At 35.9% G+C, this 288,358-nt stretch overlaps 15 protein-coding genes and 1 long non-coding RNA gene across 18 annotated transcripts; 9 read left to right on the top strand and 7 right to left on the bottom strand.

Annotated features, from left to right (window-relative positions):
* Positions 1 to 15,435: 15,435 nt before the first annotated feature.
* Positions 15,436 to 23,427, top strand: LOC121259453. The gene is made up of 4 exons (XR_005939589.1): positions 15,436 to 15,822; positions 15,855 to 16,107; positions 19,396 to 19,402; positions 23,416 to 23,427. It is a non-coding gene; the product is annotated as an uncharacterized LOC121259453 (long non-coding RNA).
* Positions 23,428 to 63,307: 39,880 nt separating this feature from the next.
* Positions 63,308 to 69,523, bottom strand: LOC121259452 (E3 ubiquitin-protein ligase SP1-like). Its single transcript, XM_041161047.1, is given in 12 exon segments — positions 63,308 to 63,756; positions 64,703 to 64,811; positions 64,890 to 64,933; positions 65,241 to 65,256; positions 65,259 to 65,350; positions 65,425 to 65,537; positions 66,319 to 66,384; positions 66,474 to 66,611; positions 66,786 to 66,881; positions 66,976 to 67,097; positions 68,764 to 68,816; positions 69,000 to 69,523. Coding segments are annotated over 12 exon segments (1,029 nt in total). The 5' UTR covers positions 69,077 to 69,523; the 3' UTR covers positions 63,308 to 63,653.
* Positions 69,524 to 71,236: 1,713 nt separating this feature from the next.
* On the bottom strand, positions 71,237 to 73,099 carry LOC121259451 (GDSL esterase/lipase At1g54790-like). The gene is made up of 5 exons (XM_041161046.1): positions 72,824 to 73,099; positions 72,369 to 72,569; positions 72,118 to 72,284; positions 71,748 to 72,018; positions 71,237 to 71,653 (listed from the first exon to the last, which is right to left on the bottom strand). The coding sequence occupies exons 1-5, from the start codon at positions 73,062 to 73,064 to the stop codon at positions 71,364 to 71,366; spliced, it is 1,170 nt and encodes a 389-aa protein (XP_041016980.1). The 5' UTR covers positions 73,065 to 73,099; the 3' UTR covers positions 71,237 to 71,363.
* A 7,191-nt stretch (positions 73,100 to 80,290) lies between these two features.
* On the bottom strand, positions 80,291 to 80,698 carry LOC121260213. The gene has a single exon (XM_041162050.1). The coding sequence runs from the start codon at positions 80,696 to 80,698 to the stop codon at positions 80,291 to 80,293; it is 408 nt and encodes a 135-aa protein (XP_041017984.1).
* Positions 80,699 to 89,269: 8,571 nt separating this feature from the next.
* On the top strand, positions 89,270 to 94,997 carry LOC121259450 (elongation factor Tu, mitochondrial). Its single transcript, XM_041161045.1, has 12 exons — positions 89,270 to 89,569; positions 90,303 to 90,378; positions 90,563 to 90,655; positions 90,757 to 90,831; positions 91,250 to 91,354; positions 91,471 to 91,561; positions 91,667 to 91,872; positions 92,307 to 92,390; positions 92,629 to 92,694; positions 92,777 to 92,839; positions 93,278 to 93,518; positions 94,872 to 94,997. The coding sequence occupies exons 1-12, from the start codon at positions 89,394 to 89,396 to the stop codon at positions 94,940 to 94,942; spliced, it is 1,347 nt and encodes a 448-aa protein (XP_041016979.1). The 5' UTR covers positions 89,270 to 89,393; the 3' UTR covers positions 94,943 to 94,997.
* A 1,588-nt stretch (positions 94,998 to 96,585) lies between these two features.
* LOC121259449 lies at positions 96,586 to 102,213 on the bottom strand. The gene is made up of 5 exons (XM_041161044.1): positions 101,986 to 102,213; positions 100,647 to 100,827; positions 99,066 to 99,474; positions 98,579 to 98,659; positions 96,586 to 97,391 (listed from the first exon to the last, which is right to left on the bottom strand). Exons 1-5 carry the CDS (start codon positions 102,067 to 102,069, stop codon positions 96,890 to 96,892), a joined length of 1,257 nt encoding a protein of 418 aa, XP_041016978.1. The 5' UTR covers positions 102,070 to 102,213; the 3' UTR covers positions 96,586 to 96,889.
* Positions 102,214 to 139,062: 36,849 nt separating this feature from the next.
* On the top strand, positions 139,063 to 144,001 carry LOC121259448 (BTB/POZ and MATH domain-containing protein 2-like). Its single transcript, XM_041161043.1, has 4 exons — positions 139,063 to 139,713; positions 140,351 to 140,699; positions 141,028 to 141,304; positions 143,511 to 144,001. The coding sequence occupies exons 1-4, from the start codon at positions 139,280 to 139,282 to the stop codon at positions 143,687 to 143,689; spliced, it is 1,239 nt and encodes a 412-aa protein (XP_041016977.1). The 5' UTR covers positions 139,063 to 139,279; the 3' UTR covers positions 143,690 to 144,001.
* Positions 144,002 to 152,004: 8,003 nt separating this feature from the next.
* LOC121259446 (BTB/POZ and MATH domain-containing protein 2-like) lies at positions 152,005 to 163,100 on the top strand. The gene is made up of 4 exons (XM_041161041.1): positions 152,005 to 152,728; positions 153,701 to 154,049; positions 154,370 to 154,646; positions 162,761 to 163,100. The coding sequence occupies exons 1-4, from the start codon at positions 152,295 to 152,297 to the stop codon at positions 162,937 to 162,939; spliced, it is 1,239 nt and encodes a 412-aa protein (XP_041016975.1). The 5' UTR covers positions 152,005 to 152,294; the 3' UTR covers positions 162,940 to 163,100.
* A 6,014-nt stretch (positions 163,101 to 169,114) lies between these two features.
* On the top strand, positions 169,115 to 172,441 carry LOC121259447 (sm-like protein LSM2). Its single transcript, XM_041161042.1, has 3 exons — positions 169,115 to 169,289; positions 169,476 to 169,634; positions 172,195 to 172,441. The coding sequence occupies exons 1-3, from the start codon at positions 169,287 to 169,289 to the stop codon at positions 172,312 to 172,314; spliced, it is 282 nt and encodes a 93-aa protein (XP_041016976.1). The 5' UTR covers positions 169,115 to 169,286; the 3' UTR covers positions 172,315 to 172,441.
* A 1,820-nt stretch (positions 172,442 to 174,261) lies between these two features.
* On the bottom strand, positions 174,262 to 178,152 carry LOC121259445 (endo-1,3;1,4-beta-D-glucanase-like). 2 transcript variants are annotated; one of them, XM_041161039.1, is made up of 7 exons: positions 177,706 to 178,152; positions 177,115 to 177,136; positions 176,019 to 176,142; positions 175,703 to 175,793; positions 175,465 to 175,554; positions 174,767 to 174,864; positions 174,262 to 174,561 (listed from the first exon to the last, which is right to left on the bottom strand). In XM_041161039.1, exons 1-7 carry the CDS (start codon positions 177,965 to 177,967, stop codon positions 174,415 to 174,417), a joined length of 834 nt encoding a protein of 277 aa, XP_041016973.1. In that variant the 5' UTR covers positions 177,968 to 178,152; the 3' UTR covers positions 174,262 to 174,414. The 2 variants fall into 2 exon arrangements, with proteins under 2 accessions (XP_041016973.1, XP_041016974.1); XM_041161040.1 differs by lacking the exon at positions 174,262 to 174,561 and having other exon boundaries at positions 174,778 to 175,259; positions 175,353 to 175,554; positions 177,706 to 178,134.
* Positions 178,153 to 188,715: 10,563 nt separating this feature from the next.
* LOC121259444 lies at positions 188,716 to 193,288 on the top strand. Its single transcript, XM_041161038.1, has 7 exons — positions 188,716 to 188,913; positions 189,607 to 189,758; positions 189,869 to 190,002; positions 190,229 to 190,434; positions 190,528 to 190,734; positions 192,139 to 192,219; positions 192,916 to 193,288. Exons 1-7 carry the CDS (start codon positions 188,864 to 188,866, stop codon positions 193,163 to 193,165), a joined length of 1,080 nt encoding a protein of 359 aa, XP_041016972.1. The 5' UTR covers positions 188,716 to 188,863; the 3' UTR covers positions 193,166 to 193,288.
* Positions 193,289 to 194,281: 993 nt separating this feature from the next.
* Positions 194,282 to 200,297, top strand: LOC121259443 (protein PALE CRESS, chloroplastic). The gene is made up of 7 exons (XM_041161036.1): positions 194,282 to 194,439; positions 194,550 to 194,617; positions 195,312 to 195,506; positions 195,831 to 195,917; positions 197,373 to 197,423; positions 198,174 to 198,353; positions 199,944 to 200,297. The coding sequence occupies exons 1-7, from the start codon at positions 194,310 to 194,312 to the stop codon at positions 200,175 to 200,177; spliced, it is 945 nt and encodes a 314-aa protein (XP_041016970.1). The 5' UTR covers positions 194,282 to 194,309; the 3' UTR covers positions 200,178 to 200,297.
* A 20,120-nt stretch (positions 200,298 to 220,417) lies between these two features.
* On the bottom strand, positions 220,418 to 221,566 carry LOC121259442 (EID1-like F-box protein 3). The gene has a single exon (XM_041161035.1). It carries the CDS (start codon positions 221,517 to 221,519, stop codon positions 220,560 to 220,562), a length of 960 nt encoding a protein of 319 aa, XP_041016969.1. The 5' UTR covers positions 221,520 to 221,566; the 3' UTR covers positions 220,418 to 220,559.
* Positions 221,567 to 238,336: 16,770 nt separating this feature from the next.
* On the top strand, positions 238,337 to 262,182 carry LOC121260211 (protein HUA2-LIKE 3-like). Its single transcript, XM_041162049.1, has 16 exons — positions 238,337 to 238,844; positions 239,387 to 239,469; positions 248,795 to 250,906; positions 251,080 to 251,539; positions 252,375 to 252,483; positions 252,583 to 252,695; positions 252,910 to 253,097; positions 253,178 to 253,646; positions 253,754 to 254,180; positions 254,298 to 254,477; positions 258,973 to 259,220; positions 259,327 to 259,403; positions 259,523 to 259,584; positions 260,114 to 260,232; positions 261,616 to 261,783; positions 261,873 to 262,182. The coding sequence occupies exons 1-16, from the start codon at positions 238,722 to 238,724 to the stop codon at positions 261,903 to 261,905; spliced, it is 4,971 nt and encodes a 1,656-aa protein (XP_041017983.1). The 5' UTR covers positions 238,337 to 238,721; the 3' UTR covers positions 261,906 to 262,182.
* A 4,171-nt stretch (positions 262,183 to 266,353) lies between these two features.
* On the top strand, positions 266,354 to 267,065 carry LOC121259441. Its single transcript, XM_041161034.1, has one exon. It carries the CDS (start codon positions 266,687 to 266,689, stop codon positions 266,822 to 266,824), a length of 138 nt encoding a protein of 45 aa, XP_041016968.1. The 5' UTR covers positions 266,354 to 266,686; the 3' UTR covers positions 266,825 to 267,065.
* Positions 267,066 to 268,186: 1,121 nt separating this feature from the next.
* LOC121259438 lies at positions 268,187 to 276,657 on the bottom strand. 2 transcript variants are annotated; one of them, XM_041161032.1, is made up of 9 exons: positions 276,501 to 276,657; positions 275,839 to 275,901; positions 274,871 to 275,012; positions 273,795 to 274,621; positions 270,696 to 270,869; positions 270,475 to 270,591; positions 269,568 to 269,747; positions 269,433 to 269,479; positions 268,187 to 268,862 (listed from the first exon to the last, which is right to left on the bottom strand). In XM_041161032.1, exons 2-9 carry the CDS (start codon positions 275,884 to 275,886, stop codon positions 268,442 to 268,444), a joined length of 1,956 nt encoding a protein of 651 aa, XP_041016966.1. In that variant the 5' UTR covers positions 275,887 to 275,901; positions 276,501 to 276,657; the 3' UTR covers positions 268,187 to 268,441. The 2 variants fall into 2 exon arrangements, with proteins under 2 accessions (XP_041016966.1, XP_041016967.1); XM_041161033.1 differs by having other exon boundaries at positions 273,795 to 274,618.
* Between the last annotated feature and the right edge of the window lie 11,701 nt (positions 276,658 to 288,358).

Below are 288,358 nucleotides of genomic sequence, written 5' to 3'. Positions count from 1 at the left end.
ATGCATTTTTTACTTCTTCATTTTTGGGTTTTGCTTCATTTATTTTTTTATTCAGTTGTTCACACTGTGCCTTAGGTAAACGTCCTCATCAAATTGTTCGGTTTAGATAGATATTAAAAACTGTGCCAAATGAAACAAACTATTTGCAATTGGTGTCGTCTTGCAAATATTTTCGAGCAAAAAATTTTTATCGTGAAACAAATAGCTTCTGTTGTACTGATGGAACAATTACTTTACCTACAAATAATGTTTATAATCAACTCTATCATTTATTTTGTTAAAACATAGCTGAGACGACCAAATTTTTAGCCTATGTTCGCGCATACAATAACAAATTTACATTTACATCATTTGGAATTAAATTTAATAGAGATCTTTGCAAAAGAAATAGATAAATCTATACATTTCGAACTCAAAGACAAATCTATCATTATCTTAATAATTTGACTCCTTTGGATGGACATCATTCTTATTTATAGTTATATTTCTATGATACTGAACATGAATTACAGAATCAAATTTCGGATTCAGAAAGATTGGATGCATAAATTATCACTCAACTTATGGCGATTCTTTCTATTAATTCGTATTCTTTTTTTTTTTTTCCTGAACACTTGGTGATATGCCCAACATGGAACATCTTGAAATCTATATCAAATCAGATTTTGGTTTAGACCAACGTGTTTTTAATGCTCCTGAAGCATCACAAGTGGTAGTAATTTTGATTGAAAATGATAATTCAGAGCAGTTGAGTGGAAAAAGTATTATGGTTTACAATCATTCAGGTGGTAGTCATATAATTCAATACTATTTTGGATGTTATGATCCATTTCAAAATCCATTATTGTTTCCTTATGGTGACATGAATTGGCATAATGGCATACGAAGAGTAAAAAAAGGTATACAACTCCTATAAAATGAAACATCAACATTGCTTGAAGCTCAACAATCAACATCAGCCGATAATTTACATTCAAGAGAAATACAAGGTTTAAATATTTTCTATACTTTGATAATTTAATAATGGTTTTTATTTTTAAATTTGGAGTCATCTTATGTTCTCAAATTTAATTTTTGTAGTGCTCCATAAAAAAGAGCCAATTATTTTATGTTGTGAATATTATTGTTACAAGCTACAGATTAGAGAAAAGATCAGATCCATTTTGTTATGCTCTGGCCGTTTGTTGCAACAATTCGTTGTTGACATGTATGTTAAGATTGAAACTTCAAGATTGGATTACTTTCGTACTAAATAACAACAAATTCGATCTGAACTATATCAAGGGATTGTTGGTAGTTTTCCACTTGAAGAAAGAGATAATTCCAAAATTAGTAGACACATTATATTACATTCTTCTTTTATTGGAGGACTAAGAGACATGCAGAAAAGATATATGGAAGCAATAGTTTTAGTTCAACGTTATGAAAAACCGGATATTTTTTTAATGAAAACATGCAATCCAAGTTTGAGAAGCAGCTACATTGCATGGTTTATTAAAGTTAGATATATCCTTAAAAGATTGTTTACATGAAGCATCACTATATCGGATGCCATATAGTTTGAGAAGACTATTTGCTACAATCTTGGTTTATTGTAATCCTACAAATCCAAGAGAACTGTGAGAGGATTTTGAAGAAAGTATGTCAACTGACTTTAAAAGAGTTAAAATTAACTCTATGAATATCAGAAAAGAAGTTTTACGGCATATTTCTTCTATACTTGAGTCAATGGAAAAAGACATCAACATGTTTCATCTTTTAGATCATGATATTTCTTTTGATGAAGATGAACTTCAATCTAGAGAGATTAATGATGGATTGACAATCATAATTTTAGAAGAAAACCTTATAGCATCAACAATTCTCAATGATGAACAACAACATGCTTATGATTCAATTTTACAAAAGGTTTTCTCAAATTAAGCAGGTTTTTTCTTTATCGATGGTCCTGGTGGAACAGGAAAAACATTTCTATATAAAGCACTTATTGCTACATTAAGGTCTAAACAGTTAATAGCACTTGCAACTGCATCATCTGGTGTTGTTACATCTATTTTACCTGGAGGTCAAACAATACATTCATGATTCAAGATTCCATTAAGTTTTGACAAAAACAATACGTGCAATGTTAGTAAACAAAGTAGACTTGCAAGATTGTTACGTGTTGTAAAGTTAATCATATGGGATGAAATCCCTATGTCAAAAAAAATCTATAGAAGCATTGAACATAATGCTCTGGGACATCAATGATTCAGAATTATTATTTGGTGGCAAATTCATCTTTTTTTGTGGAGATTTTCGACAATTTTACCTGTCGTAAAAGTACAAGACAAGAATAAATTAATGCAAGCTTAATTTTCTCTTACATATGGCCTACTTTGACCAAAATTTTCTTGACTCAAAACATACGAGCGAGATTAGATCCAAAATTTTCAAATTACTTACTTCAATTAGACAATAGAATTCCCTAATCATAATTGAAGAAGAGACGAAAATTCCTGATGATATGCTTATCCGTTATGAAAGTGATGCTGATTCTTTGCAAAAATTGATAGATACTTTTTTTTTTAATGTTCATGATTATTCAGAAAATTTGTCTGAAATGTTGAATCGTGCTATATTGACTACAAAAAACACCTCTATTGATTATATAAATGCTACACATATACATATGTTTCTAGGTGAGCTAAAACAATATTATAGCTTCGATGAAGCAATTGATACATCTGAATAGAGCATTATGGAAGATTTTTTTGAATACTTTGACACCAAATGGGGTTTCATCTCATGAATTGCTACTTAAAAAAGATTGTTTAATCATGTTGCTTAGAAACATTAATCCTTCAGAAGGCTTATGCAATGGAACTCGTCTGATATGTTGCAACTTTGAACATAACGTTATTGATGTAGAAATCGCAGTTGGTCATCATAGTGGTAAAATAGCTTTTATACCAAGAATCCTATTCTTGCCAAATGCTGATGTAAACAATAGTTTCTCATTCAAGGGAACTCATTTTCCTATCAGATTAAGTTTTGCAATGACAATCAACAAAAACACAGGACCAAACATTGGATTTCGTAGGGATATATCAGCCACAACCTGTATTATCTCATGAACAATTATATGTAGTATTATCAAGAGTTAAGACAACTTCTTCAGTAAAAATTCTGATAAGACCAACATCAACCGATAGATCTCAACAGAATTATACAAAAAATATTGTGCATAGAGAATTATTAAGTTTAGCATTTTCATCTTAACATTATATAAGTAAAGTGATTCGATAATTTATATTCATATTGTTTTTATTTTGTAAAGCTTCAAGTTTAAATGTTACTGCATTTTTTTTTCTTTTTAACATATGTAGTGTTTAAGATGCGAACGGTTTATACATCCATTAAAGATATCACACAAAGCACAAGAAATTAGAAAATTAAAATGCTTGTAGCAGAAAAATCTCCTTAACGTATAGCTCAGCATTCGCTATTAAAATATCAATACTTAATCTTAATTGATGTTGAGGTATATTACTTGTTGTTTTGTAAATTTACAAAAAATTATACCTATATATTTAATGATATAAAATCTTTTCTTAATAATAATAAGCATATATTAATTTCTACTAGAAATGTATTATTTCAATATTTTGCATGGCAATTGATTACAAGCAACTATGTTTGACAAAGATATTGATTCACATGATGACACTTTGCATGTATTCAAGTCATACTACATTAGTAATGCTTACGTGAAGCCACTAGATCCTAAATATAAAACTGAAACTCATCGATACCAATGGATCTTAAATTCAAATACAATAATTGAAGAAATTGTAGATGTTGAAGAAGCATTGCCGCCACATGTTTATGATATTGTTCCATTTAATGAACTTCATAATTATAAAGATTCAATTGCAGAGATAGGTAAATATTTATTCAAAATTTTTAAATCCTTTCATAACTATATTTATTAACAAACTAAAAACATGATTTATTAGATTTATTTGCAATTGCATTATACATTAAGCTAACTAGAGAAGTGAAGGCAACAAATGGTTCCAAAGTGTTGCAAGAAATATATTTGATTGATCAAAGGTAAACATATTCTTTAAATTATATATTTATTTTATTGCAATTTCAATAATAATTTTTTTCTAATTCCATCTATTTACATCAAATTATTATTTACTCTTGCTTCAATTTTGTAGCTTAAACCCTATGTGTTTGATTATGTGGGGTCGGTTTGTTGATGCTGAATGTCAACAAATTTCAAAAGTTATAGGAGCTAAACCAATCATTTTTGTCAGACGATTAGAAGTCAATTCTTATAGTGGTATTATTGAAAAATTCATAATTCTATATTTTTATTTTGTAGAATATGTTCATTCCATATCTAACATATCCTTTTAACTTAGAACTCTCTTTGTTGTCTTAACCAACAAGTATGTTTACAATAAATCCTACAATTCCTGGCGCAACATTGTTGTAAGAATGGTAATACATGTTTTTTTTTTCATTTAATTTTAAAACAAACTTTTATTATTTGTTGTTTTCAACATATAATTGTTACATTTTCAAAAGTTATTATTTATTTTTAATTTATTTTAAATTTTTGCAAGGCAACACTCAATGATTTCTTGGTTGAAGATGTAATCATAAATTCCTTGGATCCAACAGACACATCTGCCATTGTTCATGTTGTCTGGAAATTAACGAACATTTCTGATGTTGTAGAACTACTCAAGGCTTCAAAACCTACAATAGTAAAATTATATTCTTAACAATACTTTTCTAATTATTGATTATTACAACACAATCATTTTAATACCTATCATAAATATTATATAGAAACCAAAATTTTGAGTGTAAGACAAGATAAATGTGCTTGATTTCTAACAAATCTTCTTTTATATGTTTTGCATCGGATGTAACAAAGGAACAAACTATTATTACAATGAAGAATGTTTATATTACCATTGTAAATATATGAACATTGCACAACCACGGTATGTACTTTTTTTCTGAACCTTCTGTTTACATCACTCACTTAAAAAATTTAACATATCTTTTCTATACATTCTAACAAATAACTATATTTTTGTTGATAATAGTTGTCGAGCATATGTTAAAGTTGATGATGATACAGGACAACTAGCTGCAATAGTGTTTGGTGAAATTGCAAAAAAAATGTTGGGTTATTCAGAAATTCATTTTATGAATCATACTGACAATGTAACATAATTTTACACTTTTTTAACTCTTTCAATTCGAATAATACAATTATAAATAAAAACATAATTTTTATAATAAATTTTTTATTTTTTTACAAGAGCATCTGTCATTCTTGGAAAGTATGACCAAAGAAATCTAAAAAAAAAAAATGGATAATCGAACTTCGTGCAAATATAGACCAGATGAACCAACAATGCTATACAAATTTTAATATCTTATCAATTAATTCTGCAGAAGAAAAAGAAATATGCTGATTACTATAGTTGTAATATGAACTTTACTTCCTGTTTAAAATTTAAATCAAACTACATTTTGTAAACTTATATCAAACTTCTTTTGCATATATATTACTATGGTTGTTGCACATATTATTTGTTTTCTTTCTTCGTAATTCACTATTCTTTTTTCTTTGACATTTCAATTTTTTTTTTTTTTTTTTTTTTTTTTGCAATTAGGTTATAACTTTTTTTACTATATGATTCATGGATTTGTAAGAAAAAAAAAATATTTTTTTATAATGGAGTTGTGTTATTTATATTTCTATCTATATATAGTTTATGTATATATATATATAATTAGCATGTATATTTTCTCTCCATTGGGCAAACGTCCCTTAGACGTTTCATTACTACTAGTGTGTGTATAAATATATATATATATATATATATATATATATATATTATAGTTTTGTCTAATTTGTATGTTTGTCTTAATTTTTTATAATTTTATTTTTGTTCTTGTCCACAATTTATAATTGGCAATGGCCAATGCTCTTAAATAATCAGTCCTGTGCAAATTGCCAACAACATTTTAATAGATCTTTCTTATATATCATCAAATTAGAATTTGGTCTCATTTAAAATTTTATGATAGCTACATTTTATTTTCTTGTTTTATTTCAAGAAATTAAATTAGAATATAATATTCACATTAGATTATTTCTCTATCAAAATTTATAATTATCTTGGGGAAACATCTTTAATAAAAAAAATCCCCACATTGTATAGCTGGCTACACAGTATGCAATTGCACTACTTAAAAACTTTTAAATATATGACGTTACGACTATACATTATTCTCCAAAATACAAAACCTAGTTTATGGTTAACATATATTACCCTTTTTTATAACATAGATAGTTTCCATAGTTCAACTGCTTCTCTTAATTGCAATATATGAAAATGTTATATGTAAAATTATTTGTATTCATGGAAGAATGCAAGTTTGAATTTTTTTTTTCTTTCTTATTTTTTGCTCAATTTTTTTAAAGGTATTCCTACAAATTTTCAATTAATGTCAACTATTTATTCTAGACCTAAAAATATTGGGCTTCTCCAAACTTATATTCCTGAGTTTATCCTTGATTAAGAGGCAAGGTGTGACATATCTCTGACTGTCTGCATCCTCTTGTTAGGCCAATGAATTGATGTACCAAATCTCACAAAATATCATAGATCTCCATACTTATGCACAAATATACACAAATTTGAAGTTCTGTACACAAAAACACAATTCTATACTTATAAATTCCACAAACCCACAGTCCGTAACCACCAGTCAAAAAGTCACAGATCCACCGTTGTAATCGTGGGTCTTTAACTTACAAATTCACGGTGGCGACCATGGTCATATTGTCGTAGATTGTGGCTTGGCCATGACCCACGACAACGGAAAGAGACGTCTGGCTGAGAGGAGGAGGAGGAGAAGAATAAGAGAAGAGGAGGAGAGGAGAAATGATAGAGAAGAGAGGATGGTGAATCGTGAGGCCATTGGGGCGTGAAAGGAAGGGCGAAGAGAGGAAGGGAGAGAGGAGGGGAGATGAGTCGAGGACGGCAAGAGGAATGAGAAAAATGAGAAGAATGAGAAAAAATAGTCAATTTAGAGTTAGGTTTTTTTTAAAAGTATACGGGCGGGCGGACAAAATTCTTGCTAAGTGGGGTACCTACTGCCTCGCCCGTATAAATCTTTCTGAGTGAATAACCCACCCGCACCCACACTCAGGGTAGGCGAATTGCCAACCCATCCTTTGGTGGGACAAACAGATTGGGCGGACAGCTGGGTTGCAGGACCTGCCGCCCAGCCCTAATTTGCATTGGGAAGAAGGTTCATTCAACCCTTTTGCTAATTCAAAGTTTTGCCTATCTTAGGACAATCCCAAGTTTATAATCTGTGTACTTTTCAATTAGCTCCAATTGATAATATCTAATAATGGCTCAAACAATCAACTAGTGAACGCCCGACTTGATATGGAGCTCCTTCTATGGGCCACTAGAATGACTTGATCCTTGAAGATTGTGAAACATTCTAATCATTAAGCTAATAAATATTTTAAAAAATAAATAAAGTGAAGAGAGCGTGAGGGAGAAGAATTTCTCCCGAGTCGTGGTTCTTGATTCCTGCCATGTGGTTGGCTTATGAATGGTGTAGCTAATATTCTAAAACATGACTTTCATGTGGTGGGCTTCATGAGTGGGCCTATTGACCAGTTAATATCCCCATCTTTAATAGTTGATATTATCTCCTATAGCTTTCATGGGCTCACACACTTGAGCATAAAAATTACAAAATGATCTAAAAAAAAAAATAGCTTCGGAATTGGGTCTTCCTTCATTCCAAGTGAGTTTAGGATTTATGCTGAAGTATCAGAGAAAATTTAATAACCATAAAATTAAGATTTATGGACTCACTTGCATGAATATGTTTCTGTGTAGGGATCTATTTATAATAGACTTATAATGGCGACTTGTGACACTCGTACGATTCACGAAATTGGCTCTCAAGAGTATTCTTGTTTGAGCAATTTCTTCATTTGTCCGTTTTATTTATTATATTTTCATTCAAAATAAAATAAAAGAAGGGATAAGGACCTCATCCATTATTTCAAATAGAAAAGATAAGAATCCCTCCATTATTTCATTTGAAATGGATGGATAGTACTATTGATTTAGTGTAAAAACATGACATGTCAAAACTTGGAGAGAATTCCATTCCAAAGAAGAAAATAGAATCCACTTTGTTAAATATCTAAATTGCAAATTTTCACCTTGATAGTCTACAAATTAATTGTAATTGGTTACAAAATTATTAAGAATTTATAACATAAAATAGTCAAATATATATATATATATATATATATATATATATATATATGACTTTCCATTTTCTTAAAAGTGGAATTTGTCTAAGTTTAGGATTTAAGAATATAAGGTATGGTTTTCACAAGTTTTATAGCATTTTCAAGGTGAGAAATATTCATTAGAATCAAAGCAGCGCTTGAAACATGATATATATATATATATAATATATATATATATATATAATATATTATATAGTATGAATTAAAAATAAGAATCCCCATAAGGCCTGAATAAATCCTATGATCATTTAGAAGTTAGTGATCAATATTAAACTTATTAATGGGGACATGTTTCACTTAAACTAACAGATGCTGGTTAGAAGGCATTTTCTTTTTGAGTGCTTGTTGTGAGGCCATTGTGGTATAATCCTCAATCAAAATGCCTGAATTACTGTATCTCACTAAGAAAAAACATTGGAAACTCCTTCCTCAGGTTTGACAGATTCATCCTTTTGGATTGTGTTCAATTATATCAATCCAAATCTCTCTCTCTCTCTCTCTCTCTCTCTCTCTCTATCTCTCTCAAACAAAACAACCCAACTTCATGTTAATAAAAGAACTTAACACAAGCAAATAAGGCAGCAAGATAGTGTGGAAAAAGAACTTTGGAAAAGGATTTGCGTAAGGCAAAAACAAGCGCGAAAACAAAACCAAATTACTGAACACAAGTTTCCATCTTTTGCTTCCAAGAATAATAAAAACATGAGAGACAGAAAGAGCCATAGACAGCCTTGGCTTAGGCATCAGCTCGGACATGCAACCAAGAATGCTTTTACTGGGAGAAAACCCAACTCCAAGAATTATTCACCAAATACCTGCTTGCAGTTGCAGTCGAGGCTCGGCTTCCCTGTTTATATTGAACTCACCTACGACCTTCCATTTCTCATACTTGGCGTAGTTGCTCTGATCTTCATCTTTGTACGATCGATATATTCCTGATCTGTATCTCTCTTTTCTTTCTTTTTATCCTGAGCATCATCATCTATTCCATTTAACATCTTCATCTTTGAGATTGAAATGAACTTAGAAAAAGGGTCTTTGCCATCTTCTGCTCCTGGTTGCTTAGCTTCTTTATGAACTTGTTTAGCTGGTGACACTAATCTGGGGTTGTTGCTCTGGATTGGCAAAAATGGTGTTGCTGGTTTGGCTTCCACATTCAGTTTAGGTGGGCTTGAGAAATCAAACTCAATGGGAACCTCGACTGCATCGAGGTGCTGGGAGCCTTTTGAAGACTTGGGATGTTCATGGCTATCCGGTGTGGTGATCGGAATATCGAAGGTTGTTGCCACTGTGGAAGGAGTATGGATTAGCTGTGAAGGATTGGGAGCAGGGGATGCAGCTCTGGGATGTTCTTGGCGAGACGAGATGCGAAGAAGATTTCGGTAGACAGGACTGGAAGTAACTGCACTGAGGATTTTCTCACACACCTTCACAGATTTTGGGCTGCTATTGTGATTATCTTCCATGGACATGTTTATGGAAAATGAACCAGTTTGGGGTCTTTAGCTTTTGTTGTGTGACAACTGAGCGTAGTGTTTCCCCTATTTATTTTGGAAGGACGAAGAGATAATTGGAGAAACGCCAAATAATTATGTTCCGATCCTGGTGTGAAACTGACTTTCATTTGCAGATGGCAGGAAGAAACAAGTCCAAGATTCCAAATAAGAAAGAACTTTAGCACTCGTTTTCCAGGTAAAATGATGTTTTGGGATCATATTCCAACCTTTTTGTGCCCTCATTTTCTACCAAAAAACTGGAATCTATGACAAGTACAACAAACAAATCACAGGTCCATCACGTGGTTCCAGTGTCCTCTTGCTCTTCTATACAAGGAGACAGCTAGTTTCTTTCAAGGAAGAGATTGGTCAGATGACACCAACATGCATACATCATGGTGGTATTGGATTCCTCGAGAATGTGGAAATTCAACCCTTGATCTTTTTCTTCTTTTCCTTAGCTGCATTAATCTACTAATTTGGTAATGCTATCATGCAAAAAACGTGCTTATGCTAATCATTTTATTAAAACTTAGAAGAATCAATTAAGGCCTCGTTTGTTTTCACAGATAAGATGAGATGAATTAAAATGAAAGTTGAAAATTGAATGAAATATTACTGGAATATATTTTTTTAATATTATTTTTATTTTGAGATTTGAAAAAGTTGAATTGTTTATTTTATTTTGTATAGAAATTTGAGAAAGTTGTAATGATTAGATGGGATGAAATGAGTTGAAAAGTTTTGTGAAAACAAACGAGAAGCAAGCATATGAAATAGGCCCTACAATAAGCATATAGATTTATTGTATAAATGTGATGATACTCACTTCATGCCTTTATCTCTTTTTCAACTAAGATTTTCAAGTTCGCATAAATGAAGACAAGAAGCAAGCATCTTGGTGGTATTGGATTCCATAATGTGGAAATTTAAGAAACAAAGAAAGCTTATAGTACTTGCATTAATTTACCATTTTGGTGGTGGAGTCTAATTAAAGCTATCACGCCTAAAAAAAAAAAGCAATTCCACTAATCTTTTATATTTCTTTTTTTAGGGGGAGGGGTATTGGTAGGCCGTAGGAAGCTTAGAAGAAGAAGAATCAATAGACTTCTCTCTCTCCTGTATCAAAAGTGCATGGATTGGGAAGCAAGAAAAGAATGCATTTCTAGAAATACAATATGAAATCGCGAAGGACAATATGATTATGCATTGTTATAAAATTAAGGCTGTTATTCATTTTGACGAAGACTTCATTTGTATTAGGTTCTCGAGTTGGTATTCGGATTCGATCTTCAAAACCAACACCTACTTTTGCTCTTTTATTTTGGAACTTCATTTCACTTCTCTTTCTCTTTCTATCCCATTTTTACCAATGATTCTAACTATAACCACCACCCCTAGGCAACTTCTTTTTTGTATGAAACCAATTTCTCGTTCAAATTTCAATTTCAAGAAAAAAGAATAGTAGTAGAAGTAGATGTTTTCCTCTCTAATGTGAACAAAAACAAAACACGAAATGTCCTTCACCTATTTTCCATTACGTTTAGGATTAGATAAATTTTGTTTTTGTTCGTAAAAAGCTTTTTTTTTTCTTTTTTGTATTCACTTCTCCATTGGTTGTTTCTTCTTCTTTTCCCCTTTTTGATAATTGTTAAATTTTATAAAAATGCTTTTTAAGTTTTTTCATTACTTTTTAATGAGGTTATTGACTTGATACTTTTGTGCCACAACTTCTGAATAAATCCTATGATCATTTAGAAGTTAGTGATCAATATTAAACTTATTAATGGTGACATGTTTCACTTAAACTAATAGATGCTGGTTCGAAGGGATTTTCTTTTTGAGTGCTTGTTGTGAGGCAATTGTGGTGTAATCATCAATCAAAATGCCTGAATTACTATGTTAAGGACTTGTTTCACAGCTTCTCACAGACAATCACTTGCAACCAAAGAGGAAAGAGGCTTGGGGATTTGTGGGAATGCCTCTGATGCCAAAGTCAGTGAAGGTAATGGGATCTCTCTAGCAATTCATTCAGATGGGTTCATAATTATACCTGGATGACATAAATAAAGCTCACAATGCTTCTTGTTCATACCCAATAACTATCTCACCCGTTATTTGAAATTCAAGCCTTCGGGATATTGAGGCTTAGCTTATTTTTGAATGAGCTGATAGCTTTTTTATCCCAAAGTTCTCGTGCAATTGTTACTCTGGCGCTAGCCAGAATATGCTTGGATTGGGTAAGGCCTTGGATCAACTAGATTATCGGGCCGTGCTATAGCCCAAGCACATGATACGACCTAGCAGGCACCTGGGAGAGGATTAAGCCCCTTCTAGTTACCCCACAAAGTCTCATCACGTGCAGCGTGATGGACTGGTAATCATGGCGTCGTTTCGTTATTTGGGTATTTCGTCATTTCATGCCCTACTGTCAGGACGTCGTTTCACCTTCGCGCCCTTTCACATATCCCACTTAACTGTTATGGTTATTTATCATTTTTAGGCATCCCCTTTTTCCCACTTCTTCTCTTTGGCATTCCCTCTCCTTTTTCGAGCCCTCTGCTTCCGTGCATTGTCTCTCAGTTTCCCTTGTGAATCCATGGCTTCTTCCAAAGGTAAACCTTCGTCTTCTTCCCACAGAGCCGGGTCTTCACGACCCCGTGACCCTCCCCCTCACTTGGAAGAGGCAGCGGCTAACCCTACTGTTGGAGAGGGTGATATTCCTCGCTCGATTTTTTAGGGCCATCTATGGTCCTCTACCATCTCCCGTCAAAAATTGGACTCCGCGAGGGACAACTTTAACATCCCAGACTCGGTGGTTCTGGGTCTGCCAGTTTCTGTTGCTTTGTACTTGGCTATGTTCACGATGGGGTTTCTTTTGCCCTTTGTTCAACCCGTTCATGACGTGTTAGACGTCTTGGGTCTTGCTCTGGCTCAACTTGTGCCCAATGCCTGGCAGATTTTGATGGCTTGTTGCATTCTCTGGTGGCTCTTTTTGGAGCCCACAGGTGACAATTACCCTGACCTCACGGCTCATGAATTTCTTTCTTTGCATGGTTTCAGATGCTTGGAAGGAAACCTTTGTAGCTTTATGTCTCACAACAAACTAGTTCAATTGGAGCAGAAATATTCCCATGCCAAGGATTGGCAAAGGAATTTTTTCTTTGTGTCTGGGGACGGTTGAGAATTACCTGCTAATGACACCACGTATCATGAGTTTCCCATTATGGCTTCATGGTCCCTAGTTCCCGATGAGCGCGATTTTGAGATCATTCTTTCTGCCCTAGAGGAGGCTTGAATCCAGTTGGTACAATCTTAGGTAGACCAGAATAGCAATTCCACCTGGTGAGATACTATTTTAACCTCCTCTAACATTGATAGATTTTTTATGATGGCTAGTAAGGCACATGTTCTTGGTCGCAAATTTCTGGGTGCCCCGTCGCTAGCTGGCGGTTTAAAAAGGGGGCCATCATTAGCGACAGGGGTAAGAAAAAGAAGAAAGCTCGTTTGGGTGTAAAACCTCTAGATGAATCTAGTTCCACTAGAGGTGGGCCCCCACCACCTTTGGCAAGTAGTGGAAAGGGCTCGGGTTGACCTCAAGTACCTAGAACCAACTCCTTTGACGAGCTCATGGCCCAAGCTGAGGCTAATCTGGTGTTGGTGATAGAGGCCGAATCCGCCTTGTTGCTAAATGTCCCTTCTAAGGTAGCTCCACAAACTTCTCCACACCTAATGGCCTTAAAAGATGACTTTCATTTGGATGAGGGTGATGTCATCGCGATCTTGAACCCAAACTTCCTAAACATGCATCGTACAAGCAATTTTCCTCCTTCTTTAGATGGCTTTGGGGAGTCTTTGCGAATTGAAAATGTTGAGGGCTTGTCGGTTGGGGCTACTGCGGTCGTATCTAGCTCACAGATTGCTTCAACTGTCTCGGGCTGGATCACCCCCGAGATGCCCTTTGTCTCTCCAAACCTATCCCTGCCAATGGAAGCAAGGTGTGTCGATACCTTTCTCACCCTTTAGTATCTCTCCCACAGCCATTTCCAACCTTTCTGATGGATAACCCTTTTGCCGGCCCTCGTCGGGAATCACTTGCTCTGGAGGATGACGCAATGATCCCACCTGATAAGATAGCAGGAACATCTACTCAAGTGTAACACCCCCTTCTCGAAGGCGAGGAGTGTCACGTGCTTTTCATAAAATAAACCCGTCAAGAGACCTTGTGTTTCATAAATGAAATTAGAATTTATTTTGTAGAAAAACTGTCTAATGAAAATGTTTTCCAAAAACATTAAATTAGTAAATTGAATAAATTCATGTCATAAAAGCATGTTTTATTTTAGAAAGTCTGAAACTAAAATTAACTGCTCTTTCTATTCCTGGCATGCCTGCTCGTATTCATCATCCCCACCTGGGTGGTTAAAAACATGAAAACAAACTAAAATGAGTCAAAGACTCAGCAAGAAATCCATCATAACGTAAACATAATAAACATAAAGTTTTCATAAAAATTTCATACTGAGAGTTTAAATTCATAACTGATCATAGTGATGCTTATGTTATGTATGACTAATTTAACTGAATTAACTGACTGATTTATCTGATTTAACTGATTTATCTGACTTAACTGACTGGCCAACACACTTAACCCTGTGTGCGAGGTTGTGCACCGGCCCCACGTCCCGCTGCAGTAAGGGGAGCCGCTGATAGTATTCTGGCATACTATGGTGGACCACGACTGAGTTCGTGGCTAGCACATCCACCCTGAAATTGAACTGCATTGGTACCATGCATCTGAATGGCCTTCTGATTAATTGATCTGATCTTATCTTGCACTTGAACTTAAGATGGCTTACGTGTCTTATACACATGGGATGCATGACATAATACATACATAATTATAATTTCTGAATTGAACATGATGCGGAGTAACATGATCGTATGCTATATTGGATGACATGTTTGCATATGACATGAATGATGCATAAATAATTGGCTGGAAATGAACTGGCTTGAATAATAATTATCTATAAATTGAACTGTGATGATCCTAACTTGTGATCAAATTACTTACCTCGCTGTGCTTCTTCTTGAATATCACTTCGTAACTCGACACCTATACGCAATAATATCTATCACTAAATCCATCTGGAAACAATAAGTACTAATATCATACTTAATTAAATTCACAATCTACAAGATAGTCAAATCTTTTGTTTAACACCATAATCAATAAATCTTGGTATTTAAATTACTAAATTACTAATTTATAATTTAGTAAAATACTTGAGCTATTTTAAAATAAGTCATAAAACTTCAATTCTTAAACTAAGTTTCATTTCTTAACATAATTATTAAATCTTATAAGAAACTTAATAAATACTAATATTGTTTAAATATTCTTAACATAATAATTTTATTAAATTCTACTACATAGACAAAGGAATATTAACAAAATATTAGGCTCAATAACATACTTTAAAATATATTTCAAATTCTTTAAACACTTCCTTATAAAAATAGTCTTTGACTAATATATTTATTTAATTAAAAACTGACCTTTAAAATATTAAGCCCAATAAAATTTACTAAAATTGTTGTTGAAAATAAAATAAGATCAAGCCCAATTTAAAATACAAGTCCACTTAAACATAACTAAAATAGTTTATGTAAAAGTGTAACCAGGCCCGTATTACTTTTTAAAACATAAAATCCATTTGAAAAAATAAGCCCAGCATACTTGTCTTAGGAAAAGCACTGGCCGAATGGGCTTAGGGCCCAAAGGCCCGTTATGAAACAAACAATCTAGAGATTTAGAACCCATGGAAACAAAACAAAAAGAAAAAGCTCGTGCAATAATAGAGGAACTCACCGAGAGAGGGAGAAGGCCACTGTGATGGTGGTCTGGGTGGCTAGCGGCGTGGCTGGGTTCCTGGGCAGGGGTGGTGTGATGCCGTGAGAGAAGATATATATATATATATATATAGAGAGAGAGAGAGAGAGAGAGAGAGAGAGAGAGAGAGAGCAACTGTTAGACCGAAAACAACCCAAAACAACCAAAAATTACCGAGAGGGAGAGGAGGCTGGCGGCGGTCGTGGGCTTACCGGAAGGGAGTGGGTGCGACGGGACTAGGATGGCCGGCAGTTTCTGGCACCGTGGGTGGTATTCCGATGTCTTCTGTGGTGGACTCTGGGGAAGCAAGTGGTTCGGTTGCTCTGTTTCGAAAGTGCAAAACAGAGGTGCATTTCGTGCATGATTGAGGCGCAGGGAGGGGCTTACTGTGTTGTCCGAAGAGTGGGTTCGTCGTCCTGGAGGTTGTCGACGGTGGCGTCGGCGTGCTCTGGGCAGAGGGGTTGAGCGTACATGGAGGGGAAAGCTTGAGGTTTGCGACTTGGAGTTTTCTTTCCATCCCGAAGTGATAAGCGTAATATACATATATATAGGTGATGAATCAGGAGGAAACCTAGAGGAAAAGAGACGTGCATGAGCATGGGAGTGGAGACGTGCGGGGCGGAGAGGAGGGAAAACGTGGAAGTTAAAAGTATGAGTTATCCTAATAACAATAAAATATGAATACTAATAATAATAATGGTACGATAACAATTCTATTAAAATTAACAATTTATTCATAATATAAAATCTAATAAAATAACATAATAATAATACTAAAATATTTATTGCTATATAAAAAATTACATAAAACTTATATTATAGCCTAAACTTAGGATCGGGTTGTTACATCAAGTGAATACAAGTACTCCACCTCCAGTCTTCTCTAATCCTTCCATGGCTCCAACTATGCTTGTCCAGGACAATACTACCCCAGAAGGTGTTGCTGGCGTGTCTTTCAAGGTTCTTGATGTTTAGAACTCAACAGGTTCTACCTAGGTGGTTCTTCTTCTCGCATAGGTGATTCTTCTCGAGCTTCATTGTAACGCCCCGGTCCCGGATGGATCAGAGAGTAACTCCTTGTCATCCAAAATCATTTTTCAACCATATAGTTATAGACTCCAAAGTTTTCAATCACACGTACAACACACTGTTTCATATCAACTACTCCAATAAGATTAATCTAAATACCACAAAAATCTCAAATTTAACATCAACTTTCCAAGATACCAAAGTCAACAGAGCAAAACATAACTAGGGAATTAAATCTCCAATAACCAAAATACCATCTTTGTACTTAATCTATTATGCTCATGTAGCCTTATACATGATTTCTAGTCCGGATCCCCACTTGCATCATCAAAATTATCTGAAAAATGTTATAGAGATTAGGGGTGAGTTATCACAATTCAGTATGTAAACATGAGCCTTTTCAAAAAGTTCGATATACAGAAACAAAACATTTCATTTTTATATACAGATCTCATAAACGTGTTATTAGAAAATCAGAGCGACTTTTCAAACTCAAAAACCAATTGTTCATATTCAAAGATCTTTTTCATATTCAAAGACCATTTTCATATTTAAAAATCATTTTCATATTCAAAAACACTTTGGCATAACATAACTGAACATTTTCATTTTATCATATCGTATCGTATACCATGTTTAACTCCCGTGATAGGGTTGTGTTATTCCCGGTGGCCAAACCAGACAGTATCATATTGTGAAACTTCTAATTTTTTAATCTCGGATCCCCGAGTGTGCATACATGAAAAAACACATAAAAGACCACTTTGTTTCCAAAGTGGGTGCACTCATATCATATCATGTTAGTACCAACCATATCACGTGAACCGGTATCATCATATCAGAATCATATTCAAAATCAGAATTAAAACAGATAAGTATGCCAAAGGTTTTTCATAACCATATCATACAAACCACATGCCGAACATATTCATATATTTTCCATTTGATCAAAAACATATCCAAATCATTTTCATATCATATGTACACAAATTCACAGATATCATATTCACTCTTTTGCACATTTCAAAAACATGTCAAATATTACTCATGTCTACACTATTCATGTTAAAAGCATTTCTTTTCTCTTTCATACATATATCATGAGTGAATGCAAAATATATACTGAGGTTGTGTTTCACATTTTCTTTCTAAAACAACATGCACATTTTTATAGACCAACCTCAATTCATTTCTTTCTATGTAAATTTAGCATAGGAACTTCGCTTACCTGGACTTTTTAGCTTTTCAAAAAATCTTCACAACAGTGCCAAACGAATATCAATCTTCACCTATAGTAACTTGAATAAATCTCCAATTTGAACAGTTATTTTGTAATTACACCTAAAGTACCTATTTTAATACATCAAGATCTAAATTCTCACAACCCCAAAAATACTATCACTTCCCAAATTCCTCAATATCCACTTAATATCTTCGAATAAGATATTAAATTCTAACTTATTTACTATTGAAATCAAACTATAAAATTTAATACTAAATAATATAATAAAATTAATATACTTTAAAACCCTAATTATCTTCTGTAATAATATTTATACTTAAAACCAAGCCTTCACATAGTAAATTAAAAACCAAGCAAAACATATAACTAGAGGTATTTTGGGAAATATTCATATAATGCATGGGTTCTTTGGTGAGTATGTTACAAAAAAAAAAAAGTACACTTCTGAAAATACAAAACATGACCCATGACAGCACTAAGCTCACCGAGCGAGATGGAGCCGTGATGGGGCTGTGCGGCTGAGGTGCATGCTCTGGTGAGCTGGGTGGCTGCGCACCGAGAGAGAAAGAGACAGAGAGAGAGAGAGATGAGAGAGAGAGAATTCAAGAGAAACAGGGTGTGACGGAAAGGAGACTGTGGGGAGGATTTGAGTGGGCTTACCAAGAGAGAGCAGTGGCTTGGGGTGGCGTGAAATGTCTGGTAGTGTTTTTTGTGCAAGTGGTGACGAAGTGGAAGGGCCTGGCACCATGAGTGGTTAGGTTATGGCTTACAGTGGGGGAAAAATTCCTCTATTGTCAGTGGTGCAAAACAGAGCACCTTGTCCAAAGCTTTCGGTGGCTGGGAATGGTGGTGATCTGAGGGAAGAGTAGCGACGTGGTTGGCTTGGTTTCAGAGTAGCGAGGCTACTGGGCTTAACGGAGTCTATGGGCTATGAGGAGGCCGTGAGGGTGCAACTTCATGGGAGGTTATGACATAGACAAACACGACAGTGGGTTTACTTTTGGTGGTGGTGGTTGGGGATACGGTGGGGGTGCATGAGTGCAGTGGCGTTACAGGGCACAGTGACTGTGTGGAGGCTACGGTGGTTGGCTTACTGGCTTGGGTGTTTCCTTGCATGGGTTAGGGCCTTCGTGCATCCGTTTCGTCGATTTTGTATGGGGGAAATGGGTTGAATTTTGGTCAGTGCCAAGCTTGGTGGTTCTCGGTTTACTGTGGATGTCGCACATGTTTCGTGGTGCAGGAGGGAAGCGGTTAATGGCTACTACAATGAGTGTATTTGGATGTTGGGATAAAGAGGAACTAACGTGAGTGAGATGGAGGTTGGGTGGTTTCTGTACAAGGCTGTTTCGAAGGTGAAGATGAGGGTTCTGGTGCTCTCCATGGTGGTGCAACTAGCGCCGTGGTGGTGAAGTGGCTTGAGGATCTGTCATGGATGGTTTAACTCCCAGTGTGGATGAGTGAGAGTCTAAGTGTGTGATGGAAAAGAAAAAAAAAAAAAAAAACAACAAAGATGTGGGGAAAATGGATTTGAGGTCGAGGGATTTTCGGAAGTGAGGAAACTGAAAGGAAAGCCAAAAAAAAAAAAAAAAAAAAGAAACGATCTGGCAACAAAACTGCAGTTAGGGAAGAAAACACCTACCAAAACGACATCGTGGGCCTAGCTTCCTTCTAGTTTGAATTTAGGCTCTGGGTATTACATTCACGTTCACATCGAGAAGAGGCTTTTCATTCCACTGTTCGCAACATCCATTCACTAGTAAGTTCCTTTGTTTTAATGATCTTATTTTCCTTACCTCGCTGCTTTTGACTTGGTTGGGTTCTCAGGGAGTTGACCGATTGGCAGCTGCATTGGTTGAGGACCGCTTGGAGCTATTGGGGGAGAACCAATCCATGCAATCTTTTATCGATAATACTCACAGTGTTGTTGTTGCCACATGTACCGAGAAGGAAAGGATGGCTAAAGAATTATCCTGTTTCAAATTCTGCTCTCATAAACTTAAGGGTGAGGTTGCTTCCTTGTGCGCTCAGGTTGACTCACTTAGATCGGAGGTGGCGAGCTCCTTAGAAGAAACCAGCCAATACCGACGTGAAGCAAAAGCCAACAGAGCTGAATAGGATAGTTTGGTCGCTTGCCTCAATCAGATGGAGAAAGAGATTGAGGAACTTAAGAAAGTGAAAGCTGATTACGTTACTCGCCTGCTGAACTCAGAAGAAGGACGTCGGGAAGCAAATACCCTACTAAGTATAGCTGAGGGTGAGAAAGCCAAGGCAGAACAGGATCTGGCAGCAGTGAAGAAAAAGCTTAAGGAACATGATCGCCATTACTTACAACTTAACCAAATCTTGGAGTCCCATAAAAAATAGCTATTTGGGTCGGAATCAAGGGTGACCAACTTAACATCGAGTTAGCTCGTTCCCAAGGTGAGGTTGCTCGTATTCTTCCTCAACTCAATGTCGCCTACACTATTCGAGGCCAAGCCTGGGGTCTTGGGTTCCGGGATTAAACAGTTGCGAGAGTTCTTGCTTAATCATCCTGAGGCAGATCTTTGCACCTTAGACTAGAAGTCAATACGAGTCAGTTCTGCTGCTTACCATGTTTTTTATTCCTTTGGGAGAGACACCATGCCTAACGCCTTTCCCCCTCTTTGCCGCTCCTAAAAATTTTAACATTTTGCATTTAGAAAAAAATTTGTATATGTTGGACTCAAAAATGTGTATGTTCTGAAGAACTATTTTGATATTAACAATGTGTTTTATTGTTTTGATGTTGTGCTGTGCTTTTGTTTCTGTGGTGATTGGCTCTCTTCTCTTCTCTCTCTCTCTCTTTGGGTGTTTTTCCTTCTGGTAATTTTGGTGAAAAGAGTGTGGCAGGAGAGTGCATCAACTGTGTAACTCTGGCGAGAGGTGTAACGGGAGAATTCCTCGATAGTGTAACCTTGGTGAAAGGTGTAGCAGGAGAGACCCTCAATCGCGTAACCTTGGCAAGAAGAGTGTGGCGGGAGAGTGCCTCGACCGCGTAACTTTGGCAAGAGGTGTAACAGGAGAGTTTCTTGACCGTGTAACCTTGGCTAAAGGTGTAGCGGGAGAGTCCCTCGACCTCGTAACCTTGTCGAGAAGAGTAACGGGAGAGTTCCTCGACCGCGTAACCTTGGCGAAAGATGTAGCGAGAGGGTCCCTCGACTGCGTAATCTTGGCGAGAAGAGTGTAATGAGAGAGTGCTTCGACCGTAACTCTAGCGAGAAGTGTAATGGGAGAGTTCCTCGACCATGTAACTTTGGCGAATGGTGTAGTGAGAGAGACTCTCGACTGCGTAACCTTGGAGAGAAGAGCGTGGTGGGAGAGTGCCTCAAAGCGTAACTTTGGCGAGAGGTGTAACGGGAGACTTCCTCAATCGTGTAACCTTGGCGAAAGGTGTAGCGGGAGAGTCCCTCGACCGCGTAATCTTGGCGAAAAGAGTGTGGCGGGAGAGTTCCTCGATTGCATAACTCTGGTGAAAGGTGTAACAAGAAAGTTCCTTGACCTTGTAACCTTGGCGAAACGTGTAGCAGGAGAGTCCTCCAACCGCGTAACCTTGGCGAGAAGAGTATGGCAAGAGAGTGCCTCGACCGCGTAACTCTGGCGAGATATGTAATGGGAAAGTTCCTCGCCCATATAACCTTGGCCAAAGGTGTAACGGGAGAGTCCCTCGACCACTTAATCATGGCGAGAAGAGTGTTCACCAAGCAACTAATCAAAAGTCTAAACGTAATATCTTCTTAAATGCTTGGCATTCCAGGGGTGGGGCAGTTCACGTCTCGTGGTGTCTTTGAGGTGATAAGCTCTAGGAGCAATGACTGGCTACCACGACGTATGGCCCTTCCCATCACGGCCCTAGCTTCCCCTCTTCTGTTGTAGTTACTCTAGTCTCCTTTAGGACTAAGTCGCTTACTTTGAAGGACATTGGTTTCACCCTCTTGTAGAAGTATTGCTCTGTCTTCCTTTTGCAGGCTGCCATTCTTGTTTCGGTATATGCCCTCACTTCCTCGAGTAGGTCCAAATTTTATTCTAGCTTTTCATCATTCGCGCCGACATCGAAGCCTTTCCTCCTGTGGTTTGGCAACCCTACTTCCACCAATATCATTGCTTCACTCCCATATGCCAAGGCGAACGATGTTTTGCTTGTTGAGGTTTTTGGTGTTGTCCTGTATGCCTATAAGACTCCCCATGATCCTCTCCACTCCTGGTCTTCAACTGGCAAAGACTCCCCATGATCCTCTCCACTCCTGGTCTTCAACTGGCAAAGACTCCCCATGATCCTCTCCACTCCTGGTCTTCAACTCACAAAGACTTCCCATGATCCTTGCCATGCCTGGTCTTTTATACCTTATCTTGATTATGCAAACTAGAGCAATGTACATGATTGCGGCTATGTCGCCTTGTGTGAGTTTCTCGCCTTCCTTCGTGTTCGCCTCTCCTCGCCTTCTGTCCTCCTTCCCGATCTCTTTTTGAACCCCCCCTCAACACATACTCTTCCTTTCGTTCTAATCTAGCAGTTAAGGTGATTAACGTATCTTCAACGTTGGCGAAATCATCTGCCCTATCCATAAATTCTGGTAAAGTGGAAGGGGTCTTCCTTGCCAACTCGGCCACAAAAGGACTCATTGACCAAATGTCCCCAAGCAGAACAACCAACTTGATCTTTTCATCTTTGTCGTCAACTGTCATTCTTCCCTTATTGAACCGTTCCAGATACGCTTTCTAGCTATCCTCTTCCCTTTGCTTTATAGTGAATATATATGCTACTGACCTCCTTCGCCTTCGGTTGGCTATAAATTGCGTTAAGAATTGTGTACCCAGTTCTTTGAAGCTGTCCATGGATCCCAACTACAATGCCAAAAACTACCCTTAAGCCATTCCTTTCAAAGTCAAAGGGAAAGCCCTACATGCAGTCTCCCTGGGGAACCCATGGAGCATCAGGTGAGCTTTGAAGGTTTCCAAATACTCCATTGGGTCTTTAGATCCGTCGTACATATCTATTGATGGAACTTTGAACTTTGAACTTCGGTGGCAACGGTACCGCCATGATTTCTGTGTTGTACGGCAGATTGGTGCTAGTCAGCAGCTGATCAACCGAGGAAAACGTCCATATTTTCTTAGCCATCTCCTCATACTTATCAATTAGGCAACATAGGTCATGATGCATCTTTTTCGTTTCCTCATTTTTTGAGGAGGCTTGCTAGCCCTAGCGCTATGCGCTTCCATCTTAACCTTATCGGCCTAGTTGGGCGCCGTCTCCTCTCCTGATAGTTAGTTCTTTGCTCTAATGGCCTCGTTCTCTTTCCGCGGCAACTCCACCTCGGTACTCGGTTGTAAGTTTCTTCACTACTTCTTCCATCTCTATGAGCCTTCACTCCATATCTCCCAACGTCACTTTCTAATCTCCGGTTGCTTGAGATCGAGTAGTGGTGGGCATGTGAAAAGTACGCTGGTTGTACGACAAACAAACCCTATAGACGGTGCCAACTGGTAAAGACGTTTTCACAGCTTCTCACACACGATCACCTGCAACCAAAGAGTGAAGAGGCTTGGGGGTTCGTGAGAATGCCTCTGATGCCTAAGTCAAGGATGGTACTGGGATCTCTCTAGTAATTCCTTCAGATGGGTTCATAATCATACCTGGATGATATAAATAAAACTCACGACGCTTCCTATTAATATGTGATAACTATCTCACTCATTATTTGAAATTCAAGCTTTCAGAATATTGAGGCTTAGCTTATCTTTGAATGAGCCGATAGCTCTTTTATCTCGAAGTTCTCAAGCGATTTCTCCTCTGGCGCTAGCTAGAATATGCTTGGATTGGGTTAGGCCTTGGATCAACTAGATTATCGGGCCATCCTATAGTCCAAGCACTTGATATGACCCAGCTGGCCCTGAGAGAGGATTAAGCCCCTTTCAGTTACCCTGTGATGTCTCATCACACGTAGCGTGATGGGACTTGTAATTATGGCATTGTTTCGTTGTTTGGATTTTTCGTCATTTGGATATCTCATCATCGCGATCTTGAACCCAAACTTCCTAAACGTGCCCCGTACAAGCAGTTTTCCTCCTTCTTTAGATGGCTTTAGGGAGTCTTTCCGAATTGAAGATGTTAAGGGCTCGTCGGCTAGGGCTGCTGCGGTCGTATCTAGCTCACCGATTACCTCAACTATCTTGGCCGAGATCACCCCCGAGATGCCCTTTGTCTTTCCAAACCTATCCCCTGCCAATGGAAGTAAGGTGTCTCAATACCATCCTCGTCCTTTAGTATCTCTCCCGTAGGGGGCGGTGAACCTTTTCCAACCTTTCTGATGGATAACCCTTTCACCGGTTCTTCTCAGGAATCACTTGCTCAAGAGGATGACGCACTGATTCCACCTAAAAAGATAGCAGTAACATCTACTCAAGTGAATACAAATACTCCACCTCCAGTCTCCTCTAATCCTTACATGGCTCCAACTATGCATGTCCAGAAAAATACTACCCTGGATGGTGCCGCTGGTGTGTCTTTTAGGGTTCTTGATGTTCAGAACTCCTTGGGTTCTCGCCCAGTTGGTTCTTCTTCTCACCTAGGTGGTTCTTCTCAAACTTCACGTTCACACCGCTTTTCATTCCAATGTTCGCAACCTTCGCAGTATCCTTTCATTGGTAAGTTCCTTTGTTTTAATGATCTTATTTTCCTTACCAAGATGCTTTTGACTTGGTTGGGTTCTCAGAGAGTTTGCCGATTGGCGGCTACATTGGTTGAGGACCGCTTGGAGTTAGAGGAGGAGAACCAATCTATGCAATCTTTTATCGGCAGTGCTCACGGTGCTTTTGTCGCCACATGAACCGAGAAGGAAAGGATGGTTGAAGAATTATCCCGAGCCGAATCCTGCTCTCATAAACTTGAGGGTGATGTTGCTTCCTTGCATGGTCAGGTTTACTTTCTTAGATTGGAGGTGGCAAGCTCCTTTGAAGAAACCAGCCAGTACCGATGTGAAGTAGAAGCCAACGGGGCTGAATAGGATAGTCTGGTCGCTCGCCTCAATCAAATGAAGAAAGAGATTGAGAGACTTACGAAAGTGAAAGCTGATTACGCTGCTCACTTGCTGAACTCAGAAGAAGGACGTCGGGAAGCAAATACCGGACTACGTATAGCTGAGGGCGAGAAAGCCAAGGCGGAACAGGATCTGGCAGTGGCGAAGAAAGAGCTTAAGGAACATGATCGCCATTACTTATAGCTTAACCAAATCTTGAAGTCCCATAAAAAAACAGCTATCTGGATTGGAATCAAGGGTGACTGAACTAAACGTAGAGTTAGCTCATTCCCAAGGTGAGGTGGCTCATATTCTTCCTCAACTCAATGCTGCCTACACAGTTTGAGGCCAAGCCTGGGTCCTTGGGTTCAAGCTAAGGATTAAACAGTTACGTGAGTTCTTGTTTAATAATCCCGAGGTAGATCTTCACACCTTAGACGGGAAGTCAATACGAGCCAATGCTGCTACTTACCATGTCTTTGGTTCCTTTGGGAGAGACACCATGCCTAACGCCTTTCCCCATCCTCCCCGCCCTTAATAATTTTTAACTTTTTGTGTTTAGTAAAAAATTTGTATGTTGGACCCAAAAATGTGAATGTTCTGAAGAACTGTTTTGATATTAACAATGTGTTTTATTGTTTTGATGTTGCACTGTGATTTTTGTTCCATGGTGATTGGCTCTTTTCTCTCTCTCCCGGGTGCTTTTCCTTCGGGTAATTTTGGCGAAAAGAGTGTGGCAGAAGAGTGTCTTGACCACTAACTCTGGCGAGAGGTGTAATCAAAGAGTTCCTTGACCGTGTAACCTTGGCGAAAGGTGTAGCAGGAGAGTCCCTCGACCGCGTAACCTTAGCAAGAAGAGTATGGCGAGAGAGTGCCTCGACCGTATAACTCTGACCAGAGGTGTAACGGGAGAGTTTCTCGGTCGTGTAACCTTGGCAAAAGGTGTAGCAAGAGAGTCCCTCGACTGCGATACCTTGGTGAGAAGAGTAAAGGGAAAGTTCCTTCATGTGCTTAATTTCCATACAAGTTTTGTGATACTTTAACTCTTAATTTTATGCTAGCTTGTATTTAATTTTTTTATTTATTAGATTTTTATGATTCTAATTGTGTATACTTCATTGAGTTTAATGCTTTCAATTATCTGGCCGATAAATAAACTATAATAACTCTGGAATTCATAATGAAAATTGTACAAAGAGAAGATGAAAGAGTTAACAAGGAAACTGTATGTAGATCGAGAATCTTAATCGTCTACAAACTCCAATTTGGCCTCCATCTTGTTCTTTTTCCAAACTTCGAATTCCTCTTCAATGGTTAAAAAAAAAAAAAAAAACTCCTTTTCACCGAGCTCTGGTTGTCCTATAAATTTCTCTCATTTTCTTCCTTCCTCAAAACCCTCTCTCCCCTATTTTCCAAAACAAGATTCTCAATTCTGTGGTTTTTGTTTAGGAATAAATAAATTAAAGGAGTCATGGAAGTTGAAGGAATCATCAAGAGAATAGGAAACGTTCATTTCTCGAATTTCTGAAATATCCTCCAGTATTTGGAACATAATTTTTGCTAGAGAACTCCAATAAGGGCATTCTCAGTGTCGACAGAAAGTTAGGAGAAAACCCTACAACTTTCTTGTTGAAGCCTTTCCTGAAAACAAACATCTGAAGGGAGAAAATTGAGCGTCAAGGGGGAGATCGAAAGACAGCCTATTTTGAGAATCCTATTTTGGGAAATAAGGGAAAAAGGGTTTTGAGGAAGGAAGAAAAAGATAGAGAAACTTGGAGGATAACCAGAGCCTTCTGAAAATGTGTTTTTCACCATTGGAGAGGAATTCAAAGCTTGGAAAAAGAAAAAGACGGAGGCCGAATTGAAGTTTGTCGAAGATTGAGATTCTCGATCTACATGCAATTTCCTTCTTAACTCTTTCATCTTCTCTTTGTACAATTTTCATTATGAATTTCAGAGTTATTATGGTTTGTTTTTATTATATTACTAGCTAATTTCTATTGCTAAGGTGAGAATGTAGCCTCTCCACGACAATTCTGAATCTTATTTCTATGTGATCATAATTTTATCATTCCTATTGAATATACATCATTGAGTTTAATACTTTCAATTATTTAGCCGAAAAACAAACCATAACTACAATGGAATTGATAATGAAAATTGTACAAAGAGAAGGTAAAAGAGTTAAGAAAAAAACTGTATGTAGATCGAGAATCTCAATCGTCTAGAAACTCCAATTCAGCCTCCGTGTTCTTCTTTTTATAAACTTTGAATTCCTCTCCAATGGTATTAAAAAAAAAAAAAAAAAAACTCCTTTTTACCGGGCTCTGGTAGTCTTCTAAATTTCCCTCATTGTCTGCCTTCCTCAAAACCTTCTCTCCCTTGTTTCCACAAAACAAGATTCTCAATTCAGCAGTTTTGTTTAGGAATAAATAAATTGAAGAAGTCATTTAAATTGAAGGAGTTATCAAGAGAATATAAAACGTTCATTTCTCAAATTTCTTAAAATACCTTTCAATTTTTGGAGTATAACTCTTGCAAGAGAACTCCAATAAGGACAATCTCTGTGTGTGCCTGTATTAAAAGTGCTTGTCTTGGGATGCAAGAAAAGAATGCATTTCTAGAAATACAATGTGAAATCGCGAAGGACAATATGATTATGCATTATTATAAAATTAAGGTTCTTATTCATTTTGACGAAGACTTCATTTGTTCTAGGTTCTCGAGTTGGTATTCAGATTCCATCTTCAAAACCAACGCCTACTTTTGCTCTTTTACTTTTGAACTTCACTTCTCTTTCTTTCTTTCTTCCTTTCCTTCCCACTTTTACCAATAGGGCTGAGCACCGACCATTTCGAAGTCGGAGGGCCCAACCTCCGACTCCGACTCAGACTTTATTGGAGGTCAAATCCGACCTCCGACTCTGACTCTGAGATGTACAAAATCCGCTCCGCCTCCGACTCCGACTTGTCGAAGCGGAGTCCGATTTTTGAACTTTTTTTTTATCTTTTTTAACTTGATATTTGACCCACTTTTTTTAAAAAAAAAATTGTGGGCTTTCAAATTTTAATTTTCTCAAAATTACAATCTAAACTTATTAAACTTTTGATTATAACAAAAAATACAACTAAATAAAACAAGTAACATGCTAACATGCATTCAAAAATTAAAAATAAAAAGAAAATCCTATTTTTACATTTATTCCCATCATCCATGATTCCATATCTACATCCAATTAATCACTACAATAAACAAAGGCACGTATACGAAATGAAGATTCAAAAAAAAAGGCACCGTATAGTTACTACAATATACTATTATAATTACTATGAATCTATTTTTAATTTTATATATTACATATATATATATATATATGAAGATTCATAAAAAATATATGATATATATTATTATATATGAATATTAAAAAAAAGGCACCATATACGAAATGAAGATTCAAAAAATAGTATTACTATTTTATATATAATATGGTATTACTATAATATACTATTAGTCTATTACTATATCTTATAGTATAATTACTAATACTATAGTATCATACTATTAGTATGTTAGTGATTTAATGTTATATATATATATATATATTAAATCCCTAATCTCTTATACTTGATATATATATATATTAATATATATAAATATTAGTAATACACTAATAGTATTAGTATATTAGTATTAGTTATTATTTATACTATATATTATACTAATAGTGATATTAATACTATATATAGTTATAGTGATTAGTATAACTACATTAGTATTAGTTATAGTGATTTAGCATAACTATATTAGTATAAGTTATAGTGATTTAGTATAGGTATAATACTATAAGTTATGACTAGTCTATATTAGTATTAGTATAAATATTAGTATTAGTTATAGTGATTTAGTATAACTATATAATATATTAGTATAAGTTATAGTGATTTAGTATAGGTATAATACTATAAGTTATAACTATAGTCTATATTAGTATTAGTATTAGTTATAGTGATTAGCATAACTATATATTAGTATTTGCTATAGTGATTTTAATTTAGTATAACTATATAATACTATTAGTATAAATCACTATACTAACTATATCACTGATAGTATTAGAATTCTAACACTAGTATATCACTATAGTTAATAGTATCATATAGTAATATAGTATTAGTAATTAATACTATAGTGATTTATATAGTAATTTATATATAGACTTAAAGTGGATTACTAATAGTATTAGTTTTAGACCATAAATCTAATTAATATACTAATGTATATTAGTATTACTAATATATTTATCAAAAGGAATATGTTGAGAATTTATTAAGTCAAAAAATATAATTAATACAAGATATTGTTATATAAAATTTATATGAATAATACTTTAGTTATTATACATTAGTATTATATGTTATTATAAATTTATAGATTAGTGTTTATCCATTAGTATATATAGTCATATACTAAACTATTATTATTTATTAGTCAATTTAGTCTATATATTATAGTATAAATATATTATTTAACTAGTATATTATTGAGTTTAACTAACTATATAAGATATAGTTGTATAAAATTTAAATGATTAATATATAGAAAAACACACATCTATTTTATAAAATATGTATAAAATCGGAGGCGGAGTTGGAGGGCCAAGTTGGAGGCGGATCGGAGCAGAGCTGGAGTCAATTCGTCAATGACTCTGACTCCGACTCTGACTCCGATTTCCAATAGGGAAAAAACTCCTACTCCAACTCCGACTTGTCAGAGTTGGAGCGGACCCGAAACGGAGCCGGAGCAGAGTCGGATTGTCGGATTTTTGCTCAGTCCTATTTACCAATGATTCTAACTACAATAATCACCACCCCTAAGCAACTTCTTCTTTGTATGAAACCAATTTCTCGTTCAAATTTCAATCTCAGCACAAGAAAAAAGAATAGTAGTAGTAGTAGATGTTTTCCTCTCTAATGTGAACACAAACAAAACACGAAATGTGTTCACATATTTTCCATAACATTTAGGATTAGATAAATTTTGTTTTTGTTCATAAAAAACCTTCTCTCTCTCTCTCTCTCTTTGCATACCCTTCCCCATTGGTTGTTTCTTCTTCTTTTCCCCTTTTTGATAATTGCTAAATTTTATAAAAATGCTTTTTAAGTTTTTTCGTTACTTTTTAATGAGGTTAATTATTGACTTGATAATTTTGTGCCACAAATTTTGAATAAATCCTATGATCATTTAGAAGTTAGTGATCAATATTAAACTTATTAATGGTGACAAGTTTCACTTAAACTAACAGATGCTGGTTGGAAGGCATTTTCTTTTTGAGTGCTTGTTATGAGGCAATTGTGGTGTAATCATCAATCAAAATGCCCGAATTATTGTGTTAAGGACGTGTTTTACAGCTTCGCACACACGATCACTTGCAACCAAAGAGCACAGAGGATTAGGGGTCCGTGGGAATGCCTTTGAAGCCTAAGTCAGTGAAGGTAATGGGATCTCTCTAACAATTCATTCAAATGGGTTCATAATCATACCTGAATGATATAAATAAAGCTCATAACGCTTCCTGTTAATATGTGATAACTATCTCACCCATTATTTGAAACTCAAGCATTTGGGATATTGGGGCTTAGTTTATCTTTGAATGAGCCAATAGCTCTTCTATCAAGGAGTTCTCGGGTAGTTGTTCCTCTGGTGTAAGCAAGAATATACTTGGATTGGGTTAGGCCTTGGATCATCCTTTTGTATTGTGTTCAATTATATCAATCCAAATCTCTCTTGCTCTCTCTCTCTCTCTCTCTCTCTCAAACAAAACAACTAGAGGCAGAACCATTAAGGGCAGGGGGCCCCCCAAAAGTTTGAAAAAAAAAAATACATATTAATTTTTTATGATTTAATAGGAAGATATTAATATCATCTTGTGTTGGCTTCCTCTTTAAAAAATTATCTAGGCCCTCCTTTGCAAAATTATTTTTATCTTATAAATTAATTACTTATAAGTTCAATTTTTAATCAAATTTTTTTTTTTTTTTTTGGAGATCTTTGCTTTTTGAAAGGAGCGACATAACTTTTAATCCATAGCTTAACTTTTAATTGAATCATTTTCAAGTTGATGTGCTTACTAATCCGAAGTTTCAGAATTTGTCTTCCATTGCAGATTAATGTCGAAGATTGGCAGAGACAAAGAAATCAAAGACATATTATCTTATTGATAAATTGATTCATCTTGTTTTGGCTCTTTCAGTATCTACATCGACTAGTGAACGAGCATTTTCTACTATGAAGATTGTTAAAACAAGACTTCACAACAAAATTGAAGATGCCTTTCTAGCAAGTAATTTAGTTGTTTATATTGAAAGAGAAATAGCTAAGAATTTTGATTTAGATTCAATACTTGATGATTTTGTTTATTTAGAAGAACACAAGTTACAATTTTAGATACTCTGTGTTTCTATTGTTTGATATATTTGTATGAGTGTTTTTTCGTTATTGACATATCATATATTTTTTTTAATACATAGGTTGTATTAAAGGTATTTTATTTTTATTTTAGATCTTACTATCAGATTGTTCTATACCACAGAACAAAAAATATTTTATATTAGTTTTAACTTTGCTTGGCCCCTCAAAATAAATTCCTAGTTCTGCCACTGAAAACAACCCACTGAAAACAACCCAACTTCAAGCTCATAAAAGAACTTAACACAATCAAATAAGGCAACAAGATAGTATGGAAAAAGAACTTTAGAAAAGGATTTGCACAAGGCAAAAACAAGCACGAAAAACAAAACCAAATTACTGAAACTCGAACTTTCTTTCTTTTGCTTCCAAGAATAGTAAATACATGAGAGACAGAAAGAGCCATAGACAGCCTCGGCTTAAGCATCAGCTCGGGCATGCAACCAGGAATGCTTTATTACTGGGAGAAAACCCAACTCCAAGAATAATTCACCAAATACCTGCTCGCAGTTGCAGTCGAGGCTCGGCTCCCCTGTTTATATTGAACTCTCCTACGACCTTCCATTTCTCATACTTGGCGTAGTTGCTCTGATATTCATCTTTGTACGATCGATGTATTCCTGATCTGTATCTCTCTTTTCTTTCTTTTTATCCTGAGCATCATCATCTATTCCATATAAAATCTTCATCTCTGAGATTGAAATGAACTTAGAAAAAGGGTCTTTGTCATCTTCTGCTCCTGGTTGCTTAGCTTCTTTATGAACTTGTTTAGCTGGTGACACTAATCTGGGGTTGTTGCTCTGGATTGGCAAAAATGGTGTTGCTGGTTTGCCTTCCACATTCAGTTTAGGTGGGCTTGAGAAATCAAACTCAATGGGAACCTCGACTGCATCGAGGTGCTGGGAGCCTTTCGAAGACTTGGGATGTTCATGACTATCTGGTGTGGTGATCGGAATGTCGAAGGTTGTTGCCACTGTGGAAGGAGTATGGATTAGCTGTGAAGGATTGGGAGCAGGGTATGCAGCTCTGGGATGTTCTTGGCGAGACGAGATGCGACGAAGAGTTCGGCAGACAGGACTGGAAGTAACTGCACTGAGGATTTTCTCACACATCTCCACAGATTTTGGGCTGCTATTGTGATTATCTTCCATGGACATGTTTATGGAAAATGAACCAGTTTATGGTCTTTAGATTTTGGGCTGCTAGTGTTTCCCTTATTTATTTAGGATGAACGAAGAGATTATTGGAGAAACGCCAAATAATTATGTTCCGATCCTGGTGTGAAACTGACTTTCATTTGCAGATGGCAGGAAGAAACAACTACAAGATTCCAAATAAAGAAAGAACTTTAGCACTCTTTTTCCGGGTAAAATGATGTTCGGGGATCATATTCCAACCTTTTTGTGCCCTCATTTTCTACCAATCTATAACAAGTACAACGAACAAATCACAGGTCCATCACGTGGTTCCAATGTCCTCTAGCTCCTCTGTACAAGGAGACAGCTAGTTTCTTTCAAGGAAGAGATTGGTCCGATGACACCGACATGCATACATCATAGTGGTATTGGATTACTCGAGAATGTGGAAATTTAACAAATTAAAAGCCCTTAGCTGCATTAATCTACTAATTTGGTAATGCTATCATGCAAAAAACGTGATTATGCAAATCATTTTTTAAAAACTTAGAAGAATCAGTATCAAAATCCGATCAAATTCTTGTTCGAACTTGAGAGCCTCAAGTGAAAGAGAGAGACATTTGAAATAGGCCCTACAATAATTATTAGTACTGATCATATAGATTTATTGTATAAATGTTATAATACTCACTTCATGCCTTTATCTCTTTTTCAACTAAGATTTTCAAGTTCGCATAAATGAAGACAAGAAGCAAGCATCTTGGTGGTATTGGATTCCATAGTGTGGAAATTTAATAAACAAAGAAAGCTTATAGTACTTGCATTAATCTACCATTTTGGTGGTAAAGTCTAAAGCTATCACGCCAAAAAAAAAAAAAAAATGTGATTCCACTAATCTTTTATATTTCTTTTATTGGGGGGAGGGGGGTTGGTAGGCCGTAGGAAGCTTAGAAGGAGAAGAATCAATAGACTTATCGTCAGTACTCTCTCTCTCTCTATGCATGTATTAAAAGTGCTTGGCTTGGGATGCAAGAAAAGAATGCATTTCTAGAAATACAATGTGACATCGCGAAAGAGAATATGATTATAAAATTAAGGTTCTCGAGTTGGTATTTAGTTTTGCTCTTTTACTTTTGAATTTCTCTTCTCTTTCTTTCCCACTTTTACCAATGATTCTAACTCCAACAACCACCACCCCTACGCAACTTGTTATTTGTATGAAACCAATTTCTCGTTCAAATTTCAAACTCAGCAATAGAAAAAAGAATAGTAGTAGTAGATGTTTTCCTCTCTAATGTGAACACAAACAAAACACGAAATGCCGTTAACGTATTTTCCATAACGTTTAGGATTAGATAAATTTTGTTTTTGTTCGTAAAAAAACTTTTTCTCTCTCTCTCTCTCTCTCTCTCTCTTTTTTTTTTTTTTTTTTTTGCATACCCTTCCCCATTGGTTGTTTATTCTTCTTTTCCCCTTTTTCATAATTGCTAAATTTTATAAAAATATTTTTTAAGTTTTTTCTTTACTTTATAATGAGGTTATTGACTTGATAATTTTGTGCCACAACTTCTGAATAAATCCTATGATCATTTAGAAGTTATTGATCAATATTAAACTTATCAACGGTGACATGTTTCACTTAAACTAACAGATGCTGGTTGAAAGGCATTTTCTTTTTGAGTGCTTGTTGTGAGGCAATTGTGGTGTAATCATCAATCAAAATGCTTGAATTATTGTGTTAAGGACGTGTTTTATAGCTTCTCACACACGATCACCTGCAACCAAAGAGGAAAGAGGCTTGGAATTCGTGGGAATGTCTCTAATGCCTAAGTCAGTGAAGGTAATGGGATCTCTCTAGCAATTCATTCAGATGCGTTCATAATCATACCTAGATGATATAAATAAAGCTCATGACGCTTCCTGTTAATACGTGATAACTATCGCACTCATAATTTGAAATTCAAGCTTTCGAGATATTGAGGCTTAGCTTATCTTTGAATGAGCCGATAGCTCTTTTATCCTGAAGTTCTCGGGCAATTTTTCCTCTGGTGCTAGCTAGAATATGCTTGGATTGGGACGTTAGGCCTTGGATCAACTAGATTCTCGAGTTGTGCTATAGCCCAAGCACATGATACAACCCAGCATCCCTGGGAGAGGATTAAGCCCCTTCCAATTACTCCACAAAGTCTCATCAAGCTCAGCATGATGGGACTTGTAATTATGGCATCGTTTCATTGTTTGGATTTTTCGTCATTTCATGCCCTACTGTCAGGACATTGCTTTGCCTTCATGCCCTTTCGCATATCCCACTCAACTATTATGGTTATTTATCATTTTCAAGCATCCCCATTTTCCCACTTCTTCTCTTTGGCATTCCCTCTCTTTTTTCGAGTGCTCTACTTCCATGCATTGTCTCTCAGTTTCCCTTGTGAATCCATGAATTCTTCCAAAGTTAAACCTCCATTTTCTTCCCACATAGCCGGGTCTTCACGACCCCCCGACCCTTCCCCTCACTTGGAAGAGGCGGTGGCTAACTCTATTATTGGAGAGAGGGTTGTTCCTCACTAGATTGTTTAGGGCCATCGATGGTCCTTTACCATCTCCCGTCGCGAATTGGATTCCGCGAGGGACAGTTTTAACATCCCCGACTCGGTGGTTCTAGGTTTGCCAAACCAGCGTCGTGGAGCCGTCAACATGAAAGGTATGGCAGTTTTTGTTGCTTTGTACTTGGCTATGTTCACGATGGGGTTTCGTTTGCCCTATGTTTGACCCTTTCGTGACATGTTAGACGTCTTGGGTCTTGCTCTGGCTCAACTTGGGCCCAATGCTTGGCAGATTCTGATGGCTTGCTGCGTTTTCTAGCAGCTCGTTTTGGAGCCCATGGGTGATAATTACCATGACCTCACGACTCGTGAATTTCTTTCTTTGCACAATTTCAGACGCTTGGAAGGAAACACTTGTAGCTTTAGGTCCCACAACAAACTAGTTCAGGAGCGCAAATATTCCAATGCCAAGAATTGGCAAAGGAATTTTTTTCTTCGTGTCTGGGGACGGTTGGGAATTTCCTGCTAATGAGACCACGTATCATGAGTTTCCCATTATGGCTTCATGGTCCCCGGTTCCCGATGAGCGTGATTTTGAGATCATTCTTTTTGCCCGAGAGGAGGCTCGAATCCAGTTGCTACAATCTTGGGCAAACTAGAACAGTAATTCCAATTGGTCAGATACTATTTAAACCTCCTCTAACATTGATAGATTGTATATGGTGCCAAGCAAGGCACATGTTCTTGGTCACAAATTTCTGGCTACCCTGTCGCCAGTAGGCAGTTTAAAATGGGACCCATCATCAACAACAGGGGGTAACAAAAAGAAGAAAGCTCATTTGAGTGTAAAACCTTCAGATGAATCCAATTCCACTAAAGGTGGGCCCCCACCACCTTAGGCGAGTGGTAGAGAGGGCTTGAGTTGCCCTCAAGTACCCAGAACCAACTCCTTTGATGAGCTCATGGCCCAAGCTAAGGTTGATTTGGAGTTAGTGATAGAGGCCGAATCCGCCTTGTCACCGAATGTCCCTTCTAAGGTAGCTCCACAGACTTCTCCACACCTAGTAGCCTTCGAAGATGACTTTCATTTGGATGAGGGTGATGTCATCGTGATCTTGAACCCAAATTGCCTAAGCGTGCCCCGTACAAGCATTTCTCCTCATTCTTTAGATGGCTTTGGGGAGTCTCTGCGAGTTGAAGACGTTAAGGGCTCGTCAGCTGGGGCTGATGCAGTCATATCTAGCTCATCGATTGCCTTAACTGTCTCGGGCGAGATCACCCCCAAGATGCCCTTTGTCTTTCCAAATCTATGCCCTGCCAGTGGCAGTAAGATGTGTCGTTGCCTTCCTCGTCCTTTAGTGTCTCTCCCACAAGGGGCGGTGAACCTTTTCCGACCATTCTGATGGATAACCCTTTCGCCAGCCCTTTCGAGAATCACTTGCTCAGGAGGATGACTCACTAATCCCACCTGAAAAGGTAGCAATCACATCTACTCAAGTGAATACAAATACTCCACCTCCAGTCTCCTCTAATCCTTCCATGGCTCCAACTATGCCCGTCCAGAACAAGACTACCCCAGTAGGTGTTGTTGGCATGTCTTTCTGGGTTCTCGATGTTTAGAACTCGTCGAGTTCTCACCCAGGTGGTTCTTCTTCTCGCCTAGGTGGTTCTTCTCGAGCTTCACGTTCACACCAAGAAGAGTCTTTTCATTCCACTGTTCTCATCCTTCACAACATCCTTTCACTGGTAAGTTCCTTTGTTTTAATTATCTAATTTTCCTTACCCCGCTACTTTTGACTTGGTTGGGTTGTCAGGGAGTTTACTGATTAGCAGCTGCATTAGTTTAAGGACCGCTTGGAGTTGGAGTAGGAGAACCAATCCATGCAATCTTTTATTGACAGTGCTCACGGTGCTATTGTCGCCACACGAACCAAGAAGGAAAGGATGGTTGAAGAATTATCCCGAGTCGAATCCTGCTCTCGTAAACTTGAGGGTGAGGTTGCTTCCTTGCATGGTCAGGTTGACTTTCTTAGATCAAAGGTGGCGAGCTCCTTAGAAGAAACCAGCCTGTACCGACGTGAAGCAGAAGCCAAACGGAGCTGAACGGGATAGTCTGGTCGCTCGCCTCAATCAAATGGAGAAAGAGATTGAGAGACTTAAGAAAGCGAAAGTTGATTATGATGCTCACCTACTGAACTCGGAAGAAGGACGTCGGGAAGCAAATACTCGACTAAGTATAACTGAGGGCGAGAAAGCCAAGGCGGGAAAGGATCTGGCAGCGGCGAAAAAAGAGCTTAAGGAACATGATCATCATTACTTACAGCTTAACCAATTCTTGAAGTCCCATAAAAAACAGCCATCTGGGTTGGAATCAAGGGTGACAAAACTGAACGTCGAGTTAGCTTATTCCAAAGGTGAGGTTGCTCGTATTCTTCCTCAACTCGATGCCACCTACATTGTTCAAGGCCAAGCCTGGGGTCTTGGGTTCAAGCTCAAGATTAAACAGTTGCGAGAGTTCTTGCTTAATCATCTTAAGGCAAATCTTTGCACCTTAGACTGGAAGTCAATAAGAGCTTTCTGTTGTTTACCATGTCTTTGGATTCTTTGGAAGAGACACCATGCCTAACACCTTTCCCCCTCCTCGCCACTCCTAAAAATTTTAACTTTTTGCATTTAGAAAAAAAATTTGTATATGTTGGACCCAAAAATGTGTATGTTCTGAAGAACTGTTTTGATATTAACAATGTTTTTTATTATTTTGATGTTGCACTGTGCTTTTTGTTCTGTGGTGATTCTCTCTCTCTCTCTCTCTTTCTTGGGTGTTTATCCTTCAGATAATTTTGGTGAAAAGAGTGTGGCGAGAGAGTGCATTGACTGCGTAACTCTGGCGAGAGGTATAACGAGAGAGTTCCTCGACTGTGTAACCTTGGCGAAAGGTGTAGTTGGAGAGTCTCTCGATCGCGTAACCTTAGCAAGAAGAGTGTGGCAGGAGAGTGCATCGACCGCGTAACTCTGACAAGAGGTGTAACAGGAGAGTTCCTCGACCGTGTAACCTTGGCAAAAGGTGTAGAGAGAGTCCCTTGACCTCGTAACCTTGGTAAGAAGAGTAACGGGAGAGTTCCTTGATGTGCTTAAGTTCCATACAAGTTTTTTCATACTTTTGCTCTTAATTTTATGCTAGTTTATGTTTAGTTTTCTTATTTATACTAGTTTTTACTTATTTTGTTTATTTTTTATTTAGGAATAAATAAATTGAATGAGTCATGGAAATTGAAAGAGTCATCAAGAGAATAGGAAACGTTCATTTCTTGAATTTCTTAGAAATACCCTTCAGTATTTGAAGCATAACTTTTGCTAGAAATTCCAATAAGGGCAATCTTGATGTCGATGGAAAGTTAGGAGAAAACCTTACAACTTTCTTGTTGAAGACTTTCCCAAAAACAAACATCTTAAGGGAGCAAATTGAGCATCAAGGAGAAGATCGAAAGACGACCTATTTTGAGAATCCTATTTTGGGAAACAAGGGAAAAAGGGTTTTGAGGAAGGAAGAAAAAGATAGAGAAATTTGGAAGATGACCAGAGCCTTGTGAAAAGGAGTTTTTCGCCATTGGAAAGGAATTTGAAACTTGGAAAAAAGAAGAAGACGAAGGCCGAATTAGAGTTTGTCGACAATAGAGATTTTAGATCTACAAGCAATTTCATTATTAACTCTTTCATCTTCTCTTTGTACAATTTTCATTATGAATTTCAAAGTTATTATGGTTTGTTTTGATTCTATTATGAGCTAATTTCTATTGCTAAGACTACAATGTAGCCTCTCCATGACAATTCCTAATATTATTTCTATGAGATCATAATTTTATCATTCCTGTTGAGTATACATCATTAAGTTTAATACCTTCAATTATCTGGCCAATAAACAAACCATAATAACTCTGGAATTCATAATGAAAACTGTACAAAGAGAAGATGAAAGAGTTAAGGAGGAAACTGTATTTAGATCGAGAATCTCAATCGTCTACAAACTCCAATTCAGCCTCCGTCTTCTTCTTTTTATAAACTTCAAATTCCTCTCCAATGGTTAAAAAAAAAAAACTCTTTCACTAGGCTCTAGTAGTCCTCTAAATTTCTCTCCTTTTCTTCCTTTCTCAAAACCCACTCTCCCCTATTTCTCAAAACAAGATTCTCAATTCAGCAGTTTTTGTTTAGAAATAAATTAATTGAATGAGTCATGGGAATTGAAGGAGTCATAAAGAGAATAGGAAACGTTCCTTTCTCGAATTTTCAGAAATATCCTTCAGTATTTAGAGCATAAATTTTGCTAAACAACTCCAATAAGGGTGTCGTTGGAAAACTAGGAGAAACCCTACAACTTTCTTGTTGACGACTTTCCCGAAAATGAACATCTAAAGGGTGAAAATTGAGAGTCAAGGGGGAGGTCGAAAGACGGCCTATTTTGATAATTCTATTTTGGAAAATAAGGGGAAAACGGTTTTTAGGAAAGGAAAGAAAAAATAGAGAAATGTGGAGGACGACCAAAGCCTTGTAAAAATGAGTTTTTCAGCATTTGAGAGGAATTTGAAGCTTGGAAAAAGAAGAAGACGGAGGCCAAATTGGAGTTTGTAAACGATTGAGATTCTCGATCTATATACAGTTTCCTTCTTAACTCCTTCATGTTCTCTTTGTACAATTTTCATTATGAATTTCAAAGTTATTATGGTTTGTTTATTGGCCAGATAATTGAAAGTATTAAATTCAATGATGTATACTTAATAGGAATGATAAAATTATGATCAAATAGAAATAAGATTCCAAATTGTCCTGGAGAAGTTACATCATAGCCTTAGCAATAAAAACTAGCTCATAATAGAATCAAAACAAACCATAATAACTTTGAAATTCATAATGAAAATTATATAAAGAGAAGATGAAAGAGTTGAGAAGGAAACTGAATACAGATCGATAATCTCAATCGTCGACAAACTCCAATTTCGCCTCCGTCTTCTTCTTCTTTTTTTCCAAGTGTTGAATTCATCTCCAATGGTGAAAAACTCATTTTCACAAGGCTCTGGTCGTCCTCCAAATTTCTCTATCTTTTTCTTCCTTCCTCAAATCTCTTTTTCTCCTGTTTCCCAAAACAAGATTCTCAAAATAGGCCGTCTTTCAACCTCTCCCTTGATGCTCACTTTTTTCCCTTCAGATGTTTGTTTTTTAAAATGTCTTCAACAAGATAAGTTGTAGGGTTTTCTCCTAACTTTCTGTTGACATCGAGATTGCCCTTATTGGAGTTCTCTAGCAAAAGTTATACTCTAAATACTAAAGGGTATATTAGGAAATTTGAGAAAGGAATGTTTCCAATTCTTTTTATGACTCCTTTAATTTTATGACTCCTTCAATTTAATTACTCCTAAACAAAAACTGCCAAATTGAGAATCCTGTTTGGGGAAACAAGAGAGAGAGCGTTTTGAGGAAGGAAGAAAACGAGAGAAATTTAGAGGACGACTAGAGCCTGGTGAAAATGAGTTTTTTTTTTTTTTTTTTTTAACCATTGGAGATGAATTCAAAGCTTGGAAAAAGAAGAAGATGGAGGCTGAATTGGAGTTTGTAGAATATTGAGATTCTCAATCTATACAGTTTCCTTAACTCTTTCATTTTCTCTTTATAAAATTTCCACAAGAATCTACAAACTCCAATTCAGCCTCTTCTTCTTCTTTTTATAAACTTTGGATTCCTCTCCAATGGTAAAAAAAAAAAAAACTCATTTTCACCGAGCTCTAGTAGTCCTCTAAATTTCTCTCTTTTACTTCTTTCCTCAAGACCCTCTCTCCCCTGTTTCCCAAAACAAGATTCTTAATCCATCAATTTTTGTTTAGAAATAAATAAATTGAATGAGTCGTGAAAATTGAAAGAGTTATCAAGAGAATAGGAAACGTTCCTTTCTAGAATTTCCCGAAATAACATTAAGTATTTGGAGCATAACTTTTGCTAGAGAACTCCAATAAGGGCAATCTTGGGGTCGATGGAAATCTAGGAGAAACCTTAAAAATTTTGTGTTGAAGGTGTTCCCAAAAATGAACATCTTAAGGGAGAAAATTTAGCGTCAAGGGGGAGGTCGAAAAACTGTCGAATTGAGAATCCTGTTTTGGGAAACAGGGGAGAGAGGGTTTTGAGGAATGAAGAAAAGGAGAAAAATTAGTAGGACAACCAGAGCATGGTGAAAAGGAGTTTTTTTGACCATTTGAGAGGAATTTGAAACTTGGAAAAAGAAGAAGATGGAGGCCGAATTAGAGTTTGTCGACGATTGAGATTCTCGATCTACATACAGTTTCATTCTTAACTCTTTCATCTTCTCTTTGTACAATTTTCATTATAAATCCCACAGTTATTATGGTTTGTTTTGATTCTATTATGAGCTAATTTATTTTTCTAAGGTTAAGATGTAGCCTGTCCGTGACAATTCTGAATCTTATTTCTATGTGATCATAATTTCATTATTTCTTTTGAGTATACATTAATGAGTTTAATGTTTTCAATTTTCTGGTCAATAGTTGAGAGATTTATTGTGCATGTTAATTTGAGAGATGATGCATGTAGTTTAACTTCGTACGATGTATGCCATGAATTGAACGAAAGACAAGAATGTGCCAATGTGATTTATGTGGTTTTTATGTTAAATATTATTAATCTTAATGTCCTCAAATGCTTTTAAATTCGCATGACATATTGTGGGTTATCGTATGTTTGGTAATTCTAATTCTACTCGAGAGAGGGTCTTAGATAAGTTAGAATATTTCACCGTCAAATAGGATGATAATTGATTGAGTGTATGGTTAGGATTTGGGATCATATTGGTTAGGTGAGTCGGATGTCTTCACGTTTTCTTTTTGGGTGAAATATTCTTCTTTTTAAGTGTTTGGTAAAGTCTTCATTTGTTTTTATTTCTTTTTTAAAATTCAAAATCCACCACTTTTCTTAATTTTCAAATAAGTTAGAATAAGAACAATTTCAATAGTTAATAGGTAAATAGTCTTCGTGGATTCGACATCCTTCTTTATCACTATATTACTTGTTACGATTTCGTGCACTTGCGAAGTTCCACATCATTCCTTGACTGTGTAACCTTGGCGGAAGGTGTAGCGGAAGAGTCTCTCGATCGCATAACCTTAATGAGAAAAGTGTGGTGGGAGAGTGCCTCGACCGTGTAACTGTAACGAGAGGTGTAACGGGAGAGTTCCTCGACTGTGTAACCTTGGCGGAAGGTGTAGCGAGAGAATCCCTCGACCACGTAACCTTGGCGAGAAGAGTGTGGTGGAAAAGTGCATTGACTGCGTAACTCTGGCGAGAGGTGTAACGTGAGAGTTCATCAACCATGTAACCTTGGCGAAAGGTGTAGCAAGAGAGTCCCTCAACCACGTAACCTTGGCGAGAAGAGTGTGGCTAGAGAGTTCCTCGACCGTGTAACCTTGGTGAAAGGTTTAGCGGGAGAGTCTCTCAACTGCGTAACCTTGGCAAGAAGAGTGTGGAGGGAGAGTGTCTCGACTGTAACTCTGGTGAGAGGTGTAACAGGAGAGTTCCTCAACCGTGTAACATTGGTGAAAGGTGTAGCAGGAGAGTTCCTCGGCCGCATAACCTTGGCGAAAGGTGTAGCGGGAAAGTCCCTCGACCACATAACCTTGGCGAGAAGAGTGTTGACCAAGCAACTAATCATAAGTTTAAACATAATATCTTCTTAAATGTTCGGCGTTCCGGGGTGAGGCAGTTCACGTCCCATGGTGTCTTTGAGGCGATAAGCTCCAAGACGATGACTGGCTACCATCACGTATGGCCTTTCCCATCATTGCCCTAGCTTCCCCTTCTTCTGTTGTAGTTACTCTTGTCTCCTTTAGGACTAGGTCGCCTATCTTGAAGGACTTTGGTCTCACCTTCTTGTTGAAGTACTGCTCCGTCTTCCTTTTGCAGGCTGTCATTCTTGTTTCAGAATTTGCCCTCACTTCCTCTAGTAGGTCCAAATTTTCTTCCAGCTTTTCATCATTCGCGCCTACATCGAAGACTTTCCTCCTGTGGCTTGGCAACCTTACTTCCACCGATATCATTGCTTCGTTCCCGTACACCAAGGCGAAGGGTGTTTCGCCCGTTTAGGTTTTTGGTGTTGTCTTATACGTCTGTAAGACTCCCCATGATCCTCGCCATGCCTGGTCTCTTTTACCTTATCTTGATTATACACACTAGAATAGTGTACATGATTGTTGCTATGTCGCCCTATGTGAGTTTTTCGCCTGCCCTTGCGTTGGCCTCTCCTCACCTTCTATCCTTCTCCCCGATCTCTTTTTGGACCCCCCCTGGGCACATACTCCTTCTTTTGTTCTGATCTAGTAGTTAAGGTGATTAATGTATCTTCGACGTTGGCGAAATCGTCTACCATGTCCATAAATTCTCCTAGTCAACAGCTAATCAACCAAGGAAGACGTCCTACTTTCTTGGCCATCTCCTCATACTTATCCATTAGGTTGCGCAGGTCATGATGCATCTTTTTCTTTTCCCCATTTTCTTGAGGGGGCTTGCCTGCCCCAATGCTATGTGCTTCCATCTCAACCCTATCGACCTAGCTAGGTGTCGTGTCCTCCCTTGATGGCCTATTATTTGCTCTAAGGGCCGCGTTCTCTAAGGGCCTCGTTCCCTTGATGGCCTGTTAGTCGTAAGTTTCTTCACTACTTCTTTTATCTCTATGAGCCTTCCCTCCATATCTCCCAACGTCACTTTCTGATCTCTGGTTGCTTGAGATTGAGTAGTGGTGGACATGTGAAAAGTATGTTGGTTGTAGTACAAACAAATCTCACAGACGGTGCTAACTGTTAAAGATGTGTTTCACAGCTTCTTACACACAATCACCTACAACCAAAGAGGAAAGAGACTCGGGGGTTCATGGGAACGCCTCTGATGCCTAAGTCAGTGAAGGTAATAGGATCTCTCTAGCAATTCATTCAGATAGATTTATAATCATACATGGATGATATAAATAAAGCTCACGACGCTTCCTGTTAATACATGATAACTATCCCACCCATTATTTGAAATTCAAGCCTTTGGGATATTGGGGCTTAGCTTATCTTTGAATGAAGTTCTCATGCGATTGTTCCTCTGGAGTTAGCCAAAATATGCTTGGATTGGATTAGGCCTTGGATCATCCTTTTGGATTGTGTTCAATTATATCAATCCAAATCTCTCTCTCTCTCTCTCTCTCTCTCTCTCTCAAACAAAACAACCCAACTTCATGTTAATAAAAGAACTTAACACAATCAAATAAGGCAGCAAGATGGTATTGAAAAAGAACTTTGGAAAAGGATTTGCACGAGGCAAAAACAAGCACGAAAAACAAAACCAAATTACTGAACACAAGTTTCTATCTTTTGCTTCCAAGAATAGTAAATACATGAGAGACAGAAAGAGCCATAGACAGCCTCGGCTTAAGCATCAGCTCGGACATGCAACCAGGAATGCTTTATTACTGGGAGAAAACCCAACTCCAAGAATTATTCACCAAATACCTGCTTGCAGTTGCAGTCAAGGCTCGGCTCCCCTGTTTATATTGAACTCTCCTACCACCTTCCATTTCTCATACTTGACGTAGTTGCTCTGATCTTCATCTTTGTACGATCGATGTATTCCTGATCTGTATCTCTCTTTTCTTTCTTTTTATCCTGAGCATCATCATCTGCTCCATTTAACATCTTCATCTTTGAGATTGAAATGAACTTAGAAAAAGGGTCTTCGTCATCTTCTACTCCAGGTTGCTTAGCTTCTTTATGAACTTGTTTAGCTGGTGACACTAATCTGGGGTTGTTGCTCTGGATTGGCAAAAATGGTGTTTCTGGTTTGCCTTCCACATTCAGTTTAGGTGGGCTTGAGAAATCAAACTCAATGGGAACCTCAACTGCATCGAGCTGGTGGGAGCCTTTTGAAGACTTGGGATGTTCATGGCTAGCTGGTGTGGTGATCGGAATATCGAAGGTTGTTGCCACTGTGGAAGGAGTATGGATTAGCTGTGAAGGATTGGGAGCAGGGGATGCAGCTCTGGGATGTTCTTGGCGAGACGAGATGCGAAGAAGATTTCGGTAGACAGGACTGGAAGTAACTGCACTAAGGATTTTCTTACACACCTTCACAGATTTTGGGCTGCTATTGTGATTATCTTCCATGGACATGTTTATGGAAAATGAACCAGTTTGGGGTCTTTAGCTTTTGTTGTTTGACAATTGAGCGTAGTGTTTCCCCTATTTATTTTGGAAGGACGAAGAGATAATTGGAGAAACGCCAAATAATTATGTTCCGATCCTGGTGTGAAACTGACTTTCATTTGCAGATGGCAGGAAGAAACAAGTCCAAGATTCCAAATAAGAAAGAACTTCAGCACTCGTTTTCCAGGTAAAATGATGTTTTGGGATCATATTCCAACCTTTTTGTGCCCTCATTTGCTACCAAAAAACTGGAATCTATAACAAGTACAACAAACAAATCACAGGTCCATCACGTGGTTCCAATGTCCTCTAGTTCCTTCTATACAAGGAGACAGCTAGTTTCTTTCAAGGAAGAGATTGGTCAGATGACACCAACATGCATACATCCTGGTGGTATTGGATTCCTCAAGAATGTGGAAATTCAACAAATTCAGAACCCTTAGCTGCATTAATCTTCTTTTTTTTCTAAGGAAGCAAGTAAACTTCATTAGAAATTAGAAAAGATGATACATGAAGAGGGGAGGGGTTTCCCAACAAACACCCCAAAACAATAACAATAGTGCAAAGTAGTGGATAAAAAAGAAAAAAATAGGGTTTTTGCGACCAGTTTCTTAGTCTTCACCCATGTCCTATAAAGAGGACGCCGTCTTAAAATATGGTAATAAGTTGTTCACAAAAATTTACGAACAATGAAACCATCGCTGGTGGCAATGGAACCTCCACTGAAAGTAGTGAGAGTGATGAGTGGACTGATCTGCGGCCTATGATCATCTGTGTCTTCAGATGATTTTTGGAGAGATCTGCAATCCCTTTTTCAAGATTATCAGTTAGAAAATGCGATAACATAGTGGAAAACATGACATCGGGTGGATTGATCTGCAGCATGTGATCATCAATGTTCCCGCGCTCCTATGATGGCGTGTGGCAGCCCCGCGCCAGTGGGATGGAGACTGGGTAGGCCAGATCTGGAATATCTCAACGAGATGAAACTGCTGGGATAGCGCATGTAGCCATCAGAGGCGTCAATGTGCGGTGGTGCGTTAGGTCCACGCGCCGATCATTTTGGCGCCACTTCACTCCGTCCCAGTAGATCGGCGAATGGCGGATGGTGGATGGGGTGGTGGGGCACATGTAGGCGAATGGCGGCCGGAGAGCAGCAGATCTGACCAAAACAAAACCAATGGAGGGAGGAGGGAAAAAACACTACATTGAAAGTGTATACACAATGCGGAAATGGAATAGAGAAAGAGAGGAGGGAGGCTCTCCAACAAAAGCTCTCACTGAAATGGAGTTTTCTAGATAGGGGAGTCTCTCTCTAAAGCAACCCTTGATCTTTTTCTTCTTTTCTTTTTTTTTTTTTCTTTTTTTTTTTAATCTTTTCCTTAGCTGCATTAATCTACTAATTTGGTAATGCTATCATGCAAAAAACGTGATTATGCAAATCATTTTTTTAAAACTTAGAAGAATCAGTATCAAAATCCGATCAAATTCTTGTTCGAACTTGAGAGCCTCAAGTGAAAGAGAGAGACATATGAAATAGGCCCTACAATAATTATTAGTACTGATCATATAGATTTATTGTATAAATGTTATAATACTCACTTCATGCCTTTATCTCTTTTTCAACTAAGATTTTCAAGTTCGCATAAATGAAGACAAGAAGCAAGCATCTTGGTGGTATTGGATTCCATAGTGTGGAAATTTAACAAACAAAGAAAGCTTATAGTACTTGCATTAATCTACCATTTTGGTGGTAAAGTCTAAAGCTATCACGCCAAAAAAAAAATGCGATTCCACTAATCTTTTATATTTCTTTTTTTCTCTCCTGCATTAAAAGTGCATGGCTTGGGAAGCAAGAAAAGAATGCATTTCTAGAAATACAACGTGAATTCGCGAAGGACAATATGATTATGCATTGTTATAAAATTAAGGCTGTTATTCATTTTGACGAAGACTTCATTTGTATTAGGTTCTCGAGTTGGTATTCAGATTCGATCATCAAAACCAACACCTACTTTTGCTCTTTTATTTTGGAACTTCACTTCACTTCACTTCTCTCTCTCTCTTTCTTTCCCATTTTTACCAATGATTCTAACTACAACCACCACCCCCAGGCAACTTCTTTTTTGTATGAAACCAATTTCTCTTTCAAATTTCAATCTCAGAACAAGAAAAAAGAATAGTAGTAGTAGTAGATGTTTTCCTCTCTAATGTGAACACAAACAAAACACGAAATGTCTTTCACGTATTTTCCATAGCGTTTAGGATTAGATAAATTTTGTTCTTGTTTGTAAAAAACCTTATCTCTCTCTCTCTATCTCTCTCTCTCTCTCTTGCTTACCCTTCCCCATTGGTTGTTTCTTCTTCTTTTCCCCTTTTTGATAATTGCTAAATTTTATAAAAATGCTTTGTAAGTTTTTTCGTCACTTTTTAATGAGGTTCTTGACTTGATACTTTTGTGCCACAACTTCTAATAAATCCTATGATCATTTAGAAGTTAATGATCAATATTAAACTTATTAATGGTGACATGTTTCGCTTAAACTAACAGATGCTGGTTGGAAGGCATTTTCCTTTTGAATGCTTGTTGTGAGGCAATTGTGGTGTAATCATCAATCAAAATGCTTGAATTACTGTGTTAACACTACATCATAAGCTAGCTTTTGTTGTGGTTTTCTTTTGCTGCGGCTAGTTTTGATCGCAAATTAGCACCAACTGAAGAACATCGAATGCTATTCCGTTGCTTAAGTAGATCGTTGGAAATTAAGAGCTTTTGTGGCATTAGTGAGGCGCAGCTAATAAGGTCGACGCAAATGCCATGAGTTTATGCGGCGCTTTGCCTGACTGTCAAAGGTTTAAATTATTTGATGCGATACTGTGTCGCTGGAAATAAGGCCATCAATGGACAATTGTCAATAAGATTTTGCGGCCAGTATATATACACCGTTAAAAATTGATTACTGTGATTTTCCTTACGGCCAACAAAATCGACAAAACAAGATATAGCTACTACGGCGAAAATCTAGATGCAACGAATAAATGGAGCTATTGCGGCGATATCATGATCGCTGCAATAACAACTAATGGTATATATGTTGCTGCGATTGTAGGATTCGGTCTATTAGCGGCGAAAACACATGCGCTGCAACATATTTTTTCTACATATGTAGCGAACTCGACAGAAAAATGAGCAAACCGTAGCAAAGTTTCCCCTAATTTTTCCCTGTTGTGCCGACGAAGCTCTCTCGACAAGTTGTTGCACCGCTACTCCTGGCCAAGTGAGCCTCTATTGCACCATCTTCTCCTCGCCGGCAAACCAACACTCCGACGCTAATTTCTCTCCTCGTCAAGTCTAGTAATTGATGGGTTCTCTCTCTCTCCATGCCTTTTTGTTCACAAACTACAAATTAATTAAACTACAAATTAATTGAAAACACATCAATTTTCAAACCCCCATTTGAAGTTATTTACTTGTTGTATTTTCTTTGCTTTTTAAGTTTCTATGAGTTACTTGAGATTTTCAGTGATTATTGTATACTTACAAGTGCTGGCAGTGCAGTAATTGTGTGTTTGCTCAAGATGGACATGCTGATAAGTTAATAAATGTTTAAGTATGTCTATTGAATCTCTATCTTTACTTTTATGGTTCTTGTTCTTTAACTCCATGTTTTAAAAAGTATGTCTCAATTTGATAATTGCATCTCTTTATTTGCTACATTTTTGGAGATCATATTTTTTTTATTCAAAGTGAGTTTATGTTTGTGTTGAGAAGATGCCAAAACAATGATACCCACAGGCTGATAGAGGAGTAATTGATAGGGGAATACCACTAGATTATAGGCAGTTTCAAACTTTTTAGAATATCATATCACGTATCATAGTCTTCAATCTATGTAATTATTGTTTTATCTTAGTTTGTTATTTGTTGTTGTTTTGATGGATCAATGTTATTTGTTATGGTTTGATAGGTGATACGATATATGTACTACTATATATAAACATGTTTTAATTTTGGCTCATACAAACATAACAGCTTTTGAAAATGAATGGAATATTAATGTAAAGAAGGAAGCTGGGGCCTAAGCTTAATTATATATAACAAATCAAACCTTTAGTAATTTGAGAGAGATCAAAGGGGTCCAAGCTGGCATTTGGACAAACAATGAGACTAGGAGCCGCACTAATGGTATATTATATAACACTACCACCACATAGCCTAACTTGTTAGAGAAAGCATTGGTCATGATTTTAACACTTGACATATATATGAGATTGAAGGACTTCTCTGTTGTCTAGTTCAATTATTAGATCTGTCCATTGTTTATATCCTCTTAACATAAAGTGTCTTATGTGGTGTGTCAGAGAATTTTTTTAAATGCTATGCTTCTTATATGTTTTTGGCATGTTAGAGTCATATACAAAATTAATGACGACGTATAAAAAATTCTTTCTTAATAACTTTCAAAAATATTAATTTCTTTGTTCTTATATTGTTTAATTAATTATTTTAGCAACCGAGCTTAATTATTTCATACCTTTTGCTTAAGGTTTCATTCATTTTGCTTAATCGATTAAGCTGAAAAATGGACAAGAATTGGATGCACGTGCCAAACAGGTTTACCTCACGTGAATACGGTGAAGGGATAGATAATCTCCTCACCATGGCAAAAGACATGCACCTGGACGAACTACCATCAAGTGTCCATGTTAGAGATGCCGTAATAACATATTCCTACCATTCAATGAAGTCAAATATCATCTATTCACGATAGCTATTGATCCAAGTTATACACATTGGATATTCCATGGGGATGGTGACAATTGGAGTGTGAATTCCTCAGACGGTGATGACGATATTACTAGTGAATCTAATAATTTCATTGACGATATGGATGAGATGATAAAGGACACTCGGGCTGCATCATTCTTTGACCATGCGTTCGGTGAATATGGCAACACTTCAGAGCCCACCATGAGTGATTGGCAATCGAAAATATTTGACTAATTGTTTGACGATGCAATACGTCCACTTTATCCAACTTGCGAGAAGTTTTCTAAGCTCTCATTTATAGTCAAGTTGTTTCGTATCAAAACTGTTGGTGGGTAGACTATCAAGTCATTTAACATGGTTTTACAATTGTTAAAGGCTGCTTTTCCAAATATTCAAATACCTACTCATACCATGAGGCCCGACAATTGGAATGTGGCTTGGGTTTTAGTTATATGAAGATAGACACCTGCCCAAATGACTGCATGTTATTTTGGAAACGTGATGCGGACAAAAAAGCTTATTCTAAATGCCTTGAGCCAAGGTGGGTGTCAACTAGGGACAAAAATGGAATATCCCCAGAAGGTATTGCGATACTTTCCTCTGAAGTCAAGGTTACAAAGACATTTTATGTCAAAGAATATAGCGAACTCCATGAAATGGTATAGAGAAGAACAAGTTGATGACCATAGTAGTTTAAGGCATCCTGCTGATTCTAAGATGTAGAGACAATTTGATAAAGATCACACTTGGTTCACCCAAGATGCTCGCAATGTCAGACTGGGGCTAGTCAGTGATGGGTTTAACCTGTTCAATAATATGAGCAAACCTTATAGCATATGGCCAGTCATACTCGTGCCATATAACTTGCACCCTTGGTTAGCATGAAAGAACCTTACTTAATGCTATCATTGCTCATTCCTGGCCCTAAAGTACCAGGAAACGACATCGATATTTATTTGCAACCTTTAGTGAATGAACTCAAAGAGTTATGAGAGGATGATGTAGATAACCATGATGCATCAAAGTCTAAACATTTTTGCTTACATGCTGCACTACTGTGAACTATTAATAACTTTCCTACATATGCTAATCTTTCTAGGTGGAGCATAAAGGGAAAGATGGCTTGCTTGGTATGCAATGAGGATACAGATTCCTTGTGGTTGAAACATGGTAGAAAACACTGTTACATGGGTCATCGTCGCTTCTTGCCATCCGCCCACCCTTGGAGAAAGAAAAAGGCTACATTCAATGGTAATGAGGACCATCAGTTGCCTCCTCTAGAACTCAATGCTTCTTTTCTCCTCCACCAACTACTGCAGGTTGGTAATGTGGCATTTGGCAAAGGTTCTCGAAAGAGAAAACGCTTACCAAATGAACTGAATTGGACTAAAAAAAGTATATTCTTCAAATTACCTTACTAGTCAACGTTGTCTTTACGATACAATCTCGATGTCATGCACATTGAAAAAAACATTTGCGAAAATATCTTAGAAACATTGATTGGTATTGAAGGAAAAAATAAAGACACGGTTAATGCACATAAGGACTTGGAAGAGCTTGGGTTAAGAAAGGAATTACATCTACAACCTACTACTAGTGGGTACTCCATGGTGCTTGGCTCCTACACGCTGGATTTAGATCAGAGGAGACATTTCTGTGAATGGCTCACAACTGTTAAATTCCCAGATGGTTTTGCCTCGAACATTTCTAGATGTGTTTCAGTTGGTGATGGAAAGATATTAGGAATGAAAAGTCATGATTGTCACGTATTCATGCAAAGGTTACTACCAGTTGCAATTGGTAGGTTTTTCCAACCTAATATACAACTTGCATTGGCCGAGTTAAGTTCATTCTTCAATGCTTTGTGCACTCAAACATTGACGTTGGAAGTATTGAAGGGACTACAATATAACATTACAATCATCCTTTGTAAGCTTGAGATCATTTTCCCACCTGGCTTATTTGATATAATGGTACACCTCGCCATCTATTTACCTTGTGAGACTTTTCTTACGGGACCAATTCAATATAGGTAGATATATCCTTTTGAGTGATATTTAGGAAGATTCAAGCATTATGTTAGAAATAAGACTTGTCCAGAAGGCTCAATTGCTGAAGCCTATGTTCATGTTGAATGCTTGACCTTCTACTACTTGTATATCCATGATGTCGAGACCATATATAATTGGGAGGAATGAAACAAAGATATAGATAAAGATATTGAAGGTGGAAATGACTTCTCTATTTTCTCACAAAAGGTATGTCATTTGGGCTCCCCTACCTCTAATCGATTGGATCAGACTCTACTTGCAAAGGCAAGGTGGTACGTACTCAATAATTGTGCAAAGATTAGTTAGTACGTCGAGTAAGTATTTTATTTTTTCTTTCAAATACATCTACCTGATAATATATTTGAACTTGAATATGGTTGGACCAACCTAATATTTTTCTTGTTGGATTCCTAGTGAGCACTATACATTGATCAAAGATGCTTCTCCAGATAATGTATATCGTAGACATCAAAACCAATTCCCAACTTGGTTTCACACACGAGTAGGTTTCTTTGAGTAATTCACTTACACCCTGTAAGTCGAAGTAGCTCAGTTAATGGTATTTCTAACCTTTTACTACATTCAATGGACAGATTCAAGAACTCTATGCTGCAAATCCTGAAGACGTATTTGATGACATATATGCACTCACTTGTGGACCAGACCCATGGTGTGCTTCATTTTCTGCTTGCATCATGAATGGGACCAAATTCCACGCACTACGTAGTGGAGAATATCTTCGAACCCAAAATAGTGGGTGGTTGTTAAAGGGGAATACAATTCAAAGCCCATTAATTTCTACGGTGTTTTGAATGATATGTTGCAATTACGCTACATGGGTTGGTGTCATGTATATTTGTTTAAATGTGAATGGTATAATGTCAGTGATATGAGGAGAGGAATAGCAGTCAGGGAGCACATAACTAGTGTCAACACTTTACGAAAATGGTATAGGGATGAGCCATTCGCCTTTGCCTGTCAAGCATGCCAAGTGTTTTACCTTAAAGACAATAATAAACGTGGTACTTGGTCTGTTGTGCAAAGGATGACCAATAGGAACATCTATGATGTTCCAACTATACCATCGGTCAATGATGATGATGATCATTCAATGGATTTTGCAGATTTCCAAGAGAACGAACCTTCATACGCAGAAGTAGAACCTTAATATGATAATAATGGCATGAGGAATCCCTTGCATAGGTCTGACATAGAACTAATACATGTTGCCGTGGATACAACATTGGAAAATGCAATATCCCTTCCCAATTATGAAGACTTCATTGATGACGGTATAGAGAGAAATGATGATGACGACACTGGTAGCAGTGAAGATTCAAGATCTAATTTCGATATCTCATTTGAGAATGGTATGCATTCATTTGGCTATAAGTTTAAGTCGGCCCCCTCCCACAATGATTAAATATTTGAATACTTAACATATTATGCTGACTTATACTTGGAAATTATTTCATTTTCTTACTTAACCTTCCATTTTTTTGTAATTTATAGGTGACTGAGGGTAGCTCACGTGATGTTAGACTAGCTACATATTTCCAATTGGTATCTCTCTTCGATCCTCATTGCCATTTATAAGCTAGCTTTTGCATATGTTATCCCGGGGCCTAATTGTTGAGAGCTTACTAGTGCATATGTATACACTCTATTGTCTTGTTGAATATTATTGCCTGGGTAGATATACTATTGTTTGGAATTTCAAAAATGAATGTCAACTAATTTGATGTCATGATTTAATTTTCTGTTTATTAAAAACAGAAAACCCACAGATTCCTGATTTTAGTCACCCAACAAATTACTTGCTGACTTTTGGGAGCTAAGCTTTTCTTTGAAGTATACAAAGGGGTCGAGTAGATTCTTTGAGATGTGCTATTTTTATTTATACTAGTTTTCAGACTCTAGTAAATGCTCTGAGATGTGTTGATTCATGCTATAATATGATACCAAATGTAAAGTTATGTAATTTAATAATGGCTATGGGTGGTTAACATCATGTTGTTTTTACAGGTTTAAATAGTCTTGTGGCCTAAGCGTTATATATGTTGGTTTGCCGAAAGAAGCAATAAGCAAGGGCAAGGACAAATTTTTGGTAGTCCGCATCACTTGTTGTAGTTTGAAGTGCGATTGATCGTCTAAGGTAGTTCCTCAGCATTTCTGTCCTTCTTTTTATATGGATTAATGTGTGTTTTATTATGCCTCCTTATTAGCTTTGCCACAAATGGAAAAGGGGAATTGTATGCTTCTTTTGTAGATCTATCATTTCACATTAATTCATTTGACAAATATAAAAAAATAAAATTGAGATCAACCCTTAGAACTGAATGGTGGAATCACGTGACATCAGGAGACGAGAATTTAGGTCCCGTTTGGATAGTAAAAGTGTTTCATTTCAATATTATAATTTTTTTAAATTTTTATATAAAATATAATAAATAATTTAATTTTTTTAAAATTTTAAAATAATAATAATAACGTTTGACATGTTGGGTCTACTTAGCACGTTGGGTCTAAATAATATCTAAGCGAGAGATGAGTAAATCTTTAAGCGGGAATGCTGTTTTTCAGTACCAATGCTTTGTTGTCTAGCTATCAAGCCAGACCAGGCACGTAAGTTTCCTCCATTTCTGCTTGGTGGAGTTGCAAAGTTGCGAGAAAACCTTCAGTACCCTCCATTTCTACATATTTGAGAGGGTATAGTTCCCATTCTATCCAGCCTCCAACTTGGTAGCCAAACTCTAGTTGATGTATGTTAGCTGGAGTTTACAGAGCATCTATTTACTTGCTTCTCTTTTGTTGGTTTACTGGCCATAGTGCAGTAGCAATGATTCATAGCATAAGAGGGAGAGGCCGAGGAGCTTCTGGACTTATGCAAGCTGGAGTGTTGCAGCTCTTTGGACGAAATCCACAACCAAAACCAACAGGTTGGAGTTTGAGGAATGAAGCTGCCGTGGACTCTGATGATTCCACTCAACCCCCAAATGAGTTACATCCATCATTTTTGCATCCCTGTACTCCTACAGAGGTGAATACAACAGACAATGGTAAGTATAATGGACATCTGATCCTACTGGTATTTCATAAACAGTATGTTTGTGTTGCTCCTCTAGAGGTACTATATATATACATGGTTTAATAGCAAATCCGAATGTTTGTTTTGTTGGTATACTAGCAAACACTAGCAAACGTGGTAGGGGTGTAGCTAAAGGTACAGAGTTTGAGAGGATGCGAAAGTTTGGCAAGATACCACTTGAGATAAAAGATGAGAAGATAGGTCCATTATGTAACAACAAAACAGTCTACACAACGAGAGTTACATGGATCGTGAAGCACTATGCTCAAATGAGGCATGTTAGCTGGAGTGTTGTCGATGGAAAAGAGAAAGATGAACTTATTGAACGTGTTCGAGTATGACTTTCATCTTGACTGTTTCATACCATGGCAGTGTTAAGTGATATAATTTAGATAATTTCAATTAGTTCTTTTGATGGTAAGGCATAATATAAGCATGCTATAATTTGAATCAAGGACTACCATCACAGAATTTTCTTGCTTATTAGAAGTTATATATCTACAATCTGAATTCTCAATGTGAAGCAAGTAAATGAAGCTAGCTATGGGTTAAAACCCATGAGCTTTTGGAAGAAACTTAGCAGATATATATTTAAAAAATTGTTATGAGTTATTGACACAATTGTGCAAAGTAATCCAAAAATCTAACATGGGTATTTTAACTCAATGACATTAATAGGCTGACTTTGTCTTGGATTGGACCAAGAAAAATCATGGTTGGATAGTCACAAGTCAACTATCTCATACATATAATGTGTTTCATTACAAGCTACACCTTAAATACTTGAGTTATGCAAGACATGAGGAGGTACTAGCTAATGGAGGTGGGTTGGTAGAGAAGCCAATTTGGGAGTGTTATGCAACCGGTGGGAGAGTGATTCATTCAAGGTAAGAACTATATATTCATATCAAAATTCATATGTTTAACTAGTAAAATATGTGGCTGTAAGCTTATACTTAAGTACTGTTGCAGTGGTTTAGACTTGTGTCCATTAGTGGATGACATATAGCTAATAAAAATTGCAGGATGGTAACTGTACAGATTTGGCTAACTCTGAATTTGCTGCTACCGTGGTTTATAATTGTGTCTATTAGATGACTAATACAATTGGAATTTACCCCCATACAATCTGAAAAGACTAATTTAAGTAGAGAATAGTAAGTGATGAGTTGTTATAAAACGGATATATAACTAGGTAGCCAATGTGATTATATAGCTATATTAGTTAGAAAAGTAAAATCTGTTAAGATTCTAGATATGGAGAAGTTACTTTGTAATTTTCCAAATCTAATAACTATTTTAAGTTTAACCTTTTTCCTATTGGCATCCATTCATAAAAACTTAAGAAGTTGAAGAAAAATCTGTTTTGTTGCAGAAAATGTCTAGCCAGAACAAAGAAAATAGGAGTAAACAAAAGGTCAACCATAGATGCAGAAAGACATCATTTGTTTTACTAATGGGGAGAAATGTATTTCCATAATTCCATGTTATAATTGTTGTGGCGAACTCTAGTTGGTCAATATGTGGAATACTATACTAATGTGACTGGTATTTTTATGTTCAAGTATAAGGATAAGAATCTGATTGATTTCTACAAAGATGTGCATTGGTCAAACAAAAATGAGAGATTTATCACACCAACAATAGAAGACAATTATGTGAGCATATATTTGTTTAAGCATGTATAGCTACAATAGTATTAATTTAACTTGTTTAGTACATGGCGAGTGAACTGTTTTGGTGTTAGCAAGCATATATGCTCATGTAAGCTTATAAGTTAAGTTGTTAGTGATATGATGGTAATGGTGGATCTGATTCATGCAACAGAATCAGATGGTTGAAAAGATGAATGCGATATAGCCAGATGCTCGCACAGATAAAGCAGCAGCTGGAATATTTAAGGAGGTGTTGGGACATAGGCCAGGGTATTCCAAAGGGCTAGGCCACTCTGTTATACCTGAATCTCCTAAAGTTCATGGAGTACCCAATGAGGAGTATGAACGGTTTGTCGAGAAAAATTGAACAAAATAGAAAAAATGCAAAGTATTACCAAAATCGGCTTAAACTTTGAAAGTGGTCTAATAGCTATGCAAGAGCATATGTGAGAATATGAAACACGAGTAAACATGAGAATGTCAGAAGTGGAGACATAATTAGAGTTTTAAAGAAAGACTCAAGCTGAAGTTCCTTAGGCATTTGCTGCAAACTAGCAGTAACTACTGTCATTTGTTGGTCCTACACTTTTGCTTATCTTTTTTGATGAAGTTGTCGTGGAGGTGATGAAGTAGCAACATTACTTTTGTCCAAGATTCTACTCTATTCTAATCTTCTTGGAGAGGATGAAGGAAACTCATGGAGGTAATGTGGAACTTGAAGAGTTAAAAATTTCTGTCTATTTTTTTATCTGGTTACTTGGTTTTGTGATCAGTCCATCCAAAAATAATTTAATGTCTTTTAAATGTTGTTAGTAAAAGGGAGGGAAAGTACTATTTCATTGATGAATGAAGTAGAAATAGTAAGAATAGGAATACTACTATTTTATCCAGCTTTGACAGCTCATGTATGAGTCATTCAGCTGTTCATAGAATATATTGAGGATAACATGTTGTATAATCTAACTGGATTAGAAAAATCGGCCCACATATATTCTTGCATGCTATTAAATTACATAGGTCCTAGGTGGTAGCTAAATTGGCCAACTTTGAATTTATAGCCTATTGCATGGAGATATCCTCTTAATTATTTAAGTGGGTTTCATTTGTAGGTCTGCTTTAATGTTGTATAAGATAAACAAGTGTAGTTAGATTTGTCCTCTTGTTATAGTGCTCTAGTAAAATAATTTGATATATTAACATGAAGCAATTTTGTAAAACCATACTTCAACTGAAATTACCGCTATTATACACAGGGTTCTTGTATAGGCAATATTACATATGGAACAAGTTGTGCTTCCAGTCAAGGCCCTGTCAACATCAGGTAAATATAAACTCATGACTTTCAAATTATCTCATCATCATAATATTTTGCAAAGGGCGATCAATTTCTAGCTTATAACTAAATGACATGTAGCACCAACTCAAGGAATTTTGTTTATGGAATTTTGTTTAGGCTGTTTTAGGCTAAAGGAAAAGATGAGCATTTTGTTCTTTTGGCCATTGTAAGTACTTCATGATGCATGGTATAGGGATGACCATAACTCATTCTAGGTTGGTGGTTGTATGGAATTGGATGCAGGATATGGTCTGATTTTATGACATTGATGTGTTTTGTAACAGGTCAATCCACCTTCTAACCAATACCCCAAACAACCTCTAAGTGTGAAAATTCCTAAGGAGTATGTACATTATGTACATGTAGAGATAGTAGAACTGCTGGCATGTTGAAATAGCAAGTATGGATGCATTGTGAGACTGCTAAACTAAGTTATCAAAAACCTTTGAAAAAGTAATTTCTAGCTGATGAGATGATCATCTCAACAGGTAGAAACTGCCCTCTAGTTTCTTTTATAGCATCCTCTTTACTGGTTTTATAGGCATGCAATCTCTAGCTGAATGTTGTTTGGATGCATTTACTTGATTTTTAGCTTGTTTTAAAACCAAATGCAGGCATTGGTTTAAACTATGGTTTTGTATACTTGGTTATGGCCAAAACACGTGCGGCAAAATTAATCAGGATGTATTTTATATAAGGCATGTGTGTGTGTGTGTGTGTCATGATCATGTGTAGGAAAACCATATAACCTGCAGACCCAATGGAGCTAAAAAAGTAAGAATAACATGCTCAAACGTACCTTGAAGGTTTATGGTGCCAATTACTTTGGCAGTAATTGATTTGTAATCCATCAAGCACAAATCATGCTTAAACACCATAGATCATCATGAATATAGAATTTTTATAAAATATAAGAAATTTTATCAAATTTATGAAATTTTGTGAGATTTTAGACCTAAATTAAGGGAATTACTTTAACAATCGTTAGATTGTGGAAAAATTTTGAGACCTAAATTGAATCCTTAATATGCTGAAAAACCCTAAAAAAATTTATCTCGCTTGATTTTGGGAATCGGTGTTTTGGGCAAACGCCATGAATAATATTACCCGTGGGTTCCCACTTTTTCTCCAACAGCCAATTACACAGTAGGTAACTTCCTTGGCGGTTTTTGAAATCGCCAAAATGGAGGTGAACATCGCGACGAACTTCAGATCGCAGGGAGTACTGGTGCGGTTTTGTGGTGACCAAATCATTCCGTTGGATGGTAATAACAGCAGCTCCATTTATGGCTTTTTCGGCGTGTAAATCGACGAAAATATTGCATATCATCGGCAGTTCTGGTATCAGCAAAAATCAGAGCAAATGTCAGCATAAAATCACAACGTTTTGTCTGCGATGAAATAAACGTGGTTGAAGGGTATTTTCAGCAGAACACTACCTTGTTGTGGCGATTTTCTTGTGTGGCAAAAAGCATCACCTGTTGTAGTGTAAGGACATGTTTCACAGCTTCTCACACATGATCACCTTCAACCAAAGAGGAAAGAGGCTTGGGGATTCATGGATTCATGGGAACGCCTCTGATACCTTAGAGCACTCTCATTGGATTATACAAATGCAAATCCAATAGAGGGTTTGGCTAGTAAAATCCCAAAATGTGTTGCATTGGGTTATGTAAATAGAAAAATAGATTACTTTTAGCTACAATAAATTAGTTCTTTGGGTCATATTTAATAGTCACTGTAGAATAACCAAAGGGAATAAAAAAATATTTTCTTCCTTGCAAGCTCTCTCTCTTCCCTCGGTTTTGTCTTCTACTGAACTCTTTCTTTTTCTTTTTTTCATTTCTTCCCATGTTTTCTTCCTCTCCAGCAGCACTTGTGTTTCGTTGTCCTTCCTTTTTTTTTTTTTTTTTCCCTGATGCATTAATAGCAATAATTGTTAAACCCAATTTTTTCCCTATAGCATTAAGAGCATTATTTGTTGTATACTAAACAATTGTATTAATTTTTCAATTAATGTTTGTATCATGAATGGTTGTATACTCCAAGTCTCATATTGTACAACATTAATATTTCCACATAGCTCTTAATTTAGAAAAAAAAATAATAGAACAAAAAAATTTGAAAAAAAAAATAAATTTCATTATTATTTTGACTAACAGATGAATAATCCAATGTGGGAATAAGTTTTGAGTGGACTAGCTAAATGCATAATCATGTCATATTATGCAAATTTTATATTTGCACTTGCATAATCTAATGCTAATGCTCTAAGTCAGTGAAGGTAATGCGATCTCTCTAGCAATTCATTCAGATAAGTTCTTAATCTTACCTGGATGATATAAATAAAGCTTACGATGCTTCCTGTTAATACGCGATAACTATCTCACCCGTTATTTGAAATTCAAGCCTTCGGGATATTGAGGCTTAGCTTATCTTTAAATGAGTCGATAGCTCTTTTATCCTAAAGTTCTCGGGCGATTGTTCCTCTAGTGCTAGCTAGAATATGCTTGGATTAGGTTAGACCTTGGATCAACTAGATTATCAGGACATGCTATAGTCCAAGCACTTGATACAACCCTGCAGGCCCTTGGGAGAGGATTAAGCCCCATCCAGTTATCCCACGAAGTCTCATCACGCATAGTGTGATAGGACTTGTAATTATGGCGTCGTTTCATTGTTTGGGTTTTACTTCATTTAATGCCCCACTATCAGGATGTCACTTCGCCTTTGCACTTTTTCGCATATCCTGCTTAACTGTTATGGTTATTTATCATTTTCAGACATCCCCTTTTTTCCCACTTCTTCTCTTTGGCATTCCCTCTCTTTTTTCGAGTGCTATGTTTCTGTGCATTGTCTCTCAGTTTCCCTTGTGAATCTATGGCTTCTTCCAAAGGTAAACCTTCATCTTCTTCCCATAGAGCTAGGTCTTCACACCCCGCAACCCTCCCCCTCGCTTGGAAGAAGCGGTAGCTAACCCTACTATTGGAGAGGGGGCTACTCCTCGCTTGATTTTTTAGTGCCATTAATGGTCCTCTACCATCTCCCGTTGCGAATTAGACTCCATGAGAGAGATTTAAAATCCCAAACTCAGTGGTTTTGGGTCTGCCAGACCAGCGTCGTGGAGTCATCAACGTGAGAGGTATGACAGTTTCTGTTGCTTTGTACTTGGCTATGTTCACGATGGGACTTTGTTTGCCCTTTGTTCGACCTTTTATATTTCTTTTTTTTGGGGGGAGAGGGGGTTGGTAGGCTGTAGGAAGCTTAGAAGAAGAAGAATCATGAGACTTCTCCTCTCTCTCCTGTATTAAAAGTGCTTGGGAAGCAAGAAAATAATGCATTTCTATAAATACGATGTGAAATTGCGAAGGGCAGTATGATTATGCATTGTTATAAAATTAAGGCTCTTATTCATTTTGACAACGACTTCATATATATTAGGTTCTCGATCGAGTTGGTATTCAGATTCCATCTTCAAAACCAACACCTACTTTTGCTCTTTTATTTTGGAACTTCGCTTCACTTCTCTTTCTTCCTTTCTTTCTTTTCCATTTTTAGCAATGATTCTAACTACAACCACCACCCCTAAGCAACTTGTTTTTTGTATGAAACCAATTTCTCATTTAAATTTCAATCTTAGCACAAGAAAAAATAATAGTAGTAGTAGTAGTAGTAGGCGTAGATGTTTCTCTCTAATGTGAACACAAACAAAATATAAAAGTCTCGTTTGGATACAGAAACGATTTCATCTCATCATTACAACTTTTTTAAATTTTTACACAAAATATAATAAACAATTCAACTTTTTCAAATGTCAAAAAAATATTAATATTAAAAAATAATATTCCAACAATATTTTATTTAACTTTCAATTTTTATCTAAAACTATCTCATGTTATCTCACTATCCAAACTGACCGAAATGTCCTTCACATATTTTCCCTAATATTTAGGATTAGATAAATTTCATTTTTGTTCGTAAAAAGCCTTCTCTTTTTTTCTTTTTTTTTTTTTTTTTTTTTTTTGCATATATATGAATCGATTAGTTTCTTGAAATTCACATTTGAATAATTTCCTTACACTTGCTTTAAAATTTCCAACGGCGCACTTATAATGTAACATTAATGCCATGTACCACATTAGCAACCTAAAAAAAATAGTGGGAAAAAACCATAAAAACAATAAGAAACAAGAAGAAAATTCCAAAGCGACCAATTGCGGGTTTATTGCGGGGCCATCTATGGGAGCGGCCAGGGGGAATTCCTTCTCCCTCCCTCCCTCCCCACATGTTGTTTCTTCTTCTTTCTCCCTTTTTGATAATTGCTAACTTTTTTAAAAATGCATTTTAAGTTTTTTGGGTACTTTTTAATGAGGTTATTGACTTGATACGTTGTGCCACAACTTCTGATTGGCCACACGATATTAATGCTACAACAATCAAAACTTGAACATCAATTGTAAATTTCGGAAAACCCAACATCTAATATGTGCAAAAAAATTGAAAACTCGAGAAACTTTTGGGAGCACCCATGGATGATTTAACTCCTCATAAGTCATGTCTAAAGCAAAATACAGTGATCAATAGATAAATAGTACATTACCTCTTTAATTATCTCAAGATATCATGTCCACCAATATTTTCATATATTTTCCAGTTCAACCAATTCTTTTCAGCAGGAATGAAAAAATAAATAAAAAACTAAGATACTGAAGATAATTTGTGTTTTCACAAAGGGAATAGAAAAATCAATTTGGCCATATCCAATTATCATGTAGAACACTGCACGAAATCCATGTCATACAGACTTACCTGCCACCACCGCTCCTCCTCAGTTCTAAGTAGATAGTAGAATGTCTTTCGCGAGGTAGAGGTACATTCAACAATTCATAATATCCAACCAACTTTCGAGGTGATGGCAACAGATTAGTCATCTTATGCTATATGGTATGCACTGGATATAAAATGAGTTCTTGCCACGGCGTCAATTACTTGAGCAACATGGCAAAAGAAAGTGGTAGCTGCAAGAAATTTGTATGAATTCACATCAATTTACGGGGTTGTCTAGCTGTAGATCATTTACAGCTAAAAAAATCCCAACAAGACACTCATCAATGACTTAATTCTATAATTTACAGTGTTGTCTGGCTGTAGAAGTATACTTTAAACTTGGTGAGGGAGAAGCTGTTCAGGAGGCTGATTGCAGTTTTTACCTTCAGCATAGTTGTCATAATGTTCTCGCATGGGAAGCCCAATCATTTGGGTCTGATCACCTAGTATGGTTCCTCGAATTGATGAATCCAACCATCAATGTCGGAATGTCTTCACTACTTGCTCGATTCGTCGTCGGCAAAGAGGACAGCTGGTCAAGTGCCAAGAGCACGTTGTACAACAGCACATATGACCGCACCTGAAAATCATAACCAGTAGGTCATTTGTTCAATTTGATTCTTGAATAGCCAAGCAACACAAAATGGGGATGAGGAACATGAGAATTCTTGAGGAAGCAAAGTTAAATGTGGATTTGGTTGTCTCACATAAGGGTTCATCGACCTATTGGTGCACTATATACCCCCTTTAAAAGACATTCAGTTGATCTATTTTCAGACCACTCATCACATGATTTTCCAACGACGCACTTGTTATATACAACTCAAACTCCAATTTTTGCTCTCAACTACTAGAGCTGAGCAGCACGAAATTCTTGGCTACCAAGCTTTTTCTCCAAATAATTCATAAATTATATATGAATTTTTATTAAGTAAAAACTTATCCTATATTGTGTGCGCGCGCGTGTATATCATATCAAGTAAAATATTACAATCAAAGCTCAAAAGTAGGGAAAAAAAAAAAGTGCCCAGCTTACACACAGAAGAGTGTGCATGGTATTCTTTAAAAAATAAAAATAAAAATGTGCATGGCATCCGTACTCCTGCATCTGTGGACATCTGGATTCCTAATGACAGCACTACTAGCATTATGCAGCAAGCATTCACAATTATAGGATTTTATTATTATTATCATTCAAAATCATAGTAGCTATAATGCAACTTGTCCACTTAAACAAAACCAGACAGTCATGCATGGCTAAGGTCCATCAAGTTATTTGAGCTTAACCACCCCACAGACAGATTGGCATTTCAATAAAAGCAATGCTAATCTTTATCTTAGATCTTGTCATCTCCAATCACGCTTCTTGGTGTGACACATTTTAAGTGGATTCATATATCAACCCCGCTTAAATGTAGCTACTTAAGTAAGCCACCTAACAAGCGTGACTAAGGATGACAAAATTTAGGATGAAGAAACGCATTTATCTTTCAGTAGAACAAGGAAAAGACAGCTGGTTTTCTTACGGGACAAAAACGGCATTGTATTCCTCCTCAAGACATATGACACATATATCTGGCATTAGACGGTCTCTTATAGCACCATCTGATTCATTGGCAGGCTTTTCAGTTAAACCTGAAAATGAGTTGCAGATTTCAGTACCATATCGAAAGAGAATCTGCAGAAGTGATAGTTTAGTCATTCAACATTCACCTTCATTATCTTGTCCGGATCTCTTGGCAGCAGCAGCAAGGACCCTACATGTTCAGAATTTACTCTCTTGAAAGAAATAAAAATCTCTTTATATGATAATCAGAATTTTGATGAAAAGAGGAGATTTCTTAACTACAGTGTATAAAAGTGAAGCTAAAAAAGATTCATCACTATAACTTTTGTTTTCAGTGTTCTTTTTTTTTTTTTTTTTTTTTTTTTTTTATTAAGTAATAAGAGATTTTATTCCCAAGAATAGGCATAAGCCAAGTACACAGGACGTATACAAAGGAGATCACTATAACTTTTGTTTTCAGTTTTCAAACAGCAAGGATAAACACCAGTGCAGTATACCTTTTCTGCAACTCCAACGTCGCCTTCTCTCCATGATATAATGGAAAGAATGCTTAGCAATGAGATAAACACCGAACACGGTCAAACCCATAGACGCATACTTATACCACCTGTTAAACACATTTCAGTTACATTAAAGAAATAAAAAGATTAAAAAAAATGCAGGTATGTACAAGCACAACACCTTGCCCACTTCCCAAGATTTGCTATGAGCTGATCAATAGCCTTGGGAGAAACATAAAATGGCCCTTTATGGGGTCTTTGAATCCGAACTGTTCCAACATCATCTTTGACAGCCTATTCAAAAATTTAAACAAAAAATAGATGAACATACCAACATCAAATCATAATCCATCAAGATTCATCATCCATGACCACAAGATGGATAAAATTGGTCATGTATATGATTTGTAGATCTTTTTAAAAGTATTTATGCATTGTGTATGCCTCTCCATTTCATTTAAATATTTGGCTTTAATATATTAGAGTCCTCAGTTTTTCTTTTTTCTTTCCATGAATGACCAAATTTGTTTTGAACATTCTTCTGATAATATTATTTTAAGGGGGTGAAAGACCCAAGTTTACCAAAATAACTGCCTATATATATATATATATATATATATATATATATATAAGTAATACCAAAACAATTGACTTATCAAGTGGTAGCACATGCATGGAGCTTTCAATAGGCATCATTAGCAAGAACCTTCTAATATACCAGATGAATCAAGCTTTTTATAGAAATCATATGCGAGAACATTTTGATTTTTCTTCACTCCCTTCTCCCTCGTAATATCCTGGGTTTATTAATATCTATGCATTACCGTGTGGCCACATGTTGACAGAGTAAAAAACGAAAAAGAATAAGGCCCCATTTTGTCTTTCAGTTATGAAGTAAATGAGTATATCCTATAATACTGAAAATACATTGGAGTTAGCCATATATGTGCAATTCTATATGTCATCTAAATTCTAATTACTTCATTGGTCATTTCTCGAATCCTAAGTATATAGTGTTTATATCCTTCCATTGAAGGCCAAAGAATTTAGAATTTAAGGGCCATGGTACTCATACCTCACCAACAACAGTCAAGGAAGTACCAGTAGGAAGTACTCGTTCAATTCGCTTGACTCCAAGCATCTAAGAAATGTAAATGCCATCATATTAATGACCCAAAATACCATCTGTGTGACCAATTAGAAAGGGACAAATTAATGAACAAGACATACCTTGAGGCCTTGGAGATAGTCTAACGTTCCACGTACCAGGGATCTTCCTGACTCTTCAAACACCTCACTTCCAACTGGTAATGCAAAACCTGATGCATTTCTAGCTCCCAGCACATATACACGACCAGTTCCATCATCCTATTATATATGAACCAAGTTGCAACTAAGAAAAATCCTGATAAGTCGGACCTTAAACTTGGAATGAAAATCAACTTCATCCAACAAAACATTAGGCGCTATAGATTCAGGAGACCAAATCACACACAAGGAGGCACTTCTAAGATTGAGAGAGAAGGAGTAAGAGTCCATTACCAAATACCATGGAACCTCTTTACTCATGGATAACATCAGAGCAGAATCCTGTATCCATGAGCCAGCATCATTGTGCTTCAAAAAATGTTGTTCTGCCTGAGATAGATTTCAATATGATGTTACATAAGATAATGAATGACTAAAAAATTTACCTATCAAAAAAGATTGCTTTGAATTGGTAGGTGTGTACCGTTTCCTCTACAATTACTCCCCGTAAACCACTGAACTCACAGCTGATTGGGGTTTCAGAACTAACTCTTCCAGAAATTGTGACAACCAAAGGTAATATACACCCAGCATCTAATAATGGTCCTGAAAAGTAAAAGAACACAAAATTCATCACTATGGAACATATCCAAGCAGACTCGTCTCATTACTAATGAAAAAAAAAAATCCCAACGGAACTTCTAAGTGGAATGACCTTTAAAAGCTTGTATCTCAAGTACTTAAAACCCTCCAGAAAAGGCAGGACAATTTACCTATTTTCTGATTCACTTTTAAAATTCAAGGTGCACTGCCATGCTAAGAAGATTGTTAGATTCTTCTTCATTGTGATGTGTCGAGGGTTTTGTGGGATGAGGTCTTTGTCAAGTCTGGCATTTCTTGGGTGATGCCTAAGTGTGTAGGGAATCTTTTGGCCTGTGGAAATCATCAAATAGCGGCTGTTTGGAAGATGATTCCTCTTTGTCTTATGTGGTGTGTTTGGAATGAGAGGAATGGACGCTGTTTTTGTAATATAGAACGCTCGGTGGATGGGATTAGGGCTTTCTTTTTTCATACTTTCTTGCTTTAGGCTTTGGTTATTGTAATGGATGGATTTAGTTCCAATGACTTTCGTGCTGTTTTTCAGCTTTAGTTTGTAATTAGGTGTTTTCTCTTGTATACTTCCTGTGTACTTAGGCTATGCCTAATTACGTGGTTTTTAATAAATTTCTTACTTACAAAAAAAAAATATATTGTTATAACAACTCGCAAATCTATGGTTGAAACAATGGAAAGAAGAACCATTATATCACATTAGTAGAAAGAAGAGCACATATACGACTACACTTGGACATCACCAATCAACCTCAATAATTTTTTGTTTTTTGATAGGTAAACAAAAACCTTGTTGATAAATAATATATGGACCTAAACCCAGTACACAGGACAACATCAATAATTCTCTCTCTGGCTAACAAACTTATATAATGTGCATGTCAAATGGTCAATTTCTCAATGGCTGAGTTACATTGTGATGTCTTTTGGTGAGGAACATGAGAAATTGACCATTTTTTTATAAGTAAAAAAAAAAAAAAAAAAAAAAAAAAAAAAAAAAAAAAAAAAAAAGGTGGTCAATATCTCATGTTCTTCACCAAAAGACATCATAATGTAATGTAACTCAGCCATAAATAAAGTTAGGGCCCAAGAGTGCTAACAGTATAACTCTAAAAATGCCTAGATGGCATTGGGTGCTATGTATGTAGCATGTACATCAATATAACATCAAGAAACTTGTTAAATGCTCGCGCAGGCGCATCCATGCAAATCACATATATCACATTTCATAATAGAAGGCGTAAAGGACCTAGCAGAGCATAAACAGGGATAACTAATTTCTCATAATTTATTGACAAAAGCAAAGTTCCATTTATTACAAAGTCTTCACTATACACTGTTACCAACACAACCATTTTAATGACTAAAGCTCAGAAGTTTAAACCTGGCAGAAGCACCAGCCCCATTAACTACACTTGGAGAACGGATTCTATAAACAACCTCGACATCCTTACTTCATTTGAAATCAAGGAAATAATTAGAAATTCAACAACATGGCATGGAAATAAATTACGTACTCGTTGAAGGTCTGAAAACCCACAATACATCAACCTAACACAAATTCAATATCCACGAAAAAATATTTGTTTCTAACAAGATACATTAAATCAACCAAAAACTATAAAGAAATTAATATTCCAGTCCCTAAAAAGCCGCATACCCAAATCCTTCAACAGATTGACCCGGGTGACTGACTTAAGAATCTCTGCGTCCCTGTACCATCATAAAGCGCCAAAAGTAATATATATACACTCTGATTAACCAATTGCAAAGTTAAACAACAACCAAAATATGTGGGGTTCTTACAGCACATAATTTACAATTAATTTAAATGCGTTCATATTCCATACTAAAAAAATTAATTTCAAATAAAAGTTAGGGCAATTAAGCACAGACCTCCCGCTGCTCCTTCCAAGAACATAAAGAGCAGCTGCACTCAAACAGCAACTGAGTCCACTCCATGGAATCATCATATTCAACCAGATTCAAGGGAAAAAGGGAAGAAGAAAAAAGAAGAAGAAGAAGAAGAAGAAGAAGAAGAAACCCTAATTCCAAGCAAATTTGCTAAAACATTCTCATTGGGCGTAAAAAACGAACAGCATAAAAATCACCGCGAAAGGTTAAGAAAATTCGATCCCCAAAGCAAAAATCTGGAAAGATTAGTAACGAAGAAAATGGTGGAAGATGCTTGGGACTGAGGGCTCCCGAGAAAGAGACAGAGTGATAGAAAGTGTACGAATCCGGGGATGGAAGATATCTCGTTGTTATAAGCTCTTCTTTATAAATTTAATCTCAGGCTCCTGGTTTTTACCTGGAAAACGAAGAGATAGTAAGAGAGACGGAATCGGATGCGTGGAGTGCAGAGGCGGTGGAGTGGGGGAAGAGTTAGGACGACGGTGCTTTTAGTGTGGGTGTTGGCATGTTGCTAAGATAAACCTCCTGCGTGCCCATCACTTATCGTGCGCACATTTGTTTCCGCTTATCTATTTGTAATAATTTCCTAGCCAATCATGTCAACCGATTATATGTCTTTAATGCGAACACAATTTATTTATTGAATAAAATTACTTAGTCTCCTATATTTACCGCTCACCGTTTGATAAAAAAATAATAAAATAATAAAATATAAAATATTTAATAATTATGAAAATAATTTTAAATATATTGAGATATTTTTTTATTTTTTTAAAATATTTAAATATATTAAAAAAATCCAAAACAACGTGAGTAACATTGAGTGGGAGGGCGCCCTACTCTTATTTATTTATTTAAATGGAGCAAGTTTTATTATTTATTTAAATAATGATATATTAAATTGTGTTATTCATTATCTCTATACATTATATATTATATTTATTTTTATTTTTTTAAATTTTTTTTAATTTTATTCTTTTTAAATTAGTTGAATTCTTCTACTCATCATCTATACATTACATATTTAGTAAAAAAAATTAAAAAAATAAAAAATTATATATAGTGTGTGATATGTAGTGTGTGAATAATGAGTATCATATTGATCTAGTTATTATGAGATTTTAGCAAGATTTAATTAATAAGATTTAAATTTTAGAATATATCATTTAAATCAATTTATATGACGTAAGTAGTATGGGATATAAAAATCTTCTATATTATAATCGTACTCTTGTCGGATATCGAATCACTGAAAGATAAATAAGTAATAATAAATTAGTTGCTAATCACTTCATATCATTTTAAAGAATGATATAAAATGAAGATATATGGTACGTCTCATCAGCAAATTTGTAGTGAATACTATAAGCACATTATTTAAAACGACTTGATTGACACGATTTTTATATATTATATACAAGACCTATATTAAACACGAACATATCTAGATTTATGAAAATTTTAATTTTATAAACATAATTAATAATTAACATAACTTAATTCATAGGAAATAGCAAGAAAAAATATCTTTTAAGGACTCGTTTGTTTTCATAGATGAGATGAGATGAGATTAAAGTTAAAAAGTTGAATAAAATATTGTTAAAATATATTTTTTAATATTATTTTTATTTTGAAATTTGAAAAAGTTGAATTGTTTATTTTATTTTGTATGGAAATTTGGAAAAGTTATAATGATGAAGTGAGATGAGATGAGATGAGATGTTTCCTGAAAACAAACGAGACCTTAAGGTTTTGAGAGTAAATTGATAAGTACGACAGGGTATTGGGGCTAAGAGTAATGCTGGATACAATCGTAGAGTACGTAAGTACAATCGTAGAGTACGTAAGTACCATATAATCATTTTATAAAATAATGGAGTCTATTATTAAAAAATTAGATTTTTTTATATGAATTTCGTATTTACTTCTCTTTTTTTCAAAAAATATTATACGATACTTACACACTTACAACTGTAAATATCATTTCTCATAAAGAGCAGACCCTACATGTGGTATGTGGTTTGAGAGCAGGAGTATGGTGGTTTGAGACCTTCTTGTACTCATTCAGAGGGAAAATAATTCTTTAGCTCATTTCTTTAAAAAAAAAAAAAAAAAGAGTATGATATAAACCTTTGTATAGAATTCTATCATTACAAAGAAGTCCCTTTCAAATTGTAAATTAGGGAAGGCAGCTATGCGTACATCCGAGCACATGAGGATGACCTTCAAATTATTCATCAACTTCAATCCAGAAAGAAAGACAAATGGAAATCGAATTCAGTTTACATCCAATACCACTTTGCAATCCCTGGTGCCAAGACTTGGATATCACCGCCAGGAACCATTTTACAGTGTTTTTGGGTCAAAGAACTTGGGTCCTGGAAGATACCGTGCACAATCCCCTAAGACTGGTGGCTCTGAATAATTTCCTGTTAATATCTGTGATGAAACATGCTCATTTGCAGCTTCAGTGTAATGGTTTCCATCCCAGTTCACGTATTCAGCAGTATTATTGCATGGATTTGCTGTCACCGAGCTTCCATTAATAACTTTTGTTTGGCCACAAGCAATTCGGCTGTCAAAGTTCAATGGCGGCCCACCACATCCACAGCAAGCTGCTATAGGTTGTTTAAATCCTGAAACCCAAATTTCTCAAATATAATACAACTAATAAAATGAAGAGGTAAGTGATTTTGAAAAAGGGTAAACAAAATGAAGATGATGGCTTACCATACTGAGAGTAATTTGAAATGAGGTTGAATTTTATGGAGAAGATGTCAACATAAGTGAAGTTGGCTTCTGGGAATTGTACCCGGAATTTAGTATAGAGGTCATGCAACTGCATGTTGAATTGATTAGCAGCATGATTATGTGAGTTTACACATCCTAATTGGTCGATTTTCGATGCGTCTGTTCCGAATTTTGCGATGATTCTAGGTAAGCATCCAAGGGGACCTGTGTTATGAATCCAAAAATTCCTTGCACCCTCACTGTATAATCTCTGAAGAGCACCAAAAGAAAGACAAATAAAGGATTATTAGACATTTTTACTGAAAACACTTGTGCTAATTTAATCTTGGCAAAAAGATGTTAAGAAAACCTCAATTCCAGTCTCTAATTCTGTTAGGAGAATCTGAATCAAAGCAAGAACTTGGTCTTCTGATTTTGAGTAAAATGCACCATCGAGATCATTCTGACCCACATCAAACATGTATAGGGCCTGCCTGAATGATTGTTTTGAGGGAAGGTATTTTTCAAGTTTCTTGTCTGTAACAAACACAAAAGAAAGTTAGATACCAAGTCCTTTGACAAGATACAACCTTTTCCTGAACATCATCCTTAACCCGACACCTTTTGCTAGCAATTCAAGGACTTGATCCTTGAATCTGACAAATTGAGCAACCTGAATCCCAAACGAAAAAGGGCATGTCGAGGCTGCATTGGCCGGAAGTATGGTCGCCCCCCCGGCTGCAAAGTTACACCCTGTTTGGAAGTTTGGTGCACCAACAGAATCCAAATATGGATTGAGAAATGGTAGATCCGTTGCATTCACTGCAGCACATAAAACATGCAGTCAGACAGTAGAAACCAGCAATATATCAATCAAATGTTATGAACACATCAGAAAGGAGTATTGTCTTTTTTACATCACCAATTCTTCAAGCATACTTGGGCAATATGTAACTTTGAAGCTCTGGACCTATTTGTTTTATATGCGGCAAGATTTGGACCTATTTGGCATGGTTTTTTCACATGCTCATGAAAATCATGAACTAATGTTAGCTAAAAGTCTAAAGATACATTACTTAGAAAATCAATGATCAAACGGCCATCGCAGAATCGCCCAGATGGCTCAAGGAAGTAGGTCTGTCCATTAGGTGGTTTAACCGGGAAAGCAACTCCTGCAGCCAAGCCACCAGTATCTGAATTTGAATCGCCAAAGTTGAAAACGGCCGGAAAATTGAAGTTGGCAGCGGGGCTAGTTATAGGCAAGAAGATAAGGAAAGTTGTGGCCAGTACTTGAAACGTATGGACTTCAAGAGCCATAGCAACGCAACTTGAGAAAGCTAGTTGGTTCGATGGATGTGACAATATATAATTGCATTCCTTACCATTAGATAGAATATTAGGTATATATGGAATACTTGGTATTATATTCACAATATTCTAGTATACATGGTAATATTATGATTTATTTTCTACTATATTTAATTTATTGTATAAATCAATCAATATCATTGATTGATAGTATTTTCATTATTTTTCTAGTGTTATTATCATATAAATAGAAACATATGTTATGTATTAAAATAGTATCATATAATAAAAATGAACGGTGCTACTCTACCGCTCGGGATTTATCACTGCAAGTTACCGCTAGACCAAAATCAACTTTTCAATTCTTTTCAATTTTTTTATTCATATTTTTTTATCATTTTAAAATATTTTAAAAAAATATAAAAAAAATATCAATATACTAATAATCACTTCTTTAACTATTAAATAAAAAAAATATTAAAATATATAAAATATCAAAATGAGATGTCAAAATAACATTATTGAATAAAAATATAGCCTTCAAAGCATTTCTCATTCTATCTTCCCATATCCCTTCTCTTTTCTATATTTTTTTAATTTTTATTTTCTACGCTTACGTGTGGTTGGAATGTCAAAAGATAAATCCCTTACAAGTTTGGTAATAGATGGGTGTCTTCCAAGTTTGAATCACGACATTGATCGGACTTCATGGCCCCATGGAGATCCACAACCACCTCATGCCATACTATTTTTTTTTTTTTTTTATCTTGATTAATTAAATATTAAATAATTTTAAAATACAGATGATATGGAATGATTTCTCGTCCTCTCACATGACGTCATATTATTAAAAACTTGATAATAATGTAAAAAGTATAATAATATGACATCTTGAGTGCAAATCTTTTATGTTGATACTCTTAAATAATTTTAAAATATAATAAGATTGTATTCACGTCCTATCATAAAATATTATATTATTAAATACTAAAAAAATGTAAAATTTTAATAATATGAGAATGATTATAAGGATTGTGTAAATTTGAACAGCTGGTCGGAATGGGTAAAAGAATTATTGCCGGTTTATAATAGTGATTCAGATTTCGATACGGTACTTTTCACGTTTATCTATAAAATAAATAGAAAATAAACAAATAAAAATAAATATAGAGAAACAAATATTTACGTGATTTGGTATAAAAGCATACATCCACAAGTTGTATGAGGGCGAAATCCAATATGATAAACGATTTTACATAGCTCTCATGACCTTACATGACTCTTAATACAATAGAGAAATTTAAGATTTCGAGAGGTCAAAGACGATGCCTCCCTTGAGAGAAGATCCATTAGAGTCACTGTGCAGGATGGAAATTGTGCCTAGAGAGATTGTAAAGAGTCCCTTCATTTGTAGAGATCTCTTCTTTTTCTATGGATCTATTTTCTTCATTAGAGTGATTAAGTCCAACTTGTACTGTAAAGTCTTTTTCTTTTAGGAGTCTGAGTCAACTTCTTTTGACTTATATCTGCTTTGTCTTATCTCTCGGCTTATTATTAGTGTTGATGTCGTGTATCGCAGCCCGAGCACTTCCGCTATAACCAAACTCACGCTACTTGCAACTGAGAAGAAAGGGCTCCGACGACACTCGGGGTCACTCCAATGCCAAAATCAGTGAACAATCATCTAGTGATAAGAACAACTCTGAAGAATAGTAAGAACAATCGAAATTAAGAGAGAGCCCTCTCGTAGAAGGGATGACCGTTATTTATACCTGATCCGGGTTCCGTTGCCAATGGAGGGCATGTCAGGTGTTAGACCTGCTGCCACTCATTTTCTACTGCGGCAGTGCATCAGTCCGCAGCTTAGGCGACTGAGGGAGATCGTGGCGTGTCAGTCGTATTAGGTCAGTCATGTTGCCACCTTTCTGCCAGGGTTGGGTGTCAGGTCGTGGGCGAGCCGTCCTTCGTACGTGGGGTACACCGCTGTGTGCCGGGTCTCCTGACACATGCATTGAATGCGGCATGCCTTGAGTCTGACGAGTCCATGATTGGGCACGTTCAGCCGTCCGCGCGCAATTAGGCGTCCTGTTCGGCGCTCTGTGGTAGGGCTCGGTTGGCTATCGAGCTCCGAGACGATTCCATTGGTATATCCGAGCTCGACACTAAAAGGCATTCCCAAGTAAGTTTGCGGTCACGGGCTCGACACGTGGTCCTCCGACCCAAACTCTTAGCCCATGGGAGGGTCTCGTCTTTGGGCCTGGAGTTTTGTGACTTGACCTCTTCGAGCCTGGGCCCTTCTGGGATGGGCCCCTCCCTCACAGTATCCTGCGAATTCCTATCACATGCGCGTGGTGGGAATTCATAATGCTTCTAATCATGTTGCCGCCCGTTCAACTTCCGTCGCTTCCAGTTCCCGAGGCCAACCACTGTTGGAGGGGCACCTTTCCCCTTCTCCCAAGGCCGTCCCGTTTCCCGACGATCGATTGGATGTGTTAGCCGCCCTTCCCTTCACAACCTGGGACCTCATTGGTCCATGCCCTTCACTTTCTTGACATGATTCCTCCCATTTCTGTCGTCGCTTCAGAGATTGTGCTATGCGTGTCGCTTGCTAACATCGCTGTTGTCAGAGTCACTTCGTTTGCCGCGTACTCTCCATCCCGCCTTCACCATATAAGGCCCACTCCACCTCTTTCTCACCATTTCCTCCTGCCTTCGTCTGTCGTGTTTCTACCGTTTCTCGCTCTCTTTCTCTCTAGCTGTTGTGTTTCCATTCCTTCTTTTTTCTAAGTCATTGTTTTCCTGTTGCTTCCCACCATTGTGAGGGCACCCAAAGTTGATCTCGTTCCTCTGTATTTCGAAAAGAAACGTTGGGTTTCCTCCGTCTCTAACGATGACCTTAGGGCATTCCGCTCCAAGTATAGGATTCCTCCTACCATGGTTCTGGAGATTCATCGGGCAAGCACGCGGTGAATCCTGATGGCATGGCGATGAGGGTGGCTCTTTACCAACTAATGTTCGCCAATGGTCTTCGCCTCTCGTTCTGTCGTCCAGTTTGTAAGGTTCTAAATTACCTTGAACTGGCCCCGTCGCAACTCCACCCTAATGCGTGGCGGCTCCTGATATCCAATTAAATCATCTTCCGGATGATACTCAGCAAGACTCCTGAAGAATACCCATATCTAACGGCTCGGGAGTTCTTGTACGTATATTGCCTTAACTACTGATCGGGAAGCATCATCAATTTCCAGGCCCGGTCTCTGGGCTGAAAGATCACCTCGCTTGAGCAGTGTCACTCGAGCATAAAGGAGTGGTCTCGGAAGTTTTTCTTCGTGTCGGGTCCGGACTGGGAGTTTCCCGAAAAGGAGGTCATCCATAAAGAGTTCTTCATTCAAGCGTGTTGGGGATTCCTCCCTTCCATGAAGAGCTTGGAACTTATCCTCAATCAGAGGGAAGAGGCTCGGTTGCTGAGCCTTCTCCAGCCTTTTGCTTCTCATACATATATATATATATATTGCAGGCCAGGGACCAATTGGCCACGACGATCGGTGGGGAAATGGGAAAGTTGAAGGAGGCCAACCGGAAGCTCGGGACCTTGTCGCACTTTGGATATTTCAAGTTGAAGCAGTTGGCCCAAACAATAAAGAGCCTCAAGACTGAGTGGAAGGAACTGATCAATGAGGTAGTGTATGTGAAGAAACAAAACCAGCACCTAGAGGTAGTCGCAACAAGGCATAAAGAGAAGAAGAAGGCCCTTAAGGGTTTATTGCGCGATGCTGACCAGGACATCCTTCGACTGACATCGATGAAGAGGCGCGCCGAAGAGGCTCACCAAACTTCCAAATGGAGTTTGGTCACTCAGGAAGCAGAGTTGGAGGCCGCTTGGGAGCAGTTGGAGTCTGCTCGGAAGGAGCAGCGAGAGTCTAGAGAGGAGATGGAGTTCGCCCGAAGGGAGTTGGAGGAATCCCAACGGAATCTGGCTCTAGCTATTGAACAACGTTCTCAATTGATGTTCGAGCATTTTAGGCATTCTCAGGAGGATCAACACTTAAGAGAGCAACTACGACATGCGAAAGCACGCATTGGTGAGCTTTCATAGTTGGGGATCTAAAAGAACATTGACCTCCTATCCTGCAACAACGAGATTTCCAACCTGAAGTCACATCTGGAGGACATCGCCAAACGTTCCGGGGAGATCCGATCTCGGATTGCGAATGTAAACACCATCCGGGACACGGCCTGGTCTCATGGTTATCAAGATGGCCTTGATCGAATGCATAAGCACTTATTGCAGAATCCTGAGCTAGACTTGTGCACTTTGTCTCTATCTTCCCTTCCTTCGAGTTTCGTGGCGCAAGCTTATGTTAAAAATTTTGGGAAGCTAGGGTATCCCCCCTTCCCCTCAGGAGTTCCTCAACCCCCCCCTAAGTAATGGGCTCAGTCCTCCCCCTTCACTTTTCCCTCTTTTTTTGTGGTACTTTGTAACTTTGCATAGCACTCCTCGACTTTCCTTGTAACTATTTATGTTTGATGATGAATGAAAAGAAGACTTGTTTCTTGCAACTGTTGTGTTCCTTTGTTTCCTTCTTCTCTCCTCCTTTCTTTTTCCTTTTTGTGGTTCTGACGAGGGCTTTAGCTTTACTGGACAAGGGGTCGGGACCCAGTTCTAAGACTTGGGGCCTTACCCCCGCCGCGAGTCAAGGAACCCGGACAAAGGGTCAGTACCCAGCCCGGGGGCTTGGGACCTTACCCCACAAGTCAAAGGACTCATCTTCTCACGAGTATAAGGACTCAGTTTTGTTAGACGGGGGGTTGGTACCCAGCCCGAGGGCTTAGGACCTTACCCAACAGCGAGTCAAGGGACTCATCTTCTTGCGAGTGTACGGACTCGACTTTGTTGGGGAAATGCAGACCAAGTCCAGAGACTTTCCCTTAACCCCGTACAAGTCAAGGGACTCATTTTCTTGCGAGTGTAAGGACTCGACTTGGTCGGAAGGGGGGTCGGTACCCAGTCCGGAAACTTGATACCTTACTCCGTAGTGAGTCAAATAACCCATCTACTTATGAGTGTAAGGACTCGGCTTAGTTGGGCGAGGAGTCGGTACCCAGCCTGGAGGATTAGGACCTTACCCCGCGGCGAGTCAAGGGACTCGTCTTCTTGCCAGTGTAAGAACTCAACTTTGTTGGACAGGGGGTCGATACCCAATCCGGAGACTTGGGACCTTACCCCACAGCAAGTCAAAGGATTCGTCTTCTTACGAGTGTAAAGACTCGGTTTAGTTGGGCGGGGCAGGCCAAGAGACTTCAAACCTTATCCCGCAGCGAGTCAAGGGACCTGTCTTCTTGCAAGTGTAAGGACTCGACTTTGTCAAACGGAAGGGTCAGTACCCAGTTCGGAGACTTGGTACCTTACCCCGTAGTGAGTCAAGGGACTCGTCTTCTTGCCAGTAGAAGGACTCGACTTAGTTGAGCGGGGCTGTCGATACCCAACCTAGAAACTTGGGACCTTACCCCGCAAAGAGTCAAGGGACTAGTCTTCTTATGAGTGTAAAAACCCGACTTTGTTGTACGATGGTCGGTACGTAGTCCAGAGACTAGTAGGGGTGGGCAGTGGGGCCCCACTCTGCCCATGAGGGGGCGGGGCCTCCAGCCTCGCATCTAGAGCCCCTAACGGGGGCGGGTGGCGGGGAGGGCCCAACCCCGCCCCGCATTTCCCCCGCCCCCATTTATATATATATTATATACATATATGTAAACATAAATATATATTTATATTTTACAAATTGTGTATATATAAATATATATTACAATTTGTTAGACTTGTTTACAAAATATGCATTGGCAAATTTAAAAACTACATAGTTTAAAAACTAATACACTACAATTTACACAAAATATGCACTAGCAAATTTAAAAATTACATAGTTTTTAAATTATAGTCATATTTACAAAATTTAAATTTATAATTTAGATCTAAAAATGTATTTTTAATTACTTTTACATTTATAAATAATTTTTAAATCAAATAAATGCAGTATTTTTTTAAGTGAAAATAGGCGGGGTGGATTGGGAATCCCACCCGCACCCCGCCCCATGCGGGGCTGGGTGCGGGGAAAGGGTGCCCCCGCCCCGTAGGGGGCGGGTAGCACCCCTAGAGACTAGGGACCTTATCCCGTAGCAAGTCAAGTGACCATCTTCTTACGAGTGTAAGGACTTAGTTTTGTTAGATGAGGGGTCAGCAGCCAGTCTGAAAACTTGGGTCCTTACCCCGTAGGCTTTTTTTATTTTTTATTTTATTTTAGACAACAAGAAATTTGAGATGAACATCCTGGTGTCCTCATTCATTCATAGTCGATCGTACAAAGTATTGCCTTATACTTCTACACATAATACTTCTTCAAGTGTTCGGCGTTCCACAAGTGGGGTAGCTCGTGTCATTGGCTGTTTTTTAGACTGTAGGAACCGGGTCAATTGCTCGCAGTCATTAAGTACGGGCCTTCCCATCGTGGTCCCGGCTTCCCCTATTCCAGGGTAGTTATTCCAGTCTGTCGCAGCACCAGGTCGCCTACCTTGAAGAAGCGTAGCCTGACTCGTTTGTTGAAGTATTGCTCTGCCTTTCGCTTGTTATTCTCCATCTGGACTGCTGCTTCTTCCCATCTCTCCTCTAGGACATCCAAGCTCTAAGCTAGCCTTTCGTTGTTAGCATCCGGGTCGAAGTGTTGGACCCGGAATGTGGAGAGTCCGACTTCCACAGGGACCGCTTCGCTGCCATAGGTGAGAGTGAATGGTGTCTCCACGGTGGAGGTTCGGATAGTGTTTAGGTACGCTTGGGAGCTCTTCGGCCCATGCTCCTTTGTGCGCCCAGATCTTTTTCTTGAGGGTGGAAATGAGGGTTTTGTTGGTTGCCTCGGCCTGTCCGTTGGCTTGAGGGTGTCTTGGCGAGGAGTAGTTCACTTTAATTCCGAGCTCTACGGACCATTCCCGATAATGTGTGTAGTCGAACTGTCTTCCGTTGTTCGATATGAAGTTCTGAGATATGCCGAATCAGAAGACCATTGACTTCCACAGGAATTTCGTGATGGTTCGGGAGGTGATGCTCGCAAGAGCCTCTTCTTCGACCCATTTTGTGAAATAGTCGACTGCAACAATGGCAAACGTGGCTCCTCCCCTTTTTGTTGGGAATGAGCCAATCAGGTCCAGACCCCATTGGGCGAAGGGCCACGGGGCCGTGATTGATGTCAGCTCCTCCGCCAGGCAGTGCGGAATCGGCCCGTGCTCCTGACACTTTGCGCATTTCTTGGCAAAGTTTCTGAATCCTTGAGGGATTGGGGCCAGTAGTATCCTGCCCAGCTCACCCTTGCAACCAGAGCCCTCCCTCCTAAGTGGCTTCCACAAATCCCTTCATAAATTTCTACTAGCACGTATTGGGTTTCATCCGGTGAGAGGCATCTGAGGAATGGCTCAGAAAACCTCTCTTGTACAGCACTCCTTCCAACGTGGTGAACCAGGCCGCTTATTCCTGACCTTTCGTGCTTCTTCCGGGTCACTGGGTAGCTGCCCTTCCTGCAAAAATTTCTGGATATCTGTTGACCACTTGGAAGGTGCTGGGGTCGGGACAGACACTTCCATCCTGATGGAGGGGGCATTGATCGTCCTGACTACGGTGTGTTTTGGAAGTGGGAGTTCTTCCTGCCCCGACGCAACCCTTGCTAAACGATCTGCTTTCTAATTTTCTCCTATTGGCACATGTTGGATGTTGAAGTAACAAAAGTGGTCGCGCTTGTTCCAGACCAACTGGAGATACTTCTTCAACCTTCCCCCTTTCGTGGGGAATTGCCCTAGTACTAGCTAACTATTACTTGGGAATCCTCCATCACTTTTATTTCTTTAGCCCCTAGTAATCGTGCGACTGTCATTATGGCTAGGAGCGCTTCATATTCAACTTCATTGTTTGTCGTTTTGAAGGCTAACTTGACTGCATAATTGTGCTCCTCTCCTTGTTTGGTGATGATGTGCACCACTACTCCCTCACCAGCCCGACAGGACGAGCTATCAACTTAGACCTGCCAGGGCTTTCCCTGTGGTGTGTTTGGAACCAAAGTTTTTGGTACCGTACCGTACCGTACTAGCCGGTACGGCCGGTATATGCCGTATTGGCGACTTGGTCGGTACCGGTAATATACACGTTCCATACCAGTCAAAATATCGGGTGTATCGGCCGATACAGTCCTGTACTGACCGATATTTGATGTTTCGGCCGAAACATATATTTCGGCCAGTACGAGATTCAGCAGCTGGGTTACGTTTGACCGTTTGATGGCATTTTTGAAATTTTAGTAAACTCTTAGGGGCAATTTTGGAATTTCACATAACATCCTTAGGTTTAGCTTTGCTTCTCTCTTTTCGGTTTCTCATTTTCAGCCTCTTTTGGACTCAGTTTTCACTTCCAGTTCCAGCGATTTCCTTCAGCCAGCAGCAACAGCAGTGCAGCACCCCTGCACTCAAGTCCCAGACTGCCAGCCAGCAGTCTGACAGCTCCAACGTCGTCCCCTCCATCTCGTCGCAAGTCACCCGGTCGCCATCCGCCGTCATCTCGATCAGTATTTTTTTTGTTAATTTGATTTTTTTTTTTTGTTACTTTTTTTTTATAAATAAATCATAATTGTATTTTTATAAATGTTTTAGATTATATTGTTATAGTGTTTGTTTGTATTTTTATAGATGTTTTAGATTATATTTTTATAGATGTTTTAGATTATATTGTTATAGTGATTGTTTGTATTTTTATAGATGTTTGAGATTATAATTTTATATATGCTTTAGATTATATTGTTATAGTGTTTGTTTGTTTTTTTATAGATGTTTTAGATTATATTTTTATAGATGTTTTAGATTATATTGTTATAGTGTTTGTTTGTATTTTTATAGATGTTTTAGATTATATTTTTATAAATGTTTTAGATTATAGTGTTATAGTGTTTGATTATATTTTTATATATGTTTTAGATTATATTGTTATAGTGTTTGTTTGTATTTTTATAGATGTTTTAGATTATATTTTTATAGATGTTTGAATCTCTTATCAGTTCAGTAGCTTTAATCCAGTTTTACTAAAAAAATAGTTCTTTATTCAAAAGAGAACGCTAAACTAAGTAGTTTTAACTTTTAAGAACCCTGTTAGAGTCTAGGATGCATATATGCCTGGTGTTTTTTTAAAACTAATCATGTTTGGACTTGATGAGTTTCTTCTTAATGGCTTACTTATAAGTGTTAATTTTTTTTTATACTTTAATAGTTAAAAATGTCTAGTTGTCAATCAACCGGTGGTATGACTTCAACTCCAACACTTGCTCCTGTAAGATCAGAAGATCCAGCATGGGCCCATGCACGTGCTGTGCGAGGGGCAAGAAATAATACTGAATGTTTATATTGTAATAAAGTAATTAGAAGTGGCGGGATCACTCGGTTGAAGTATCATCTAGTTGGGATTCCAGACGATGTAGAAGCATGTAAAAAGGTCTCTAAAGATATAAAATGCCAAATGAAGGAGTTGCTTGATGAAATGAAAAAAAGTAAAGAGAAGAAAAGAAAAATAAAGTCAGAGATTGGAGGCGATATAGATTTAACATCTGATGATATTGATGATAGTAATAGTATGGAGGGACAGTCTCAGCTTTCAAAAGGTAAGGGGAAGTCGAAAGAATCTGGAACTGGAAAGTCAATGGGTGGGATTGAATAGATTTTTTACTCCAAGAACAACTCCTGGGGCCCAATTTTCAAGTGAGAGTTTTATGTGTTCAAATGAGATGATTGTAAAAATAAAGATGGTTGTAGCACGCTGGTGGTATGGTACTAATATACCTTTCAATACGGCTCAATCCAAGTTTTATCAACCAGCTATCGATGCCATGAGTGCCATCGGGCCAGGATTCAAGGGCCCATCTTTATATGAGTTGAGAGGAAATTTGTTAAAGATGGCTGTGGATGAGGTTCAAGATTATTTGTAACAAATTAAGAAGGTTTGGAATGAGATCAGTTGTTCACTAATGGCAGATGGTTGGACAAACTAGAAGCAACAATCAATAATCAACTTTCTAGTTTATTGTCTGAAAAGTACAATGTTCTTGAAGTCTATTGATACATCTGGCCTTATAAAAGATGCTGAAATATTGTTTAATATCTTTGATGAGGTTGTTCAAGAAATTAGAGCTGAGAATCTTGTGCAGTTCATAACGGATAATGATCCAAGTTATAAAGCTGCAGGAAAAAAGTTACAACAGAAGTATGGCTCTTTCTACTGGTCTCCATGTGCAGCTCATTGCGTAGACTTAATGTTAGAGAATTTTTCTGATCCAAGATATTTTTTCTTTATTGATGATACTATAAAAGGGTAAAAAAGATAACAAATTTCATCTATAACCATAGTTGGGTTTTGGTATTGATGAGAAAAGATTTTACCAAATGTCATGATTTGTGTCGTCCTGCAATTACAAGGTTTGCGACAAATTTTTTAAGTATTCAATGTTTGCTCTTGTTTAACAAAGAACTCAGACAAATATTTACTTGTGATAAATGGATTGCATCAAGTCATTCTAAGAGCAACATAAGAAAGGAGATAGCTGAGATCGTTTTAGAAGATAAAGAGTTTGGGATTCAATGTCAATTCATTATTAAAGTTAGTGAGCCTTTGGTTCATGTTTTACGACTTGTTGACGGGGATGAGAAGCCTGCAATGGGATACTTGTATGATACAATGGAAAGAGCCAAAGAGAACATAAAAGTAAGATGCAATAACAAAATTAGTTTATTCAGTCCATTCACCAGGATCATTGATTCTAGATGGGATAGGCAGCTTCACAATCCATTACATGCGGCAGTTTGTTTTCTTAACCCTGGAATTTACTATAGCCTCAACTTTAAAAATAAAAAAAGATGTTGTAAGAGGCTTCAACAGCTATGTTAGATGGAACTTGATCCCGATAATCAAGACAAGATCATTGCAGAACTTGACTTGTACAAGAATGCAGTAGGTGAGTTTGGACATTCTTTAGCAATCCGCCAGCTTAATAAGATTAATCCAGGTATTATCATTTATCAATATCATTTGTTAAATAGTGTGACTTTGTACTTTAAATTTTATCTTATTTTATTTTTACTTGTATTAATTAATAATTTATAATTGCATTATTGGTATAGTTGCATGGTGGACCCAATTTGGTTGCGAGATTGCAAGGCTTCAAAGGTTCGTTGTTCGAGTACTAAGTCAATGTTAGAGTGCAACTGGATGTGAGAGAAACTGGAGCACATTTGATTTTATTCATTCGAAAAAGAGAAATAGATTAGTGCATAAACGTTTGAATGACTTAGTATTTGTTTGTTATAACTTGAAGTTGAGAGAGAGGTAAACTTTTTTAATACTAATGTTTTCACTGTTGAAAAATATATAATATTTTCACTTATGTTTGATTTTATTTTGACAGGAGCATAAAAAATGGAAGAGATGATTTAGATCCAATCAATCTTGAAAACATTAATTTGATGGAAGAATGGGTGGGTAAAGAATCTGAGCTTCTTGATGGAGAAGATTTGGATTGGGCAAGTATTAAGGAACAATTAGCCTCACTAAATGAGGAAAACAATGATAATGTTGGTGTTGATATTGATGACAATGATGACGTTGATGAAAATATTTTGATTAACATGTCGAATCTTGATTCTTATTGTCTTTTTTATGAGGATGAGTATATTTGATGACGTGGTGACGTTAATAATTTTATCATGATAATGTTGGTGTTTATAACTTTATGTTAGTTGTAACTTAAAACTTAAAACTTGTATTGAAAAGTATTGAGTTTATGACTTATTTTGTTGTTATTTTATAATACAGTTAATGCTTGTATATATATAATTTATCCAGGTATAAATTATTCTGAAACGGTACACAAAACGGTACCAGTACGGTACTGGTACCGAAACGATATCAGTACCGAAATATTATTCCAAAATGGTACACGAAACGGTACCGGTACCAAAATATTTCGTTTCAGTGCCTTGAGCGGTACGGCTTCCGGTACGGTATTCAAAACATTGTTTGGAACTTCTTCCTGGAAATTGGTAAACTTGGCAACGAAATCTGCCAACACTTGTCATTTGATTGCGGCTCAAGGCTGATACTCCATGTCAAATTCACTAAGCTCAATCGTCCATTTGGCAAGTTGTCTCGAGGTGTCTGGCTTTTGCAGTACCTTCTTAAGGGGGAGATTGGTGAGTACTTTCATCGGATGGGTCGCTACCCTTCTTCCGTATTCCGGACAAGTACGACTGATACAGCGTGTGGTGATATTGTTAGGTACATCGTCAAGGTCCCCCAGGTCTTGTTTGACTGAGCAGCAGGGGGCGACTCAGGTACAACTTCAAATCGGCGAAGACTTTTTCACAGGTCCCATCCTACTCCTGGGCTTTCCTCAGGACTTTGAAAAAGGGTAGGCACCGGTCAATTGATTGGGCGATGAAGCGGTTCAGGGCTGCTACCTGCCCAGCCAGCCTCTAGACTTTGTGAAGGTTGTAGGGAGGAGGCATTCCTATCACTGCTTCCACCTTTTCTGGGTTCGTCTCACTCTCAGAGACCATGAACCCTAGAAACTTACCCGTCTCCACTCTGAACGCGCACTTCAACGAGTTTAGCTTCATCCAATATTGTCGAAGGACTGAAAATGCTTCTCGTAAGTCTGCCAAATGTTGTCCGGGCTCTTTACTCTTCACCAACAAGTCATCTACGTACACCTCCATATTTCGGCCGATCTGTTGTTTGAACATTTGGTTGACTAGTAGGTGGCCCCCGCATTCTTGAGGCCGAACTATATTGCTTTGTAATAGTAGAGGCCTAGGTCTTTTACGAACGCTGTCTTCTCCTCATTATCTTGGTTCATCCTGATCTGATTATACCCGGAATAGGCGTCCATAAAGCTAAGAAGGGGATGCCCCGCCATCGAATTCACTATCAGGTCGATGTGTGGTAAAGGGAAGTTGTCTTTCGACCAAGCTTTATTCAGGTCAGTGAAGTTGACACACATCTGCCACTTCCCACTGGCCTTCTTCACCAAAACTACATTAGATAGTCATTCCAGGTATTGGACCTCCAGGATAAACCCTGCCGTTAGGAGACGGTCCACCTCCTCAGCTATCACCCCATACTTTTCGACGCTGAAGCTCTGTAGTTTCTGCTTGACTCTCTGAGCCACTGGATCGATGCAAAACCGATGCTCAATGATGGAGTTGTCGATCCTTGGCATATCCTCATGGCTCCAAGTGAACACGTCCCGGTGTTCTATTAGGAGGGATATCAGCGCCACTCTCATCTCCGGGTCCAACTTAGTCCCGATTCGGACCTTTTGCTCTGGTGTCTGCTGGTCAACTATAACTAGCTCCAAGGGCTCGTCGGATTCTGCTTGTCGAAGAGTCTGTTCATCACGGATTTCTTCATCCCATTCAGTCAAGGACGAAGGTGAACCCGGCTTGGACACTTATTATGTCCTTTCAACTGTCACAACTAATTTGACCTCGTGCCTCAGCTCTCGGTCGTAGCATTTCCGACCAAGACCTGCTTGCCGAGGACTTCGCCCAACCTTGAGTCGATGGAGAACTTCATTTTGAGGTGGTAAGTGGACGTTACTGCCCTCAAACTATTTGGCATTGTACGAGGATGAAATTTTGACGACTAAGAAGTCAGACATGGTGGCCGGAGTTATGAGAGCCTTCCCTGCTAGTACTGAAAGGGTGATGGCTCCCATTAGTTGAACAACGTCTCCCGTGAAGCCCTTAAGCAACATTGGAGCAGGATGCAGTCGGTCCAAGCTGATTCTCATCTTCACAAAGGCTTCCCAGAACAAGATGTTTGTTGAACTGTCGTTGTCGCAGCAAACACTTCCTCTTATCGTGCCCTCCGGGCATGTGCTTTTTGGGTTGAAGAAGTAGCCCCGCCTCCAACATACCCCCCGGTGATTATGCTAATCTCCAGAGTGGCCTGCTCTCCGACAGGGGACTCCTCCGTGTCTCATCCCTTGTTTCCTGCCTTCTTGGACTTGCACCCCTTCCGGGACCCGCGTGCCTTCCTCCGCATCGATCTAAGCGGTCCTCCGACTGGCGCATCCGATTAAGCTGGTCTTCCTCCCTCATCCTCTTCACGGCGTAGCAGCTTGTGCTGGTTATTCATGTGAAACTCACAATACAGGTAGTTTTCCTCATCTCGGGGCTTCTTCAGGGGCTCAGGTGCCGATTCCCTTCCACGACCAAGCTTGTGTGAGAGCAACTTCCCCCTTGGGGCCGAGCCGGCATTTCTCCCATGCTCTTCGTATCAGACACTCCCATCTTTCCCCCTTCCTGGTCCCAGCCTCCTCGCAAGCCTAAATCCTTCCGACCCGCTCTCTCCATCTCAGACCATCATGGGGCAATCAGGGCCTCAAGTGTATCTCCAACATTGATGAACCCATCTACTTGGTCCATGAACTCCCTTAGTATTGTAGGGGTCTTTCGTGTTATCTCCACCATGAACAGATTCAAAGTATGACTTGCTAGGAATTGCGTCATGAAAAGGCGGGCAAGCTCCTCGAATCTATCTACTGTTCCTGATGTCAGCAACCCAAACCAGGTCCAGTCGGCTTCTCTCAATGTTAGTGGGAAGGCTCGACAGGCGACTTCCCCTGGGAAACCATGCAGGGTCATATGGGTTTTGAACGTCTCCAAGTGCTCAAGTGAGTCTTTGGACCCATCGTACATTTCCATCTGGGGGACCCTAAACTTGGGGGGAAGTGGCACTGCCATGACCCTCGCATTATACGGGAGGTCGGTGCTGATGAGTAGTTGGTCAATAGTGGATGGTGTGTCTATCTTCTTAGCCATCTCCGCACATTTATCCCCATGCTCTCGGATTTGGACGTGCATCTTGCGTCTCTTCTCCTCCATCGCGGCGTCCGCAAGGACCCACCACGAATCCTCGTGTTTGTTGCAGCTTGGTTCTATGCCCCTCACTAGCTCTTCGTCGGTGCATTTGAGGGCCACATTCTCCTATCGTAGCATCCCAGCTTCTTCTGTCAGTTTCCTTATTGTCTCCTCCATGCTCGCGAGTCTCACTTCCATTGTCCCTTCCTCATCATTTTCCTTTCGTGTAGCTTGGGACCGTGTCATTGTCGGCATGCGAAGTACACACTTTTATGGAAAATCTATCCCATAGACAGCGCCACTGTTGATGTCATGTTTCGCAGCCCGAGCACTTTCATGATAACCAAGCTCACGCTACCTGCAACTGAGAAGAAAGGGCTCCGGCGACATCCAGGGTCACTCTGATGCCAAAGTCAGTGAACTATCCTTTAGTGATAAGAACAACTCTAAAGAATAGTAAGAACAATCGAAATTAAGAGAGAGCCCTCCTGTAGAAGTGATGACCGTTATTTATACCTGATCTGGGTTTTGCTACAGAGGGAGATCGTGGTGTATCAGGTGTGAGACCTGCTACCACTCATTTCCTGCTGCCGCAGTGTGCCAATCCATGGCTTAGGGGCAGAGGGAAATCGTTGCGTGTCAGTCTTGCTAAGTTAGTCCTGTTGCCACCTTTCTGCTAGGGTTGGGTGTCAGGTCGTGGGCGAGCCGTCCTTCATACGTGGGGTGCACCATTGTGTGTCGGGTCTCCTGACACATGCATTGAATGCGGCGTGCCTTGAGTCTAATTAGTCCATGACCAGGCACATTCAGCAGTTGGGCGTCCTATCTGGCTCTCTGCGGTAGGGCTCCGTAGGCTGTCGAGCCCTGAGACGATCCCATTGGTATATCCGAGCTCGGCACTAAAATGCCTTCACAGGTAGGTTTGCAATCACGAGCTCGGCACATGGTCCTCCGACCCGGACTCTTAGCTCACAAGAGGGTTTTGTCTTTGGGCTTGGAGTTTCGTAACTTGACCTCTTCTGGCCTGGACCCTTTTGGGATGGGCCCCTCCCTCACAATTAGTTATATGTTTTCAATAAATTGGACTCAAATCATTTTTATCCCTAACATGTCATATTCCAAAACTATTTAATAAAAATACTCCTAACGATTTCCTATCAATTTACAAAGGGCAAGTTAAGGGCCAGGAACATTACGGGCTGGGCTGGGATTGGAGTTGTAAATCTGGGCTATGGGGTTTGGCACAAGAAACTCAAGACTGACCCATAGAGTACGAGCTAAAACCCTCGAATCGCAGAGCCGCTTAAACCTCTATCCCTCCGTCTCTCTTGCTCTCTCTGCGTATGAAGAAGCTCCACATTTCTTCTTGAGTTCTAGGGCTTGCTCCTTCCGCGCAGATTCCCAATGGCTTCGGTCGCTCTCAGAAACCCTAAATACAAGCGCCTCGGCCCTTTCACTTCCCAAATCTACTGGTGCTGTAGAGGATCGGCTCGCTCGTCTCTCTCCGATTCCATATCCGGAAATGACCGGGTTTCCGTTCCGTATTCCTGGTGGAGATCCATGGCCACTTTCACCCGAACGTAAATCCAATATTCTATTCTTCAATTGTATATATGCTTATGTATATATATAACTATGTATGCTTGCTTAAAATTTCTTTTACCAATAAAAGAGAAATATATTAGCGTACATGTGGGAATGTATGTTAATTGATGTGATTAAGGTCGAACAGTGGTGGTGGAGAGTTGAAATGGCCTAGGCGTGGAATTGGTTTCGAAATGGTGACTAGCAATGGGGTGTAGTGATTGAATTTAGCCGGCACTTTGAGATATTTAGGGAATTTTTGGAGCTAGAAACAAATTTTCCTTTTATATTTCACTTCTGAAAATAGTTAGTAGGTTTTCGTAGCATTGGCGGTAATAAAGAGTGGTTTTTGGCGAGTTTGATCTAAAAATGAAAAGATACTCATTTATTTGGAAGCGTAAATAGCATGTTCCCTGTTTCTGTTTAGATTGGATTTCACGGTAATCGTAATTTTTTTTTTAAGTGTCATGAATATTTTTTATTTCCGAAATACTATTGACTTAGATTTCCAATTGATTATGTTTATTGATTCTCCTGACACACTGGTTCTCGGGTAGTGTATCCAGGGTGGGTCGAAAGGGCACTGCCTTGGTGAGGTTTCATTTGATAAGAAAGAAAAATTCAAAACTCTTTGCAAGGAGAAAATATTTGTTTATTTGTGCAAAATGCAAATTCTTGTGTTGTCTCCAGTATACTATTGTCAGTTTGTTTGACATTGTTTACTGACAGGAAACCTCACGTGAATGTGGGAACTATTGGGCATGTCGATCATGGGAAGACTACACTGACTGCAGCTATTACAAAGGTTTGGCCTTTGTCTATTAACTTCGTTGCTTCAGTGTATTTTTTTTTTTTTTTTTTTTTTTTGTTTCCTCATTTGTTACTTGTCTTACTTCGTGTTCTTCTTAAGCAATTAAAATCTGGATTAGTGATCACATAGTATGGAATACTTACCTAGATTCTGAAATCTTCATGTGATGTTTTTCTAGGTGCTAGCAGAAGAAGGGAAAGCTAAGGCTGTTGCGTTCGATGAAATTGACAAGGCTCCAGAAGAGAAAAAGAGAGGAATTACAATTGCAACGGTTTGAATACAGTTTTTGAATCTTGTTCATGCACTTTTTTCGCCATGCCATTCTATCTCAAAGACCTTTTTGGCTGACCTTAGTGTCAAATGATTTTACAGGCACATGTGGAGTATGAAACAGCTAAGCGACACTATGCACATGTAGACTGTCCAGGACATGCAGATTATGTTAAGGTAACCTGTATAACTTATTTCATTTTGTTATGAAGGAATTGTGCTAAATCCATTTGAAAATTTTTGCAGGATAAACTCGTTGATGAACTATGTTCACTTTTTCACATTATATCAATCTATATATGCTTATTCTTGTTTCATGAATCATTAACTTTTGTTTACTTCTACGAATGTTTGTTTAATCATCTTACATCCCTTGTGACTATGTAAATAAATCACATATCGGTTTGGATGTGAACAAAAATTAGGTGAAAATGAAAAATTAGATCAAATAGCTTCTTATATGACCTCTCATTTTTTATTTTTTTTTTCGCTCATCTACTCAATTTGAATATTAATAATACCTCAATTCTAATTTATAGCATTTCTCTTCATCTAAAATTTGTATGCCCTCATGCACCTATATCATTATCTGCAGAACATGATTACGGGTGCTGCACAAATGGATGGGGGTATTCTTGTTGTATCTGCCCCCGATGGCCCCATGCCGCAGACCAAGGAACATATTCTGCTTGCTCGCCAGGTGGGCATACTTCTAATGGTGGCATGTAAATTTTATCCATCATATTTGTTTAGCTCATGCATTGTTTGGTGCTTTTAGAGTAAACTATATAAGGATTTGTGAATACATTTGTGCAGGTTGGTGTGCCATCACTTGTGTGTTTTCTAAATAAGGTCGATGCTATTGACGATCCTGAGTTACTGGAGCTTGTGGAAATGGAGCTACGTGGTAGGGTGGCTTTTTGAGAATGTTGTTTAAATATATATATTTCCACACTTAGATTATTTTTGATTCTGCAACAAGTGTTTCACTTAAAGCTTGTGTATTTGGCAGAGCTTCTTAGCTTCTACAAATTTCCTGGGGATGAGATCCCTATCATTCAGGGTTCGGCTTTATCTGCATTACAAGGTACGAATGAAGAGATAGGCAAAAAAGCTATCCTGAAATTAATGGATGCTGTGGATGAATACATTCCTGACCCTGTACGCCAGCTTGACAAACCTTTTCTGATGCCTATTGAAGATGTATTCTCAATTCAGGTAAAAGCATTCATTCAGCATCAATGGTTAAGCTTTTCATTAGGAAAGAAACTGCTTTGAGTGAGAATGAATTTTATTCCTTATTTTCACTATGCTTCTGTGATTTATGCCTTTCTGCATTTGAGGGATACCTTAAACTTGGCATAGACTGTATGTTTTTATTTGCATTTCACTTAATTTATTGATCTCAGTGGATCCATAGAATAAAAAAGTGAAGAAATAAGGTATTGTTACTAAAATGTCATCATTTCCGCAATTAAACTTTTTATGAAATGACCATTTCAGACTATATGCCTTATCAATGTTCTTGTTTGATATTCTCTGTGCTTTAAACTTAAGATGGATTCTTTACTCTTTTGCTGCTCATATACTTCTATGGACAAAGATTTTTCTTGAGAACTTCAACATAGTTTTAATAAGTTTGTCTATTTAAGGGGCGTGGAACTGTTGCCACTGGTCGTGTTGAACAAGGAATTATTAAAGTTGGTGATGAAGTTGAGGTTTTGGGGTTAAGGCAGGTAAGTGTGTAATCATTTTTAGTAGTCTTATTTCTGCAGAACCTTGGGCAGTCAATTTTCAAATGAGCTGATTATTTGCTCTGTACTCTGATAATGAATCTGTCATTACTGATGCAGCTTTGCCTCCTTTGAGCTTAAATTGGCTTTTACCTTTAGATCTTCAGATCTTTGTATTCAAAATCCATGTTTGGAATATCTTGGTATTTTACTTGTCTTTTTGTTTCCCTACTCTATGCAGGGCGCTCCTTTGAAAACCACAGTCACCGGTGTTGAAATGTTCAAGAAAATATTAGACCAAGGGCAAGTAAGTGATAGATAACACTTGAGCTATCTTGTGTCTTGAACTGGTCATATTAGACTGATGGTGGGTTTGTAAATAATACTAGGCCGGTGACAATGTGGGTCTTCTTCTTCGTGGTCTAAAACGGGAAGACATCGAGCGTGGTCAGGTAAGTAGCATATATCAAGCTTTTGAAAAATTACAAGTGCTGGACCCGGTGGCATCATGTATAACTTACATGTTACTTAGAGTAGTTTGTTTAGATCTCAAAATGCACTTCTGCTTATGCGACAAAATCTTCGGTGCAGTTTCTTGATGTATTTTGTGAGAACTTAATTACTTGAATCAGGTTCAATTTTATGTTGTATCCTATACAAAGTAGTCTAAGTGTGTTTGCTTCGATAATTATAAATAACAGAAAAATTGTGCTTCACGTGATAAGATTCTGAACAGTAGTGTCTGCATCCTGTGACTACCTCAGAATTTAAAATTTCGTCGCTGTTGGCAGTGCTAGTTAAATTTAAATTATGAAATCAACATTGAGCTATGATATTGAATAGTGAAGATGTTTATGGGAGGTTGCTCGGCTATGTCTCTTATTTTATAGGTAATTGCCAAGCCTGGCACTGTTAAAACATACACAAAATTTGAGGCTGAGATATATGTGCTCACTAAGGATGAAGGTGGACGCCATACAGCCTTCTTCTCAAATTACAGGCCTCAATTTTATTTAAGGACTGCAGATATCACTGGGAAGGTAGAATTGCCTGAGAATGTTAAGATGGTTATGCCTGGGGACAACGTGACTGCAGTATTTGAGCTGATTTCACCTGTTCCGCTTGAACCAGGTATGTCCGACTTAATTTGGTTTACGAAAAGTAACACTAAAGGAGTTACTTGTATGTTGATCTTTCTTAGGCACTATAAAAGGTGCACCATAACTTTACTCTTGCAAAGAGTATTGTCCTTCAGTATTTATTACCTATTACTGAGACAATATGTTGGCTTTCATTTCTTATTACTTATAAAAAAAAGATGTGTCTCCTGTGTATACGGGCTATATGCCTATTTCATTCGTATCAATAATATTTACTTCTTTCATTACTTGGTTGCTCCCCTAAGCCTAAGTGCCCTACATGGGTTTTGTGTGAATTGGGAATGCACCATAGATTTTTTATCAGGCACACCATAAATTTTGAACATCTAGAACCGTGTGTAATGAATTCTGGTCATTGAAAGACATTAGATTGGCTAAGCCTAAGCGCCCTATGCTGGATTATATCTCACTGTGACGATATCTTAATTTCCATTACCCAATTGAAGACATTGGACTTGCTGCTTCCTTGTGCATTACATCAAGTCTGGTCATTGAGTAAATTGTTGGTCATTTCTTCTCCTTTTCAATTGCATAAACAGAATAAACACACCTTTTTTTTTTTTTTTTTTTTTTTGCTGAGTCACAAACACACAAAGATTTCTTCTTATTGGCTATTATTAATTCCATTGAATCAGCTTCACTAAACTAGCATGCATAAGCGACACTCTTGTATATATCCCATGTACTTGGGCCTGTCTATTTTACGCTCAATAAAATTTTGCTTTCCAATAAAAAAAAAAAAAAAAAAAAAAAAAAAAAAAAAAAAAATTAATTCCATTGAATCAGCTAATGAATTTCTTGAAGATTTACCAGAGACAAAATAGGCAATAATACTTGGCACTCTTATGCTATTGTTGAACTTCTTCCTTGTAGCCCAATGGTTGTGTATCAGTTATATTCAGCGTAACCATGTAAAAGTTGTGTGTGTGACATGCTCAATACTTATGATGGATGCACATTTTTCATAATGAACATGATTCATGAATGGCAGACACCTGAGACATGCAATTCTTATACACAGATCTTCATATATTAGCACTTTATTTACTTATAAAATATATATATTAGCACTTTATTTGACCACATGGATACAAAACATATTTCTTATTGGTGTAACAAGCTGAATGTTTTGCTTCACTGCGTTTCTGCATTTCCACTTAATTAAATGCATAGGACAATGCATATTATCTTAAGGTGTTAGTTTAGAATTTCCTGATATGTATTAATTTTTTTTCCCTCTTTCTCAATACATTTGGCATGTTTGTTGAGCCTGGAGCATTAAATAAGACAGGTCTTAATTCATTCCATGTTTTAAATCTAACAGGACAAAGATTCGCCTTGAGGGAGGGAGGTAGAACGGTTGGTGCAGGTGTGGTTGCGAAAGTGCTGAGCTGAGTCGACACTTGATGATTTTTCATATTTTAATCTGTTCATTTGCGGATTGGGGAACGAAAAACCTGATTGTTATCTCTTGGATTTGGTTACACATCCCAAGGGGTTGTTGCTTTCATAGTTCACACTGGATGAATATTCTCTCTAGGAACTAAAAGAGAGATTTCTTGTGGGGATGCAATTGAGAAAAATTGGAAAGGAAGTTGATATCATTTTGTTGTTACCTTTTGCAGTGCACAATTGGTCAATGTGATCTTGATCATTACTGATACAATTCTGTCCTTGTTATTAGGAATAATCAGTTAGGCAGTAGGTTGGAGTATTATGCAGCATTGCCACCATGTGGACCACTTAATTAAATTGTGAATTAGTGCTTATGTTTTGAATAATCATGGAACCCTTCCCAACAAAAAGAAGGATTAGATCTGGGTTTTATGTTGTATCCACCTTCTTGTCAAATCTTTCAGATTGAGTTCTCTTTTTACACTGTTATATTGTTATTACCAGCTGCAAGGCTAAAAGAATTAAGCAATTGCAGTATGTAGGGAAAAAATAAAGATGGGGGGGAGGGGGGAGTACAGATGATTTTGAAATATAGGATCTTGAGTTGCTGTTTATGTAAAGCAAATTTCAGATGATGCTATAGACTCTTAATTGTAATATCTATTTCAGGCAAAGAGCTGATTTTACAGACTTCTCTTTATGTACCAGAGCCCAAAAGGAAAAAAAAATTATCATCTCTATTTTTGCCTGACATGGATATATTCCATTTAATGTTGGGAGAACTGTTACATATGTAAAGAGATTACACAAAGTAAATCTATAAATTGATATGGTTTTATGGGATTCGTTAGATTTACTTTATAATAAAATTAATTTTACAATCTGATGTATCGTATCAAACTATATCAATTGATGAATTTAATTTTGTATAATCACTTTTTGTCTAAAGTATTTTTCCAGTCATAGTATCTTATTTTTTCAAACACTTGAGGATGGTTGATGTGTTCTAAACGAGAATGATTTGAAAGCTGATTCTGTGAATTAGGTCAAGAAACATACTTCTGTATAATTCGATGGAGACAAACCAAGTCAGAATGTCAGATTGACTTGTAGGACTACTCATATCATAAACATTTACCCGACAGCTGGGTGAAGCCGCCACTCGATGGTAGTGGCGCGAAGACCTGAAAGGCAGACTCTGGCTTAGATTGACCACTCAATAATTATTTTGCTCGATCCACAGCAGGGCAGGTGAAATCATCAATCAATGCATATTTGAACGTACTTTACCAAATTATGTGTGCTTGATTTAAAGAAAAATAAAATAATTTATAAAAATAAAGGGGTGGATATTTTAGGTTAGATTATAAAAATAAAAAAAAATTATGATAAAATAAAAGATATCGTATTATATTAAATTATATCAATATATAAATTTAATTTTGATAAATTTCTTTTATGGATCTAAAACAATTCTCTTCTTTTCTAAAGACTTTTTGCTTTTACAAGCGATTCAACCGTAAACGTAACGATTTAGTACAATCGGATGTTTAAACGTCTTCAACAAACTAAGGTACCGTTTGGATAATGAGTTGAGATGAAATAAGTTGAGATAAAAATCTAATAATAGGAAAAATTTTGTTAAAAAAAATATCTTAATTTCATATACAAGTTTTTGTATAGTAAGCTTTACAGTATTTACTCCCAGTTCCTAACCATGTTACCCTCCTACTAGTGACATACTAACTTTGACAAGGACTACCTGACTGGTGATCACTGACCCGGCCGGCCTAAGTTTGTTGTCAAAGTTCATTTCAAGCAACACCCCATTGAGCTTGAGCATTGTATAATCAACACCACCCTATTACAGTGTAACAGCCATTACCCTCTAAGGTGTGTTCTCCAAACCCTTGGTACTTTCCTGAAATCGTATTTCTCCAAGGATGCTCATGCAAACTTCAGCATTGCCACTACCATCAGAGTTGCAGTTCCTAAGCAAATCTCCTTGACGCTTTTATCCACTCTCCTCATAATTTCCTCTTCCTTCAAACTCAGCTTCCCAGAATTCTTGATGATATAGAGAATCGTGTCACTCAGTTTATTCACTGCCCATGAGAGCCAAACCAGTCCAAACCCAAAACTCGTGCTCAAGAGTTTAGATCCACAGAACGGTACCCTCCCACAAGCTAATTTACTGATGACAGAGAAAAGTACAGCAAGACCAGTCCCGGCAATTCCAGCAGAAAATTGGGTCAGGAGCTCAGGAAGCTCCGGGCCAGATTTCTTTAGAGAAAGGATTGCCGTTTTTCCATTGTACCTTTTGTTAACCATTATTGATAGAAGGCTCTCACAAGCATGGAAATAGTTCTTCTTGCACTCATCCCTCTCTCTGCCAACTTTCCTTTTGTTCTTCTTCTTTGGTGATGGCTTAACCTTTACTTTATCGGGACTGTTATAAATGTGACAAAGCAGCATACAAAAAATAAAGTGTCAATATTTAAGCAATGAAATGAATTGCGAGAAGAAAGTTCGCATATGTGTTCTCACTGTTCAGTAACAAATTCAATTACAACAAATATTTTGTTTTGGGGGAGCTATGATATTCAACTTAAAATTAAAGCGGCGAATGCAGAGAAGTATACAACTATGAAATACCAGTATCACATATGGAAAATACTTTGAGGTGGTGAACACGGTTTAGAGTGGCAAAAGTTGGACTTTAAAGAGATTGGGAAACAAGAAGTTGGTTATGGCAGAGTTGAAAAGATGGAGGGATGGGTGGAGGAGGTGGCACTTTGGGTACTCAGGTGGCAAAGTTGTTGAAGGCGAAACTGGAATGATTGGAGAACGTTTGGAGCTATGTAATATGCAATTGGGTTCTTTAAGTGGGGAACTCACTCAACCACTGCCCATACCCACTATCCACTGTGTAATATTCAAATTGGCATATAGTCGTACTAAAATGTCAAGTTTTCATAAGTGAACTTGAATGAGATTTTTAATTGGGGAGTTCAGTTTGGTATGCCGTTTTAGTTCTTTATCATACCTTTTGTTCAGTTTCATTCTTTAGTTCAAAGCTAGCATAAAATTCAACTGAAGACTTGTTCTTCTTGTAAAAACTGGCTAAGAAATGCACCAAAATGTGTTAGAAACTTGGTTCTAGTGTAATTACTTCTGTTTTTTTTTTTAAGCTTGTTGTACGAATTCTGCAGCTCACCAAGGACACGCTCTGTTGAGTTTGATTATTTCTGTCATAACTAATTTCTTGTGATTTCCTCTCTCGAACCCTACCTATATCCTCGTTATTACCACTTGAAAGAAGTGAGTATCAACATTTTTTGAATAAATGGAAGATCCTTAGCACAACCACTTAAATTCTCAGCTCACCAAGTAAACAAGCTCTTTTGTTAGTTTCCATTGTTTCAAATATTGTTTTTTATTGTAATTACCCAAACAGATTTTCAGTGCTATGTTTTCTGAAAATAAAATGATATTCTTCTAAAAACATTTTGGCATAAAAAGCAACCAGAAACATTTTTCCACTCTCATACTCTGAACACATCTTTGAGAACAAATTTTAGAGAATAGATCCAATCAGGCCCATAACTTCCAAGAAACTAGATTAGTGTTGCATACCTCTTCAAAGGGACAACAGTTGTAGCTTGAACCTTCAAACAAGACCCCTGAACATTAGTGACTGCTTCGTTGCTGCCAAGCCTGTACAATATAAAAGTTACTCAAGACTTCAGCGAAAACAACGATAGTTGCAAAATACTAAAATAGCATAGAAATACAAAATCATTAAGGACACCCATTGCTGTCAAATTAAATGCAACATCATTTCTGCTGCTCATCATTATGTAAGGTCTATCCAACTAGATGCTGATGCAGTCATTATGTGAGGTCTATCCAATCAAGAGGTGGTCAGATCCATAATAAATAGATTATTTTATCAGTCATAATAAAATGAAATTAGATAATTAAAAAGAAAAAGAAAATTATATAGAAGGAACACCTCAATACATTTAAACAAACAACTGCGAATGGTACATAAAAAATATGCGTATAAAATTAAATTGCATTTAACTTCAAAGGAAATCAAAGCAGGTCCAACAATCCATACCTATTATATTGTGGGACCAGCATAGACGGCTTTCTCCATTTGGGTGAGTTTCTCGATAGATAAACCTCAGCAACAACTGAAAGTAGATCTTTCACCTCCATCCCAGTGCCCATGAATACTACTCGACCATCTTGGTGAACTGCAAATTTTGGACCACAGGCCAAGTCTCCCACAAAGTCCATTGGAGGCTTCTGTGAGAAAAGTTTGCAACTTGGGTAAATAAGAGGAGCAGTTGGCTGTTGATACACATTCAATGCTTGTAACCCCATCAAGTCAGATAGTAAAGACATATCAAATTCCCTTCTCTCCACTTCACTTGGTCCGGACATGAGGAACTTCAATATTTTTTCATGTTTCGTACATTGCTCAGAAATTCCAAAGCTAAATAGTATTGAGTCTGGGTGATCATCTGTATTTGAAACGTTTAGGCAAATAAGACTACTTCAGCACGGTACAACTATGGAGCGAAGCAAAGAGTAGTTGGGTGTGAAACATTCTGCATGTCATCCCATCAAAAGGCAAAGAAAAACAATTATAAAAAAAATGAAGACGTCATCAAAAGCCAAGAAACATTAACAAACAAGGGAAGTCCTTCACAGGGGCATTATTTCAGAAATGAACTTTCTGAAAAGGCAATAGCCCAAAGTAAAATGAAAAAGGTGTTTGTTAAATGCTACCAAATGTTAGTTCATGTTATTTTTCCCTTTTTTTGGTATGGGTATCCAAAGCATTCATTTTTGGTTCTTCAAAATAGCATCTGCCTCATTTCTTGTTTCTCTCTTTTTATTTATTTCCACTCTAACTTCATAATTTACCCAATCCTCCCAAAAACAGAGCTCCACCTACGTTCCATGATCACCTCAGCCACCATCACCATCCTCATGGGCCAAGCCCAACAGCTATAGCAGCACAAGACATTTCAATTAGCTTCCACATCACTACCACTGCCATGAATGACCACCATAATCACCTCTGTTAACCAAAATATGCACTAAATGCTTAGCATGACAGACATCATTGACCCTCCAAAACTGGTCCAATTGAATGAATTATGATGCAACATTCGGATGTGAATGCCATCATCAATTGAAACATATTCTCCTCCAAGTATAAACTAGAAAGACAAATGGAGCTTCTCGGTAAAAAGAGAAGGAAAATGATGAAGATACATGGATATCACACAGGAAAAGATAATAATAAAACCTAACAAAAAGGTGGAAATAACAGGAGGGAAAGATGACAGTTTAGGATTGCTTTAAAGGCTAGACTGAAAAGAGTGTCACTTCCGTTCCCACACACTTTGTGCGAATGAAGTTCACAGTAGCATTCCTTTGGTTGTTTTAGATAATTCTTTCTTCAACATCCCATGAAAAGAGGTCAAACAAGCATATAAATATAACACTACTGACAGTGGGAGATGAATGGTGTCCAGAATAAACAACTGAAAAAGGAAACTATTAAATAATTTCATTTCAAACAATTGCTGTAATCTTTTTAGTAAGTGATAAGTAACAGAGATATGAATCCCTAAAGGAAAATTTAATTCAAACAACCATAGCATCTGAAAAATGGTCAGCAAACCTTGCACATCAATGAGCACAGGCTTTTTAACTGTTGAGTCAATCTGGACAAACTGACTAGAGTCAGCCAACCCACATAGGGGTTTTAATGGCTCCTCATAATGATTTGGCCTGATAGTAAGTGTTCTTGATCTTATTATCTCGTGCCTAGCTCCAGAACTTGGCAAAAGATGTTGAGAATCCTGCATTTTGAAAGCGAAAAGAAAACTTGTCAATGCAATCAAGAAAATTACAAAATTGAGTGACAACCACACTAAGAACTAGATAATAAACATTTCAACAGTAACTTAAGATTTCATAATGCAATAGTATAACAAGCAAAATGTTACTAATAACAAAAAAAACCCTTTTAAAGCTATATTAGAGGCTATTAAATTAGGATACAAAAACACAGACTAATTACACAAAACTTATGTCCTCATGAAATTGTGTTAGAGGGTTTCACCAACTGAAGTAGTAAAACTCAAAAGTAAAACAATTACTGTAACATGATAAGGATCATAATTTAATTAGAAATCGAGATCTCAAACTTCAAAACTGAATAGAGATATCAACAAGTTCTAATAAAGCCCAAATTCCCAAATGACAGAAAGTTGGGCATCAAATAAGTAGAATAACTCCTCATTTTGGCACTAAATAAGTAGAATAACTGCCAAATAAAGTTCTTAGACATCAAGAATAAATGACTAATCAGATAACAATCATCTCAATTGTCATTTGTCCATGTAAATTGATGGTTCAACACAAGCTACCACATAAATAAACCAATAAGTAGCTGATAATCGATGTGTCAAAATAAGTAGAAAATAAACAAACTCGAATAAATAACTAATTCACTACAATTACTTAAAACCAAATAAAAGTTACTAATTAAAAAAAGCATTGTCAAAGCCCCACACTAAAATGGAAATAAAACTCAAGTTATAAACAACCATTCTGACCTGTAATTTTTCCTCATGTACGTGAAATCCCTTCAGTAATTTAAAAAGAAAGTGGAAAAATCTAATCAGGATTTCACCAAGACTGCAGAATCTGGCATAGATCTACAACCTAAACTACTACAAGATATGAACCCAATAAACCAAGCTGGGTTAAAACATACATGAAACAAATCGACAAGATGACCATTATTGAAACAAGAATTCTAAAAACAAAACTCACTGACATTAGAATATAATTCAACAACCCAGGTCACCAAATCAATTAAATCCAAAAAACAAATATGCTGATCAGACTGAGACAAACAGTAAACACAGTTTCAAAGACTCAACAAGGCAACAGCCCAAGCAAACAAAACCAAGAGATCATATAATTGCCATTAAATTGAACTTGTGATGTACCTTGAGGATTCTGCCTTGTTCTTGGTGCAGAACAAGCCCGGGAAGGTACCCATGAGAAGCCATTAAGCAAAGCTTGGCAACCATACCCAAGAGAAACCAAGTTCAGAAAACAAATTCCTGAAAGCAATCTCTCTTTTTTGCCTTTGTAAGCCACCATAAGCTTATCCGTCCCTACACCTCAGAAACTCCGTTCACAACATGCCTTTTTGGTGGGACCTAAAAAAGACAAAATATTTAGAAAAGGGAATCTTATGAATGGGATTTGTGGCACGCACGGCCTTGAAATTCCAGGTTGGACAGTTGTAGCATCAAAGTGGACAAAAATGTCTTTGTCTCTTCTTGGAGAGTCGGATTTCTTTCTCCTGAGCCGGGTGCATGCCTGAGTCATATTGACCGTTGGATTTCACAAGATTGTGGCCCACCTGAATTGAATAGGGATTTATTGCAACGAATGTTAGGTTAAGCATACGGTTGGGTAATTAAAGCCAGAAATTCTAAAAAATTTTCATAAATTTTTTGTCAAATATCATTCAAATATAAAATATTTTTTAATTTTTAATTTTTTAATTTAATCATTACAAATTTTATAAATTTCAAAATAAAACACAAAAATTAATAAAAAATTTTTAAATTTCAAAACAAAAATAATATTCAAATAATTTTTAACTTTATAATATTTTTATTCAACTATTTCTCTCTCATTTCTCAAAATCCAACCAAACATCTTAACTCACAATTTCATTACCATTCACATAATTCTAAGGTACTCTAAGTGTCCAAACAAGCCATTTTGTTTGCTCAAAAAAATGGTTACTATTGTAAAATTAAAAAGAAGTAGTAAGAGAATTAGCAAATTGCAATGCAAAACTAGCTCATCAAGAGCTCAATATTATTCATTTTGAGTTTCTTGTGTTAAACAAATAATCATCATTACGTCCTTTTATAAGCATAAGAGGATAATGAATATGAAATGGTGATACATGAATTAATAAGATATATTCATGAATTTAGAAATTTCAAAAGTTAATACATGGGCTAGAATTCTAAGAGGTGGAATCTACATAGTCATCCACCAAGTTCATCTATGCATTTAAATACTACCCCGTTGGATGATCATACACAAAAAACATAACTTGTTAAAACTTTACCCAAAAAGAAAAAAAAGAAACCAATGGCAAAGGAAAAAGAGTACGATATTTTTATGTATCAATGTTGTAGGATTGTCTCATTAAAACCTTGTAAAAGAAAATCTAGTGGGAATAAACCTTAGCGAAGGAAAAAAATACAATTTATATGATTATTTTTTCTCCCTCAAAAGTGTGTAGAGTTTCAATCATTTATGATGTAATATTATCGAGTTGACGCATTCTAATGTTGTACACCAACTTCTTAAATGTTGTAGTTGATAATGATTTAGTTAATAGATCCGCCATACTATCACATGGTCTTATTTGCTTGACATCAATATCACTCCTCTTACGGAGCTCATGTGCATAAAAGAACTTTGTCTAAATATGATTGATTCTATCACTTTTGATATAGTCTCCCTTTATTTGTGTGATACAAACAACATTATTTTCATATAATGTTGTCAAGTTATCTTTAATTATGGATATACCACAATTTTCTCGAATATGTTGAATTATTGATCTTAACCAAATGCATTTGCAGCTGGCTTCATGAATTGTAATAATCTCTGGGTGGTTGGAAGAAATAATAACTAATGTTTACTTAATAGATCTCTATGAAATGGTAGTACCGTCACAAGTGAATAAATATCCTATTTGTGATCCTCCTTTATGGAGATATGTAAGATAACCCGAGTATGCATAACCAAGTTGGTTGACACCATTTCAATACCTTCAAGTTGGTGCAAAACTGTATCTTGCTACTAAGTTAATTGAAATGCAAATTAAATTATTTTCAAATCCTTATTTTATTAGATATTCACTAAGATGATTGTACCACATGCATTCGGATTACTTTAATCCATATAAAGATCTTTCTAGCTTGATAGAATAAATATTTCAATATTTTGAATTACATGCTCCCAACATTTTAATATACTTAAAGAATTTTCATATATGTGTATATATATATATATATATATATATATATATCATTGTCAAGTGATCTATATAAATATGTTATACCAACATCCATTAAATGCATATCTAAGTTTTTTGTGACTACTAAGCTAAAAAAAAATCTAAATGTAATTGCATCCACTACTGAGATATACATTTCTTCATAATAAATACCATATTTCTTCTACGAGAAATCTTGTGCAACAAATTGTACTTTGTGTCTCACAATTTTATTTTTCTCATTAAGTTTATGTACAAATACCTAGTAATATTCAACAGACATAACACATTTAGGTGTTTGGACTATAGATTCAAATGCTTCATACTTTGCTAGTAACATCAATTCTACTTTAGTTGTTTCTTTTCATTTTGGTCAATCATTTCGATGTCGACATTCTTCAACGGTTTTTGACAAGTAGTTTTCTCATACTTACATAATGTATCGAGATCTTGTTATTGTCAGATACATTTTCCTTTTTAGAAGATTCTGCTTCAAGAGATTCTATTCTTGGAGAATTTTGTACAAAAAATTTGGATGGATATATTGCCTATTTTGTGTGTATCGCTTCTTTAGAATGACCAATTTCTTTTGTTTGTGTTCTCTCTTTCAGAAAGTTTTATTTTTTGCATAAATAAGTCTTCCATGTTTCAAGCGTGTTCAATGGGTAGTTTGGATACCAAAATCATCTCAACTCATTTCATCTGATCTAATCATTACAATTTTTCTAAATTTTCAAATAAAATGCAATAAATAATTCAACTTTTTCAAATTCCAAAACAAAAATAATATTATAACAATATTTTATTCCACTTTCAACTTTCATTTCATCTCAACTCACTGTCCAAACCACCCCTTAGACTCATTAGCTGTTGTATTATTTGATTGTCTTACAGGGACATTGATCTTTACTGAAGTATTAGCAATCAGAATATGAGACTCCACTATTTTCTTATTGTCAATAAAGGAATCCGGTAATTAATTTGCAATAGTTTGTAAATAAATGATCATTTAAGCTTCCAGACAACATTGATTTGTACAAGGATCAAAATGAGATAGCGTCAAAGTGTTCAATGATATTTGTTTTGGTGCTTTTGACAAGTTTTCTCCCTCAATGGTAGGAAGATCGTTTCATCAAAATGACAATACTCAAAGAGAAATGATAGTTGTAGTCATGAGTGCGCAAGCGTCGTACAATCACTTTGAAAAAAGTAAATAAATAAGGGTCCCACATGAAAAGAAATTAATTTTTTAATAGTGAATCTCACTCTTTTTCAAAGCGACTGCAAGGCGTTTGCGCATTCCACGATCGTATGTAACATTATTCATTCTCAAAACGTGCCTTAAAAATATCTCCAGTTAAAAGCTCAATGTATCTAATGATGGATAGAGAATCAAAACCAACATAAATTCTAAATCTACATTAAAGACCCATCTTAGTGTGTTAGTGAGGTGCAATCAAAACATGCTTGACACAATCAAAAGTACGAAAATGAAAAAATATTTGGCGGTTAGTCAAATGCAAGTTGCAATGGGAGAATATTTATTACAGGCAGTTGGTCTTATTTAAACCAATGATGCAGAATATAAAATTACTTGTCTCTAAGCAAAGATAGATAGTTTTATTTTCAAAAGTAATAGTCGAGCAATTAATTGTAAATATTTAATAAATGACTCAATTAAACCATTCTGAGTATGCATATGGGCAACATGATTTTCAATATTAATCACAACTGACATACAATAATAAGCAAAAATTTTAGATGTAAATTCTCCTGCATTTTCCAACCAAATGGATTACATTGGATAACTACGAAATCGAGCCCGTAATCTAATAATTTGTGCAATAAATCTAGCAAATTCAATATTTCAAGTAGAGAGTAGACAAACACGCGACCATCTAATTGATGTATCTATTAAAACCATAAAATATATAAATGGTCCACAAGGTAGATGTATAGGTTCAAATATATCTCCGTGAAGTTTTTATAAAAACGTGGAAATTCAATAAATACCTTGGAAGGGGGTGATATGATATTTAGTTTTCATTTGGAACATTCTACACATGGATAATCACGTGCTAAAAAAATCTTCTGGTTCTTTAAGGGATGCCCATATGAATTCTTAATTATTCGATGCATCATGATTAATCCCATTCGAATAAGAAGATCATGTCAAAGTATAAAGATTTTTGGATCAAAATACTTCTAGTGCACTATAATATTTGACTTAATTGTTGTATAATACAACCTAGAAGGGAAAGTTGACAGTTTTTCTAATACGAGTTTCTGGCCTAAATTTATTGTTGTAATGTAAAGATATTCATTACTGTCTTCATTGATGGTTTCAACATAATAACCATTACAATGAATATCTTTAAAACTAAATAAATTTCTTCTAGATTCTGAATAATACATAGCATTGTTAATACAAAATCTTATTCATTTTGGTAATATGAAATTGTCTCTTCCGAAGCTTTCAATCAGGTACGATGACCTAGATATTGTATTGACATTTTCTCTATTTAAAATCAAATATTGAAAATATTTATTATTTTTAAGAACTATCCACCAGACACAGATCTTCACCAATCATGTTGGAATCGGTCAAATATATCAATAGAATTTATATCTCCTTATAAAAAAATATGTATAAAATTTTATTAATGCAAAAAATAAAAATAAAAAGTTTAATGAGAAAAACTAAAAGATAACACCTCAAAGATAATGTATTATAATAAAGAAAGAAAATTAGTTTTTATGGTCATATGCATCACTGATCAAAAGACCATTGTCTCCGTTAGGATTCACAAAGAAATAAAAAGCATCGAGATGAGTTGGGTCCATCCTATTTGGATTTTTAAACTAAGTTAGATGATCTTCTTAAAATTCATTTCGACCCCTCTTTTTTTTCCATAGATGCTTGATACAAGTCCACCAAATGTTTAGGTTTACGACATATATGTGACAAATGCCTTTTCATACCACACATGTAATATTTATCTTCATATCTCTTTACAGGCTTATTCTGCAAGCCTTTGTTTTCATCTTGTTTTATCGTATAGCAGTTTCACTTCTGGTGATATGTAGCATTTTTCTTTGAAAAACTTTGAGTACGCTCCACTTGATTTTGATAGCTTTTTCTACTATGTCCATCACCACGATTTTCTTTATTACGATTAAATGGAATTTCATTCGCTTCAGAAAATGAAGTAGAACCGGCTAGATAAGACTAGTAATTTTTCACTAACAACTCATTATTTTGTTCAACCACTGGTAAGTAAAATATAAGTTCATAATACTTGGTGAACTTTCGCTCTCAATATTGTTATTACAAGAGCACATTCGAGATACAAATATATCATATATCTCATTTCAAACATGTCATCCTTAATAGCTCTGTCTACACAATCTCAATTGTGAGCTTGTTTTTAAAAATTAAAAAAAAAAAGTGTAGAGTTTTATTTACTAATAATATTGCAACTTCAGGCGCATCCAGTCATATCAAGATTTTGAGAGGATCATGGTCTTCTAGTACATGTATCTCTCTCTAAAATTATTTCATAGAATTCTTGGATTTTTTATTGTGAGGTACTCAATTTTTAATTTTTTATATAAATGGTGGGAAAGAAAATTATTGCCTTAGCGCAATCTTGCAAGGATGCTTCATTTACTGCTTTAATAATATTTTCAAAATTCATTGCATAAAGATGAATCTTAGCATCATGATAAATAATTGTTGTTAGAAGCATCAAGGGCAACAAATTCAAGTTTTGTAAGATTTGATATGATCTATAACAAATATATTCAGTATTGAATGAAAAAGAAATATTTAAAATCAAACTAATGTAAAGAAGACAAGAATATTCATCGCATTGATATGATAGTATTATACTCTATAATATCACATAGATCATATCAAGATTTTATAAAATTATTTTATCGCAATAAGTAAATATCAATATTTATAGAAGGAAAACTTAAAGTGGCTTGAAAATGTTATGCAAATATCTTACCAAAGATCACATAGAAGAGAACTAATATTCTAAGTGTAAGGGGTTTTCCCCTCCTATCGGGTCATATAGCAAACCCACTAGGGATCACTAGGGAAGTAAGTCAAAAGAGCCCGATCAAGTCCAACAACCCTCCTCTAATAGGAGCCAGTGGGCCTCTACAGCGTACTCAGCCCATGAGCAAAACCTACACATAAACCAACCCATGTGTAGGGAAAGCGAACAGTAGGGGTAGCCAAGACTCACTGCCCTGACACTTCCCCGATGACACCCTACACTCGGGAACCTACGTAGGCAGGTGAGAGGGAAATACAGGGATATATTGACTTAAGCATCGAAGACTTCCTGGCCTCCACCAAGGCCCTCCACTCTCTATGTTTTCTTAAGTGTGCAGGTAAAAGACCAAAAACCCAAGTTGCTAGAACCCGCTCCAAAAGCATACGAAACACGACATTAACACTAAGACTTCTACACTACATACTGCTTACGTGATATAATTTGATTTGAAAGATAAATTTTAAATTTTAAATCTTACAAATCAAATTTTACCAATTAAGTGATGTAGATGGCTCAAGAACAAAATAACAGCTTAGATAAGGAATATGAAAGACTGATACATGAATTAATAAGATGAAAAATTCTATACGCAGTCGAGCTGCGTAAGCGCGGGGGAGCAGCTGCTTATGTGGAAAATGAAGCGCACCGTTTTGGATTTTCTGCAAAAAGGTACGCTTCGTATCAAGACCAATACCCACGAAGACCCATGAACCATTCCCCTTTGTCTCCACCTTTCCTCCCCCTCCCTCCCACGAGAAACCTCCCTTCGTCTCCACAAACTCTCCCCTCCCTTCAATTTCTCCTCCTCCGCAAAGGGCATCTGAGATCTTCTCTCCCACGAAGCTACTATGCCTCTCCATTTGTTGTTATGCGTCTCCATTTGATACTCTGCCTCACCACGAAGCCCTCCTTCTTTTGTCTTCCGAGACCTTCCCTCGCACGAAGTTGCTCTGCCTCACCACAAAGCACTGCCTTCTTGACAGCTTAAGGGTTGCCCCACATTCGTCTTCATCCCACATTTTCCCCCTTTCTCCGAATCAAAATCCCCCTAGAAGATGTGAAATCCTAAAACCTAACCTCCTGAAACCCTAAGCTTAACCTAACACCTTCCTCTTCATCCCGAAATCGTAACCCTAACCTATCACCTTCTCCTTCAACCCGAAACCCTAACCCTAACATGGCCCCTTCTCCCTCATCCCGAAAACCTAACCCTAAATTTCTCCACACCACAGTTCTAGTAATCAGTCGCCCCTGACCTGGGGGAAGGCAAGCATTTCTTGAAACCCTTAATTATTTTTAATTATTGTAGTTAATTTTTGCTTTCTGAATGATTTGCAATTACTGAATGGTTTGCAATTAGTAAATATTTTGCAATTACTGAATGGTTTGCAATTAGTGAATGGTTTAAAATTACTGCATGGTTTCCAATTACTGAATGTATCTTTTTTTACTGAATGGTTAGCAGACTGGATGGTTTCACATTACTTGATGGTTTTAGATTACTTGCAATCTCTGAATGGTTTGCAATTATTGGATGGTTTCCAATTACTAAATGTATCTTATCTTACTGAATGGTTAGCAATTACTGCATGGTTTTAGATTACTGGACGGTTCCAGATTACACTTTGGAATTACTAAATTATTGGAGTACTGAATGGTTTGAGTATTGAATGGTTTGATAACTGAATGGTTTGATTACAGAATTACTGAATGGTTTGATTAATGCAATTACAAAACTTCTCTGTCAATCAACATTTGCTGCCTGCATCTCATGTAGTGTAATTCCTTGATGGCTAGGAGAGGGGTTCTCGTGATCCTAACCGTAATTCCTAATCATTTGACCTTGTATGGATTTGTAGTGTTGCATTCTCATTTGAATGTTACGTCTTAAGTTGCAGTACTGAATGTGTAGAAAATGACATGAAAAGAAATGTGGTTTTTGTCAACTGTCCACATCAAAAGAACAAAAGGTTTTTTTTTTCCATTGTCCACGTCTTAATTTGCATACATGGCCAAAAAATTAAATTGTCATGTTTGCACATCACCAAATCCAACAAACAAATTGTGACTTATAACAATTGAATAACCATAATATTTCATGTTAGAATGTCGTCATCGTCGTCATCATCATCAATGTCGTCTTCATCCTTTGATAAACATACTTTGGGTCAACCAACTTGCTTCTGTAAGTGTCAAGTAACATTAAGATACTCAAATACTACAAGAAATCCAGGACGACCCTTCTTAGGGTGTCCAAAGTACAACATAGAGGTAACTACAACATTCACCACATAAAACTTTTATGTAATACAAGCTGAAATATTGTAAGCCATCTAACATTTTTTGCTTATGTATTAATCAGGGTTTACCATACTACACGTATTTCAAGTGGGTGGATAGTAATTAATACATAGAGCTGGATCTTCGTGAAAGGAAAAAAAGAAGTGTTATTGAAGAAGAAAGAGATCGAGAAGATACTCGAAAATATTGAAAAGAGAGAGATTGAGCTCTGTAAGAGAGCGGATGAGATCAAAAAGAAAGAGATGGTGCTATCCATGATAAATGAGGAAGTTTTGAAGAAAGAGTTGGTGCTTCTTCAGCAACAAGCTGAAATAAGACATTCAAGCACACTACTCAGTACTCAGGGTGTTTTGGGCTTTTACAGTTGTTGTATTATGTTACTGTGCTCAGTCATGTTGTAGCTTAGTCTGAACATGTAGTTTAGGTGTTAAAAGTTATTTAGAATAGTTGTTTGATATATGTTGGTTTTCATATTTGATATATTTCTATCTTTGACAGTTTTGTAATATGTTGGTTTTCCAATGTATATTGGTTCAAGTTTGAGCACTAGCAGATTTGTAAGATGTTGGTTTTCCAATATATGTTAGAAAAAGTTTCACCACTGGAAGTTTTGTATAACTTGGTTTTCCAATTTGATATTATTCAAGTTGATATTCTACCCTTTTATATGTTAACATTTAATATTAAATTGTTGGGAAAAAACTGTGAATGCCGACATTCAATGTAAGTATATTGCTTTGAAATTTGAAACATATTATAATGGTAAGTCCATACGTGGTGGTCTCTCTTCACAGAATATAAAATACTACAATCATCCGATCACCAGGTTCAAAAATACAATGGATAGTTTGGCACTTTACATTCAATACAATTTACTAATTTTCTTCTCAAACTACCAGGTCTACCAATCTTTTTCCTTCCAAAAATAATTACAAAACCAATCACCACGACTATAGTCCTACCGATCTTTCTTCTAATAATAATTACAAAAACTATCACTTACCAAAAATAATTACAAAAACAGTCCTACCAATCTTTCTTCTTTCAATAATAATTATAAACACTATCACTTGCCAAAAATAATTAGAAAAACAGTCCTACCAATCTTTCTTCTTCCAATAATAATTACAAAAACTATCACTTGCCTACCAATCTTTCTTCTTCCAATAATAATTACAAAAACTATCACTTGCTAAAAATAATTAGAAAAACAGTCCTACCAATCTTTCTTCTTCCAATAATAATTACAAACACTATCACTTGCCAAAAATAATTAGAAAAACAGTCCTACCAATCTTTCTTCTTCCAATAATAATTATAAACACTATCACTTACCAAAAATAATTACAAAAACAGTCCTACCAATCTTTCTTCTTCCAATAATAATTATAAAAACTATCACTTGCCAAAAATAATTACAAAAAATATCACTAGGACTATAGTCCTACCAATCTTTCTTCTTCCAATAATAATTACAAAAACTATCACTTGACAAGCTTTCTTCTTCCAAGCATTTAACAGTGTCCTAAGTAGCACCATCTGCCTCCACGGACAATACTCATGCATCTCGCTAAATTAAGAATATTTAATGGAAGTCATATCTAATAGATGATGTTCATGCACATACTTATTATGGCATCATTATACATGCACGTTTCCAACATTAGAAAGATCTATCTCTGATGGGCCAAATAAATTCCTACACTTGTCCCGGGCTGGCAAATCTCCACCTCGCTAATAATCAACTAACATTGAGAAACAACATGTCATCACATCTATTGCATAAATAAATCATAGCTAATAAACATGTATATTTAAAATATTATTGTTATAAAAAATATCAAACCTCTTTACGTTTCCCCTTTACAGGCGCCTTCTTCATCTTCACTTTAACTTTCCGCATATCTTGCTCCATCCTAGATACTCTCCTCAAATATAGGGGTCTGCCTTTTCCTCGCACAACTCATGGACTGAGTACTTGTTGCGAACTACCAACTGTAGTTGTGTCCTATATTGTATAACGAACATTGGAACCCGTTTGGGTCAGAGATGGGGGTTCTTGGGGACTTGAACCATATAACTCATTCATAGCATGCAACTTTTTAGTTGCATCTTCAATATGCTCTTTTGAACCTATTGCATTAGTAATCATCCGATAACAAATATTCAATAGAGTTGAATATCTGTTAGTATCTTCCTTCTGATCCCCTATGTCATAAGTACTATGGATTAACGTATATCTCCATTTGATGTCCTTCCTCCATCGGTCTAAAATGTACTTATCTAACAAAGCCTTTATCCTGTTACATTTGAATATGGCCAAGATATGCCTACACAGTATCCCCCTCATCTGAAATAATCCACATGAACACTTAGCATCGCAGTCTTCCTCATTAAAACCTACATAATATGTAACATGTTTAGTGAACTCCTCGACACGAATTTCATCTTCTACCATATAGGTTTTCTTCACGCCATCCTATCTAACTAGAGATGGATCCATATCAAGCACACCCATAACTTGATGTTGAACTTTCTTGAATTTTGTATTCGTGTACAACTCTTGAAATCTTTTTTCGATTGGATATCTAGATACGAATGGCATTGTAATGCTAAATGAGTGGAAGTCCAGGTTGGTTTCATTCTCAATTTTCTTTCTCAAGCCATTGTCAAACTGATCGACTAACTTCTTCAACTTTGTCTTCGCATGAACATATCCGTAAAAAAATGCATTCATGCTCTCGCTCCGCTGTGTTGTACTCATGCCAGCCCAAAAGTACTCTTTTAGGAATACCGGTACCCAATGCTCGCGCTCAGCATACAAACTTTGCAACCAGACATTCTCTTCCAATGTGTACGTGATAATTAACTATTCCCACGACTTCTCAAACTCTTCAATAGTTTGAGTGTCGTACACACATTTCATCAGCTAATTTTTCAGGCCACTTTTATAGGCACGATGAGAGCCAAGCTTCTCGAGTACTTTTTTGAGTATATGTCACAGGCAAAATCTATGTCAACTTTTTGGAAATACAATGACAATTGCATTTTTTATTGCTTTGTCTTGATCAGTAATAATAGCTGCCGGTACTATACCATCCATACATTACAACCAGGTCTGAAATAACCATGTAAAAGTCTCTGTGTCCTCACTGGAAATTAACCCTACACCTAAGAGAATCGACTGGCCATGATGGTTTACATCAACAAAGAGCATCTCATATCTGTTCGTCAGGTACGTGATGTCAAATGTAATCACATCACCAAAATCTTGAGAAGCTGCCCTACTGCGTGGATCTGCCCAAAAGACATTTTTTAACCTCTCATCATCATCTAAATCCATTAAGGCAAAAAATCCAGGATTCTTGTATTGCATCCTACAAAAATAGTCTCGAAGCGCTCCAGCATCACTTGCTCCAAGTCGTAGATGTCTTGCCTTATCGATGTAATTCCGACAATCATTTTCTAAAAATGGGAGGTTCTCAAATCCACCCACGCCAACAACAAGAGATCCGAAGCTCTTGTTCATTCAGATGCCAGCCAGGTCGTTAGTATCTAGTACTCTTTTTACGGCCTCACTAACTTCCCGATTATAACAAGAAAAAAAGATTTATGGGGACTCAGTCCATGATTGTGGGTATTATTAACTGTGGTTAACCGCATCTTTCCCTCAACTTTTAAGGTATTAATCATTTCCTTACAATCAATTTTTCCTACCGGGTGCAGTTTGGCGACATTTATCGTCTTATTTCGAGCCTTTCCCCCATGGGCACAACCAAGGGTGACATATCTGACACTTCCATCGTCATCCCTCTCACTCCTTTATGTCATAGATCCAAACCCACATTTTTTAGAATATTGCTTATAATAGCTCATTAATTCCTTAAAAGAATTAAACTCCATCCCCCATTTTGGCTCCTCAATCATATCATCACCATCCATTTGGTCTAACTGAGGTGTCCCGAGAGTTCCATCTTCTGTTTCCCGTGAATATAGCCTATCCTCTTCACTTTGTTCATCAACTCTGGAGGTAGAACATGACGCTTCAATTTCACAACGATGATCAAGTGTATCCTCTTTACCAAATATTTCGGTCATTCCGGAGCTTATAGCCGTTATAGGAGTTGGAGGTCCCAACCCATATTGAAATGGGTAAGCATTCTGCTAAAAATAAGGTGACAATTAAATGAGATGAAAAATGAAAAAAAAAAAAAAGAGATAAGAACTAAGTTGCATCACCATCTGAATGTTGCTTGGATATTGGTTGCCATCTGGATATGGCATAAAAGCCGGTGGCCATGCAGGCATTGATCCATAGTAAACGTGCATGTAATTTGAAAAGTTTGGAGCAGTTGTTGGGATATCCTAACATAAAAAGGTAATAATGATTAATATTACCAACTACGAGATTGATGTATGCTAACAAATGCTAAAAATCATATAACATACTGCGGTTAGAGGGTTTGAGCTAGATGGTGTTGTAGGAGAAGGGTTTTCTTTCCCTTTTTCCATGCTGACAAATTGCATAGGAAAAAATTGTAGAACCATTTTTATAGGAGCAAGGAAATCTTGGGGAAGGTTAAAATCAAAACTGATAAATTTTCTTTTAAAGATTCAATTACTGCAAGAGAAAATGTCTGCTCATTAGGATCAAAATAATTCACCACTAAATAAATTAGTTCAAAAACTGCTGCAGAGGTGATCTATATACGTAGAAACAAAAAAAAAAATACAGTAACGAGAACTATCATTATAAGTACCAAAATAATTCACCACTAAATAAATCAGTTCAAAAACTTCTGTCATTATGCATACTAACTAATCTTCAAACTGCATACAAGTTTCAGAACTCTTGAAGGAAATGGTATCCTTTCAAGTGCTTCTAGACTCTTGTAGGAAGGCAATCGATAACATTTCGGTCTTATACCAAACCCTTTAATACAACACAAGAATATTTACAAAGTATCCATTGTCAACGTACAAGCAAACATTTCTACTTACAAGAATCAGATACTAAGTTAAATAAAAGTACAAGTCTTTGTCAATGGTTTAAAAGTTTGTATAAATCGAAGGTACAGGACAAGGATCCTCAAGCAGAACCCGTATATATTACAGTAAAGCAAAACTCTATGACCCTATAAGACGAGGTTAGATAGGCTTGAACAATTGCCTGCAGTTTAAAAATTTGAGGAAAAGCTATACATCCATAACATCAAATTAGTACTTAATTTTGGTTTTTGTACAAATGAACCAACATGGCCTCCTTTCTTCTTTTTCTTTGATTGACATAGGTGACACGTAAAGAAATAACTTAAACTCATCATGCCTGCTTGAAACTTCAATCAATAGAAGACTGCATCAGATTACAAGAATGCCCAAAATAAGGGATAGTGGGAGTGGATTCCTGAAAAAGCTTTCCATAGCAAATAAAATTTCTAGCCTTTTCTGATAAACTAAAATTTCTAACTTGGCAATTGAAAATGCTTCATTTCAATTTTAACTAGGTAAAATTCAATATTTTAAAACATTTCAGAGGCTCTAACAAACACATAATAATTCACTGAATTAAAATAAAAAAAAAAAACATATGGAGTTTACTACATACTAGTCGGCTCTGATAATTATCTGGTAACATCCATATTATTATCATTTCATATGGGGCATCATTCTTATTTGGTCCCTCAAATTCGTTGTTTCAGTTGACAAAATGTAGATTCAGAGAGGAAAAAAAAACTTAAAACTTTACCAATAGAGACCCACAGAGAAGACCCACGGAGATGGAGAAGATCCACGAAAATGGAGGCCCACGGTGAACACGAAGACTCAGAAGTAATGTGGGTAGCAACTCCCCAGATCAGATGAGAAGGAAGACAACGACTGGGCAACCATTACACATGAAGCCGATGATTGAGAAAATTGAAAGAAACAAATCCCGTACGAGCGGGAACAAGAAGACCCAGACGATGTCAAGCTCTGTTTTTTCTTCAAATCTTCTTTCAACCATTACACATGTAGCCGATGAACTATTACACAACTGGGCAACCATTACACATGAAGCCGATGAATGAGAAAACTGAAAGAAACAGACTCCGTATGAGCGGGAACAAGACGACCAAGACGATGCCGAGCTCTATTTTTTCTTCAAATCTTCTTTTAACCATTACACATGTAGCCGACAAACCATTACACGCAAGACCCAAACGTAGCACGAGCGGGAAGACGAAAACCGAGATCTGTTCTCAATCAATTCTTCTTTCGATTTTTGGCGAGCTCCTTCTCCTATTCTTTCTTTTCTTTCTTTTTCTTTTTTTTAATTTGATGTGGCATCCCGACTGCACACCTATATAACCCGTCTGTATATAGAAGTATTGTAATAAGATACATGCTTGAATTTAGAAATTACAGTAGTTGATACATGAATGAGTTAATCCTAAGAGGTGGAATCTATATAGTCATCTATCAAATTCATGTATGCATTTACAACAATTATTTGAACTTCTTATTTATTTATATGACGATGTGTAACAATAAAATTATTAATGATTTTAAAAATATAAACGGTTGTTATTCTCTTCCTATCTTAATATATTATATTAATAAAATATTTATAAAGCCTTAATTTTTAATAAAATAACATGATATTTTGAAAGAATGAAATAGTAATATATATTACCTTATTAGAGATATATGTTAATTCGTCGATCGATCCAAGTTTTTCACCAATAATAATTATATAAAAAAAAAAAAAACCTTTTCCTTTTAACCATCTCCATGTTCCATTTTTGTTACAATAAATTCGTCCTGAAAAAGAGCTCAGAATTCGGAAATTAAAGATGCAATTATACCTTCACCTAACTATTGAAGAAAAAAACAAATTTCCGAGTCTCAATTATAATTAATAGCATGCCTGCATCGATCTGAAATGTCGAGGGCAGAGACATTGATATTTGATGCAGCTAGCTAGCATAAGATCATGGGAGTTATGAACCTTGTTCTTTCCCAATCAGTTCCTTTACTTGACCCTTTTAAGAACCCAACCACCAGCATGGTTTGATCTGCAGACCGCCAGGTTTATCCTCCCGGGTCTTTCTAAATTGATGTCATTTCACCAACCCTAGCTAGCATGCATAAAAGTACCAAGTCTCCAGCATGTACTATCATAGTTTCTATTATTTGGAATTAATAAGCAATTCAACTCAAAATTATTTCATCAATAATTATTAAATATTTTTGGAGCATTGATAATTATTAATACTAGTGTTTCTATTTTATCATAATATACTCATAACTGTAAATATAATTTATAAAATTAAGTTTATAAATTGACGTGATTTAATCTGTTATATTAGATATTATTTATAGTGATTCAACGTGTTATATTAGATATTATTTATAGTTCAAAATTTATCTAATCGTTTTCCAAAATAAAGTAATCATGACACATCGTAGAATTAATGAAAAGCTACTATTTTTTTTTTTTAAACAAGCTTTATCTTTATATACAAAGAAAAAACAGAATAATGAGTCCATGCTCTTTATTTACAAACATATCTACTTTAAGGGGGTTCTTTACTACTATGAAAATCTAACATGCAAGGAGGAATTAATAAAAGTGGGATATTTCCATAAGCCTGCGTTGAAGCTGCCCATTGCGCTAAATTATATGCGCATCGATTTTTGTCTCGATGTACTTTTACAACTTTCCATGCTTCGAAGTTGCCAAGAAGATGCCTGATGTCTCTGATGATATTTTGCATAGCCCAATCTGAAGTTTGCTTCTTGTTGTTTATTGCTTGAACAACTAGATTTGAATCACCTTGAACTATGATTTTCCTGAGCTTTAGTTTTACAACTTCTTCTATGATCATCAAGGCTGCAGCTGCCTCTCCTATATTGGGGTTGTTGCTTTGAATGAAATATGTTTTCACCACTATTGCACTCCCTGAATCAGATCTACAAATTGCAGCAAGAGTACTACCTTCTTTCTTAACCGCCACATCAAAGGTTAGAAGATGAAAACCTGTTGGTGGATTTTTGTTGATTTTTTCTGGGCTTTTTGGGATTTCAGTCCAAGCTTTTTTATGTTCAGAGTAAGACTGCTTGAGTTTAGTAACAAAGATATGGAGTGGAATTGTTTCTTGATCATGCACTGCCTTGTTTCTAAAAAGTCATAGATTGTCCATAGCAAGTGTAGCAAAAATTTGGAATCCATGATGCTCTTCTATGGGAATATTTAAGAGAAGTGATGGGTTTATAATGATTCCTACCCAGTCTGAGATTTTTTGTGTTGCTAAGCAAGTCATGTCCAGAGGCCAAGGTGAACTTCTCCAAAGGATCCTAGTGGACATACACTTGAGAAATAAGTGTTCAATGCTTTCAGTTTCTTCCATACAAAGAGGGCAAAGAACTTGATCACTATCTAATCTGATGAACTTCTCTAATTTTTTCCTAGTTGGAAGAATATCATGGCTAACCCTCCAAAGAAACAATTTTAATCTGTCCTGAAGTTTGATTTTCCACAATTTTTTCCAGTCCACATTGTTTTGGTGAGGAGTGTGTGATTTTACAAGAGCTGCATAAGCTGACTTGACTGAAAACTTGCCAGAAGAATGGTGAACCCATTTTATTTTGTCTTCAAGAGTATGAAAGTTACAATTTGACAAAGGAATTTTTTTATTTCTTCAACAGAATTTGTGGTGGAAAGAGCATTAAGAAGAAGATTATTCCATCTTCTAGGCTGTTCAAGGGTGAGTTCAGCGACAGTCGGATTATGATCCAATTGCAAACAATCTTGGTTTGGTGTTGGTTTGAACGTAGAAAGAGTTGGTACACATGGGTCTTTCCAAACTCTTGCTTTGGCTCCATTATTAATCTAAAAACAAAAGCTAGTTCGAAGAAACTGTCTTTGTTTCAGGAGACTTTTCCAAATCCAAGAGTCAGAATTTTTCTGATTGACATCAAAGAAATGTGTGTTTCTAAGATACTTTTGAGTGAAGATCTGTTTCCAGAGACTATTTTTACCAGTTATGAAAACCCAAGCAAGTTTTGTGATTAGAGCTGAATTGAAGGAAGTCATTTTTTTTAAGCCTAATCCACCCATGGATTTAGGGGTGCAAATCTTTTCCCAAGCTTTTGGAGTGTACTTTTTATTGTTCTGAGAATTTGTACCCCACCAAAAACTACGAAGAGTAGTGTCTACAGATCTTGTGATGGAGGAAGGGATAAGGATTGTAGACATGACATAATCTAGAATTGAGTTAGCAACTACTCTTATCAAAGTAGTTTTTCCAGCTTGAGAGAGGATTTTAGACTTCCATCCTTGCAATTTATTCTGAATTTTCTCAATAACATCCTTGAAAAAAAAATTTCCCTCTACCAGAATACAAAGGTAATCCCAAGTATTTGAGATTGCAGGATGCGACATTGAGACCTAGAATTTCCTTAATGTCAGTTTTCACAGAGGTAAAGGTGTTCCTACTGAAGTGAATAGATGATTTCTTCTTGTTAACACATTGCCCAGACCAGGAATTGTAAATACCAAGACAATTATTAAAAGTTTGAGCAGTTTGCATTGATGAAGATCCAAACAAAATTAAAACATCAGCGAAGAGCAAGTGTGAGAGAGCAGGGCATCTACTTGAAAGTTTGATGCCTTTAATCTCATTTTTTATTTCCTCACGATGAATTAATCTGGTTAAGACTTCAGTTCCCAAGATAAAAAGAAAGGGTGAAAGAGGGTCACCCTGCCTTAGTCTCCTTGAAGGTTTAAAGAAACCTTTGGGAGAACCATTTATGAGAATAGAGTATGTAACCGTGGTTAAACACTCCTGAATCCAGTTTATCTATTTTTTATTAAACCCCAGATTTTTGAAAATGGCAAGGATGAAAGGCCATTCCATGTAGTCGAAAGCTTTTTCCATGTCAATTTTTATGGCCACTTGTCCAGAATTACCCCTTCTTCTTTTTAAATGATGAAAAATTTCCTGAGTCAAAATGATGTTTTCCTGAATTAATCTCCCAGGAACAAAAGCTGATTAGAATGGAGAAATAATATTTTTCAAAATTTTTTTGAGCCTATTTGCTAAAATTTTTGCAATTAATTTATAACAAACATTTGAGAGGCTGATGGGTCTAAAGTGATGAACTTCATTGGGATTATCTTTTTTGGGAATGAGAGTGATGTTTGTGTGATTCAGTTCCTTTAAAAGTTTTCCACTAATGAAGAAACTTTTAATGGCAGCTATTAAATCCTTTTTTATCACCTCCCAATAAGTTTTGTAAAACAGCCCCGTGAAACCATCAGGCCTGGGGCCTTTGTAGAGGGTGTTTGATTAACAACCTCCCATATTTCTACTTCATCAGGGGTTTTGCAAAGAAAAAAGTTCTCAGCATCAGTGATTCTTGTGGGGAAAAGATCATTAAAAACATCTGTAAAATTAGGATTCGAAGTCTCAAACATTTTTTGGAAATGTTCTTGAAACTTTGAATTAATAACATTATGATCCGTTGTCCAAGGCCAGTTCCTATTTTAAGGCAATTAATACTATTCTTTCTTCTCCTAACAATGGTGGAAGCATGGAAAAATTTTGTGTTAAGATCAGTAGTTGTGAGCCATGTGATTCTTGATTTTTGTTTCTACAAAGATTCTTCTTTTTTTAAAAGTTCATTGAGCTGCTCTTTCAAATTTTCTTCAATATTGTTTTGAACTTGAGAGGAATCTTGGTTTTGAACTTGTTGAAGAGCCTGATTAATAGAATTAATTTCAGTTTGTATATGACCAAAACAAGTCTTATTCCAAAGTTTAAGAGCTGCTTTTGTTGCTTTTAACTTATTTGAAAGAATAAAAGCAAGTCTTCCAATGAAAACTTTGTTCCAGGCTTATTTAATAACATCATGAGTCGAAGGATCTTGAGTCCAGAATTCCTCAAACTTAAAAGATTTGGAAGAGTTGTTTGGATTTGAGGTATTAAGGAGTATTGGAGAATGGTCAGAGGAGGATCTTGTGAGATTTGAAACCTTGGCTTCAGGGAATAGATTGTTCCAACTGATATTGCTGACTCCTCAATCTTACATCTCCCTAATGTTACTAAGACTAGGGGTGTGCAAAATTCCGAGAATTTCGACTCCGTCCGACCTCCGCTCCGACGTCGACTCCGACGGAGTCGGAGTTGTCGGAATTCGGAGTCGGAATTCGGAACTACTCCGACTCGTGATTCGGAAGCGGAGTCGGAGTCGGAGCTCCATGTAACTCCGACTCCGACTCCGAAATTTTTTTTTTAAACCCAGCTGTAAAACGACGACGTTTTACAGCTGGGTTTAAAAAAAAAATTTTGAACGACACCATTCCACTTAATATGGAACGGCGTCGTTTCATATGGCTTCCTAAGGAAGCCTTCTCCCCTTCTTCTTCCTTCTCCAGTTCTTCTTCTTCTTCCTTCTCCCTTCTCTCTCGCGTCTCCCGTCCCAAACTCCCAGTGACTGAACCATCCATTCTCTCTCGCGTCTTCCGTCCTAGTGCCAGCGTGCCGCCGTTCGTCGTTGCTCCTCCGTGCCGCCGTTTCTCGTTGCTTCTCTACTCAGCTTCCAAGTTCCACCTACGGTGAGCCCTAAATTTATGAGCCCTAAATTTAATTCAACAACGTCTCTTATGAATTGGAGCCTGCAGTTGTGATTCTTGTGAATTGGTTGTATTGAATATTCAATATAGTCCCAACACGGCGCTCAAAACCATGAATTTTACATTGTATTGCAGACTTGCGCTCGAGCGAGGTGTCGAGCGCAAGTCGAGCGCACGTTGTATTGAACATTGGCTCGAGCGCCATGTCGAGCGCGCGTCGAGCGAACATCTCTGGATGGGTTTTGCTCGAGCGTTACTTCGAGCGCACGTCGAGCGAACCTCTCTGGATGGATTCTGCTCGAGCGCCATGTCGAGCGCACGTCGAGCGAACCTCTCTGGATGGGTTTTGCTCCAGTGTCACGTCGAGCGCACGTCGAGCGAACCTCTCTGGATGGATTCTGCTCGAGCGCTATGTCGAGCGCACGTCGAGCGAACCTCTCTGGATGGATTCTGCTCGAGCGCCATGTCGAGCGCATTTCGAGCGAACCTCTCTGGATGGGTTCCGCTCGAGCGCAAGTCGAGCGCACGTCGAGCGAACCTCTCTGGATGGTTTCCGCTCGAGCGAACGTCGAGCGCACGTCGAGCGAATCTCTCTGGATGGGTTCCGCTGAGTCGAGCGCAAGTCAACCGAACCTCGATGTAATAATACATCGATACAATAATATATTATGATACAATAATACATGTCCTATTGTATAATACAATAGCCTAGTTTATTTTTAAACTAATTTTTTGCTTCTAATTTAATTTTTTCAGCTTCATTGATTGTGATATGGATCCTAGACATAGTGGAGATGATCGTCCACAAAGGAATGTGGCGGATGCCAATGCTACAACTCCTACACCGGTGGATACTTCCACCCCTAGAGCCACATCTAGGGCAGCTACATCTAGAGCAGCTACATCTTGTGTGAGTAGTCGACTCCCACTCCCAGTTGATATAGAGGATGAGGATATGTTCAACGAAGAGGAGGAGATGCCCATTGAGCAAAATCAACCACCACGACCTTCTAAAAAGAGGTCGTGGACATGGGAGCATTTCACCAAAATTCCTGGTGAAATTGCGAACCCAGTAGCAAGATGTCATTACTGTGGATCACTTTGTGGATGCCATTCGAAGAAGCAAGGTACCAGTGTGTTAATAGCACATCTAAATGGTTGTCAACGATATAAGATAGCGAAGGGATTGCAAGCCACTGATCAGACCAACCTCAGTTACCAAACTTCTACAGCCACTGATGGTACACAGACTAAGAAATTGGTCATCCCTCAATACAGTGAGAAGATGTTGAGGGACATGCTTGCAGAGATGATAATTACTGATGAGATGCCATTTACCACAGTCGAGAAAAGAGGCTTTCGAAAGTTTCTAAATTTTGTTGAGCCACGATTTCCCATTCCATCACGGTATACAGTGATGCGAGATTGTATGAAGAGGCATGCGAAGGACAAGGAGGAGATGAGGAAGATGTTTATTACCACTGGCCAGAGAGTGTCTTTTACGACTGACACATGGACTTCCATACAGAACGTCTGCTACATGTGTATCACAGCACACTACATTGACAGTGAGTGGATTTTGCATAAAAAAATTATTGGTTTTAAAGAAATTGTGGATCATAAAGGTGCATCCATTGGGGCGAAGATGGATGATTGTTTAAAGGACTGGGGAATTTGAAAAGTGCTGTGTATTACAGTTGACAATGCCAGTGCGAATGAAACAGCAATTGATTGGTTTAAGCGGAACACGACGGTGAGAGATGATGTCATTCGGGCCCACGAGTTTATTCACGTTCAATGTTGTGCTCATATCATTAACCTCATAGTTGTTGATGGATTAAAAGAGGTTCATGATTCCATAACCCGAGTCCGCAACATTGTACGATATGTGAGGGGTTCCCCTCAAAGGCTTGCCAAGTTTAAGGCAATAGCAGAAGATCTGAAGATTGAATGTTCTAGTATGTTGTGCTTGGACGTTCCGACTCGATGGAATTCTACATACATGATGTTGGATGTGGCACAGAAGTACCAAAAATCATTCGAGCGGATGGAGGTCGAGGATGGGGGTCTGAGGTATGCTTTGTTGGAGCCAGCAGGACAGGGGCTCGGTGCGCCGGACGCACATGATTGGACCAGTGTGAGTTATTTTGTTGAATTTTTAAGAACTTTTTATGAGATAACCATGCGGCTATCTGGATCCAAATATACGACTGCGAACTCATTTTTCAACGAGCTCTCGGAGCTTCACTTCCAGTTGGAAAATAGTTGTACTGACTCTGCTGGATTGTTATCTGCTATGGCTACGAGGATGAAGATCAAATATGATAAATATTGAGGGAATATTGAGAAGATAAATAGATTGCTATTTGTGGCTGTGATCCTTGACCCCCGAGTTAAGTTGGCCGTTCTAGAATTTTGGGTAAATTCCGTCCTCGGGGCAGTGAAGGCTGCAGAGTTTATTAAATTGCTAAAAAGTGATGTTGATGACTTATATCATCACTACAGTACTAGTGCTCAGCCTTCATCCGCAGTTGGTAGCTCCTCACATTCGAGGCCGACAGGATTGACAGTTTTCTCAGGTGATACTGACCCATCTGTAGGGGTTAGAGGCAATCGTATTATACAGCAGTATCATCAACTCATGTCAACAAGGAATATTATGCATTGTATATCTGAGGTTGAACGATATTTTATGGAAGCTGTCGAGGCACCTAGTGATGTATTTCAGTTATTAACTTGGTGGAAAGTTAATTCCACCAAGTATCCAGTCCTTTCCCGTGTGGCCCGAGATGTGCTAGCCATTCCTGTCACTACAGTTGCCTCAGAGTCGGCATTTAGCACTGGAGGTCGCGTGTTGGATGCTTATCGGAGTTCATTGTCACCGTCAACCGTGGAGGCTCTCGTTTGCACACAGAATTGGATAAGTGAAACGCCTATTGGACTAGATACCATTGGCGTTGATGCCGAGAACTATAGGCTTGAATCGGGTAAGTTTATATGCTTTTAAATGATGATTTAATTATTTTTAATGTTTCTAACTTCTAATTTTTATGATTTTATAGATCTAATTGTGAACCCTAACATAATTACCGATGATTGAGAGTCTGGAACGGACGCTACTTGAGAGTTGGGATGGAGTTGGGAGAACGTCCTTTCTTGGTAAGAATAAAATTATTCTTTTACCGTATTCAATTTTTTATTATCAATTTTTTTTCATCTATTGATTGCTACTTTCTATCTTCATTTCAGGCATGACCAATTCGAGAAAAGTATTTGACTGAAATCCATGTTTAATCGAATTGTAGTTATATTTCAAATTATAGTCATATTGTTATTACGTTATAAATGAGACTGTTATAACTTATGGCTACATCATACATGTTATTTACTTTTTAAACTATTTATATAGTTATATTTATGTAGTTATATCCCGAGCAAAGACGTGAGATAAGTATTCTTTATTCTATAATTTCTATTAGTACTTATTCATCCTCTCTCAAACGTTTAGAATTTATTATCCAACTGAAATTAATCGAATTATAGAAATTCGTACCATCATTCTTTTTTATAAAATTTTAAATTTATGTAATTTTCAACTCATGAGTCATGAGCACTTTTAATGCTAAATTTCAGGCGGACATAAAACAAATTAAAGATATAATCAAAATTCAGTAACAAAATCAGAACGAATATTTAAATTATTGAGAACTCTTGAATAAACCAAATATTTGTAGATCGTTTCACTTTTAAAAAATATATATATGTTGCTCACTATCTGAAACGAAATTGAATAATAAAATTTAAATAATAATAAAAAAAAGAACAAAATTTTGTTCGGAGTTCGGAAATTTTATTCGGAAGTCAGAGCTCCGAACTCCGATCGGAGTTCCGATCGGAGTTCGGGCCTCCGACCTCCGTTCGGAGTTCCGATCGGAGTTCGGGGCTCCGACCTCCGATCGGAGTTCCGAGCTCCGACCTCCGATCGAAATCGGACTCCGACTACGTTCGGAGTCGGAGTCGGAGGGAAAATTTGACTCCGACTTTTGTCGGAGTCGGAGGTCGGAAATGCCAACTCTGACTCCGTCGGAGTCGGAGCCCACCCCTAACTAAGACCATGCCTATTATTAGACCAGGTAAATTTTGGTCCAGAATATCATAAGTCTATGACCCCAAATTTTTCCGTGTACAAATGGAGTTCTCTTGGAGAAGAAGTGCAAGCTACAGGCCGGCCCCCTAACTTCTCAGATTGAGTGAGCACAGAGTTAAAATCACCTATAGTGAGTATCGGACCAGAGTATAAATCAGTGATTTTCTCAAGCCTATTACAGAAATTTTGTTTTTTGCTATACGGAGCTGGACAATAAATAGCATTCAAAAGCCAAGGTACATGCATGGGATCAGAGTAGACTAACATGGATATGATATTTTCACAAAGCCAAACATAATCTATATCTACACCTGGGCGATATAAGAACAAAAGCCCACCCCATTTTCCTTTAGAAAGAAAATGCACATACATATCAAAACCTAGTCTATTTACAACATTAGCAGTCTCAAAAATATTTAACAGAGTTTCAGATAGGAAGATTATATCAGGATTGTGAACCCTGATTGTAGCCTTTAGGGAACGGATTGCACTGGGGCGGCTAATTCCCCGGCAGTTCCATGAGAGAATTTTCATTGACTTTTTGGAGGCAGTGGAGACCCTGCCTCATCAGTCTTTGGACTTAAAGGAAAAAGATTCATGATAGAAGAAATTTTCGGGTTACCCATCGTGCTTTCCATTGGTTTCAGATACGGTGCAAATCTTGCTGATTTTGGAGCTCTTTTGGTCGTCTGCTTGTTCTTTTGCAAATTCATCTTGCGGTGCTTGTCCTTTGGTTCTTTCTGATCAACATGTTGTCCTCCTTCATAGTTGCCATCTCCTCCTTCTTCAACTTGTATCACTGAGGTGAGTAAACATTTTTTTACAGATAGCGGAGCAATTGTGCTCTCCAGATTTGGAATTTTTCTTTTATTCTCAGTAGTGTTTTTTGTTTCAAATTGTGAGGATAGGGTTTTGAGATCAGAAGAAGGTTGCTGGGTTGAGGGGCTATTTGGGATATTTGTTTCATCACGGTGAGTTGGGGCAAGTTGAAGAGTGCGTTGGGCTTGGGTGAAAGTTTGGTTTGGAGAGAGCTGAAAGGTGTTAAAGGCTAAACAAGCTCTTCCAGATGGGCTGACCAGCAAAGATAGATTGTGATTGGGCTGTTGGGTTTCAAACTGGCCTTTTTGGTTTTTGAATTGTGAGATGATTTGTTTGAAGACCGACGGTTGATGATTCATTGACTGCTTTGAATGAGGGATTTTGTTGTGTTGTGCATCGGCTTGGGAAGCATTTAATATTGGTGGGCTTTGTTGAGTAGACTGAAAAAGTGGATGAGGATCTATATGGGTTACGTGGACGGCCAGAGGGGTTTTGGCTGCGTTAAGAGGACTGAGGTCATGTACGGGACTGAGTGGATTTTGACAGAAAGGGCAATTTGTTGATTCCAACAAGCCGAATTCTTTTATGGATTGCAGATGTCCTTCCTGCTGAGTTAAGTTGTTGCCACGTGGCTGGGTTAGGATTTCCTCCAGATGGTGTATCAGGTTTCCTTCAACTTTCTCTTGAAGATGATGAACAGTGTCAATTACAAGACTACCAAGAGCAAAATCCATTCTTTCTTCATGCAATTCCTTCCCCAAGACTGCAATATTTTCACCTTCAAGGATCTTCTCTTTTCCTTTTCTACTCTGAGTTGTCATCACATTTTTGTCTTTTTCTTTTCCGTGAGTATTGTCGTGTCTACACACCATTTCAGCAGGTTCTCTAATCTTTATTGGTGGCAGTGCTAGGAGTTTCCTGTGAATCTGAATATCCGGTGTGTTTGCTCGGATTGGTTTGTTTATTAAAGCTAGTTTTTGGACTGGTTCCCACATCGGTTCCTCAATTCTCCCTAGGCGCCTTTGGTCTTGAGGTTCAGCTCGTAGCCCTTGTCCATAAATAGGCTCCACCTCAGTCCCAAGAAAAACTGGACAAGATTGTTGAACATGCCCCAAACACCCACATCCGTAACAAAATTCGGAAAGACGCTCATATTTGAAAGAAATTTTTGCTGGAGCTTTTCCTAATTTTGGTAGACTAAATCCATCGTAGAGTGGCTTTGCAGTATTTAACTCTACTCTAATTCTAAGGATTTTTTTTGCATACAGACCAGGAATAGAGTTCTGATCAATCTCTAACAAGTTTCCCATAACCTTCCCTATTTTTTCTGCATTTTTTTCATTCATCATCTCAAGAGGGAGTCCATATATCTGAATCCAAAAAGTTGTATGCACAAGATCAACTTCTTGAAGACTCTGCCCAGGAACAAGATCAATGGAATAATGTAGGTAGGCCATTTGGGACCAAGTTTGACCGCCATAATTACATGACATAAGCTTTACGTAAGAATGTCCTAACAAATCTAAAGATGCAAGAATGCACGTTTGAGCATGATTATCTTTTAAAATATATTATTAAAATTCACTTTTATATTTTATATATTAACTTTTATAATATTAAAAAATATTATTCTTACTGTTAGTTTTGACTGCTAATTTTTATAGTTATGAGTTTTTTATTTTTTTTATTATGATTATTTTTTACTTAATGATTAAGTAAGTATTTTTTAATAATATTATGAATTTTTTTTTATTTTTTAAAATATATTTAAATGTGTTAAAAAATATATGTAAAAAAATACAAAAAAAAAAATTCATCCCAAAACCACTAGCGAGAGCCCCAACGGGAGCTCCTAGCAGTAGGAGTAGCACCGCTCTATAATATTTCAAACATCAACTTATTTATTTTTTTATATTATTTAAATATTATACTTTTAATCTTTTTTATTTATTTTAAATATTATATTCTCTACACGTCATATATTTCAAATATTTCTCTATACATTATATATTTTGATATTTGTAATATTTCTTTATGTATAATGTAATATTTTAAATTACTTAAAAAAAAAGAGTAAAACGATAAAAAAAAAAATACTTGTCTTTATTATTAACAATATCAAAAGTACTTCTGCATGCATAAAAGTCAAATGAACTATAAACAAAGTGCTATAGAGTAGATGAGAGATAAGAAATAAGAGAGTGGGCTGTGCAAAAGTGATAGGATTAAAATGAAAATAAGATAAAAAAGAAAGATGATGAGAGAGAAATAATAAAAAATTATTTAAAGGAATGAACAGTTACCTCTAAATGTAGAGGATTTACTATAGTTGAATGTAAAATAAATAGAATAAATGATCCAATAGAAGGGACTTTTGGCTATCTTTCTTTATATTTTAAAGAAAAGTGTATTTTACAAGAGCCATTGAGAGTGCTCTAAAAGGAGGATTGATCTATTGATATCTCGTTTAATACTTGAGATGAGATCTATAAGTAGTAATTAAATAGTTTAAGTTGAAATATTTTATGGAGTTTTGAAAAATGAAAAAGAAAAAATTGAATAAAAATATTATAAAATTAAAATATTGTTATAATATAATTTTTATTTTAGTATTTGAAAAAATTCAATTATCTTTTGATTTTTTTAGAAGTTTAAAAAAGCTAGAATGATTAAATAATAATTAAATAAAAAATTAAGAATTAAAAAATAAAAATATTTATATTTGTGATATTTAAATACTAAGATAATATTCAATGAAATTGGAAATTAGTCCAATAAATCAATCCATCGGCCAAGAATGAAAAGTCAAGATTAATTAAAATGGACCAATGTCTCGTTTGTTTTTATAAAAAATAAGAGATGAGTTGAAATTAAAGTTAAAAATTAAATAAAATATTTTTAGAATATTTTTTTAATATTATTTTTATTTTATAATTTAAAAAATATTAAATTATTTATTTTATGATAAATAAAAATTAAAAATAAAATTATAATAATTAAATGAAAAAGATTGAAATTTTTTCTCAAAACAAAACGAGGCCAAGTGCGTCTGAGCTAGAATTAATTAAGATATGAGTGAAGGTGAAAACGTGATGCATGCATGCATGCATGGGATCAGATAATTTCCTTCGTAATAATCGAGGAAATGAAAGCTACCCAACCCTCGTTGTTCCCACTCCCTCCTGACTTGGCAATCAAATCAGGAAGCACCAACCCCTGCCGTACGTGCGTTTTGATCAAGGTCAGAGATAAGCCTGATCTGAAACGTCAACGACAGACATGCAGGAGATCAATGGCATTTCAACAACCTCTGTCAGCCAGGTTTATTATGACTTCATTATTTTACAGTACTTTAATATCCTTGTTCATTCTCCACGGCATATTTGACTTCTTGACTCCTTTGAATGGTTTACAGTCTCTTCATTTTTCTGGTAGAAACTATAAACTCTGGGAATGGAGGGAGGGAGGCCTCGTTTAGATTTAAACGGTGTTTTATTTTATTTTATTATTATAATTTTTTAAAAATTTTTATAAAAAAATAATAAACGAGTTATTTTTTTAACTCTCAATTCAATTTTATCAAATCTTAAAACAGTAATAATATTAAAAAATAATATTTTAACAATATTTTTTGTAATTTTTATCTTTTATTTAAAACCATCGCATCTCATCTGAATCCAAACCAACCCTTAATTGCTACTCTTAAGAGAATGGATAGTGCTATTTATAGTTTAGTGTTTATATTATATAAAACTTGCCCTGGGATCTAAAACAGTTGTAAAAAATTTAAATTATTAAAAAAAATTTATGTTAATTAATGTAGTGGATTTATACATTTTTTGTGTTTAATGTATCAATAAATAAATTAGATATATTTTCTATATTAAAAAAAGGTAATGTAATGAAATAATAAAAAGAATAAGAGCGGCACTACTTGGCCGCTCATATCTACTCGCTGCAAGTTACCGCTAGGCCAAAATCAATTTTAATTTTTTTATTCATATTTTTTTATCATTTTAAAACATTTTTTAAAAATATATCAATACACTAATAGCCACTTCCTTAATTATTAAGTAAAGAAAAAAGTTTAAAAAAATTGAAATACATGAAGTGTCAAAATAGCATTATTCAAAGAATAATTGCCGCTATCTCGTCACACATGGAACACAATTATGTTCATCTTACATATATCCAAGCTTTTTAAGAAAATAATGTTCATCACAATTCATGCATTTTTATAAAGGGGATCAACTTTTCTACCTTGTAATACATTTATATAAAATAAAAATAGACAAATATTAATCTTAATTTCATAAAAAATCATTTAAATATAACTATATATAAAATTAGATCTCGATAATTTGATACGTATACATGGAAATAAAATTCTAAAAACGCAACTTAATATATATTTCAAATTTCTAATGACAATGTTTCATGTAATAATATTCATCCATAATTATTTTTGTAATAAAATATTTAGATTTTTTTTCTCCATAAAAACTATCAAGTGATCTTCTAAAATGTCATCTTTCATTCTAGTATGTAAGTTAATTTATCAAGTTTCTTATAAAATCTAGATATTTTCGTGTCACATTAATTAGCATATAACGCTATAATTGAGATTTTAAATAAGTTTTTCTTTCTTATATTTTCACTTTGAGTTCTATATTAAAATACCTAGAATTGTATAATAAAATACTTTAGGATCATGCACATTAATGATTTTATTTTAGTTTAATTTTGGTGGGGTAAATCCTTAAAAATAGATAATATATAAAAATTATACAAGATATTTGGGGCTATATGAAACAAATTAGATAGAGGCGTTTGACTTCTGTATATTGAAATTTAAGAAAAATAAATAAATTAGAGAGCATATAAGGAGAATAAATTCTTTAGGGGGCATTTTCAATATATATAGAATTATAAATAAAATTTTGGAGACATTTTGAATTCTCAAAAAATTTTGTGAGCGCCATAGCCCCCTACCCTTAATGTAGTTCCATCACTGCATGCGGTTAGATTAATGTAGTTCCATCACTGCATGCGGTTAGATCAAATTTATGTCTGCATGTAAATATAAGGTAAAACATTTCTCTAAACAAGAAGTGTTATAACTAAAAAGAGATTTTACAAAAATAAATCTATAAATTTATATAATTTCGTATAATATATTATATCTACTTTACAATAAAAATAATTTTACAATCTAACATATCATATCAAGTTACAATAATTTATAAATTTAATTTTGTAAAATTTCTTTTCAGCTAAAACATTTCTCTAAATTTAACTTTCTATTTTGTGGTGGTAAATAAAAGATATCATTTTTTTTTTTTGGAATAATTCTTCTCATTACTATCCCATACACTATGAAAAAAATTATCAGATATGAAATATATGGATGAATAATAACTGATAAATAACAAAAATTTTTTTTTCTTTAACCTTTTTCGTTGGACAGACAAAGAACGTGTTAAAAAGGCCAAAAAGCAAGCATGGAGGATAAAACCTTACACACGAAAAAGAAAAAGGAGAAAAAAAAAAAAAAAGGTAAAACACGTGCTTGGGGCATAAGAAGATTACAGAAATAATAATGTGGTAGGAAAGAGAGCGATATAGGTTTCGTTTGGTTATCAAACTCACCTCAATTCATTTCAATTCATCATTACAACTTTTTCAAATCTCAATATAAAATATAATAAATAATTCAACTTTGTCAAATTTCAAAATAATAATAATATTAAAAAATAATATTTTATCATCACAACTCAACTCACTTCAACATCCACACATACCCATAAAATTATATCCAAAATTACATTGTTTTGTTTAAATAAATATTTATTAATTAATGGTAACATGACATCGATGGTTCAGTAGCCGTATGCACGTACGTGGTCCCTTCCCATGCATATAATTAACCAAATTACTCTTCTTCTTCTTCCTCCTCTTCTTCTTCTTCCTCTCCTCCTCCTCTTCCTCCCAACCTCGGGTTTTCTGTACGTACGTAGTACTTAAGGCTACCCTAGCACGCAAGCCTCTGCATTCCCTCGATCTCTGGGACGGGACCCATCCATTCTCTATTTTAGAACCGACACGAACTTTGCTTTATTTTTTTAACTTTTCCTAAATAGATAAAAAGATAGCAAAGTTAACATTATATATATATATATATATATATATATATATATATATTTATTTATAATAGTGCGCTACGTGTACTAACGCTTATATTTTTATTTATAAAATTTATTTATTACTTTTTCTTAAATTTAAATTTTAAATTTTATAATTTTCAATATCTCGATAATTGATATGTATAAAAATAATAATTTTATAAATTCTTCTTAAATACGTTTTGTATTTTTCATATATATATATATACATATCAACCTACCCAATAAGGTGCTGCCAAAAAAACTACAAGGTACGTTTACTGTTAGCTATTCTTATGCCTCGAGTTGATTTTAATTCATTATATTTTATCTCAATTAATTATTATAATTTTTTTAAATTTATATAAAAAAATATAATAAATAATTCACTTTTTTCAAATTTTAAAATAATAATAATATTAAAAAATAATATTTTATTTAACTTTCGTTTCAACTCATTATCCAAACCTCACCTTACAATATATATACTATACACATGGTACATGACTCGCTATTAGCTTGTTAAGTTTCATCTAGTCTAACATATATAATATGTATAATAGTGATTCTATAATGTGCAGTGTGTATATATAATTATCATTAGTATATTAATATTATTTTTTTAGTAATTATCAAATAATAATATAATATTGAATTTAGCTATATAAGTTCTACACTTTTTATATGAATATATGTGATTGATATATAAATAATACATATTTTTATAGAATTATGCATACTAATATTAAAGTCGGAGGTCTAAGTCAAAAATGGAGTACTACGACGGTGCGAGTCGGTACAACCAAATTTTTAAATTACAATTTTTTTAAACTCTCACGTAAAATATAATAAACAATTCAATTTTTTAAATTTCAAAACAAAATTAATATTAAAAATATATATTTTAATAATATTTTATTCAATTTTTAACTTTCATCTCATCTCATCTCATCTGTGTAACCAAACGAGACCACCGTCCTAATTCTATATTTTAAGTACATGCCTCGTTAAGTTTGAATAACGAAATGAAATAAAAATTCTGTAGATAATAGTAAAATAAATTGAGTTAAGATAATATTTTATTAAGTTTTGAAAAATAATAGAGAAAAAATTAAATAAAAATATTATAAATTTAAAATATTATTTGAATATTATTTTTGTTTTAAAATTTTAAAAAATTATATTATTTTTTATGTTTTGTTTAAAAATTTGGATAAGTTGTAATGATCAAATAATGATTGGATAAAAAATGTGAGGATTTAAAATTAAAAAGTGTTGTATTTGAGCAATGTTTGAAAAATAAATTATGAGAAGTTTCAAGATGAGATCATTTAAAATGAGTTGTGTTTGAGCGACGTTGAAGACTGTGTTTGGATATTGAGCTAAGTTGAACTCTTTATAAATAGTAATGAGATGAGATGGTAAAGTTAGTTTTGTGGGGTCTACTTAAAATGAGTTTAAATATGTTTTGATGTTAAGATGAGTGGGCCTTGTTTGTTTTCGAAAAACATCTCATCTCATCTGACCTCATCATTACAACTTTCTCAAATCTCCACAAAAAATAAAATAAAAAATTCAACTTTTTCAAATCTCAAAACAAAAATAATATTAAAAAATATATTCTAACATTATTTTATTCAACTTTTTAACTTTAATCTCATCTCATCTCATCTCATCTCTGAAAATAAACGGGCCCTAAATGTATTTATGAGAAATTGAAAAAAGTTATAGGTCTCATGTGTAAATAAGTGTTGAATTGAAAAAAATTATAGGTTCCACGTGTAAAGAGGTTTTGAGTTGAGATAAGTTTAGTAATTTGAGAGTTTGGTATTTAGATATTAAATTTAACTTAAAATTAGACTGAACTGAATTAAATTTAGATTAATTTAACTACCAAAAGGAGCGGTCATCTCACTTCCCAAATATAGCCTAAAAGTCTTGTTCTAAGATTAGCATCTTGACCGATGATGTAGTAATTAGTTAAAATAAATAAGTAAAAACACACGCGCGCGCCCACACACGTGTATTTATATATATCTATATAGGTTCTTTAAGAAATTTAAAATATCTCTCTTGATTATACGTTTGATCAGATAACATTTCTCATGTATTTTTTTCTTTATTTAATGAACTGATCATGACGAGATATGGGAGGAGGTAACATCGCAATTTATGGAAGCGCCCACTATAATTTAATTTGAAATTAATAAAGTTTTAGAGGCGAATCGGTTGACATTTTGGGAGTTGCAATAATTTTTTTTTGACATATTTAAAACATTTCTACTTTTATTTATTGACATGATATTTGAATGATTAAAATCTTTAAAAGGGTTTTTAAATGAATTTGCAGATTTTTTAGTCGGTGTAATTATAGGTTTTGTTGCGCTTTTATGGCACTCTACTTGAAAGAGAATTTTAATTTCTATGATTATTCTTGATTTTGTTGTGCATGAATAGGCCCTGTTTGGATTTAGGGATAATTTTATATCGTCTCTTTATTATAATTTTCTCAAATTTTCATACAAAATATAATAAACAATTCAACTTTTTCAAATCTAAAATAACAATAATATTAAAAAATAATATTCTAACAATATTTTATTCAATTCATCTAAAACCATATCATCTCATCTTACCATTCAAACCAACTGTGATAAAGCTAGGTACTATAGGAGATCGTTATAATTATTATTGTATCTGTGTTGAAAATATGAGACAAAATGTCGCATATGGTGACAATAAAAGAAGAAGGAAAATAAAAGGAAAAATAAGAAGAAAAAAAAAGATATATAAAATATCATATATATATAGCGAGGCAAATTTGAAATTTGCACTCACTAAGAACATTAGCATTGGTCTATGCATATCCATATGCAAAATCACCTCTTTTGCATATTCACTTTGTCATTCAAGCAAAATTTTCACATTGGCTTATGCATATCTGAGACAAAATAATAATAAAATATTATTATTTTATTATTATTAATTTTTTCCTAAAATCAATTTTTATATATATATTTTGCAATTAGAATCCACTACATACATTTGACATTAATAATAAAAATGCAATAATAAAAAATATAATTTTTTTTATATATTATATTAAAAATATAATAAAATGAAAAAAAATATATATAATATATTATAATAATAAAATGAATGTGCAAGTGAATATTTGTTGTGTTGTTGAAGGAGGGAGAAAATGAAAGGATTGTGAGAGAGAGAGTGGGAGGAGAGAGAAATAATGATTAAAATATAATTTGTAGGGTGAATAGTAGTTATCCAAATTTGGATAAGCACTGTTTATATGTAACAAAATATTTGGATATGCATAAACTAATATAGAGGATTTAGGGTCATATTATGCAAATATGACTTTACATATGCATATACATATGCATAGACCAATACTAATACTCTAAGAATAGTTTCGATACTATTGAGTAGTGTATTTGTGTCACTCGTGACTAGTAGTCATTAAGTTAGTTTTAAGATTTCACACTATATCAATTGGTTTTTTTTTTTATAAGGAATTTTGCCTAAAACGATTTAAATGAAATAATTACATATGATATGATTTGTTTACATGCATATGGGATGCTTGGTATTAATGCCATATACCCAATACATAATATGGTAGCTTGGATATTTAAATAAAACAAGATAAATGCTTTAGTTACAAGAAGATTTTATAAAAGTAAACTTATAAATTAATGTGGCTTAATGTGATAGTCAGATTGTAAGGTGGCTCTAACGTATCACATGAAATCACGTTAATTTATAAATTTACTTTTGTGAAATATATCTTTATGGTTGTAGCATTTTGATCCCTTAAAATAATTGCATATTAAGAGGATAACTTTACAAAAAATCATAACAAAGAGATTAAAATATATATATATATATAAGGAAAAACATCCTCTTAAGATAAACCTTACAAAATTTATTACTATATGTAATTTGGGTTCAAGTAATATTAAATATTGAGTAAATGTTATAAGGTTTATCTCTTTTTCATTTGAAATCCTTAAGGCCTCGTTTGTTTTTAGAAAACATCTCATCTCATCATTACAATTTTTCCAAATCCCCACACAAAATAAAATAAATAATTCAACTTTTTAAAATCTCAAAACAAAAATAATATTAAAAAATATATTCTAACAATATTTTATTCAATTTTTTAACTTTAATCTCAACTTATCTCATCTCTCAAAACAAACGAGCCAAGTTTCCAGGAAAAATCTAAAAATATCTTGATCATAAAACACATGTTGTTATTTTAATAGCCAATATTTTGTAATAAAAATTACAATATGAAAAATATTTTTATATTCCCTATCTAGAGTATTTTTTGGTAATTCCAAAATTTGGATGGATGACATTCTCATTCAATTATAAGATATCATATTATTAAAAATTTAATAATTATGTAAAAAATGTTAATATCATAATACTTTATAATATGATAACAATATAATTATCCATTGAGACAACCACGGAGTTCACGTAAAATAAGGAAACCTTCAAATATTATTATGCATTGAAAACACAAATGAACTCTAAAGTCTAAAGTGCATGTTTGGGATTGCCATGAAAAATATAGTTTATAGTATTAGGGCTTATAACTTATAGTTTAAATGATAAGTTCTGCTATTAAAAGGTGATTTACTGTTAGATAACCGTATGTTTAAAACACTTTCAAACATGTTACATTTGTTTGAAAATAAATTAAAAAAATACTTCCTAAGGTAGAAATGATTATCATTTGATTTTTTAAAGATTATGATAAAATATTTACAAGTTTGAAAGTTGTAATTATCTGAAAATTATATGGGTATTTTCGCCTATTGACAATCTTTTTAAAATTTGAACTACATTTCAAAAAATTCAAAAAGGCGCATTTGAGGAAAAATATCAAAATGATGTTTTTCTTCAAATGTACGTTTTTACTTATTTGATATTAAAAAATATTTTAATATGTAACACTCAAACAACCTCATTTTTTCATTAAAGAGCTTTTAAGGCTATTTAAGCATTTTTTAAAGAGAACTTCTACGGATACAAAGAGATCACACTAAAGTAAATCCATAAACTGACATGGTTTCACGTGATGTGTTAGATCTACTTGACATTAAAAATAATTTTATAATCTGATGTACTGCATCAAGCCATGTCAGTTTGTAAATTTTTTTTTGTGTAATCTTTTTGTGGTCAAAATATTTCTATTTTTTAAAACTCATAACACAATCCAAAACAGGCCTTAAAACCTGGTTTATTTTCACAAACTATTTCATTTAATTTAATTATTATAATTTTCTTAAATTTTTATATAAAATATAAATAATAATTTTTTTTTAAAATCTAAAAATAAAAATAAATTAATAATATTAAAAATTTATATTTTAATAATATTTTATTTAACTTTTAACGTTTACCACAACCCATCTCAATAAACGACGACTAAAAAAGCGACGGGCAGATTTGGAGGTGGGATGAGATATAAAATTCTCATCTCATCTCATCTCATCTCATCATTACATATTTTTTAAATTTTCATATAAAATATAATAAATAATTAACTTTTTTAAATTTTAATACAATAATAATATTAAAATATAATATTTTAAGCACTAAAACAAAACATAAGATTCCTACCTCACCCCCAAACCTGCCGATTTCCATAAGAAGACAAAAGGAACAAAGAAAAAGAGAGTCCAGTGGATGCCTAACGTTACATTGACACGGAGTTACTGAAACACCCTTGTCTGAAAGATAATATTACGGCTGTAGTACTAGGCACGTGGCCCAAAAAGTTTTTTTTTTATTTTTTCTTCTCAGCAATAATTCCCATTGTCAGAAAAGAGTTTTGCTTTTAAATACCCACAAAATTCTCAGATTCGAGAAAATTACCCGAGATTTTCTCACCAAACATTCGCTTTCCCGAGAAAATTTTCCGGCGCTATCGAGTCTAGGCTAAAGTCTAATTCATCCCCCCTCAATTTCCTCCGCCGGCCCCTAGATACATCCTTCCCTTTGTATTTTTTCAGCTTTTGATACTCGTTTTATATTTTTGGATCTATTTCTCGTGACTTGGGATGGGAAAGGTTCTTAGAGAAAGCCCCAATTCGAGGCCGTCTTTTTCTTATTCTTCTTCCTCTTCTTCTCCTTCGCCTTCCACGACGACATCGACGTCCATCACCGAGACCGTGAACGGCTCTCACCAGTTCAAGATCTCGGGGTACTCGCTCTCCAAGGGGATGGGGATCGGGAAGTATATGGCCTCCGATACCTTCGTCGTCGGCGGCTACTCGTGGGCGATCTACTTCTACCCGGATGGGAAGAGCGTTGAAGACAATGCCGCCTACGTATCGCTCTTCATCGCGCTGGCCAGCGAAGGGACCGACGTCAGGGCGCTCTTCGAATTGACGCTCTTCGACCAGAGCGGCAAGGAGAGGCACAAGGTGCACACCCACTTCGGGAGGACTCCGGACAGTGGACCCTATACGCTCAAATATCGCGGTAGCATGTGGTAGGTTTTTTTATTTTTAGATTTCTGGATTATCGTCATGATGATGATGATTGTCGTGTTCAAATATTTGAAGACGTGTTTTTTGGTTCGTCGATTGTTTTAATTAAAAATACGCCCTGAACGAACAATTACCAAGCTTGGGGCATGATTACGATTCTTCTTCTTTGTTTTTTTGGAAGTTTTGAAATATGTTGAGATGTCGAAGCGGGTGGTATACTGGATTAATTTGATAGGTTACGAATTGTAATGGCCTTGTTATTTTTTGAGATAAGATTGTTAGTGACAGAATCTCTTCTTGTGCGTCCAAAGATGTAATTTTTCTTTGAAAATTGCACAGAATTTATGTGAATTATTTGAATCGACAAAGCCTTTATCCCACATAATTGAGTTTTGAACGCTTATATATAATTCTTGGGATAGATATATTATTTAATTAATGATTACTTGTAAAAAAGTAGTGGTATCATAAAATTTGTTGTGTTTGGCTTTATTTTGAGCTAGGCACGAGAATAATAGAAGCCAGCGATGATTCATTTTAGGTGCCTACATTGCTCCTGCACACTGTTTCATGTAATTGAACTGGTTTTGATAGGTTAAGTGGAAAGTACTGTATAATGGGTTTCTTTGGATGTTGCAGGGGTTACAAGCGGTTTTTCAAAAGAACTGGTCTAGAGACATCCGACTACCTCAAAGATGATTGCCTTTCAGTTCACTGTAGCGTTGGTGTTGTGAGATCATATACAGAGGGGCCTAAGATCTACTCCATAGCACCACCACCTTCTAGCATTGGTCAACATTTTGGGAAACTACTAGAAAGTGGAAAGGGAACGGATGTGAGTTTTGAAGTTGATGGGGAAACTTTTGCCGCTCATAAGTTGGTACTTGCAGCTCGTTCACCTGTGTTTAGGGCTCAACTTATTGGTCCAATGAGGGATCACAATTCCCAGTGTATAAAGGTTGAAGACATGGAGGCTCCTGTTTTTAAGGTTCAAAACAATACTCTTCTATTTTGGGTCCATTTTGTGTATTAGTTAACGTTGCATAGGTGTCAATGTGGGTGCAATCTCTGTTAAATTAACCGTAATGACTTTTTGCACTATTGTTTTTTCCGTAAGAATCATTTTCCAATATTTCCCTCTCTTTACTTTTTTTTATTTTTTTTTTGTGAGGCATGGATGCATATCACCTTTCTTGTGGCATCCATTTGACACTTCGCTAGACAAATATAATATAGAAGCCTCACTCACTTGTTGGGTTGGTCAATGATGTGCACAGAATTTAATTCCATTTTTGCCTTTATATGCCCTTATGCAGACTTTGCTTCATTTTATATACTGGGACTCTCTACCTGACATGCAAGAGCTTACTGGTTTGAATTCAAAATGGGCTTCTACTTTGATGGCTCAGCATCTGCTTGCAGCAGCTGATCGGTATGGCCTTGAAAGACTCAGGGTGCTATGTGAGGCCAAACTTTGTGAAGGTGTTGCAATAAACACAGTAGCGACGACATTAGCTTTGGCGGAGCAGCATCACTGTTTCCAGCTGAAAGCTGTGTGTCTCAAATTTGTTGCAATGCTTGAAAATCTGAAAGGTGAGTTTTTTCTTTCTTATGGTTCTAGGAACTTTATAAAATAAGAATTGTTAAAATCCAGATGCCAAATATTTAAAGAAAAAAGAAAAAGAAAAGCATTCAGAGGTCCTACTTTGTACTTAACAACAGCAGCAATTAGATGTTTATGCTGTCGGTGTGTTTTCAGGTTATGTGATGGTTAGAACTAGGGTTATGCGGTGGAAAAGAGATAGTTAAAGGCTAAGGAATTTGAAATGAAAACGGAAGGGGAGGGAAAGGATTTGGAGCCAATATATGGTGGGGGAGGGCAAAAAGTAGAGGCTATTTTGGTGTTGTGAGCAGTTACCCGAAAATTTTATTATTATTTTATTTGTTTGCTTTTGGTGCTCATTGATGGGAAAGGAGCTAAAATTTTTATCATAGGAGTGAAAAATCAAGGTGGGATTGTGAGGTTTGATGGTTGGATTTGCCGGAAATTAAAGAGAAAAAGGATGGAATCATACCTAACAAGAAAAGCTTCTGGACATTGCCCCTAGATTTCCTAAATTGTACTTATGATTTCCTTGGCATCACATTTTGGAGAAGGATTGCATCCCACAAATCTCAAAGAAAGCTTTGCCGTTCCGAAATTTAAGATACTCTCCATTGAATACAAATGCTTTATCAATATAACTCGATGGGGAGTACTTTACACTAGTAAGTGGACTTAATAGGCTTTGATTATTTAGCCAACCAATCTACCAGCATAAGCCAGGATGAAAATATCAATATCTTAATAGAATAAAAGAAAGGATTTAATAGACAAAAACTGTTGCTCTTGTTCAGAAGTCCAAATTACGTAAATGCTCATGACTCCTAAAATTAATGAAAATGTTTAAAACTGGCTTTTGGCTGCCTGCATCATTCCTCTGGTTGGAGAAAATTGTCCTCAATTTTTGAAATGCTGTAGTGAGTACCCTTGGTTTCTTGAATTTCAACGTCAAATAAAAGGCTGAACTGATGATTGGAATTTTCAGGAATGACAAAATCAATGGTGTGCACATTTTTTGTTTGTTCCCCCCCCCCCCCCCCCCCCCCCCCCCCCCCCCCAAAAAAAAAAAAATTTATGTACTTTTTTTGGATTTTGACATTTGTCAGCTGCCACATTGTCTACTTCTTTGGCTACAACATTAAGAACAATGATGTAGAAAGCTCAGGTCATTTGGTTGCTTATTAAGGCGCAATAGGGACTGACTGGAATCTGATTTTTCAAATTCTTCTTCCAAAACAGTGCATTCAACCTCTTTTCTTGGTTCTCATGTTCAATCTTCTTTTTGTCAAGCAGTTTGGGATCTTTCTTTCCAATGATATATGGCATATTTGACATTCTAGCAGCTGTATCACCTCTTGTTGGAGGTTTTGGTAGCCTAGTTGTTTGCTGAAGCTTTCCAGTTACTCATCACTCAGTTCATCCGTCTTGTTACTCAAACTTTGTCTGACAGTTCTACCTTTTTAGTTTGCTTTCTTGCAAGTTCATTTCTCTGTTTAAGCTTGCAAATTGTTTCCTCTACTTTATTGTCAGATCTCTAAATTAATTTGATTTTCTTCCACACGATAATAGCTTTCTGAAAATCGGAAAACTCTACTACTCACCCTTGGATTGAACAATAATTATATGCTCACATTCATTTACTGCATATTTGATTGTTTGCTCATCAACTTTCTAGCTCAAGCATCACCAATTGATCACCTTGAGGAAAAACTCTCATTATTAAGCATCTCTTGAAGCATTTTTCCTTTAAGATGCATCTTCAGCTTTTCTACTGCATCACTATAGCTGTACCGATTGATTTCTAATGGACTTTGGATAAAGATCTCAAGAAATCAAATGTAAGTTAGAATAGTAGCAACATGGGTTTATTAGAATAAGGAGATTGTAGAGGTTTTTTTTTTTTTAATAAGTAGGGAGATTGTAGAGTTATGGTCAAAAGATTGAGGTCCTGATGTTCTAACGTTGCAGAATATTTATGAAAGCAATGGATTTTGGGGTTTTAGAATGTTAGGGTTTTGCGGTGTAAAAGAGATGGGTAAGGAAAGGTTTGACGTCAAATTATGGTGAGAGAATGGAAAAATATAGATATAATAAACTGGATTCCTAGTATTTCGATGATTATTCCTTGTACTGTCTTGGGATGTTTCCCTGAATGTTGGGCTGCTTCTGATTATTATCGTATTTTTTTGTTCACAGCTGTGATGCAGACAGATGGTTTTGAATACTTAAAGCAGAGCTGCCCCTCTGTCCTTACAGAACTCTTGGAGTACGTGGGTAGAGTTAGCGAACACTCCGTCATTGTATGCAGGCATGGGAATGAAGCTATCCTTGATGGCAGCGATGTGAATGGTAGGCGGGTGAAGCAAAGACTATAGTTAGCAGGTTCCCACAATTCTTTGTAGCCAAAGAAAGAAAAAAGAAAAAGGACAATAACGTTTTCTAGGGATTAGAAACAATTTGCTAGCTTCCGGTTTTCATATCTGTAAGCGAATGTAAATTGAGATGTGCATTTGTTGTCCAATTTTATCTCGTAATTTGTAAGCCTTCTGTTGTAGTTTGCCACTTCCACTTCCTCCCCCCTCTATGATCAAACTGTGTAATGCTTTTCTTCCTCTGTTTTACAGTACCACTTTTTTGTGTATTTAACCTCAATTTTTTTGGATTACTGTTGTGTTTTGTCGCCATGAGATTCAGTTGTGTTACACATTATTTTCGAGAGCTGCTACGTACAACCGTGGTGAGAAATCACGGTGCAATCTTTTTGCCACGTCAGATATTAAAAAAAAATAAAGAAATGGACGAAGGATGATTTGAGAAAGCAAACTAAGCCATTGCAGACCGTTCAAACATTTTATCAAACATTTTGCATGCATTCTTAACTCCATCGCAACAGCTCTTTTACATTTACACCGTTTCTTCCTTATACAACCAAATCAACAAAAAGTTTTAAGACTCCAAATACAAGATAACCCCATCGCAGCAGCTCTTCTTTATTGGTCCCTGAAGAGTTTTCAAAGAACAGCACGAAACAAGAACAATTTCATAGGCATGCTTCTTTGCAAGCATTTAGATCGAGTTTCATCAAAGGTGTAACGAAGTTCAGTGTAAAATAGTTAAGCTCTTCGCCAATATGTAGAAGCTTTACTGAACTCTTAGAGCCATTGCAAATAATAAAAAAAAAAGGGACGAATGTGTTGGAGTCTTATTTCTTAATTAAATGAAAATAAGACCATATATAAGTAAATGAGGTAGAAAGATAAGAGAGACACAATAACCAGCATTGTCTCTTGTTCAGTAAGAATATTTTCTCTCAATGCTAAATGCTTGTCCTTGTCAAGAATATTCAGATAAACTGAATTTACAAGGATTGGTATTATTTGACTTGTCCAATCGATTGTTTTTCATTACTTGATGGATGGGTTAAATTGAGTTTAAACTTTGTTTGGATTATTTGCAGCATAAAGGCACTGAGTGTCACGTGTCATGGATATAGGTTGATGGATTTGTTTTAATTTTCATGTTTGAGATTTATTTGACTTGTCCAGTTGAATGTTTTTTATTGCTTGATGGATAGGTTAAACTGAGTTTGACCTTTGTTTCGATTATTGGCAACTTAAAGGCACCTAGTGTCGTGTGTCATGGATATGGGGTGTTAGATCATTTTTACTTTTTTGGACTGAGCTTTATTTTTTCGTGGCCACATTTAGGGGTGTAATCGGTCCGACTCGGTCCGGTTTTGGATATATTTTAGAACCGAACCGGTATACTGATTTTGAGATTTGAAGAATAAATACAGCATCGATTACACTCCTAAACCAGTACTTCCGATTTTATCGATTTCAATCAGGTTCGTTCCAATTTTTTCAGTATATTATATAGTATATATACTATAGTATATAATAATATAGTGATAATATATTGTAGCATATTATAATATAAATTATAATTGTATTATAGACTATAGTGATATATTATAATATATAATATAGTAATATATTATAGTATATTATAATAAATAGAGATATATTATTAGTGTAACTACTAATACAATAGACTATAATGATAATATATAGTTATTTATATAGGATTTTAAAATTTAATATTATATTAATTAGTAATTTATCATATAATAAAAAATTATATATAATATAAAAATATTTTATACAATATAAAAAATTAAAATATATATATGAACCTGTCCGGTCCAGTGTTAGAAAAAGGAAAATCATAACCGAATCGATTTTAACTTATTTTGAGAAAAATGAAACTAGTACAGGACTGGATCAAACCGGTCCGGTCTGGTTTACTAGTTCACCGTTTTTTCTTACCAGTAGCCACACTCACTCAATGTCATTAGAATTGGTGTTGTAATTCCTTCTGATAGACTTAGAATGACATTGTTTGTGTATTCATCTTCTCTTGTTAACCGAACTTTGAGGAATGACCCAACGTGCATTTCCGGTTAGAAAGCTCTACTTAGAATATCAAATACACCAAGAAATCCTAATCATTTTTTGAGTTTCCAAAGTACAATACGGAGGGAGAACATATTTTCATTACTTTGACGTTTCATGGGTTCTTAAATAATTTTGATATTTAACATACTAGTTGCTTGTTTGTGTATAATTAGGGATTACTATACTGCAAATATTTTAGATGGGGCAGATAGTAGTGAAGACAAAGAGAAAGAACTTGTAAAGATAGAATTTGAATTATTAAGGAAGGAGGAAGAGATTAAAAGAAGAGAGGAACAGATTGTGAAGAGGAAGTTGGGAGTCTACAAGAAACAAGTTGTAATTCAAAGGCAACAAACAGACATCCGACCTGAATGCACCGTACTTTGTTTGTATTGGGTTATTACCATATTAATATAATTGTACTTGATACAATCAAAGTGATAATCCCACTTAATGGAAACATTGTATATCGTATGTTGGGGGCTAATTGGAATGTTGTTATGTATAATGGAACTTTTCATTAAATTTCATGTTAGTATTGACAATTCTCATCTACGTTAAAACCACTTTCTAAGATATTTGTTGAATCCTCTTAGTCCATGTATGACGCATAGGGAAATTTTTTGTTGCGACATATTGCTATGTATGAAGCATAGGGTCTTTTTGGTTTTTGGGACTATCTCACATAGAAAATTGCACACTTTCAAAAGTTAGTATCTCCTAGATGGAAAAAAAAAAAATACCAAGTCAATGTCCAAGAGCAGAAGAATATGCAATCAAAATGACCATCACATTTCAAGTTCATATCTTTACAAACCGACATCTACCAATATGATAACACTTCAGGATTATAAGCTGTCAAATATAAAAGGACATCCACATCTATCAACCTGATACTAATATAAAATCACACCCATGTCTATTAAAATGAGCTCTAAATATTTTTTATAGCCCATGAAGCAAATGTAAAGTCCAAATCACACACTAGATGGGAAAACCAATTAATATTGTTTATAGCCCATGAAGGATTTTAACATAAATTAATAGTTTTATATCCCTAAATGCTTCGCTCGGCTCTTGGTTGCTGTACTTGTAATTTTACCAACACTTGTACCTTAATCTGTAAGGTTAAGATATTGCAATTAGAAAATTGGATAACCAAATAAATCAACTACAAACCTAAATGAACAACTTTATATATTTTAAGTACATTTTTAAGGATACATACCAATGATAACAAAACCAAAATCTCCAACTACAGCTCCGATCGTGTCCCATCTCCTTTATCTGGCTATGTTGCATCCATCCCTGACTATGTTCCATCCACCCTAAGCTGCATATGTGAAGATAATATAACGTAATGTAACAGTACAAAACATTAGACCTTGTTCGTGAGATAGACCTCGTTCGTTACTATAGTTGTATCTACAGTTGTAACTGTAACGTTGGAACAAATTTGGATTGGCGGCTTGTTCGTGAGATAGACCTCATTCATTGCATATAACTTATTAATCATATCTTGAGCATGTTCATCACATGAAGCTGCATTTGTTGCGACGTTGCCACATATCTTCATTATACGTGAATATCTGCTCACTTCTGGCCTTGCTTAAGCTATGTCATAACTACGACTTATCAGGGTATATCTTCTTTTTATATCATTCCTCCATCGGTCTAATATGTACTTATAAGACAGCGAAAGGACTCGGTTAGCCCTCAAAATGACTAATAGGGGTGTAACCGGTCCGGTTTTGGACAAAATTTAGGACCGAACCGGTATATACCGGTTTTGCATTTTCAAAAACCGATTACGTACCAGTTACCCCCTAAACCGTTTATATTTTTATTCCAAAATTTGTTGCGATTAATAATAATAATAAAAAAATGCCCTAAGACCTCTTGACATGTTTTTAATAAGCAAACATTCTCTTTAAACAATCAACTAATAGTATTAGACTTAGTATTAGGCCATAAAATGTAAATAATAATTAATATACATTATATACTAATGTATATTAGTATTACTAATTTGCTAATGTAATGTACTTTTCAAAAAGAATATATTAAGAATTTATTAGGTCATAAAAATTTGGTAATAATATTTGAGTGATTTTCTTTCTTTTTTGGTAAATAATATTTTAGTGATCTTATTTACAACTTTAGTATATAAATTCAAATCTTTTGATATTTAGGATTTTTTTTTTTCAATTGATGTGATTTATCAATTTCAGTTTATTTTTAAATTAATTTATATTATTATATATATTATATGTACAAATTATATATAATATAAAAATATTATATTTAATATTAAAAAAATAATTTAAAATATATATTGTATAGAACCGGTCTGGGCCGGGCCTAAAAAGCCTAGAACCAGAACCAGAACCAGACTAGTTCTGGCTGATTTTGTCATTACGGAAATCGATTCCGGACCGAACTAGTTTGACTAGTTAGGTTTGGCCCGGTCTGGTCCCATTTCCCCATTTTTTTTTACACCCTTAATGACTAAAACATGTTTACACAATATACCTCTCATATCAAATAATCTGCATGAACACTTCACCTCGCACTTAGCCCCATTAAAGTACACAGAATGTATAACCTCCTTTATGAAATCATCAACATGGACTTCATCTTCTACATGATACTTTGCAATTACATCATCCTTTTGTTGTAGAACTAGAAAACAACTAAGCATCTCCATTACTTCTTGCTGAACTTCTCTAAATTTAAAATTTGTGTACAACTTCTGAAATATCTTCTCGAGTCGAGAGGTAGATACGACTAAGATTGTGACATTGAATAAGTGAAAGTCCGCCCATTTTCATTCTCAATCTTCTTCCTTAATACAATATTGAACTGATTGACAAACTCAGCATGAACATACTCGTCGAAGAAAACATTCATGCTTTCGCTTTGTTGGATTATATTCAATCCAGCCCAGAACAAATCTTTTAAAAGGAATATCGATGCCCAATAGGTATGCTCAGTATATAATGATTTAAACCAGGCATTCTCTTGCAAATTGTACGTCGTAATTAATACATCCCAACATTTTTCAAACTCCTCAATGGTCTGAGAGTCATACATACACTTGAGCAACTGACTTTTCAGCTCGGTTTTGTATGCACTGTGAGAACCTAACTTCTCATGTTCTTTTTATAGGATGTGCCACGAGCAAAATCTATGTCGGCTATTTGGAAAAACAACAACAATCGCATTTTTCATTATTCTATCTTGATCAGTGATAATAGCCTTCGAGACTTTACCATCCATACAATTTAACCAAGTCTCAACTAACGATGTAAACATTTCGGTATCTTCACTAGAAATCTATCATACTCCCAAAATGATTGATTGGCCATGGTGGTTTACGACACTCACAAACGGTGCAAAAAGCATCCCGTATCTGTTTGTCAAATATGTGGTGTTGAATGTGACGACATCGTCGAAATATTTGTAGGTTGCTCTACTTCGTGCATCTGCCCATAAAACATTCCTTAACTTGCCGTCATTATCTGAATCCATTAGTGCAAAATACTCACGGATGACTCTAGAACCACCTTTCCCAAGTTGAATGTAACGTGCCTTATCAATATAATTACGACAATCTTTATCTAAGAATGACAAGTTCTCATACCCACTCGCTTCTTGCACAAGATAGGCAAAACTCTTATTCATTCGGATCCTCACCTGATCATTTGTATCTAAAAGTCTCTTTACAGACTCGCCCACTTCTCTATTGCAGTGAAAGAGCCTTGATTTTTGTGTAATTAGGTCATGATTGTGCTTATTGTGTACACTCAACACTTTCAACATCCTATTAATAAACGTAGCATTTATCTTTGTCTTATAGTCTGTTTTTGATGTCGGATGTGGCCTTGCGACATTTGATGTATGGGTTGTGCCTTCCCTCTAAGGGCACAACCCAGTGTGACATGAGAGTCCCATCCTCATATCTCTTACTCCTTTGCATCGTTACCCCAAAATCGTATTGTTTCCTATATCTCTTATAATAAGAAAGTAATTCTTCTTCGGATTTAAACTCCATTCTCAACTTCGGCTCTTCAATGCTATTGCCCCCTCAGTATACACTATATTTTGTGTCCAAGACTCATCATCATCTTTGAGTTCAATAGTAAAAGGAACAGAGGGCATATACAAACTTTCAACCTCCCTAGAGTCAAGTGTGACCTTTTGAATTTCTTTCACATAGCTTGAACTCGCGAAGTGTAAACCAATTGACGGGTTAACTGATGAGTGAAATGGGGGCAGAATATTTCCCTACAATTTACACCCACAAAACAAATTCATGTTTTAAATCGATTAGAAACATGGTGAAAAATAAGCGTACTACCTAACGAACGAACTTATTACCTGACTAGTCCATATAGATGTGTTGGCATCAGGACGAGAAATAAAGGGTGATAACCACGCATGAGACATTGGTAGATGACAACCATGTATATAGTTTGAGAAATTTGGATAAAATGATATTGATATCACCTAATATATAAACCAATAATGATTATGAAACAAAGATGTAGTAATATAAATATAGATATTATTAGAATAGTCAAATGAATTTGATTTAATATTCACTTCACCTGGGTTGTTAGATTAGTTGATGGATTTGAAGTAGGAGGTGTTGAGAAATGTGGATAGAATTGTCTTGGTATCACATACGGAACAAAACCAGTCATGATAATTAACAAAAACTGAATATTAACTTTAATTGATGAATACCTGAGTTGATGGATTTGTTGATGGATCTGCAGTAGGACGTGTTATAGGAGATACGTGCTTCTTCCTTTTTTCCATCTAGAGAATATTTTATGGATTTCAAGCTTCTTCTGACACCCAGTGGTTAGGTTAGCGATGTTGAACTGAAATAACATAAAAAAAATTAATAATAACAAATAGGCGAGAGCAACATTTCGGAGAAATAGAGAATCATTGGGTTTCATAAATGTGAAAAAAGCCTCCGCTTGCTCTTTCTCCAGTGGGGCTCTATTGGCGATTTAGGGTTTTGGGCAGGAAAGGCTTCTGTATTTACACAAAGGGACACTTGGTTGTTTTTACGATAAAGTGGTAATATTTGTAAGTGAATCTGGTACCATACATGTGGATGTAGTCAAATTAGACTTTTAGGTCCTGTTTGGATACAAAAACAGTTTTATCTTATCTTATCTTATCTTATCATTACAATTTTACTAAATTCTCACGTAAAATATAATAAACAATTCAACTATCCGGAGTCATCATTACTTTAGTTATTAGAGCATTGGCATTGGATTGGTTATTTTATTCTTCAAATTTTGGCTAATATATAACTTTTTCACTTTTAGCTAATCATTCAAAACTTAAAGTCTACGTTGGATTAGTCATCACACTCTCTATAATAATAAAATATTATTATTTATTATTTTTATAATTAATTAATTCTATTTTCATAACCTCCTATAATCTCTAATAATTATATTCATTTTCATTTTTACAATCCAATAAACAAAATTTCATCACACGATATCAAGCAAAAGAGTCGCGGGAGAGAGAATGAGCTGAAATATAATAAACAATGGGTTTAAACTTGCTACAGGACTTTTCATATTTGAAAAGAAAAATAAATTACTGTAGCTCATATTTGAGATGAAAAGTTTTTGGCTAATTCAATGTAGGTCAGTTATTGTTAAAATTAGTCAAATATAAAGATGACAAGACATTTGGCCAATCCAATGCCAATGCTCTTAATAACATGTAATAGTATAGTATAATAATATGTAATTGTCAATAAATAAATAAAAAATAACTAGTACTATACATTAGTATAATATGTTATTATAAATTTATAAATTAATATTTGTACATTAGTATTAAATGTTATCATATATTAGTATTACAATTAGTCTTTATACATTAGTACATAAGTAATTTAGTATTAAATATTATTATAGATTAGTATTACAATTAGTTATATAAATTATAGTTATATAAAATATATATGATAAAAGTATAGAAAGTCGGTGTCGAAATCAGAGGTACAGTCGGCCCTACTCCGATTTTTTTAAAACAAAACCTCTGACTTGGAGTCGGAACGATGTTGAGATTGGAATCAAATTTTTGCTAAGCAGATGTTTCTCCTTCTTCTCTTTGTGTTTATTTTATTTTATTTTGTTTATTTTTATTTCTTTTATAAAAAAAGCACCTGCCATGTCGGTTTCGTGTCCGTCAAAACGCCTGTACCTAGACGGATTGTTAAATACCCACGAAATTCTTCTAAAAAAGAAAAAAAAAAAAAAACCCACGAAATTCTCAGCTTCGGGAAAATTTCCCGTGATTTTCTCACCAAACATTCACTTTCCCGAGAAAATTTCCCGGCTGCACCGAGTCTAAGCAATAGTCTAATTCATTCCCCGCCCCCTCAATTTCCCTCGCCAGCCACTAGATCCCTTCCCTTTGTATTTCTTCAGTTTTTGATACTAGGTTTTATTTTTTTGGATCCGATTCTCGTGGCTTGGGGATGGGAAAGGTTCTTAGAGAAAGCCCCAATTCCAGGCCGTCTTTTTCTTATTCTTCTTCCTCTTCTTCTCCTTCGCCTTCCACTACGACATCGACGTCCATAACCGAGACCGTGAACGGCTCTCACCAGTTCAAGATCTCGGGGTACTCGCTCTCCAAGGGGATGGGAATCGGGAAGTATATGGCCTCCGATACCTTCGTCGTCGGCGGCTACTCGTGGGCGATCTATTTCTACCCCGATGGGAAGAGCGTTGAAGACAATGCCGCTTACGTTTCTCTCTTCATCGCGCTGGCCAGCGAAGGGACCGACGTTAGGGCGCTCTTCGAATTGACGCTCTTCGACCAGAGCGGCAAGGAGAGGCACAAGGTGCACACCCACTTCGGGAGGACTCCGGACAGTGGACCCTATACGCTCAAATATCGTGGTAGCATGTGGTAGGTTTTTCTAATTTTAGATTTCTTGATCATCGTCATAATGATGATGACGATGATGATGATTGATGATGAGTCTCGTGTTCAAATATTGCAAGCTGTGTATTTTGGCTCATAGATTGTGTAGGGTGTGAGGCTTATGTCTAGAATTTTTCGTAATTAAAAATATGTTGTGAACGAGCAATTACCAAGCTTAAGGAATAAATACGATTCTTCTTTTTCGTCTTTGGGATTTCTTTAATGATGTTGAGATGTCGAAGTGGGTGGTTTGCTGAATTAATTTTGTAGGTTATGAGTTGTATTGGCGTCGTTTTCATTTTTCCAAATAAAATTGTTAGTGACAGAATCTCTTCTTGTTAGTGCAACGATGTAGTTTTTCTTCGAACATTATACACATTATATGACTCCGAAAAAGTCTTTATACCAAATATTTGGAGTTGCCTACAGGGGCAATTTTCCCAATTAATACTTACATGAATTTTCTTTCTTTTCCGCCACTTAGACATACCATAAACATAAGATTGACGAATCGTTATAAGGTATAAAGCAATGATCATCTATTATTGGAGTCAGAAACTTCTAGAGAGCCTAGGATGCAGACAATGGTTCAGCAAACATATTAGATCAAATGGACTTGACTTTCTTATTATGCCATTTTTTGCTATAAATGGTACCACAAGATAGCTTTCCTAATTCATTGAATTTTTGGAGTACATATGCCGAACCTTTAACGCTTATTTATAATTCATTGGATGGATGTCTTATTTCATGAAGGATTACTTGTGAAAAAGTAGTTTTCTTATAAAAATTTTGTGTTTAGATTTATTTTGAGCTAGGCAGGAGTATATTAAAAGCCAACGATTATTCATTTTAGGTTTCTACATTGCACCTGTACACTGTTTGATGTAATGGAACTGATTTTGGTTGGTTAAGTGGAAAGTACTGTATAATGGGTTTCTTTGTTGGATGCTGCAGGGGTTACAAGCGGTTTTTCAAAAGAACTGCTCTAGAGACATCCGACTACCTCAAAGATGATTGCCTTTCGGTTCACTGTAGCGTTGGTGTTGTGAGATCATATACAGAGGGGCCTAAGATTTACTCCATTGCACCACCACCTTCTAGTATTGGTCAACATTTTGGGAAACTACTAGAAAGTGGAAAGGGAACGGATGTGAATTTTGAAGTTGATGGGGAAACGTTTGCAGCGCATAAGTTGGTACTTGCAGCTCGTTCACCTGTGTTTAGGGCTCAACTTGTTGGTCCAATGAGGGACCAGAATACCCAGTGTATAAAAGTTGAAGACATGGAGGCTCCTGTTTTTAAGGTTCAAAAAAATACTCTACTATTTTGGGTCCATTTTATGTATTAGTCAATGTTGCTTAGGTGTGAATGTGGCTGTACACTCTGTTAAACTGCCAGTAATGACTGTTTGCACTATTGTTATTTTCCATAATAATAATTTTCCAATATTTCCATCTACTTGTTGTTTTTACGAGGCATGGATGCGCATTACCTTTTTTGCAGCATCCATTTGACTCTTCACTAGACAAAGATAATATAGCACCCCTTACAAAGCCCCATTATTGGGTTGGTCAATGATGCAGACACAATTTAATTCCTGCTTTGACTTGCTTGCCGATGCAGACTTTGCTTCATTTTATATACTGGGACTCTCTACCTGACATGCAAGAACTTACTGGTTTGAATTCAAAATGGGCTTCTACTTTGATGGCTCAGCATCTGCTTGCAGCAGCTGATCGGTATGGCCTTGAAAGACTCAGGGTGCTATGTGAGGCCAAACTTTGTGAAGGTGTTGCAATAAACACAGTAGCAACGACATTAGCTTTGGCGGAGCAGCATCACTGTTTCCAGCTGAAAGCTGTGTGTCTCAAATTTGTTGCAATGCTTGAAAATCTGAAAGGTGAGTTTTTTCTTTCTTATTGTTCTTGGAAATTTATAAATGAAGAATTGTAAAAAACCAGTATTTATAATAAGAAAAAAAAGAAGAAAAACATCCAGAGCTCCTACTTTGTCAGTAAGGACAGCAGCGATTTGATGCTTATGGTGTCGGTGTGTTTTCAGGGTTTTTGATGATTAGGACTAGAGTTCTGTGGTGGAAAAGAGATAGGTAAGACTAAGGAATTTGAAATAAAAAGGGAAGGTAAGGGAAAGGATTTGGCGTCAACTTATGGTGGGAGAGGGCGAAAAAGTAGAGGCTGTTTTTGTGTTGTGAGCACTAACCTGAGAATGTTATTCTTATTTTATCTGTTTGGTTTGGGTGCTCATTAATGGGAAATGGACTAGAGTTTTTATTATTCGAGTGAAAATTAAAGGTGGAATTATGAGGTTTGAAGGTTGGAGGAGTTGTCGGAAATTAAAAGAGAAAAATGATTGAATCATAGCTAATAAGAAAAGCCTCTGGACATTGCCCTTATATTTCCTAGATTATACCAATGATTTCCTTGGCATCATACTTTGGGGAACATCTCACAAGTCACGAGTCTCAAAGAATACTTTGTTGTTTTGAAATTTAAGATACTCTTCCTTGAATACCGTGTACTTGGGCAATGCCTGTGTACTTGATTTTATAAAATTTTATCTTGCAAAAAAAATAAAGGAAAGATACTTTCCCTTCAATAGGAAAGTTTTATCTATATAGCACGACGACAAACGCTTTACCTAATAAGTGGACTTGATAGGCTTTGATTATTAAGAGGACCAAATAACCGGCATAACCCACAATGAAAATGGCAATAACATGATAGAATCCAAAGAAAGAGATCTAGTAGGAAAAAATTGTAGCTCATTTTCCACGGTGGAAATTATGAAAATGCTCATGACTCTTTAAGTTAGTGAAAATAGTAATATAAAAATGGCTTTTGGCTTCCTGCATCATTCTTCTCTTGTTGGAGAAAATTGTCTGTAAGTTTTAAAATGTTGGATAGAGAATACTCTTGTTTTTTTTTTATTTTTTATTTTTTTTATAAGTTATAAAAAATAAAAAACCAAGTTGGTTTCTTGAATTTCAACATCAAATAAAAGGCTGAACTGGTAGTTGGAATTTTCAGGAATGAAAAAATCAATGGCGTGCATGTTTTGAATAGGCAGTGCATTTTTTGTTTGCGTTGCTACCTGAACTTGGTATTAATCTCCAAGTTGTCCCCCATTTCTATTTTTTTAGTCACCTGTTCCCCCATTTTTCTATATATATCTTACTGCACTAACTGTGAAGAATTTAGAACCTTCTTTTGGCACTACCGTACACTTGTCAGCTGCCACATCCCCTTTTTCTTTGGCTAAACGTTAGAGCAGTGTTGTAGAAAATCCCACCCGCTGCCCAGCCCTACCTGAACTGGGATCAAACTGCGATTTAAGTGGGAGGTTATGGCGGTGGGTTGGTGCTAGTCTCCTCAGGGGTTTAGGTTTCATGGGTGAGTCCTACAAGCTCTACTGTGGGGTGGTCATCACAAAAAAAAAAAAAGAAGAAGAAGAAGAAGAAGGAAGATCTCAAGAAATCAAATGTAATTTAGAATAGCAGCAACTTGAGTTTTTTAGAATAAGTGATTATAGTTATGGTGAAAAGATTGAGGTCTTGATGTTCTATAGTATATTATCAGCTTCTCCAACTCATTAAAAAAGTTTTCTCTCCGTACATTTCTTCTTCCTCCTTTTTTTATTTTTTATTTTCTGCTTGCTGTTGGTAGTGCTGTGTTAATGGCAACAACGTATTGTGGTGATTAGGGTATTAGTCCATGTTGAGTTATTGTGTTGGTTGGTTGGGATGGGGTTGTGCAGAGAGGTGGTTATTGATCAAAAAGTTTTTGAGTTCAAAAAGGAGAATGATAAGTGGTGGAGAATCACTGAGAGCAGCCGCCGTAGGGTGAAATACATTTCTTTGGACCATGAAGCCCTGGGATGGTTGGGTTCAATGGTTAGGGAGTGTGCAACTACTTTGGGCCCTGTAGAGTTCCTGAGAACTCGTAGAAAGGGAAATAATGTTTTAATGGTGAGGAGAGGTTGTAACAACAATGGCTATTTTATCTGCATTTCAGAATTTGGGCATGAAAAGAGGAGAGGTATGCTATTGGTGCCGGAAGGAAGGAAGGAAGGAAGGGAGAGGGGTGGAGGAACTTTGGTGTTACTCTTAAGGAGCTCAGTCCTCCTTCCTCTGTTTCGAGTGTGAGAAACAGAGGTGGTATGGTTCAGGATGGGAACCCGAAGATGGTTAGGGGTGGTGGTGGTGCTCCTTCGTGGATGGCAGTTGGGGCGCAGTCGTACATTCAAGCACTCCAAACACAGAAGGGCTAGGTTCGAGCAGTGAGTGCTGGGTTACTAGGCGTGGGAAGTGCAGAGATCGTGCACGGAAGTGTACTGTTGGGGCCAAATCAGGAAAACATTTTATGGGTGCTGGGGGAGATGGAGAAAAAAGTTAGGAATTTATTAGAGGAAATAGATTGGTTAAAACGTTGCGTTAAAGGCAAGGAGGTATTGAGAGTGGGTATGGGCTGTGTTTCGGGTGTTAGTAAAGAGAATGGTTTGGGCCGTGATTCGGGGGTAGAGTTGGGCCCGTTGGTGGGCTTCGAGAAACCTGAGCCTGGTTTTGGTAAAGGCTCGTCGGCTGATATGGGCTTGGCTCTAGGCCAAGCCGTAGGCCCAAAAATAACAACCTGGCGGGCTAAGCAGCTGGAGACTGAAATAGTTGGAGTGCCGTGCCTGTCTTCCCACCAGCACAGAAAGAATTGTCGGTCGCGGTCGAGCTTGAAGGTGTGCCGGTAGAGTCTTTCAGGCGGAGAGTTTTGGAGGATGGCGAGATCGCAGAGGATGTTGTTGCGGTGGAGATCGTGAGGGCTGATCCTCTGTCGTCGCAAGGTGGGTTGTCGTCAGGGAGTGCACAGACCCAACCGTGCGTGGTGGTCGAAGGGCCACATGCAGCCTCTGGGTCAATCTCGTTAGTAGAAGATGGGTTTTTGGGTGAGCTACTGTCGCTGAGTCGTGGGTTGTTTTTGGGAAATTCACAGTTTTTGTCGTGTGGGGGGATGGAAGGCACAGTGGTGAGCCCTGTGCAATCAGCTGTGTCTATCCCGATACTTGCGTCTCCGATAAACCCTCTATCACTGGAGATGGTATCTTTTGAAGAGAATAAGGTGGGGGATGGGGCTGTAAAGTTAAATTTGGCTGTCCCTGTTAGTGGGAAACTAGATTTAGTGTGTGGCTCAGAGTTGGCTGTCTTTAATCCTGCAGATGAGGAGGGGGCCAGTCTAACTCCTTTGTGTACACTCCCTCCCAGTTCTAAATATGGGAGTGGTTCGTCAAAGTGGGTTTTCAAGAAAGTAGAAGATATTCAAGCTGTCATTGAGATTTCGTTTAGAGGCTATGAAGAACAATTTAAGGCTCTCCTTGTAGCTCTTGAGGATAGCCATTTGAAATCAGCTTCAAAGCATGATAGGGAACTTAAAAAGTTAACGTGTTCTGTTAATTATGATGTGAAAGAAGGGAGTGGTGAAAGGGATAGATCGAGAGGGAGGGGCAACATAGTTTTATTATGAAGCCCAAGATTATATCATGGAATGTTCGGAGGCTCAACGATTGCAATAAACGCGGTAGTATTAAATCGTTATTGCGGCTGTGGAAGGGGGATGTAGTGTGTATGCAAGAAACAAAATTGCGACACATTGATAGAAAAATTGTGAGAAGTTTATGGGGGTGCTCGTATGTGGGATGGACTTATTTGGCCTCGGTGGGAGTCTTAGGTGGAGTTACTTATGTGGGATAAAAGAATGGTTGAGATGATTGAGGAGTGTATTGGAGAGTTTTCGGTTGCAACTCTATTTAAAAATGTGATAGATGGATGGGAATGGGCATTTGCAGGCTCTTATGGTCCTAACGTGGATAGGGTTAGGAGAGGATGTGGGAGGAGTTGGCGGGTTTATACTCCTTATGGGATGTGCCATGGTGCATGGGGGGTGATTTTAACACTATTCGCTTTCCTAGTGAGCGATCAGGGCATTGTCGACATTCTATGGCTATGGAGGAATTCAATGAGTTCATTTTTTATCTAGATCTCATGGATCTCCCTCTGGCAGGAGGAGAGTTCACTTGGTCAAATGGACGGGTTTGGTCGAGATTAGATAGATTCCTGGTATCTCCCTCGTGGGAAGCTAAATATCCGGAAGTAAGTCAGAAACGACTAGCTCGAGTAAGTTTAGATAATTTTCCTATCCTTTTGAATTGTGGGGGTATTCACAGGGGGCACAAATATTTCAAGTTTGAAAACATGTGGCTTACAACGGATGGGTTTGTAGAGATGGTACGCGCTTGGTGGACTTCGTATCAGTTTATTGGTACCCTTAGTTACATTCTTGCAGGCAAATTGAAGGATCTTAAACAAGACTTGAGGAAGTGGAATTTGGAGGTGTTTGGTCACATTGACAATCAGAAGGGTACACTGATGGAGGAACTGCAAGACTTAGAAGAGAGAGTTCTTGGGAGATAATTCGGAAGATGTGGCATTGAGGAAGGGCATGGTTATGGCAAATCTGGAGAGGGTTTTGTTGTCAGAGGAGACTTCATGGCGTCAAAAATCTAGGACTCTTTGGTTGAAAGAAGGTGATAGGTGTACGAAGTTCTTTCACAAAGTGGCCAATTCGCATAGGCGTAACAATGCTATTGAGTCTCTTAAATCAGGGTCTCAGGTACTAGCTTCTCCACCCGAGCTAGAAAACCATATATTTCAGTACTATGAGATCCTTCTCTCAGAATTGGTTCCTTGGAGGCCAAAGCTTGATGCTTTGCATTTTGAGGCAATTGACCCTCATAGTGTAAGTGTGTTGGAGAGACCTTTTGGTGAAGAAGAGATTTATAAGGTCATTTCGGGTATGGCTAAGGATAAAGCGCGGGGACCGGATTGGTTTACAATGGGTTTCTTTCAAACCTATTGGGACATAGTAAAAGGTGATGTTGTGCAGGTTTTCAATGAATTTCATTCTTTCCAAAAGTTTGAAAAGTCACTGAATGCGACCTTTATTGCACTCATTCCCAAGAAACGTGGGGCATCATCTATTGAAGACTTTCGGCCTATAAGTTTGGTTAGTAGCATTTACAAGATTATTTCGAAGGTACTTGCTAACCGGCTTAGTCCGGTGTTGAAACATATTATCTCCAAGTCTCAGAACGCCTTCATTCAAGGGAGACAAATCCTTGATTCAGTACTCATTGCAAATGAGTGTTTGGACTACAGATTACGAGAGGGAGGTTTAGGTGTTCTGTGCAAGCTTGACATGGAGAAGGCATACGATCGTGTGAATTGTGATTTTCTCTTATATTTGCTTGAGAGAACTGGTTTTGGAGATAGGTGGATTGCATGGACGCGTCATTGTATTTCAACCGCTCGGTTCTCGGTTCTGGTTAATGGCACACCTGTTGGTTTTTTTGACAGTTCGCGGGGATTGCGGCTGGGAGATCCTCTATCTCCTCTTCTATTTGTTATAGTTATGGAGGTTTTAAGTAGGATGGTGTTGGCTGTTGTTGGGGGAGGTTTCTTATCGGGATTTCAGGTGGGCAATGGTTCTGGTGGTTCCATTATCATTTCACATCTTCTTTTTGCAGATGACACGTTAGTATTTTGTGAAGCGACTAGTAGCCAGATCCAAACTTTACGAGCTTTGCTACTTTGCTTTGAAGCAGTGTTAGGGTTAAAAGTGAATTTGGCCAGGTCTGAGATGGTTCTTGTGGGTGAGGTCTCTAATATCCTAGGTTTGGCAAGCCTTTTGGATTATAAGGTATCCTCGCTCCTAATGAAATATCTGGGCCTCCCGCTGGGAGCAACTTTCAAGAATAGAGCCTTGAAAGAGCTATATGGGATGGAGTAGTGGAGAGGATAGAGAAAAAGCTGACTGGTTGGGAAACGGGTGTATTTATCAAAATGGGGTCGCCTCACCCTTATCAAGAGTACACTCACTAACCTCCCTACATATTTTCTATCTTTGTTTCCTATGCCTGTAGGAGTGATGAACAGAGTGGAGAAACTCTTCAGGGCATTTTTATGGGGAGGCATGGGGGAGGAGAAGAAGTTCCATCTTGTTAGATGGAAAACTGTATGTGCCTCAGTTGTGAATGGGGGGTTGGGAGTGTGTAACCTGATAATTTTTAATAAAGCTTTATTGGGAAAATGGCTTTGGAGATATCACCTGGAGAGGAGATCATTGTGGAAGGAAACTATTGATGCTAGATATAGGGTCGATTGGGGTGGTTGGTGCTCTAAAGAAGTGAGAGGGAGGTATGGTGTGAGTTTATGGAAGTACACAAGGAAGGGATGGCCAGGTTTTGTAAATCAAATACGCTTTGTAGTTGGTGAGGGCGTTTGTATTAGATTTTGGCGAGATGTGTGGTGTGGAGATTATGCATTGGAAAGGGCTTTTTCAGCCTTATATCGCATTGCAGTTAACGGGGAAGCTTTAGTGGCGGATGTGCGTGTATACTCTCATGGTGTGCTGCAATGGAATGTTCTTTTTATTAGGGATTTCCATGATTGGGAATTACCTATAGTTTCAGAATTTTTCAGCTTATTATACTCGATGGACTTTCCTACGGCACAACGAGATAGTTTGTAGTGACGGTTTAATAATCACAAGATATGCACAGTGAAGACGTATTATAACATCTTAACAACACAACTTGGTAGTATTCAGTTTCCTTGTAAGAGTATTTGGAGGTCCCGTGTGCATTCGAAAGTAGCTTTTTTTGTATGGAGTGCTGCTCTTGGGAAGATATTGACAACATAAAATTTGAGAAAAAGAGGTTGTGTAGTGTTGGATTGGTGTTACATGTGTCAAAAGAATGGAGAATCTGTGGACCATATATTATTACACTATGAGTTAACAAGGGTGTTGTGAGATGAAATCTTTCTAAGGTTTGATGTTGCTTGGGTTATGCCTATGAGGGTGGTGGATTTGTTGGGTTGTTGGCTAAACATGCAAGGCAGCTATCAAGTGGTAGCAGTATGGAAGATGATTCCGTCGTGTATTATGTGGTGTATTTGGACGGAAAGGAATGCACGTTGCTTTGAAGATAAGGAACGCTCAATGACCTTGTTGAAGAATTTTTTTCTCCATACTCTAATGTGTTGGTTTTCCACTATTGTATTACATGGGGATAATGTTCAGGAATTTTTGTTTTTATTTTACCGTTTTTAGAATGTAGCTAGGAGTTCTTATGTATACTTCTTGTGTACAAGGACTATGTCTATTTCATTCATATATATAATATCTTTCTTTTACTTATAAAAAAAAAGATGTTCTATAATTGCAGAATTCTTTTGGAAGCAATGGATTTTGGGGTTTTAGATTGTTAGGGTTAGAGTTTTGTGGTGGGGAGGAGAGATAAGGACTAGTGATCTGGAGTTTCAAAAGGAAAGGTATGGAATGGATTTGATGTCAAATTACGGTTACAGAATGGAAAAATCAGAGGCTTTTCTAGTGCTGTGAACATAATCCAAGAACAGTGTTTTAATGTTCTTGGAGACATTTTAGGAAAATTTTTTTTATAAGTAAAAATATTATATTTATAAATAAAAAATGAGTAACCAAGTACATTGAATGTATATAAGAAAACACCTTACTCATAATAGAAAACCCCCTAATAACCCAAAAGCTTGTGAAAAACAACTCAAAATACACCAAGTCCGGCTCCAACCCCTTGCTTCCCGTAGAACTAAAACTCTGCCCAAAAACTCCACCCTAATCCTTTGTTATCATGTTTTCACAATGTCCCCCTTTAGACTTCTTTCTAGGTGAGCTACTACCCTTAACGTCGTAGTTGATTGCTGAAAAAAGACGCTGTAACTCTCTATTTTTGTTAAAATTTGATTTGATTTTAAGTGTGTGACTTGCCTCGATCAATGGGGACATTTTAGGAATTTAGATATAATCAATTGGTTTTCCAAAGTATTTTGGTGATTATTCTTGTACTGTTTTGGAAATTTTCTCTGAATATTTGGCTGCTGCTGATCGTTATCATTTTTTTTTTTTTTTTTGACAGCTGTGATGCAGACAGATGGTTTTGAATACTTAAAGCAGAGCTGCCCCTCTGTCCTGACAGAACTCTTGGAGTATGTGGCTAGAGTTAGCGAACACTCTGTCATTGTGTGCAGGCATGGGAATGAAGCTATCCTCGATGGCGGCGACGTGAATGGTAGGCGGGTGAAGCAAAGACTATAGTTAGCAGGTTTCCACAATTCTTTGTAGCCAAAGAAAGAAAGAAAATGACAATAACGTTGACTAGGGATTAGAAACAATTTGCTAGCTTTCGGTTTTCATATCTGTAAGCGAATGTAAATTGAGATGTTCATTTGTTGTCCCATTTTAGCTCCTAATGTGTATGCCTCCTTTTGTAGTTTGCCACTTCCACTTCCTCCCCCTCCTTGCTCAAACTCTGTAATGCTCCTTTTTTATTTTTTGTCTTTTAGTTCCACTTTTTTCGTGTATTTAACCTCAGTTTTATTTTTGGATTACTGCTGTGTGTTTGGTTGCCATGCTGTGTGTCTTATTTATTTATTTATTTTTTCCCCCTAACTGTTTGAGCAACCCGTTACAAAATAAGTGCTGGTCATGTCAAAACAAGTAGCTCTTCCAACTTCCAAAGGAGCAACATCAAGGGAGGAGGTGTTGGGAAATTGAGTAGGGCAGGACCAATGAAGATAACTCCACCTTATTTAGGGCTGCTACATGCCCTATACGACGTGGGTAGCTGATCTTCCTAGCCCTGCATCCGCTTGGGCTGGGGGCCAGGTTTTCGGCCCTGCCTCCTGGCCTTGCTATATGAAGGTGGGTGGTCATGCCTGACCGGTTTTTTTGATTTGTGGGGGGCGGGGGGGTAGTTGCCATGCCTATCCGGGCACCGGTGGACCTCAATGAGCTCAAAATATTGTTTGAAGCCCAAAAATGTTTAGAAGGGTTGTTTTAACAACCTATGGGCTCAGAAATGGCTTTCCATAAAAAATATATCCATTTCAAACTAAAAATAAATAAAGTTTACATCTAAAGTATTACAATACCTAAATAAAGTTTATAAATAAAAATTTTAAAATATTACAAATTAATGTAAAATTATTACAAATAACTCCAAGAATGAGAAATTTATGTCCCTCCAATCTAATTGACTTTGATTCTTTTCAAGTAGGGTACATCGTATGTAACTTTTCTTGCATTAGTCTTGTATACCGTATATAACTTAGGATAAACTCCATACATCTTGTGCAGATGGGCATGACCAAAGAATATGTGTTGGGGTTTCACTTGCATTCTAACAAATGGGGCATGATGGATCTATTGTGATCTTCTTTTTATATAGTTTTTGTTTTGTAGGTAAAGCATCTTTACTTGCACGCCATAAGAAAACTTTAACAGAATTTCTTGTTTGTAACTTCCATATATGTTTCCATAAGTCTCTTTGGTCCCCTTTTGTTGAGAATTCCCCTATCTTACTTCTTTGTTGCTGATTATACAGGTGATATGCACTTCTAACTGAGAAGTCCCCATTTGATGTACCTTTTCACACCAATTTATCTTCACTAACATTCTGTGAAACATGTATTTTCAGTATCTCTTTTACCTCTTCCTCATTGAAAGCATATTTTAGAAGTTGCATGTTCCATCACCCACTGTTTTGATCAATTAATTCTACAACTCTTACATTTTCTGTTAAAACTTTCATTGGTGACTGAATGCTGCATATCCTAGGTCTTGGAATCCATTTATCCTTCCACACTTTAATTTTTTTGTCCATTTGCAACTCTCCATATGCATCATTCCTTTATTATATCAATTGCTAAAAATATGCTTCTCCAAGCAAAGGAGGGTCTTGATCCTAATTTAGCATGTAGAATAGAGGAGTTAGGAAAGTAGTTTGCCTTCAATATTCTGGCTGCAAGTGATGTTGAATTCGTGAATATTCTCCATACTTGTTTAGCCAGAAGAGCTAGATTGAAGCTCACCAAATCCCTAAATCTCATTCCTCCTTCTGTTTTGCTCATGCTTAGGCTGCCCAAATTTTTCAATGAATTTTTGAAGAGTTTTCTTGAGATCTCCACTAGAAATTTGCCATCAAAGCATTTAGTTTATTACATAATACCTTTGGTAAAGAAAACACACCCATGCTATATGTTGGAATGGCCTGAATGATACCTTAATTAGAATCTCCTTGCCAACATGTGAAAGGAATTTGTTCTTCCAATTCTCAATTCTTCTACTGACCCTTTCAACTATGCTTTGAAATTCTCTACCTTTTGACCTTCCAATTAAAGATGGCAATCCCAAATATTTTTCCAAGTTAGAGGAGGCTCTTAAACCAGCTATCTCCATGATGTAATTCCTTGTTATTGCTTAGTGTTTGTACTGAAAAATAATGATGTTTTCTCTCTGTTTAGTTGTTGCCCAGATGCCTTCTCATAACCATATAAAATTTGATTTAATCCAGCCCATTCTTGCATAGATGCCTTGCAAAATAGTAGGCTGTCATCCTTAAAAAATACATGATTCATCCTTATTTTTCCCCTGGCCATTGGAACTCCTAAATGAGACCTTTATGTTCTGCTTGTTTCAATTTGGCAGTTAAGGCTTCATCACAAATAATGAATAAAAAAAGAGATAATGGACATCCTTGTCTTAATCCTCTTGAGGGTTTAAACACATCTTGAGGCACCCCATCAAGTAAAACTGAGAATGAAGATGATGTGATACACGTTTGAATTAAGTCAGTCCACTTTGTATCAAACCTCATTTTGAGCATTGCTTCTTTAAGAAAAATTCACTCTACTCTATCATAGGCCTTGCTCATGTCCAATTTCATTACCATATAACCTTTTTTTTCCATGTATCTTTATTCTCATTGTGTGAAGTGTCTCATATGTAGTCAAAATATTATCTGAAATTAGTCTTCTTGGAACAAAGGACTGGTTTTGTGAAATGATGGCAGACATAATTTTCTTCAATCTATTGACCAACACTTTTGTAATAATTTTGTAAAGCACATTACAGAGACTTATAGGTCTGTACTTTGTGATATTTTTTGGATTGTTGTACTTTGGTATCATCACTAGGTATGTATAGTTAATTGTTGACATATCTTGCTCAGAGTTTAAAAAGGATAGGATAGCCTCACAGAACCCATCTCCCACTACTGGCCAATATATTTGATAAAAAAGGCTCCATAACCATCTAGGCCTGGAGCTTTGTAGGGATCCATTTGGAAAAGTGCCTCTTTGATTTCCTCTTTGTTGAAAGGTAACAATAATCTGTCATTCATTTGTTGGGTGACTTTCCTTCCAGTTGCATTGAGAAGTCTCAATGTTAGCAGGCTTAGAGGTTGTAAACAAGCCCTTATAGAACTAAGTAAAAGCCTTCCCCATTTGTTCAGTGTCTGATATGCTTACACCATTCTCATCCATGATTTGCAGAATTGTGTTTCTCTTCTTTTTTTTAGTTGCACATAGATGATAATATTTTGTGTTTTGATCCCCTTGGTGTAGCCATGTCACCTTAGCTCTTTGTTTCTATTTTAAATGGTTCATTTCAACCAAATAATCTCTTTCTTGTTGAATCTATTTCATCCGCTATACTGAGTCTGTAGTGTGTGTTTACTGCATTTGTTGCAATATCTTGGTTTTTTGAAGTAAGCAACCTTTTGCCTCACATTCTTTTTTGTAGCTCCATCTCCTTAATTCACTCATGCAACTCTCTAGTTTTTCCTATATATTTTGCAATCCACCTGAATTTCCTCTCACTTGCTGCCATGTCTTCCTTATCACATCTTCACAATCAGAAAAGGTTGACCATCTATCTTCATATCTTCTCAATTGAGTGGTTTTGTTTGCCATATTATATTGTTGGCCTAGTGACATCAAAATAGGACAATGATCAGATATAGAAATAGCCATCACTTGCACCTCTCCTCCACCAAATGTTGCATACCATTCAGAATTTGCAATTGCTCTATCAAGTCTCTCCTTAGTAAAGGATTGGTCTGATCTATTATTAGCCCATGTGTACTTGCCTTTTATTGAACCCAAATCAGTTAGCTTGCAATCTTGTAACACCTTTCTGAATGTTTTCATATATTTTTCTTCTCTTGTAGCCCCTCCATACTTCTCACTTTGATATAGGATCTCGTTGAAATCTCGTATACACAGCCACCTTTTGGGATGTTGAAGTTTAATGTGTCTCAAAATACTCCACCCTCGGTCCCTATTTTCTGTTTGAGAGTGACCATAGAAACATGTCATCATCTAAGAGAAGTTTTTTTTTTTTTTTATCAATCCATGAGTTAATATGCCTCTGTGAATAAGTCTAGATTATGAGATTGACATCTTCCTTCCAAAACAAAGCCAGTCCTCCACTCACTCCTACTCCTTCAACTGAAAATAAACCTTTGAAACCCAACCTGTTTTTGATAACCTCTAGTTTATTCTTATGCATCTTGGTTTCCATAAGAAACAAGATGCTAGGTTGATGGGTCTTAACTAAAAGGCTAAGATCCCTAACTATTCGAGGGTTAGGCTAAGATCCCTAACTGTCCGAGGGTTGCTAAGCCCTCGGTAGTTCCAACTTAGAAACCTAATTTCTCTCGGTAGGGCTAATTAATAGCCTCTTTCGATATATTCATTGCAGTTGCCATAGCTGATTTTTTTCCCCTAGCATCTTGATTATTCTCCAAAGCAAAGAAAATATTTTCATCATCTATTTTCCTTTTCCTTGTGGCATAAGGAATGGTAGGTACCATCTCAACATTAACCTGTCCCCTTGCCCTCCTCTTCCATTTATTTACAGTAGTCTTAGAAATTTGTTGTGATATACTATGCTGATATTGATCTATTGTGCCCTCCATAGTATTAGCCATCAACTCTGGTGTGGAATCTGTATCAGGTGTGTTCATTATGTTGTTTTCCATATCCAGAGCTAACATAGGTAAAACTTGCTGCACTTGTGATTATGTCTTGCTCTCCTTCATGTCTTTATGTGGTGAGAGCTGCAGCCAAAGCTTACTTCCTTCCTCGCGTAGTATACTGCCAATTTGTATAAGACTTTTTCCCCATTTTTCCTGGCCTTCAGAACTGGACATAGTGATGCTTGTAAATTGTCTGTCTGGGCTACTACCATAGCTTGAACTAGTTGGACTTATTCTTGAGTTAGTAACCCTATGCCATGTTCCATACTGATTTGTACGAGTCTGCTTGGATGTATCTAATTTAGTATTTTGACCAATACAACCACTAGAAGCATGTTTAATTACTCCACAAGTAAATCAAAACTTAGGGAGTTTTTCATATTTGAATTGTACAAAACCTCTGTGGCCTAACAACTCCATCACTTTCCCTCTTGCCAATGGTTTCATCAAGTCCACTTCAATAAGAACTCTTAACCATCTTCCCAACAATTTTCATTTATGTCAACATCCACCTTTAAAACAGTACAATTTGAGGATCCAATTCTACTCCCAACTTCATTGTTCATGCATCCCAAATGTAAGTTATGTAGTTGAACCCACAGTTTAGTATGAGTAAAAGTCATTTCATTTGGTGGAGTGTAACCCTCAATTTTTTTTTAAACATAGCAAATTCCTGTCAACATCCATGGCTGGCCCTCCCATATCCTATTTAATTCTGTTTCATATTGGAATTCAAATATGTAAAGATTCTCACCCACTTCTATGATCTTGGTGCCAATACAAAATTTCTAAATCTTAAGCATAGTATTTTTGAAGGCCTTTCTATTTATCTTCTTATCTGCTATTACTTTCCCCACTAAACAAAGCTTACATTTATCCATAGTTTCCTTAATATCCTTTCCCGTAATAACAATTTCATCCTTTTCTTCCTCTAGTAAGAGTTTGTTCCATAATTCAGCTATTTCTTCTGTCATCTTGTACCCAAGCACGGTTTAACTATTCTTGTGTGAAGCTCAGTTCCAGAATTCTATTTCTCTTCTCTCAAAAATTGTCCTTGGCAAAAAAACCTTCCACCAGAGTGAAGGATGTTCTTCCTCCTCGCTAGAGCACTCCAGAAATGAGAGAAAACACGTATTTCTAATAGTTCCTTGCATTTAGATGAAGATTATAAATGCAAAATGACCAACCCTATATGCATATTGGTGATGTCAGTAACTAAATTATTTAATAAAAAACAATTCAATAATAATAAATAGAAAAATTCTAAACATAAGTTTCGTATTCTGCACATTACTTAAAAATATATAATTGTATCATTTTATCTTCATATTTCTTTCATAAAATATGAGAATAAAAAAATAAAATTATATATTTTTAAATAGTATATAAAATGTGAAACTTTTGTGTAGCACCACTCTAATAAATATATCATATCTTAGTAGTTTTTTTTTAAAGAATTTAATTTTTAGGTGTATTTCCCTCTCGGTCCCTTCGCTCTTTTCTCAGCTACAAGTGTAGTAGAAACCTCGACTCCGCCACCGGACTTCCCCTCCAGCATACACACCAAATCCAAGTCCAAATCTCTCTCTCTCTCTCTCTCTCTCTCTCTCACTTCGAAGAAAATATGGTAGACATTTTCTTTATTCACTTCTTTCTTTCTCTGTTGGTTTTGCTTTTTCTTAATTCCGTTTTTGTTTTATTATTTCCAGTATCCAATTTTCTGATGTCCCTCTCCATTTCTCTCAAATTCTTCTTCTTCTTCTTCTTCTTCTTTCCCGAGTCATTCATGTGGATTTAATTTTTCTGGTTGCAGTTGTTCTTCTCGTACTTCAAGGACTTGGTGGGGCGAGAAGTGACGGTGGAGTTGAAGAATGACCTTGCAATCAGGGGGACTCTACACTCCGTTGATCAATACCTCAACATCAAGCTCGAGAACACTAGGGTTGTCGATCAGGACAAGTATCCCCACATGGTATTTCTCATTCTTTTTTCTTTTTTCAATTTTCTATGCTTTAGTGTTTTCATGATCTAGGGTTTATTACACTTTTATGATTCTGTGGGTCAATCTATGCATGCATATATTCTTCTAATTTTTTTTTTAGGAAATATATTCTTCTAACTGATATGTGGTGTAGTGTTTTTAAATTATGAGTCTTTGTTATTGTATGGTCTTGGTCGGACTAGTTGCATTTTAAATGCCAGCGGGTTTACTGGTAGCAGTTAGGCAGTATACAATTGTAGTTTGAAAATATGGATTGGGAATTTCGGCAGTTTATGTTCCTATACTGCTAAGATTGTGTTTTGAAACCCTTAGGGGTAGGCTCAAGTGGTAAAGGCCTTGAGTTTGGGGGTATGCTTGCCAGGTCTAAGGTTTAAATCCCCCTGGATGCAAACAATCTCTAGGGTCCATCGGACGTGGGAATTTTCTCCCTTGAATTATGCGAGGTGTACTTGCTGAAAACTCCTTGTCGAGGGTAGGTGTACCCCCGGGATTATTTGGGACGCTGTTCCTGGACACCCGGTGCCAATAAAAAAAAGGGTTAATTACTCTTTACCCCTCGAACTTTCACTCAATTCACAATGTACTTCTAAAACTACTAATTGCATCAAAGTAGACCCTTGAACTTTCAAAACTTCCTAATTCCCTCATTTCTGTCTACGAGCAGTGTTAAATCTAACGGAAATTCACTGCACGTGCTGTTCATGTGCATAACATTCACTGCAAAGATGTAATTTTCATCTAATTTATTATCATTGACTATATAAAATATAAAATAATATATGCTATCAAATAATAATAAATCATAAATCATTAAATAATTTTTTTATTAATTTATACATGGTTAATGAATATCAAATAATTTCATTGTGTACATAGATTATTCATACTTGCTTGCAACTTAGGTATAAAATAATTTTATATATGGTTAATGATTAATAATTTATTATTAATTGATAACATATATTATTTTATATTTTATATGGTCAATGATAATAAATTAGATGAAGCAGTGAATTTCCATTAGATTTAACACTGCCGGTAGACGAAAGGGGGGGATTGGGAAGTTTTGAAAGTTTGAGGGTCCACTTTGATGCAATTAGTAGTTTCGGAGGCACATTGTGAATTGAGTGAAAGTTCAAGGGGGCAAAGTGTAATTAACCCTAAAAAGAAAGATTGTGTTTTGATATTTGTGTTGTTCTGAGATAATATATGCTGATTCTTCAAATGATGGAAGGTTATTTTTTATGATCGTAGTTGCAAATAAGGGGGTAGTCTGGTGTCTGATCTAATAATCTGGGCTTTGGTACTTGTTTTGGCAGTAGTAAATATGAAAAGTGAAGTAAATGGAGAAAAGGGATGTAGGGCCCATATTTGAGCGAGCCTGAATGAAGATTTTATGTTTTGTGGGTTAACTTCTAGTGGTGGGCTCTTTTAGAGCTACTTGCAACTTTTAAAAGGTTTTCTTTCATTTATTGCTTTTTGCAAAAGCTTATTTTTACTTTTAGTTAATCGTAGTTGGATATCCATGAGAGTGATGTCTTCCTGTCTTCCTGTATGGGGAGTTATGGATGTAATATGATAAGTCTTGAGTTTATAGATATCCTCTCCCCCCCCAAAAAAAAAAAAAAAACTACCCCAACACACAAGAACAAATGTTCCAATAATATTTTTTTTGCTCAGTCTGACAACAGTAATTGAAGATCCATGGGTTTTGTAAAGACAATAATGAGAATATTGGTGGGAGGAGTTAGCCTTGACACTGAGTCATTAAGAACAGCTCATACAACTCCTTGTAAATCACCAAGCCCTTTTCTGTACCTGAAGTGAGTGCTTTGGCTTCTAATTTCTCCTTATTTGGAGGTCTGAAAATAGTGCGCCTTTTTTTTTCCAAATGAAAAGTATGGCTAGTCAGATTACTTATAATCCTTCAAGTTTTCATATTCTAAAGCTGTTATCTTTCCATCAACACACTAATCAAGGTTCAAGGGTCTTGATTTAAGAAGTTGAATTATTACCTGTTCTTTCATCCAGCAGTAATTTGGTATACTAAATGAATCATCCTATTTGCATCCAGGAACTGTTTAGACTATTTAGCCCTCCAAAGAAAGTTTTAACCTTTTTCTTTTAATAACTGTTGGCTGTTAAAAGAATTTTTATTTTTTTATTTTGAACCCCCGAAGCCTTTAAGACCAGTATCCATATGTGCAAGCTTTTCAAGAGCTGAGAATTGGGACTTGAGAGTTAATATTTTATTGCATTTGGAATGATTTGAACTTCTTAACTTTGGGGAAAAGTGCAGAGAAAGATTTGAATTGGCTTCTGAAATTATAATTACGTACACACCAAGTTCATTGGAATATGATTAATTGGAAAACTAGACCCATTTAGTTTTATTGTGCCAAAAAAGACTTATTTACATAAGTAATTTATTGAGGTTCTGTAAGTATATATTACTTCTCGTTTTGTTCTGGGCGATCTTATAAAATCTGTAGGTGAGTTAAATAATAATTTTTGCTGCGTGGCTGGGCAGCTTTCAGTGAGGAACTGTTTCATCAGGGGGTCAGTTGTGAGATATGTTCAACTACCTCCGGAGGGAGTCGACATTGAGCTACTTCATGATGCCACTAGAAGGGAAGCCCGGGGTGGATGAGTATTGTATTTGCTGTATTCTATAAATACTTGATTCAGGTTACTCATCGTTGAAACTATTGGTTGTAGAAAATCATGCAGTGTGATATGATTTATGGTTAAACAAGCCCAGTGATTTTTCTCCTTAAGCTGGTTGCTTCCATAACATGTAACATGTTGCTCAAAACCATTGTCACAAAATCCCTATCTGTTTTGATTTAGGATCTCAAAAGGCTGAGAGGATCCTGATGCAACTAAAATCTTAAACTATTAAGATCCTAAGAGATACTTGATTTAGATTGGAAGCTCTAGTAGTAGTATTTAATTGTTTTTAACGATTTTATCTGTGCAATGTGAAATATTTACGTTCATTGATACTTGTTTCCTTGCCCAATTATCGCATTGTTCACTTACATTAGACTAGGGACCAGGGTTTTCAACTTTTGCTTTTGTTATGCAGAATAGATCCCATGGTGAAAAGTGTTATTTCATCGCTTCAATCAAATGGTTGTCAATGAACACTCTTTTTCTCTCATCGCATTCTCTTACTCACCAACGACCTTCCCCTCCAATGATCATATCCCTCCTGTCCCAACCCTTCTCCTCTCCACTAGGATCCACCCTTGACTCCCGCCCCAACTTGGATTACCCCCCATTGTCATTTCCCAGTTTCTCTTATTTTTCAACTACGTCTTCATTCTTTCTTAATTGCTCTAACTTATTATTTATGCTACGAAGATTTTCATAGCAATTAAATTTCATTCTAAAGTTTGTAGTTCAATGTTTTTTCTTCCCTTGCCTCCAGCAATCCTCTCTCCAGTAATGGTATATATCCAAGAGGACCTAGACTCGTGGATGGATATTAATACTTTGTATACAATATTTTGGTTCTATCGCATTGTCACATCCAAACAAATAGATAGTAGCTATTAGGGAAATTTGCCAGTGACTATTCTGAGTTTTTGGCTTCTTTCATGTCCATCTTCTCATTTTTTGATATTGATAATTTCTTGATTTGATAATTTTTGGCTTCAAAACCAATCCGCTATAGTATAATTATCTAGGCTTTGTTATACATCAGTCACTATTCATCTTCATACTCTATACTTGACAGTTTTTTTTTCCTCATAGAGTGGTGTGTGAATAGTGAATAGGGAGTGATGGGAAGATTAATTCTTTCGAAACACAATAATAATTCTAAATAAATAGGTGTGTGAAACAAGGAAAAGGGGGAGTCCAGCCTACAACAGTGAATAGCATAGCATCTTGATCTTGCTGGAAGGCTCATCCAAAACGTGTGTGTATCTTTGTTAATCTTTTGAGGTCAAAGATTACCAACACCATTACCAAGGTTGGTTTGGTGGGAACGCGCCATCATATTCGTAAGACTTCTGAATTGGACTGCAGAGAGCGAGTCAACCATTTAACCAACTGGCTCAGAAGAACGCCGCCGCCCACCACAAGGAGACATTCATTCATTCAAATTTCAATCAACCACTTAGCATCATTAGGTTAGGGATAGTGCCATTTCATATCAATAATAACATTAATAAAACTGCTCCAATTTCATGCCTTTTTGACCATTTTTGCTTGCATATTTGTCAACACCATTTCTCTTCGCTTGCATATATGTCAACACACTCTACTGCTGGCGGCTTAACTTTTGGTTCTCTCACCACCAAATTTCTATAAGCAAAATGATAAAGTATACCATTATTTTATATTTATATAAAATTAAAATTATTTTTAATAAAGTGAAATAATTTTATTAATTGAATTGTAAGATAATTGTAAAAGAAATATAAATGTATCGTTACTTGTCTTGTAATCTCGTGTTCGGATTGCAAAACAATTTGGATTTTCTTTGTGTACTGAATGAAAATAGAAGAACTCGTTGATTCAGCTGTAACATGTCCGGATTACTCCTTCCAATTTGTTTAGGTTTATGTAAATGAAGGACATCTACGTATATTTATAATAATTTTTTTTTTAAACAATCAAACAACACATTTAAGATTTATTCTTGGCCGCCAAAAAGAAGTTTTTGAGGTTCATTACAGTTCATGTAAAAAATTTCTAGGGTTACAAACAGGATTCAGAGTGATTTCACTTCCAAGGACCATTATGTTTTCTTGAGATACTTGGTCAGCCAATGCAACATGTCTTGATGGGATTCTTCAGCAGCCTTCACAGCCACCGGATCGGTATCGTTGTACCTTACTGTCCATCCATGCTTAACATTGGGAAATATCTTGATAAAATTATCAACCTGCAAATTGGAACCATTAATCCAAGTCGGAAACTTGTTTAAAACCAATCGGATTAATCCTCGCGATCATGATTCAAAATTCTCACAGAAGCTTATATTTAGGTATCATTTATATTAATTTCATAAACAAGTTGTCACGTGCAAGGCTCGTAGTCTAGTCTAGCAGCATGCCAAAAATCAGTATCTGAAGTTGGGGGGTCCTCACCTTATTTTTGGATAGAGCCTCCTCAAACTGTTTGAGAAGTTTGGCAGGAGTGCCCTTGTCTAATTCAGCAGCCAATATGGAAAGAGGAACCTTGACAGCTGAAAAAGGAAATTTTGATAAGCATTTGAAAGTTTTACCAGCATTGTATCATTAAATGCTAAAGAAAGTGCATAGGATTATAATAACTTCTATAAAGCTTGCCAAGCCCGTTTGAAAATCTTTCACTACAACTTGAAGCAGCTCTCCTACCACTCTTTTGTATCAGATAAATTAGGGCAATTTTCTCATCTCCACATGTAAGGTGTTTATGGATACCCAGAAGATGTACAAGGCTAGATATTTACAATTGAGAAATACTCTAGCCACAAAGTGATTACACAAAAGTAATCTCACAAACAAATGTGGCTTGATGTAATTTGACAGATTACAGATCTGACGGATCACATGAAGCCACGTTAGTTTGTGGGATTACTTATGTGTAATCCCTTTGTGGCTGTAGCACTCCTCTTTACAATTAGACAAATTAAGTAAAGCAATTGTCTTCTTTATCATCCTGAAGTCCCTGACTTGATAAGTTGATATACAGTATTGTATCTGTTCAAGGATTATTAGCCTTACATTCCGGTGGCATTTTATGTGAGAGTGCAAGATTCCTGTGGGTGAACCTTTAACATTTAAATTTGTATTAATATTCATACCCTCAATATCATCCAGAGTGACCCATGAAGGGTGTAACAACACTGCAGCTTTAATGTGATGAGTCTTTGACACTTTCACAATCACATTGCCTGGAAAAAAAAAATTAACACAAGAGACTAATATTTTAGCCAAGTTACCTCATTAATGCTTCAATCACAGATATCCTCAGCTTGATAATCCAAGCCAAAAAAGGGTTGGAAGATAAAATAAAAAAAAAAAGGTAATTGGATATCTCACCACCCCAGCAAAACCCTGCTGCTCCAACTGCATGTATGCCTTTACTTTTCAGAGCAGCAATTATTCGCGTAGCATTTTTGGAGCCGTCATCCTGAAGCAAACGGTTGAGAGGAATATTATAGCAACACTAGGAGCAGGATTCATGGCACAGCGTTCTATGCCAATATGATCTGAATGCAAATTTTACACTCACATCGTGATTTATGAGTCAGACAATGGCAAATAAATCACATTTGCTGGATAATTGATAACCCAAATTCATGACAGACAATTAATTATAACTTCAGATTTATTTTGAGAAGAGTTGGGTACAAACTGTTCCATGAGTTTTTAACCATTCTTGGACTGTCCTCGAAGAATTGGCTACATAGGGATCTCCAAAGAAGAAGTCGGGAACCACAGCATAGAATCCAGATTCAGCAACCTTGTCAGCGATTTTCCTTTGGAATGGCAGTTGAAAGAACTCAGCATAAATATTAAAAGAAAAAGTGCAGTCAAATTCATGTATGCAGAATCAATGTACTGTCCAATGTCATGCATATGTCCATAAATTAGAATAAGGATTATTATCAGAAATTGAAGAATATTAAAAAAAAAAAAGAGAGAGAAGAAAATCAATCACAGTAAATAACAGAATCAAGCAGCAGTAGATAGTGGGGATCAAAGCATGTTCTTCCTGAAACCTCAATTGCCGTTAGCTGCATATAAGTATTGTTCAATTTCCTCACTCTTCTGGGAATTAAATATTGAATTCACTGAATGAAGTGCCAGCACCATAAGCAGAACAAAACAAAGTCATGACACAAAGGGGTGAGGAATCTATTCCTCCATAATATGAGAGTTCAATGTTGAAGCTTAGAGTCGTCCAAGTTATTATTAAGTCAAAATCAACAAATAATTGCCTAAAAAAACCAACATAGAATCTATGGGAATCAAACGTTTTCCCATTTGAGCTTTGCAACCAAGAAAGCCACGGTTGAATTTAGATCATAACAGGTCATGCTAAGCTGTCTAGAATTTCGCACTCACCAGATCTGAGAGACCTACAACTAAACTATACAATTCTACTTAAAAAAAAAAACTATACAATTCTACTTAAGCCTTGGCTGAATATTTAATCTAAAGTATTGCCCTACGTAATCCCTGATCTTCTCCATATTTAAACAAGTTTACATGTCAGAAAGAAGAAAATTTTCCTAATTGAAAACCAGCTTTTTCTCCATTTGCATAAACATATTCTTTCTCAATGGCCAAAGGAAGCAAAAAAATTGTATCAATTTGAGTGAGCTGCAGTAACACAAAGCAGAAAAGGGGCAAGAAGGAGGTCCAGAGACAGCATACAAAGACTCCAGGTAATAACTAAGAAGTTAGCCAATCAATTGGGTGGGGGGGGTGTTGATAAGTGGGCATACCTCAAATGCGGAGCTTCATATCCTGCAAAGAAGAGACAAAATTGTTAAAATCATATAGGGGAGTTTTTAATTGAGAATATGAAGTTGGAAACTGAAAAAGGTTAGACATTTCCGAGTATGCACATGTTTCTTTGAATTAATTGATTTTCATTTAAAATATAGTCCCGACCCCCGAAGGGGAAAAATATATGGAATGAAGTGAGCGCAAATGATAATGAATCCAATTCTAAAGATCATACTTTAATCAATAGAAACGGAAACAGCCAGTAGAACAATTTGCAAAGCCAAGAAGCAAAATGAAACGATCCCCTTATAATGATGCGAGCGATTGGAAGGAAAATCAAGTTCCATAAAGTAATTAAGCATGAAAAACCACAGGTGGCCAAAACCCAGATTTTAAAAAGAGAACTGTGCATAAACAAAAACGTCACAAATTTTACGTGATTTGTTAGATCTATTTTACAATCTAACGTAGTACTGAATGAAGTAAGTTTGTGGATTTCCTGTTGTATAATCAAATCTAAGGTATTTCTCGAATAAAAATGCCGTCCTGACTCACAGTAGAAACAAAATAGTGAAGCAGGTAATTACCATAAACATCAGAAACAAGTAGGATTGCAAGCTTGGAACGACGATGGCCACTAACGTAAGCCTTGTGGCCTCCAATTTTGTGTACTGACCCAGCTCCATAGCTGGAGTTAACTACTGGAGGGTTCTCCAAGCAATGACGGCTTAAGGTGCCGTCCTCAGAATAGAAACCGAGAGGAAGAGATAGAAGAATGACAAGAGATAGAAGGAAAGCTAGCTTGGAGAGCGTTGAAGATAAAAAGGGAAGCTTCGGGAGACGAGCCATCTGAACCAAGATGAAGGCAACAGTGATGCTGGCTGGTGCTATTTGTAAGCAAAAAATGTCGTCCTAACGTTTGAACATGGAAACGGAAACTTGGGCACGAAAACTGTAAAATGGTAGTTGGTCCGCCTTTTATGGTATTACTTGCGCACGAAGGAATCAACGATTGTTGGCCTCAATTCCGGTCAACGCCTCAATTGACGTCGCGAGGGCATTTCTTTCTCTCTCATTTAATGAGATTAATTTTAAATATATTCTTAGACTGTGTAAGTATAGTATATTTTTTTTGAAAAATAATAAAATATATTATTATAAAAATTAATTTTTTCATATAATTTTTATATTTATTTATTTATTTATTTTTTAAAAAATCACGATTCTTGTGTACTCTATAACTATAAATAACATGATCGGATATAAAAATGTTATCCATGATTCTTTTATTTTATTGTTTTTTATCTATTAACAAATTTTGATTTTCAAGTTAATATGGAGGATATATTTTTATATTACTGCATGACAATATTTAATTTAATTAAGATAAGAATTTAAATTTGACATGGCAATCAATTTTTTTAATAACATATCTGAAATTGATAAGAGAATAATGCTTAAATGATGGTGAATAATACTTATCTTTGAGCTCAAGCTTCTAAAAACATCTCAAAGAAAAAAGAGATACATAAAATAAGAAAAATTATTCTTATCAATCATTATTCACTATCCCACACCTTATACCCTATGAAAAATAAATTCATACTCTATGAAAAACACTCTCACACCATATGAAAAAGTTATAAGTGTGGGGTGCGAGAATAAATAATGGCTGGTACATAATAAATCTCCATAAAATAGATCTATAATATATTTTGTACTATGTATAAAATAATATTAAAATATTCAATAAATTAATATCGTGAAATTTAATTTATGACTTTGTTTATTAAATTGTAAGCTCCTAGAAATCTTTGATACATTTTTTAAAAAAAGGCAGTGTTTATCTCACCACATTTTGAATGGCTTTATTAAATATATATATATATATATATATATATATATATTTGTCTTTGTTTATAATGAATACTTTAGAATTAGTTGTTGAATGGGTCCAAATTGGAATTTAAACATTTTGATCAAGACTTTATAATAACCATATATGTAATCTAATCAATCACATCTCAATGGTGTCACCTTTTTTTTTTCTCAAAAAATAAAATAATTGTTCATATTGTTATGGGAGGAGATACCTTCCCCAAGCACACACGTTAAGATGCCATAAATAAAGGTATATATGCCGATCGAACTACACCCACTACATTATGAGCAGTAAGATATAATTCATTCATCCATAAATATAGATATATATATATATATATATATATATATTATATATATATAGGTACTGCATGCATGCATGCCACCTAAATTAATATTCATCATCTATTTTTTAGCCATTTTTTAGCATTCAACATGATTCCAATTGTCTCGGCCTATGATCTGCAAAATCATTTCATCTTCATCTAATCTCTTTTGTGTTTTCTCTCCAATTAACCATTAAATCATAATATACGTAAAAGAAGTAGATTTAATTATTTATATTAACAAGCAGCTTACTCATACAATATTATACTAATCACAAAAGATTGTCTTTTATTGCAATGAGAACACATGAAATTGTTCAGCTGGACATTAATCTTGCAAATATTATATAGTAAAACGCATGCAAAAAGCTGGTTGCTTCTAGACTTTGTCAAAGAAGTTCTGCATTTTTATTTTACCCAAGTACAGAAACTCTGTATCTGTCCAAGATGATATATACAAATATATATATATATATATATATTTTAACGTTTCTTTAGTCAACAATTTTTCAGGGTTCTTAAATATATAATAATATATAGCATTCCAAATATCAACTTTCTTAGTCCACAAACAGTGCTATCATCTCTAGCTAGATATATATATTTATTGTATTGAAAAGTCTTCTTATAAGCGAGTTTACACATCAATTTGCACAACGATGTTGATATCTAAAACATCTGTTTAACGAAGCGATGCGAATTAAAAACGGAAACGATTTTCGCGAGATAGATGACCGTCTTATTCTCTTAAATTTTTTTTTTCTTTTTATTTTTCTTTTCAATAAAAAAGGCTATGTAAGTGTCAGAATGCGATTTAGTACATGAACTCAGTACGCGATTTGGTGCAGAAACTCGCTTGTACCTAACAAGGCTCTATATATATATATATATATATACATGGATGCAAAGAATATGTTTTTATGTGGTATTATCATTTTATCATAATGGTCCTTTCCTTTCTAAAAGGGTAAGGTGGATGTCTTTTCTTTCTTGAAGAAAGGTAAGGCTGTGGTTTAGGTTTTCTGTACTTCATCTTGGGTGAGATAGTGTTTAGACAGAAATTATGGCTGAAGAACTGGAACAATTGTGGGAAGGATTCACACCAACAGAGGAAGAGCCATAAGTAGTAAAACTTACAGAAGAAGAGACAAGAAGATCTAATATGCATGGTCAAAACTGCTTGTTCTGCTGGAAAAAAAAAATATCAACAAAGAAGCCTTCAAAGCTACTATGACAAAACTCTAGAATTCAGAAGGTTGGCTTATTTTTAACGAGGTGGGACATAATAGATTTCTAATTGAATTTCAGAAAGGTATGGACATGAAAAGAGTTCTTAATGGAAGACCTTGGTCTTTTGACAAATTCTTAATTTGTATACAAAAGTTTGATAGTAATACTCCTCCTAGTGATATGAATTTTACTCATGAACTCTTTTGGCTCCAATTACATGGTTTGCCTCTGGCTACCATGAATTTCGAAGGAGGGGAAAGGATAGGAGCTACAGTGGGGGAAGTCATGACAGTTGATGTAAATGAGGAAAGAGTTGGTTGGGGTAAGTATCTCAGAGTTAGAGTTAAAATGGATATTACTAAACCCCTTGCTAGAGGATGGATGATCAATATTGGAGGAAATTAAAGATGGATTGAATTTAAATGTGAAAGGTTACCTCTGTTCTGTTTTCAGTGTGGCACCATCAAGCATATAGATAGGGTCTGTGCCATGGAAAAAGCTAGAAGGAACACAATAGGAATAGGCAAGGCTCATTATGGCCAATGGTTGAGGGCTTCACCAACAATTTCTATTAGAATTGGAGAAAAAAGATTTGGGGCTAGAAGCAAAACTCAGCTTGATCACTATCCTTTATTTGTTGAAGGAAATGAAACAAGGGGAGGCTTAGTTAATCTGGCTGACAAACCATGGGAGGATATTATACAGAAAAAATATTAGAAACATTGAAGAAGACAAGTCAATATCAGCAAATCAATTGGATTCTAAGTTAAATATCAAGGGTGGTCTGCAGGAGGAATCTAGCATACTTTTAAGGAATGGGGCTTCCAGCTCATCAGAGATTGAGGAAATTGTAAATAAGAAAAAAAGTTAGAAGAAAAGAGCAAGAGTAGTACTTTTGGCTAGGGATGTTGATATGTTATCTGTGGGAACATGTTCAAATGAAACTAGTAGCAGGAAAAGACAGAGCTCAAGTGTAGATAGCACTGAACATCAAGGTTTTCTCAGGAAACAAAAAGATAAGCTCAGTCCTGAAAAGAGCATAACTCAGGTATCAATGGTGGAGGCTGTTCAGCAGCCCCACCAACAATAATGAGATACCTAAGTTGGAACTGTCGAGGGCTTGGGAACCCTCGAACAGTTAGAGAGCTTCACTTTATGGTAAAGCAAAAGAGCCACATGTCATCTTCCTCATTGAAACAAAAAGTAAGAGGGAGAAGATGGAAAAAATTAGAAATAAACTTGGTTTTGATAGAAGTTTTATAATAGACAGTAAAGGATACAGTGGGGGATTAGCAATAATGTGGAAATCTTTGATTCAAATAGATCTAGAGTCCTATACTAATTATCATATTTCTGTCAATGTAACTGATCCTGAAAATGGGAAGATATGGTTACTCACAGGCTTCTATGGTAATCCTTGCACAACACTCAGAGAGGGGAGTTGGCAATTTGCCAGATTCCAATTAGCTTACACAACAGGGCAGATAAATTGATGTGGAGAAGTACAAAAAATGGGCATTTTTACTATTAGAAGTGCTTATTATCTACAAGGAGAGATTCAAGAAAGAAAAATTGGCCAAAGCTCACAAAATCCCTGCATTGCAAAAGGCTGGACCAGAATATGGAAACTCGATATCCCTCCTGCTGCAAAGAATTTCTTCCTACCAAGGTCAACTTGTGTAAGAAAAAGATTTTAGAAGATCAGTTTTGACCTCTTTGTTTAAAAGAACCAGAAACCACAGAACATATTCTATGAGAATGTATCTCTGCAAATGATATCCTAGGACAATGTTCAATGAAGATCCAAAAGAGTAAGGTATCATGCAAGAGTTTTAAGGTACTACTTGAAGATATGTTTAGTAGCTTGGAAAAGAAAGAAATGGAAGAACTGTCCCTAACCTTATGGAATCTTTGGTGGAGAAGGAATGAATTTATTTTTAAAAACATCTTGATTGATCCTAAATTGGTACAAACCAGGGTGCTTCAAATGTTACAAGATATTGAGACAATGGAAACAAGGGCATCACACAGAGATAATAACAATATAACAAGAACTGGTACTTGGCAAAACTTACCACCAGGATTTAGCAAGATCAATTGGGACATGACAGTCAATAAAAGTCAATGTATGATTGGAATTGGTATAGCTGTCAGGGACGAGGAAGGCAACTTATTAGCCACCATTTGAAAGAAACATACTCTACTTCATGATCCACTGTTAGCAGAAGCAAAAGGAGCTATCACAACAATAAACTTTGGAGTTCATCTGGGACTGAGGAAGATAATTTTAGAAGGTGATTCCAAAAAAGTGGTAATGGATATTCAGAAACAACCAGCTAAAGATGCTTTGTCTACACTGATGGAATCTCAATGTATAGTAGATATGGAGGAAACAACTCCCTGTATTTAGCACTTGTTATGATCATGTTTAATCAATGAGATGAGGTTTTTCAAAAAAAAAAAAAAACAAAGAAAATCATTTTATCATAAAATATCATGTCAATTAAAATTTATACTTACAAAAATAATTTTAGTAACATCATATTTTGTGGTAATATAAAAATACTATGCCATATCGAGAGTACTTAATAATTTTCTAAAGTAAAAAAACATGAATTGTTGCTGGGCATCTGAGGTAAAAACTTAGAAAAGGTTGAGTACCTTTTAGATACAAAAATGATTTTATCTCATTTAATTATTATAATTTTTTTAAATTTTTAGATAAAATATATAATAAATAATTTAATTTTTTTAAATTTTAAAATAATAATAATATTTAAAAAATAATATTTTAATAATATTTTATTTAATTTTTAATTTTTATTTAAAATTATCTCATCTTACTGTTCAAATAGGCACGAGAAAGAGAGAAAGTACACATTCCTTCCATTTTAGAGAATTATCTGTTCTCTTTCTATTAAAATTCCTCACTTTCGATGAATTAATTACGATAAAAAGCTAATTATATCTTAACTTTTTATTTATTTATTTATTTATAATTTTGGCAAAGGAGCATGTTCCATCATCTTTACAAAAGAAAAAAAAAAAGAAAAGAAAAAGACTTGGTACTTCTGGCAAAAGTAAACGCAACGTACGAGACTCGCACTTTCGCATGCAATGAATGTGGACTCTTGAAACCACCCTCCTTGTGCTCTGTTCCATCTTCATTTTCATGCATTACGACGATTTTGAGGACCATAAAAGTAGGGACGTTGCCCCCACGTAACAATAACATCCACACAAGGAATTCGAGGAGGCATCTTCATGGCCATGGACCACCACATGCACATGCATCTTCATCTCCATCCATCATCCACACATTTTCAGTAACATGTCGTACTGACAACATTCTTCTCACACTCCCAACGTTTTTTACTTTGTAAATTTTGATATTAATGCTTGTAGCTAGGCGTTAGCACAATCCCAAGTCTACCCTTTAATAAAATAAAAGAAATATTTTAGTTATGAAGAGATTTTATAAAAATAAACTCACAAACTGATGTAACTTATCATATGATACATTAGATTATACAACTATATTTATTATAAAGTAAAACAAAAGGAGAATAGGATGAAAATATTACAAGTTGACATCAATTTCCCGTTCAAAATGTAGGTACTACCTATGAAAGTTGGGACTCCCCCCCCAAAAAAAAATATAATAGCATCCATAGAAGCATCATCATGGCCGTGAACCAGACACGAGACATGCGGTCTATCATTTTTTTGGATCGGACCGAACCGAATATCCAAAGGGACCGGACCAGACCGATACGGTCTGGTCGGTCCGACTTAATTTTTTTATTTTTTAAAATAATTAATAAAAATTTTTATTTAAAATATTAAATTAAATTAAGTGACTTATTAATGTGAATTATGTAACAAACTCAATAAAAAAATATTTTATATAGTCAATGATAATAAATTAGATGAAAATTATATTATTAATTTATATAATTACTATATAATTAACTAATTGATATTATATATTAGTTAATTCATAGAATATTAACAAATGTTAATAACATATTTAAAATTTTATATTGTTAATAGTGATATGTTAGATGAAGATATATATATATATATATAATATTGTTAATTTATAGAATATTAACAAGTATTAATAATATATTTAAAATTTTATATTGTTAATTGTACAATTATTATATATAAAATATATATAATTTTTTTTTTCATTCGGTCCGGTCTAGTTCGGTCTGGTCCAAAAAAACTTTATACTATGGACCAGACCGAAAAGTTTCGGTCCTCTAAAATGTGGACTGGACCGGATCGACCGGACAGTTTATCACCCCTAGCTAAAAGGCCAATTTGGATGGGAAAGGAATGTTAATGGAGACAGGATGTTTGAGGGAAAATGATAAAAGATGAGTGATCATAATCCGTATTGATCATCTCATGTCAACTGCAAACAATTCTCTCATTGCTTTGTGATAAATGCAAGGTTGCTTTTGAAAAATTATTTTATTAAAGGAGAAAATTCACGACATTTTACTGACAATAAAAAATAATTATAATCCTGTTTGAAAAATATATATATATTTTCTTTAATTCGGTCAAAAATATTGTAAAGTGGGATGTACTCTTTGGCAATTAAAAATATTATTTGTGTGTTCTTTCATCTTTTAGCAATTAAAAAATATATTTCCAATATGTTAGTTTTGTTTTATTTTGGCGTGTTTTCGTTTTAACCCTATTAAGGGGTGCTTTTTCGGGTGATCCCTTTTTTGCATAGGTTTTGTTCCTCCTTCTTTCTAAGTTTTGTGTTTCTGAATTTATTCATAGATCCAGAACTTCATCTCTATTTTTTTTTTTTCTTTCAGACTCGTGTGTGGTGTTGAGTCGCTTGGAACGGCCGCAGTTGGGGCAGGAGTTGGTCGAGAGGGGCGGGCAATGCTATGGCCAATTGGTCGTGCGGTGAAGATTGTGCGTAGGAGGTCTTCTGCACAGTGGAGGCTGGTGTTCGTGCGAGCTGGGTGCTCGTGCCATCTGGGTTTGGGATGCTGATGCTTGCGGTAGACGCGCTATTCGAGGCTCACGCCGATGCTCGTGGAGGTGGTGGTAGTAGAGAGGGAGATGGCCTTGGGAAAGAGCGGTGGAGGGGGGCGATGGGCAACGTAAATCGCAGAAGAAGAAGAAGAAGGTAGAAGAAGACAGTAGCAGAAAAAGAAAAGAAAAGAAAAGAAAAGAAAAAAGAAAAAAAGGAAAGTAAAAGGGGGGCGGCCCACTTGTTTTTTTTTTGTGTTTTGGTATTTTTTATTGTGTAATTTTCGGTTTTTAGTGTTTAATAAAAAAGAAATAGGCTATTTTAGACTTGATGTCCATAGTAGCAGAGTCCTGTATTCCTCTTGTATGGAAGGATGGAGGGGGCTAATGCTTCTCTTCTTTGTAAGAGTGGTCGTTTAGTTCTGTTTTTATAGATCGCTCATTTTGTTAGGAGAGTTTTATAGAAGTTAAGACAATGTCCGCCATAAATGAATTTATGTGTGGGGATACCCCTGAGCAGATGTGTGTAGTTTGACTTGTAGTTCGGGTTTGTCCTGTATTTATAAGTCACAGATGTAATTTCAATTTATGAAATGAAATAAAGTCTATTTAAAAAAATTAAAAAATATATATTATTTTATTATTAAATCCATACGTAGAGTACACCATCCATATCATTTAAATGGTAAGATTTGATTTATAAGATTCAAATTTTAAAATTTATCTTTCAAATCAAATTATATTATGTAAGCAATAGACCGGCTTAATAATATAATTTTTTAAGAAAAAAAACTATTCTATTATGAAGTCAGTGTGTAGAGCAATACATCATTTATAATACTTAAATGATAATATTTGATTTATAATATTTAAGTTTTAAAATTATCTTTTAAATTAAATTATACTATGTTAATATGTGTATTATCCATACCGAGTTGTAAATAGAATTTCTCGAGAAAAAAAATAACACAAATCTAATGGGATTTCTTGTACCATTATCAATGATGTCATTGCTAAAAGCTTATAAGCGTTGTTACTCTCCGTATGATATCTTATAATCTAATTTGTATAATTATACTTAAATTCAATTTCTTTGTAGAAATGGATTTTGATCTATTTTTTATTTTGATCTATTTTTAAATATTTCAATATAATTAACTTATATTTTTTTTATAAAAAATAAGAAAAAAAAAGTATGAGATTATGATATTAAAATTACTTTTGGGCCTCATATTAACAGTAATCGACTTAAGAAATAAATCAATTGGCCCAATGGACTCGTTTGGACCTTGGTAACGGTACTCATTGAGACATTGCGCAGGACAAAAAAGTCCTTCACTGTTGTTGCATCGACTTTAATTTCAAAGAGGAGCTTGTAAGGCAAATAATAGTTGACTTGATAAAATTAGGAGAAATGCTGTAGGACGGTCGGCCTATTAAAGGTAGAAAAGCAGCCCTCTATAAAGACAATGACACGTAGGAAGAAACACAATAGATTAATTAGACCTCACCACACAGAATCACGACATGCAATACCAAGTTCTTCCTCATTTTGTCTTTCTAAGCCTCTTCCTCATTTCGGCTCTGTCTAGGCCTCTTTGCACTGCCACCAAGCCCGCCACCCGCCTTTGCCATTTCCTAGCCCCCTCTCCAGGAATCGCACGAACCCTCTTCAGGAATCGCATGATCCACTCTCGACAGGAAACCCTCCTCTAGCACGACAGCCTTCGCACTCTGTCTCCTCCACCCACTCGGTCTATCTCCCCTTCATCTCCAATGACCCACTCCATCTAACACCCCTTCATCTCTTCCGCTTTCTGTGTCTTCATCTTCTTACTTGGCTTTCCGCTTGAACCAAATCTAGTTGAAGATTTATCGAGACAGTCTCCACTAGAAGGCATCATTGCAGTTGTAAGAGAATGGCGGCCTATTCATTGCAACTATACATGCATGTGTATGCACGATTCTATTTTCTTTCACCTTTCTTTACATTAAATGCTCCAGTAAATGTATATAAATTCACTATTTCTTTACTTTCTTCCTTCATTGTTGCCTTTAATCTTACATTTTCTTTTTGCCTTTTCAATCATTCATATGCATCACAACAATTATGGGTGGAGGATTTTAATGGAGGAGAAATAAGTCTTGAGCCATGGAGTATTTAAAGAAGAATTAAGAAAATGAGAGAGGATTATTCGCAAGAGAGAGGGGGGCACGCATGAGGCATACAAGAGGGGGGAGAAGAAGATGAGAGAGAGAGAGAGAGAGAGTGTGTGTGTGTGTGTATGTGGGTTGAGCGCTGTCATGGATGAGTGTGGGGTGAGATTTCGTTTGGGTTGGGATCTCTTGGAAGAAGACGAAGTGAGGGAGGGGATTGTATGGATCTTTGATTAGGTGTATGTAAGTGTAGAAAGTATTGTTTGGATTTGAAGGTGAGTTGAAATGAGTGGAGATGGATTGTGAATAGTAGTGAGATGAGTTGTGAATAGTAGTGAGATTTGTGAGTTAAAGTTGATGAATAATAATAAATAGTAGTGAGATGAATTGAGATGACTTGCGAATACAAACCAATACTAGAAAGTGCTTAAGTGGTGCATAACTATTGGAGGGCTACTTAATGAGGGAGAGCAGTAGGACCGTTCCCCAGCTTTTCTCTAAAATTAGTATGTCTTCGCATTTTTGTATTCTTGAATTTTAAGAAAAATTTAAAATTAAGTACTTTTATTAATTTGTCTTACTATTATTATACGCTACAAATTGCTTATATGATATGATATAAAATTCAAATGATAAAATTTGATATGCAAAATTTAAAATTTAAAATTTATTTTTTAAATTAAATCATGCAGATAAAAAATGTGTGGTGTAGAAGTTTAAAAATAAATTAACAGTGACACTGATAGCTGATGCCACATGTTAATCTTTAATTGGCTAATGTAAATATTGATGTCACACATTAGCTAGTAAAAAATTGGCATGTAACTTTCCGTTAAAGATATAAATTGACGGAGGTAATTAATTACGAATTTTTTAAAATTTAGATATCAATTTTATAAAATTTAAAAACTATTCTCAAATTATGAAAATGTACAAACTTCATGTACTGGTTTTCCAATTAAACTATTTTTTATTTATTTATTTATTTTTATCAAAGCTTTAGTCGCCACAACAACGAGGCCTCTGATAATTCCACTCTCAGTTAATCAATCTCCATCTACATTTCGTGCTCTTATTTGTATAATTGTATTCTTCCGCCTGATTCTCACATAACAATTACCCGCCATCTTTGGATTCTTCCATCTGCATGGACTCCGAAGCAGCAGCAGCAGACTTTTCCAAAACCCTAACTACAAGGTCCCGACTCCCTTTTCTCTCTTCCTCTTTCTCTCACACTTCTATTTTCGCTATTAGTGAGGTTTCTGCGGCAGTTTATAGCATGTATTTCAAAATGGGTGTGGTTGGTTGCTGGGAAAACTCTGAGAACAAATGGAAAGCTTGGGTTTTGATCTTCTTTGTTTTTGGGTGGGGTTCTATCAATTTGTTGGTTAGTTTATTGCAAATGGTTTTATTGCCTTTGTTCGAGCAATGTTAGGATTTGAACAATATTTTCAATATTAAAAAGCTCACCTTGCTCTGTCCATTCGTGCAATCGGATTGTGGTGAATAACTTATACTCGTTGATTTGTAACACAGTACCCCGGAGATTTGTAACTGAACCTTGAATCTCTGGCTTCTCTTGTCTTAGTCCGGTTTCTAGAACCATTCTTTTTCCAATACTTCCTTCCTTACATGGAATACAGCATTAGAAAGTATCATACTACTCAATGCCTTCCGCCTGCTCATGTTATTGAACCCTGACATGCCTTATTTTAATAATGTACTTGGTATCGAACAAGGAAGGATAACAATAGCGCAATTGACGTACTGTCTAATTCAATGATACAAGTTAACGTTATGACTCTGAGGTTGTTTCTGTTTTGTCACCAATGTAATATATCGTAGTGGCTCCAAATTCTTGAAGCATTTTTTTAATTTATTTATTGACAGGCACAAATGTCCTGCATGCTACAAACAATATAAGAAAAAGGGCCATCTTGTCGAGCACATGAAGATCTCAAACCACTCAGTTCATGAGCCTAGATGTGGGGTGTGTCAAAAGCACTGCAAATCTTTTGAATCACTTAGGGAACATATTATCGGTGGGATATTATTCCATATGCATTCTGCTTAGAGTATTGCATATTTGTTTTGATTCATCTTTTAAATTGTTTATCTCAAGTTTTTTTCTTAAATATTCTTAATTGTATAGGTCCATTGCCAAAAGCAAATTGTTCAAAGATTTTCTCTGAACAGGGCTGTGATCTTTGCTTGAGAGTTTTTGATAGCCCCAGGTCTCTCAGTGAGCATAAGAGAAGCTGTTGTGTCTCTCCACCTACTCCAATAGTATGTTGATTGGCGATTTCTGTTTGTATACATCCTGTGTACTTGGGATTCACCAATTTTCTTCATTCAATGAAATTTTGTATACCTATAAGAGAAAAGTATGGTGATTAGTGAGAACTTCAAGCACCCCACGCAAAAACTGATGTTATCAATCAAAGAAACTCAGCAGAAACTGTATCTAGACATGCAAAGTTTTTCTTATAAAACTTGGGTTGAACTGTTGCAGGGAACAGTGAAAATACTGTATTCAGACTCAAATTTTGTAAACCAAAATTGCAAAGTTCCTGAAGCAATTGCTATAGATTGTGAAATGGTTGGTGGTGGAAGTGATGGATCACTTGACCTTTGTGCTAGCGTTTGCCTGATTGACGAAGATGAGAATGTAATTTTGCACACTTATGTGCGTCCCCAATTCCCAATCACTAATTATAGGTGCTTATGTGCTTTATGCTGTCTTAGTTTTAGAAGAATTATTTCGAATGTACCTGCTAATCATTCACCTATCATGCCATGAATGTTTGTCAGATTTGAAATAACTGGGTTAACAGAAGAGCATCTAAGAGATGCCTTGCCACTTAATGTAGTTCGAGAAAAGATTTTGCAAATTATGTACAATGCAGAGCCCACGGGAAGGGAAAGGTTGAACGGTGGAAAGGCTAGGCTTCTTGTTGGGCATGCATTAGAGCATGATTTGGATTGCTTGGGAATGACTTATCCCGATCATCTGCTGAGGTATTAGAAATTCTTTCTAGATTCCCCAAGTACTTAATACAAGGACATGTTAAAATTTAATTTTGAAAAATATCCATGATGAGTATAATGAAATGGAAGCCTAAAACAGGACAGATTGAGGCATTGTCATGTGTTGCAATAATTAAGAAAGATTTTTTTTTTTTTTTTTTAATAAAGTGAACAAAATGACATTTGAAACCCTACTCATATTACACCATTGATGTAAAAAAAAAAAAAAAATTGCAAAAATTGCTTGTACTTATTTTAATTAGATTTTTCTTTATGAGTAATGTAAATTTTACTAAGCACAAAGGGGCGCAACTTGAGTACATAGGAAGTGTCCAAAAGGATACACTCAACTAGTAATAAGAAGAAAAACAACAATATTCCTTATGTTCAAATAAGCTGAAGAATTGTGAGCTATTGTGAGCAGGCATCCAAGAAGAGAGATCGTTGAAAATTATGGCCTCTGATTCTAACACTATCCTCTCATGGTCTTCAAAAGTTTGGGCATTATGTTCTTGCAAAACTTTATTGTGTTTTTTCACCATATTAAATCAAATACTTTATTTTTTTGTCATTCATCCCCCATGTCACCACTGTATTCTGCTAGTTTTGAATGAAACTCCAATCATGCCATACTTTGATCCAAGATGATTATATGCAACTGAGATGTGTAGTCCATAACTTATCTGCCGCATCTTACGAAGTACCTTGTATGAGACTGTTTAATTATTTATAATTTTCTTGTTTTTTGTAAAATCGTTTCATCATCTTTATGGTCTATTCAAATTGAGCAATCTTGATTCTCTTGGCATTTAATAGCTCTTTCTCTCTCTCTCTCCCAGTGTCACCATAGGGATTTGGACAGTAACAATATTGGAATTAGTTATCAGGACCCCAAGTCTGATAAAGACTGGATTTGCGCCTCCAATTGCAGCAGAAAACATCATGAACTTATATATTTTTGTTTTCAAATGTTTCCAGATGCATCTTAAATGCGTGTTAGGATCAGAGAATGATATGCAAGTATTATTTTTTTTTCTCCTTTGTAGAAATTATCTGTAGTTTGTCTGTTGAAAAGTATTTGTGAAATGTATGTTCCACTCGTCAGGTCAGCCAAACCTAAGAAGTGTTGGCATTGACCATTGTAAATATTTGGAGAAACTAGTAGTTTGATAATATATAATATATATTCTATTTAGGCTGAAAAGTTCTGCCCGAAGATAAAAATTTCTGAATCATAACTTCCTAGTTTTGGATGGTAAAGTGGAACGTATTTATGCTTTTATACTTTGATTGATGTGAACCTAATTTTTATTTGAGTGAAGCTTTCTGTGTAGAAATCTACCTCTATTTTGTGCTCAACAGTTACCTTTCCTCTTTGTTTGCATTCTAATGCAGGGATTCGGCAAAATACTACCCATTGATGAAAACAAATCTAGTTAGCCACTCTCTCAAATACCTCACCCGTACATATCTGGGGCAAGTTCTTGTCCTCTTTTTTGTTTTATTTTTTTATTTGTTAGTGCTCTCGAGTTTTCTTTGGATTCTCTTAAAATTACTTTAGATTGCGGATGGTTTTTATCCAAAGAAACTTGGTCCTATGGCTTGGTATTGTGCTCATAGTAAATTCTTCTTCTCTTGAACCATAAAGATTTAAATTTGACATCATAAAATTTGTGAAGTCATTATTTATGGTGGAAATGACAAATTTGGCATGTTTTCCTCCATGTAAACATTAGATGTCACTCTCTTAGTTTTGTTGCTTTTGGGAATTGTTTTCAGTTTGTCTATCATAAACTTTATTTTCCAATACAAAGCCAAGTGAACGGAAACATATTATCAGAACGACCAAGAGGGACCTCGAGAAAGGATAAAGAAAGACTCGTTAAATACACACATGTTTATGTAGTAAACATCAAATTTAGACTTGTTTAGGTTGTAGTTCTTAGAATCTTCATCGAGCATACTTCATTGGGTTGTGAACTTGTGAGTGATTGCAGTTTTGTTTTGGAGAAGTCAAATATATAAAATAGTTTGTTCTTGTTCTGTTCATCTATTCCTAAAGCTGTGGGACTTGGCATAGAAGTCCTGCTCTAATTTACTTGGAAAAGTGGTGCTGACTCTGTAAGTGCTTTAGTTAATATTTAGTAGGGTCACAAGGTTTTGGTTTCACAGGTACGATATCCAGGCTGGTGTTCATGATCCATATGAAGATTGTGTGTCTGTGATGCGGCTCTACAAGAGAATGCGTAGCTTAAATCATCAGAAAGATGGTATTGAGATATCAACTACTGCTTACCATTCCCAAAACACTACCAGCAACTATGGTTCCTTTAAAGCCGAGGAACTTGAACAGATGACTGCAGATGAGCTTTATGAGATTTCACGACCAAACTATAGGTGCTGGTGTCTGGACTCAAAGTGAAGCAATGCCAGCCTTAACAAGTGATTTCTTTCTTCATCCATATGGCCTTATAATCTTCTCTGAGAATGGAAGGTTATAATTTTGTAGCTGGCGTTGGACAGGCAATATAGTTTTAAAAATACTATACTTATAAACTGTAGTTTTAGGTGGAGTAGGAGTTTCCATATATATATATATATATATATATATATATATATATATATATATTGTTGTTGTTGTTGGTATTTCCTTTTGTCTTTTTTTGGCTTGAAATCTAAAGGAGGGAGAAAGGGGCCTTCAAGTTTTATGTAACTTTCTTTGACATCTTTGATACTTTCAACTGGAAAAATGAAGAATATTACATTACACTGCCTACTTCTACGGCATTTCAACCACATGTCTTTAACAATTTCTTGGGCTACATGAACATTCCCCTCCCAGAAACTCTCCCAAAGAAAATGCCACTTCAACGTAATAATATCACTAATATGGTAAACATATTCTAGCCAAGAAAAAAATTAGAAATTAAAAAACTAAACAAATCTTCAATCTTGACTATTTATTACAGGTTGCACAACTATTTATTAAATGAATTGAATTTGAGTCTTAGATTCATTTAAAAACTTTTTTTAATTTAAAACTGTATTTAAGATAGTATATTTCAACCCACAGTACTAAAAATCAGATTTGGATCTTCTAAAAATATTATGAGATGCATTTGTAATGTTAAATACAGTCGTTAAGTGTGTAATTGCAATGCAATCTGTTTAAAAAAAAGTATGGTCTACTATTAAAAAACTAGTTTTTTATCATGTGGATGTCATATTTTTTCACTTTCTCAAAAAGATTGCGTAATTCTTGCGCAATTCACGACTGTAAATATTATTATTATTTTTTATTTATTTCTCATTTTTAAACTTTAGAATTTTGTCAGCAGATCCAAATCCCTAAAAGGCCACCCTCGGCAGTCATTTATTCCCAGAGGCCAACGGCCCAAAACCAAACCACGGATCCAGGAACGTGTAGAAAAACCTGTCTTAAGGAGCTCAAACTGAGTGTCGAAAAGCTCTCCTCCTTTCTTTCTAGGCCCAAGTAGTAATTGCTGCACTATTCTAAGTATAACTATATCCCTGGCTGTCTTTGGGTAATTATCTCTAGAGTGAAAATGGAGGCAAAGGTGTTGAAGCTAACGTGCTTACTTCCCCCGCCATTACCAACTCACCCCGCAGTGCTCGCTAGGCTTCCAGTGCTTCCATTCTCTTCTCCTTTTAAACCCAAGTACTCATCCCTCTCAGGTTAGTTCCCAGCACCACAATACCTTTTACCCTTTTAAAGTCTAGTATTTTCTAATCTCTTGGAAGTTTTTTCTTTCCTCTCTCTTTTTCTGTTGGGATTCGGTAACCAGTTCTGAGGAGGAGCGTGAGCAAAGATGAACCGCTCATAGATGGGCTTCCGAAGGAGTATTATGATGATGTATGTAGCCTTTGATATAAGCTATGGCTTGCTTTCCACCTTTTGCTTAATTGGGTGTCTCTTCTTTTCTTGTCTTTCCATGTTCTTGATGATTATCGGTAATCGTTTTTTTTTCCTGAAGATTCAGCTGAATTCCTTGGATTTCTAAGATCGGTATCTTGTAGAGTAGCTATATCTACCACTAAATCATTAATTCGTAATATTTTTTTAATATAATGCCTTTACAGCTAACAGATTGACCAATCTGAGTTTATGTTTCTGAAATTGCAATTGACATGGAAGTTAAAGATGAGGCTCTTTTCATGGTCACCTATTATGAAATAAGAAACTCTTCCCATGTTACTACTTATAAGTTATATCATATATTGTTTTTTCCCATGTTAAATTTTTCATATGTTTTTACTTCTTGTGTACTTGATCTACGCCTATTTACTTGATTCAATAAAACTTTATCTACCTATAAAAAAGGGTATTGATGTTAATATTTAATACGTTTATTTGATGGATTGGCTGACCAAGCTTTATGGACTACTTAGATATTGATTTATGAATATTGGGGGCATAGTCTGAATTCTGCCTACAACAATGTTATGTAGCCTGAATATTAAACCTAATCTGTAATCCTTGTAATGTTGAAGTTGTGATATGTGTAATATACACGATTTGGAGTTGGCATTAACCTTCTCTAGGTTAGGAATGGCAAGCCCGGCAGCGGGAGACGACAAAGGAGTTGCATAGAAGACGTCAAGAGGAAGATGAAGAAGAGGAAAGAAAGGTCCAAGAGTATCGTGAAATGGCCATGCGTTTGCAGGGATATCCGGAACAAGATGTCAAAAAAGCACGGAGATTAGTTTCAAGCTTCATCATAGCTGCTGAAGAAGTGGAAGAGGTACTCAGAAACTACATTAGCAATAGCCATTACTTCATGAATGGCTTAATTTGTCAAGAGATTCTTCCTCTAAAACTAGGAGAATATTTTCTTTCTACATTGTTTTTTGCACACATATAAGCATGTAGAAATTTTTCTGAGAGGAAATCCCCTTTGTCTTTGGTTGGTTTTCTTCACATAGTCATTACAATGAAAATTTTGTCTTCACTGTAAGGACACTTCATCTCATTGCTGTCTGCCCACATGCATCTCTTTGGTAGCATGTTCATTAAGTAATAAGTTATGTTGGATGGTTGTCACTGTGGAGCACTTTATTTTGTGCAGAAAATTGAGGAAGCTGCAGAGAGAGGAGAACTCACTGAACTTGTACTGATGGTCATATGGAATCGCCTTGATCTTGCTCGCAGAGATGTCAGTTGGTCTTTTGTTGTCTTTAAGATTCCTTTTCATCTTTTTTTCTTTTTTGTTTTTTTATAAGTAGGAAAGTTTATTCAGACATAAAATGGGTGTTACTTCAGTACACAGGAAGTATACAAGAGATCCACCTAAGTAGGAAATGGGAAAACTGCTAGCAAATCCTGAAAAGAAGAAACAGAAAAAGCTAAATTGTTTTGAAGCACTATCCAATGAAAGAGGGTGTTAAGAAAAGATGTCTGCAGCTCCGACATTGATTTTAACACTCGTAAAACTATACTCATTTTTTTCTCACCAAGTACTCCACAATAAGCAAGAGAGGATCATCCTTAAGCAAGAGCAGATCATCCTCCATAATAAATCACATTGATTGCTACTAAGTTGTCCTTTTTAACATGCTAACGATCCACCACTTGAGTAGTCATAGCTCAACCAATCCCAAATAGGCCAAAAACCATGACCTGTAAGGCGTTGGAAACCTTGCAATGCAGCCGAAGATGATCATCAACAGATTTCTCATTCTTCTTACACATGCAGCACTGGTTAATCACTGTGATGCCTGCTTCCTCATGTTGTCTGTGATAAGAATCTTCACTTGGGGGGTGGGGGCTTGTTCTCCAAGTAAGATTCCATAGGAAAGGTCTCTAGCCTTGAATGTCAATTCATCCAAGGATTTGTGGCATTCTTTGTTTGTGAAGTGACTTTTTAATGTGCCGATTTCAAAATTTGCAATCCCTGTAACATTCAAATTAACATTTCTCTTTAGTTGGAGAAATGTTATTGCATTTTAGAATCAGTCTAACAAATCTCAAATATTTGTAAATGATACAGTGCCACTTATTTTGTAAAGAAAGTTCGATTTTTCACAAAAGTTTGAAGATAACAATTTGTATCAAAGATTGAAATCTGGAATTTCTATATAGAAATCATGAACCTGAATTCTCAGGAAGGAAAAGTGAATAAGTGAGGAAGTGATTAGAGAATACTATTTCTCTTATCCTATGTAAGTTGGTGATATGTCCCATTTCTTATGAGTGAAGCATCGTTATTGAATAAGGACTCTGATGACCAAAGCTGCTCTGTAACATATGATTGTTTTAACAAAGCGGTATTTAGATGTCATCTTCTTGGAGGCTTGTCACTTAGAAAGAACAAGATATCCCACCAATAGCTCAATAAAATAACCTTTCTTTACTGATAAAAAATATATTTATTTATTTTTTGGTATGTAACCTGTTTTTATATTTATAACAAATATATTTAGTCAGGACTTACAAAAGGGAAATTTGGGAACTCCTTCATTCTTTTCAGTATATGGTTCTCCCTTGTCCTTTTTTTTGTGTGCAAATCTTACAACTAGAGTATGAGGTCAATAGAATTTTTGAGATGATGTCTTCTCTCTCTCTCTCTCTCTCTCTAGTGTTGATTCCAATATTTCTCACACTTTTATAGGAGGAAAAGGATGCTATAAGAAGTCTTGATCTGTTATACAGAAGGGTTGAGGTATGTGGTTTGCTAAACTTCTCTTGAACTTCAGCGCAAGTCATCTTAAATTTTTTTAAGCCAATATGCAAAAGGCTTTGAACTTTCTTAAAACTTCTCAAGAACTTCAGTGAAAGTCAACTTAAATTTTTTAAGACAATTGTAAAAGCAATTTTAGTTGTATAATTAATTTTCTTCTTCTAACGTTTCTAATGCTGAATTTTTAAGCCTTGATAATATGTATTATCTCCTAATAAAATGCCTCTTAAGTAATTTGTATCATCTGAATCTAAAAAACATGCGTGGCTTATCTTTCAGTGGCTCCAGTAGTGAAGGAGTCTGTCTCTATGCCTATAATTTCCTTTTGTAAGAAAATGTCATATTTGGAAGTGAAGTACTATAGGTGTCTTCCAATCTGATTTTTTATATTTGTTATTCAAATGAAGTTTACTGCATTTCTTAATCTGGTTTGTATCATTAAGCCCTAATCAAAGTTCCGCCTTTCTTGTTTAGATATTTTGCAAGATTTTTCTTGAACTAGCAGTTGATTTGTAGAACTGGCTTGAAGCTCAAAATATCTTGGAGCTGAAATTAATTGATATACTTTTTCACATATTATCTGAGATCATGCTGATTTTAAGTTGAGTTCCAGACATGTTTATGTCCACCCTAGTACATCTTGTACCATAATAAGCCAGGCCCTTTCTTTTCATTTTCTATTTTTCTTCTTGAGGGAAAATTATAAAGATCTAAATTTACTTCGAATTTGAGACTGAGATTCTGAAAAGGGAGGCCACCCCTGCCATGAGACTGCTCAATGATCTTTTGAGTATCCATGATGAGTTTGGTGACGAAGGCTGGCTGAAGGAATGCAAAAAGCTCATGGTTGATACCTTTCCAAGAGAGGATCCGTTTAGCATTCTTGTTCCAGCAGGATTTGACATTGATAAGGTAACCTGCAAATATTCAAACCATTTATGGTTTTTATTGAACTACATGATAGACACAGCTACGAAGTATGTTTCTTGCTGAACTCAAGGATCTGTTATAAGTTATAACATCTTATACCTGCCCTCCTCTTGTTCTTTTTTCTTTTTGGCTCTGGATGTCTGTTCTATGGTTTTAATCTCAACCATATGATGCTCTTTCCTTATCAATGATACTAAAGAAACCTTTTTTTACGTGTATACAATGACATACTGGTGATTCTCTAAAATCTGCCACACTCTTTAGTGTATGCACAGTTGGAATCAGAAGTGGCACAAGCCCTATTGAGTCAGAACCATAGCCATCTCTCCATGTAGGGGCAAATGCATCTAACTACTTATTTCATTAAAGCACAGAATGAGATATCAATAAGAATTGGTTTTGATTTTTTTCTTTTATTGGCACGGGGTGTCCGAGAACAAAGTCCCTACTTATCCCAAGGGTGCACAGGCCCGCAGCAAGGAGTTTCCTGTAAGTGCACCTCAGATAATTCAAGGGGAAATCTCCTTAGTCCGATGGGCCCAAGAAATTGTTTGAATAGGGTTTGAACCTTAGACCTGGAAGGAGCAAACCATCATGACCAAGGCCTTTGCCTCCCGAGCAAACCTCTAGGAGTTTGGTTTTGATTGTTAATAACATGTAGAAAATAACTAGACTAATTGGAGGAAAAAACGAATTTCTCTTTTGTTGGGTTGCATGTGGAGCCTGATTCGTGAGCAGAAAAGGTGCAACCCGTGAGTTCACTCGACTGTCACTCAACCTGGCGCTTGAGCGAAACTCAACTCTTGAGTTTGTGGGTTGAGTTTCGCTCGAGGTGTGCTCGACAGTGGGCTCGAGCGAAGTTCAACCTATGAGTTTGCTCGAGTCTTGCACGGCAGTAGGTTCAAGTGAGACACAAACCCTAGTGTTCGCTCGAGCTGTGCTCGACACACCCCTCGAGCCAATGTTTATTGGTTGTTGGCTCAAAGCGCGCTTGACACGCCGCTCGAGCGAATGACGTATTTTTTTGCCAATTAGGATTTCCAGTGCCGTTTTCTATAAATATGTAATATTTTGATCTCTTGTACATGATTTTCAGTAGTTTTCAGAGTGAACAAAAGAGGCAGTGTGAGTGCATATTGTGAGAAAGAAAAAGCCGTAGAGAGTGAGTTGAGATTGTGTGATTGTAATCTTCTATGAATCAATAAAACTTATGCAGCTCTGTGGACGTAGGCACGTTGCCGAATCACGTAAATTGTGTGTCGTGTGATTTTTTATTGATGCTTTAATTTGTTTGCCATCGTTGGTGTGTGTTTTGCTCAACATCTTTCTGTTAGAGGGAAACAAAAGCACAGTTCTACACTTCTGATTCCCTCCAAGTTAATAGAACACTTTCCCAGTGGGAGATTATTTACTTTTTTGGATAATATTAGGCATTCTGGGATTTTTCATTTAATTTTAGGTAAGTTACACATGTAACAAGATTTGATGCAAATGCTATACGATAATGATAAAATTAGTCTGTCATAGAACTTTGTGACAGTTTTTTTTTTTTTTTTTTGGTTCTCTAAACAGCATCAAGGGCCAATTCGACCTCCACTTGAGGATGATGATACACTTTTGAGGGTAGACTTTGTTAGAGAGGTTGATGCGTTGCTACAAGAGGTCCGGTGTGAACTAAGTGAAGCACAGAATGCACAAGGGTTTGATCCTGAATCTGTTGCAAGTCGGTTGAAGCAGCAGGAGAAAAAACAAACCATACGTCAAGTAGAAGCTCTGCTAGACCTGGCGATAAATTTGAAATGGTAGACATACTGTATCCCTTCTTTGGCCACTTCCCTCTTGTGGGAGAAAGAGGGGATGTGGATTTTTCTTTATTCTATTTCCCCCTTTCATGTTTTTCTTTCCTTAAATATTTTTGTGGGGGGTGGATGCAACTCTGGGATTGGCAGTTTATACTCACCTCATCCTCCTATTTTTTTTTTTTTTTTCATTTTAACCTGTTAAAAATAACAAGAAACTTTAAGTACCTTCAACTTCAAGACCAACATTTGATTGGAATCCAAGCATTTAGGCAGCGAAATTATTTTATTATTATTTATTACTATTTACAAATTATTTTAGAGTCGAGACCATCTCAATATCCAAATGTAATCTTAATTCCATTCTTTTCTAATATATAGAATTGGAAGTTGCTGGAACATCTGCTTTCTCTCTCTGGAATGGGACACCCTCCCTTTCCATTTTTGAGGGTTTTTATTTTTTAAAGGATGCATTTGAGTTACTAACACAAAGGATGTGGCAGACCAATGTCCACGCTTGAATTGGGTGTTTCTCCATTTCAAACGTGAGTTCAACACTTCTGTAAAACTTTATAATGGAAAACAGAGGACTGCATGAAAACTTGTATATATTCTCATTGCTTTCGTGAGATTAAAAGGACTGTACAAAGGGTCTATTTATACACTTCATTTACCCAAGCATAGCTATAACAAACTTAACCAACTTAACTGTATAGCTGTAACAGATTTAACTAACTCAACTGATTATTTACAATTTTAAGATAAAACTTTCTGTTTGGCTTCTAGAGACTGTAATTCTAATTTTTCTATGTGATTTTCTATATTCCAACACCCCCCTCAAGATGAGAATGTATATTAATCATTCCCATCTTGCGAATAAGGTGATGAAAATTGAGAGATCCGAGAGGCTTAGTTAATATATCTGCTATTTGGAATCTGGAAGGAATATGAATGATTTTTATAAGACCTTCCTGCAGCTTTTCTCGAACTAAATGGCAGTCCAATTGGATATGCTTTGTCCTCTCGTGGTGTACTGGGTTTGATGCAATCTCAGAGGCAGGTTTACTATCCGTGTATAGAAGTGCAGCTTGAGTATGTTCAATGGTTAAATCAAATAACAGGTAATTTAACCATTGAAGTTCACAAGTAGTTGATGCTAATGCTCAATATTCAGACTCTGCAGAGGACCTACTGATTGTGGGTTGTTTCTTTGATTTCCAAGAGATGAGAGAATCTCCTAGAAATATTGCAAAACCAGTGACACTCCTTCTAGTATCAATGCAGCCGCCCCAATCACTGTCTGAGTAAGCCTTTAGATGTAGTGGAGACTTGGCAGATAAGAAAATCCCTTGGTCTGGTGTTGCCTTGATGTATCTAAGAACTCTCTCTGCTGCCTTGAGATGTGAGGTGCTAGGATTGGCCATAAATTGACTCAATGCCTGTACTGAATAAGCAAGATCAGGTCTAGTAATTGTTAGATACAACAATCGACCCACTAGTCTTCTATAAGATGCTGGATCAGATAGAGGGTCTGATGAGTCATTTGCAGTTAATTTCAAGGTTGATTCCATAGGGAAAGCAGTTGGTTTGCATCCAGAAAAACCACTATCATGTAGAATGTCAAGGGCATACTTTCTTTGACATAGAGCAATACCTTTGGCTGACCTAGCTACCTCAATCCCCAAAAAGTACTTCAATTCACCCAAGTCTTTTATTGTAAAAGATTTATGCAAAAAATCCTTCACAGCAGATATAAGTTCTAAGTTGGTGGAAGCAACAATGACATCATCTACATATATCAATAGAGCAATGAAACTATTTTCAGTTTTCTTGATAAAAAGAGATGAATCTGACTTTCCTTGAGTAAAACCAAATTGAAGTAGTGAAGTGGACAGTTTTGAAAACCACTGCCTTGAGGCCTGCTTTAGGCCATATAAACTCTTTTTGAGTTTGCATACTCGAGGGTCATTAGGGGTAGAAAAACCAGGTGGTAGCTGCATATATACCTCTTCATTTAAATCTCCATGCAAAAAAGCATTATTTACATCAAGTTGATGTAAATACCAATTGTTTGATGCGGCTACAGCTAGTAATATTCTCACTGTTGTCATTCTAGCAACAGGTGAAAAAGTATCAGAGAAGTCAAGTCCCTCTTGTTGAGTGTAGCCCTTGGCTACCAATCTAGCTTTGTGTCTGTCCAATGTGCCATTAGCTTTAAATTTTATGCGATAAACCCATTTGCAACCTATTGCCTTTTTGTTAGGAGGCAAAATTGCAAGTTCCCAAGTTTTATTAGTTTCAAGAGCTTTAATTTCATCTGCCATGGCTTGTTGCCATTGAGGTTGTGAGATGGCTTGTTTAAAAGTTCTTGGTTCAGATATAGAAGAGACAGCATGAGCAAAAGCTTTGTGATTGTTGGAAAGTTTAGAATCAGAAATGAAAGAAAGAATTGAATAAGGTTTACCTGAAGAAGGATAGCAAGGAGGTTCATGGACAGCTGAAGAACTTTTAATCAAATTACCACAATAATAATTCTGCAAGTATTGAGGAGAATGCCTAATTCTTTCAGATCTTCTCAGATTTGTAATATTATGAGATGGTAATGAAACAGAATTTTCTGGAGAAGGTGAAGCAGAATTTTCTGTAGAAGGTGAAAGAGAATTTTCTGTGGTAGGGCAGTCATATATTTGAGGAGAATTTGGAAAAACAAATGGGATATGGATAGAGTTAGGAATAAATGGAAAAATGGATTCATGAAATGTGACATTTCTAGATATGAAGGTTTTGAGAGTAAGTATATCAAGCACTTTGTATCCTTTTACATTTGGTGGATAACCAAGAAAGATGCATTTTGAAGCTTTAGGTGAAAACTTCCCTCGATTATTTTTTAGTGTGCTTGCAAAACACAAACATCCAAATACTTTGAGATATTTGTAAGTTGGTTGTTTATGGAATAAGAGGTAATATGGTGACTGATTGTTTAAGATTGAAGAAGGGGTACGATTAATGAGATGGGTAGCTGTCAAAACACAATCTGTCCAGTAAGATAGAGGTAAATTGCTTTGAAATAGAAGGGCTCTAGCAACATTTAGTAGGTGTTGATGTTTTCTTTCAACCCTACCATTTTGCTGTGGAGATTCAACACATGATAATTGATGTATTATTCCATGCTCTTGATAGAAAAGAGGCATGTTAAACTCCTGACCATTATCTGTTCGAAGAGTTTGAATATTTGTGTTGAATTGAGTTTGAGCATATTTGATAAAACTGGTAAGTATAGATCTTGTATCAGATTTTGCTTTCATGAGATATAGCCATGTAAAACGACTATGGTCATCTATGATTGTAAGAAAATAGCTATATCCAGAATAAGAAACTGTAGAAAAGGGACCCTAGATGTCAACATGAACTAACTGGAAATTTTTATTTGATTGACTGTTTGATACAGGATATGGAAGCTTCTTTTGTTTAGCTAAGGGACATATTTCACATACATGATTTTGTGAAACTTTTACAGAAGGGTCAAGATTACTAATTATTTGTAATCTTGTAGATGGAATATGCCCTAATCTAAGATGCCATATATGAGGATTGTTATTACATGAATGAACTAAGGCAGTAGAAGAAGGACCAATCAAATCAGGCATTTTTCTTTTATTTAAGGCAGGAAAAGATAAGTGGTATAAACCAGATTTGACTTCAGCAAGCCCAATCATCCTCCATTTGCTCAAGTCCTGCAAAATGCATTTGGATTGAATGAAGAACAATCCAATAGAATTATCTTTAGTCAATCTTGAAGCAGAAATCAGATTGATATTGAAAGAAGGAACAAACAGTGCATTTTGGAGGATTATATCAGGAGAAAGTTTAACATTTCCAGAAAAAATGATGGGAACAGATTGTCCATTTGGTAAATGGACTTTAGAAGGTTTGCTAAGTAAGTTTTTGGAATCAAATAGATGAGGAGAACATATCATATGATCTGTTGCTCCTGTGTCAAGAATCCAAGTATAGGAATTCTTTGAAAAGGAAACAATATTAGCTGAAGAATAAGATATATCTGAAGTGGAGACAACATTAGCTGTGGAATTAGTGTTAATATTGGAATTGGATAGGCTATTTGCTAGAGTAAGCAGATTTTTGATTTGTTCTTGAGAAAATATCATATTGGGAATACTTGAATATTGTTCTAATGAAGATGCATTGTTTGCAATGGGTTGTGCATATGATGAATTTCCAGATTGCATATTGAGTGATCTTTTCCCTTTAGGACCTTTCCATCCAGGAGGATATCCAATGAGTTGAAAACATTTGTCTGCAAGATGGCCAGAATAGCCACAATGAGAACAAACCAAATCTGTTTTCCCTTTTTGCTTCGTGTATCTAGCACCAGCAGATGATTGTCTTTGAGGTTGAGCAGCAATCATGGCATGAGAATCTAAGGAAATTCCAATACTGTTAGACAGAGACCTTTGACTTTCTTCTTGTAGTAACAAAGAAAATACTTTACTCATTGATGGTAGGGGGGATTGAAGGAGTAATTGACTTCTGATGGCTGAGTATGAATCATGTAATCCAACCAAGAATTTTATCACATAATCAGACTGTTGTCGATCTGTGAGATTCTTGAGAATACTGCAGGTGCACCTACCAAGATTTCCACATTTACAACTCGGAATAGGTCTATAGCTGATATATTCATCCCACAAGGTTTTAAATTCACTGAAATATTCAGTAATAGTTTTAGAACCTTGAGAAATGGAACTGAGGGATTTTTCAAGAGAGAAAACTCTCGGACCATCACTTCTAAGATATCTTGTCTTTAGTTCCTCCCAAATGTCCAAAGCAGTTGTAAAATAAAGAAGACTGCCACGGATTTCTTTGGAAATTGAGTTCATTAACCATGAGAGCACTAGATTATTTGCTCTTAGCCAAGCAATTCGAAGTCTAGAATCAGTATCAATTCTAGGTTGAAGTAAAGTTCCATCAATAAAGGAGATTTTATTCTTGACAGTGAGTGCAATTGAAATCGATCGACTCCATGCAATATAGTTCTCACCTGTAAAGATTTCAGATACAAGAAGTGCTCCTGGATTGTCAGAAGGATGAAGATAGTACTGGCTCGAGGAATCATCACAAGGATTCGGCATAGGAGGATTAGCCATAGAAGCTCTCTCAGAAGGAGTTTCAGAGTTTTCCATAAAAGCAAGAAACAGAAAAAAAATGTCAAGAAGCAAGAAGAATGGAAGATTTCAGCGGAAGACTTTTCTTAACCTGGCTCTGATACTATGTAAAACTTTATAATGGAAAACAGAGAACTGCATGAAAACTTGTATATATTCTCATTGCTTTCGTGAGATTAAAAGGACTGTACAAAGGGTCTATTTATACACTTCATTTACCCAAGCATAGCTATAACAAACTTAACCAACTTAACTGTATAGCTGTAACAGATTTAACTAACTCAACTGATTATTTACAATTTTAAGATAAAACTTTCTGTTTGGTTTCTAGAGACTGTAATTCTAATTTTTCTATGTGATTTTCTATATTCCAACAACTTCCCTCGCGAGATTTTTTTTATGGGTGATGCCACACTCCTCACCGAACGGCAAAACTTTTTATTTTTTTCCAAACATTTTTTTAAACACTTTAAACATTTTAAAAAATACAAAAAAAAAAATTACAAACTCATTAAAAAAAACTTCCTTAATCATTAAGTTAATAAAAATAACTCAATCGGTGGGTTTTGTCAGTGAATTTTTATAGGTGAGAGTAGTGAGAGTATACTTCCATTCATGTTTTCCCATTTACTGTACAACCGGGTTTGAAAAAATGTGTTGAAGCACCGTCCATGTTCACTAATGTTAGATGCAATTATGAGTTGTGTAAGCGTCACGCGCTCTATTTAAAAAAAGAGTTGAATCAATTTATATAAACTTATAAAAAATTAATTTTTTTATATTAATATTATATTTATTCATTTTTTTCAAAATGAGTGTGCGATGCTTACGCATTTTATGACTGTAAATATTATTTTTCAAAGTAAAATAATAATCTTAATGAAGAAATTAATTAATTTATATTTATATACACGGTTTTCAACTGCCATTTGCTTATCAAAGGGCATTCAATTTGCAACATTTTAGTTTCATTATCGCATTAAACTACAGACAAAGGACTCGACCGTTTTTATTTTATTTTATTTTATTTTTTTTATGACAGGAGAAGTAACCACCCCACATCAAAGTCCTTAAGACTCACCAGTGTAACCTAAACTCTCGGGAAGACAGCACAATCTCTGCGTCTTGGTTTGGAGGAAGAGGTTTAGTCTTTTATTTATATAATGACATCAGATGTCTGAGATAGAGTGCCGATTAATCTCGAGAATGAACAAGCTTTAAGTAAAGAGTTTTTCTTAAGTATACATTGGGTAATTTAAAGAAAAAATCTCTCACTCTGATGGCCTCAAGAGTGTGAACATGATGAGTTTCGAAATTAAGAGGTCGACATATACTGCTCACCCCAAGATTATTGCATCATCCCTTAGGATTGGAAAGGTTGGGTTACTTGGGTTGCTAGTTTCAAATAGAGCAAAAATTGTCTCAAACACGAGAGAAAAAAACATATAAAATGGACTTATAACATTTATTCATGTCTGTGTAGATGTTTTGCAACTTGTTTGAATTTTTGTCTCATGTAAAATAGTTTTGAAAAAAGAGAAATGATTTGCATACTCTTAGGGTGTGTAATCCCCATACATTCTTTTTAAAAAATAACAAATTTGTAATCTATTTTTTAATAGTGGACTATACTTTTTTTTCAAAAGGCATTTGTAGAGCTTGCAACCCTTAGGAATGTATCTAGTATTATTTCTTATGAAAATACGCTCAGTAACAAGTCCATCAAAAGCTCATGAACACTTTATACCCAGTTGAAATATGCCAATACTACAGTTATACTTAAAAATAAATATGATTAAATTTCAAGTTTACAAAATGTAAATTTTCTTAAACTAGAATTTGGCAACTCACATTCATCTGAACTGTAGGACTGTTCATCCGAGCCAGGTTTTTTCCCTGCCCGGTCCAAAACCCGGGGTACTGGCCTGTATAGGAAAACCTAGGTATATAGGGTCCGGGTATAGGGTTCGGGTTTGTACCCGGGTTTTATAAGGAAATTTTTTTTAGAACATTTTATTACCCCAGAGTTTCGATCACTCCTCTCTGCTCTCTCTCTCTTCTCTTTTCTCTTTTGCCAAAACCTTAGCATCCCAGCCATTCTTCCTCTGCCGACGAAGCTTCGTTCCCTCCGTCTTCATGATTGTGTCGCTCCGCCAGTCGATGGCCTCTCTGTCGTTGACGTCAAGAACCCAAGATTATGTTCTCTCTCTCTCTCCCTCTCTCTCTCTCTCTCTCTATTGATTTGGGTATGTGTTCTTTTGCAAGTTTAGCCAAGCAAGGACTAGTTTTGCTGCTAGCCCAGTGACCTACTTTCGACGACTCCAAGATGGTTCGTTTTCAACATGCTCTGTGTTCTGAGATCTACAACTTTGAGATAATGAGAGAAGGCTTGTCTTCTATCAATTTTATTTTGTGTTTGTGCGTGTTTGTTTAAACTTAATATGAATGAGGAAGTAGAGCTTTTGTCTAATATATGACGTGAAAAAGGCTAAAACTAATGAGACCCAAATCTAGATTTTGCATTCTTCTGTTTTGCGAATGATGAATCATGATTAGACCTAGATCTGAGTTTACTCATATTTTGGGTTTGATTCTCAAGTTTTTTTATGCATTTTTTTTTTTTTTGTGTTAGATTCATGTTTTGAAATATTTTTACCACAAATTAATTGATACACTTTTACAGAAATGGAGAGTTGGGGAAGAGATACGAGAAAGAGATACTATTGTGTTATAGGCGCAAAATAAAATAAATATTACATGTATAAAGAAGGATATAAAGCAACAATACAGTCTATGAATCTGATATAGTCTACCATTTTACAAGTATTACTTGATGTATTCTATGACTAGTTTTAACTTAGTTGGAATTGAACTTGTCAATGTCATTTCTTAGAGTTTTTGCTCATTGTTCTTGGTTATTTGTGGCGTACCTCAGTTAATGGTACATTACAAAATAATATTATTTCACTACTAGGCTGTCAAAAGGATGCTTAGAATTTGAGCTTTGGGTACTTTAGGTAGGTTTCTAATTTACTTAGAAGTCATTCTTCAAGGAAGAACATCTTATTTTTGGGTTGTTCATGTGACACGTAGATATTCTTATATATATAAGATGGAGAGATTTATTGCCAAATGAATGAAATACATTCATTTCATTTTCAGTGACTGGAATATTTATGATCTAATGCACTATTTGATATTGTAGTTTCATTTTAAGGGACATTTTAGGAAGTTGATTACACATCTTGTCTGGTGTTAATTTTGAATGAAATACCTAAATTGAAGTAGTTTTATTGTTTGAGGCCATCTTGTCTGGTTTTTTTCTTCTTGTTAAACCCACTTATAAATTGCAAAGTTTTAAAAATTGGTAAATACGTTTGGGTGGGCTTGCAGTTTTTGAAATGCTAATTTCACATCTGGCAACTTGGTTCATGTTAGCTACAAATTATGCTTCTGGTAACTAGTCTTCTATATACTTGCCAAATCTGCAGTTATATTGACATTCTTTATGGAATACTATATATTCATTCCCCTCCCTTTTGACTAATTTAGGTTTTAATAAATCTTTCCTATATTTTCCTTTCATATTCACAATTGTAATCCTGTGAAGCATTGCTGAACATGGTGGCAACAAAATTATTGGGTAGTGGCTATTGGAGTTTTGGCTATCCTAGTTCTCGAACTATCAATTTCTAGGGTATAGTTGATTTGAAGATCTAGACAAGGGAATGTATCATATGAACCTGTAGGTGCTGTTGTTGTAACTCCTATTGTAATTGTGTTTTGTAATCTAATGTATAAATGCCAAATAATATAATATGTTGTGGATTGCATTGTGTTGTATGTATTTTACGAGATGAACATTTTATTTTATTTTTTATTTTACATGCATTTAGTTAAGAAGTTAATTAGTTGTTTCTAACTTTAATTATTTTTTACATAAATTTAGTTTTCCAGTTTGATAAATTTTTATTATATGTACAATATTCAGTGCATTTGTTTTGGACGTGTTTCACCGTCACCACCGAACGATCGCCTGCAACCAAAGAATAAGGCGACTTAGGGGTTTGAGGGAATGCCTCTGATGCCTCCAAGGCTACACGATTGAGGATCTCTCCCGTTACGCCCAACGCCAAGAGTTACGCGGTCGAGGGCATCTCCTGCTACACTCCACTCGCCAAGGTTACACAGTCGAGAGCATCTCCCTCTACACCTATTCGCCAAGGCTACACGGTCGAGGATCTCTCCCGTTACGCCCATGGCCAAGAGTTACCCGGTCGAGGGCATCTCCCGCTACACCTATTCGCCAAGGCTACATGGTAGATGATCTCTCCTGTTACGCCCATTGCCAAGAGTTACGTGGTCGAGGGCATCTCCCGCTACACCTATTCGCCAAGGCTACACGGTCGAGGATCTCTCCCGTTATGCCCATCGCCAAGAGTTACGCGGTACAGCCAATGGAGTCCATTGCATTGCCAGTATCTATAGGCACAGTCCCTCATGTCGTCATGGTAATGACTGAGTTTTTAGTGGTGAGAACTTGGTCGGCATACAATGCAATCATTGGGTGACCCACGTTGAATGCCTTAAAGGCTATCACCTTGACCTATCCATCTGAAAATGAAATTCCCGACGAGAATTGGAAAAAGGTGAGGTATGAGGCAAGCATGTTCTAGCAAGAGAGTGTTACGTGCAGGAACTTAGGCCAGGACAAGGAGAAGTCAGTATTGTGGATACTGAGGAGGGGGCAGTTCTCCCACCAGCGCCCTAGGTAATGATGACGGAACTGGAGACTAGAGATAAAAGTACTTTGAAGCAAGGGGAGGCAGATGAGCCCCTCGAGTTAGTCACTCTCAAGCAGGGTCACTTGGGAGCCATGTGAAGATCGGGACTAAATTAACAAAGGAAGAAAGACAACAATTAATAGACTTCCTTTTAAATCATAAAGACATGTTCGCATCGAGTCATAAGGATATGTCCAGGATAGGCAAGAAGATCATTGAACACAAGTTGAGTGTAGATCCAAAGGTACACCTAGTAAAACAGAAGAAAAGAAACTTTAGTACCGAGAAGTACGAGGCGATCGCGGAGGGAGTGGATCGGTTGCTGGCAGGAGGATTCATCAGAGAAGCACAATATTCGGATTGGCTGTCCAACGTAGTATTAGTAAACAAATCCAACGGGAAGTAGTGAATATGCGTGGATTTCACTGACCTCAACAAAGCTTGCCCAAAAGACAATTTTCCGTTACCACAGATAGATTAAATAGTAGAAGCAATGGCAGGGCATAGGATGTTAAGCTTTATGGATGCCTACTTAGGGTACAACCAAATCAGGATGAATGAGGCTGATCAAGAAAAGACTACTTTCATAACTGACCAAGGACTATACTGCTATAAGGTGATGGCCTTTGGCTTGAAGAATACTGGGGCAACTTACCAAAGGTTAGTAAACAAAATGTTTAAAGATCAGATTGGGAGAAACATGGAAGTATACGTTGATGATATGCTAGTAAAAAGTATGGAGTTTGCCCAGCATGTGGAAGACCATAAGGAGGCTTTTCAGGTTTTATGTCGACATCGAATGAAACTCAACCTAATGATGTATGCATTCGGAGTGCAATCGGAAAAGATCCTCGGTTTTATGGTGTCAGAAAGAGGTATCGAAGCAAAGCCCGAGAAGCTAAGAGCAATAATAGAAATGAAGTCGCCCACGAACTTGAACGAAGTGCAGAAGCTAGTAGGAAAGATAGCAGCTCTTAACAGGTTTGTATCCAGATCGACAGATAAATGTCTTCCATTCTTTCAGGTGCTTAAGAAGGCACAAGATTGGGATGCCAAGTGTGAGGAATCATTCATCCAGTTGAAGGAGTATTTGGCTAACTCACCATTGCTCAGCCACACCAAGCAAGGGGAGCTATTGTCGTTATACCTGGCAGTGACCCCGGACGCTGTGTCAGCAGCCTTGGTGCGAAAGGAGGGGAATGAACAAAAGCCGGTATATTACGTAAGTAGAGCCCTGAGAGGAGTTGAAACCAGGTACCTCAAAGTAGAGTTAGTCGCCTTCGCCGTAATGGTAGTAGCAAGGCGATTACAACCATATTTTCAAGCACATCCGATAAAGGTGATTACCTCGTCAACCTTATAAAAGGTATTGCAAAAATTGGACACCTCAAGACGGCTGGTCAAATGGTCAATTGAATTAAATGAGTATGACATCAGTTACATACCAAAGAGCGTCGTGAAAGGACATATCTTGGCCGATTTCGTAGCGGAGTTTTCAAATTTCCGGGAAGAAGCCCATAAGTCACCAGAGAAGAATCCATGACAAGTGTATGTGGATGGATCATCCTGCAGAGCAGGGGGAGGAGTTGGTGTGTACATGGCGACAAATGAAGGGGGAGAGTCGTACCATGCAATATGATTAAACTTCAAAGTAACAAACAACGAAGTTGAATACGATGCAGTGCTCGTCGATTTACAAATAACAAAGATGTTAGGGGGGAGGAGATTGAAATGAAAGCAGACTCGCAGGTAGTGGTCATGTAAATCACCGGCGAATACCTGGCGAGAGGGATCAAACTCATAAAATATCTCCACCAGGTTCAAGAACAATGCAAATGCCTCAATTACTTTCAAATCAAGAAAATAGCTCGAGGAGACAATTTCAAAGATGATCGATTAGCACGAGCGGCCTTAGAAAAGCAGGAAGAGGCGTTGCCGTGGGTTGATCTATGAATGATAGCCAGTCTAGCATTAGGAGAGGAAAGTTTGCAGATTGGAGAGAATACCTTGGGATGGGTTAATGATATAAGGAAGTATTTGGAGACAGGTGATCTACCCATATCCCGGTAAGAGGCGAGGAAGGTAAATAGCAGGGCGACTCGGTTTACTATGGTAGACGAGGTACTTTATAGGTGAGGTTTTTCAAATCCATTATTAAGATGTGTAACAAAGGAGGATGTAGAATACGTAATGAAGGAAATACATGAGGGGATATGCAGAAGTCATTCGGGAGGACGATCACTTGCCACAAAGATTGTAAGGGCAGGATATTATTGGCCAAACACGCTCAAGGATGCAAAGGAGTTCGTAAACGCACCTCTCAAGGAGTTGCGATCTATAACTTCACCTTTGTGGTTCGCCCAGTGGGGAATAGACCTAATAGGCCCTATGCCTCACAGAAAAGGAGGAATCAAGTTTATCATTGTGGCCATCAACTACTTTACGAAGTGGGAAGAGGCCGAGGCAATGACAACTATAACAGCCCAAATTGTGACAAGGTTCTTATAAAAGGCATTATTATGCAGATTTGGGTACCTTAGTGTATCATTTCTGATAACGGAAGGCAATTTGATTCTGAACATTATCCTTAATGATGTGCGGAGCTAGAAATCAAAGTCAAGTTTTCTTCCCCAGGCAAACGGGCAAGTTGAAGTAACTAATAAAACCATCATGGGGATACTAAAAAAGAAGGTGGGCAACAGAAAGGGGTTGTGGGCCGACGAGTTCCCAGAGATTTTATGGGCTTACAAAACAATACCAAAAACCTCAATGGGCGAAACACCTTTCGCCCTAGCATATAGAAGTGAGGCAATGGCACCGGTGGAAGTTGGGTTACCAAGCTACAAGAGGAAAAACTTTGATCCAGAAGCAAACGTAGCAGGGTTAGAAGAAAACTTAGATTTGTTGGAAGAGATAAGGGTTGCAGCTTCTAAAAAGAAGGCAGAATGATACTTCAACAAACGATTGAGGCCCAGATCTTCCAAAGCTGGCGACTTAGTGCTGAAGGAAACCAGTGTCACCACGGGAGAAGAAGGGAAATTAGGCCCTCGATGGGAAGGCCCTTATGTTGTAATAGCAAGTCATAGACTGGGAGCTTACCACCTCAAGGATGCCGCAATGCGTGAGCTACCCCACCCATGGAATGCAGAACATTTACGAAAGTACTACGTCTAAGGAAAAGATTTGTAATTATTCTTTCATTTGTTGACTTCATTTTTTTAATAATAAATGCCTGCACATTTTTTCCACCTATCTTTGGCTTTTCGACAAATTAAAAAATGTGGCCAAGACCTAAAGACAAAAGGTGATGTGGTCGAGTGATTTCCTACTAGCCTAATAATTAAAGATAAAACGGTCAAGGGATCTCTCATTAACACCTTCTCGCCAAAAGGTGACATGGTCGAAGGACCTCCAACTAGCCTGATAATTAAAGGTAAAACGGTCAAGGGATCTCTCATTAACACCTTCTCATCAAAAGGGGACGTGGTCGAGGGATCTCTCACTAGCCTAATAATTAAAGGTAAAACGATCGAGAAATCTCCTATTAACACATTCTCGCCAAAATGTGACATGGTTGAAGGATCTCCCACTAGCCTAATAATTAAAGGTAAAAAGGACACCCACTCGCCAAGGTTACGAGGTCGAGGGCATCTCCCGCTACACCTCTTCGCCAAGGCTACAAGATTGAGGATCTCTCCTGTTAGGCCCATCACCAAAAGTTATGCGGTCGAGGGCATCTTCCGCTACGCTCCACTCGCCAAGATTACACTGTTGAGGATCTATCCCGTTACACCCATCGCCAAGAGTTACGCGGTCGAGGGCATCTCCTGCTACACTCCACTCGCCAAGGTTATGTGGTTGAAGGCATCTCCCGCTACACCTATTCACCAAGGCTACACGGTCAAGGATCTCTCCCGTTATGGCAATCACCAAGAGTTATGCGGTCGAGGGCATCTCCCGCTACATTCCACTCACCAAGGTTATGCGATCGAGGGCATCTCCCGCTACACCTATTTGCCAAGGCTACACGGTTGAGGATCTCTCCCGTTACTCCCATCGCTAAGAGTTACCCGATTGAGGTTATCTCCGGCTACACTCCACTCACCAAGGTTACACGGTTGATGGCATCTCCAGCTACACGTATTTGCCAAGGGTACACGGTCGAGGATCTCTCCCGTTATGCCTATCGCCAAGAGTTACATGGTCGATGGCATTTACCGCTACACTTCACTCGCCAATGTTACGCGATCAAGTAGCCAATTTTTCTCTCTCTTTGTTGAAGACCTCCACTTGGGCGGCCAAAGCATCCCTCTCCTGCATGGCCACTTTTGCTTGACGAAGGCGACCGGCCAAGTCATCCCGTTCCTACATAGCCATCTTTGCCTGGCGAAGACGAGCAGCAAAGTCATCTCGCTCTTGCTCAAAGTTCTTCGCTTGGTTTAGGCGGGTAGATTTGACCGTTGACATGCTCGAGGAATGGAAATTACACGACACCTTGAAAAATGAAATAGCGCTTAGAGTCAAGTCCGATCACACTGTGTGTAATGAGACTTCGCAGGGTAACTAGAGAGGGCATCTCGCTCGCCCGGTCAGTATGGTATGGGCCTAGGTCTTCACTTATTCCTGATTCTAGCCCCAATACTGAAGAGGCCCATCAATACTGAGAGGGCCCAACCCAATGCCAAAATCGACTGGGTAACCATCCAACAGTGATAAAGGATAAGAACAGTTATAAAGGATGAACCTTCATCTCCAAGTTTAAATTTGAATAATAGATATATCTATTATTTTTTAAGCAACAAAATGGTTCAGAAGTTTTATATAAAATGAGAACACAGGTACATAAAATGGATATGATTTCTTTGATATTAAGGATGATTCGCAATTATAGACTTAGGCATCGAAAACGTTCCATTGAACCCCCAAGCCGCCTTATTCTTTGGTTGCAGGCGATCGCTTGGTGGTGGCAGTGAAACACCTCCAAAACAGCATTATTATTATACTTGTTGAAAAATTTAATAATATATAAGCTTTTATATATAAAAACAAAACGAGAATAGTGTAAATTCGCGTTTTTTTCCCCTTTTAATAGTGATCTGTAATGGTTTTTCTCTCTCTTTAATACAAGTAATTGATTATTGTTCTGTAGTTGTGTAGCACGTAATATCATAAATTTTATTTTTAAAAATCATAATACTGATACACTCTTCTATATAAATCTTAAAAATGGACAGAAAAAAGGATAATATGATGCCTCCAATAGTACATATTGGTTAGTGTAAAGAGCTATGAGTTTAAGATACGAGTCAAGTTCTAAGTTTGAGAGTTACTTAAGTAATTTATTTATATTGCTTATATTAGGCCTCGTTTGTTTTTACAGTTTATCTCAATTCATCTTATCTAATCATTATAATTACACAAAATAAAATAAACAACAATTTAACTTTTTCAAATCCCAAAACAAAAATAATATTAAAAAAATATATTCTAACAACATTTTATTCAACTTTTTAATTTTAATCTCATCTCATCTCATATCATTTGCGAAAACAAACGAGACCAGATCTCTGTATATAGAAAAATGCTTTTAAATAAGATTTGTTTCTAAAAAAGATAACGGTATCCTAATTTCATTGATTATTATCCTCACTTATATAACTTTGGGAGTTATAATGAGGGACAAATTTTAAAAAGCCTCAAAATCAAATTCCTAAAAAATGTATAAAGACCTTATAATAGCATAGTACAATGAGAGTGGAGAATAAAAGAGAATACTAGTTTCGAATAGAAGGAAGACTTGCATGATCCATATAAAGCAGAACAATGAATTGAAAAGAGACGCTTTGATATTAGACACTCATGTAAAATTATCTAGGTTTACTCTTTCCCAAAGCCCATTCGGCTTTAGTCACTCAATCAACAGACTCGGCTTAGGGTTTCAAACCTGCCCTATAGTTTAAGAAGATCTTATAAAAAGAGTTTGTGATAAACATCGGTATGAATTCATCTAATCGGTAGCTAGTCAAGTAGTTAAATAAAATATTATTAGAATATAATTTTTTAATATAATTTTTGTTTTATAATTTAAAAAAATTGAATTATTTTTTTATATTTTATTTGAGAGTTTAGAAAATTTGTAATGCTTATACGAGATGAGATAGTTTGTGAAAACAAACTACACCTAAGAAGCCTTAGTGCTGGTGTCAGAAAGCTTAGATTCAGACTCACATTTTGCTCATGCTCTAAAAACTCAAGTTGAAAATAACTTATTTGGAGCAAAAAACTCCTTTTTTTCCCCCCTAAAAACTAGGTTGATCTGAATGTTACTACATGGGTTCTACCTGATTGTAGTTCTCTTGGGTTTTCTTTTGGCCAGAGATTCGAGTGTGGGTTCTTTTCTTTCTTTATGGATGAGTTATGGTGAAGGGAGTTAAAAAATCTGGAATTTGAAAGGGTGCTGGTACTTAGCACCATCATTTTGCCCCCTCAAAATTATCACTAGTTCAAATTAATTTTTTGTGTGTTTTTTATTTTTAAATGTTAAAGAAAAAAAAAAGCACACAAATGCACTATTCATAAGATTTTTAACTATTTTAAAAAATCAAATACATGACTAGCGGTAACTTTAAAGAGGCAAAATGATAGAGCACTAGCATTATTCAATTTGACATCACCGCCCCAAACGCAAACAATGAACATCACTGCCTAAATGCTAAAGGGGTGTAGAACTGGGCCCCATTTTTTTTGGGGTCCGGTCCGAAACCCGGAATCCTGTAGTATCAAGGCGGGTTATTTGCCTGGATTACACCCGAACGGTTTAGAGAAATTCGAATCTGGTTAGATCTAGTTTTATGACCCAGTTATCAATAACCAGGTCTTTTTTTTTTTTTTACAAAAAAAAAAAATCATGCTCCCAATTAGCTATGATGTGAAGAGTAGTAGCATTGTATTAGTCTAATTAGTTATGATGTATTATTATTTATTTTGTTCCTTATAAATTAATATTTTGCATTGTGATGTAACAATAATATAATTTATTTTGTATTTTTATTTATTTTGTTATTTATTTTATTTTATTAAAAAAACTTTTAAAAAGTGTTGAAATTACTTTTTTAAAAAAATCTGGACAATTTAAACATGATATCATAATTTTTTTTAAAAAAAAAATGCTATAAAAATATTTTTTAAAAGTTTAAACAATTTTTTATTGAATTTAGTTATCCGCTCGGATTAATCTGGCCAAATAACTACCCGTTTTTAGAATCGGTATCCGGATCTAGTTATGGCCGGATATCCTGATCCGGTTGCACCCCTAAAATGCTGCATTTCATTAATCCAACATGCAAGTGCACGTTGGCTCGGCTCCGCAAATCCATGCCTGCATTTAGAGATTTCCTAAGGAAAATGCTAGTTTACCCTCTCACTTTGTCCACTCACTTTGACCGCTTGTGTTTGTAATTTTTTTTTAATTAATAATTAAGAAAGTGATTTTTAATATATTGATGTATTTTTTATATTTTTTAAAAATATTTAAATATGTTAAAAAAATATAAAAAAAAATACCAAAATAGCGTAGCGGTCAAATGGAGCGGCAGCACCGCTCATTTCCCAATGAGGCTCTACAATTTTTACTAAATAGGTTTTAATATTTTATTAGTGATATGTGACCAATCACACGAAGTTCGCAAGTCTTTACATGAAGATTTACGAACTACAATCTCAAAAGGCCTATTGCTGCCATGATATATTCACTGAACGAAACAAAGTTTTCTTCTGGCTCTCTATAATCATTTGCGCTTTTCATCTTCATGCAATCACAGAAGATCTTTGATTGAAATTAAAAACAAAGTTTTCTCGGGAATGCCATTGGTGAGCTTTCAGCCCCACCAAATGGTCTTCTTATACAGTTTACTCGGAAGAAATATGGACTTCCTGGTTAAAACCAAACTTGTAACTAGAAAGTTAGGTGTTGGAGCAAGACAAAAACTCCACCAACTCCTCTGCTCGAAATGGGTTAAGAGTTCACCAGAATCCTCAGGAGGCACTACTCCGGTCTGTGCTTTCTTGAGCCTAATTCATGATATGTAGGAAACAAAGTATCTACATTGCAAGTGGAATGACTAAGTGACATATTCCTAACTTCTAAAACACCAGCTTCAGAACTGACATTAGAACCGTATTTACTACCAAAACGAGAATTCCCCAAATACTGGATTATTCTCATCCTCTTCGATTGCTACCAGTCTACCCAACTCTCGGCTCGCCCTTGAAGACCAGGCATACCTTGTGAATTCTGATAAGTGGGGGTAGGTGGTATATGAGATTTCACATTATTTGAGAATGTGAAGTTCTTGCTCTTTATAATGTTCTAATAAGGCTCCAATTATATCATTGACTAGTCCTTTTAGAGTATAGGTCATTTGATTTAGGCCTTTCATTAGGACATTACATACCTAAACATCTTGAAGATAGGCTTTCAGGTTCACCCTTAGATCCTGTCATCAAAATACATATAGAATCTTATAAAAGGAATCAGAAAAGGAAAAAAAAAAACAGAGTCGGTTCCTGTCCATTGTTGATAGCTCATAACAGGGCAGTTGGCTACTAACTTGTTTTATCAGAGCTTCACTTCAGGAAACATATATATATATATATATATATATATATATATATCAGGCGTATCCTGAGATTTCAAAGGACATGGTCACAGGCACCCCCACATCAGGTTTATCAGGCTAAATGACATTCATAAGGAAAATGAATATAATGAATTTCCAAATTCAGACCCCATGCTATATATATATATATGGTCTTGATGTGTAAGTGGTAACTCTCAATTAATGCAATTTATTTGAGTTGGGGCAGTTTGTGGCAGTACTTATGCCAATTACAATGGTCTAATAATTAGTTGTATATCATAAATAATCATGTTGATCATTTTATGGGCTATATAATAAAATAAAGTGAACTATTAATATAAAAATTATTCTCGCATGGAAATGATGTTGGGATATAAAATAAATAATAAAATTTATATTTTTTTTATTAATTTAAATTTCTAGAACAAGTTTAAGAGTGAAAAATCCAGACCGACCATTTCATATATAGGATTGGCTTGTCCTCAAAACAAGCCTATTTTCCACAACTGGTCTTAAGAAAAGGCATGTAAAAGAAATGCTGGTGTTATATATATATATATATATATATATATATATATATATATATATATATAATAAAAAGTCAGAAGTAAAAATTGTCTTTTATAAAAATATAACAACAACTTAAAAGAACCCAGAATGAAGAAGCTGACATGACCGCAGCTCCGGGAGATCATGCCAATTATTAATTAAGATGGCACATCTGATCATATGATCAGACCATTATAATTACATGTTTTTAGTTGGGAAAAATCTTGACATATAAAATCACTCCAGTTTTTATTGTTCTTTTCTTTTTGTTAGGATTTATAGAGCGAAAATGGTTGTGTTTTTGGTAAAATTGTGACACTTCCATTAAGGTATTTGTCCCATAAACTGAAAATAAATATGAATAGAAAATTGAGTTTCAAGTACACGGATTGTTCACCAATAATATCTATTTATAAACCACAAGGCATTATACAACTTGACCAAATCAAAAGTTTGTCTTTTGACATTTTTTCAACTAATAAATCTTTATGCGCACATGCTTTTGTCATTATCATATATGACCATTTAAAATCTCTAAGTTTATCTTATATGACCATTTAAAATTTCTATGTGCGCATGCTTTTATCATTATCTTATATGACCATTTATTATATATATATATATATCTGGCTCCCACTTAGCGAATTCATTCACACTAAAAAGCTTGTGTGAACGACATCTCGGCGACTGAATTAATATTTCAATCACATATATATTGGCCCGCTTATAAATACTTTTCTTGCGTAACAACTATATTCATGATTTATTTATTTTAATTTGATGAAATGGCTGACGTGGAAATAGATTGCCGCATGTTTCTAATTGGTAGTTGAATGCGTAAACTTGCTTTTAATTAATAATTATATATGTATGTATATATATATATATATATTTGATTGAGAGAGGTATGATCAAAACAGTAATCTTTTGAATTGGAGGAGACTGTTAGCTAGATTACATTAATAATTAGATGGGCACATTGGCATATATGATTTCTCAGTATCAAATAGATGCCATAAGGAAAAGGTGATCATGATCTCTCAGTACTTCACATTAATCAACTCTAATTTCCTTATAAATATAAAAGCACACGATTAATATTCTTCTTAATGACCCAACAATTATGTATATAGTGTGCACAAACACTTACCTCTTTTGTACATTACATTTAACGATACCCTTCGACATCTCCAATAACTTAACTATTAATGCATTTCTAATCAACTCTCAAAATTTAACTACTCAAGACTTCTGACTTCTGATGTATCCCCACCAGCACTTCATGGGGACCCACTAAGGAATTCCCCATCTCCATTTTCCCTCGTCCTTTGAACTCCATACCCATGTGATTCGCCGTCCGATCCTCATTATCAACCCCGCGGATCCCATCATCGCCGTCGCTACCTTCCTCCTCCTCTTCCTCCTTTTCGTCTTCGTCTTCGCCTTCGCCTTCGTCCTCGTCCGACGATAACGGCACCAGCCAACACGTCCCATGCAAGTGCCCGTTCACGCACACGAAATAATCTAAGCCTCCAGAGTGCGAGCCCAGTCTCCTAGCCGCGCTCTTTGGCACCAGCCCAGCCGTCGTCATGCTCCATACGCGTGCCCCACAGTATGGACATCTCATTCTCTCCTCCAGCTCCACCTGCCGCCCGATTAAGCACGCCCTCGTCTTCGATCTGCTAAATCCCTTGAAAACCCCTCTATAGATCCCCAGATCATCTTCCTTGTCCCCTGTCGGATGCTCGCACGGGTCGCTCACGTACAACAAGTCGCCCCGACACTTCTTGGCCAGGAAGCTTCGGCCTGAAGTTTTCGAGAACCGAGAGGCCTTCGCGAAGTGGCCCGGAGAGGGTTGACTCACCTTGAAATGCCGAGTTGACTCGAACCCACAGCAGAAAAACATCAGCTTCGCCAGCGCGTGCCACCCGCCGCAGAACCGGCCGTTGGGCATGCCGTTGGCCAATGTGGCTACCATGCGCGGGGCGCGGTACAGGCAGGCCTCGCGCCAGAGTAGCCGCTTCGCTATGGCTCGGAGCTTTCGGTTAACGGAAGATGCCGAGCACAGGGTGTGGATGTCCCATCTGATGGTCTCGAAGAGAAGGACGAGTACGCGCTCGTTGAATATGCCGGACTCAGCTGACTCAGAACCTTGACTCGGCGGGTTTGGTTTGAGACGCTGGTTCCGACTCATGGCAAAACTACGGGCCGATTTCTCCGCGCTTGGATATATAAATCTGTCCGAGTACGAAACGTGGCTTTCAGAGAATGGCTGGTTAAAGTGTATCAGAGCCTGGGTTTGGGACTAGGGATAACGTGTCATGTTTCTATTCGCAAAGGGACGCGTGTAGGCATTGTATTGCTGAGATGCCTGCCGTGATAGAGAATCGAGAGTAACGTCAGGGATCCCCATTGTGGATGGAGGAGGGCATGATTGGACACGTGTCCCGCCGGGGCTCAGATTCGAAAATATCTTTTTCGTAGCTCAAAAATATCTCAGGGTTCTACACGCGTTGGTCTTGTTTTGCGTGTTTTGACACGAGTCCACTGGGATTATCCATGTACTTTTTTTCTTTCTTCTTTATTATTTATTCCCCAGCACTCCTTCTAATAATGCTTCCACACGTGGACAAGTGCTGGGGTTACACGTATATTTCAGATTTTATTTTCTTTGGATAATTTAATATTTTTTATATTAGGAGTGGTCGCTTTTGCCATTGCATCACGTGGTGTCGAGCAAAACAAACAAAAGTGAAGAGGTGGGTCGGAAGGTTGGATTTTATTTGGTATGGGAACTGGGAAGAGACGAGAGGAAAGAGAGAGAGTGGGTTGGTGAGTGGTAAACTGGTAATTTACTCAAAACATAACGTTTACTTTGTCAGCAGGTGCCAGGAGGCGGCATGGCACTGTGTAAAATCTCAAAGGAAGCTGAAATGCCCATCGATCACTTGGTGAGTGGGAGATTTTGGAAGTAGCATGCATTCACTTTGGGATGCTTGGTTGTCACACACTCACTCTCCTTTTCAATTTTCCATTTTCGGCGTGAGATTTGGTTGATTGACGATTAAGCACAGGTTTGAATGGTAAATTCATTTTATTTTATTATTATAATTTTTTAAAATTTTTACATAAAATATAATAAATAATTTATTTTTTTAAAATTTTAAAATAATACTAATATTAATTTTAATATTTTATTTAACTAATATAAAATTATCTCAACTTATTTCTGAATCGAAACACCATTCTCATATAATAAATAATAAAAAAAAATTTAATAAATATTAAAAAAAAATTATCATTATGGCAATGTTCCATATGTGGATTGTGCTATCATTTTCCTTTATGAACACGTTTAATATGTATTTTAATGAACTTGTTAGATTATTATTTTATGAGCTTCTACTCATCTCTACACATCATATTTATTTTTATTTTTTATTTTATTCTTCTTAAACTAATTGAATTCTTCTATTCATCATCTATACATCACATATTTAATAAGAAAATAATTAAAAAATTAAAAAATTATGTGTAGTATGTAGTGTGAGAATGATGAGTAGAATTTTTTAATTTTTATTTTTAAATCAAGTATTTCATATTTTAATAAAGAACTTTGCTATACATTAGTTGGTAACTTAACACACTACTTATAATAAAATTCGTTATAATTTTTTAAAAATTAAGAAATTAATTATTTTTTAACATAACTGATGTAGAAAATTTCTACACCAACAATGTGTTAATTATGTAAAAAATAAATTTTATCTTTACGAATAGTCCTTCACTTGCGAGTAAGCTTTATTACGTAAATAATAATATTTTTTCTTTTATAACGATTGGAAAATGGGAGCCAGTGCCCGTGGCAAAAGGCAAGATATGGAACGGGGTTTTTGTCGGACCTTGTTTCGTCAGGACAAATTCACAGTTGTCGTGTTCTCATTCGTCTTAATTCCGCGTACCGCACAAGATGCTCCATCTAACTGAAAATGTACGATTTTTCTGAATTCAGGCGTGAAGTATTACGCCGCGTGTTCAGTAAAGACCTTTGGGAGGGGTACGTGGCACTCCCCAGCATATTTCCGTTGGGTAATGGATTAGAGTGACTGTGTATTGTACTTGTAACGAAACGTGGTGAGTCCTGAGGAACCCATCAGTTTTTGTCTGGACACGTGGCCGCCTCTAAAACATAATGGACCACTTCTATGGTTGATGCCGAGGTACCATGTGATAATTCATTTTCTCCCATATTGTTTGTTCGTTTGTGAGAAGACAGAGATGCTCTCGCCATTTTAATGCGATTAAACACGCTGTAATTAGGCATTCGTAGGGCCGGATTTTTTTTTTTTTTTTTTTGGTTTCCCGGACGGGATCTGGAAATTCGGATGATTCCGGACGGCCGGATTCGATCTGGGCTGTTAATTTAAACCGGATATGGTATGGACCACCTAAGATCGAGTCTCTTGATCCCATTGAACCTAAAGTCAGATATAATTATTGTTTGAAATTTTATGGATGCCATCATAAATATGACACTTCATTAATGTCATATCATTTAAGATTTGTTTGTCCGGACTCTCCCATTATAGAGAAAAAATTTTGAGAATGATAAATCACTATCACAGTCTCAAGTTAGGATAGATGGTAAATGATTTAGTCTTCAAGTATTAGAAAAATATGATCCTGAAAAATTAAAGACGATAATTGCTAATTTTTTTATCTAATGTGAATTGCTATTCAAGATTATAGAGCATTCGACATTTGTTAATCTCCTGAGTACTTTAGAGTCTAAACACACATTACTATCCCAAACCACATTTCAAAAAGAGCATTGATTTATACAATATTGAGGCCAAGCAAAAGTTGAAGTGGGCATTTGCCATCCAGAACTAAAGCGTTAAAACATTATTTATGGTAAAGATTAGAAACAAAAATGTTGTGTTTGGTTTTCAAACTCAGTTAAGCTCAGTTGAGTTCAGTCTAATTTTAAACTGAGTCTAACATTCAAACACCCAGCTATCAAATTATTAAACGCATCCTAACTCAAAACCTTCTTACACGTGAGATCCACAACTATTTTCAATTTAAAACATTTTTATACGTGGAATTCACAATTTTTTTTAATTTCTCATAAAAAGTATTAAACTCATCTTAACATCCAAACACACTTTAAACTCAGTTTAGATGGGCCCCACATAACTCTCTCTACTACTCAACTCATTACTATTTATAAAGAACTCAACTCAACTAAGTTCAGCTCAACATGTAAACGCAGCCTAAGAGTTGCATGATATTAGCCGTCCACTCATTTAAAAATAAGGGATAGGTTGAGTACTGTATGCATGAATTGGATTGGAAAATGTATCATGTAACTGAAGTGGGCACCGAAGGGAGACTTTGTTTCTCTTTTTCCTTGAAGAATACGTAGGAGATGCTCCATTATTTGATCCATGGTAAGACATAAGGAATGCTAGTACAAAACTTGTTCAGGAGACAAAATAGAAAAAATCTCTCTCCAATGAACCTGTGTCATAATTTTCCCATGTTTTCTTGGATGTTTTCAATACACCATTACTTTATATTAGAGATCATTGATCTAGAGTTCTAATACACATGATGCTTCTCAAACATCTTAATTCCCTTTCATTTTTTTTACCAGCACTTTCTGCTGTTTCGATCATTCAAACGATTGGATCAGACCAAAACAAGATCAGGTATAATATGTTTGGAGGTGGAGCTGGGACAATGGGGTTTGGATCAATTAGATCATGTGCTTGAAAAGCATGCATCTTGAGGTTTGGATTTGTAACATTATACGTTACGTTCAACAAAGGTCCTCATGTCGATATTTTTCACAAGCTGAGTACAGCTAGCTAGATTAACCCTGCATCCATGCAGTTGAATTAGATCATCTACAATATATATATATATATATATAGAGAGAGAGAGAGAGAGAGAGAGAGAGTAACTTAATATATAGAGTAAGATGCAGTTTGGGTTGTCTACAAATTTGTGGTGTTAACATCTACATGAGCCAAAGTACTATTCAATAATACAGGCCGCAACAAGCCGCCGATGCTTCGGATTTTCATACATGTATGCATGCAATAAGCTGGGAAGCACAGAAGATCAGAACATGCGCAGTTAGCTACGTGATCTGCATATTTTGAAGAAGAAAGCTACTCTTAATGCTCCCAGCTACCGGTTGTCCTTTTCTCTTTTTTTATTTAGTGATTAAATAAGTTTTTTTTTAATAATATTTTTTTAATGATGTTGTGGTTTTTTTATTTTTTTAAAAAATATTTAAAAGTGTGAAAAAAATACATGTAAAAATAAGAAAAAAAAATAAAACAATTGCACTAACGATAATAATTTGTAGTTTCCGTGTATTGTTTGTGTTGATATATTATTATTTATTTTGTATAAAAAATAATAATAAACATAAAGGCCTATAAAAAAGACTTTTTAAATTGTTAAGAAGATTTTTTTTTTAAAAAAAACCTTTTAATTTTTTTTTTTTAAATCCGAGTGTTAAAAATGATATTAGATTTTTTTTTCCTTAAAAAAAGTGGTATAAAAACATTTTAAAAAGTCTTTTTTTTAAAACCAAAAAAAGATATTAATAAACCTGGATATCTGGTTACAATCCGGATATTCAGTTCACATCTAGTTACGGTCTGGATTATTTTCAGATTTATCTGGGAGGATAATCGCCCAGTTTTTAAAACCCTGATACAGATCGGATTATGGCCGGATACCTGGATCCGTATCCGATTCTACACCTCTAGGTATTCGATTCCATTATGAAAAGAGAAATTAAGGGAATATTTGAAAATAATTTCCATCTCTTTTCATTACATCTTATCTTATTTTTAAAGATTATTCAAACACAAATACTTTCAAACTAATCATTACAACTTTTCCATACTTTCAAACAAAGAACAAAAAATAATTCTATTTTTTTCAAATCTCAAAATAAAAATAATATTAAAAATTTATATTCTAATAATATTTTAACTTTATAATATTTTTATTCAATTTTTTCTCTCTCATTTTTTAAAACCCAATAAATACTTAATTCAAACAATCTCACTATTATTCATAAACTATCTCACTATTATTCATAAAATTATTATCTCATCTCATTCTCCAAGCATTAAGCATTCCAATCAATTCTACAATTGAGAACTAAACTCAATTTAATTAGTAAAAAATTCAGTGTGAATGTGTCTTTTTTCAAAGATAATCGAGTCGGATCAAGTTTTATATGAATCATATTGTTTAATAAGTGATCATAATTTTATATTTACAAACGAGTTTATTCTATAAACGAATTGAGCGCAAGTCGGGATTAGCCAAATTAGATTCGTGCTACCAATTGAGTAGCCTGTTTAGATTACACTTTTTTTTCTTGGCCTATTTAGATTACACTTATAACTATAAGTGAGAACTAAACAATCTCTGAATTTTGAGTACACATGCTATAAATGATGATTGATTAATTTAAAAATATAAAATGGATTATATTCTTTTTATCATAGATTATTCCTTACATTCCAAGTTAGCAAAACTTTTAGTTTTATATAATAATAATAATAATAATAAATTTTATAAGTAAAAATGTAATTCCTTGTTTTCGTTTATTCATTTTCTTATGTTATTCGTAGCTTTTTTACACACATACAACACATCATTGAAGTAGGACCCATAATATTAATTTAAAAAAATACCAATATTTTAATATTTTAAAACTATAATAGATCAAACTTACAACTTGCACGAATTTTTTATTGATAAAGATTTTGTTATCTAATACTATATTTAGATGTCAAGATTATCTCAACTCATTTCAAATTAATTATTAATAAAGTTTATTATTTTTTTAACTTCTCATAAAATGTTAAACTTATTTCAACATATTTTATATATTCAAACACATATGATCTCAATATTTATATTCAAATACATTTATAAAATCCACAAAACATTATTATTCACATGTAAATCAATTCAGATTATATGAAATTACCTCAACATCTAAACATAACTTAAGGTGAGGTTTAGATAGTAAATTGAGATAAAAGTTAAAAATTGAATAAAATACGGTTAGAATATTATTTTTTAATATTATTATTATTTTGAGATTTGAAAAAATTGAATTATTTATTATATTTTGTATAAAAAATTTAAAAAAATTATAATGATTATATGTGATGAGTTGAAATGTGTTTGAGGCATTTTTGAATCCAAACCCAAACGTGTCGCACCAAAACTGTGAGTTTTAATGTTGGAAGGAGGGACGAAAAGTTTGGAAAAGTTTCAGAAACTTTTACAAAAGTTTGAAGTGAAAAATTACTCCCAATTTTTTTTTTTTTTTTTTAAAAAGGAAATTACTCCTAAACTTGTTTACAGATATGATATATATAATCTGCCTTGAATGAAAGAAGAATAGTCAACATATAATTTTCAAGTAGTCTGAAAATAGATATCGTAATCAAAGTTCTGATCAAGTCAACGACACGATCAATTCCATCACCCAAAAAAAAAAAAAAAAAAAAAATGTAGCAACCTTTTACGTGAAAAATATCTTTCCAACTAATTGATGGGAAAATGTTGAGAAACAACAAATTAAAATAAAAATGAAATATCTATTGTTTAACTCCATATTAATCGTAAGCCATAATATTACATAGAGGATGGAGCTATGTCTATAGCTCCTGGACCTGGGAGCTACCGTTAGGCATAATTGATCTTTTTATTTTTTATTTTTTTTAATGTATTTTTTAACACTTTTAAATATTTTTTAAAAAAATAAAAAATCACAATATTATTAAAAATACTTTCTTAATCACAAAGTAAAATGAGAAATTTAAAAATAAAATAAAAAATTTCAATGGTAAGAACTAGCGATAAATACCAGTAATGAGAATATCATTTTCCTTACATAAAAGTTAAATGCCTATAAAATCATCTACTTTCATTTTGAATACAAAACTTTTTTTTTTTAAGGGAAATATCATCATTCATTCATTCATCAAGAGAAACTTATATATATGACCAGATACATGTGAGGATATGCCCATATCAACCATTTGGAGCTTTTCTAGTATGCTACAGGACTGATCTGAACTTCACTGCTGCTGATACTCTCTATAGACAAATGTCCAAGAAACAGCACTCTGCCTAGACAGAGACTCAATCTCACCCTTTATAAATCAATTTCTATGGACAAATAGTACAAGAGACGAACTCATTTTTTTATTTTTACTATACAATAAGGAAAATAAGAACGAAAAATGATGGATTACAGTTTGGATCAACTCCGGTAAACTTTGACAACACGTGAAGGCAGTAAGCTTATCTCTTTTCACCCACAACAGTCAGATATGAAAGATCTAGTGGTGGTGATTTTGATGATTTGGCGCGGGCGCGTGAGAACCGCGTGCAGTTGTGAGCTGTGCCTGAGGATCATGCATGGTGATTTCAGGAAAACCGTCACTATCATTCGAATTGTTTGAGGCCTGAGAGTCTTCTTGTACTGCGCGTGTTTCTTGAGAGTTGCTAGAAAATTGTAAATCTGACTTTTTCGACCTTAAATGAAGAAAAATAATATAAGAAATGATGGAAGGAGTGGGAGAAAGAGGAGGAGAAGGAGAAGTGAGGGAAGGAGAGGGGGAGGGTAGAGGAAGCCGAGGCCTCTTCCTTCAGCGAAACTCAGATCTAGAGACTTTTTTTTTTTTTAGTGAGAGAGGATTCTCGAAGGGAAAGATAGCTCAATTGAATACAAAACTTCTTGAATTGCTATTTGAAACCTGAAAATTATTATTTTTTCTTTAATTTCTTAGTGGAATCTTGAAGATAAGACTTCACAACTAATTTCATATGAGTTAGATACCATCATCTTGAATTATTTGTTTAGTATTTGATCTTAAGATTGAGATCTCGTCATAAAGGAAGAGAGAGAAGGAAGGTTGTAGAAGATGACTTGTTTCCAATGTGACATCACAAACTCAGCTCAAAGGAGGGGTCTCATCATAAAGGAAGAGAGAGAATGAAATGAGATGACAAAAGCTGAGCAAGGGAAAATGTGTCATGGGCAAATAAAGGATGTGACAGGAAAAAGGGAAAAAGAGAGAAAAATGGGGTCAGGCACAAAGAGAGGACGATGAAGTGACATAAAGTCTGAGTGCTTCACCAACCCCTTACAGAGGCCAATAAAAGGGATTTAAAACCAAATATTAGAGGAGGACTTCAAGACTTTTGGGCGACTTGATGCGGGAATTTCTTCAACCTCCAGATGGAAGCTTCAGTTTTATTTATTTCCAGGCAATAGGGGTCACCGATCCATTTGTATAGTAAGCTACGAGAGGCCATGAGAGACTGTAAATTACTCCCATTAATAGTGGATTTGCACCCCAAATGCCGGAGATGACTCCTTTTTCCCCCTTCAACCTGTTGTTACAAAATTGCCCTAACATTTATAATATGCAATATGTATAGTTTTTTTCCCTTCTAAAAAATCAATATATGTTTAGATATTTAGTTATTTTCTTTAAGATCTAGCCCCAATTCTTAAAGAATACAAATATTTTAAAATTCACAAGTTTGGCATTAAGAATTTTCTAAACGATATTTTTATTTGCCTTCAACCTCCCTTCATAATATTTTATTTTTTTGCAATTGTCTGTTCAGTCAACTTAAAAACTTTTATATTTTTTAGATGGTTTTCTTCATTTTGCATGTCCATAACTTCAAAGAGAAACCCTACTTATACAAAGGCTTTTTTTTTTTTTTTTTTTTATGGAAAATAATTTTATTGCTAAAAAGAACTTACAAAGATTCTTGCAAAATAATAGAGTGAATATACTCAGGAACATCTTCAATGTCAAATTAATCCTCTTGGAAATTAAGAGCATCCCTCGCCAAGTTGTGAGCTGCACCATTAGTTTCTCTCCTCATATGTTTAACAATCCATTGTGCATAAGAGTTAAGCATAGCCTTTGTATCTTCAACTAATAGTCCAACTGAACTCCAATCCTTCACGTCCTTATTGAGAAGATTAACCACTTGCAATGCATCTCCCTCAAGAATAAACTATCTAATCCCCATATCTTTACAAAATTGAGCAGCCATCTACACTGCATAAGATTTAGCAACAAAAGCTTTTGCATAGAGTGCCCGCAAGGCTCTAAGGGAGCCTAAGACTTGGCCTTTTGCATCCCTAATGACAACTCCAATCCCAATCTTGTCTTTGATTTTATCAATGGCTGCATTCCAGTTCACCTTGTCATATCCTTATGAGGTTCACCTTGTCATATCCTTATGAGGTTTCTTCCATGACTGGGTCTGTAGTGCATTACTACTTGGTAATAAATGCCTCTCTTAATGGCTATGAAAAAGTTGTAGCTTCTTCCTGGCTCTTTGGATGAGTTTGTTGGGATGAAGGAATTCTTTGCCATGAGTAACATAATTCCTCCTCATCCATATCAGCCTAGTAATTACAATGCTTCTTCCAGATCTTCCTTCTGCAATCTTTGGGCCAACTGTCTCCATTTCTCGATAAAGCATGACTTTGGAAAGACATCTTTTGAATTCTTATACCACCTAAACTCCAAACATCTCAGGAAGCCACACAATTCCAAAGTACATGGGGCTTTGCATATTGGGCACAAGTCATCTTCTACAACCTTACTTTTGAACAAATTGGAAAAGGTGGGGAGAGCATCTCTACAGGCTTTCCAGATAAACATTTTTATAGAATTTGGAACATTCAATCTCCAAATAGATCTTGAAGTACCATTATTAGATCTCCCTTAGAGGTTCCTGCATCAAACCTGGTAGTGAGCTCTCTATGAAGATGGTAAGCACTTTTGATAGAAAATTTGTGATCCTTAGAGTAAAAACATACAAGTTTATCCTCTATTCCTTTTAAACTGATAGAAACTTTTTTAATCAAATCAACTTCCTGAGGGGTAAAAGATTTTAGTAAAAGACTTTCATTCCACCACTGCAAATTAGCATCAATAAGTTTTTCTACCTTGGCATCCTCTCCAAGATCTAAAATTGGAGACTGGATTCTATGATTGTAGGGCACTGGTAGTCACTTATCACTCCAAATCTTCACACTCTTGCCATTGCCAATTCTCTAATATAATCCCTCTTCCAACAGACTCTTTCCTGCTACAATACTTTTCCATTCATATGATGGTCTGTGGCCTAATTTTGATTAAAATAAATCATGTTGAGGGAAATATTTTTCTTCGAAAATTTGTGCAGGGAGGGATTCTAGATGGTGCAATATTCTCCTACATTGTTTGGATAACATATCAATGTTAAAGCTATTGAAATCCCTAAATCCCAAACCACCAAACTCCTTAGACATCCTCATTTGTTTCCAACTCACCCATTGGATCTTAGAATGATCTTCATTATAACTCCACCAAAATCTCTTCATCATTCTATTCAATTTTTTACAATTGGATTGAGGAAGTAGAAAATATCCCCATGGTATAAATGAAAATTTCTTAGAAGATTGCTTTGAGAAGAATTTCTTTGCTTGCAGCAGACAATAGTTTTGTCTTCCAATTGATTATACGAGTCCACGTCCTATCCATAAGAGAATGAAATGCAGGTGCCTTTTTCCTACCAATAACAGCAGGAAGACCCAAGTATTTCTCAAAAGAGCCAGTGGATCTTACTCCTGCAATTTGCAAAATGTTCTGTTGGATTTTTGGTGGGGTATTCCTTCTAAAGAACAAGGAAGTTTTCTCTTTGTTGAGCATCATCCTGAAGCCTTTTCATAAGTCTCCAAGATATGGAAGATACGACTCCATTCAAGAGAGATTGCTCTACAAAAGACGAGGTTGTCATCCACAAATAATAGATGGTTGATACATAGATAGCTTTTCCCAATAGGAACACCGGAAATGCTACCCTTGGCTTCTGCAATTTTAAGAAGAGAAGTCAAAACTTCTGTGCACAAAATGAATAGGTATGGAGAAAGGGGGATCCTCTACCTTAAACCTCTAGTAGGAATAAATTAGGCCTGTGGTTCACTATTAATCAGAAATCTTCAAGAAATCCACCTTTTATCAAATCCCAGTTTGCACATGACTTCTTCAAGAAATCTTCACTCAACACGATCATAAGCTTTACTTATATCAAGTTTAAATGCCATAAAACCCGATTGTCCATGCATTTGAGAGTTCATTAAGTGGAGGGTCTCATATGCCACCAAAATGTTGGGAGTGATCAGTTGACTTGGCACAAATGTAGTCTGATTGGGAAAGATGATCTCAGGAAGAATTTTCTTCAACTTATTTGCAAGAACTTTAGTAACAAACTTGTAAATCACACTACAAAGACTGATAAGCCTAAAATCAGTCACCTTCTTAGGTTGCTTTTTCTTTAGAATCAGAGTAATAAAAATGTCATTGACATTTTGGAGGGAGCCACCATTCTTCAGAAATCTTAACACAAATTGACAGACTTTAGCTCCAACAACATGCTTGTTAGCTTGATAAAAATGGGCTGGAAAGCCATCAGGACCGAGAAAACTGAGAGGAGGCATTTGAAAAAAGGAAAAAAGGCTTCTTTAACTTCCATTTCATTGAACTCATGCAAGAGCTTAGAGTTCATTTCTATTGTCACACAAGCCATCAATCCATACAGACAACTACATATTTCAGAAGGATTAGAGGTACTAAAGAGATAAGAGAAAAAGCTTGTGAAAGTGTCCCCTGTCATGGATTGATTTGTTATTGAGTGGCACTAATCATCCACAATTTGTTTGATCATTTTTTTTTTGTTCTTTTTTGATTTGCATACACATGGTAATACTTTGTATTCCTATCACTATGATGCAGCAATCACTGCTTGGCTTTTTGCTTCCATTTGAGTTCATCTTCCTCGAGAGAGCTCTCCACTTTCCTTTGAAGCTGCTGAATCATACTAATATGCTCACCACTTGTTGAAGCTTGCAAATATGCAATTTCCTTCATTTTCTTTCTAATAGTTCCTTGCTTATTTCTAGCAATAGAGGATTTCATTTCTTGAGAGCCTATTTGCACTTAAAAATTTGTCTCTAAACCTTGAGCAGCCTTGATCTCCATTGAGGCGCAACCTTGATCTCCATTTGAGGCCAACCTTCATGCCTCTGATAGCGTCTGAACAACCTTATTTTAGCTGCCACATAGCTTACCATCTAAAGAGATAATGCTTTCTTCTATCGTTACAATTGTTGTAATAAGAGCTGCTGGTTACCAGAAGCAACAGTATGGAGGGGACAATGATCATATTTGATGGCAGGTAATATTGAACAGATTGAATTATTGATTTTTTTTTATGCCATTCAGGGTTACCAACAACTTTATCAAGTCTTTCTCAGGAAAAGCCATGATCTCTCTTATTATTGGACTAAGTAAATTGCTGGCCCATAGTATGAACATCACTTAGAGAATAGAATTCAAGTGCTTTCCTGAAATTCTCCACTTGCTTGTAAGGTCAAGAAATAGCTCCACATTTTTCATCTTGACATATTATGTCATTGAAATCCCTAGCATAGAGCCATGGAATGGCTCTATTTGGCTCTTTGTTTAAGAAGGGTCCAGCTACTTTGCCTCTTAGAAGTGTCTGGATGACCATAGAATTCAGTAAACTGCCAGGAAGAAACATGGTGCGCCTATGTGATAATAGCATTAATATGCCATCTGGTATAACTAACAAGCTGAACATCCAACATATGGTTCCATAAGAGAGCCAAACCTCCACTGCAGCCAATACTCTCTGCAACAAAAAAGCTATCAAAATTCAGTTTGACCCTTATATTCTCAATTCTACTTTTATTGCACTTGGTTTCCATTAAGAAAACCAAGTTGGGAGACTTTTTCTTCATCAAAAGACTCAGGATTCTAACTGTCCGAGGGTTCCCAACCCTCGACAGTTCCAACTTAGGAGATTCGTTGGCCTTGGCGAGACTGGGAACTAGCCTCCGCCATTAAACATTCAAGTCCACTTCCTGAGGAAAAAATGTTCTTTCCTTTCTTTGGGTTGGAGCCTTCCACCAAATTCATTAATGAGGCTTCCAAAGATGAGGTATATGAATTAGATGACATTCATTTCCTTGAGAAAGTTATGAGGCTATTAATCTGAGAATGTTCTTCTTTTGTTCTTGCTCTTCTCTTCCATTTACTGACCTTGGTTAGATTGCAATTAGATTACTTCACCTGTTCAAACAACTGGTAGCTCCTGCACCTTTTCACACCTGTTATCTGGAGAGTGGACTTTATTGAATTTGGCCTCATTAAGCTCCTGAAATTCAAGTGTCATACTTTCTTAATGAAAGCAGTCACCTTGATTTTGATTTGTATCTAGAGAATCTTTGCCCAAAATGGGCTTAACAGGATCCTTTGATTGCTCGATAGGATATCTAGTAGTTTCCTTTCCAGAGAGTTGACTAGCTGTGTACTTCTTGTGTGTTAAATGGAAATTTTCCTTATTTATGGACTCTCTTAAAGGGTTATCCAAAAATTCAATCACCTTATTCGTGATAGAAAAATCCTTGCCATAATTTTTAGGTCTCTTGTCATGTCATCTTCTTATTCCTGCAGTTCAATAGGGTTTGAATTCGCCTGCACCTTGTCCACTTTGCCTCCATGTTGCTTACCACTACTTGTGATTTCTGAAGAAGGGGCTCTAAACCAAGCACCATATTGGTTTTGATCACCCAAATGCAATGACATGTTTGTAGCAGCCTTCATACACCCAGATTCACTATGCTTTATAATTCCACATCTAAAACAAAAATTTGGTAACCTCTCGTACTTAAAGGATATCCAATATTGATTACCTTGAAGATTTAAGAGAGTCCCTCTCATTTGTGGCATGGTAATATCAAGTTTAGGCTTAATTTTGAGGTATGGACTCCATCCAACACCATCTTCATCAACATCAACTTCCATCACAATCCCCATCTTATTACTAACTTGTACTCCTATCTCCTTAGTCATCCCACATAGAGGCAAATTATGAAGTTGAATCCATGATGATTTTCTACTAAATATAAGATCTTTCGCTGATAAAGAACCATCAACAAATTTCAAACAAAACAAGTTGTGATCAAAAGACCATGGTCTACCTCTCGGAACTCTCATTAAATCATGATCATTCTGAAATTCAAGTAAAAACAAATCGACACCAACCTCTCGAAAATGAACCCCACCTTTTGCCTTCTAGATTCTCATCATGGTAGTTCTAAAAGCTTCTTTGTTCACAGCCTTGCCTGCCACCAACAGCCCAACCAGACAGAGTTTTCCATGCTTCATGACCACATCTTCATTGGAGTTGTCTATAGTGACCTCTAGTAGTTCTTCATCTGTCAGCTGGAGGTTACCCCAATTGGCTATGATCTCGTCTGACATCTTTACATGCAACGTGATCAACAATATTATTTGGTATTCAACTACTAAACAATCTTCTTGACAAAGCCAAAAGACCAAACTTGCCCAAAGTAAGAGAAAAACCTCCCCAGCAAGCGCCGAGAGACCCCATCAAGAAAACAAGATAGTACTTAATTACACAATGCGGTTTTTGATATATACAAAGTTTTTGGCTAAAGAGGGAAACTAGTATTTGTAATTTGTGATCTTATACTATCCCGAGATGCATAAGATTTTCCAAGTTTATGAATATTTGTATATTGATTTTTATTTCTCAGACTTCATGTGTAATTTGTGTTTTGTACCATTGCGTATAACAAAATATGCAATGAAAAAAGCTACTACGTTATTAGCTACATTTGGAACATGGAAGCAATTGAACTCATCTGAGTTGAGTTCAAACTTAAGTCTAACCCAACATTCAAACATGCAACTCCCAAATCACTAAACATCACTCAACTCAAGACCTCTTTACACATGAGACCCGCACCATTTTTCAACTCAAAACCTCTTTACAAGCGGAACCCACAATTTTTTAACTTCCCATAAACAAATCTAAACTCATTTTAGGTGAACCTCACAAAACTCATTTTACCATCTCAACTTACTATTATTCATAAATCACTCAGCTCAACATCCAAATGCAACCTAAGCCTCTCAATTGCCTGAGATGTTGTTGATTGATCCATTACACAAGTAACCTGTGACTAAAGTTGATAATATGAGTGTAAACTTGGACGTGGATTCAGGCACCCAACTATACCATAATCTGTATTTGGGTTTATAATGCAGTTTGGATACGCAACCTTATCCTATTATAAAAACCTCGGTATCTGGTTACCTGGATTGTAATCAGATACCAGAATTTTTCAAAACAACATTTTAAATAGAGAGATAAAAATACAAAATAATGTCGTTTTAAATATCATAACAATACCATTTCATCATAAAGCATAAAATTTTCAAAAAAAATGAAACTTGGAACTTGGTTACGGGTGTTGGATATCAACCTGATACCTACATTATATACTATACACACATCTGGATATAGACGGTTATAAAATTTGGATACCTACATGAATTTCCAGGTAAATACTTGTTCGGATGAACCTAATTTTTCGAGTTTCGGACCAGACTGAAAGAAAAACCAGTCCAAATTTTGAGCCCAAATTGAGAAGTAAGTTAATAATAGGTCTAGAGTATCTAGAGTTAGTTGTTTGGATGTTGATATGGTTTCATCTCATTTCATCACATCTCGACATCTAAACATCACTTAAACATACACTTTTCAATTTTAAATTTTCAAGTTTTTCATTTAATAATTACTTCATTATTACAACTTTTTCAAATTTGTAAATAAAACATAAGAAAAAATTAAATATTTTTAATACTCAAAACAGAAATAATATTAAAAAATAATATTTTAACAATATTTTAACGTTATAAGATTTTTATTTCTCATTTCCCAAAACTTTATAAAATATCATAACTTAAATAATTTAACTATTATTCACAAACTATTTTACTAATATTTAAATATTTCTGATCCCATCTAATTCTCTAAGCATCACTACTAAAGATCTCTCATCTCGTACTCGATGTTTGGGCTGATTCTTTGTTACTAAAGAGTTTTTTGTTTATAGTTTTCATTACAAGTGACAGTTTATTGTACCCATTGTCTCATCGTGTCATATATACACACGTTATTGTTTTCTTTTTTTTTTGGATATGAAGAAATTTTATAGTTTGACCTTTGGAAATTTATGGGATTAAGAATAAGAGCAATGCTAGATATAGTTTTATGAGCCATTCTACTCGTCATCCCTACATCACACACTACACATAATTTTTTATTAATCATGTGTAGTGTGGTGTAAGGATGATGAATATAATTTTTTTAGTTTTATAGTCTTACTATTAATTTTCTTTGAGAGGATTTTAAAATTTTCAGACCGTTAGGCGTTAATTGTAAAACTAATACATGAGTTTTTACGCTTTTGCATTTCGAGATCCAAGTTTTAAATTTTTATAAATTTGATCTCTGAATTTCACGAAACTCGTAATTACATATCTTTGTTAATTTTCCATTAGAAATATGTTAGTCTTGATTAAGTGACACGTGACATCAATATCCACTTCAGCCACTCAAATACTCTAATAGAAAATTGACGCAAGTACCTAATTATAAGTTTTTTAAAGTTCATATGTCAATTTTGCAAAATTGAAAATTGAGGCATCGAACCGCAAAAACATAAAAACTCAAAGCACTGATTTTGCAATTAACTATTTTTTAAATGAGTTGCACGAAATAATTTTGTTAAAAAAAAAAATGTTATGTTTAGGAAGACTATATAATGGGCCTAAGCCCAAGAGGACAAAGCAGAAAAGTTGGAGTTCAGACTGAGTTTAGAGTCAAAGCCCACCACAAGCGGCAGAAGGGCACAGAACAGAACCTATCAGCTTCGGAATGATTCGTTGGGGAAAGTGGGTGACATGCACATGCACTTTGTATTGCCTTCCAGACAGTATCTAAGCCGTAGATTCATACAAGGCCGCAATTCCTGCGCATGTTAGCCCACTCCTCTAAATCATTTGGAAATTACGCTCCCACCCAGCGTATACTAGCCTGCCCAGTGCCCACCACCTAACCAACTCATATCTTTCCGTGTATCCCCCTTCTTCCACAACATCCACCTCTCTCTCTCTCTCTCTCTCTCTCTCTCTCTTTGTTTGTGCTAAATTAGGGTTTCCTGCGGAATCAGCCGTTTCTTTCTGTCTTTCTATCTCCCCCTTCTGAAACCCTCTGTGATATCAATGCCTGGAAATTTCTTCCTTGAGGATTCCGTACACGGTGCCAAACCGCTCCATTTCACGGGCTGTTTGGCCTTGTCTTTGGATATTTCGGTTCAGTCGGCTTCGACTCGCTTTCCCTGATTTATTGTTTAGGGTTCGAGTCCCCGATGCCGCCCAGCAGAAGGAAAGGGGTTAGCAAAGCCGCCGCAGCTGCCGCGGCGCGCCGGCAATGGAAGGTTGGCGATCTTGTGCTCGCCAAAGTCAAAGGGTTCCCTGCCTGGCCTGCTAAGGTATGCACTCTGCTTTATTTCTTTGAATTTTTTTTTTTTTTGTAATTTTGGATATATGCTTTATTTTACTTATAGAGAAAAAGTAAGGTGTGCACTACCTTAGTAATGGCTTTGGATAGCATGTGGATATATTTTGTGATTTTTTATGTGCTTAATTGTGTGCTACAGTTTGGGTGTTCCCTTGTTTAGTAGTGTTGTGGATTTGAAGGACAAAGGTGTAAATTTGTGATGTTTATTGGGTTTCTATTCACGTGATCTTGGTATGAATATTTTGTTACTATTTTTAAGCTAAGATTTTTCTGGGTGAGTTGGTATCAGGCTCCGGTTCTGGTTTTATGCCAATATACATTTTTTTTATAGGTTAGTTTTATAATATACGAACTATCTAATCACGAATATTTGAAGTTAGAATAAAGTTTGTATGTGAATTGTTTGATTTGGCTTGGGGTTGTTGAAGCTCGCTTGAAACTTCTTTTGGAAGGCTTTAAGAATAGGTGCGGTGGTTATTTAATTTGGCTTATAAGGTTGATATCTGATCGCAGGTAGGAGAGCCAGAGAGATTGGGTTTCACAGCTGATTGGAAGAAAGTGGTCGTCCACTTCTTTGGCACCAAGCCGGAACAGATGTAAGTACTCTGGGCAATTGATATGATTTGATACATAGTTTTTGGATTTCTGGTAAGTTGTATTGTGGAATGCTTCTCTCCCTCTCCTCTTTTCCTTTTCAATTCGTGCTCTTTTCAATTCTGTATAGAAGGCATGAAAAGTTTTTCAGTTCCCCGCAATTGAAAGGAGTGGTTTCATCGCATCTGAATCTACCAATGGACTATATATATTTTCTGTATAGTGGGGGCATTATTGGTCCTTTGGATATCCACAAAAGGAAGCTGTCCTCTAGTTGGTTTGTAGTGGTGTTGGCATGGTGAAAGAAGGTTGTCTTTCGTGCAGCAGATAAAAACATTGCTTTTTTCTACTTCTATAGTTGAGTACACAACTCATGCACAATGGATTGGAACCGCTCTTCTAACGTCAACCCTTCAATTTTGACTGTGTTAAGAATGGTTCTGATGCTTTCATGTATGTTGGTTGGAATATGATTCCATTACTACTTTACTGATTATGGATCTAGTTGTTAACCTTTTGCTAGGGAATATCTTATATTGTGTTGTACTAGGTGAGTGTGCTCGTTGTGAAACTAATATGTTCTGATCTTTTGTTTCATAGAATAGGCTTTGCCATCACCCTCTATGCTGCGGCAGTTTTTTTGGAGGTTTGAATTCCCTGGAACTGTCCAGGAGCAGTTGGTTGATCCACAAAGCCAGTGGTAACTCCAGTAAAATTGTAACAAACTTTTCTATGGATCTCTAATACAACAAAGTCTCTTGAAATACATGCATCAATTTGGGGAATTTTTGCGTTCATATGAGAAGATTTGCTTGCACTTTTGAATTGTAGTCAGTCCATTTCATTTTCCTACAGGCTTTTGGAACCTCAAATCCTTTTTGCACAATAAAAACTTTCTGTGATTCTGTTCTGGTTTTGTTTTGGTGATCTGAATTCATCTAAAAACTTGTCATAATGATAAGGAGTAGATGCTGTCACTGTGTGGAAACTTGGGAAGTTATTTTATTAAATGTTCAGAAGTATCAACTAAATTTTGAATTGATATGAATAGCTTAGTTAAATCACCAAATGCAACCTTTTAATTGAAAATTCATATCTCCAAATACAATGTTGTTGTTAGACTATTGTGAATGAGCTCAATAGTATATGAGGAAGGATTTTCAAATGAGGTTTAGCTCGTTGGGTTTGGAGTGTGGGTCAACATCAGAAGGGGTTGGGGATTTTTCTCATTTTGTTAGTGTTGAGGTGGGGGATGGGTTAAGAGTTAGATTATAGTATGTTGTAGGATCAACCTTTGAAGGTCTCCCAGTTTTGTTTAGTTATTAGTAGTTGTAAGGAGGCTTCATTAGTTGGACTTATGCAGATTTTTGCTAATGGACCACTGTGGAACATTACTTATATCAGATCACCACATGGGTGGGAGTTGAAGCAATTTCGTCATCACTAACTATATTCTGTAAAGGTGAACGGGCGGAGGATAAAATACTTGGATTCCCTCCAAAATTGAACATTTGAGGTCCTATCTTTTTTCGTTATGTGCACCCACCCGTGGGTAGCCCAAGTGGTAAGGGTGAACTTGTGTGCATGAGCCCCATGCCACATGTTCGATTCTAGCTTGGATCAAATTGCGATTTAAGTGGGAGACCATGGTGGTGGGTTGCTGTGCTAGTGTCCCTGGGAGTTTAGGTTCCATGGGTGAGTCCTAAGGACTCTGCCGTGGGGTCATTCCCTTTTCATAAAAAAAAAAAAAAAAAAAAAAATATTATGTGCTAAACCTTTTGAGTCAAAGTCTCATTCCCTTTGAAGGTAGCATTTTTAGGGTTGGATGGAAGCCCTAAGGAAGATTCTTATGGTGGATAATTTGAGAGATAGGCGACTTATAATAATGGGTTGACGTTGTATGTGCAAATGGATCGAGACAAGCACTAATTATCGTCTACTTTGCTGCAAGCCTACAAGGTGGCTAGAGACTTATGGGTCATGCTGCAAAGGGTGATGGAGATGTTGTTGTGTTGAAAAAACCTTTTTGGCAAGCCACGATAAGGATGGTTCCTTTGCGCTTAATGTGGTGCACTTGGTGGAGCACAATGCTAGAACCTGCCTTTGCCAAGCCTAGGAAAGAGATAGCCTCTCTTGTACTCTTTTCTTTTTGGTGCTTTTTATGTGTGCATTGGCAGCTTCCTTCAAATAGGTCCTAGAGTTATTAAAAAAGAAAAAGACATATGAGTTCTAATAATAATAAAAAAAGCTACCTTGTTTTAATTGAGATGGGGTACTTGTCCTATCTTATTAGGCCATAGCTGGGCCCATACTTGTCCTACCTAAATAAATGCCCAAGTAGGTAAAGTTGCTTTTTATTTATTTATTTTTAATTAATAAGAATTTTATTATCAAGAATAGGCACAACCCAAGTACGCAGGAAGTACACATAGGAAATACCTACTATAAGCTAGAAAGCAAGAAACTACGATAGAAACAGATTCAGTATATTATCATCATTCCTTACAAAGATCCTAGCCCACAAACTCAAAGTAGAAAAGAAAAAATAACGAAGATCTTCAAAAGAATTCTTTGTCTTCAAAACATCTCTCATTCATTTCCAGCCATATACACCACATTAAACACAAATGAATCATTCTCCATCTGGCAGTAACACATTTCCTTGCCTTGAAACCACACCAACATGCAAGGAGATCCACAATTTCCTTAGGCATCACCCAATATAAACCTGTTCGACCAATAACCTCATTCCACAAAGACTTTGCCACCTCACAATGTAAAAAAGGATGATTTACAGATTCACCATCCTTCTTGCACATGACACACCAATTAGCTATACACAAACCACGTTTTCTAAAGTTATCCGTGGTCAATGCTTTCCCTAGAGCAACCACCCAATTGAAGAACGCCATCTTAGTAGGTACCTTCACCCGCCAAATGCTTTTCCAAGGGAATACGCAGCCAGAATGACAATTAAGCTCCTTATAATAAGAACTGATTGAAAACCTGAAATTTCCATCATGATCCCACAATAGCCCGTCCTCTCTTCCCTGCATCACTTTTGAGTTTCTTCCCAGAAAATCTAAAACAACATTCACTTCCTAGTCATTTGCATCTCTAATAAAGTCAACATTCAATAGAATATTATTATCCGTACATTGAAGGTAATCTGCCACAACAACATTTTGATCCCTTGCAATTAGGGATGTCAAATCGTGTTTACGGGTCATGTTCGCGTTGTGTCGTATCGTGTCAAGACATTTATATTATACTATATGGGTCAATCTGAACACGATCCGTTAAGTTTATCGTGTCAAAATCTCAAACCCTAACACGACCTATTAACATAATGGGTTGACACGACGCAACCCATTTTGACCCGTTAGTGAATAGTACAAAATAGGTTAACATGATCCGACCCGACCCGACCCAACTCATTTCAACCTTTTATGTAAATGGGTTGAATAGACCCGAAATTAATCCGTTTGACCTGATTAAGTTTAGCATAATTTTATATAAATGTTAAAATCACAATATCTATAAAAAAATATGAAACTAACTACAAATCCAAAATTACAATCCCAACAATTTTACATTTAGGTATAAAAGTATAATTGTAACTCTAATTTCCTTAATGGGTCATAACGGGTTGACCCGTTATCAACCCGTTAAGCAATTGTGCCTTAACGGGTCAATCCGTTTTTGACCTGAACGCATTAAGACTAAACTCAAACCCACTATTATCGTGTTGTGTTCGTGTTGGGTTAACGGGTCGTATTATATATTGCCACCCCTACTTGCAATCCTATAAAGAGATGAAAAATTTGATTTAAGAGCTGATTCCCCACACCAAATGTCATGCCAAAAGAGAATCCTCTTCCCTTTCTCCACCTTAAATTTAATATGTTTAGAAAACTCCCCCCAACCTTTCGTAGTACCCTTCCATAACTCACCCCATATGCTTCTCTAACTTCATTAGAACACCAATCCCCCCACCCACTCCCATATTTAACAGCAATAGCATTCTTCCATAAAACATCTTTCTTTTCATGATATCTCCAAAGCCATTTTCCAAGGAGTGCTTTATTAAACAACCTCAAATTTCTAACTCCCAATCCTCCACAAGAAACCAGTTGACAAACCTTATTCCAACTAACCAAATGAAACTTCTTTTCCTCTCCTATTCCTCCCCCTAAGAAATTACGATAAATATTCTCAATTCCACTAGCAACCCCAGCCGTTAAAGGGAAACGTGAAAGAAAATACGAAGAAAGATTAGACAATGTACTCTTTATCAAAGTAATTCTCTTCCCTTTAGACAAATATAACCTTTTCCATCCATCCAACCTTCTCTCAATCTTCTCAATTACCCCATCCCATATCAAACAGATTTGTGAGGAGCTCCCAAGGGAAGACCAAGATACTTCAGCGGCAGTGAAGCAATCTTACACTTCAAAATATTAGCCAAATCTGAAATATTACCTACGGCACCCACCGGTACAATTTCAGACTTGTTTAGGTTAATCCTGAGACCCGAGACAGCTTCACAACATAACAATAATGCTCTCAAAGATCAAATATGTTCTTGATTGGGCTCACTGAAAATCAATGTGTCATCAGCAAAAAGGAGATGAGATAATTTCATGCTATTCCGTTCCTCATTGCCCACCTCAAAACCCAAAAAGTACATTCCTTCTACCGCCGCTTCCAACATTCTACTCAATGCATCCATGATAAGGATGAAAAGAAAAGGAGATAGCGGATCTCCTTGTCTCAAACCACGTGAACTATTAAAAAACCCAACCGGAGTGCCATTCACCAAAATGGAAAATCTCGACGTTGAAATGCAATATTTGATTCATATACACTATTTCTCTCCAAAACCATATCTCCCAAGCAAATACAAGAGAAAATCCCAACTAATATGGCCATACGCTTTTTTCATGTCCAATTTAATCAAAATTCCAGATTCATTAGATTTAATTCTGCTGTCCACATACTCATTAGCAACTAATACCAAATCAATAATTTGTCTCCCTCTTACAAAGGCATTTTGAGATTTCGATATAATATTTCCCAACACGCCACTCATACGATTAGCTAACACCTTAAGAGATTATCTTGTATACCCCATTCACCAAACTAATAGGCCGAAAATCCCCCATCTCCACAGCCCTTACCTTTTTGGGAATAAGTGCTATAAATGTAGCATTGAAACTTTTCTCAAATTTCATAAATGTATAAAATTAATGAAAAAACTTCATAATATCCTCTCGCACTATATCCCAACAAGAGTGAAAAAAAGCCATTGAAAAACCATCCGGACCAGGAGCCTTATCCCTTGCCATTCCTCTAACCACATCGAGAACTTCATCCTCTTCAAAAGCTTTCTCCAACCATTCTACACTTGACTGATCAATAGAGTCAAAAAACAGTCCATCAAGCTTTGGTCTCCATGAATATTCTTCTCTAGACAACTTCTCATAAAAATTGACAATGTGATCCTTAATGACCTCTTGATCTGAAATGATGTTTTCACCATCATGAAGAACCTCAATTGCATTATTTCTTCGATGAAAGTTCGCCATTCGGTGAAAAAATTTCGTGCACTTGTCACCTTCATTCAGCCAAAGGACCTGGGATTTCCATCTCCAAGAGATTTCCTCCATTAAAGTGATCTTCTCTAAATCATCCACAACCACTTTTTTTTCTCTCCAATTCCTCAATGGATAAGTCCCCCCAATAGCTCCCTTTCCTCCAAACTTTGCAACTGCTGCATCAAAAGTTTCATTTTATTTTCCATGTCCCCAAACTCCTCAACATTCCACTCCTTCAAATCTGTTTTTAATGTTTTAAGTTTACCAGCCAATACAAAGCTTGGAGTACCAGAAAAAGAGTATGAAGACCACCACATTCTCACCCTATCCACAAAACCCTCAGCCTTTAACCACATATTTTCAAATTTAAAATACCTTAGTCCTCTAAAAGTGCCCCCACTCTCCAACATAATAGGATAATGGTCAAAACGCAATCTCGGTAACCTTTTCTGCCTCAAATCAGGAAAACAGACCTCCCATGAATCTGAAACCAGAAATCTGTCTAGCCTAGACCATGCCCTTCCACTGGACCACGTAAAATTTCCATCCACTGTCGGAAGATCGATCAAACCAAGCTCAAAAATCAGATCAGAAAAAGTATTCATGGCATGAAAGAAATAATTATCCCCCACTCGCTCACTAGGGAACCGAGTAATGTTAAAATCCCCTCCAAAACATCAAGGAACATCCCAACAGCAGTAAACACCCGCCATTTCATCCCATAAAATACTCCTACCATTATCCACGTTAGGACCATAAATCTCCGCAAAAGCCCATTCAAATTCATCATCCACAGATTTGAATCGACAAGCAACCAAAAACTCACCCACATAATGATCTACCATCTCTACTAACCTCCTATCCCACATAATAATAATACCACCCGAAGCCCCTTTCGAAACTAATTCAATCCATCCCACACATTGACAGCTCCATAAACTGTTCACAATTGTCTGATTAACCAACTTCAGCTTGGTTTCTTGAAAACAAATAACATCAGCACTCCACTTTCGAATCATATTCTTTACCCGAAGACGTTTTCTATAATTGTTCAGCCCCTCACATTCCAAGGTAAAGTTGCTACTATGGTTATGCCAAAGGAGAGAGAGTTTCAACCTTTGGTTCCCTCTTACCGTTTTTGCTATTTCTTTTTTTATATAAAAAAAAAGGTACTTTATATAAATAGACTTATTAGTGGGTCTTGAACCCAAGGTCTCACCGTCCACTTTGATCGTATGGGAGAAGGAGATGTCATTTGTCTAGGACCCCAGGTTTGCGATGTAACTTCTCATTCCTCTTCTTTTTTATGCTCAAAGTGACATTCTAGTAATTATTTTACTTCTTTCTTCTCATAATATCTTAGTTGCTAATTGCACAATTTTATGGAAAAAAAAATCTTTCAAACTTTTAACATAGTTCTCCAAAATTGTCCGTTTAAAAATATGTAATGCATAAATTGAGGCACATAGGCTTCATTCTATTAATAAGGGTATTATGGGAAGTAATAACACATATAGGACAAGGACCAAGCTAGCCCTTCTTATGAAAGAACTATAAATTCCCAGGTGTGTTATGTAAGCTGGACTTTGAGTAGGTCTATGATCACGTAAATATGATATTTTTGCTGTATCTAGGAACGATGGTGTTAGTGGATTGCACACTGCATCTATATGACGCGATTCTTGGTTTTATGGTATCCCTTCCTGTTTTACAATAGTTCCCTCCTGTGGCTTGCAACAAGGGGGACTTTTATCCCCTCCATTTTTTGTGGTGGTTATGGAAGCTTTGAGCAAAATGTTATGCGCAATGGTGGGTAGGGGGTGCTTATTAGCTTTTTCAGTGGGAAGAAGGAACACGAATGGATTGCAAGTGTCTAGTCTTCTTTTCGCGTATGACACTGATATTTTGTAAGGATGACCAACAACAAATCCATCATTTACCTTGTTTTTTTTTTTTTTTTTTTGAGTCGGTATCAGCTTTGAGGGTCAATTTGGTTAAGTTAGAACTAGTCCTGATTGCCAATGCGGTAGACAAATGGGCATTGGCAAGTATCCTCAGGTATAGGGTGACATCTTTGACCCTGAAGTACTTGAGTCTTCCCTTGGGGGCTTCATACAAGACAAAGTCGATTTGGGATGACATTATTGAGAAAATGGAAAGGCAATTGATAGGTTGGAGACATCTTTATCTGTCAAAAGGGGTTCGGATCACTCTCATCAAGAGCTCTTATCGAGTCTATCCCCTTATTTCTTGTCCTTATTCCCAATCCTGGTAGGTGTGCAAGGCATCTTGAGAAGCTCTAGGTGGACTCTTTGGCTTGGAAGATACACAAACATCACCTAGTCAGGTTGCCCTTGATTTGGGCTCTAGCTCCTAGCAATGGTTTGGCAGTCAAAAACTTGTTCATGTTTGATAGGGCATTGTTGGGAAAGTGGCTATGGCATTATTTAATGGGAGAGGGGCTTTATGGGGATTAGTTGTGGAGGTAAAGTATTGAAGCATGTGCGGTGATTTGTGCACTAATGTGGTCAATGGGCCATTTGGAGTGGGGGTGCGGAAAAAAATCCCTCAAGGGTGGGGGGCTTTTTTATATGAGGTGGGGGATATGTCAAGAATCAGGTTTTGGTAGGATGTGTGGTGTGGGGATCAGGCCCTTAAAGAAAATTTATCCAGATTTGCATAGTATCTCATCATGCAGGGAGGTCTCAATGGTTGATTTTTTTAGCTGACTAATGACTGCCCACAATGGAATTTCCTTCATCATATTGGTGTTGGATTGGGAAGAATCTGGCAAGTGGACTCTGTCACTTCACTCCGCAAATCATTTTATCATGTCCTACACCTGCTGGTTATACAGTCCTTTCCCTTGAAAAGTATCTGGAGGAACAGGGCTCCCTCAAAAATGGATTTCTTCATTTGCATGACGGCATAGGGTAGATCCTAACAATGGATAATATTAAGAAGTGACACATATTGGTGATGGATTCGTGTTGTATGTGCAAGAAGAGTGAAGAAATTGTAGATCATGTATTGCTTCACCATGAAGTGGCTATAGGACATTGTGGCAGCAATATTCCAGTTTCTTGGAGTGGAATGGGTGATGCTATGCCGTGTGGTAGAGCTAATGGCGGCTTGGGGGGCTCTAGAGGTGGAGCCATGGGTTCAAAGGTTGGAAGGATGGTGTGTTTGTGTTTGATGTGGAGTATTTGGAAGGATTGCAATGCCCGAAATTTCAAAGATTGCAAAAGTACTTGAAACACTGCAAAATTGTTATTTTTTTAACATCTTGTGTGTTGTGTGGTCGTACATATTTACTATTCAGCTGGTGCAGGGAATATAAATATATAACCTTTTTCTGAAATAATGTCATATTAATATGTCATACCAATGTGGTATACTTGTAATAGTGACTTCCACTTTTTTTTTTGATAAGTAATGGTGACTTCCACTTTTATTTGAGGTTTCTTTTCTTAGTTACTCTATATTGAGAGCTAATGCAATATGGATTCTGATATAGGAGTTTGTCATTGTAACTGTTGCCTCTTACCTTACATCTGTTTTTAACTTTTAGCATTTTCACTTGGTGGTGAGTTCACTTGTTTGCCTTGGACATCCATTATTTGGTGATTTTAAAACCTCTGTGATTTTTTTCATTCAGGTATCTTATACAAGTCTAATGTGAATTTAGGTAGTGACTTTCCATTATTCTAATGGATATTTTTTTATTCAGAGGCTTCTGCAATCCTGCTGATGTTGAAGCATTTACTGAAGAGAAGAAACAGTCTCTTCTGGTCAAACGGCAGGGCAGGAGTGCTGATTTTTTACGGGCCATACAGGAGATTATTGATAGTTATGAGAAGTTAAAGGAACAGGACCAACTCAACAATTTTAACTCCAATGATGATTTGACACCAGCAAAGGGCGGGGATTCAGTAGATTTATCAGCCAGGCACCTTGGAGAAAATGATCAGAAAGAAGCTTCTGAAGCGACTCTTAATTCAGAGTTAAAAACTTCGTATTCTACAATAGATAAAAATGAGCCAAGTCTTCTGGTTGAGGGTACCTTAGATGCAACACCCAACTTTGATATGCTTAATAAAGAAGCCTTAGGGGAGGAATCCGCTGATACTGCAGTGGTTACAGAAACACCTTCGTTGACTACTTACTATTCAAAAAAAAGATCTAGTCTCTCACAACCACGGAGCAGTGTCACACAAACAAAGGCTCAAAGGTCTAGAAGCTCATCAAGGCTGGAATCCCGTCGATCCCAAAGCTTCATGATGCCATGTAATGGAGGTGGCAAGAATGCTGGAGACATAATAGCCAATGTAATTCCAGATGGTTCTTTAAGAAGGAATAAGAGGATCAGGAAATCATCAGATGTGTCTGAGTCAGATGATGTTGATTCTGCTGCTTTTGTTTCAAATGGTAGCATTGAAGGAAATAGTTCTGAAATTGCAACAGTTGACTCTGATGCCTTCAGTCTAAATGAAGGTAGCACGATAGAGTCTGGTTGTAAACTTGAGCACTCTGACATGGTTGTTGAATGTTTGGATGGAGATTTTAAGTTGAGCAAAGCACTTGATCTTCAAATAAAGGCTGTTTTCATTAAGAAGAAAAGGAAACCAAACAGAAAACGAGTAACTAATAATACAGCTGGGCCTCCCGCTACATTGGACAAGGACATGGGTTTGGAGGTTTTAGCGCAGAATGCCAGTCTAAATTCACAAAGTTATGAAAAGATGAATGAAAGGTGTTTGAAGGAAGATGGAGATGAGCACCTACCTTTGGTGAAACGAGCAAGGGTGCGGATGGGAAAATCATCTTCTGTGGAGGAGCTCAGCTGCTGTTCACAAACAGAAGGGAGAATTATGGAGGAATTGATGGTTAATCGATCAGAGCAGATTGGCATTGCTGCGAAAGGTGACAATAATAATCTTGCTGACGGGGACTCATGTTTGGTGAATGGAACTCTGGATAATGTATCATCACCTTCAGAACGTTGCAATCAACTTTTGGCAAATAGAACTCTGCCTTGGAAAGTTCGGAATGAACAATCATTTGGCTGCTCAGTGGATGGCGAAGCTGCTTTACCTCCATCTAAACGGCTTCATCGTGCTCTGGAAGCCATGTCAGCCAATGCTGCTGAAGAAGGTCGAGTATGTAATGAAGCATCACCTACCTTAAAGACTCTAGATAGCGGCTGTTATATCCCTCACATGGCTGGGGAAAGCAAAGTAGGGAATGGTCTGGATTTGCTGTATATGGACTCTCATGGCAGTATTTCTACTCCAGTTGGAGGTTCTGGATTTGCTACAAGTCTAAATCCAATAATCTTGGAGGAAAATATTAAATCATCAATGGATATGGACTTCTGCAATCAGCCGGTTGATATTTATAAGACCCAAAAGGATAAATCTTCCGAGGATGTCTTCCCTGATGCTGGGGACCATATTGATTTAGGGTCTTTTGGCACTCATGCTGTTAGAACTACAGTTCCAACACAAAGTCCAGGGTATTTGTCTCCAAATATTGGTGAAAGACAGGCTAATTCTGGTTTCAATGAGACTTCATCGGTTCCTTTGTCATCTCCAAAGAATGGAGATGATACGGAAAATACCCAATCGAGCAATTGTAAAACCAAAATTTGTGATAAAGGTGTTGGTCCTTCAGAGAATACTGGGATGAGTGCAGGCCCTGTCTCCTGTTTTAAAGAGATTCTTAAAGCTTCACCTGGGAAGTGTTCCTTTGCACTTCAGTACAGGGCAGAGGTGGGTGCTGGTTGTGAGGATGATAAATGTTCGGAGCGTTCGCTGGATGAGAAACAGAAAGTAAACGGCATGTAAGCATATTTTTTATACCCTACCATATTAAAGATCACATGAGCTCTATATTTCTTCTTAGAACTTAATCTAAATACTATAGTAATTTCTTCTCTAATTACTTATAAAAAAAAAAAAAAAGGAAGTATTTTCTGCTCTAATTGTTCGTTGCTTTCGTACTTATTTGTTTTAGGTGTGAGGTTGTTAAAGATGTCAAACATTATCATTCAAAGGAGCGTCCTAGTTCTAGTTCCTTTTCTGATGATCACCTTGGTGAAAAGGACATCTTGGGCATCAGGTCAAGTCCATCAACAACAGATGCGGGAGATTCTCTTGCACAAGCATCTCCCCTCCATACCTCAAATCATAACATGTCCACTTCAGATAGTAGTACTTTTGTTCAAAATAATGGCAGCTGTACTCCTTATATGCATTTGCATTGCAAGAAAACTTTGTGTGCTTCACTTGTTGAAGAAGAAAAAATTGAGTCAGCGGCAACTCAAAGACCAAAATCTGTAGGCAATCATGGGGAGGCACATGTTGCTCTATCATCTTTTGAGGCAATGCTTGGAACATTGACAAGGACAAAGGAGAGCATCGGTCGGGCCACACGCATTGCTATTGACTGTGCAAAGTTCGGTGTGGCTGCTAAGGTAGGATAATGTTAAAGCTGTGGAATGTTCTAATTTAATTAGGAAGGGTATTAATTGAAGAATGTGTCCTTTGTTTTTTCCCCTTTTCCCTTCGAACTTTCCTGTTGGCTCTTGTTAAGCAATTGGCACTTTTTGTAAAGTGACAATTCTGTCAGGGATGAGGTAAATAATAAAATTCTTATATAATTGTTTCTGGGGTGTAAGAAGCTTATCATATGTGCTATGAGTATCTCCTTTTGAAATTTTATTTGCGCTGTAATTGATCCAGTCAAATCTTTTGCAGAGTTCTTCCTAGGTTGTTTTTTGTTTTTTGGTTTTTTACAATTTTAACTTTTTGTTTCTTATGGTATAGTTTCTGGGGTGGATGACCCTTATCAATGTGTGCTGAGTACCTCCTTTTGAATTTTTATATGCACAGTTATTGAGCCAGTCGCTCTTTTATGGAGTTCTTCCTAGACTGAATTCTTTTTTTGCAATATTTTTTTCCTTATTTTCTTTTGCTCTGAATTTTTCATGTGTAGGAAGAACTTCAGAAGGGTGCGTATATATGATATACCGCGATTCTTGTTTATAAATTCTGACTAGTTGACAAGAACTGCAAATGTAGTATGATTATACACCATTCATAAAGCTTGCCAGTTTATTACACACTTTTACAATCATGCTTCTCCAGGCTGTAAAACGCATCTTATGTTATCCGAAGAGTTCTCTTGGCCCTGGCCTAACCCTTGGATTGTCTTTCATTGCATTATTTTAAGTTGCATTTGAAGTATAAACTGCTGTATGGACTGTGTTTCATTCAATCCATTGTTTACTTTTTTATTTTATAAATCAGGTGGTGGAAATCCTTGCTCGAAATTTGGAAACGGAATCAAGTTTACATCGGAGAGTGGACTTATTCTTCCTTGTAGATTCTATTACTCAATGTTCTCGAGGTTTGAAAGGTGATGCATCTATTGTTCTCTTATACTACAAGAAAACTAGTTAAATAGATGCAAACTGTGAGGGATTTGTTGACGTTAAAATGGAGTTTGAATTTTCAGGTGATGTTGGTGGTATCTACCCTTCTGCTATCCAAGCAGTGCTGCCACGCTTATTGTCAGCTGCTGCTCCTCCTGGAAATACGGCACACGAAAATCGTAAGCAGTGTCTTAGGGTAAGTGAAATTCTTTTTAAATAGGAATGACAAATTCATCTCAAATTGTGTCCTGATTTGCTTTATGGTTCATTTTTTTTTTTTTTTCCTGACAAGTAAGAAGATATTTTATTGATATAGAGATAGGCATAGCCCAAGTACACAGGAGGTATACATGTGATTACACCTATTTAGGATCTACCATGCTACTTAGCTCCTCTTTCTTTTGGTTTAGGTTTTGAGACTTTGGTTAGAAAGGAAGATCCTTCCAGAATCCATTGTACGTCACCATATGCGGGAATTGGATTCCCTTAGCGATTCATCTTCTGCTGGTCCCTACTCTCGGCGCTCATCAAGGACCGAAAGAGCCTTAGATGATCCTGTTAGAGAAATGGAGGGTATGCTTGTCGACGAATATGGAAGGTTTGAATTTACTTGATATGTTTTCCTTTTATCTCATTTACTCTCAAAATACCTGTTTCAAGATTTTTTATGTTGCACAGCAATTCAAGCTTTCAGCTTCCTGGGTTTTGTATGCCCCGTATGCTCAAGGATGACCATGAAGGAAGTGATTCTGATGGAGAGAGTTTTGAAGCAGTCACTCCTGAGCATAATTTCGAATCTCGTGAAGAACATGAATCGATCCCTGCAATCAAAAAGCATAGACATATCTTGGAAGATGTTGATGGTGAACTTGAAATGGAGGACGTGGCTCCCTCTTGTGAAGTGGAATCAAGTTCATCTTTTCAAGTTGCTGAAGTCAATGCTGTTCAGACTTTGCTTAATCAGTATGAACAGCATATTCCACTGCCCTTTGCTCCCCCACTTCCTCAAGATGTGCCACCTTCATCCCCACCACTACCGTCATCCCCTCCACCTCCTCCTCCTCCGCCACCCCCTATCCCCCCTCCATCTTCTACGTCTGATACCTACACCTGTGGTGTTGATTCCCAGCTTTACATGGGTACACATGTGCGTCCCTGTTCTTGGTTGTTTTTTCTTTCTTTCTTTTGAGTGTTAATATAGAACTGAACTCATTATTTGCTCTTTACTTTTTTTATTTGGGTATGTTCATGAAGAATATCCGAGACAACTTAGTTCAATCTGTGGTTCAGCAGCCTGTTGCACCAAGAGTTGACCAAACAGTACATTACCGTTCTCCTGAATGTAGAGATCCTCAAATGCAGATGCCTGAGTCTGCCTCCTGCTCTTTCAGCAATTTTTCTGTACAACCAGTGAATAACGGTCGCCAAACTAATGGTGATACCTTGCGTGATAAGGCCTACTCTTTACAACCACCTCAGCCTGCACCATCAAATCAGTTCTCTTATTCTCGGGGAGATCAGCGTGTAAGGCCTCGGAGGGATGTACCACCGCCTTCCTACTCCAGCAGATTCCACCATGTGCAGAATGTTGGTAGAGAAAACTCTTATAATAACCACGAGAGAATGAAACCGCCCCCATATGAGCTTCATGAGCGCTGGAGGTTTGCTGCACCCTTTTCAGGCAAGGTTTAAGTGCAGTTACTGAAAAAAGCAGAGCTCTGTGGGAATGTCATTTTTTGCTTGGGTATCTTTTAGTAAAATATTTTAATTAACATTTCAAGTTTTTCCCTCCACCCAGGTCCAAGATATCCTGACAAAGGAAAAATGTCATATGCGTCTGCTCCATTTGATGGCCCTCCATGTGAGCCCACAAGATTACCATGCCAGGGATGGAGATTTCCCCCTCGCACAATGAATCACAGAAACTCCATATCTGTTAGACCCCCGTTTGATGGTCCAATTCCAGTGGCAGGCAGAGGTATGTTGTTATTATATTTTTTGGACTTTATTTAATAGAGTAAGTGACAGTTAAACAATCATAGTTGCATAGGTGGCAAAGGTTTAGGTTGGATGGGATTAGATGGGGACCATGCTTGGTTCAAATCTTGTCAGATAGAAGAATTTCTTGGAGGCGCTTTTTTCTTCTTTTCCTCCTTTGCCTCGTCTGATTGCTTTACTCTCAAGTAGGGAAGTAATTCTGGAAAAACTGAAATTTCTAAAGTGGTTATCCAAGAAGTAATGTTCAATGTCTGCTGAAAAAGGAGTTATTTGAAAATGAAAAGTAGTTGTTCTTGATGTTACATTTGGGCATGAAAGAAAAAACTAATACCTACAAAATGAAAAATAAGAGAAAAACCAAGATTCTTCTACTTTATGAAAAATAAGAGATCTTCAATTTAAATCAAGTTATTGTTGTTGTTAGTCCACCTGCTTATTTTCATGTCTATTATTATTTTCCATTTTTCTCCCATCTATTTTCTTCTCTCTTTCCTTCTGTTAAAAGAGGACAGGACAATAGGTAGTCATAACCATTAACCACACACCCAAGAAAAAAACCGAAAAAAGAAAGCACTTAAAGCGCCATATACATGCCTTCTTTTTCTGATCCCCACCAGCATACCTACAGTTGAACCTATTTCCCTCCCTCATTCCTACTTTCATTCTGTCCTGTTCTTTTTTTCTTGTTCCTTAAGTTTCGTTGTCTTTTGATGATCTTCTGATTAGAGTTTGGGTGTGGTCATGTGGTTTTATAGCAAGGATTGGACTGTTATGTTGGGTTTGTGTGTGTGTGAGAGATGTTTTTTTTTTTTTTTTTTTTTTGGGGGGGGTGGGTGGGTGGGTGGGTGGGGGGGTGATTGACATTACGCTTGGGATGAATGCATGTGGGGTGGCTCAGCGAGAGCCAATTTTGGTGGAGAGAGGGGCAATGGCCAAGGACTTATCTAGTTTGGGGATGGAGATGGGGTATGAGGTGATTGGGTGAGGTGGTGATATTGGCTTTGCAAATGAGGAAATAGACCAGGGAAGGGGGCCCGAGATCAATTGTTATGTCTCTATTCAATAGATATCATTTTGCTGGCCCATTCCCCTGGCAGGAACTGCTCCTTTCCTTGAGCTCCCTGTTTAGTTCCTCCCAGTCATTGATGTGCCAGTGGGCCTCCATCATTCCCTGATCTTGTGTTTGCTGCCACAGCTTTGCATTCCCTGGAGAGATGCATTGCTTCATAAGTCGTCGTGTTTTTGGCAGTGGAGGAGTGCAGAAGTAAACAGTTTGTTAGTATTAAATTGTGTTAAGTTGTGTTGACAATACACACTCAACTCACTGCTTTCACCTACTTCTGGTAATCTTTCTAGTGCAAAGCTAGCAGCAGAGATTGTGGTTTCCATGTCTGGAACTGGCACAGCGATTGAGGGGTGGGCTGGGGGTGGGTACTGCTTGGATGAGGGCGTAAAAATGGAGAGAGAGAGAGAGAGAGAGAGAGAGAGAGAGAGAGAGGGGGGGGGGGGGGGGGAGCAAGAAAGAAAGAAAGCCTCTTTTAATAGTAACCAGTGAAACCAAATGGGGCGGGGCTTAGCTATTGGATTTAGTGTTTCTTAGAAGCTATATGATTTAGTGTTTTTATATCTGTACGAGTGCTGTACTTGTAAAAAAAAAAAAATGTGCCAGTGCTATCTCCATAATTGGATCATCAGTTTACTCAGATATTGTATTGCACTGCATGTAGGTTTTTTTTTTTTTTTTTGCGCGTCACATGTAGGTTACTAAATTCTTGTGTAAGGAGATACGTGTCATTTGCTTCAGGTCCAAGCTTTTGGCGGCCAAGATGAAGTTTAATCTAGCTAATCGGACTGGTATGTCATTGTTATTATATCTACATCAAAAGATGGAAGTTTCCTTTCTCATTTCTCCCCAAAAGATATCATATGTGACCAATATTTCCTTGAATTGCTCACATTGTTATTTGTCTCATAACTGTTAGGTATGACCCATTTTTTCATCTGGGTTCTGCGGCTTGGTCAAAAGGATCAATTTGGTATTTTATGCCATTGTGTTTACGCAGCAAGGCAGAGATCTTCAGAAAAGGGTTTGGTACAGAAGAATGGCATGTTGGCATGCCCGATATGTATATATATATATATATATATTTTGTTCCCTCTTCTGCAAATGCAGAGTGGAAGACGTTCATGTTAGAGATTTTGGAGAGCTGTAACTATAGGCTGCTGTCATTTATCTTTTCCCCCTTCCTTTTCTTTTTAATTTTCTAGTATAATTTATTTCCTGGAAGCCCTTAGTAGGGATTGTTATCAATATATATATATATATATATAAATATTTTGGGGCCAGTTATTGAAACATTTTTACTTTTCAATGCAATAATTTTTGGGTATTTCTGATTTCTCCTTCACTGCAATTATTTCATACACGGTAGGGAACATTTGTTTTTGAGATAAGATGAGTTGAGATTAAAATTAAAAGTTGAATAAAATATTGTTAAAATATATTTTTTTAATATTATTTTTATTTTGAGATTTGAAAAAGTTGAATTGTTTATTTTATTTTGATAGGAATTTGTAAAAGTTGTAATGATTAGATGAGATGAGTTTAGAGGAATTGTGAAAACAATCGAGTCCGAATTCTCAGTGTTGGTTGTGGTGTAGGCAACGAATTTTGTTAAGAATTTTTTTTATTTGTATTTCGGCAAGACTATACTTTTAATTTTAATATATTTTAGGAAAAATTATGTTTTGTATCTATCAACTATAAAGTGTCTCCACCATTTCTAGATTTGTAGCTTAATATACCAAATCCGGTAATTGTCTTATTAAATTATCAACTCTTGATAATTAACACTTAACACTCAGTCAATATATTAATTAAAGGAAAATAATAGGATTCTAGTATACCCTTAATTAATATATACAAGAAATCCCACCAAACTCCAGTCCCTTTTGGAAGATAATTAGTTGATTTATTTCATCAAACAGGTTGTGCTCAATTATCTATAAACAATGGGAAGAACTCATATATATATTGGTTGACTCTTAGTTTCATTACAAATCTAGTATTAGACTTATCTCCAAAATTATTGATCCAATGCACTCAAGTCCCATCTTGAAAATTGATCAGACATGTTAGCACTTATGGGTTGTATTAACATAAGAGAAAAGAATAGTAGAAAAATAATATATGCAGAGAGTCAGAGAAGGGGAATATATATAGACCAATTCTATTTGTTTTTTTATTTTTATTTTTATTTTTATTTATTTATAAAATTATAAACTCCTCAATATTGACCATCTGTCAGTAAACATTTATTATTCAAATCTTAGGAATTTTTGCAAGATTTTGATACAAGGGCCTGTTTAAAACTTAAATTAGATTAGACAAAAGCCAAGCACAAAATTGCTATAGGCCATAGCATTATCATCCAGTAAAGGCATAAAATGGCGGGCATATCAATAACTGATACGTAGAGAAATAATTTTTTTTTTTATATGTTTTTCTTAAATAGAATTAGCATTTCTCTTTTGTGTTTATATGTTGTTACATGGTGAGCGAAATGGTGCGGTCAGATTCTACCGATATAATTTCATTAAATGGTGCACACCTTCACGATTTCATTTTGTTTTAAAGAAAAATTCTATTCATTATTTCTACACCATACACTACAAATGATTTTCTTTATTTTTTTTTTTATTTTTTCCTTACCAAATTCGTGGTGTATGGATGATGAGTAGAAGAATTCATTTAGTTTAGTAAGAATAAAACAAAATTATAAATTCATATTTTTTACTTGGATCTCATATTTTTCCTACCTTTTTCACAAAGAATGCGCAAAACTTGCACATTCTATAATTATAAAAATTATTTTCTATTTTTTTATTCTTGAATTCAAACGCCTTTAATAGTAGTTGTGAATTAATAAAGAAATGGTTTGATCATAAAGAAATATAAAAAAAATAAATTTACAAATTGACGTGATTTGATATGATAAATTAAATTGTAAAGCTACTTTTATTATAAATTAAATTTAACGTATCAAATTGATTCATGTTAGTTTATAAATTTAATTTTGTGAAATATGTTTGTGTTTGTAGCACTTATTAATTCATAATATATTATTAAGTGATACAACTAAACTTAAATGAACTCATATATACTTATTAGACTTTATATTTATTATTTTTATATTATTAATTTTAATTTACAACGATAATATATTAAGTACTAAAAAAAAGGAGAAAGGTTAAATGTGTAAATCTTTATGAATATTGAATATAGTTATTGACATATATTCATATGTGATCAATTTGTCTTGTTTCAGACAGACGATAATAAAAAGAAGGGTTTTTTTTTTTTTACTAGAAAAATCTAAAAATGGAATGCAAATGGCCCCGTGGGAACTGGGAAAGGATAGCTCCCGGGATTTTGAATTCTTGATCCAGATGAAATGTAACCAACCACCCGTAAGGTTCCAACACTACGAAAATCAAGCTCCTCAACGTAAGCAGCTGCTGTAACGTGAGGCACTCCCGAAGTCCCCCCCTCTCAACCTCAGAACTTCTTCTGGTGCTCCAATCTCAGAAGGAAAATCCTGATAAATCGAATCAGCGTCAAATACATAAAACAAGAAAGGTGAAACTTTTCCATTCCAGAGACGCAAACATGGGTGCTTCTCAGTCAGTCACAGAGCAATCTATCCATGAATTCACTGTCAAGGTAACATTTTTACATCAGTTCTTTCACAAAACCCATCACCTTCTTGGTCTTTTCTCCCTCTCCAACATAATCTTTCTCTGAAAATTTCTTTGTGGGAATTGGGCAGGACGCGAAGGGTAAGGACGTTGAGCTCAGCATATACAAAGGAAAGGTCCTTCTTGTGGTTAACGTTGCATCCAAATGGTTCTTCACCTTCCCTTAATATCCTTCTTCTAATTTGGGTCCAAATTTATTAAAATGCTGAACAGATTCATTTTTTTCCTTCTTTTTTAATTCTGGGTTGGTTGATTTTTTATAAACAGTGGGTTTACAGATTCGAATTACACCCAGTTGACTGAGCTTTACAGCGGATACAAGGACAAAGGTTTGTGCATATGTATTAGTTTTTCAATTTCTCTAATATTTATATATAAGCATGCATCTATAGCCTTATGTGCTTTTGTATTCTGTGTGGCCAGAGGAGCTTTGCGATCCACCCATTATTGATTTTGCTGGATTTTCATATTTTTATCAGGAATTATGAAAACTCCATGAACAAGTCTTCTTTAGTCTCGTTCTTTGTCAAAGACCCATGTCAGATTTTTCTTGTAACCGACTGCTATTCTTTGAGGTCTTATGAAATAGCCGCATTATGATATTGTTATAGAATTGCCTAAATTCTAATTTGTTGGCATTTTTAAAGTAAGTATCTTGCGTGATCGCAGGTCTCAGATAATTTTGTTATGGTCATAGATAGTTGTTGTTATGGCTTATGTAATATATTCATTAGTGCTTAAGTTTTGTAGTGATCAGCTAGGTGATCAGATTCGTGCATGAGACCTTAGGTTGAAAGTTTATTGTAGTTTATTCTTTAAATTTGTGTATAGTTGACAATATCTTTCGGATGGTTGCAGGTTTGGAGATCTTGGCATTTCCATGCAATCAGTTTTTAAAACAAGAGCCTGGGACAAGTGAGGAGACGGAACAATTTGCATGCACAAGATACAAAGCTGAATATCCAATATTTCAAAAGGTAACTGGGTTTTTCTTTTCCATTGTATAGTGCTCAATTCAACAACTCTCCATAATTACTTATATAGATCAATTCCTAACACAGCCCGTGTGTGACTTAGCAACTGTCTACGGAAAGACTTCCCAATCCAATCCAATTTAAATATCTGATTCTGCCTAGTACTAACTGATACGAGATTTTATGTACACCCATAAATGAGTTTAAAATGAAATTCAAATTCCGAGGTATCACATACAGATAAAACTTGGATGTTCATGATGTTTGGAGTTCCTTTTTTATTAATTGCAAATTGAAGTGTTATTATCACTTTATTTTTTGTAATTCCATTTCAAAAGGATGAAATTTCATATTGCACCTCTGAACTACCTCTGTTTTTTCATCTTGCACGTTGAACTACCCCAACAGCCATTGGCAATTGGGATCCTAGATACCAAATTTTGAAAATTTGCACCATTGGTAAGATCACACTAAGATCGTGCCATGTCCTAGTTTTCAGTAATCTTAACAATCAGATCTTAATCTGTGGACAGATTATCAAGATTTGATAGTTTAGGGTGCAAAGTGAGAAAATGATGATATTTTGGGGGGTGCAAAATGTAGTTTTCCCTTTCAAAAGATATGCTTTGTCATAAAGATACTTTAGCTTGTAAAAGAGAAAAAAACTTCTGCAGAAACTTATTCTCCTCTCTGTCAGATGCTTTAAGTTGAGTTTATAAGTTCATGTGAATTATAAACCCCTAGGGGTTGGCTCAAGTGGTAAAGGTCTTGGAGACATTCCAACCGAAGAGTGATAGTCACCGTTTGCTGCCACAAAATATGGGTTACCCAGGATGGAACAAAGGAGATGATTACAGTTTTAATTGAAGTCGAAATGGGAAGGATAGCAGTGTTCTTTTACTAACACAGACTCAATACGTTTTCTTGTTTCCTGAGTCATTTTAAAAATTATTCTCTCTCTCCCCGTTCCAAATTCGAGAGGGTGAAGGACCAGATGTATAGCTCAGTTTTGTTCTTTTTTAGAAATTTCAAAACAATGACTGAGGGAACCACCAAAAATGGACTATATAATTGGACTCCCAAAACATGTTACAGATGGGGAGAACAAATTAGTTTTAAAAATGGCTTTCTATATTACTCTTCATGGAGAAGATTGTAATAGTTGGCATTTCATCAAAACTACTTTGTTCAACTTTCATTTATGCAATTGTGGAAGTTTATCATGCGATTTATGATGCTTGTTCACCCATGCTTATTAGATTAACTATTTGCAATTTGTGATACTCACACCTTGGGTTCAGCTTTAATTTGGATTAACAATTCCATAATTTATGTATGCCTTGGATTCACTTGTTAACAGTGGATCTCACTATCTTTTCCATCCAGGTTCGTTGCAATGGGCCAAATACAGCGCCTCTCTACAGGTTCCTCAAAGCAAGTAAAACTGGATTCATGGGGTCTAGGATAAAGTGGAATTTCACCAAGTTCTTGGTGGATAAGGAAGGTCATGTCATCGAACGCTATGGCCCAACCACTACTCCTTTGTCCATTGAGGTATCTCTCTCTCTCTAACCCACACACCATTGTGTGCTTGCCATCAAGTATGCTCATTACCCTATTGTTTATTGGTATGTTTGACGCAGGCCGACATCAAGAAAGCACTGGGAATTGCATGAGACTTAAGTAGTTGGTTCAGCTCGAATGAAGAAAGTTAATTATGGACATCAATAAATGAGCAAATGTACTATATTGGAGCCACTATCCTCTGCTGTTACGTTTTAGACATTCTCATGTCACATATCTGTATTTGCTTTTTGGTACCCCACTTCAACTGTGTCTAGTTTTTATTGTAATTGCCAGGTTCTATGTTTTTGTATGGTTTGAATGGCATTAGAACTCTATCCATTTAATATTGTTGTTCAATGGAAGTGCAAATTATTTTGTTTGGAACAATGTTCATCAAGCATGTGCATTTGTCAAGGACTTTATTAGAGAGAGCTTGAACACAAGGCTCATCTCCACCTTCATGATCAGTATTCTCTAAAAAGTTCCACAGTAATGTTCAAAACAAACAACGTTGACCATGTTTTCTCTCTCCTTTTCAGCCATTCTTCTATATTCCTTCCCAGTCATCTTTGTCTAGACTCCAACTAGTGAACTGAAGGCTTTCCCTTCCTTCTTCACAAGGGAGGATGTAATGCTCTTATGCCTCCTTTTCAAAAGCAGAATACAATCTTACCAATTCAAACTTGATTTATTAATACCAAACAGCTCAAATGGGTCGAAGCCTTTTGCACTTCATAAGACTAGCCATCCTTGTTATTGGATCAAAATAAAAAGAGTAATGCTCATCCTATGACGTAGTATTGGATGATTGGAGACTATTTATTATATTTCACTTATGAACTTATCATCTAATGTCACATCATAGGATGATGAGAAAATGGATAATGAATAGATTTTTTTAGATTTTTTCAAATAAAAAAGGACGATGCTACTAATACCGAAATGTGTGAAAAAGTAATTTTTTTTTAAAAAAAAAATTAAAGTATTTTTTTGTATATTTAAAAAAAATACAAAAATTAAACAAACACAATATTAAAAATTAAACAAAAAAAAAAAAAAACACATTTCGGTACAAAAAATCGATACTCTCTCAGTGAGTTTATTATTTTCCAATAAAAAAAAAAAGTCCCCAACAAATCATATTTTCAGATTTCATGTCTCGTTTGATCAAATTTCCACAGCGTTTCTTTTATGTGATAGAAAATAAAGATATTTCGTATCAACTTATTAATATATATGAATTAGATTTTGGGGAGATATTAGCATGCATGGGATGATCCTATTTGGAATATACATCTGTCACCTAAAACTTATTTATTTATTTTTTTGGAGAAGATATATTTTCTATTATCTAACGGACACACTTCTTAGTGTGCTTCCGAAACAATCAAAATTGACACATTGTACGTTGAATGACAGTGTGCAATTTTAATTGTTTAGAATACTCATTGCAAAACATGTTTGTACTGTTAGATATATAGTTGAAAGTGTATTTTTCTATTGTTTCTTTTCAATCTGATCTACTTGTTTTTAAACTCCCCCGACAGCTCACTTCTCACACCATTTTGTACCTACATGTAATGTATTTTGTACCTACATGTAATGTTGCTAACACCTTCCCTTCTTGTTTCCTTCACACGTATGGATTCCTCCATGATCATCACATGCACAACGTGTACAGCATATAACCTTGTATTAGGCGATCACATCTCTCACAATCCATCAAACCCACATTCTTATATTAACGTTAGATATACTCATAGTAGTTTTGGATAATACAAATGCCGCATACTCATTTAAAAAAAGTGAGATTTATTATTAAAAAGTTAATCTTTTTATTTAAATTTTATACTTACGTACTCAGATTTCACAAAGAATACACGGCATTTGTGTACACCATTAAAAAAAGAATAAATATAGATATAAGTCACTGTTGAAAGCAATCATTTTGTACATATAATGTGGCATCATCTAGACCACACATCTCCTAAATCTAAAATAAAAAAATAGAAAATTAAAAACAACTATATAGTGAGTGCAAAGTGTACACTGCTATATTAACTTTTCTCTACTATTTCTCTTAAAAAAATATCATTTCTCAGATTTTCTTATAAATGACTTTCGCATTGTCTCATTCTTCCACCACACAAACCTTATCCCTCTGATTTTTCTCCGATAAAGGATTCGCACGTGGGCTGGGCCCAGAAATAAAGAATTATTCATTGGGTGGGGTCCATGGACAGTGACTAGGAGCACACGTGTCGCAATCCAAACCCACTAACTTGAAAAGGAGGTACCTCAGATTGGCCCGAGATGTCCACCTTGGAGGTCACAGAAGACTGAGTTGTGTTGCCCTAAAGATGAACAGTAGAGCTTTCAGGTTCAAAGAGATAAGATGCATGGAAATGACTTGGAACTGGTTTGTCACTGCCGGCAATGATAAGTGGCCGGCATGTCGGATTGACTTGGACAAGGTTTTGGTTCAGCTTAGCAGGACATGGTGCACGTGATCATGGAGTTTTGTGAGGGTACAACTGGCCCTTACTTTGGTTTCACTTTCACATAAGGTTAAGGATTGATATCATGAATGATGTTTTTACCAGTGATTAGCTAACGATATATACCTCTAATACAGGAATGAGCTAATGTTATTTTGAAGGTTGCGGAAAATGGTGTTGGAGCTAGCTCAGGTCCTCATTTCTTGGTATTTTTTTTTAGATGAATCTCTTCCCTTGTATATTTTTTGTGTACTGGAGTTTCACACTCTTTACTTATTAATAAAGTCTCATCTTATTATTAGGAAAAAAAAAAAAAAAAGAATAAATACCTAAAGAAAAGGAAAGGATGTCTAGTAAATTTGAATTGAATTGAGATCAGTTTAATTTTAAATTGAGTCTAATATCTAAACATACAACTCTTAAATTACTAAACTCGTCTCAACTGATCAAAACTTCTTTATACGTGAGACCCATTCTTTTTTCAACTCAACACTTATTTACGCGCGAGATCCATAACCTTTTTCAACTTCCTTTAAATACATCTAAATTCATCTTAATATCTAAACACATCTAAACTCATCTTAGGTGGATCTCACAAAATTCACTCCACCATCTCAACTCATTACTATTCATGAATAACTCAACTCAGCTGAGCTCAGCTTAACATCCAAACACAGAATAAGAATACCAAATTTCAAGTTTTTAAATTGAAATATAACCGAGTGAACACAAGAGGTTAAAATATGAAGTCTTATAACAAAAACAAAATAATGAATGGTTATTACTGTCTCAAACTTGTAGGATTATTTTCTGAAAAAATAAAAAAATTAAACAGCATTCATATATGATATATCAAGATTTCACCTAGTTTAAAAACTGGAATTTGGAGGATAATGATGATTGCACATCAGATTTACTTTTCCTATTTAAATTTTATACAAAATATCTTCTTTTTTTAATAAAAGTTTTGTGAAAAGTTGAAAACCAGCTTCCCCCTTTCACACCAGTCCCAACTGCCAGCTCATATAATCGAACAGCCAGGTTGGGGGGTTTTGACTAATTTTGATTGATGGTTCTGTATTATTTCGGCTCTCAAAGTTTAAAAAATACAAAGGATTGAACTTGGCTTGGTTTTCCATCCTGTCTTTGTAATGCTGGCCTTGTGATAATCTTTTTAATTATTTTCGTATTATTTAAATTACCAGTAAGTCCACTTTGACATCTATATCTGCATCCCCTCACGACTTCTATAATATCTAGAAATGCAATTTTTTTTTTTTTTTTAAAAAATATCAATGTAATTTATTATTCAGCAGTTACTCCTCTTGACATGGAATAAGGATTTTGATTTGAAAATAAAATGAATAGTGATATCTGACAATTTAAAAGCATGTAATAAGCTAATAAATGGTTAAATGTAATTATATTTTGGAATAATAGACAAGATTGGTCTGCTTACAGAATTTTCTCTTAAATCAAAGTGCCCCAAAAAAAGAAGAAGAAGAAGAATGCAACATGTGGCCCCAACATGTTTCCACTAATTATATATATATATATATATTTATATATATATATATATAAAATAATACCTACTTAAAGATGCCCATAAGTTTGGATGTAGAGTGAGGGGGTTGGAACTTGGAGTGGATAGGAGAGAGAATCTGTTTGGTAACATGTACTAATTTGCTAATCCTTTTCTTTTCTCCTCCTTGCTAATGGGTGCCTCAATGCAAATTCATAATACTCAATGTTCTTGTTTTGACTAAAAGTTTTAAATCATTGTTATTTTATCTAAATCATCGTTATCTTATCATCTCCTAACGTAGAATCAAATGATTATAAATTATTTATTAGTTTTTACTTATTTTTCTATTTTTTGATGTCATATTAGAAGATGTTGCGAGGATGATATCTCTTTTAATTAAATATGATTAGTGTATGAATCATTGAATATATGGGATTTAAATGAAATCATGAAACAGGGTTGACACAGTTAATTTTTAAGAAAGAACTTGCGCTTGTTTTGAAAAGAGGGGGGGGGGGGGGGGGGGGGGGGGGCGAGGGGAATATATGCATGCGTGTATTGCATTTATGCTAGACAGGGGTGACCCTCCCTGAGCATAGGTTGATGGTAAGTCCTTATCAGGTGGGTTTGGCATGGGGACAAGCTAATAGCAATGCATTGTCATCTTACTTGGACACTGGGACAAAGCCCATTGGCTCAACCAGGGGCCAACATTTGTCATCCACCACACATTGATTCTCTCTGTATCTTCCACTCCTTCCCTATATAAGGCTCAAGCCCCCAGGAGCTCTTCAAACCACAATTCAACTTCACAACATTTCAAGTTACAGCACAAGACTCTTGTTCTTCATTCAACTGTAGCATCTACATGGCAGCTACCACATTCTCCACGAGAAGTTTGAAGCTCCGATCATGGCATCGGTGTTCGAAGCAAGCTAGAGAGCAGCGGGCAAGGCTTTATATCATATGGAGATGTGCTGTGATTCTCCTGTGTTGGCATGACTAAGCTGTTGGAGTTCAGTGAGAGCACCAGTTTGAAGCCTAGTTTTCAGTTCCTTGCTAAATACTAGCTAGGTGGGAGCTCTTACCAGGGAATTTTGGGTGTCTAGAATAGAGTAAAGGAGGATTGATGATGTAGTTTTTGTTAGCAGACAGAAATCAGATGGAACCGGGAAGGTCCGGTCGATGTATAATACACATGTACCATAGGGACAGCTGAATTAGTAACATGTTTTGGTTTTCTTTTACTGATGTATATCATAGCTTTTTAGACTTTGCAGCAACCTTCCCAATCTAAAGCTATCCTTTAATCTGGTGACATATCTGAGATCCCTGCCTTGAAGCAGCTATCTCAATGGAGGCATTAACCATCAAATATGCAATTCAAGTCTGTTGTTCCATGAACATGCCTGCCAGAGTTTTCCTCCAATTACCACATAAAAGAACGTGCTTCCTACACCTATGGGAGCAATTTTTTTAATATGAACCTTTAGACTAATGGAAGAAAACCATTTTAATTCTTCCAGTACACTATTATTAATTTATCCATTACTTAGATAAAATCATCTCATAAACTTGACCAAGTTGGGTCGAGGAGGGACCAACTTATCAACTATGAGAGTGAGGATTGAGGAAGAAGCTCCAGCACCGGCTCCAGCTCCATGCCCTCACAAAAATATTCGTAAAAATCAGCTGGAGAAAGAATGGAAGAAAAATAAGAGCCAATGGCCTTTGGTCATATTGGCACCTAGCCTTGTATCTCACCGTGAAACTTTTAGGTAAAATAGGTAATTAGGATGCAAGTGAAAAACGTTGCAGGTGAAAAATCTATTTCCCCAATATAAAATCGAATGTATTTTTCACCTCCCAAAGATCAGGACTCCTTGGAAGGGTAAGGTGTAGCAAATTACAGTGCTTAACAAGAAAAAAGATGGGGGCAAACTACAAAATCTAAAATGCCAAGTTCGAATAAGACGACAATCTAAGAACTTATAACAATACCATGATGGCATCCAACGTTTTTGGAGTGTGGAAACAGTATCGCCATACCCACTTCACAAAGGGCTGCGAAGGTTGTAGCGGTTGCAGCACTGTCAAAAATGGATGAAGAGGAAGATTGCATCTAGTGCTGGAGAGTTTTATAGGATATTCAAACTTCAAACACCAACTCAAAAGAATCGATTCTCACTACTGAAACTAGCGTATGGACATTATCATCATCATCATCATCATCATTATTTTATTGGTACTGACTAATCCCGGGAGCACATAGGCCCTCGGTAAGAAATTTTTCACAAGTGCATCTCGGATAATTCAACGGGAAAATCCTCCAATCCAATAGCCCCTAAAGATTATTTGCATCCAAAGAGATTTAAACCTTAACAGGCACTCTTATAAAGTTCTCTTGATTGTTGTTTTGCATTTTCACTGTACAAACAAAATCTAAAGGCAGTAATCAACTACCAATTCAAGGTATGCAAGATTGTACACAATCCGCAATGGTAATAATACTAAAATCCTAATCAGCGACTGAAATGAAAACCGGTTGACAGCCATCTGCTACACTCGACTTGTAAAGTAACTTTTCTGAGATTTATTCTGTTGTATTCCCAATTTATACAACTTAGCTGTCCAATTCTGCAACTTTGTCGAAGAAATCCCACCCATCATCCAAAAGAGCTTGGTGATCAGTTCTGGCACTTTCCTCTTCATGTCTGCTTTCTGTTGATAGGCTGTGAACAGAGGGTGTGGGGCTCATCTTTTGCTCAGGATCCAAAAAAGGTGGCACACTTTTGAGAGATGAGGTTGAAGAAGCTAAGCTGCGATCGGGAACCAAATCAGATGCTATGCTTTTCATGGACGAGCCTGAAGAAGCTAAGCTACGCCGGGGAAGCAAATCAGATGCCATGCCTTTCACAGACGAGCCTGAAGCAGCTAAGATGCAACTAGTCTGGCTTGAGGAAACAGATTTACTTAATGGAACACGGTCATCAAACTTCTCTTTCAACAGCCTCACATCCTGACATATAACAGATATTTCTCCTCTGCACAAAGGTAAAGAACACAACAGTTAAATTCTCGAATATCTCACAGGTCAACAACACTGCAGATATATGAAACCATTATACATAAAATAGAAACCCCCCCAAAAATAAAAATGTCAATAAGAAAAATGGGAATTGGAAACTGGGAAAATAAAATACAAAATAGTAACTAAATTCAGGGTTCAGCTAAGTTGATAGTGCAGAGGAAAAACATTCATGGCCCTAGAGAAAAAACAGAATTCAATAACAAAGACTCTCATTTGTCATTCTGCATGTAATAGTGTGTGGACTGAGTATGGCCTCAGAATAATGGGTGTATTGATATATTTTCTTTGACAAAACATTTCCAATAACAATTCTTTTTTAAAACAACCCAAGAGCTGCACACCAACCAGTTTGTGTTAGCGGGGGAGGGAACAAGGATTAATGTTTCAAATATTTAGCACAATGATTACTAAGGATGGGGATGGAGGCCCACTATCTGTCTGAAAAGTGAAGTGCCGATCCAAATTTCATTTTTTATTTTTTATGGTCTGAGCCAAGGTTCATTGGAAAGAAATAGACACTTACTGCAACATATCAACAACCCGACCTCGGTCCATCAGAAATTCGCGTAACTGCAACAAAGCACAATTGATTGTGTCATAAATCATTTTCACTTTACTTGAAGAAGAGAACCATGGTGAGTCAGAAAAAAGAAGCTACCCTGGAATTTTCCTCTGCCTCCTGTTCTAGCATCTTGGACTCCTGAACAACCATCTCCATGATTGCTTCTTCAGCATCAAGATCATTTTGAGCAGACTCTTCTTTTTCAAGCCTTTCCCGCTCAGCTGCTTTCCTCAACTCTTCTGCCACAGCCAGTCGTGTTTGTAGAGCTTGGTGCATCTGGATGGGGAAAAATCATTTTTTAATGTCATTACATCTAGTTTTACCCTTTGTATGGTCTGACGTAGACTCATCATCATTCAGCAATAATCTAGTTGAAATCAATTCTATCTTCCTAATAGCGTAAGATCAACCTTATTTGGCAAGCCAATTCCAAAAATAACAGGGAAGAACGATTATGAAATTGCTGGTGAAAGAAGACAGGATTCACAACTTCCTTTGGAGAGTGCAAACCAAAATCAATAATTTTGTGTTAGGCTAAGGATACAGAGTAATGCTAATACTTCCTTTCATTTCTTGGCCGTTACTGACTTCTAAAAGAAACCTTCAGCAATGTGAACTAATATATGAGATAATGTACTTTGCAAACTTGTCACAACAGCTTCTTTTTTTTTTTTTTTTTTTTTTTTTGGTTTAAAAAAATATTGACAAGTAACTTCTCATGACAGTTTAAGCATAAGATACGATTTAAGGATAAATAGTTAAAAAGGGAGAGTCATAGGTATTTCCCCCTTTGAGGGAAATCAGAAGAGTGGTACTTAAGGTGTTCAATACGAAAATTTAAATCCTCCCCCTTTTCTGCCCCCCCTGCCAAAGACATGGTAGATGGGCAATAATATTATAGTGCAACAGATAATTACGTAATAAGCAAACACCACTACATTAGTGACCATCAACTCGTTGTAAAACAAAGCACAGTATTTGGAATTAACAAATTGTTAAATACCTCATCAAGAATCGCAAGGGATTTATCCCTTTCATCAGATAAGCAGAGCAGGCGAGATTGAAGCTCTCTCACTTCAGTTGCTAAAATTGCCTTTTCTCCATAAACTTCTCCCGCATGCTGCAAAGGTAGTAACTTAGGCTCAGATTTCATTGTTATTAACTAAACATGTATCAATTCAAAAAGTTAGTAATTCTAAATGTTTTCATTCCGTATTTTACAACCATGTTATTCGCTTCCTTAGCATGTGCCAACATCTGTTTCATTTCTTCCACCTTGACCAGAATATCCAACCCTCCCCTACAAGCTTCCTCTTTGGCTTGCGCTGCAGCCTTCTCCTGAAGTTCCACTTCTCTCATCATATTGATCACTCTCTCCATAGCCAAAAACAAGGTTTTCTGCAACAATGATAAATGATTCGTACCCTTCAATTTAAATAATCTATAACATACAGGATAGCAATAAAAATGTCATCAGTTATATCTTATTCAGCATCCCTGTATGCATTGAATAGAACTACATTGGTTATGGGTTAAGTCTGTATCAACAAGCATAAAACTACTCAGAACCCTGCCTGTTTAAAACATGCTAAAAGATCACCAAACCAGAAGCACTAACTTGGTCAGAGTAGACCTGAAGTCACATCATGTATCATGTCCTCTTTTTTTTTTTTATCAGTAAAAGGAGAGAGATTATATATATGAATGAAATAGACAATGCATCATTTCCTCTTCACAATATTAAAATCAAATTGCAATAACCACCCAAATAAAAAGTATGATCATATTCTAATTTTTAAGGCAGCTCAGCTGGTTAGAGCAAAGGACTGAAAATCCTCAATGAGTCAATGAAAGTTCAAGGACCCTCCACAGTGAACACAAATAGCCTTCCCCTTTTGTTGTAAAGAGATAAGAAAGCAATTTAAGGACTCGAGGAGAAGCCTCAACTACTGGCCAAAAATTGTAATTGCTCAAAAAGTTCTCTCCCTGAAGCTGGAGAGTACAGGCAGTGAAATACAAATAGCCTTCTCCCCTTTTGTTGTGAAGAGATAAGAAAATAATTTGAGGAATGCTACTACGCCACCCCAGGTGATGCCACGTGGTTTATTAAAAAAATTAAAAATACAAATATAAAAGGGGTAGAGGGAACTTAGGGTTTTAGTTTTTCTCTTTTTGTGTTTTCGGATGCCATTTTGTTTTGAATATATATATATATATATTTTAATTTTTTCAATAAACCACATGGCATCAAGCGGTGGTGCCACATCAATGGGGCAAAGTCAGTGGTATAACTTGGGCGGCACAGTAGCAGCTCTCAAATAATTTAAGGACTCGAGGAGAAGCCCTAACTATTGGCCAAAAATTGTAATTGCTCAGAAAGTTAACTCCCTGAAGCTGGAGAGTACAGGAGAGAATTTTTTTTTATAGCTAAACAACATTTTTATTGGTAAGAACAATAAGCATTAGCCCAAGCATGCAAGGTGTATAAGAAAAAAAGAACCAAATTAAGAAATAGATGCAGATACAAGGAAATAATGGAAAATTATCTATAGTAATATTGCTTATAAGGAACAAAGTATTGAAGAAACTTTTAAGTTCATCTATTGTCCGTTCAAGATCTTTAAAGCTTCTATCATTCATTTCCCTCCCAATACTCTACATTAAGCATATGTGGAGCCATCTTCCACACTGCTACAATTTGGAGACTACCATATAAGCCTCTCCAATTCACAAGAAAGTCTACCAATCTTCTGGGTATAACCCATGCTGATCCAACCCTACCAAAGAAGTAATTATGTAGGGTTTTGGCAACCTCATGGTGAAGTAGCAAGTGATCTAACAGATTCCCCATTCTGTTACACATGCAACACCAATCATGCACGATGATCTGGTGTTTCCTTAGGTTGTCCACGAGTAGAATTTTCCCTAAGGAACCCGTCTAGGCAAAAAACACTACTTTAGAGACACCTTAGTCCTCCAAATACTAATCCTCCAAGGGAAAGAATTGCTATCCTAAGTAGCAAAGACCTCATAGAATGAACGTATGGTAAACTTTGTTTCCTTAAAAGGGTTCCAAATAGTCTTGCCTACACCTTCAGCACTTAATCTGACAATAAAGTAAAGAATTCTGAGAAGGCACCAACTCTCAATCATGAGCTGCTCTGAGGAAACTGACACTCAATTGTGGAGAGCCACTGAAGATTTCCAATAATTCATCCATTGAAACTTCCTGCTCAAATGCAATACTACAGTTTGTTGGGAAAGCTGCCTTGAAGGCCCTTCTCTACACCATAAGTCATGCCAAATTTGATCCTATTGCCATCACCACCTCAAATCTAGTGTGCCTAGAACATAGCCCACCTCCTCTAATTATATTTGTCTACAGCCCCACCACATATGGTCCATGTTTTTCATTAAAGCACCACCCCCCAAGTGCCACTGAAATCTACAACAACTTTTCACCAAGCCTCCCTCTCTTGTTGATAATGCCACAACCACTTCCCTAGCAAGGCCCCATTTAAACATAAGCAAGTTTCAAAAACCAAACCCCCTAGAAATCGGAGAGCATATGTTCTCCCAGTACAAGGGAAATTAAAGACATAATAACACATATAAAAGTAATAAGTCCTCATTAGAAAGCACGGAGGAAGTTAAAAAAAAAAATTCATATACTCAGGTCTTCATAGATTTAGTCTATGTTAGCCTTTCAATTCGACTTAACAAAACAACTGATTTAATCTTATTTCAATCTAACATAGATTTAAAAATAATATGCTCAGGTCTTCCTTTATATCCTTTTAATCTGTTTTATCAGCTTGCTGTGTGTGCATCACTAATCTAAGAACTCAAGATCTTGGTGATTTCTCAAAATAGCATAGGGTACATAAGCTACCATACAGTTTATGATTAGCATGGATGAAGGTTGACTCTAACTGCCTCTATCTATTGCATTCTGCTATAACACATAAAGTATCTTCATCATTTCAAGGTATTTGAATTTGACTAGGCATAAAAATCTGACTAAATATAGCCAAAGGCAGAGCATAACTGGCTGTCCAACTGGGAGCAAGAAGATTTACAGGACTGTCCAACTGCTTAAATAATATCACTGCATTGAAAGCAGGGAAAAGCCAAAAGGAACTGACTTACAAACAGATTAATTAATTGCAAGATTCACAGTAAAAGTCTATCAACTAAGCGTGAACAAAAGTACCAGGGATCATTTACTAGCTACTACGTCAGTACAGACGGAATTCTACATAATCAAAGGCATCAATTACTATTTATACTTCACAAGCTTAGAAAGACTAAATCTAATCGTACCTTGTTATTTTTGGCATCTTCAATAATCTCTTCAAGAAGTTGAATTTTACATTCTTGGCCCAAACCAGAACTATTAATTACGGCATCTGCTTTAGTCTCATCCTTGATATCACTCATTTCACTGACAAAATAGTGTTGCTTGAAAGTAATGTCTGAAGAACTACTGGCCAGTAAAGTATGTTCTTTGATAGATGTAGGAACAAGCTGAAGCACAGAATTTCCCGCCTCAGAGATATTTGAACACGATTCTGCTTTCTGGCTTTCTCCATGAACAACATTATTAGAGTCATTAGCCATAGGAGAGTCAATATCTCTCCAATCATAATCCAGATCATTAACCGTAGCGCCTTTGACGCCATCTTTTTCATTCACTGAAGAAATGGTCATCCCAGGGAGGTTTGTCTCTGACCCCATTTCAATCTCGTTTTCTTTACAAATCCCCCAAGAAGTTAGTTCTTCACTTCCAGTATTTCCACTCTTCTGATCATCATTTTCTCCATGCGACAAAGCATTTAATGTGGCATCAATCTCACTCAACCCCACTTTGACACATTTTTCTCGAGAATTCCCCAGCAAAATCACTTCTTCATTTTCAGTATATCTGCATGACTGATTGTTGTCTTCATTTGCATCATAGAAATCCAAAGCTGTGGAATCATTCAGTGCCTCAACCAGAGGTGTTGCATCAGCATGAAGGACACCACAGGAATGATCCATCTCCTTGGCTTCATCATAAGCTATTGATTGAGGTTCTGAAGAAGGCCCAGCATCTACTTTGTCAATTACCTGCGGCTGGCTTAACAAGTATCTCTGCTTCTTAAATCCTGCTGCATGTTCATCATGTATTATACAATAACTAAGTCAGTCCAATCAAATCAGTTCATCCAATCAATGGAAATTCAACTGCATGCATGAAAAAATTCAATAAGAAAAAAAAAACAAAAAAGAAAATTAAAAATGAACCCAGGTTCAATCTAAGTCGGATGCAACATATAGGACAATACATCAATTACAACATTCAAGTGGATCACGATTCTAAATAATATAAAGGGGAAAGGTTTTCAATAACAGTGCACCTTCACCATCCTCAGGAGGACTGGAAGAACCAATTGACCAACCAGACAAATAAGGGATAATCTCACTACAAACAATCTCCACGGCTAGATTGGCATCCTTGGAATGCTCAATAGCAACCGCCTTCAGCAAGCGAGAATCAACCTATGCAGAATGTGATGCAAAACATATATTTAGTCAGAAACAAGAATATAAAATTCCAGATAAATTAACATAGATAGGGAAAAGAAACTCTATACATGCATAAGACAATCTGTGGACAAAAATTGCAATTTTCAATAGGTAAGTTTTAAACCTATGAACTTAGGCTTGTAAGTAACATGGAAGGCCCAAACATAAAATCTGGGAAAATCAAATGGAATGGCCCATGCAGCAAAAATTGTAGATTTTTTCGTAGCCAAATAAACCATTAATTAGACTTTAAGGATAGTTAAATGAAAAAGAAAAGGCTCAGAGCCCCTAAAGCAATGCATTTTGAAGAAAATTTCACCAATAATTAATAAATTAAAATCTTATTCATATAAAACTCAATAGGATGACAGTCAGGATCTTTGAGACTTTGGATGTTGAATTGAGTTGAGTTGAGTTGAATTGAGATGATAAAATATTGTCAGAATATTATTTTTTAATATTATTATTATTTTGGTATTTGAAAAAATTGAATTGTTTATTATATTTAGTGTTGGAATTTAAAAAAGTTGTAATGATGAGTTGAGAGGAGTTGATGATCCAAACGTAAGAAAAATGCAGCTCAATTAAGCTACAAGACTTTTTCACTCAGCTGCAACGAAACCAAAACATAACTTCTCATTCATTTCAATCAAAAACATCAATGTCCATACAATTTTAGACCAAGAACAGAACAAAATACACGACCAAATAGTGAAGAAAATTAAATAGCAGATAAAAAAAAATACTAAACCGATTCCTTAATTAAGATACCAATTCTTCACTGAAATAAGAGCAATACCGTTGGAAAGAGTTCCTGCAAGCATGGGTAAACTGAGTTGCAATCCATTTCCGAGTTCTAAATCTGCACATGAGAAACTAAACAATCAAATTTTCAAATTTAAATTGGGAACCTAACAGCAAAACCCCAAGTTACAAACAATCAAGAAAAGGTAAATGAAAAAACAAAGAAAGACAGTCGTCAAGTCAATATGGGCGAATTATTCGGAACTAAAACAAAGAAACACAGAAACCCTTATCCTCTTTTAGGTTTCCAAGAAAAATATTAGAAACAGGGAACATAAAAGGAAATAAATTTATGTTCCTTCACAACTAATTTTGGGTAAATGAATTCAACAAGAAAAAAAATACTGGCACTCAAGTAAACCCAGAACTTAACAAGAACAGCCGGACAAGCTAAGGAATCATAATGCTCTTCTCGGATGCATAGAAAAAAAAAGTAGAGAGAAGAAAAGAAAACAAAGAAAAGAACTTGATTTCAGGGTTTTCAATAATAGAGGGCCCGAAAGTCGAAACGGAAAAAACCACATCATGGGAAACGCAAAGAACAAAAAAAAAAAAAAAAAAAACACAAACTGATTAAAAACTACATTTTCCTCTGTTTCATTTTCTTTCCAGTTCTCAGAAACCAAACAGAAGCCCTGGCCCAAGAGAAACACTGACCTTTCACACAGAGATAGAAACAGAGACAGGGAGAGAGGAAGATTGGTAAGGATTTGTAGCGTTCGATTCGCGGTGGGGAGACTAGTCGGGGGAAGGTAGGACAGACAGGTGGTCGAGGAGACCTATGCAGCTAAGTAATCATTTGGATATGGGCGTCATTTGGGGATTTACGCGAGGGCGTTCTCGTCACGCAAGGTCAAAAGAATATAAGAAAGCTGTTATAAATACAAATAGATTATACAATCGAGTTTATAAATTTATTTTTATATAATCACAAGACCATTGTTATATGGTTTTAGTGGGCCCCACCGCCGCAGTATGGATGGAGGATGGAAACTTCCGCCTTCTTACTGCCTCTGCTGTTAAGTTCTTGTTCTTATCTTTCTAATGTTTACGCGCAAATTCTTGACCGCTTATATTTGCTCTCTTTCGGACGCGTCACGCGCTTCAAAAAATAAATAAATATGAGACTTATATAAAAAATATATATATATTTTTAATGATACATTCTACTCATTTTCAAAATAAGTATGCAGTATATACACACTCAAAAATTATATCTAATTTTACTCTTTTGAATTCACGACCGAAAAAGAAATGATCAATAGACTTATTATAGCCACAAATATATCTTACAAAAATAAATACAGAAATTGACATGAGTATTAGTAATGAAGTGGCTGAAATTTGACTAGATGATTCACATTTCTTATTTTAGTTAGCCACTTTTCATATATATCAAATAACAAACTCTCTAAATCTATTTTCATTTTATTAAAATCTTAATATTTAATCTTTATTTCTACTTTTTAATCTTTATACAATTTTCCAACGTTTGATTATGTCTCAAATCCATCATGTGAAATACCTACGATTAGAGCACTTATAACAGAAAAGAAGAAAACATTTCTCAGTGGTTGGGTTGATGGTAGAGAGATTGTATAGTTTTGGATCTTCGTCGTATAAATAAAAGGGGCTTTGCTTTACCCATTTTGAAGAATAGTAGGTGCAAATGGTAGACATAAATGGAGGAACAAATGGTAGAAACTTGTAGAACAATGGGCAAATGGAAGAACAAAAAGAGAGAGCGCTAAAAGTAAACGAGCTACTGTGCCAAAATGTCTGTAATAAAATAATGACAAACAAATAGATGGCTAACCAGATTCATTGGTCATATTTGGCCAACTGAAATAACCACAAATAAAAACACTGCTCATTTACGAGTTTAATATCTGGTATGTTTTGAACTGACTGGTCAAAGTTTAACTAGATTTTATATTTGGCTAGCTCTCTACAAGTGCTCTTAGATCTATTTTACCATGAAGTTTAGGGTAGTAATCGGTCCAACCCAGTCAGTCCAAAGGGTGGTTTTTGGACTAGATCAAAACTTTCAGTCCATCCATTTTCTACTTTGAGACCGGACTGATAGCTATTGGTCCATTTGGTTCGGGCCTTTACAAAATAGACCCTTTTTTGTTCAAGGCCCAACTTACATTTTCTTATTTATTTCGGCTAGGGGTTCTACCCGCACCTCTCGGGACAAGTTTGCCCCCTTCTTACACCTAGCCCCTGCATGGACGGTGGGTAGGGTTTGCTCCCATGGCAATCCGCCCCCACATATCAGGGGTGGCCCCCCGTCCGGGTGTCGTGGGGTAGGGGCAAACCCCTAATCTGTTTGCCCTCCCCTGACCCGTTGGGTTCAAAACCTATTTTTAGGCCCAAATTTACCAAGAACACATTTCTAGGCCTAAAAATGGTCCAAAACCCCATTTTTGGGCTATTTTAGGCCTAGATTCTATTCCAATTTCTACTAATTCAATAATGAATAATCTAAGATATTATAATAATACAATAATACAAATTAATAACTTAGTAACTATTAATTATAAGCTATTATAATAATACAAATTAATCTAAGACAATTACCAATGGTCACATAGTTTAAATGAATAATAATTAAACAATTAAATAACAAATTGTAGCAAGATTACAATTTTTAGATCATTTGGTATTGGCTTTGATATTGGAATTTAGGGTTGGTCACGGGGGTGTGGGCAAGTGAGTGAGCTATGAGACTGTGAGATTATAAAACTTGGAACATTAATAAGAAAACAAATTAAAATTACAAATAAGAAATGAAAATCATAAATACAAACAAAAATCATATATAGATATGTAATAATTACAAACATTAAAATTAGGGGTGAGGATCGGCCAGTCCGAACTAAAAAATCGATCGGACCGGCCACTTCGGTTCAGACCAGACCGACTCGGGACTGGGCCCGGTAGGTCTCGGTCCGAATTGCATAGGACTGAATTCATTCAGTCTGGTCCACGGTCTAGGGTTTTTTCACCCCGAACGGGACCGAATGAATAAATAAATAAATAATATATTTTATAATTTATATATTAATTATATAATAATTTTATATAATTTTATAATTTATAATTTTAACTAATACTAATATTTATAATTTTATACCGATACTAATATTTATACTAATACTAATAGTCTAGACTCTAATATGGTATATAAAAAAAATACTAAAAGTCTAATATAGACAATAGTTATACTTATACTTATACTAATATAGTTATAATTTATACTAAATCACTTTACTAATAGTCTAATACTAATACTATTATATAGTTATACTAAATTACTAATCATAATAAGTTAATAACTAATCACTATAATATTTATCACTATTATATATAAAAAAAATAAAATAAAATCACTATAATATTTATCACTATTAAATAAAAATAAAAAATAAAATAAAATCACTATAATATTTATCACTATTAAATATAAATAAAAAATAAAATCACTATAATATTTATTACTATTATGTATAAATAAAAATAAAATCACTATAATATTTATCACTATTAAATATAAATAAAAAATAAAATCACTATAATATTTATCACTATTAAATATAAATAAAAAATAAAATCACTATAATATTTATCACTATTATATATAAATAAAAAATAAAATCACTATAATATTTATTACTATTATATATAAATAAAAATAAAATCACTATAATATTTATCACTATTAAATATAAATAAAAAATAAAATCACTATAATATTTATTACTATTATATATAGACAATAGACTTATAGACTTATAATGATTTAGTTATAATTTATAATCATAGTTATAGACTATAGTGATTTAGTTTAGTTATAATTATATTGATGATGTTAATTATTACTTTATTACTAACTTAAAGTATGTTAAATGTTAATGCATAATGAGCCATATACAACTTTAACATTTTGTATATGAAGCAATAAACATAAATAATTTAATTATCCATACATATTACATCCATAATTGAGAAAGATACATACTTAACATACTATTATAAATAAGCATAAAATATTTAATTATCCATACTATTATAATTTATACATATATTATAATTTATACTATAACTCTTAATAGTATTAGTAATACATTAAAGAATATAATAATACGTTGATACTAAATATATATAGTTATACTCTATAGACTTACAATGATTAGTTATTAACTTATTATGATTAGTAATTTAGTATAACTATATAATAGTATTAGTAATAATTTATATCAATGTATTATTATATAATATATATTCGATAGGACCATAATATATTTGTATCAATTTATTATTATATAATATATAGTATTACTATCACTATATCATTACAATATATATATATATATATATATATACACAGTATAAGTCTATATAAGGAACATCATTTTGCAAAGCATTTCTCATTTGTTAGGGTATGTTTGGATATCACTAAACATTCTCAAAATTTTTAAAATTTTTCATAATTTCATTTTCAAATATTGTTTGAATGCAAAATATTTCTCTATTTCAAATTTTAAACTTTTCATTTAATCACTATTCAAACAAAAAAAATCAATACAACTTTCATAAATTTTATTATAACTTTTAGCTTAAAATAAAAATAATATTAAAAAATTATATATTTTTTAAAAAAAATCTGATTTCTACATGCAGGAATAAGAATTATAATATATATATATATATATATATATATACACTATAAGTCTATATGTAGCAGTAACAGTAACACTATAATAGTATAATATATAGTATTAGTATATATTAATATATTATAAGAGTTATAGAATTATAGTATAATATATGTATAATAGACTAATAGTATGGTATTAACATCACTATAACTATATATACCTCATAGGCTTATAGGCTTATAGGCTAATATAATGATTTATTAATCGTATTACATATACAAAATGTAAAAACTTAAAAGTTTAAAATATTGAAAAATTGAAAATTATCATAGATTCATAGAATCATAAATTATAATACATTGAGTCATTGACAATTTGACATACTTAAGTTAGTAACAAATTAGCAATTAACATTTAACATCATAAATATAATTATCATCAATTATTGTTTTAATGAGTTAATTAAATAATCCACATTAAATAGTTTATTTAATTTTAATTTTACTAATTAAAATAAATTTCATAATTAATTTATGTGCCAAAAATATACAGGTGAAAAACACACATGTGAGTTGCCTTCCTAGAAATGGCGCCGTTTGGTACAAAATTGGACCTAAACGACCCTTTTTTTCACAGTAGGCAAAAAAAATAACTGGGTTCCATGAAACGGCGTTGTTTCACGCAACTCAGTTATTTTTTTTTCACTTTAACATCCCTAAAACGGTGGCATTTGGGTCCAATTTCGAACCAAACGGTGCCGTTTCGTTATAACCCAACATCTTCCCCCCTCCCCAGATTCATTTCTTTTTTTCACTTTTTCCCAATTCTTAGTGAGAAATCCTAAGTGCCGGGATCCCCCCTTTTGCCTCTCTATCCCCTCCGTCGCAACAGGCTCGCAGCCAATTGGTACCCCCTCTCTCTCTCTCCCAACTCGCTGTTGCAGCCCCTAAAGTTGATTGTTTTGAATCTTTGATCTTGAATCCTTGATGTATTTATTATGTATTTTGTATTTGTTGAGAACTTGGATGTTGATGTATTTGTTGTTATGGTTTTTTACCTTAATGTATTTGTTTTGATCTTAAGTATTTTAATTTGTACTTGTATTTGTTGAATCTAAAAACCCCGATACAGAATAGTATTCTTACATATAATTTGTCCTTGTATTTTTTTTTATCTTATTTTCACTACGTGGATATAATAGTTATGATCTCATTTGAACAGAGCCATTAGAATTTATTCTTAAATATAATAGTATAATAGTTTTGAACAGAGCCACTGGAATTTATTCTTGAACAGAGCCACTTTGTATCCTCAACTTATACTTTCATGTAAAATTACTTCATATGTTGGCAATTGAGTTGAGTTGATCTCATTTGAACAGAGCCCAATTGAATTTATTTAGATACTGAATTCCCATTTATTTTGATCTCATTTGAACAGAGTCCAATGGAGTCTTCTACAAATGATGTGCAGGAGTCAACACAAGACATGTCTCCACCCCACCCCCATCCAATGTAAGTAATAAATCAGTTGGTGGGCCACAAAATGGTAAAGTTAGGTCAATGGTTTGGGATCACTTTACAAAAATACCAAAAGGTGATTCCATTAAACCTAGGGCTGCTTGTAATTATTGTGGTGTTTTGTATGCATCTGATACGAAGACTAACGGTACGAAGTCCATGAAGTATCATATTGAGAAGCAATGTAAAAAATGTCCGTTTAAGGAGACGGATACGTCCCATATGACTTTAGGTTGGAAGGTGGAGCGAGGAAGTGGTAGTGGGGGACTTGTACCCATTTCATTTAGTGTTGAGGCTTGCCGACAAGCCTTAGTAGAGATGATTATTCTTGATGAGTTGCCCTTTAGGCATGTTGAAGGGGAGGGTTTCAGGAAGTTTATGCTTGTGGTTTGCCCTAAGCGGGTAGAGATTTCATCCCGTATGAAGGTTACCAATGACTGTTTTAGTTTGTTTTTGAAAGAAAAACAAAAGTTGAGAAATGCTCTTCGAGAGCAGCGAATTTCCCTCACCATGTATACATGGACATCCGTGTAAAACCTAAACTATATGTGCCTCACAGCACACTTTATTGATGATTACTGGAAATTACACAAGGGGATTCTTTCATTTTCTTTGGTTGAAAATCACAAGGGTGATACACTTGGTAAGGGCATAGAGATGTATTTGCATGATTGGGGTCAACCAAAAATACTTGCACTCACTATTGATAATGCAAGTTCTAATAATGAGGCAGTTTCTTTTTTGAAAAAAAAACCAAGTATAGGAGAGACGCAGTTTTGGAACATGAATTCTTGCATGTTCGATATTGTGCCTACATTTTAAACTTAATCGTTTGTGAGGGGTTGAAAAAATATGATGAGTTTATTGCAAAGGTGAGGCGGGTTGTGAAGTATGTTAAATCCTCTCCTCAAAGGTAGAGTATATTTAAGAAATATGTGGGGTTGGAAGATATTCCATCCAAAAGTCAAGTTTGCCTAGATGTACCGACTAGGTAGAACTTCACCTATCTTATGTTGGAGAGGGTTTCAAAATTTAGAAAGGCTTTTGATTGGTTGGAGGAAGAAGATCTGTGCTTCCTTGGTAGTATTGGAGATGACGATGTCGATGATGAAGATGTGGTGAATAGGAGAAAGTCAAAAAAGTTAGGGCCTCCCAATGCGTTTGATTGGGAGAAGGTAAAGTTGTTTATGAGATTTCTTCAATTATTTCATGATGCAACTTTACGCTTCTAGGGGGTGAATATGTAACTTGCAATGTTTTTTTTTTTTCCCGGAATTGGTTAATATTAAAGATGTTATTAACATAGAGTGTGAAGAACGAAGCCCCATGGTAGGACTAATGGCCACAAATATGAAGAAAAAGTTTGAAAAGTATTGGGAGACTTGGAAGATCAGAATATGTTGTTGTATGTTGGGGTTCTTCTTGATCCTCACTACAAGTTGTGATATCTTGATTTTGGGTTGGAACAAATGTATGCATGTGATCAATAAAAAAAATTGATTTCAGTTGGAGGGTGAGAAATGCATTTATCCGCATGTATGAGGCATACAGAGAAAATGAAGGAGAGTGTTCTCCTCATAGTTAGTGCGCAAGTTTCCCACATGAAGATGTAGATCCTTCAGCTGACAAGATTGCGAGTAGAAAGGCATATTTAGGGGTGTAACCGGTCCGATTCAGTTTTGAACAAAATCTAGGACTAAACTGGTATGCACCAATTTTGAATTTTTCAAAACCGATTACGCCTCGGTTATCTTCTTAAACAGATACCTCCAGTTTTATCGGTTTTCGATCCGGTCCGGTCCTTTTTTTGATTTTTTTAAAATGTAAAAAACATATAATAAAGTGTTACTTCTTATGATAAAATGTTATTAATAATTTAATATATATATATTTATTATGTTTAAAGCATATGATCAATTAAATTTTTATCTTTAAGATTAAACTTTTATTTTATAAATTATAATAACATTATCTTATATATAATTATATTAATAACATATGATCAAATAAATTACAAATATTCATATTTAATATTAACATTTTATGTTATAATTTATAAATTATAATATGAAATTATTTCATATATGATATATAATTTTATATATTATATATAAAAATTTAATATATAATTATATATTATATATAAAACTAATTATATATATAAATATTTTGTATAATATATAAAATTAATTTATATATATATATATATTTTCCAACCAGTCTGGTTTGGTCCAGTCAAGTCCCAGAAACTACGGAATCGAAACCAGACCTGATTCGGCCGGTTTTCATAATATAGGAACTGGTTCCTGACCGGACCGGTTCAAAACCGGACCAACCGGTCTAGTTCGGTCCGGTTTCTCAGTTTTTCAGTTTAAATTTACACCTCTAGGCATATTTGATGGCCCAATTTAAGCAATAGTTACAGTCAGAAGACAGTTTGGAAAGTAAGTCAGAGGTTGATAGATATATAGCTGAAAGATGTGAGGATCAAGAGGATAGTTTTGACCTTCTAAATAGGTGGAAGGTGAATTCAGTTAGATATCGTGTACTTTCAAAGGTTGCACGCGATATACTTGCAATACCGATATCTACTGTGGCCTTTGAATCTACATTTAACAATGCGGGCCGTGTACTTGACCCTTTTCAAAGTAGTTTAAATCCGATGAGTGTTAAGGGTCTCATATGTGCACAAAACTGGCTTCGTTCTTCTTCTACTCCAATAAGCTTTAGGACTTTAATGGATGAAGTGGAGAAATTTGAGAAATTGTTGGATATGGGTATGTAATGCATTTATTTTTGATATCTTTTGTGGTTTATTTTGTTTTATCTTCTATGTTATGTAACTTTTTTTAACTTGCTTTGTTTTAAATTTTTATGGATAGAACTTATTAGAAATTTTGCTGATTCTATTGTGACATCAAATACAATGCCTACCGACCCTATACCTAATGCTGATTAAAGACTAAAAAGGTGAGAGGATTGTTGGTTTTGGTTTTTTAATCATGATTAATTGTTGATTAGTAGAAGAAATAAAGACTGATCTGAAACTTGATTGGGAAATGATGATTGTTTAAGTAGATTTTTTTGTTAGACTTGGAAGTTTTGACAATCAGTGAACTTCCATCAAAAGTACCTTGAACCCTTATGATCTTATTCCTTCTTCAATTAAGATATTATGGGGGTTCAATTTATTATTTGTCAGCCATACAAAATTATATTATCTATTGTCCTCTAGGTAATTAATTGGAAAATAAAACATATTATAACTGGATATATATATATATATATATAATATAATATATATATACACTACGAAATACACGCACCCTAGCTAGCTTGGCAACATATTAAGAAGTACTTTTAACGCCCAAAGTGCTGATCCATAGTATAAATTATTCAAGCATTAGTTCAGACTTCAGATTTATATAATAATTGGATGCATATATTGCATGATCTCATTAATTGTTTCTTTTTGTTTTATTACAAGCTAACATGATCTCATATATTGGCTTATTTACTTTTATTGTGTATAGAACCAAAAATAATAAAAGACTGTGTTTTTTCCATAAGTTCATAACAACCTAGTTTTTACATGCATAAGTGCATAAGTTTATAACATCTTTAACCTCTTGTTTTTTTATAGGTAAACTGTAAACGTTGAAGACTTAAGTGATAGAGACTTGGAGTAGGTTGTGATTGTGCAGCTGTGCTCTTACAGTGATGGAATAGGGCTGCAGACTGCAATGCATTGTTATTTGTTTCTTTAATACAACTAATGTAGTAATATTTAACTAATTTTTTTTTTCTTTATATATTTGTATTAATATGACTTTTCGGTTTATATATATATTTGTGTTTTGTATTGATGTAAATATAAGTTAAGACAGCGAGAGTTGTGTATTGATGTAATCATGTAAATATGCCTTTTTTTTTTCTTTTTTTTATTCAGAATTTGAAATTTGAATAAATTGTACGATTAGTTATTAGTTATTAGAGATTTTACTGATTAGGGATTGTTTTAAATTTCTTTATCTCTATTTTTTTAATTTTATAACTATGATTGATAATCTTGTTTCGTTGTTTGGATGGATATAGAAAATTTATATTATTTTGTAGCAAATATTTTTATTCAAGTTTATTGTATATAGACAATTTTCTTTTTGTAATTATTTTTATTTTCCTTTAAAGTTCTTTTTTGGTATTTTTGGATTTGAAATTAGATAAAATGTTAGTGGGTTGAAAAGTTAAAATGACTGTTGGGTTGAAAATTATAGGATTTAGGATTGGGCTATTGGCCCATTTGGTACTGTGGGGGACCAAATGGACCGATCGAGACTAGACCAGTCTGATCCCAATGTCTATTTGGTCCGGTCCGATCCAAAAAAACCCCCTAGGGACTGACCGGACCAGATCAAGATCACCCCTAATTAAAATTACTAACCAATGTGAGATTGAGATCAAGTTGAAATCATTGATATTAGGATTGGGTATATGACAGCGAGACTATAAAATCTGAAAAAAAATAATACAAGAAAAACAATTAGAATTAAAAATATTATATAAATACAAAAAATAATTAAGGGACAAATTATATAAACCAATGGTAATGGTGGATCTAATACTCACAAAGTCATATTACGGCCGATGTAGACGTAGCCTCATGTATTGCAGTTGTCCTTATAACAATTAAATTTGAAATTAATACAAATTAAATAAATATAAATAATAACAAAATATATTATAAGTAAAAGCAAATCAATGTATTAAGAGTGATTACTGGATCCAGACTGATCAACAAATCTTTTTGTACACCATAATGTTTCATAATATCCTTTGCCACTGTGTGGCGAGAAGAAAGGTTAAACCTAGGTTCCAGTTCCAAGTACTTAGAATATGATTGAAACCATTCACTCTCAACAAATCGAAATGGTAGCTCGTCCATTATGACCATACGGGTTAGGTGTCTCCTACACTCCTTTGGATCATAATTTGTAAGCCCCTTCAACTTTCTACCCCCAATAATCCCATCCATAATTTCTTTAAGTTCAATATCTAGTCTATATTGACTTTTTTCTTATAAACATTTTAATATTGGACTCATTTCTAAGTGGACCTTCAATTTGAATGTATCATGTCTCTTATAATGACATCTATACATTTTACCATAATGGTTACATTTTAGATTGAGGGTTATTGGGATCACCACTCTATATTTTGGTAAAGTGAGATGAAACAACTGAAACTTGTTTCTTGCTTGGTGGGGGCAAAGGTGTAGCAGTAGTGGTAGGGGTAGTGGCAGGGGTATAGGTAGAGGTTTGGGTTTGGATAGGGTAAGAGAGGTAGCACTAACACTTTGATTTGACTGACTATACATTCCCGTTGACTCACAAAATCCTGATATGATGCAAAAATACACAACACTTAAAATCATACAATTATGAACATCACAATAATTTTGGGGTTTCAATATCGAATCCCAAAACAGTTTGAGTTTCAATATTTAATCCCTAAAAAAGAATGGGGTTTCAATATTGAAACCCCAAACATAATTAATATTGACTAAACATAATTAGTTTAGGGTTTCAATCCGAAACCCTAAATTTAGGATTTCAATATTGAAAACCCTAACATAATTAAGGGTTTTGGATTGAAACCCTTAACAAAATTAAGGGTTTTGAATTGAAACCCTAAACTCAATCCAAAATCCTAAATTTACATACACAAAATTTTATCACACAATCACATATTCACACAACAAACAACCCAATGTCCACAACACATAATTCACAATGTCATCCTCCAAATCCTCAAATCAATCTTGTCCTCCATAACTAAAAAAACTATATATAAAAAAAAGGCTCAAGAGTTGGGATACTTCCAAAACGCTAGAGAAATTAAGAGAGATGTTCGAAGACAAAGCTAACTTCAGGAGGCAACAATGACGACAATGGAGACGGTGTGAGACTAAGAGTGAGAAATAGGGTAGAGTTGAGAGATAAGAGTGAGACAGAGAGATTTGAGAATGAGAGATCATGGGGGGGGGGAGTTTTAGGGATATATATATATACACACACGCACGTATGCATAAACAAAGCAGGATAGGGGAAAAATGAGCTGGGCCCAGCCTGCTCCCCACATCTATTGGGAGCCTATATGCGAGCAGATTACCCCGTTGCCCCCATTTAGGGGACTGGGACACCGCCCCGCCTAGGCGGGCTCTCGTTGCCCTCCTCTAATTTCGGCCCAACATACAAAAAAGTCCAAAATAACTTAAGTTTTGAATATTATCCAAACTCCAAATAAAAGAAATAAAAATGAAAGGAAAAAAAAT

Source organism: Juglans microcarpa x Juglans regia, chromosome 4D (genome assembly GCF_004785595.1).
Source record: "Juglans microcarpa x Juglans regia isolate MS1-56 chromosome 4D, Jm3101_v1.0, whole genome shotgun sequence".
Classification (NCBI taxonomy): domain Eukaryota; kingdom Viridiplantae; phylum Streptophyta; class Magnoliopsida; order Fagales; family Juglandaceae; genus Juglans; species Juglans microcarpa x Juglans regia.
This window is presented reverse-complemented; position numbering and strand designations above follow the sequence as displayed.

What these genes read in the sequence shown, in the direction of transcription:
- LOC121259444 (XM_041161038.1), top strand. Translation starts at nt 188,864, where the DNA reads ATGGACTCCGAAGCAGCAGCAGCAGACTTTTCCAAAACCCTAACTACA. An exon ending in TCCAAAACCCTAACTACAAG is followed by an intron (nt 188,914 to 189,606) that starts GTCCCGACTCCC and finishes ATTTATTGACAG; the next exon opens with GCACAAATGTCCTGCATGCT. An exon ending in TATCCCGATCATCTGCTGAG is followed by an intron (nt 190,735 to 192,138) that starts GTATTAGAAATT and finishes ATTCTAATGCAG; the next exon opens with GGATTCGGCAAAATACTACC.
- LOC121260211 (XM_041162049.1), top strand. Translation starts at nt 238,722, where the DNA reads ATGCCGCCCAGCAGAAGGAAAGGGGTTAGCAAAGCCGCCGCAGCTGCC. An exon ending in GGCACCAAGCCGGAACAGAT is followed by an intron (nt 239,470 to 248,794) that starts GTAAGTACTCTG and finishes TTTTTTATTCAG; the next exon opens with AGGCTTCTGCAATCCTGCTG. An exon ending in AAACAGAAAGTAAACGGCAT is followed by an intron (nt 250,907 to 251,079) that starts GTAAGCATATTT and finishes TATTTGTTTTAG; the next exon opens with GTGTGAGGTTGTTAAAGATG.
- LOC121259449 (XM_041161044.1), bottom strand. Translation starts at nt 102,069, where the DNA reads ATGGTTGCCAAGCTTTGCTTAATGGCTTCTCATGGGTACCTTCCCGGG. An exon ending in TGTGCTCATTGATGTGCAAG is followed by an intron (nt 99,475 to 100,646) that starts GTTTGCTGACCA and finishes TTTCAAATACAG; the next exon opens with ATGATCACCCAGACTCAATA. An exon ending in ACTGTTGTCCCTTTGAAGAG is followed by an intron (nt 97,392 to 98,578) that starts GTATGCAACACT and finishes CATTTATAACAG; the next exon opens with TCCCGATAAAGTAAAGGTTA.
- LOC121259443 (XM_041161036.1), top strand. Translation starts at nt 194,310, where the DNA reads ATGGAGGCAAAGGTGTTGAAGCTAACGTGCTTACTTCCCCCGCCATTA. An exon ending in CGAAGGAGTATTATGATGAT is followed by an intron (nt 194,618 to 195,311) that starts GTATGTAGCCTT and finishes TCTCTAGGTTAG; the next exon opens with GAATGGCAAGCCCGGCAGCG. An exon ending in TGTTATACAGAAGGGTTGAG is followed by an intron (nt 197,424 to 198,173) that starts GTATGTGGTTTG and finishes TTCGAATTTGAG; the next exon opens with ACTGAGATTCTGAAAAGGGA.
- LOC121259448 (XM_041161043.1), top strand. Translation starts at nt 139,280, where the DNA reads ATGGGAAAGGTTCTTAGAGAAAGCCCCAATTCGAGGCCGTCTTTTTCT. An exon ending in TGGAGGCTCCTGTTTTTAAG is followed by an intron (nt 140,700 to 141,027) that starts GTTCAAAACAAT and finishes GCCCTTATGCAG; the next exon opens with ACTTTGCTTCATTTTATATA. An exon ending in AATGCTTGAAAATCTGAAAG is followed by an intron (nt 141,305 to 143,510) that starts GTGAGTTTTTTC and finishes TTTTGTTCACAG; the next exon opens with CTGTGATGCAGACAGATGGT.
- LOC121259445 (XM_041161039.1), bottom strand. Translation starts at nt 177,967, where the DNA reads ATGGCTCGTCTCCCGAAGCTTCCCTTTTTATCTTCAACGCTCTCCAAG. An exon ending in ACTTGTTTCTGATGTTTATG is followed by an intron (nt 177,137 to 177,705) that starts GTAATTACCTGC and finishes TCTTCTTTGCAG; the next exon opens with GATATGAAGCTCCGCATTTG. An exon ending in TATGAAGCTCCGCATTTGAG is followed by an intron (nt 176,143 to 177,114) that starts GTATGCCCACTT and finishes GCCATTCCAAAG; the next exon opens with GAAAATCGCTGACAAGGTTG.
- LOC121259446 (XM_041161041.1), top strand. Translation starts at nt 152,295, where the DNA reads ATGGGAAAGGTTCTTAGAGAAAGCCCCAATTCCAGGCCGTCTTTTTCT. An exon ending in TGGAGGCTCCTGTTTTTAAG is followed by an intron (nt 154,050 to 154,369) that starts GTTCAAAAAAAT and finishes TTGCCGATGCAG; the next exon opens with ACTTTGCTTCATTTTATATA. An exon ending in AATGCTTGAAAATCTGAAAG is followed by an intron (nt 154,647 to 162,760) that starts GTGAGTTTTTTC and finishes TTTTTTTGACAG; the next exon opens with CTGTGATGCAGACAGATGGT.
- LOC121259442 (XM_041161035.1), bottom strand. Translation starts at nt 221,519, where the DNA reads ATGAGTCGGAACCAGCGTCTCAAACCAAACCCGCCGAGTCAAGGTTCT.
- LOC121259441 (XM_041161034.1), top strand. Translation starts at nt 266,687, where the DNA reads ATGGCAGCTACCACATTCTCCACGAGAAGTTTGAAGCTCCGATCATGG.
- LOC121259438 (XM_041161032.1), bottom strand. Translation starts at nt 275,886, where the DNA reads ATGGATTGCAACTCAGTTTACCCATGCTTGCAGGAACTCTTTCCAACG. An exon ending in CTAAGGAAGCGAATAACATG is followed by an intron (nt 270,592 to 270,695) that starts GTTGTAAAATAC and finishes CTACCTTTGCAG; the next exon opens with CATGCGGGAGAAGTTTATGG. An exon ending in CCCTTGCGATTCTTGATGAG is followed by an intron (nt 269,748 to 270,474) that starts GTATTTAACAAT and finishes TTCCCCATCCAG; the next exon opens with ATGCACCAAGCTCTACAAAC.
- LOC121260213 (XM_041162050.1), bottom strand. Translation starts at nt 80,698, where the DNA reads ATGCCCCCTCCATCAGGATGGAAGTGTCTGTCCCGACCCCAGCACCTT.
- LOC121259447 (XM_041161042.1), top strand. An exon ending in AGGACAAGTATCCCCACATG is followed by an intron (nt 169,635 to 172,194) that starts GTATTTCTCATT and finishes GTGGCTGGGCAG; the next exon opens with CTTTCAGTGAGGAACTGTTT.
- LOC121259450 (XM_041161045.1), top strand. Translation starts at nt 89,394, where the DNA reads ATGGCTTCGGTCGCTCTCAGAAACCCTAAATACAAGCGCCTCGGCCCT. An exon ending in TGACTGCAGCTATTACAAAG is followed by an intron (nt 90,379 to 90,562) that starts GTTTGGCCTTTG and finishes ATGTTTTTCTAG; the next exon opens with GTGCTAGCAGAAGAAGGGAA. An exon ending in GAGGAATTACAATTGCAACG is followed by an intron (nt 90,656 to 90,756) that starts GTTTGAATACAG and finishes ATGATTTTACAG; the next exon opens with GCACATGTGGAGTATGAAAC.
- LOC121259451 (XM_041161046.1), bottom strand. Translation starts at nt 73,064, where the DNA reads ATGGCTCTTGAAGTCCATACGTTTCAAGTACTGGCCACAACTTTCCTT. An exon ending in TTTGATCATTGATTTTCTAA is followed by an intron (nt 72,570 to 72,823) that starts GTAATGTATCTT and finishes TATGTGCTGCAG; the next exon opens with TGAATGCAACGGATCTACCA. An exon ending in AATTAGAGACTGGAATTGAG is followed by an intron (nt 72,019 to 72,117) that starts GTTTTCTTAACA and finishes GGTGCTCTTCAG; the next exon opens with AGATTATACAGTGAGGGTGC.